Consider the following 284,996-nt stretch of genomic DNA (forward strand, 5'->3'; position numbering starts at 1 on the left):
AAGGAAACACGATGTAAATCAGGGAGAGGAGTACACAATGCCTATAGGATGTATTATTTCTATAGCAGGGGCCAGCTCAACCTTTGGCTTGAGAACAAGATCCAGCCTGGGCGACCATGTTAAATGACATTGTGTAGGGAGGATGTGATGGGCTAGCCTTCACGCATCAAAGGTTATCATCAGAATTCAAGGCACCGGAACACAGACTTTTGTACAGATCTGATCCATGCCCCAGCTAACCCAATTTCCTTCTCTCAGCCCCAGCCCATGACTTAATGCTTGAAGGGAAGGAGGAACTTCCTTGGGTTTCAGCTCACTGACAGTGCAGTGCTAGTCATGGAAAAGTTTCTCAGCTGATCCCTGCATTTGTTCAGCAAACATCTAATTAGGACCGCTAGACATCAGTGCATTACAAATGTAGGTAGCAATGTCAGCAGCGTGGCAAATGCAGTCGTGACTCGTGTAGTATTTCTGCAGCACTGTAGTATGGAAAGCAAACCCAGGAGCACAGTGAACTTATTTGTTGATCCTGTGTGCTGGCAGACTCTTTCAAATAGTTTCTCTGTACTATCAAATAACAACTCAAACAAAAATTAAAACAAAATATTCCTATCTGCTGAGAAATTTACAGCACTGGCCTGTCTCTGCTTGAGTCGCTCATGTCAGACAGAGACCTCATCACTGCTGCTCATGCAACAGGGTCAAGGAGATCTGACAGCAGCAGAGCAAAGTTTTCAGCCATGCCCCATAAACAAGGGAAGTATTCCAAGTGCTTCCCTGCCTGCACAGGAGGATGAGGATGGCACTACACTATGTTTTGAAACAAATCCATCGCCAGCAGAGGAAACAACTGCATTGGAGCAGAATCCCTTGGCTGATTCTTTGTTTTCTAATGTAGATGGGGCCAGAGGTGTGGAATTGGGTCCGAGATGCCTCCCATGTGATAATGCGCAGTTTGCATCTTTCCAAAGTACAATGATTTGGAATAACAGTTGCCAAGGAATTTATCTTGAACGTCCTTTTGAAAACAAATTCCCAAGTGTTAGGGTTTTATCTGGGAGGAGGGTGTGTGTGTGTTCTTTATTTTTTTTAGGACTCTAAAAACTTACTGGAAGGGCTACAGTTGGAACAAGCTGGTTTTGATCATTTTGCAAATGGGCTTCCCTGCTAGAAAAGGCTGTTTCAGTGGAGTGCTGACATTCAGCGCCCCTTTGAAAGACACCAGGGGCCTAAAGACCATCGATACTGTCAGATTTCCAAGACTGAATTCCTCCCTATAATATCCAGGCTTGCAGCCAATTTGGCTGGTTTGGAGCAGTTGTATCTTTAAAAAATGCTTGATGTGTATTCACATTTCAAAAAGGGAAAAAAAAACCACAAAAACATTGCACAGTGATTCAGAAAGATAGGCAGATGATGGAGTGGAGCAACAAGTCACAAGCAAAGACAACCCAGGCAGAGATGATCTTCCTAAATTCCGTATCGCTAATTCTGCTCCTTGGAGAGAATGCCTCAGCATTTGTGCCTTAGCATGATACAACTATTTCCTTTCTCCATATCTGATCCTCTACATGGCTGCTGTGATACCAGAAAACAAACTAGTTTGTTTGAAAGGGCTATTTCTGAGCCCTTCCTTATGAAGATTAACTGCTCTTCAGCAAATGATTATTCATGGACATTTCTTGGGCAGGAGGCAAAGTGAAGGGAAGAGGATCCTCTGTCTAAGTTTGCCTAAAAATTCAGGAGAAATGCTGTCTTGGTTATTGACGCATTTTGCTGTTCTGTAAAACACAGATATCCTGAAACCCTGTGCCCATGCAATGGAGATAAAGAAACACAGCTGAGCTCCATCAAGGTATCAGCAGGAGTGTAATAAGCCTAGAGGCTCTAAAGCATTTTTTAATTAATATAATGAGTGTTATTAAACTCAGAATTCCCAGGAACTTGCAACTGCAAAGGAAACTTTTTCTGCTTGCTAGATTAGGGTAGAGGTACTAGCACTTCGGGAAGAAAAGATCAAGAAATTTTATCTGGAGAGCTCCTTTGGAAAAGGCTGTGCCATTTTATTTACAGTAGTGTTGCTATAACAAGGCGGTGGGCAGAGCCGTATCAGCATTGCGGATCCACTTCACCAGACATGGAAAGATATGAATGAAAAGCACTAATAAGCACCAGTATTGTTTGCAATCTTAAATTTGTCTGGCCCATTTGTACCTTTTCGCTCACAGGAAATGCCTCCTGAGGTATTTCCCGGGAGAATGAGAGCCGAGGGGAGGGACTGCATGGTTTGCAATGCTCCATGAAGGTATGCTGCGGGGAGGCCGGCCACTTTATTTTGTCTTTTTAAAGACAAACCACATACACATTTCTTGGGGAAGTGGGGGGTGTGTATTATTTCGTTTTCCAAAAGTATCTCTTGGGTATCTTATGCTCAAAAATGTATGTAAGGGCTGTTTAGAGACAGAGGAGACGTCATTACTGAAAAATTGCAACTTTTCAAATCTTGTACGTGTCGAGAAAACAAAGATCAGACCACAGCGTACCAGGTGGCAAATAAAGCATTCCTCATATTCCTTTGGAGTTTTTAAAAATCACTTGACTTTCCAAGACAGTCTGTGTGACTGAGATGTGGTGAGCTTTTGTTTTTTTAAATGCTTCAGTTTATTTAACGCTTTAAGTACTTGTTTGCAGAACTGAACCTGTAAGTTGAAAGACATCAAAATATCTCAGCATAGATTAGAGCACATGCTCCCCATGGAATGTATTATTTTCAGCACATATCCAGAGAGGATTTTATAGCACAGATATTTCTCAAAGTGACGGAACTATGCAAGTATCCACCCTTGGTACGTGTTTACCTTGGAATAGTCTCTCAAGTGGCTTCTTTCTCAACAGAAACAGACTTCCCCACAGAGACAAAATTTCCCTGCTGTGCAGATAGAAAACTTTCTAAAGGAAACTTCCTACACAAAAAAAAAAACAAGGGGGGGGGGGGGGCAGGGAGGGAATATACTTGGCCCCTATTGCTTTTCCTGCCTTCTCGATGATGGATGGTCCCAGATACTTCAGCCCGTGAGACAGCCACCCAGGCAGATCCCACTCTAAGCAGCGCCAGTACTGGAGGACAGCAAGGAGTTTGGGCTAGTCTCTGAGGGCATTTACATACCTCTCAACTCTGTTTATGATGGCAAAACATTCCCATGAGAGGAGCTTTAAAAATCTTGGAGTAAGAACTTAACAGAATGCCTACTGGCTGTAGCTGCCCAGTTACTCTTAACTTTCAGTGGGACTTAAGCCCCTACTTAGGGGGCTCTTTCAAAAAATTTCAGCCCCGTACATTATAGCAACACTAACAAATAACTTCATGACAGAATTTATTAGCACAATTGCCGTTAACTATCTTCCCTGCAGAAAGATCAAGGAAGAGAGCAAACAAATATAGTCAGGATGGTAAGCAAGCCTTTCCTAAAATGAGATAGCCAAGCATTAAAGAGGATGATACAGGAGAAGCCCACATATTTGACCTGCATTGTGGGTGCACCACAAGTTCCTCTTGCAAGTTCATCTGTCTGTTACCATCCATGATGCAGGAAGAGTTGCTTAGAATTTAAAGAAAAAAAAAAGAGAGATTAAGGTAAAAAACTCATAGTAAATAAGTGACAAAATGTTCAAAGCAGATGTATATTTAGTAAGTGAAGAGGGATAGAAAGGGGAACAACACAGGCTTTTTTGGGGCACACAAAAAGAGCTGAAAGATCTAGCAAAACTGGTGATAAATGATGGCTTCCCACAAATATTCATCTCATACTAATTAGAAAGGAAAAAGCAATAGGCTAATCTAGAAATCTTTCCAGAACAAGAATCTGCATTACTAAACATCTTTTCTCTTTTACTACTACTCCCTTTAAGACCCACTGTGTTTCTTTTGCATCAGCTCTGTCACAGCGTTGTGAACATGGCACAGGCATTTTCTTCACAGAGCAGGGAGGGCAAATGGCTACCAAGTTCCCCGTGAAAGGCGCAGAAGAGTGGAAAGTTGGGTGACTGCCACAGCAGGTTATTTGTGATCCCATGAAATGTGCTGCAATCATGGGTTTTGTCAATACAGGGGGAGTTGTAGGAATAATTTCAGAGAGGAATGTACCTTGTCAGTGCATGCTTTAATTGCTTTATGTAGTACTTTCTGTCCAGCAATCATGGTAGAATTATGGAATTAATGGGTGGAATTTCTACCTGCCCAAGAACCCAAGGACGCTGAACAGCAGCAGCGCCGGGTTAATCTGGTGTATTTATGTCCATCTCTGTGAGCCATCAGGACCCCCAGCACAGAGACAAGGCCCTCCTGGAGACACCATCATCACAGACCCTTGGCCTTCCCACCCAGACACCAGACATCAGATGCCTTCCTTGAAAGTCGGAGCCCCACACGCCAGCCCTCCAGCATCTGACCAGCCCCAGATAACTGACCTGGCCTGTACTCACAGGCTCTCGAAAAACAAGGTTTTCAGCTGAGAAGCTGAAGCTGAACTGCATTGGCAGCAAATCGGTCCATGCCAAGGCCTTCCTGCAGTGGGCTTCTGCCTCAGCTCCATCAGAAGATTTACCAGAACAAACAGGTTTCCCCCAAATGTGAACCGCTCAGCTCTTTCCATTAGGAAAAAAATAGTTCCGCTGGAAAATTTCTCACCATTATTTTTGTGTTTGTGTGGCCACAAATCGTAGTCAGAATTCTGAGTATGTTGTGGTCTCTCCCCCAAAGAGCTGCAGTCTGGTTGGAGAAAAGATGCAGAAAAAGGGGGAAGTTTGAAACGAAGGAGGTGAGAAAGCTGGGAGGAGGAAGAGTGAGGATCAGGAAAAGATCACGACATGTGGAGGAAATGGCTACAATTGATGGTCCCAAATACTCTGATGTGTACCACTCAGCTGTAACCAGAATCTTCCTCCCAGAGGAATGGATGGACTACTAAATTGGATGGCATTTTTTGGAGTTCTCTGTGGAAGTGGATGTGAGGAATGACGCAGACAGGCACAGGCAAAGCGGGAAGCTGATTGCTTTTAAAAGCTGGGAAACTGGGTGCGCGCGTACATTGCTGATAGCTGGGGCAGGAGATCCGGAGGTGAGGGTGAAGGAATGGAAGTGAGGGGACTACGATAGTTTGCAAAGTTACTTTCCTGCGCTCTTGCTCAGGCGCCGACTTGCAGGAACAACGGCTTTCCAGAGCAGGAGCGTGACTGCCTCGGGTCCTGTCAGTTCTTGGCTCTTCCAGTGGGTTTGCCCGGAAAAGCTATTTTTTAGCGTGATTTTCTGGGTAGCTCTTTCCCCGTACTTGGCCCCCGCCTCTGCTCTTGGGCAACGCGCGCCGCGGGCAGTGGGGTCCTGCACAACAGGGGCAGTGAGCAGACCTGCCTGCGTGCCCCCCGTGCCCGCTGCGCCTTGCTCTGCCGGTCCCGGCCCGCACCGACCCCGCTCAGAGCCCGCAGGCAGGTCCTGCCCTTCCCGCTCGCACAAGCCGTCCCCCACCTTTTTTCCCCACGACGCTCCGAGCTCTCCCAGCCGGGCCCGCAGCCCGGCGCCTCCGTCCCAGGCGCGGCGAGCCCGGAGCTCCCGGAGCTCCCCGGCTCCAGCCGCTCCCCCGCTCCCCCCGCTCCCCCGCGCCCCCCGCGGGGTCCATCGGGAGGGAGCCCCGCCGAGGGCCGCCGCCGGCCGCACAGCGCGCTGTTCCGCGGGGCACCCACGCCCCGGGGCGCTCATCCCGGCCTCCCGCCGCCGCCAGCCCCGCCCCACCGGGACCGGGACCGGCAGCGGGCGCGATCCGCGGCCCCACGCCAGCAGAGGGCGCTGCCGCCCGGCCCCGCCCGCCCGGCGCCCAGCCAATGGCGGCGGGGCCCGCGCTGGGCGGAGCCAACCTGCTGGCAGCTCCCCGCCCCTCCCCGCGCCCAGCCAATGGCCGGCGGGGCCCGCGCTGGGCGGAGCCATCCTGCTGGCAGCGCCGCGCCCCGCCCCGCGCCCAGCCAATGGCCGGCGGGGCCCCGCGCTGGGCGGAGCCGCCCCTCTGGCAGCGCCCCGCCCCTCCCGGCCGGGCCGGGCCGCCGGCCCCGAGTCCCGCGCCGCGCCGAGCCCGTCCGCCGGCCGCCGCCGCCGCCGCCGACCATGGGCCGCGCCGCGCCTCGGCCGCGGGCATGACAGCGCGGCCGCGCCCCGAGCTGCGCCGCGGGCTCCGCGCGGAGCCAGGCAAGTACGGCGGCGGCGCGCTGCGGGGAGGGGGTGTCCGGGGCGGCCCCCCGGGGGATGCGTTCCGGGGAGGGGGTGTCCCCTGCGGCCCCCCGGCATGGCTGCATTCCGGGGAGGGGTGTCCCCTGCGGCCTCCCGAGGGATGCGTTCCGGGGAGGGGGTGTGTCCTGCTGCCGCTCGGGGGATGCATTTCGGGGAGGGGGTGTCCCCTGCGGCCCCCCGGCATGGCTGCATTTCGGGGAGGGGGTGTCCGGGGCGGCCCCGCGGCATGGCTGCGTTCCGGGGAGGGGGTGTCCCCTGCGGCCCCCCGGGGGATGCGTTCCGGGGAGGGGGTGTCCCCTGCGGCCCCCCGGCATGGCTGCATTCCGGGGAGGGGGTGTCTCTTCGTGCCCTCCCCCAGAGCCCCCGCACGTCGGGGGGGCCTCCTGCACCCCCCGGCGGGGGCTGCCTGCCGCTGCCGCTGCCGGTGCCGCTCAGCTCCCGGCGCCGGGGAAGCTGCGGAGCCGGCTCGGGAGGCGCCGGGGAGAAGCGGCTGCCGGCCGGGGCCCGGCTGCGGGAGGGACGGGGCGGGCGGCCGGGGCAGGCGGTCGGTGTCCGCCGGCGGTGCGGAGCGGGGCACCCGCTCGGCTTTGGGCTGGGTCAGGGGAGGAACCCGGGAAATCTCGGCAGCGCGGGGCTGCGGGAGCTGCAGCGCTTGCGGCGCGCCCGCGGGGCCGCCTCTGCAGCTGCGGGCATCGCCCGGCTCCCGCACCCCGGCGCTATTCCAGGAGACCTGGCAGGCGCGGGTCGCTTCGTGTCGGGGCACGGTGGCAGGCAAAGCAGCCCTTTTGTCACTGCCTCGTGTTTTTAGACTCTCCGGGAGAAACCGCAGCCTCCTCCGGAGCGAGCGAAGCCCGTGGCACTCGCCTCAGCGGATCAGGGAGCGTGCCGGGGGGAGAGGTGCTCAGGCTGTACTGAGTGGCAGCTGCCCTTGGTGATTTTTTTTTTTTTTAAATGAAACAGGAGAAACAATAGAATATCATATTAGCCCGGGGTTAGCCTGAAATAATGGAAAATAAGAGGGAAAACTGTAAACGTTATTCAAAATGCCAGTCTGAAATTCTCAAGCAAATCATCCAAAACAAACAGTAGCTGAGTGGAACTATTTTCTTTGCAGGGAGTTTCCACTGGAATAAATAGCAAGTTCTGTTAAAAAAAAAAAAAAATCTGCAACTAGTTGTAATACTTACAGTGCTTGCCAGCGGCTGGAGGGTGCCCACAGCAGAGAGAGCTTTATGATCCAGAGCGATGTGTTATGCAGCTCTGGCTGCCAGTTCTTTAGAGACACTTGCAGTTTTTACCTCCAGGCCCTACCTACGACAGAGATGTCTGGTTTTCCCTTTACTTTCCCATCTTCTTCTACATTTAGAACATCCCTTGGCGTTCTTGTTCCTAACTAGACCTCTGTCTGCGGATGCCTTTGCGTAACGCAAAGTGCTGCTGTGATGTGCCAACCCCACGTTACCTGCAGAGGTGGAAGGTGAGGGCCTGTAGCGGTACGTCCTTCGCCTCAGCATCACAGCCGGTTGCTAGCTTGCACAGCCGGAGCGGCAGGGCTGTGGACACTGCTTCCGCAGGAGCATGAAGCTCCTACGTGGATTGTGTTCCCTGGGATGCATAAAGCACCACCAGGCACCGCACCTCAGCCTTCCCGGTGATTTCTTCAAGGACCTGATCATCGGTTTGTCCAGCATAACTTTAAGCTAATTAAGCCACTGGTACCTGATGGGATAGGTATAAATGGCAGTGTTCCTGGTCATGGGACAGCTGCCCAAGGACTTGCTGAGACCTGGCACAGCTCATGCCCAGCGCAGGGAAGTTCCTGGGTGCACATTTCCTCGGCCCCTGGGCTGGTGCTCTCCAGGGCACACCTAAAGAGAAGTAAAGCGTTTAGTTTGTAAGCCAGAGAGAAAGTGCTCAGGAGGCCGTTTTGATATGCACAGACCTTTTAAATCTTCGACCCAAGGTTTGCAAATAAACAGTTTTCTCAAAGATCTCATTGCATGCACAGGCAGTTAGTTTGACTGTGAAGCCTATTTATTTAACGCCCTCTAGTGATGTTTTAAAAATTACCATAGATTCAAGAGGAAAACAAATATTAAAGTTTATTGGTTTAAGAAGATTTACATTTTCTGAGAGTCAGACTGCTTCAGGGAATCCCTGTCAAACACAATACCACACTTTGGATGGGTGCATAACCTAATTTTAGATAGGCTTCTCTAGCCCTGAAGACATAATGATAGTCTCTGCCTCCCCTGCAGACTCTCAGTGGCACTCGGTGAAGGGCTTTCCATCGACAGCACTGGACACAGGTCCTTTCTCTTGACCTGTCTTTAAGTGCTGCTGCTCTTGGAGTTTTGGCTAAACCCAGATGTAGATCGCTTAATGTGGCTCTGGTCTAGGTGAGCTTGGCATTCGCAGAAGGGACCATTTATGCTTCTTGGTGCTTCACCTTTGTTTGTCGTAATTCAGATAGGCTGGCTCCTGAAATGGGAAGCATGTGGCCTTGTTTTTGCAGAGGAGGTAGCTCCAGGGACTAGAACTCCTTTAGATTGCAACTAGGGGATGTGACTCGAGCATCTGTGTGGTCAGACTGGTTTTACTTCATAGGTATGGGAGATGTTGAGGAATGTACCATTGATACGGTTTCTCTTAATTAGCTGGAAGGTGTAATGGATGTTTGTTCTTTGTGACTAGCCATGAGGGATCCCAGACCCCCTCCTGCTTGTAATGTAGAAGATTCTGATTTGCGGCTCTGATGCAGAGATCCTTCTTGTGGATCCTTTCCTAGTCCCTCGTAGACAGCACTACACCAGCACACCGTACTCCCAGGTTCAGCCCGCTGATGTTTCACCCTCTGTCGTGCCAGCACCCTCACAAACACCCCCAGACTCCCGTATTTGCTCTGTTCACCTTCATCCACATATTACTGCTCCACCCCTGCCAGTGCCACCAGCATAGCCAGTAGCACCCCGGCCGATCCAAATACACGCATCTCCGGAAACACCTACAGCAGCACTCAGCCACGCACACTGTTACTCGCCCGTGTCCCGCTCACAGCTGTGTGCGATCACACCTGCGTTGGACTGCACCCATCCCAAACACCCCGGCGGCCTCCGGAGCACCCGCAGCACGTCGCCTGTTTGGCAGCGCTGCTCGGGACACAGCCCGTACCTCTGGCTGGGAGCTGATGTGCAGAGGCCATCCGGAGGTGGTACTGAAGTATGGTACGCATCCCATCTGCACAGCTGGTTTCTCAGCAAAGACAGCAAATCGGCCTTGCCAGCTCCCCACCCCTCCCTGTGCTTCTGGTTAGGGACCTGGCATCTCCTCAGGGTATCCTCTTCGACCCGGTGTGAAAGTGTCATCAAGATGAGTGCTTAGGCCTAGCAGAGCAGATAGCACGTCTGTTTAAGAGCACCTTCTCCATTTCAGCTAGAGGGTGGGACTGCGGCGGTCACTGTGATTTAAAAAACAAACGACAAAAACCAGTAAGACCCACTTCTGTTCATCTTCCGCTTCTCGGCATTTTCTCCCGAGGGATCTTAGAGCAATGGGAAGAAGGACTGGCGCAGGGATGGGTGCGCAGGGGATCAACCCCTCTTTTCTTGTCCCCACAGTACTGCCCTCCTCATGCTCCCCTGAGAGCAAACGGCAGGACAGATAAGGACGTGAAAGTTTCCAAAACCTGGCGCCCATAGTTAGCCCCTCTGAAAACAGGTAGGGTGGAGTCCAGCTTGTGGCACGTGAGAGAGAAACTGAAGCAAAACAGGATGTTTTTGCGATTTAAAACTTATTTTTCATAATTCCTATTGAAAGGCTTGTTTTGGTTTGGTTTTGAAGTTGCCTGCTGTGTTTATTGGGAAATTTATCAGCCAAAGAGCTTTGTGCGTGCGCGTGTGCGCACATGTGCGTGTGTGCACGTGTGCTTGCGTAGGGAGAGGAAACGAAGAGGCTGCTATTCGGCCTCGGTCTATTCTATCTAGCCTTTGTCTGATTCACTGGAGATGCTGTACCCACTCCTAGAAATCCTAGCCCCTGCAAAGCACTGGCATTTTGTCATTGACTTCAGGGGAACAAGACATTTTCTGCATTAATTGATTCTTCTCCTTGGCTCATCTGTGAGTTTCTGCAGCAGCTTGCAGCAGTTGCTCCTATGGAATAGTTACAACAGCCTCGTGTAAGGAACTTAATGTGAATAGGTTGATTCCACTGCTTATCTTTTTCCACCTCTCATCCCATCAAAGAACTGGGACATGTTCTTTAAGGCTGCACAACTTGCATTGGTTCATAGCAAGAGCTTTTTACTACAAGAACGTGCATATTTCTTTGTTAGCCTCACTTGGCAAACTCTCCTCTCGCCTCCAGGTTATTTGATCTCTGAGCTCTTCATCCTCCACGATTAGCCTCTCTCCTTCCCCTTCTCAGTCCACTGGCATCTCTTCAGGGTGTGTTTTCAGGCCCCTCCTTCGCACCTTCTTTTTCACATGGGCTCAGCTCACATAATGCTGCTCCTGCCTGCCTTTCCATTCCTGACCTTTGCCCAGCTGCTCAGCGATTCTCTCTTGGCCTCTGTCACTGTTCAACCCTTAATGTCTTCCTGCAACTCCAAAAACTGGCAAAAAAGTGCAATTGTTCAAGCCAAAGTCTACTTTTATTTGCCCAGCTCATGTAACTTTAGACTTGCAGCTCCACTGAAATTCAGGATGTCTGGATCCTCATTTGAGGCTGGGATGCCTATTTTTCATTTCCATCAACTGCAAAATTCTGTGGGATTAACTCCTACAGTTTAGCACAAACCTATCACGAGTTTTGAGTTCGACAGTGAATGTTTCTAATAAGTGTGCTACCCATCCTGATGCTGACAGGCAGATGAGCAAGCAACAGAAAGAGGAAAATGCCTTTCATGGTGTGTGTGTGCTAGCAGAGGTGCTGTTGAACCCATTTTTCAGCCAGCCAGCTCTGAGGATGCCATTTAACAACCCCAAGTCTAACAACAAAGCTAACAGGATGCTTATAAGGCATAAAGGGATTAATGTTTAGCTCTAATGAAATCCAGATGCACCGAGCTGCCTCTTTTCAAGGTCTTTTCCATGGCCAAGCTGCAAATAAAATGATTTAATCATTGTAAATAGATGAGAAATGCCAGACTTGCAACACGCACTAGGTACTTAAACTCGCAGGCACCAAAGGCTGCTGGCAGTTACCTGATGGAGAGGATGGGGTCACCCCTGACCCTCTGCTTGCAACAAGATCATTCGTAAGGTGGGAACTTGGGACCTTTCTGGGGAGCACAAGTCATGCATGCGTTTGCACTAGCGCTGGGGGATGCTGGCTCAGAAACAAGCCTGCGTCTGTCCCTGAGAGAAAGCCAAGGCAGGTGTAAAGGCGGTGGGTGTGGGTCAGCCTCCGTCGGGGATGTGTTGGCGGGCCACGAGCAGCTTGGCAGGGAGAGGCGAGGATCCACACCACAGCGTTCAAGCGGCGATGTGCTGCGGACCCAGCGGACCTGCCTCATAAACTGTTTGTAGTTTGCACTCTCTCTTCCTTGTGCAGTTTATATCTTCCTGTATCACGTGCCGAGCACGGGCGCTGTACGTTTCATGCACCCGTAGTTAATCTGGAGCCTGGCAGGGGCTGGACGCGTACTTAACCTCAGAGGCCCTGCTTCGGAAGGGCTGAAGTAATTCTGTAGCTGGGCAGACCCAGCTGGCTATGAGTTTTTAGTTTTTCATATGGCAGGAGGAGGAGTTTTGAACCGAGAGAGGGGAAGAGAAGGGGGGTATTTTAAAGACATGAAGGAATGTGTTACATTCTTCTGTCCCTCAGGTTTGGCTGCTCTGCAAGTTTTTCATTTTGCCAAAGCTCAATTCAGTGAACTATTTATTTGCATTTTTAAAGAGCGAGCACGGTTCCTAATTTACTTTGGCCTCAGCGATGAATTTTTATACTGTGAAATCCAGCAAGTTCCCTTCCAATGTTATATATACATCCAACCTTACAACAGAAACTTCTACCCAAAGTACCAGCCCGAATTAAATGGTTTAAAAGGGTTTATAAAAGTGTGCCCCCACTGATTTCCCACGAGTCTTATCATTAGTCAGCCCATAATTATTTGATGCTATGCTCATAATCAGAGCATGCCACAGCTTGATGCTTGAGACCATATATGTGTGTAGAGCTGTGCAGAGGTTTTCTTTAGAGCTATAGAGGCAGGAATTCTTCATGAGAGGTTCCTGGGGTAGCTTTCAGCATTGGTTCAAAGGAAGGAAAGGGATGAGGAAAGAGTCCCGCTACAAAGTTCTGTCAAAACATATAGGGGGAATCTGTTGCAGTGGGTTCTCACCATGGGAATAAGCGTTGCAAGAAAATCCCAACAGGCAGCAGCTGTTTGGTCTAATCCATTGTCAGCAAGTATTTCAAATTTACTCAGCCCTGGAGATCAGAATTGCAACCAAACCATCAGGACCTCCAAGAAAAGGTGAAGAAATTTTACAAAGCAAGGTTTTACTTTTCCCACTGCTTTTGGCCTCCTATGCTAGTACTAGAAGGGGGAAGTGCTTCCTCGAGCAGCTGTTAGTTCCTCACCAGGCCAGAAGCACAAAGTACAGAAGTATTTCTAAATTGACGTCACTATTGATCTCTTCAGTTTCCATCAATTAGCAATTTGCTGTGCTGTGCTGGCTACAGAGAAGAGACTTGCATTTGTGTTACTCAAAGTTTTTCAAATTGATATCGATGCAAAAAAGACTGTCCGAGTGTACCCTTCAGAAGTTCAGAGCCTGATCCTGTTGAAGGTGATGGCTAATGATCATCCTCACCGGCAATAAGCGTTTTTCTTGCACTGCTTTTGTTGTTGTCCCAGAATACATAGACACGCCCCGTCCTGCCGAACCTTCAGATTTGCAGAGAAAATCACAGACTCACAGGATGCTTTGGGTGGGAAGGGCCCTTCAGAGCCCACCCAGCCCAGCCCCTGCAGTGCCAGGGACAGCTTTAACCAGCCCAGGGTGCTCAGAGCCCCATCCAGCCTGGCCTGGGATGGTGCCAGGGATGGGGCCTCCACCGCCTCTCTGGGCAACCCCTTCCAGTGCCTCACCACCCTCACTGTAAACAATTTCTTCCTTATATCCAGTCTAAATCTATTCTTCTTTAGTTAAACCATTACTCCTTGACGTTTTCAGCAGCAGTTGCCCAAACTTTCACAGATTCTGTCCACCAACACTGTATCAGTGGGCTGAGCCTTGGAAACAGCAGAAATTGTTTTTTATTCTCGTATTGATCAGGTTTCCCCTCTCTGCCCGGCACTGGATGCCGCAGTGAGGAAGCACAGAGCTCCAGCTGGGCGCCCAGGTGCTTACAGAGGCACAGCTGAGGAACGGGAGCTGTGGCCCCGTCTTCCCGCTTAAAGCTTTTGGGCCCTTTTTAGGTACCTGTGCTGCAGGCCGAGTGGCGGCTGGGAGTTTCGCTGTGCTTTTGGGTCCCTGGGCAGCGCTGTGTGATGGGGCCGAACCCTCGTGCGCATCCCCAGGCACGGATGCTCCTGGCGGGGTGCGTGCGGGCAAGGCTGTGCTCAGTAGCCAGAAACAGACACAAGCCTTGGCAAATCCCAAGGGTCCTGCTTTGGGGTCCAGCCCAGGGTCACTGAAGAGCGTGGGCCATTACATCAGCTGTTCAGAAAGACCCTCTTCAGTCGGGAGGACCTCTGGTGTGCCACGAGACAGCAGCCCCTCTGTGCTTTGCGGCTCATCCTCCCTCATTGCCATCCGCTGTCAGCGTTGTTCCAGACTCCCGAGGAAGGCAGGCCCTGCAGGCACGAGTTATGCATGGGAGCAGGGGAAAAAAAGTGGCATGGAACAGATTAGTGTGAGTCAGACGAGTCCCCAGCCACCTCCAAGTGGAAAACCCACTCGGCCTTTGGCAGCCGAGAATTGTTTCTCCCAGTCCCCCTTATATGGGACATTTTAAAATAAAACAGCAGGGCTCCATTTCTTGGAAGGAAAAGGAAACATTTCAAACTGTGTCCTTGCAAACTGATTTACTGCCATCAGGCTCTGCATATTTTAAGAAATGTTTGAGTTTGGTTGGAGCCGCATTTTAGCAGTAAGGGAGTGGGAAGCAATTAGTGAAACAACACAGGAAGATGAACTTGTGTAAAATGGCTCAGATAAATATTTACACCCAAGTTTCATAGCTCTGAGTTCACATTAAACTCTGCCGTGTCTCTCTGAAGGGACTTGCATCCACAAATAAAATACTGGTCTGTGGCCAACGTTATTTTATGCTTCCTCCTCTGATTAATTAGGCTAATTATGGATCTTAAGGAATTCAATGGGTTAAAGTGGTGGCAGGAGAGTTAAAGATTCTCCCTAGCATTTGCAAGGAAATGTTAATGCTTTACCATATGCCTGTGCTGGCAAAATTAACCCCAAAGAGCTTGTAAAACAGCTGCACTTTTTTTTCCTCTCTCCTGGGCACTGAATTTTCACCCTATGCAAAGTGAAGTAGTGCAAACTATTAAAATATGAATGGACAGACACGTGTCCTTACCTAACATGAGGCAGTATGGGAAAAGGAGGCTGGATGAGTCGGAGCAGGGTTGCATTAGCCAGAAAACGGAACAGACTGCCAGGGTCTCGGGGTGGCAGGAGGCATAGGGCAGTTAGCGTAGTTTTAATTGGGCTGCATGAGCAGGTAATATTGCTCCGTATTAGGCGGGGTGAGTCATCTGTATTGTGGAAAAGCTTCTTGTAGCCCCAATGGTAGCAAAAGGACCTGTTTCTTTGGACAGGTAGATGAGGGCAAATGCTTAGGTATCAGGAATTACTGACAATATTCCATGAGATTTGATCTGCTCTGATTCTGTCTGCTCACAGATGTTGTTGGTCCGTGCTTTTGGATAAGCTCCTGGGGCAAGAACTGTGTCTGTCTTGTTTTCACAATGAAAATGTCCCAGTAATGACTCTGGGGGAATACACGTTATGATTTGAGGAGAAAGGACACCTAGCTTAGACCTCTCCCAGAACGAAGACCTAGCTTCCAAGCCTAGCTCTGCTGCTACTTCTCTGGATCGCTGTGCGCATGTCACTTAAGTCTTCGTTCTGAGCCTCAGTTTCTCCATTTCCCAAGCAGTTGCTTTGAAGCTGGAGGAGAGATGTATGGGGTAAGAGTAAGGAAGGGCTTGGTTGAATAAAGACTGTAATCTGCTTTCCCTCAGCTGGGAAATGTTGTGGTGAAGCACAATCGTTGTACAGAGGGAAAAGCAGAAAGTCACTTTGCTAAGGCCACTTCTGTCTCGGAAACAGGCTGTGTCAGTCCGCTGGCAGCACTGGCAGCTCATCACGGTCCCGGCAGAGCTCCTCAGTTGGCCGCCTGCTCGCGGGCACGTACGGCAGTGGGCATTCCTCGGGACACCTAGGGTTTGCTTCCCTTCCCGTATTCACCTGCCCTGAGATGCCTCTAGAGCAGCCACGAAGACCTCGTGCACCGCAGGGGTGCCCGCGTGGCAGCTGTCCGGGAGCTGGGAGTGGGGTGGTGTCGCAGCACGACGTGTGGAGCGGCTCCTGCAGCTGCCGAAAACGTTACTGTCCCCGGGAGGAGACACCTGACGGCTTTGCACCGCGAGCTGGACGCCGTAGCCTGCTTCATCTTCTCCTGGCTATTCTGCGTAGCGGGAAAAGGCTCATCTGGTGTCTTGAGGTGGAATATCTGACAGAGGTGTGAAGTTTGCCTACAGAACCTGACTCTGCTTGGAGACAGAGAGCATGGACAGCTGCAGCTGTGGATTAACGCTCCCAGAGGTGCAGCAGGCCAGGCACCAAAACGGGGACCGCTTTTTGGTCTGGCGTTCTCTCAAAATGAGGCACTTGCCGTCACTGTAAGGACTGGGAGGTGGCTGTGCCGCCAGGAATGCCTGAGCTTGGTGGTGGATTGCACCCGGATGAGGCAGGGAGGGAGGTGTGGGGATGTTCCTGTAGGTTTTGTGAAGGCAGCCAGCTGCGACCCCTCTCAGCCCCGCTGCAGGGAAGGGCAGTCCTGACACCCTCCTCGACCGCAGATAACCCGCAGGTAACAGGGCTCACAGCCCAGCCTGGGAAAGGCTTAATCCCAGCATTAACACAGCGCAAAACCACCGTGCTGCAGCACTGCCTCAGCTGGCCTCAGTCCATCCCTGCTGGGGAAAAAACAGGGTGAGAAGTAGAGGGAGGGGCCAGCTTTTGGGGGAGAGGAGCAGATGGCCCCAGGGAGGAGGCTCTGTGTGCTGGGGGTACGTTTGCAGCCCTCGGGGGGGGTCTGGCCACCTCTCTGGGCAGCTCCAGCCCTGCTCCCCTGTTTCTGTTGAAGCTGGGACGAGGGGACCTGGAGCAGAACCACTGTGAGAGGCTGGCAGCAGCCCAGACGCCCGCCGAACGCTGCTGGAGCTTCAGCAGCCCGGAGGAGCCGCTGTGAAAGTGGTGGCTTGTGCCTCTGGGGCCTGGGGTGATGGGGGAGAGGACCAGCCAGGCCTCGGCAGGGAGCAGCTCGGTCCCCGGTCCCCGGTCAGCGCTGCAAGGGGAAGCTTTGAAAGCTGGATCCGGCTCCTCGGGCAGCCCAAGGCCAGGGTCAGGCTGAGGGGGAAGGCTTGGGTCTGCTGCCTTGCAGACCAGGGCAGACTCCAGCTGGCTGGGTAGTGACCCATTTAACACACTTCCACCTCAAACAGTTAGCTAGTGGAGAAGTTGTTACGGGAAATACTCTGAATTGCACAGGAAAAGCAACACGTTCAGCCCTCCACCCTGAGATTTCATGTGCCTTCTGACAAAGGCAGCCCCAGCAGTGCCTATACTCATGGTCTTCTTACGGACTCTGACTTGGGGGAAACTAAGCACAGGACAGACGTGGGAGACCCCTTAGGAAACATGCTCCCCCTTCCTCTAATCAGCCCTTTCAAGAAGGTTTTCATCTCCGGAGTGTCTCATTCTGTCTACATCTGCAGATGCACTCCCACGGTTACGTGCCTGCCAGCACACGCCGCAGGCACTACTAGTGCATCTGCTCACATCATTCCTGTTTTCTAAAGTCAGTAAGCACTGCACTTCTAGAGATTACATTTTTAAGCATAGCATGATTTCTGGATGTCTTCTAAAGACATTTAATGCTTGAACAGCTCTGTTACTTAGCAAAACTTTCAAACTAGCGCTCCACCAGGTTAATTATTCCTGTTGCTCTAGTAGCAGAGACACAAGGCTCTTACACTAAAATAATTCATTGTATACATGTTTCATGCTACAGTCCTAGTTAAATTTGTTATGTTGCTATGTAGCAGTATATAAAACTTTGTAGACAAAACTTCCCATATAAAACTTCCCCTGAGAGCTGAGCGACCTTGGCCTGGCTCTTTCCCGGCATTATGTGAGTGTAAAGCTACTGACGGTAGTGGATCAACATTCGATTTACCCCAGCTGAGGATCTGGTTGTCTTTGCTGGTCTCTGCTCAGCCCTGGAGGTAGGCAGCAAGGCTTGTGAGAGCCCCCTGTCCTCGCACCTCCCCTCCCCTCCGTGCGTGCCCCCGGGACCCTCCTCACTGCAAGCCTCAGAGCGGGGGGTGTTTGCAGCCCACCTCTCAAGGCCAGGTTCCCTCCCCGGCACTGCTGGTGGGGTCACCTTGGTGCTGGGTGCCGGGGAGGTCTCAGGCTGGGGGTCCCGCGGGAAGCAGCTGCTCCACTTGGGAGCTGGTTCATACAGAGTGCTTTTGGAGGGCCCGCTCCATTTTGGAGCCTTCTCCCCATCAGGTCGTGCTGGCCTGGCTGCCTGGCAGCAAGCTGGAAGAAAGCTGGTTAACAATGCCTGATCGTGATGGCCATCACGACAACAGGTCTCTGCTATATAGAGCATCTTCCCCGGCTGGGAACTGGGCAAAGATGGGGAAACCAGCGTGGGAACCAAGTCACAGCCCAGGCTTTTGTCTTGGTCCTAGAACTCCACACACTCATCTTTTAAGGGGCACTTGGAAGAGAACTGGAGAGGTCTTGCTCTTATTCTGGGTGGCAAGCTGGGCAGGGAATCAAGGCTGAGAAGAAAACAAGTCATCTTCCGAGGAGCTAGTGGCGTGATGTAGTAAGGAGCGTAGCTTGTCAAGCCAGTATCGCCCAAGACCAGGCTGGCAGAGAGTGGTGCAGCACATCTGGACGAGATGCAGGGCAGGTACGCACGGCTGAGGTACTCCCAGCGAGGTGACACTGAGTGCCCTGCAATGGATTTCTGTATTCAGGGCTAAGGGGAATGACTGAGAGACAGCAGCTTTTGGAGCCCCTGCTCCTGGGGCTCCTGGTCATGGGGTCACGTTCAAGTTCGTACAGTTTCTCGAGTGGCAGATGAAGTCTGGGAACAGGGGGAGAAGGAGACGGCAGCCGTGCAAGTGCAGTTTTCCCTAAACTCATTTTAAGTGCAAATCAGCATAAAATGGCAAGCCCAGCTGTTTTCGGTTCGTGTAACCTAACGCCCGATTTCCTTTTATGCAGTGAACAATTTCCCCCTCTCTTTCTTTGTCTCTCTCTCTATTTGGGTTTTCTATCTAGAAATGGAACTGCGGTCTTACACAGGCACTTTGTGAGAGCATCTTGTGCTCACGTAAACGAGAGATGTAACAGAGCAGGAGGCGGAAGCATCTTACATTATCTCATTAAGATACTTCTGTAGGAATGCTGCTGCTAACATAAACTCATTATTGGATAGAAGAGCAGCAGCAGTTGTTTTCACATGGATGGATCCAAGCCCAAGCCATCAGTTAATTGTTTCTGTACTCTTAACTGGATTCTTAAGTATTTTTTTGAATGTTGCCCGAGAGCTAAATAACCATGTGCTACATTTATACAGTAACTTTTGCTCTGCTCCAGTAGACCACTGAAAAATGTGCCTTTACTGGGTTCAGTTGATTAATAGCAGTGATCAGCTATCTGCTCTGACGCAACATACCAATACTGTGATGAGAGTATTCGTAGGAAGAAAGTGTTTCACAAGATCCATCCAAGAATGAGAATAATATTGGTGTATTGGCTCTGAACAATCTGTGATGTTCCAGATAATCAAAGACATTGTGGCCCATGTTTTACTTTCTCCGGCTGTGCCTTTAGCAACATAAGCCTCCCTAACTGATCTGAATAGCAGCGTGGAATTGACTCAGAGTCCATGTTTATAAGGGGGTTTTTGTGTTGGGTTTTTTTGTTTTTTTTTTTAAAAAGTATATGATACCTTTCACCATCTTCACAGCTAGAAAGTGGACTGTTTGTCTAACTTGGGGAGAATGACACTGGCAGCCAGATGTTCTGCATAAAAGAGTAACAGAACGTGGCAGCTAAGAGCGTTGGGAGAAGCAAATTTCCCTTGGAAGTGTGAGCTGGATGCCTGCAGCCATACTAGTGACACGTTGATAGGGTCGCTCCATTCAGTAGCATGTGAAGAACTCATGGTGAAACATCAGTATGCTGAGAATAGGGGTAGACCTAAATTAACCCTCTCTCTATATTTGATCTTACTGCTTTTAACCCTTGCTGGGTACAGGGAAGCCAGCTGAGTGTCAAGTAAGTTGATCTCATTTCCATGTGATGGTTTGTAATAAAATGCAGCTTCAAACCTCTTTAAATCCTGCTTGTGACAGCAACAGAGTCGGTGCAGGGGCTAATTAAACAACCACATAGGAGGGAACAGAAGGGGAAATGCTCAAGTTAATTCAGAGCTCATTGGGGCAGCTGGACTTCTCCTTCACAACACATTAGACACTGATGGGTGAATGTCCCAGATCTGGAGTCTCATCTTAATTTTTAGACCATGTCCATCTCTATCTAGCAAGGGACAACATTAATAAAATCAGTGCACAATTCTCCCCTTGTCAAAAGAGAAGGGAGGGGCTGGCTGTCATCCCTGCCTCAGCAGAGAGCCTGTGGGGTGGAGACAGGCTGACCGACTGATCTTTGCTGTGTGCTCAGGCCTCCTGAGGGACGTTTCCACTATGGACTGCAGGATGGTATGGACGTACCGGGCTAGTTTTAAACGTGCTAGCTAGCCACATTTCCTGGCAGAGGCTCTGCAGACCTTCATCCTGCTATCTCCACACTGCTACTTGTTTTCAGACTGGCTTTTCAATCTCTCTTTCAGTGATGACATACCTAATAGCCAAAGCATAGCTACCCAGAAGCCTTCTTGTAGTGTATTTTTTCCCTGGAAAATGCAGATTAATTGAAAATAAACACTTTATCAAAACACACTGCTTTGGAAGATCTTTCCAGTAAAATGAAGGGAGAGCTCTGAAGGAATTCTTCCTCCCATACAGGATCTTAAAGCTTCCTGCCAGGCAAGTTTCCACTGGAAAATGCCCTTGATTCATGCCAGCTTACCCACTTAGCCCTATGGTCTGCAGCTTTGCAGCAGCCCTATCATATGGATTAACCCAGAAAGTCAAAGTCCTGTAGATCTGTCACATCTTACTGTGCAGGCGGTCCTGCATCCAGGCAGCCCTGGCCTTGCAGGTGGCCAAGCCAGCCAGCTCCTTGGCTGTGTCAACCTCCCACATTTGGTCTGGAAGCATCAGGGTCTCTGGTCCATGCCATCATAACCTACAGCCTTTTGTAGCATCAGCAGCTCGTGAGTGACAGCGACGCGTTTCCCTGCTGCTTTGCACTGGCCGATGGAGATGAGCCTGACCAGGCAGCTGCCCGCTGCTGCTAGCAGAGTGCACGAGGCTTCTCAACTTGCAGCAGATGCTAGGGTCAAAGAAAGCACATGCTGCTTTTGAAGACACAGTGTATCAATGTTTCTGAAACAAATATTTCAATTTATGTTTTGCAGAAAAAATTGCACTATTAAAAAAATTTTGGTTTCATTTCTGAATGTGAATTAAACCAAATAGCAGCATTCCAGTGCCCCTGACATTGCAAGCTTTGGCCAGCTATTGACAGAAGGAAAATCCACCCTGTACTAAGCAGGTGTCATTATTTTTCTGCTCTATCCCACCTGAACTATCGGAAGAATAACAGTCAAGCACAGAGGTCAGTGGGGGGGAAAAAACCGGCTCATGCTGGCCAGCTGAGCCGATAGTGTAGGCCATACATGGGTTTGGAATGAGGGGCATTAGACTCACAACCTCCCCAGTGCCAAGAAATACACAGCTAAAATTGGCAGCTCTATGAGTAATGCACAAACACGGTCCAGGGTGTTGCAAGTCTTCAAGCACTTTCAGGGTATGTTGGGTAAATGAGTATCTGTTTCCATAGCATCAAAACAGCACAGAGATTACGCCGTGTCCCTTTGGCGGCTCTCTGATTCCAGTGCCTGGTTAATGTGAAGAGAGCTGGCTTCCAGCAAAAGCCCTCCCTGGCTCTAACATGGAGGGGCACAGTGAAGTCCCCGCTTCATCCGAAAGCGATGCTCACGGGGAAAGTCTGCATGATGCTGCTGGCACCCAGGCGAGCCCCGGGCTGTGGACCACCAGACCCCCCGCCAAGCGCTGCCCGCTCTGCTCGAGCACAGCCCTTGGGCAGGAGGGCGAGGGGGCTGTGGCCACCCCGGAGAGCTCCTGTGTGAGACAGAGACCCTGTGGCGTTTCTTCTGTGTCATGAGATGGGAGGGGTTTTTTTGCAAGACGACCACAAAACTGTAGCCTTTAGAAATATGCAGGATTCAGAGCACATTTTACATGGCACTGGAAGAATGCTCAAGGTGTTAGGAGAATCTGTCCTTGTCCAGCAGCCTCTTAAGGAAACATCGTTTACCCGGGCTAGCCCATACAAACCAAAATTGTTTAAAATGGGGTACACAGATTCTCCCAAGCAGGGAAGGAGGACGCGAGCAACTGTTTTACCTTGCATGGCTTCTGAAACCAAAGGCAGAACAATTTATTGTTCCTGTATTAAATATGCAAATCAAGTATGTTAACCGTGAAATTCTGCCAATTAGTTATGTCCCGTTCCCTCAGTAAGATGCCACTCGCGATCTTGTGGCCATCATCTCAGTGATGTCCTGCCAAGGATACTTGACTGGCTAGCACCAAAGAGACTTTGGCTGAGGGCTTGGAGGCAATTTTCTGGTTTGCCTAGAGTCTGTTTGGAATCGGGCAGCTGGACCTCTGGGCAGCTGATGGTCTCGGCATTTTATTTGGAGATAGCAAATATGGGGAATACCTCGTGTCCTGCACTCACGGCATTTCGCTGGAAACCCAAAGTTCTGTCTTTGTGAGACTTCCATGGGTAGTCCAGTGCCTGCTGGAAGTGGTGCTAGTGAACAGGTCCTCAGACTCCTCTGGAGAAGTACAGCAACTGGGCAAAGACAAGGCTTCTTGGAAGGCGTTGCTGCCACTGTTCAGATACAACCCGAAACCATTCCTAATGGTCAGGAGAACTCCACCAGTACTGACTCTCTGGTATCTCCCCTGAAATTTATTCTGAGTAGAATGTCCTCCTACACTACACTCACGTCATGTATGCCATTGGCACTCCTTACCGCGTTGTACCACAGAGGAGACTAGTTTTGGGGTGGCCAAAATGATTGCTTTACCCACAGTAAGGGTATTATGTGCCATAGATACTACCATGGGCAAGGTTTTATTGTAATGCCATTCAAGATGTTACTGCACTGCCCCTGGCACAAAGATGCATCCGATCTCCCTGCGTGCCTGCTGTGTCTATTCGAGTGACCTTTGCAGCTGACAGCCTGCCGGGGTTTTCTGCCAGGCAACCACACCCATCCTTTCTTCCTACCCTAATTTATTGCATGACTGATGCTTTACTATGTTTTGGAGGAACATTTTATCCTATTAAGGCACCTCTGAAAGCCAGATGTTCAGTTTTAGTAAGGACTCTCTTTTTTTTAAAAACAAACATTTTTGAGCTGATGTTATTTTTATTTAGTTCCCTCTGTGAAACTTCCGAAGACAGATCTTTGCTTGGCAAAGTCACATCAGGGAATGAGGGAGAAATTGCCGTCCATCTGTCACTGTCTACATATATACACAGACACAAAGAATCTACTTAGAGAGCACTACTCATGTTGAAAAGCTGGGTATTCGTATGTTAGGAAATTGCTCCATTAAATTGTACTTGTAGTCCCACTCCAACTTTGAGTTACACGATCATGCACTCTTTTTCACAAGGTTGTCTATGCTTTGGAGGCTCTGGTGGACCCGATCAGGCGTGAATGAGGAGTCCCTGTTGTAGAAAGCTCTTGCCTGTAGAATTCCCCAGTCTTTTGTCACAGAAGCCAAAAGGTGTACTGTAAACGAAGTGGGACGTGAGGAGCTGGCAGCTGGACTCCACACCGGCCTCTGCCACAGATTTCCTTTCTGAAGTGTGGTAAATCACTTCCACCAACTTTTGAAGTGGTCATTAATGGTCTTAAATTTTGGGATTCCTCACATAAATCCCTGGAGACAGACTTACAGCCCTGCTGAGCCCCTGTAGCTCCAATGAGAGTGAGCAGGAACGGCGCTTCAAACCAACCCCCTCAGCCAACTTTGCTGCTGCTCAGAAAAATCAAGTCCAATGTGTTGAACACCGGGCACCCAAATTCACTGTCATCACTTTGTTCTTGGCCTTTCCATCAGTGAAATGAGGATAATACCTTCCTCTAACATCGTAAGAATGCCATGTTAATGTAGTTATAAGGTACTGAGCTGCAATGGTGTCGTGTACTCAGAGATGGGACTAATGAACTCACATGCAACAAATATTTCTGCATGCAGCAGCGAGTTTGAAAAGTATACAGTTAATAAAATGGAACACGCTTTCTCCGTAGGTTCTCTCCCCAACCAGCAATCCTGTTTTCTTTTACTATTAGGATATTCCATATTTTGATATGTTTGGAAGGCAAAAGATCAATAATTCTCAGCATACTCTAAACTTCCTGGCACTTAAAGCTCTAATAAAGGCAAATGCTGAAATTAGAAATGAGCTGTGGGACAGATTTTTCCCATGCTTACTGCGCAAGAACCATTGATGTAGGGATTTCTCTCCCAGGCTAAAATCTGTCATCTTTCTCCAGCACAAAATTCATTTAGCAAATAAAAGGAGACCTGTGACCTTCGTGTGTATAGTTGACTTGGATGGTTATCGTGTCCAACTCACAAGTCTCACCATTATAGTCGCCTCATTTCTGTGTCATACAAGACTTGGTGGCTGTGGCTGTTAAAAAAGATACACGTGTCTTGAGGTTACACTACCTGGAGAGAGGCCTAATAACAGTCTATTTGCTGAATCTGTAAATCGTGGAAAATGAAGCTGGAGAAAAATCTATTAATAACCTAATCCATTCCTTCAGCCCATAAAATATGGCTCCCTACAGTATTATATGCTGTTCATAGCTTTGTCCAGTCCAGTTCTAAATTGGATTTCTATACCTTTCCTTAACAAACTATTCCATGGTATGAGTGTTAGGAAGTTTTTCCTGACCTTCATTCAGCCTGTGGTTTCATGTCATTACTTTGAATTTTGGCTGCGAAAATTGGAAGCATTTCAAGTTAGGAAAGTTTTAAGTGTCCCACATAACTGTGAGAGTTGACAAGTGTTTTAATAATGAGGAAGAGGAGGGAGGTGTCTGCGAGCACAGATCATGGCGCTCAGTGCTGAGATTTCATGAGTTTTAACTAGATAAAAGGAGAACTTGTAGAGTGCAATGAGCAGATCTGCTTCCAAGGTGGTCAGGCTAACTGGAATGTCTTTTTGTCTTGCAGAAGATGAAGCCCATAGTCCAAAGAAGACGATCTACCCCTTCTGCCATTACTAAAGCTCTCAGCAAGTCAAAGTACCATTCCAGGTAGAGGAAATACCTTTCTGACTCCTTTTCCCACCTTTCTGCCTATGCAGACTGAGATCAAACTGATTTTCAGATTCATTTAATGGTGTCGAGGGCAATTTGTTTGTGGACAGGACAAGCTGGATTGAGTAGCAGAGCTCCCATCTCTTCCTGACAGCTCTCCTGGCTTTTCTCTCACGTGCCCTGGCCCCCTTCTGCCAATTGACTTGGCAGACCTGAAGGCATGGGCCTGTTCAGAGCTTGCATGGGGCATATTGTGACTCTGTGCTGTGTCACGCTCGGTCTCTAGGTAAGGAGAGGACCTGCTTTCCTGAGCTGCCAGCCTGGAGTTTTTACCCAAAATTCACTTTCAGCTGGAAGCCCACGCTGCCTCCCTTTCGCCCAATAGCGTAGCCAGCGCAGGGAGGCCAGCGTGCTCCTGCCAGGCGGGAGCAATGAGCCCCAGCTTACAGACACGAAGTCCGGGGGACTCTTTTCCTGGGATGCAGTGACCAGGTCGCTCATCGTCATGCGCACTGGGAGGCCATACCTCCTGAAGGAATAAGAGATTTTCCTCAAATATAAGTATTTATGTGTGTATGTATGTATACATATATATATGTGTGTTTTTCTTTTTTATATATATGTATATACATGTCGCCTGTGCTTGTAAACAGCAGAAAAAGCTCTATCCTCCCCCCTCTTGCTGGACTGCGAGACAAGCTTCTTGGCGTAGTTCTGGCTGAGCAGTCAATGAGCGTTTGGCTGATGGATTCGTTGCTGTTTAGTCTACCCTCTCACCCGCCACAGGCAGTGGAATGAGAAGCAGGAGCAGAGATGCCCTAAGAAAAGAAAGAGCTGGTGCCCAGGAAGGGCAGACAGAAGCAGCCGCGGGAGAGGCGCTGCCCAGTGCAGACCAGTATGTGGTCACCCACCAGCGTGGCTGTGGGTGAGGAGCACGATGGGGAGGTGTCAGAGGACTGGGGTGCAGAGGCGCCCCGCAGGAGCCCTCCCACGTTCTGCAAAGGCCCAGCGTTTGGGCGAGAGCACGGCTGTCCCCATCCCCGCAGCTCTGACTGCGGTGAAGGGCTGTGGTTTAGTTTAATTAACGGGAAGGAGGCCGTAAGCTGTCGCCAGCCGAGCAGGTCTGGGCAGAGCTGCTGCAGTGCTACGCTGGCCACAGGTCTTGTCATGGGAGCAGGCGGAGGAGGGACGAGGTGCACCAGGAAGGTGCAGCAGGACGCAGGACACAGCCTGGTGTGGCATTCACTGCCTGGCAATACCAGGACTGCGGCAGCATCGTCCCTGAGGAGCATCCTGGTGTTCCACCCCAGCACATCCCTGCCTGGCCACCCCTGGGGACTCGCCGCCGGAGACCTCTCTGGCCCCTGCCCCGTCTGCTGGGCCCCGGGCGGGAGGGCTGGCCCTGAGATCTGGCCGTGTTTCAGATTTATCTGGGCATGTGAGGGGCTGGGAGCTGCGTCTGGGGGTGGAGGGAGCACCGGGAAGCCTGTCCATGCCTGGCCAGTGCTGTGTAGGGTGGCATCAGCTCAGGCTGTTCGGTGGGAGAGCCGCCAGATCCGGCCATCCTCCGGACACTCACGTCCCCACCAGATGATTGCAGCTTTCCTTTACTACCAGCTTGGGTGGCTAGGTTAAGTGGTGACCTTGACGTGGAAAGCTCCTTCTCTTGCCTGCGACTCCAGAACCATCCAGTGCTCTGCTGATGCTTTGCTCCTGCAGGTATAAAGCACCAGCAGCGTCTGCAGATAGAGTCAGGTACAAACATGCCAGATGTGCAAATCTTCTGCTGAAACGTCAAGTGCCAGCCATGAGCTGAGCTCCTTGGTCCTTTAGTGGGAGCTGAGCAGTCTTCGACATCATCCCGTCTTCCTCCTGCAGCACCGTGTAACTACTAGACACAGATAAGGGAGTGCCACGCTCCTTTCTGCCTTGCTCTGTTAGCAATCTTATAAATAACATTTCCTGAGTGATTTGTTTAGTTTGATTTTTGTTTTCTTTCTAAGAAAGAGGTGGTAAAGCTGAACTGATTGACATTTTGATCTGGACCAGCCCTCCTGAAGAATACCCCTTTTATATCTCACCATAGGTAACTGGTGCATAGTACATCCTGCTTTTCTGAAACAAGTGTGTGGGGTCAGTCTCATAGGATCAATTAAAATAAAGGGCAGCACTGATTTTCATTTAGTTGTCTTCCGACCGAGTTATGTGGCTTTTTTGTCATTCCCCCCCCCCCCCCCTTTAAATTGCGCTAAAAAAAAGTAAAGAGGAGAAACAAATTCTTGACTTTATTTGGCTGGAGAATATCCTCGTGAGGGAGGGAAGCTTTAAATGTTTCTCATGATGGATTGCTATGAAGGATGCTGGTACGATGCCATCTTTGCTTAGGCCACCAGAGTATTGGTGAGATTTTTTTGCCTTCCTGCTGTTGTGTTTACAAAGCTGTGTAACTCCTCCAGCTTGAGGAAATCCACTGCTGAGCTTGTGTCATGGTGTGGCTCCCGCTGCTCAACTGACGCACAGGGAAAGCTTTAAATATCAAATTTAAAGGTGATTTAGCTTCTCACTTGTAGCAGCAACAGATGCATAAGCCAAGATTTCACTTGGTGGTGGTTGTAGAGTAGTGAAGAGGGAATTTCTGCTTGCAGGAGTGCGGGTGTTCCTGTGACTGCGGGATAATTTTAAAAAAGCAGCTAACGGCTAGCTTTAACCTCACTCCCATGAAATCAGAGGGGCCCAGTTATGAGGCTAGTGAAAATTGAGACAGACTAACAATGTCAAAAATACTACCCTTAAAGCTCATATGTTTTTTCATTTGTTTGTGTGGAGGCTGCCCTCAGACTAGAGTAGTATTGCTGAGGGGTGGAGGGAAGGTAAGTATCTCTTCCACATGTGTCCTTGCCTGCAGGCAAGACACGCATTTTTGTCTATGTGTGGAGACAGGAGGATTTCTGTTGGTTTTCTATCTACATAGATCTAAGACCATGTCTCAGAGGTTAGCTACTTCAGTCAGGATCAGGCACATGAACACAGACAGTCCCTGAACAAGGCTCAGCAAAGAGCTATTGCTGGTTCATTCAGCACAATCATCGCACCTGTAGAGCAAGGGTAGACCCAGGACGTGGCTGCAGGGCTTGTTGTACTGCCAGCGCTGCCGACGGGAGCCAGGAGCAGCACTGAGAAGGTGCTCTGGGAGGGTGCTGAGAGGCAGGCAGGGAGATGAGCACTTGGTGGAGCTCTTCCAGCTGGGGAGAGCATAGAGAAAGGATCTGGCCCAATCCCAACGATGGCTTGTTGACTGCAGTCAGCATGCAAAAACCATCAGGTGTTTTTTTTTTTTTTTAAATGGTGAGTACCTTCATCAATCTCAGTAGAAACAAGATGCTGGATTGCAGCCAGGCAAACCAGAATCAGATGGCTGGAATTAGATGAGTACATGCAGTTCACTTTTTTTGTGCTGCAGCCTTGCATTGACAAGCAGGTCAGTACGGATGGAAAACACGGACAGAAACGGCAGTCCCTCCCCATGCCAGTCTGAGAAGTGCCGTGAGCCAGGGACTGCCGTGGGGTTTCCATGTTCTTTTCGAGTCATAGCTCACAGGCATGTGCAGGAAATAAGTGTTTTACCTGAGCGAGAAATGACTCAGAAATGACTATTTCACAGCTTAACCTCCCCAGATTTGGTGTGGGCATCTAGTCAGTTTTCTGTTTGTCTAGTAAAATTAATTGGGCAGAGGCAAGCAAATGCAGTTCATAATTGAGAGCAACAGGGGCAGTGCTGGGAGAAGCACAGGGCTATCGGGCTGTTCCAAAAGAGTTGCCTGTGTCCAATAACAAACCCTTGTGAGAAAAGCTGCTGACAAAGTCTTACGATTTTTCTTCCTCCTCCAGGGAAACTACCCTTTCCTCTTCCCATTCAGACAATGGGCTGCCAAGTGGGGTGTTCAGCAGCCCAGGCTCCACTTTCGTCCTGGACGAGCGAGTGCAGCTAACTGTGGGCCTGCAGACCCAGGAAAGACATTTGATCTTGTTCAGTGATGTGCTGGTCATCGCCAAGTCCAAGTAAGAGGAATTCACACTCGCTCCTTATCCCCAGTATGTGCTGTTGAAGCTAGGCTCTGAGCCATTTGTGGAGCAGGCATCAAAACAACTCTTCTTTACAAATGTGGATCTACAATGTGGCATGTCCCCATTTCACCTCCAGAAATTCTTCTTGGTATTAATGTTTCCCTCTATTTTCCTGAAGGAAAAGATTGTCTAATTGGTTTTGCCCTTTCCCTTATGTGGCTTCTTGAAGAAATAGCATGAGGGCAAGAGGCAGTAAGGACAGAAAACTGACTCCTGGTCTGGCTACTTTTGCCACACATAAATTAAGAGCTTAGCTGACTTCAGTTATTAGCATAGAGAGTAATTAGCCTAAATCACCATCTACCTGCACGTGGTTCTAGTGAATCACATTGCCCTAAGCCACAGCTGTCCCACTGCAGCCACCAACCCCAAAATCCACTTACAAAACTTTCTTGTAGTGCCTCCACACACCCAGACGTTTAGTTTTGGGGGGGGGGGCTTGTTGCTGTCACTGCATCTGCATGACTAGAAGGTGGCGTGACCAGACTCTGAAGGTCTAGATATTAGGATCTGACCTAAGAAATCCGTAATCTGAATTGCAGATCTTCCTCCAGCCTGAAGCTGAAAAAGCAGGTGCATCTGAGTGAAGTATGGACCGGCACCTGTCTCAGCGAAGTGACAGAGAAAAAGATGGGTCCCGAGAATTCGTTTGTCATCGGCTGGCCTACCACCAACTATGTTGTCACCTTCAGGTACCCCACCAGACACCAGACCTCCCTCTGCAGCCTGGCAGCTGCCCAAGCCTCCCGTGTGTCAAGCAAAACAATGACTGAGGCTATAGGCCCTCATATAACTTACAAGCATGTTGCTTCACCTGCAGCAGCCATTTCTGTAGCAGATTAGCCCTAGTTTGAGAACTTTTCATTACAAAGGACAGGTTAGTTATGTCAATGAAAAATGCCAGATGGCCTTGTGCCAGGGTTAAATCCTTTATCCACCCCTCCTGTGGCATGGGCAGCTCCTGGGCAAACCTTCCTCTTGCAGTTGGCTGCCAGGGTGTCCCAAGCCTACAGCAACAGCCTATAAAGATGGAAAAGTTCTTCAGGATGGGTCTGCACAAGCAGCACAGCCCAGAGCTTGCTTAGCCCTTGCTAACCCCAAAAATAGAAATGCAGGGGAGCATGGAGCGGGCTAAAGAGTAGCCTGCTCATGTCCAAGTGCCATCTCAAAGGCTGTGCCAATGTTGTGCCTGAGCTAATAAGGCTCACCAAAAAGCAGGTGAGTTTTTATTACCTGGAGCTCGGTCTACCCTGGCTAAATTGAATCTAGAGCTGGTATAGCCACAGGGAGCTCAGGTCACTGCTGGCTCAGGCATCTCTACTTCATACTCTTTTTTGCAAAGCAGAGACATCAGCAGTCTTCAAGGTTCACGCTATCCTCAGGGCTTCTGCTGGCACAGCTAGGAAGGGCTGATCTGGCCGGATGCTTTTCCTTCTGTGGGGCAGAAAGGTGGAAAAAGAAATGGGAACCATACCATGACTTCATACCTGCTGTCTTATAATTTCCAGGGGTCAGGGTGGTCTCTCCCGGGTGGTGCATTCCTGGCCTTAGGACTCATGCTCTGACATGCAAGCTGCCATTTGTCTCAGTCCAAACTCAACAGCAGTTCCATTTCCTTCACGTCACTGAGACCTGGGTAACCCATATTGGCAGCAGAAGCTTCTAGGAACAGCAGACATTGGGAAGGAAATAATAGGAGAAAGAAAATAGCAATTAAAGGTCACTGCAAAAATAATAAGGGCCCACAAGATGAGTTAACTCCAACATCATAGAAAGATATTTGTCCTTTATCTGAACACTCACTGGCCTGGGCAGGAAATTTAGTCCAGTTTGCTGCTGGATTTTTTTGTTATTATTATTTTTGTTATTTGTTAAAATAGGACAGAAACAGGAAAGGACTGTGCTTTTGTTCCAGGGTTTTGCAGGAAGGAACTTTGACTTACAGCTATATATAAATGAAACTGGGTAGAGTTTCCAAAGGCTGTTACCCACTCAGCACTTGTTTGATGATCTGCCTCCCTTTTTATCTTCAGCTCAGCTGACGTGAAGGAACGATGGCTGTCAGCATTACTGTGGTAAGTGACCCTCCTTTCATCCTCCTCCTGGGTGGTTCCTGTGCAGTCCTCAGAGAAATTTGTCATGCTAGGTGTCAAATTGCCCTCTGATTTTCAGCACATTAAGTGTCTAGCTACTGTTTGAAAAATCCACCTTTGAAACCTAAATGTAGAAGCCTCTGGGTGAAAGCAAAATTGATGTTGACAGTGCAGAAAAGGTGAAAGCCACTAGAAGATAACATGGTTGGAGCACCTTTTTTCCTTTGGAGCTGGAGGTTGGCTTTGCTAATCGCTATGGAAATGTCACAAGTGTTACTGATTCTTCAGATGTTGTTTTGATTCCAGCTGAAGTTTGTATTTCTTGGCATCTAGAGGCTACAGTTGTTTCTTTTTCATGTTATGTTTTTATATGTTGTTTCCACTAACATCCAGGCAGAAGTGTTTGTATAGGTACAGAGAGGGGAAGAAGTCTCTTGATTTGTGGAGAACAGTAAGGATCCTAAGGATGATGGAAGGTGTTATGCTAGACACATCTATCTGCATTAAAGTACTGCCATGTGGGGTTTTGCTAGTCTGGGGCCTCAAAGAAAGATAAAGAAGCCAGTAAGAGCATGTGACCACTCTATGAACATTGCATGTTATTGTTACTGTTGTAATTAATCTGTATTTATTATAGTGCCAAGGAGCAGGACCCTTGGACCTGCTGGATCCAAATCTTAGGGTCCTTCTCAAGTTTGGTTGGGAAATTATATTCCCTCCCCTTTTCTTTCACTTTCAGGCACATCAATGAGATAAAACAGAATGAATATCCGAAGAATCTAACCCTTCAGATCTTTGTGCTGGATGCTGACAACTGTTCTTCTGTAAGTAAAGCTAAGAACCTGCTCATCAGACCAGCACTACATGGAGGTCTGTGGGGTAGGGGCAGGCAGGCAGGGCTATGGTGCTGCTGCTGCTATCCCTGTTTAAAATTCAAGTCCTACCTCAAAAGGTTTTAGAGGGTGTGCATCTGGCCGGCTGCATCCTTCCCACTGGAAGCTGACTCAGAGAGTTTTGGTTTGGGAAATCGGGAGGTAGCCAGGCTCTTACCAAAGAACAGTTAATTCTTAAGATTATTCTTGGCCTCTGGTTTCTTTCCCCTTTTCCTTCTGCTTCACTTCATAATTGGTGCTGGTTTGTGGTTGAGTGCCCAGTCATTCCTGTTTTCAGTGCAATACGTTGAGGTTATTGATGATGAAAGAGTCAGCGGTGTGTTCTCCTGAATTAATTTACTGGAATGTGTCCCAGTCTCTTCATATTAATAGCATACACTTCTAGGCTTCATGCCAAGCTTGGTGGGTCACATTTAGTCCTGGGGACTAAATGTCACACTAAAGGTCACACCTCAGAGGGTGACCGCAAACACTCATGGTTTATTAGCATTGTGCCGTGTTCACCCTTTGGAGTGGCAGTGGCACTACTATCAGTCAAATACTGATGTGATCAAATCCAGCATCTGACACCACCCAGTTCCTGTCATTTCTACTAGACGAAGTCTTTGGGTGGTATAATAAACCTGTGATAGAAGAAGTAGCAGAGAACAGTTTTCGCAATGTATAACCATCACCCTTAACAATGATTCCAGTGTAGTTTAAATTAATACAACTCTTCTAACCATGAATATTTAATGAAGACAATCAATAGACAGATGAGTGACATTTTCCCCAGATTTTAAAGCTACAAGAAACTGCAACCAAACTTCATGCCTTCTTATTAGCTTCCTATATTTTCTCTGTTTTCCTTTCTAGACTACTGCAGTCAATGTGTCCAATGTGGAAACCGCAGAGTGTGTGATGAAGAAGACCCTTCTACAGCTTGGACTTCCTGTAAGTGGCAGTTGCATAGCCTTCCAGATCCTAGCTAAGGACACTGGTTTACAGGACAGTGCAGATGTGGAGGAGTCTAGATTTGCTGTAGCTAACCAGTAAGGCATTAATACTCTCTGGACTACAAGATGAAGCAATCTATTTGTGTGGGTACTAACTATTAGAAACACAGACATGCTTACATGCCTACATTAAATTCAAACCTTGCATAATAAAGTCCTTTGGATTTCAGAGGACTTCAATGCTTGCAGTCCAGCATTAAGATTGAGCCAAGCTTCTCAAAGGATTACTAATATAGCCATGAAATACTGAACAAATCAGTGATGTTATCAGATGAGCCTTGCCCATTGCAGTGGTCCAGCCTTTCCCATTACAGTGTTTAACAGGTAGCTTTGACAGTGGTCCAGTAGCTTAGTATCAAGGAAGTTTGTGGAACATATTGCTAGGCCAGGAAACCATCGTGTGGGTTTACATCCTTCTGGCTCTGTATTTTCTTCTCCTGAACCTTTCCCCTTCCACTCCGTATCAGACAGACTGATCCAGAGCGCCATCCCTCCCAGCCACGCAGCTGTCCTGGACATAGCCGTGCGCGTCCGGCTCCTTGGCCTGTTCAGCCGTCATCTCTCTTGCTTCCTGAGTGGAGTGCAGCCTTGTGGACCCTCACCCTGGCCCCCTTCACCTAATATTTTTCTCTTCTGTGTTCCTCAACTGCCAGGGCAGGACAAGTGAACACCACCTCTGGGTGATCACAGGAAAAGATGACCCTGCTTACCCTCTCATTGGTAAGAGCTCTCCTATTTTCCCTCATTCTAGCACCACAGGAACAAGTGATAAATGATACTGGTGTGTGTGGCAGAGAAACATCTCAAACATTGCACTCTTCACTTAAAAAAGCAATTGTAGGGGGACCGTTGCTGATATGAGATGTGACACCAAGCTGATGTGAGATGTCACTTGGCTTTTATGGTCTCAGGATCCATGTTTAATCCACACAGGGTGACACCTTTGAAGCTTTTCACACTTACCTCCCTTTTCCAAGCAAATCTGTGCATTTCTGGATGGGAGCCCATGACACTTTTCAACAGATGGACCGAATAAACAGGAGATTTTTAGGCTGGCCTAAAAAGTTCTTTCTATGCAGCAGATGTGATGCAAAGGTAGGCCATGCCTCAAGGCCCAGTCCCATCCCTGTGGCTGCTGGTATGAGCTAGCAGGGCTACATGCTTGGAGACTGGTCATCCTCTCCTGCTCAGCTTTGCAGGCTTCCTCTCCTCACAGGCAGTGCGTGCGGTCTGGGGCAGACTCAGCCCTCATGGCCTTACTGCTAAGTCGGAGTGAGGTAGCACTGACAGTCCTGACAGACAGCGTGCACTTGCACTAAGGAGCCCACCATTTAGACCTAGCCAGAGAGGAAGCAAGGAAATACACTGATTTACCCAGCACCTAAACCAAAGCTGTTTGTTAGGTGCATTTAAACTGCTGCTTGCTTCTCTGACGGATGTATCAATGGTGCAGCCATTGCTCAGACTGTTTTGCCCTATAGCATACTGCTTAGTTATGCCGAACGAGTAATCTCTGCATTAACTCTGCGTTGTGTTTTCAGTGATAACCCAATAAATACATCCCCAGTCTCGCCAAGGAAGTTTATGGAGGTTGATTTATTAAAGCTATCTTGCTCCAAAGACCATGTTCTTGTAGTAAGACTATTATTCTGGGGCTCATTAGACTGCACATGTTTATTTGGGGGTGCCTATTGGTGTTTTCCAAGTCGTTGTGGCACATGCTTACTTTTTGTATCCATCCAATACATCCTAGACTGTCACAGTAAGCTAACTCCTATACAGAGCAATGCTTACATTATTTTGTTAGTGCAGTGGGGCCCATGAGCCTATTAATAAGGGCTTAAACCCAGTTAATATTGCTTGGTTACATAATGTTCTGGAGAAGAGTGGCTGGCCAGGTTTAACTGGATGAACTCATTTGTAAAGCAATGATCATATATGCGTAGATGTGCCCTGGCCTCTTTAGTCCGCAGGTGGAGGTTTTGAGCAACATTGCTTAGAGGCCCAGCTGCAGTGGGAGCCACTGGATGTGGGTGCCTCCTCCTGTGCAGATTTGGAGCTGTCTTCACGTAGCTCTGCATCTTTGCTTGCTCTTTACACACCTCTTTGCACAACAGGGCACGAGCATCCTTTCAGCATCGCATTGAACTGCCTCCGGGACTCTGCTGACCAGCAACAAGGAATCAACAATAACACCCTCCTGGCTGATGGGACAGAGACTTCCTTCCTTGATCAGCTCCCAAAGGAAAAACAGTGTCAGTTTGTCCTGAAACCCAGGCTCCAAGTTCCAATGCAGCTGAGGAGAGGTAGGGGCTGCAGGAGTGCATTATGACTGGGCAGAGACTTTGCTGCTTTCCATGGTGCCAAACTCTTCCTAGCATCGTGCATGTATTCCAGAGTCGCCCTCATACCTGAGAGCATGCAAAGAGGAAGAGATTACAGAGGGGCTAAATTTGTCTGTGCAAATGTTCAGAATTAGCTTTCAGTCCTTCATTAGAGCTTTCAACTGGAAGCCATTCTTACATTGCACAGGCAGCAAGGTTCCCTGAAGAGCAGTGATTGAATCAAAGTTTTGCCGATGGTTGAGAGATGAACAAGTGGTTTCACTGCTGTATATTATCTGACCATCCCCATTAAGAGGGTAGTTATTAAACACGCAATGGTAGAAAGTCCTTGCTTTGCTGGGAACTGTGCCTCTGCTGTAGATGACTCACTGGCCGGTAGGAAGGACAGACAGGTGCGTAACAAAGGTCTGTGTTTTCTTTCAGAGTCACTGCAGAAACACACCAAGAGGAAGAAGTCCTTGATTGACTGGGCCCTGCGCCGCAGCAGCAGCACCCCCACGGGCAGCCCTCCTTCGCAGTCTCCTACCACCCCACGGAAGCTCTTCGGCCTGTCTCTGTCCTCTGTCTGTCCTGACGGGATCCTTCCCAAGCCAATCATGGTAAGGAACAGCCTGGACTGTTTGTCCTGACGTAAACTTGATGTGTTTAGCCCAGAATTTTAAAAGTCACTTGTGGTATTTATGAGGATCACATGGGGAAGATGAGCAGCATTTGCCTGTGATTCAGATCTAGCTCAGTAACAAGGGTAAAAGCATCCCTCTCCTGTGTAATCCATATCACTTTGTGCATAGATGTCCATCCTGTTTCAATGGGTGTCTCCAACCAGGTCATCAACAAGCTGACAAGGGGCGATGTCGATGGACTGTCCCATGCTACATAGCCTAGACCTCTTTCACTACAAGAGTCCACTGGACTCATGCTTGCGACAGGATAAGCATACCCACATGAACTGTACCTGCAACTTAGCTGACAGGCTCTTGTCCCTAGTTAAATCATGATAAATCTCTTCTATGTCTGTCCTTTTCCCAGTACTGACCAAGTCTTATGCTAATTATGTTACAATATATGGGGTATAATATACACAAACAACAGGGTAAAGTGTTAGGCTCTTAAGTACAACTGGGCTTTCTCTTAGGATATGCTGCTCCTGCTGTACCACGAAGGTCCCTCTACTAGGGGCATTTTCAGACGTTCTGCCAATGCCAAGACTTGCAAGGAGCTGAAAGAGAAGCTAAACTCTGGAGATGATGTCCAGGTGGATGGAGAGTCAGTCTTTGTGGCTGCAGCTGTCATCACGGTATGTTTGGCCAAGTAACTCAGCTGTCTGAGCTAATCATACCTTCCTTCTTTAAGGAAGGAACATGAGTCTTTATGGGTAGGGAAGATCTGGGGGGCAACACAAAGCATTTTCCAGCAAGGCACAGTCTCACCTGTTGGCTTGGTGCATCTACATGCAGAAAGGTATCTGTCTGACCCAGTGGAGCTTGTTTTCGCATGCAGGTATGTGCAGTGGCCCTCAGGCCAGTGTTTCATTTTGCACCTCCCTGTACAAAACAACCTCCAGTAGGCGATATAGTAATGTGTACCTTCAAGATAACCATGGTATCTATACAGTGCCAAATAACATGCCAGAGTCTGGACTCAGCAGTTCAGATGCTGCACTGACATAGGCATGAAGCCCTTTGGTGACCACAGCACAGGTGCTCTTTGTCCTTTCTGGACACACAGAAGAGACCGCAGGGACACATGGGAGGACTCGTGCCATTTAGGTACAACTGCTCTGCATCCCCCCCCGCAAACAGAGAGGCGATGCTCAGAGGAGCTGGCCTGTACTATCTAGATCCCAAGCCTTCACCCTCTACTCAGCCAGCAAGCGAGAGGGGAAAACAGCTGCCAAATGCAAGCAGAGGGGTTGTGGTGGATGAGGGATGAAGCTTGCAATAAGACCCAAGTTTTAGTAAGAAAAAGCCTGTCTTTTGCACTGGCAATTAAATCTGGTCAGAATTCAGGCACCTAAAGTACCAAAAGCCATCCCTGTCTCTTGCTCTTGTTGGCCTAATACAAGAAGCTGCTGACTGGGAGGATATTCAGGCACTTTCCAACGCAAGACATACAAGTTGTTAAGTAGTCCCCTGAGAATAAAATGGCAGTCCTCATAGCTGAGAAATATTTCAAACAGAATTATGCACAGCCTTAGGTATGCGTCCTTTGCCTGCTGCAATGGCCGTCAGTCCTGTTGTGGAGAAGGGGCAGGGCACGAGGGCTGGCTGTTCTCCCGCTGCCGCCAGCAGCTGCAGCACAGTTCTGCAGCGCTGCGATGGAAGAGCCCTGAGGAGGACAGCTTGGTGGAAGTGGGGAGGGGAGGAGAAATGTATTTGTGTCATGTCTTGTTTTATCTTGTGCTTAATATGAATAAACAATGACTATATGCATCGTGAAACCAAAACAAGGAATTCAAAACTGACCAGACTGCTCTGCATATATATATTTAATTCAGGATTTTCTCCGAAATATACCTGACAGTGTTCTATCCTCAGACATGCACGGACTGTGGATGGAAGCTGTGGACACGGAAAATCGGGCACATAAGATTGAAGCTATCAAAAGGTTCGTAAAAGCCTTTCTAAAAGCTTCTTTTGGTGGGAGAAGGGGGAGCATACGGCCCTAAGCATAGACTTAGTCTCCTGGGAGATGCCTGGCAATGCTCCAGGCCACAGTAGAGCTATTGCTGATTGCCAGTGTCACTGGTCAGAACATTTTCCTTTCAATGGTCTTTTATGAACATTGTTAACATTTCTGACCCCCAAAAATGTCATTAGAAAATTCTTTTCTGATGACCAGTTCAAATTACCAGAACCAGCAAACTGAAAAAAGCACAATAATTCAGCCACCAGGAGCACATCAAATGGTAGTGGAATTAGATCCTTAACAGTGGTAACTTTTTTCTTATGTGCACAAAAATGAAGATGATCATCATATTGGCAGTTAGAAGAAAAAGCCCTGCCAAGATGGTGACTGGGACCTTGAAAACCACTGTACTGCCTTGAAACTGCTGCCCTGAGCAAAAATAATCTGTCAGCATCCTGTGGGATATGCAGTATATCAAACCTCTTCTTGTCAATGGCTCAGCTCAGCTTTTGAACCTTACCATTTGGCCTGGGCCTCCTTCCTCCATTCCTATAGCATGGGACACAGGCAATGGCATTGGCTCGTGTGCTGCTGGCCTGGAGCTGTGTGCATCTCCTTTGGGCGATCGTTATTTCGTTAAGGCATTATGGACTTCTACCCACATGTTTCCCTCGGTCCCTCCAGCTCTGTGACCAGAGTGGGTAGGCAATATGGATGTAAAGTTGTGGCTCTCACATGTGACACAGTCTTACTTTACTATCAAATGCGAATGTCTCAAACTGGTTGCAAAAGGGCAGAAGGGAGCAAAAGCTTTGGGAAGCAACTTCTGATATTTGAAGAGCAGATTTTTGTGAACAGCACTGTTTTCCTTTGTTCTCACTCCCTGAATAGTCTAGTCAACCAGCTTCCAGAGGCCAACCTCATCTTACTCAGACACCTCTTTGGAGTCCTCCATCATATTGAGCAGAATTCCGGCGTGAATCAGATGAACGCCTTTAACCTGGCTCTTTGCATAGCACCCAACATGCTGTGGCTACCAAGTCCCACTGGGCCTGAGGAGGAGAGCAGGTCTACAAAGAAGGTAATCTCTTGTGGGGTTGGCCTCATGCTTGTCTTCCCCTTTTACTGCTTTTTATGGGCACTGTATTTTGTAGACTAAAGGAAGGCATAAGATCAGTGACAGTGCTGGCTGAGTGGTGTCCAGGCTTTGTCCTTTCCCCTGAGCAGCTGTGCCCATGCTTGTAGGGAATTTAGCCACTCAGTTTATCCAAGGTGGAAAGGGAAGCTGTGTTTGCTTTACCAGATGAACTTCCTATATGGTCAAGCAAGCACAAGAAAGATGGAGCAGCTGAAGATAGACACTGCCACTTCAGCTGGGTCTAAAGCCATCTTGCAGAGACAAAGTAAGCAATGAACATTGCATCAGAGGGGAGGAATGCTTCTTTGTAGCTTAGGAGGTGTTATCAATAGTAAGGAAAACTGTAGAACATGCTGTACCCGGCTCACTGTACCAGTTCATGTAGCTCATATTCTTGCCCCAGGTGTAGTTCATACAGATGCATTGCCACGTTCTTAACAGCTTCTTGAGCAAAAGGTTCTGTAGGAAATTATATCCTTGTCAAAGGAAAAGGAACATTCTGGGACTGATTTGACTTGCTTTGTATAGCTGGTTATATTTTCATGAAACTGACTCTGTAAATTCATGTCTTTGCCAGGTGGCCTTGTTAGTGCAGTTCCTGATTGAAAACTCAGGAGAGATTTTTGGAGGTGACATTGCTTCCTTATTTCAAAGACCAGACAAAAAGAAGTCCAAAAACTCAGAGGAATCTCTGGGTAAGTTGGTGATATGGCATTTTCCAGAAATGTTTAAAAATCTTTTAATAGGTAAACTCCTCATCCAAAAGAATTTGCTTTCCCTTCATGTCTCTTCCAAGGAAAAGCACTGAAAACCAGTTGGTTTTGGTTTTCCCTTTGCCTGTCAGGCATAGGCAGGAAGCACCCTGGCAAAGCAGAGGGCTGAGGTGCATCACTTCAAGTTGTCCCTGAGGATGGTTGTCTCTCTCTGTGGCTGCTGTTCAGCCATCACAAGAATTTAGTGTAGCCTTAGCAATGCCATGTCCCAGCAGTCTTTTCTTCCAGATTAGTTCTGTAAAGGTAAACCAAATGGTTGAATGGAAGGAGATCAAGTTGTCTCTGTTAACTGTCCTATGAATACAGGCCAGTGGTGGCAGCTCAGGTCATCAAGGCAGATTTTTTTTATATTGTTCCCAGTCCTGCTCTGGTCCCTGTGAAAATAATGGATCATCTTTGCTTCTCCATGGACCTGATAATATTTCCCTGCCTTGGTTGTAAGGTACTATATGGTGTTAGGAGACATAGGCAGCAAATTAATTTGTGTTCTCTGCCCCAGGCATAGGCTTGGCCCAGCATGATGATTCCTCTGATGAGCTGGAATTTTCTGCTTGTGACCCAGAAGGACCAAAGCACCAGCTGGTACCTGAAACAGATGCCATTTTTGAACCATCCAGCAGCTTGTTACTCGATGAGGATCAGGAAGACTGGGACTTGTTCAGTGAGATCACAGCCTGCTACCAAAGCAAAGCCCAGAAGAACACCAGTGCAGACAGCTACGACCTGCTGGAAGAGGAGGGCTCCTTCTGCTCCATCGGCTCAATACGCTCACTCAGCCCGGCCAGGGACCGGTGCTCATCAGAGCCCAGCGTCTGCCTCAGCTCCCAGCTGCCTGCTCAGAGCCATGAGCCGGTGGCCCGCCAGTCCAGCTGCGATGCCACCATCATGCACAGCCATACAGACTACATCCACAGGCTCAAGCAGCTGCAGGTGGAGAGCCAGAAGTTGATTGATGAAGGCCTAAGCCCTGGGGTTAATAAGGCCAGGCAGAACTTGTGGCAGTCGCCTCAGACCAGCTCTAGGGTGAAGAAGCTCAGCCTTCAGAAATCCAGCGTGTCCAACAGGTCCAGCTTCTCTAGCCTGTCTTCTACGACCACCTCCCCGTCTGCCTCCTCACTCAGCTCCTTAGACAGTGCTTTCTCCTACTGCTCAGAGTCATCAGCCATTAGTCCCACAGATGTCTCATCCCTGCCATTCATGTTTGGCACGTCTGCCAGGCTTCATGCTGTGTCCCCTAAGATTGCCAAGAGGTCCCCGAAAGAGTGGCACATGTCATTCACATCTCCTGTGCCTTTACATCCACGCGAACTGGACAGTTTCCATGATTATGGACCCAAGGCTGTAGAGAGCAGTGATGGCTTGGGCGAGGAGAAAAGTTTGCCATCTGTCAGCAGAGCTGCCATGGGAAGCCCACTGACTGGCATTGACTGGGAAGAAGAGGAGAGACAGCTGAGCTGTGTAGGGGGCCCTGGCCCAGGGCTCAGGAGCCAGGATTATACCAAACAGTTTGAACAAAACCCTGAGCTCCCAGCTGCCAGCCCAGCCAGCGAGAAATCCCCACAGATCAGCCACCAGCAGCACAGGGAGAAGGCAGTGAAGAACATAGAAATCAAAAGCGTTGACGCTTGCCCTCCAAGCCAGGAAAGCCTGAAGCGCACCAAGATAACTTTTTACGTGGCCCCAAATAAAGAAAGCTCTCTGGGGTCTCCAGTGGAAGACGAAGAGGAGAGATCAATGGCAAACACCAGCAGCAGTGACTCGCCCAGCAGCAGCAGTGAGCAAAGCCCTTCCAAGAGCTCGCACACTGTGAGAGTCGATATCCCCCAGACAGTTTTCTATGGGCAGAATACCCCCCTTGTCCTGCAGTCCATCTCCAGGCGCTACCACCATGAACCAGTGGTCCCGTCCCCGCAGGCAGAGCACAAAGAGAGCCCCCAAAGTGCCTCCGCTCCCGAGGAGCTGGAGAGCAAGCCAGTGGAAACGGCGCAGGCGCCAACCCAGAGCAAGGGCTTCAACACATTCAGCCACACCATCCGTATCATCCTCCCCGCCTCCATTCGAAACACCGTCAGGGAGTATTTCAAGCACGATGAAACCAAGACCTGTCCCATGGCTGAGGCAGAAGCGGTGGAGCACGAACTCCTTCGGAGCAGGGTGGAGTGGCTCAGGAGCCAGCCACTGGCAGAGGTGGCCACAGAGGAGCGTGACACAGTGGCATTTGCAAAAGAGACATTTGTCTAGGGAGATGGATGTGGAAGAACTGAGTATTTTTTGTGTATGTGCAGCAGAAAAAATTCTGTAAGATATGATCAGGGTGTGAAGAATCTTGCAGACTGCATGGGGCAATAAGTGTAAAGTGACACTAATGTGTATGTAATGTTAGGGTTTAACATTAATTTTGGCTGGGGGGGGTGGTTGTTTTTTTTTTTTTTACACCCTTTTTCTACAGAAGAGACTTCACTGGCTGGGTGTCTAGTGGGCTGAATGCCCCAAGACTCTCCCTGTCCATGAATTAGCTGACCTGTACAGGGTCTGACTCCATTTCTTTTTAAAGCGGGAAAGGAGATCCAGTCAGCTCCTGATGTGTGTGGATGACCAGAGAAGTGGGACAGCTAATGCTCCATCAGAATTAAAAATCTTTACACTTGCACAAAATCCTCCACCATTCATCACCACCATTCATCCAGAGCAAGACCCTTCACCTCCATCCAAGAAATCACTGCTGCTTCTCTCTGCTCATCTTTTGTCCCCCAGTGGTCTCGCTCACAGTCTGCGTTCATTACTGTTTGAGGCTGGGTTCCAGAAACACCAAATGGAGCCCAGAGCCCAGAGCCCAGCTTTCACTGACAGACGGCATACGTAACATTTTAACCCTAAGATTGCTTTTTTCCCCAATTAATTGTGCATTGATTCTCTCTTCTCATACCTCCCCCAAAGGCAGCATTTGACAGAGCCACAGTTACTATAAAGGATTTTAGCACTGTCACTTTGGCAGGGCTATGAACATTGGTCTTCTTTGGTGTCCTCTGGGAGTAGCTGGTCCTTTTAGTCCTAGTAAAAGGTGACATTATATTTCTGTAAATGATGGTGACATTTCAGAAGGCCCTTGCCAGAGGCAGCATGTTTGGGGCAACTAATCAAATTCCTAATCATGCTGAGAGGGACTTAAGCAGGATTTGGCTTTAGCATGCGGTCAAGGAGTTGTGGAAGTTGTCAAGAATGTTGTCGAGTGGATGCTGAAGCAAAGCCCCGTCTGGCCAGAAAGTTGTCAGACAGTCCATAAGCTGAGACTCTCCAGGCTTCAACAGCACTGATGCCGTCTCAGAGCAGCAGTGAGTTCCTACTCAGTGCAGTACACGGCCCAGTGTGCTCCAGCAGAAGGAGGTTTGGAGAAGTGCCAGGCAGGGATGCGCTAAGCAGGCTGCTTGTGTTGCACTACTGAAGCAATGCAGCCAGTGGACTCTTGGAGCACCCCTGTGATCCCACTCAAAGCAGTGCTCAGAAGCGCCATAGCAATAATGGGACTTGCTTAGAGGGTTGCGATGCTGCCAGCTGAGCTCCAGAAAGGAGCTGAGCGCACTACGTTTGAGAGGTGTTAAGAGAACGATGGGAAAAGTCTCAAAGGTTAAAAGGTTCAGGATGTTTCATTTGAAAGTTATGTTAGAGTTTTCTAAGGTGGTTTCTCTCAGAGAGATGCTCCTTTTACTCAATTAACAGTGAATGGGTGAAGGACAAGAGAAATACGTGAATCCTAATGATTGGAAGGTAGTCCTTGTGGAGTAAGTGCCCCTGCAAGTTGCCGAGTATCTGCAGGTAGCTGTGTCTGGAGGTGCTTGACACCTGCCGTGGCTCAGTCCTTGCACAGAGGGGGAAGCCACCTCTAGGATGATCGAGGAGGTACCAGATGCCACCACTCATCTGCCAGGTGCCTGTGACCGTCAGTGCCAGGAAGCTGGCCCAGCACTCCAGATTCACACCATCAAATACCGGGGCAGAGGAGAGAGGAGCAAGCCCAGAGCCCGCTTTCCAAGGTGTATAGAGTTTGGTTTGTATAGAGTTTGGTTTGTTATATGCAGGGTGTTTAACTCTCAGATGCGGCACTCTGTGTCCCAGATCACCTTGGTGGCCCTTGTATGATGAAAGCTGTATATATTCGTAATACAACCCCCCCCCCGCCCCCCGCCATCATTCCCTCACACATGAACACTGACGAGGCATTCACAGTCCTTTTTCCAGAGCTACGGTTGTAACTATTTCAATAAAAGACACACACGTTTGTTTGTCTTTGTGGTGCAGTGACTGCCTTTTGTTCCCCTGCTCTGACTTCCCTCTCTTCGGTGCTTGGGTGGCGGTGGTTGCACAAGACCGAACCCTGCTGCGAAACGCGCGCTTCCCACGCCAGATCTGCGAGGCTGGCCATGCCAACGAGGAGCCCTCTGCCAGCAAATCAGCTCAGGCATTACTCTTATTTGTGTCTTTTCAGGAAGGTGAAACAGCACTAAATATTGTGAGAAAAGTCTGTCCGTACTTGGAAGAGAGATTCTTCTGTATTCTAAACATGCTAATGGATTGTAAACTGGCTCAGTGGCTGGGCTGGGCTCAGTTCAAACAAGGGGGACCCGGACCAAATGCAGAGTAAGAGCTCACGATTTGCGTCACCTAAAAGAATTACGAGCAATTTAGAAAGAGATTAGTTTATAGAAACACTGGGAGAGGCGGGGCAAAACACACATTTTTTCCTCTCCGCATCTTAGGCTGCCTAATATGGGCGCATTCCCCTGGATAGTTGCTCTAACCTAGCTCTCTATTAATAATTTTTCTTCATTTAAAACACAACCAAAGAAAAGCCTCCAAAATTTATCAGAAGAGATAGCACAAACACTGGTCCCCTCGGGAGCACGTGGCTGCGCGGCAGAGGCAGGGTGCCACACGAGACCCAGGGCGCCTTGGCCTCCCCTCGGGCGCAGCGGCTGCGTTACGCGCTGCACCTCCGGGCCTGGGCGTGGAAACCGGCAGCGCCCCTTTTCCACGAGCCCCGGCAACAATGCAGTGCTGAAAGTCCAGCTTGCTGGAGACCAAGATGCTCCCCGCATTTTGGCACCCAAGCCTACATCCGCTAAGTTAGCAGAAGCGTTCACTTTCTTCCAGGCCATCAAAATACACATAGCAAATTAGTCACAGCTTTCCTAGGGAAAGCAGACCGAGAAAACTTGCGAGCTGTGCCACGCAGCACACTCCAAGTGTAGTTGAGGAACAGGCAAGTGCCTTAATGTAACGCGCCACCTCTAAACCCCCCAGATCCTGGCCACGTTCCCCATGGGACTGTGCCATAAAGACAAAAATGTCCTGGAGCTCCTGGCTTCTGCTGAACAGTCATGCCAAACTACTGCTTTTAATCCCAGGAAACTCAAGGCCACAAGTATAAACTGCCCAAAATACAAACTCTGACTCGATCCTTGTGAGAGCCCCCTGCTTTCCTGTCAGTCCTTGGCAGGAGACAGCCAGCAGTGGGCCACCGTGCCACCTGCGGCTGTGGTCCACCCCACGCTCCCACAGCAGCTGGCAGATGGGCTGTCGGGGCTCCCACCAGCGCGGGGGAAAGCTGCGCGGCAGCTGCCAAGTCAAGACAAGGACAAAGAGGAATGCTCTTTGCCTTCCTGCAAAGGAGGAATGTGCAACTGGTTTAGCTTTGTCTTCCTTGTAAACACGTGTTCCGTTCATATTCTGTCACATGGTAGAGTCTCTGGACCGGCACCCCCAGAAAGCCCAAGGAAGACAATTACAAAACCTTCAGGTAAGGGCCCCTTTCCTCAGTTGGAGAGTACCCCGTCCTCACAGTATCGCCTCTGACGCTGATTTACACCTGCTGAGAATGTGATCGGTGATGCCTTCGGGTGCTGCTTGATGTCATTTTCCTGTCACATATTATATCCAGCTGCTACCAAAACTCATTTCTCAAAACTCCCAAGTGGGATGTGCCCCTCCCTGGGACACAGAGATGTACTTGGAAGTCACCAAGCTGTCTTGAAAAAGTTCCACAGCACCCAGCTTGCTCATAACAAGCAATACCAACTACACAGGCAGCTAGCTTTCTGCCCCAGAAAGGCCACATTTTCCCTGAAGGTACAGCCCTCACACAAACAGGTTTCCTTTCTCTCTCTGCCCTTTTTCAGATCAAGAGGAGAGATTTAGTCCAAGCTGGCCGGACACTCACTGAAAGCCCTACTTGGTGCCCTGCCGGACACAGTCACTCGGGAAGATGTCCTGTGGTTGCCATCCGGGAAGCGAGGCGCTTCATGACCTGCTCCCAGTACAGATCAAGGGCAGACAAGCCCAGCTCATGTGCCTTGAGGGGAGAATGACTCGCGCACTTCATCCTCGCCTCAGTTCTGCTTGGCATGGATGATTCGCTCCCTCATCCCGCAGGCTGACAGAAACCGTGATGGGAGTGCCTGGAGCAGCTGTAATTTATTGCAGCTGTCTCCATCTCATTTCTGACATCCCAACGGAGTCAGGAATACCAGCCTCCCAAGCCATATTCTCCCCCATCCTTTGCAGGTAGCTCCTTGGCGCAGAGTCCTCTCTGCTATCCCGCAGCACCTTCGAGGGACAGAGAGCCTTGCCAAAGACTAGCATGGGCTATTTTGGCTGCCTGCGTATCAAAGCAAACAGCCTGCCCTAGAAACTTTTTCTTCAAAGGTCACTCACACTCTGAAGAGCGACATGACAGTCACTCAACCCTTTCAAGCCAGCAGCTCTTCCCTCCCTCGCCATCCCACCAGCACATGGCCTCCCGCCCGTGCGCACAGAGCTGACATCTCTCAGCAGCTTCAAACTCACAAACAGGAGGAGCTGAAGAGTGGGACTGCAACGATCCGGATCGTGGCTGCTTTGCAGAGGGATAGGAGCAGCATCAGGAGGGGGGTGGCTTCACTGCTTTCATTTAATCCACTTTTATTCTCTTTGCTTTATTATAGTAAGCCTGGGGCAAGTTGGAGGAGAAGAGGTTTGGGAGAAACAGGCACACGCTGGAGGAGTTTTCTGAGGTGTATTCAAGCAAAGGGCTGCCCTGTAGAAGGTTTGGCCTTGCACTGGCTTATATGAAATGCCAATCAAGAGCCTCTGAAGCCCCAGTACTACACCGCATCCATGGTCCCAAATCAGGGCTGGGACCCTGCAAAAATCCACCCTGCCACATTCACCTCCTACAGCAAGTGGTTCTGGCCCACCCCAGAAAATCCCCCACTAGAGAGCCTTCTGTTATTTTCCCTGGATAAACTTTTGTACTGATTTTTGCGTGATGGACTAGAGAGGAAGCCACAGCCTATAGTGGGGGATTTACAGGATGTCACCCCTCACACACGGGGGTGGCACCAAGGTCATCAAACGGGGACAGCAGCTCCGCGCCCTCCGAGGTAGCTCCAAGGCACCAGGCAGAGCGCAAGAGATGAGGAGGGAGGGAGGGAGGCACAACGAAGCTGCCTCCTCCTCCTCTTCCCCGCTTGCCGAGTGTGCAAGGAGCTGCTGATGCACCGCGGGCTCCACCTCGCGTCCCAGTGAAGCCCTCGGCAGCCGCCTTCCCTCCCTCCCTCCCTCCCTCCCTTCATCCCTCCCTCCCTCCCTCCCTTCATCCCTCCCTCCCTCCCTCCATCCACCCCTCCATCCCCCCCCATCCCCTCCATCCCGCCCACAGCCCGGGACACACTGCTGGTATTTGACGCTAGTGACTAAAAATCTGTGAGCTGGGAGATTACGTTTTCCTTTTGCTGAACCTTTCCAGGTGGATCCCAGCTTGCAAACCTGACACAAACATAGGTCAAAACCAGCAGGGAATGGGGGAAAACTCCAGGAGGAAGCAGAGTTAAAGGCAGTCCCAGACAAAATCATTTAATACGCTTGCAGCGATCCTGACCTTTAGAAGATCCTTTCCACTCACTTTGTACCAGGATGCTTGAATTTGGAGTTTCCAGCTCTTATTTCAAATCTAAAGCAGCACTGTATGTCTGAAAGTGTTTACCCTCCTCTCATCCCAGCTACAGCGTTTGGTCTAATGAAAGATATTACCTCTCCCTATATACACAATTTGGGTTTTGCCCATCCAATCAGGTACTATTGTCACAGGCTGAAATATCTCAACTTGTGGAATTTCACTTAGTTTAATTTATTGCCAACTAGCATAAACTTTTAATTACCGATTCAGGTATTGAGAGGGGGAAAAAAAATTACAAACAGTTAAACAAGCAGGGACACACGCTTCCTCACCCTTCTACAAGCTCAGCTTCAGTCAAACCCAACTCTCCCCCACCACACTTCCTTGTCTCAACATCCCTTGCTTTCACCAGTCCCTCCCAATCCCTTCAGCAAGGGAAGAGGTGGCACAGGAGGTCAGGATATGCGCGTAACAGTTTTTCTGCCAGTCCTGGCTTTTTACTCATTTACTTCCCGTGCTCCTGGTTTCTTAATTGTTACCTCTGCTTAAGTGTTGATCTTCCAGGGGCTGCAAGCGCCCCAGGGGTGTCCCTGCCCTGGTACGGGTCGCCCATGGGCTGCAGTCCGTCAGGGTTGTCCCTGCTCCAGCGTGGGTCCCCTATGGGCTGCAGTCCCTTCAGAGGTACGCCTCCTCTGCGATGGAGCACCTCCTGCCACAACCATTTATCAAGATGGGTCACCAGCACTGTCCCCTTCCGCCCACCTCCACTGTCTCCTCCCATGCCAGCTCCCATGTCTCCTGCTCCTAGTGGCTATCATTCCTTCTTAAATATATTTGAGCACAAGTGCCACGTCCTCCTCTGACTGACTGAACTTTTGGTGTGCAAAGGGGTTTTTACACCAGCTTCAGAGCCAGCTGGAAGGGGCTGTGACAGCCATAGAGCAGTTCCTGGCCTCCCACACAGGGCAGTTGTGTCCTGTGTCATGTCCCCCTCCCCTCAAAACTCCGCAATTTATGCCAAATAAAACTGTGAGTGCTCTAATATAAGATAAGCATTTTTAAAATGTATACATCTTTTATGAGGCTGATACCTTGCCTAAGAACAGTAACTTATTGCTTTAAATTGGTCGCTGTGCATAGCCTGGGTTTTAACTAAATCCATAGGAAAGGTTTCTGTGCAGAACTCTGATTGGAAAAGTCTGTTACAGATCATGGGTTCTCTACGACATTTAGATGGCAAGTCTGACATACTCACTCAAACACAAGGGGAAAATCCAGTCAAGTAAACTGGGGCAACAGGATATTACACCTGAAGTTCCATCCAACTCATTCTATTCCAACCAGGCTTATGTTACCAGAAAAATGCATCTCATAGGTCTAAAAGCCTGATGATTAGAATTTTATTTGACTTATGTGGTAGTACAGCAATGGTAAAACACTATTTGGAGAAAGTAGCAGATCATAGCACATAACAATTCAGTGACATGTAACATCTCATTCATACAAAGTGGTTCCCTCTTACAGGAAATGCCAGCATTCACATGGTTATCAGTACGTTCTTGCTAACCAAACTCAGTTAGCCTATATCATCAAGCCAACCAGCACACTGTTTTGTATTTGGAACAGCTATTTCTTCTTAAGCTTCCCAAACTGGGAAAAATCTGCTCTACAGTTAAAGAGCCAAGCCTTGCAGAATTCCCAGCAGTTACTTAGAATAGCAGAATTCCTTAAATTTCAAAGGAGAGGGTGAGTCACATACAGCACAGATTTTTACTGTCACCCGCCCAGGGAAATGTAAAGCCATACACTTTAGTCCAGTTGTGTTCAGCAGAGCACTTAAGCACTTAACTTAAAACATGTACCAAAAACCCTAGCATTAAGCTTTGTTTAAATAAGAGATTTGCCAAACAGGCATTTAAACTGAATCAGACCTCTATGGTCTGCTGCGAGCGAGCCACAAAAAGCAATAGTGTTAACCAAAAGCAAAGTACCCTGCCACACCTAAAATGAGGATGTGAGTTGTGCAGGAGTCATTTCCAGTTACTGTTTGCTTTGCTTTCCAACCTCCAGCTGCGTCCTGATGTCTGATATATCCACAGGGACCCGCACCGTCAGACCATCCATTGACTTCTTAATGCACACCTGGCAGCCAAGGCGAGATCTGAGAAGAAAACATTAAGTGAGGCTCATCTGTTCCCACAGTAAAGGAAGAAATTCCCCACCCGCATTGGGATGTCTGGTCCAGGCTGGGTTTTCACTAAAGTTCCTGTTAAAGGTCTCCTGTGCCCCAAGAGAAAGCAGCTCTAGAGGCACAACCGTAATGCAGAATAAGTCCTGCCCCCTTGGAAACAGGTGCCAGGTGCTGAGCGTCTGCCTCAGAGGCTTGAGAATCTACCGCAGTCAGCAGGGAGGCTTACGTCTCAGTGAGCCCATACGCCAAGTCCAGCATGTCCAGCTCTTCATCTGAGATGGCATCCAGCTTTTGGAATGTGTCCTTCTCGAAGATGAGGTGACAGGTGGAGCAGGCTAATGTCCCTTCACATGCACCTGGCAGAGTGACAGCAAATCAGAAAAAAACAAGGGGGTGAGAGAGATCATCTTCGGGAACAGTGTGCAAAAAGGTCCTTTAACAGATCTGGAGCATGTCAAAAGGGATGCCAGAAAACACAACAGATGGATGCAGATTTGGGCCTGCCTCTTCTGTGGGAGGACCACAATCAGTTTTCAAATTTGTACGTCACCTCTAACCAGCCAAACACATTGACACGGGCCGCTGGAATCCCAGCGGTGATGGTGTGGAAGTCACGCTGCCATCTCAGCATGGTAAGCCAGGCCAGCAAGCCACTGTTGGGGAAGAGAACTTGCTTCATGGTCTCACCAGAACACACTGGCATGTGTACAGCTGCACTATTCCCAGGTACCCGCCGGTCACAGCACAGACACACAAATCCTAAGAGCACATGCCCTTGTGCAACACCTACCAAATCCATCAATGGCCAGGTTTTGATTGACTACCACTTCCAGCAAGCTCTCCCCTTCTTTGGCTGTGGTCGTAAGTCGCTCTCCATCCCGATTTATAAAATGCACCGTCACCTGGTCTGCAGAGCTGTAAGACAAGTTTGAAAAAATCAGAGGAGCCCACCCTTTCCTGCACGCCCACTGTTGAGGTCTTTTGGCTGAGCACTAGAGACATGGCACTTGGAGGGAAACGCGCATAGAAATGCTTTCTAGAAGGATTACACCACACGTCAGAAAAGATTCGGATTATCAGTTCTCAATGGCCAGCAAATCCGAGTTGACCCAAAATATTTCCCACTTTATCAAACGTCCCTCAGAATAAATGTTCAGCTGCACATGAACAAGTGCAGACACTCTGCACCCGCTGCCTCTGCTTGTGCTGGCTGGCAGAGGGAGCATTTGTAGGCAGGCAAAGCATTTGCAGGTCCTGGGCCTGGGATGTTAATCCTGGATGGAGTGATGTAGTAACAAGAAAAGTGCTCAGAATCAGACACTAATCACGCAATAACGGCTGTTGTGATTCACATTTTGTTTCCCCTTCCCTTCCCAAGGGGATTACTTGATGACTGCTCCTTTTCTGCTGCCTGTTTGTTCATGAAGTGCCCACCCCTTCCCTGAACTCAACCACAGGGAGCCTTGTCATGATGAGACATGCTCAGCCCCAGCTTACAGCAACCACGCTGAGTAGCCTCCTTTGAGCTGATGTGATCCTTGCTCAGGAGAAATTGCTAGTTATTTTGACAGCCTGCAAAACGTAATCTGGTAGAGAGTTAAGAACAAGGCCATCAGCATCTCTTAGTGCTGACTTGGCGGAAACCACATCTACAAACACGAGGGAAACAGCATCCACTTCATCTCCTCCAGATCAGGCTCTCCCCACCCGCGTGGGGAAGGCTGCCACCCTGAACAGCAGTGTCGGGGATTTCTCACCAAGACAGTATATTCTGAGACCATCTACTATATTTTCCAGGGGAAGCACATGAGCAAACAGCGGTTTTCCTTAGTGTACATACCCAAAAGGTCACTTAGAAGCAGGAGGTCCCAGTTACCCAAAGGTCCCACCTCCTGTGCTGAAACAGGGCAGCCCCCTGGAGTCAGTGGGTATCTTGCCCGGTACCTCTCAATGCGGCACTGCCCCAGTGCCCTCATCTCAAAGCCCAGGACATTCTCCAGTGGCAGAAGCTGGGTCCACCCTCTTCTGTCAAGCTGACAACACGCACCGCTCTGCCAGACCTCTGGAAAGATCCACCTGTCTCCCACAGCTCTGATAAACTCCCAAGCACGAGCACTGTCAGCGCTGCCCTGTGGCCTTGTTGCTGCCATTGCTGGCATAGGAAGAAAGAACCACAGCCCTGAAGGTAGAGTGAATTTCACAGTGAGAACTGGCCAAGCTCACAATCCCCTGATTTTTCGCACTTACACAAGGCTCAGTGAAGCAGCATCCAGCTTCTTCCCGTAAAAGTGCTGTTTGGTATAACGCCTGGTAACACTTCTCCTGGAAGCCCTGGGGCCAATGAAACAAACCACGAGTATGGCTCAGAGCTCTGAGAATTTCTAGTATCATCTCCTGATTTCTTGCAATGTATTTGCAATATACACTGAATACACACTGTCACAGCTCCAGAGTCACACATTACAGCAAACCCGCCAGCTGAGGCAGCACTCCTCTGTGCCAGGCATCCTCTTGCAAAGTCATGGAGATTGGGAGGAAGAATTGGTTAAACAGGAATTGTCCCTGGGACAGCAACGCCAGCGGCTGAAAGGACTTACCCTGCCTGCTCACCCCTCTCTGCTCTGCAGCAGATGAAAATGAAGCATGTGGAGATCTCTGCTGATTTCCTTTTAACATCAAGCACAGAAATATGTAAGGATCAAGTTTAAACAATTTCCTTTGCTCTTTCTTAACTCACACGAGGCAGAGGTGGAGTACGGGGGATGTATCCAGCTGAACAGGAGACAGGAAAGAATTCCTGTAAAAATGTAATGGAAAAGGGGGAAGAAATGGTCTCCTTTTTTTTCAAGTTTGCAGGTCTTGTTCATTCCGCTTCACATATCAAAATCGCCATCTAGATCTAATCCTATTTATCTGCTGACAAATCATTGCAGTACATCTCTAAATGATTCAGGATGCCGTTTCTTAAAACGTTGTCACATGGACTTCATCAGCAAGACTTCAGGCACAGAAAATTCCAAACAATTCTCTCTTTGGAAAGCCAATCCCCATATTCCATCAAAATGTGGAAGTAGAGAAGAGAGATGAAACTATATTTTTTTGCCTTCTCTTTTGTTCTCAGCTGCATCTTGGTTCAGCTAGCAGGAGCAGAACACAGGGGCCACTGCACCTTCATATGAGGAGGCCGGCTTCCTGTTTTTCAGAAAGTTTCAGCAGAAAACAATGCCTGGGCCATTAGTCTACAACAGGGTCCCCTGGTTATGAAAACAGCTGTGAAGTTAGCACCAAGACCACGGTCCCTGCTGCAGAGGGAAGAGCTTCCCACGTGCCGAATGGAAAATCACACTGCAGTCATGCACAGCCAAGCAGGACCACCCCATTTCCCAAAGCAAACAGCCAAAGAACATCTTTAAGACATTTCACTCTCCTTCATAGAGACACCCAGAGACATTTCTTTGTAAATAAGCAATTTAAAGACTAGTTCCCAAATGTCAAAAGAAAACAAAACAACCCTCTCTATTTTGAGGGATTAGACCCATTTATTCAATTTTTATGGCAAACAGGCAGATTTCCTGGCAACGTTAGTTTTAACATTATGGGTGAAATAATTTGTTACACAATAGAAATGGTGAAGTTATAGGACTTCACTTAATGCTGCAACTCAATGCATTCAGGACAGGATAATGCGAGCTGGCTGCCTGCAAGCAGAGTGCTGGATCCAACAATCCACGAAGCTGCACGCGTGTCTACTGACAGAAAGCTTCAGTCGCATTCTCTGAGGTCTCTGAGGCACCTAGAGCTTCAGCGGGCATCAGTCCCAGGAGGATCCCCGCACCAGGCTCCCGTGAATGCTAGGGGGATTCGGTCCCTGCAGTTCCTCTGCGCCACAGCCCTGCTTTGACTCGTGCTGCCAGTCAAATGAGCCCCGAGACAGCCGCGTTGCAGCCAGGGCAGCACGCGGGGTACCCAGTTAGATCCAAGCAAGTGCAGATGCTATTGCCACAGCCCCCGCATGACTTTGGACAAGCCTGGGCGCAGCCGTTCACCCTTCTCGAGAGCAGGGGCGATGCCAAGCGCTCCTAACCACGACACAGCGAGCACCTGCAAGCAGCTTCTCTCTCTTCGCTGGCTGTGGGGGAAATTTAGGCTGTATGTCTGTGTTCTTAGTACAGGTGCCTCTGTTGGGGGCATAAACCCAGCCTGATCGCTCCCTGTTTTCACTGTTCGGTTCGGTCATCTCCCACAGACCCACTCGTGTACTGGCCTAGTTTGTCTTCATATCCCCCGAATCAGTCCCAGTCTCCAGTCTCCTCTGGAGGCCACCCGCTTTGGGTACCCAAGGCTTCAGGAGAGCCTGGAAAGGAAATCTGTAGCTTTTATTTTCTATTTACTTTCCAATTTGCTTATTGGCGTTTTTGAAAGTATGAAAAAATTCCTTTCACATTTTGTTAAGAAAATAATTTTGAACCAGGATTTAAAAACAACTCAAAATTGATTAGACTAGATTTTAACTCATTTAGGCTGAGCTATTTTGCAATGGCATTACTGTCGCGGGACACAGGGTCAGAGCTTTGGAAAGATCTTATCAGGATGTGAAAAACTCAGCACTGCAAGTTCAACACAGGTCACTGATTATTTCCTTTAAAAAAAAAATCTAACTTTCTGTGACATAAGGAGCCAGTGAAGGGGGTTTCAAGAAGGTGGTTCTTCTCTTTGTCAGTGGTTTTCCCTAAAAGATACTTTCCAAGGCCATACAAGACAGCAAGATGCCTACAAGTACTGCCAGAGATAACTTCATAAGCAACAAACCAATTAGAAAGAAAACCCACTGATAACGAGTCTTCATAAATCCCATTAAGCAGGGCTATCAGTATAACTTTTTTTCTCTAAGGTCAGATAGCAAAATCGTTTATTGTATTTTCTGTGATGTTGGTTGGGTCTTTTTCTCAATGTCTAGCAGATTACAGTCTGACCCAGATCATACTGGTCTAGGAGATCTACAGATTCCCTTTATTTTGCTCAGAGAAATGCAATCTCCTCCTGAATTATCCCCAAGGAACAGACAGAGGAAAGACTGGCAGGGACTCTGCAGTAGCTCCTGCTGTAGAAACACGGACGAGTGCTCTGTACCGGAGAGCCTCTCTGGTCAGCGCTTTCGGCACACGGGGACGGCCGGCTCCTGCGCCTTTAGGATTTCCTTCCTGAAGAGTGTCCAGCCTTCCTGGGCCCCTCTGCCCTCCAGGACTGCCTCCCAGGGCACTCTGTCAACCAAGCCCCTGAACAGCCCAAAGCCTGCCCTTTCAGATGACCAGCTGGGAGTCCTCCACCCTGGCAGGGACCATGCACTTAGAGGCATTTCTAAACACAGGCTTCGGACCAATTTCCACCACAGAGTTCAACTCACAAACTCAGCCACCATGACAAACTGCATCCTGTCCTGAGCACGCAGTCTCAGCAAAGCCCAGCACGAGTCGCTGGCCTCAGGACACCAGTGCTGCGGGCTCGTAGCTACAGCCGTCTGGGCAGCCGAGCGCTCGAGCCAGCTCCTCCATCTGCCAGTCAAGAGCAGAATGCCAGCAAGGCACGGGAGCTTGCAGTGTGGCTTCCCATAACCTGAAGAGAGCATTTTGCTCCCTGCAGACATCATCAGCTCCCTGCTCTGCCTTTACAGCAGCAGGGACAAGAAACCCAGGAGAATTTGCAGTTCCCAGAGCGACCCAGTGGTCATCCCAGCTTCCCCACAGCAGGGATACAGCAGGCTCGTGGCCCAGCTGTCTGACACGCCTTGCCCACCATCCTCATTCCGCAAAGGCTGGTGGCTGGGCCCCAGTGGTCAGTGGACTCTTGTGCCACGTCATCGTCTTCATGCTCTGGATCCGGGCCACGAGCTGTGGCCTCCGCAGCTCCAGAAGCAGGGAGAAGCTCCCTGCACCACCTTCCTCCCATCGGCATCTGCTTAGCCTACACATCCTCGCCCACCACCTCCTGCAGGCCACGTTTCGTGCTGGCCTCTCTCTTCTCCCTTCTGCGGAGCAGGGCAGAGGCAAGCGCGTGTCCCTCCTGAAAAGGCCCTTCCGCACGCAGCAAGGCAGGGTTCAGCATTTTACTCACCTCGATTCCCCAGGGGCATCCTGGAGCCTGTGCGTGGAGCTGAAGCCTCTTTCTGCCCCCCGCTTCGCCGGTGTGTGATGCTGCTCAGCCACCCCACAGAGATAAATAAAGCGAATTCTGCTCACATTCAGTCCGCTTAGCAAGGGTCGCATGAGCCCCGAGATGCCTTGAGCTATCATGCTACTTGGGGTCCTGCTCCGTGTCTCCTGGGCTGCCGTTTGTTGCAAGGCCAGCTAGATTAAGAGTTATAAGTAGGAGAGGGGAAGAAAGAAAAAAAAGAAAAAACTAGGACAGCCTCCCTGGGGGTGGAGGGAGGGAGGAGGGAGGGCAAGGAGGAGGGAAGGATGGACAGAGGGATTGTGCTTAGATCTTGTTGCAGTCCAGCCCATCAGGACATGGGAATTAGGTGAAGCATGGTAACACCAGCATCTTCCCCGCATACCAGTTCCCAAGCAATGCTCACCTTGTTTTGCCTTACAGACTTCCCTTTCAGGAACCAGACCTAAATCCAGTTTCAGGAGCAATATTCATTGCAATGTCTAATCCTACAAGGGGTTGCAAGCTGAGGGCTGGTAGAGCAGACTGGCAGGAGCACCGAGGGCTGCTGCCTCAGGAAGAGAGGGGCATGCCAGTTCTTAGGGCAATGGGCTGAGAGTAAGACTTACGGATTCTGCTCTTGACGTGGATGGTGTCCAGGCACATCATTGCCTTCCCCAATACTGCAGGCTCCCAGCTCCACAGTGTGAATATTCACTCACTTCACAGGACAGTGGCGAGAAGCAGCCACACTTTGCTCATTTGCTAAATTCTCTGCTGGAAAGTGCCATAAAGGCACAGGTAAGTATCATTCATTTCACACTGATACTCCATGCTAGTGAGGCTTCCGTAGAAGAAAATGCTTTCGTTCATTCCCAGAAACACTATCACTAGTTTTTTCTACCCTTCTCTCCAGGGTAAATCAATTTTCCCCTGAGGACCAAAACGCAACAGCAGAGACAGTTTCAGTTCCTGGGTTTTGTGGAGTTTGAGAACAGTTCTCATCTCAGGAGCCTGAATTGTCCCTAATACCAAATTAACAGTTCACCATTTGGTAGAATGCTTGCTTTAATCAAGTTTTTTAATGCAGTAACATATTATTACTGTGATATTAGTAGCTGGTATAAGCAAAAACCTTTTAAACTGGACTCTCTAATCAATCTGTAGAAAGGAGAGAAACTACAGCGTAAGAATAAGAACTGACTGGAAAATGATCCCGTCAACACACACAGACACGGTGGATTCATAGTTCTGAAGATAACTGGAAAGTTTTGGCTTTTCACCCCAAAATGAAAGTTTTCCACCCAAAGCTTTCAGGTTGGAAAGGGATGCTTAAGCTTTCTGAGAAAAGCATCGAAGACATTAAGGAGCACAAGTATTTTCCATAAGGGGGGAAAGGAATCCTATTCTTCAGTCCAATAAAGTTTTAAAGGCACGTGTCCAAGCATTCAAACACACCACTGAGATAGCTTCAGTGGAGAGAAACTCATGGGCAATGCATAAAGGATTAAAAAAGAAAAAAAAGGTCTTTTTTTTTCTTAGGGGGGAATCCAGTTTCTAAAATCACCTGTACTTCCCTCTGCTCACTTTGCACCTGATAGAGCAGCACAGAGAAATATTTAATTCCACCTCACTCCTATTTGCCAAGTGCAGGCTGGGCATTACTGCTCCCATGACAGGACACACGCAAGAGGAACATGCGGTGCTCTGCTACGGAGGAACATGATCGGAGACAACCTGGAGCCATATCTGCAGGCCATCACCGACCAAAGTCTCCTCGCTCCTTTTGCTGAACATGGGTGACACTTCCTAGCTCAGTACGTGATGGGCTTGGCAACCTGCAATCACAGCCTTGCAGCACCCTCATGCCAGCCCCTGCTCATCCCACAAATGCATTTTTTTTGGCTGCAGGTTTTGCCCCTCAGGTTGTGCTCAGGCCAACAGTTCTATGAGCGCAGGGAGGGTGGGATGAACCACTGAGTATCACCAGGATTTTAATCCAGAGTGAGTGCTACCCCCAAGTCCAGAGTCAGCAAGAGAGCTGCCGGCTGCCAAGAGGCACCCATGGCACGTCCCTGGGAGCAGCGGGGCAGGGGTACGCTGCCAAAGCAGCGATACCACGTGGCAGGCACGGGTGCACATCAGGCTGCCCAGCCATGCCCAGGATCACTGAGACTTCTCTATAATTCCACCCCTTGACCCCAGTTAATGTGAAAACTCCTCATTTCAAATCATTTCTAGAATATCCTTCAAAGGCTTCCCTCCCCACCCTTGCTTGTATCACAGAGAGCTGGCAGTAAGGCGAGTGGTTTGTTTTAGCTGAACGCAGCTCTGGCCAGTGTCCCTGCTCTGTGGCCCCTCACTCTCGGGTCAGCTTTTCCAGGCGGTTTGCTCTCTCCTGCAAGCTGTGCTGAATACTTCAGCCTTCAAATCCAAATTCTTGGGCTGCCGCTCATCCCTGAATTTAAAATCGCTCTGTGCAAGCTCTGCAGCTGAGAGTCCTGCCTTTGCTTTTCAGGCACTACAGAGATGCAGTAGGCAGCCCAGTTCTGCCTCTCAGTCATTTCCATAGAAGGGAAGCAAGACTTGCCATGAGAGATGCAAGGAAAGGGGCCATAGCACATCCAAACAAACCACAAAGCATCTTATCTCTCCAGCAAACCTTGAATTGAGAGGTACACTAGATATATGCGCAGCAGTTTTCACAGCAAGGCCGTTTGTGTGTTTGCCTGGCACTGACCTCTCTCCTTGCCAGGAACTCGGAGCACAGCAAGCAACAGGTCAATGCCACCTGATGAGAGAGGCGCCAATGGAGAGGGAAATCAGCCCGAGAGCATCGCACCCAGTCCTGCAGGGAAGTGAGCAGCTGTGGGCAACTGTCCGCTGGTGAAAGCGGGAAGAACCCTGATGGGGTAGGAGAGAATCGTGCCCCATACTGAGTTCGGATACCCTGTTTTTTAAGGTCTTTGAAACAGGGAGAGAAGGGCAGAAGTACGATCTCCTTTTTCCCTCCTCTCCCTGACTCCATCTAGCAGCAAGCCTAGAAGTAAACACAGCCTTTCCAGAGTAAACCAGTGTTCATTTAGCCCAGGACACAAAAATAGAAAGCTTTGCAAATAACCACCCCTACCACAAAAAAACAACCAACCAACCAAAAAAACCCCAAACAACAAAGAAAAAATATCCTTGATTTGAAAAAAAATCCCTCAAAATGTTGCTTTGGTGGTCAGAACACACTTTATGGGCAGAACAGACACAGCTGAAGTGAATCTTTAGCTCTGTTCCACAGAAATTGGGCAGAAGCCAGGTTTCCACCAGTGTGCGCACACACACACACACTCACACCCCCCCCCCTTGCTTGCTAGGTCACACTGCTGCCAGTGCAGCGGCTGTGCCTACACTTCTAGCGATGTGTTAGCACATGCTGGGAAGGAAGTCGTTTTCTACCTTGAAATATATCACCCAATTTCTTCTGCGCCACACAAAGGACAATTTGCCCCCCATTAACTCCATCTCATCCCTGATGTCTGCACAAGAAGTAAACAGACTGAAATCAGCACTGCACCGATCCAACAAGAAGTTACACAATACCATCGCAGCCCTCCACAGCCAGAAGCACAGTCAGACTTCTCAGATACCAGACCCAGCTCCTCTGACCACCGTCACGAGTTTCAGTCCTTCTGTGGGACGGTGCAGCAAACACGTAGGCGTAGCCAGCACAAGGCAGACTTGCATCGGTTCCTTTGGGCAGAAGACACCCTGTGCAAACAGCTCGGACCAGAGGAGCTCTTCTGTAAACTTTGTGGCTTCCAAGAGATCCTAGATAGGAGTTTTAAAACGACCGTATTAGTTTGCTACCTCTTTGAAAGCAGATGAAAATCACTGTTTAATCCTGTAGTTATTAATATACACATTAATACAGTTTTAGTGATGCTGTAGTTCTGCAGTTGTGAGAGTAACTCCACTACCATTTGAATCAAGATTTGCTCAATTAAGGGAGGAAGAAGTTCCCCTGCAAAGGAGCAGAAGAAGAATCAGAAGGAGCAGGAAGAATCAGGAGAGGCAGTCTGTCCTGCAGCAGAGCAGCCACAAGAGCAGGAGAGTGAAGAGACAGAAATCGCACACCAGTCAGAAACCACCTGACCCCTATCCATGAGCAAGGTGCAACATATGCAGAAAGATTACAGGTGTCATCCGAGCAAGCAAATTAACACCTGTTTGCTCCATTACTGGAGGATTTTATCAAATCAGGATTTGATAAAATCCCAGGTGCTCAAGAGCAGAACTCCCAAAGGAAAAGCGTCTGGGGGGGGGGGGGCGGGAAGAACTCAGCAAACAGCTGAACAAGTCATGACAAAGCTGAAGGCCAGCACTGTGCCCCAGCACAGAAGTCATGGCTCCTTTCTTGTTGGGAGCAAGCAGGACGGGCGCATGCTCTCCTCCAGGTTTGTGGGAGGGCAGGCAGTCTGGGCACACGAAGGGCGTGGAGCTGGAAGTCTGAGCCAAGTTCTGTGAACCAGGTTCAGCCACAACTCTTCTGCCTTGGAAGAAACACATCATCCTCCGTGCCTTGTTTTACCTCTCAAAGAAATGGGGGAAAGGATTCTTGGTTGGCCTCTGAGGAGTAGGAATGAGGGATGATGGATAAAACACACACCAGGGACAGGGAAGAGCTCTTGCCAGAGCTGCACGGGCTCAGTCGCTGCCAAGAGGTAGCCAGAGGCAAGCCCATGCTGTTCCGTGGGTGACGTCTCGGGGGCTGTAGTCAAAACAGCAGGCACACACACAGAGGAATAATTAAGGTTTCCAGAACACAGCCTTCGTTCTTAACTTGAACAGCAAAAACAACCTACCCCTCGCCTCCTACCAAGCTCACCACCTCACAAATACTCCTGTAAGGAAGCAGATACAGGCTGCTTACACACACAGAACTAAAGCCACTGAACAAAACTAAAATTCTCCTATCCCCATTGTCACTATGAAAACCCATCAGCCACCTTTCCTGTTCCAGAACAGGCTGCTAATAAAAACAAAGAGGACAACTTGTGCTTGTCCTGCTTTCTCCAAGCCCACAGGACCAGGTACAGAATGCTGCCCCAAAACAGATGCACTGAACACAAACGTGCAGACAAAGTGCTTACATCAAGTGTGCTCAAGTCTCAGATACTGCGTCGCAGAGGCTGGAGGCTTGGGGGGAATACTGTAAACATGCCTCAGTTTCTACATCTCTCAAACGTTTGCCCACTCCAACTTTTCCCTAGATGTTCAGCAGCCTTCTGAGAATCACTACGAACAAAAGGAGCAAGGGCCAAATTTTCACCACTGGGAGCAAGAGGGCAGTAATGCAATCGGAGATGGGCTAACACTGCAACACGGAAACAAAATGAATTTGCAACAGGGCGTCTTGACAGCAGCCACCTCTGGCAATGCAGCTGCTGCCTGGCTGGGTGAAGGCCACTAAGAAGTTACAGTGCCCCAGCCAAGGCCTTCACTTGCAGATGCTTCTCCTTCAGTCAGTCAAGGATGCTTCAAAGATGGATGGGAGGGCAGTCCTGCTGCATGTGGGGCATCGACAGCCTTCACCATAACCTCCCGGCTCAAGAGCAGTATATTCCACATCCTCTCGACCCTTCAGTCAGTCTTGATGATTGAAGATCAGCCCTGGCTTGTATTTCTTTAAAAGATGATGCACAACCAGAGGCAATAGCAATCATGGGCTCTTGTAATTTTCCAAATAGCTCTGCTCACCAGAAAGCTGTATCGATGGTATTAACGCCTTGCTCAGAGCAAGGACCTTCTCAGCAGAAGTTGGAGGTACAGTCCCTTCCAGGAGCTCCCAATATTCCTTTTTGCAGTCTCAGCACTACTCTTTCCTTAATGTCTCCTCCTCGTTCTTTCCTCCACTTTCCCCTATACCCACTTCATCCTGCCATCTATCCTGAGAAAGTCCATCTTAAAATTACTATTAACTTTGAGACCCGTCACATGGCACTAGATGTTCATTTAGGCATTGTTCAGTCATAAGGACCTGCACCCTTGTCCACAAACTGCACCTAAATTAGAGCTGCAGACCTGCAAGACAAAAGCCAGCCTCAGCCTAACTAACATTCGATGCATTGAAGCCCAGATCCTTTTTCTTACACATAAGTTAATCTTTCTGCAAGGGAGACATTAACATCACACTTGGAGTCAACTTGCATAAGGGTATGCAGGAGTTATGGGTTGACATCAGTCACAGGTGAATTACAGTGCTCTCTGCCAGTTGTCATGTGCTCCAATTATACGCTGGCATAATTAGATAATTAGACTGGATGCCCAAGACTGAGTTATGTATAGCTGTGAAGCTGGCACTCAACAGAACAGGCACACTGATTGTACAGGGCAAACAAGCCATACCTCAGTTATTCTCTATTCTCTCACTGGGAGATAGTCTGCCTTCGTAGATGCTCAAGCAGCTGCCATACATCTGTCTACGATTATCACACCTTTCCCTGCATATTGCATTATCAAGCTTTCCAAGACGTTGGAAAACAGCTATTAGATGCAGCTACTTAATGGACAGCTACTGCAGCATGATGCACCAAGTCTGAAGCCAGGTTACAGACAGAAGTAGCAGCTTCTAGGACCAGCTAACATGAGAAAGGGGGGAAACAAATCTTGTTTGGTATCTGAGACTATCTACTGAGACTATCTACTGAGACTATCTACTGAGACTATCCACAACCTAAAACAGATTTCAAGAGGATAGTGCTGTCAAAAGGTAGTGTCCTACCCTGGTAAGTAGAGAGCAACATCTGATCTAGTTCCCTTACTAAGTTGCCATAGTTACTAACAGTATCCTACACAAATTGACCTGAACTGATAAGCATGGCATCAGGGGGTGTTCACATTCTACTGTTGCTCATCACAGAAAAAAAGGAAGTGGCTGGAAGGCTACCAAGCCTGCTCACCTGTTCACTGAGACCATGCCAGGTCACTGGGGGGGGGGGGGGGGGGGGGGGGGGGGGAATTAAAAAAAAATTGCCTGTGCTTCCCTCCAAATGTATTAGCCTGAGCAAGCAACCAATAAGCTTACCATCTTACCTAGAGAAGCCCCTACAGGACTCGTCTACATCAAAACAAATCAGAATTTGGAGACCAACCCCTTGCAATCCCCTGCCTTAGAAAGTGAAAACAAGTGAAGGAAAAAGCAATCACAGCCTTATTTCTACAGTTGCACTGACTCAGAGCAGGACGACACAGTATCCTAGGCCAAATGCATTAGTCCACCAGACCGATTTATCTCACTGAAAACTTGACTCCACAGAGCTACTTTGGCTTTTCTTTAGAGTTCTTAGTCAGTTGCACTGTTTAATAAAGCCACATTCCAGAACCTGCAAAAAGACAGTGCTTCTGGTCCCCAGCTCTTCTGAGAGCCTTTTATGCTCCAGTCTGTCCCTGTCCCGCAGACAAAAGCATCTGGGCCCCCAGCACTCGTAGGTGTCGCCTAAACTGAATCTGAAACATATCACAGACACAACAGCAAATTCAGCAGGAGCTGTCTATGCAAACTAGAGGTTAAATACAAATTTCTGATTCTAAGCTACAAAACACCTTCCAACAGATTAGAAGAATCGGGTGTTTTGGGGTTTGTTTTGTTTGTTGTTTGTTTTTTTTTAATGTGGTCCTGCACAGGAGCAGCCTTCAGCCATTAATGCTTTGCACTTTCATTTCTTCAAAGACACACTGAATATAGATAAACCCAACTGGAGAATTACTAAGCCTCTTAAGTCTCCACAGATATAGGTGAGGGAATGCCATGAAAGCTAGGCCACTCCTGCAGAAGAGTAATCTGGCTGCAAGCACGGAGACCTTGGAGACTCCAGAAATTTAAGCACAAGCTGAAAGGTATGGTCCATCGAGGAGCAAGCGCAATAAAATTCACAAGAACCCCATTCATGAGAGCAACCTCCCCAGACCAGTGAAACCTTCAGTTGAAGGCTGCAGTGGCACTGAAGCAGACATGCAATTCCTCCAGTGGTGTTCGGGTTTTTGGAATCCTGGAAGGAAGGAACAAGAAAGACTCACCTATGGAAGCTGGATCCATGCCAAGCCTGGTGGGCATTGCAGAAGTCTCCATTGCTCCACGTGTGACGTTTTGTTTATAGGCAAGTTCAGGTTTCTCCCCTAGCGCCAGATCTCCGAGCACCAGCACGTTCCGATGAGATCTCTGCCTTATTCTGCAGTGCAGCAACCATGAGGCAGAGGCCCTGCAAAGCCCTTCTTCACAACCACAGGGAAAGCAGCTGTAAACAAAGGTCACACAGTTCATTAAGCAGAAGGGTGGCGGTAGCCATGCTCTTCCATCATTGGACCCACTCCTGAGACCTCAGGAAACACGGCAAGGCAGCCACAAAGCCAACTGGGTTGAAATCCCCGGTACAGGGTCAGGGCAGGACAGACCCAGCCAGGTGTCGGGGGCAAGCAGCAGCACTGAGGCCCGGCCACCCTCTGCACGCTAGCCTGGTCCTGGACGGACATGAGCCTGGGCATGGCACAGCAGGCGCTCACTGCTGGCGAGTTCCAACAGCAGCTCCTCCTCCTCCTCCGTTTGACCAGTCCGTTTGCAAGTTAAACACAACACAGATTTATACTCAGTGTCTCCACAAGGAAATGTGAATTCCAGTACTGGCTCCAGTCAGACAGCTTGGAGGGCTGGGGAGGGGGAAGGGGATGTTATTCAAGCAGTTGCTTTTCCGGATGAAAGCGGGGTCTCCTTATTTGCAGGAGTGCCACAAGGCTGACTTCAAGAACCACATGGCAGACCTGCTTAGCTTGGAGACACAGCACTAGACTCAAAGCAAGCCTTAAGTAACCAGCCAGACACCATCTGCTGAATTTCTCTCAACTTTATTGGCACTTTACAAACAACAGGGTATGGATTTTAACAACTCCTCCAATCAGGAAAAACATGCCTTAATATCAAGGTTCTTCTCTGCCAATCAGCACGTGGACCCATGAATTACTCCACAACCATAAGGAACTGATGTTTTTTTATAATCCAGTAAAAAGACTGGTCAAAAAACCTCAAGATAATTTACAACAACAGCAAATAAAACAAGAAAAGACAAGCCAGGGAAACATTTGATAAAGTACTTCCTCCCCACCCCCCAAGAGGAGTAGTTATCCAACTGGAACATGGAGAGGAAGAAGAACAATTCACTGTATCCTAACAAATAAAAAACATGTCTACAAATCTCACTATAATACTGAAAGCTTCTTACATTAGTTTTCTTGCAAAATATCATTTCTTTACAATACAGTATACATTTCCAAGGGAAGGAGGACCATAAACATATCCTCCATCCAACGACTAATATTTTCTAATTGTGCATAGCTAGAAGTATTGAAATCAAATATCATTAGATACCACTGGAATATAATACTGGTTAAGAAGGCAGCAGGGCTGAAACAACTACAAAGAGTTAGGTGGACTCACTGGCACAAGACGTTCTATTCCTATATTGGACCATTTGGAATTAGAACGATTAAAAAAACCCTATAAACAGAAGTCATGCCAGCATCATAATACATGAGCTCAGCAGTGTTGTGTGACCCATCAAAGCAGAAAAGGTTTACTGGTTTATTATTTGAACACATATTCCAGGCACCATACATCAGCTTGTTAGGAAATTGTTAAAATGTAATAAAGGCTTTTCTCCCCACAAATGCATCAACAGTTGCTGTGGACAGAGCAGAAGTGCTGAGAACCAGCTTTAAAGCACCAAAACAGAAGTGTAAAGGTTGTCTGTTACCCCAGTAATGAGACTCACATGGAGCCAGTGCCAAGAACCCCTCAGTATAGAAATATGCAAATTAGTTCAGACAAATTTAACTGCGATCTTTCGTTCGTGACTTTCAAATTACTGAGGCATGTGGTTTTGGTCAACCAAAAGCTTACAGTGTCAGGTCCCCCTCAAAACCATGCTGTGTCCAGGGGAGAGAAGGGTGCTCCCACATGACTTATTTGGATGTTTAGAAGCAACACGCTAAGCTATGCTCCTAACAGAGGCTGGTTGGTATTTGTGTGCTTGTATTGCTTCCAAAAAATAAAATAATACAGCATTGGTAAGGCCGTTTCCAGCAGCCCAAGGAATTCTTGGGGAAATACTGCAGTTTATTAACACTATCATGAACATTCCTTTTTGGCACAGCCCCCCTTTACCTTTCCCATAGAGCAGGCAGCTGAAAATGCTCTAGCATTTAGATGTTTTCCTTCTGTCACCACGAGCAGTGATACCACACAAAGGGGGAATCCACAAAACTGAGGAAGTCACAAGATTGAGGATCATGCTAGGCAAGAAAATAAATCCCAGGCTAGCCTGATGACTTCCTATAGGGACAGGCTAATCCAAGGAGGGCAAAGCAAAGGAGGACTCCATTGTAGGTAGAATCCATTTTTAAGAGGCCTCTTCCGAAGGTTAACATCTCCTTCTGTGAAGGATCAAGGCAAAATCCAATTCGACCCTGAGCATACACGGCTGCTTCCTCCCCAGAAATGGCAGGAAGGATTCTGGGTCGCTACAGCACGGGTAACTTGGAAGACAGGGGGTGATGCGTATTACAACAACTGGTACAAACGACTCTCAGGCCCAGTCTCACAACCACTAGTGTCCCATCTCTAAGAGACAAAGCCTTCTGTTTGCAAAGCTACAAACGGGCAAAGCATCCTTCTGGGGAAGGAAAAGCACTTGAGCCAGGGATCTGGCAGAATGCTAGTGAGGATTAAGGCAAAAATTGGACAGATATCTCAGGATCCTCTCCCTTCAAATGCTGCTTGAGGCCAGGAAGACAGATGCAGTCTTGTACATGACCCAGATACAAGGGTGGTTTTTGGTCCCCAGCTACTGCTCACTTTTTGTGCTTCCATCTAGTTTAAAGATATCTGTGCTACAGTAGATCTATACACAGTCATAAGGCACTGATGACTATGTGCTAAAAAGGCCTCTTACGGAAAAACCTGAAATCCTATTCACATGACTAGAAATGTACTGGTTCAGCAAGGGAAAATACAGCTACAGGAATTTTTAGCCTTTTACGGTTCTACCTACCTCTTTAGGTTTCCAGTGGCAAACCCAAAAAGGAAGGCAGTGTTCTTTAGCTATCTCTGCCTCACTGGTTACATTCAAATCAGACAAATGACAGTGAACAAAGCCATTTACCAGAGACAAAACTTCTGGACAGCAGGGAAGTCGAGGCTCCAAACCACACTGCATCAGTGGAAATGTTCCAGAGGCCTCCTCATGATTAGGAAATTCAAAGTTCCATCATTAAACAAAAGGTGACACCAGCAGGAACGCCACAGAATCTGTTTGGTCTGCTTACGTTTGAAGGACAAAAGCTTTGGTCTTTTAGAAAGAAAGTCCATATTCTACCTCCAACCCTTCTTCCTAAGCTCCAGCCTCCCCTCTCAACTACATGATTCAGACCTGGTATTAAGTCAGAAATTCAGACCCTGGCTACTAAGCTTAATACTGAAGCTTGCGCAAGTTAGTAGGAAGGCACAGTGTCAAACCGTTAGCACTTTACGTAATTCAGTAGAAGTATCTGCTGGCCTCCCCACGCAACGGGAGAGGACAGCAACACGGCCACTTCAGTAAGCAATACAAAACTAAATGCAGTGAGACTTCACCCAAAGCCAAACCATTTCAGATTTGCCCCAATACGTGTTTGGTTTCCTAAGCCACCCCAGGAAGATGCAAATACTATTCTTTCTTCTGTTGCTTAACTCCAGCATTTGCCCAAAACTTGATAAATAAGACCATGGTCACTCTTCTGTAGTGGTTCCAGCGTAGCACGATTACGAGTGAATGACGGGAGAGGATGGGAAAGAGGGGAGAAGAGAGTGCAGGGCAGCAGGTGCAGGGGAGAGTTTACATGGACTCAAACTCATCAATGCGCTGCTTGGTGTTGCCCTGCCGAATCTGACGGAGGGTCTTGTATTTGTCTCGGCCCAGACGCATGTTCTCAGCATGGATCATATCATTGGCTGTCTTCTTGGTTTCATCCCGAGCATTTGCGAGCTCCGAGGAAAGAGCCTTCGGAGAAGGGGAAAACAGATAGCAATGGGTTAGCACATGCCAGAGACTCAAAGCTGGACAAGGAGGTTTCTTGCTGATCCTCCTAAAGATTCAATATCCATGGAGACAGGAAACAGATAAGCCTGAATGTTTACAGATCTGGGCAACCTGCTCTAGCTGACCCTGCTCGAGCAAGGAAGTGGGACTAGATGATCTTAAGAGGTCCCTTCCAACCTAAACAATTCTGTAATTCTGTGGAAGTTAATATTTTTCCCTAACATTTGAAGGTAGAAAACATCAGGCAGTCTGTCACCCTATTTATCTTTGACAGTAAGAAAGACTGTCTCCAATGTACTTCAGAAGAGTCAAGTGGAGGAATCCCTAAAGACAACGGGAGCATCTTGCAGAATTTGAGCAACGACTAGCCTTCTACCACAAAAGAAACTTGCTGCAGAAGATAAAGTGCACCTCTGTCACTCTGCCTGTGCATAACCACCACAGCATGATGCAGAACAAGAACGCCTGATGCAAGTCAGTTAGCTAGCAGGCAGTACAACAAAATGCTTGGAAAGAGTCAACACCAGAAGACTGGAGTTCCTCATGAGAAGGTGGCGCAGCACTGCTCTCTCCATGCTGAGCCCTAGTGGGCTGCTTGCAGGGTTTTGCAATGCAGCCCAGTCAGACAAGACAGTTACAGGCAGCTGCTTGATAGGAACTGGACCAAGTTCTCCGATTCATTGCAGTGGGGACTATGAACAGCTGTCAGATGGCTGGCAAGACTCACACAAGCACACTACATCTGACAGATGCTGCTTTTTGGCACTGCTTGAAAACACTTCACTACTTCCAGTGAAATGGAAATCAAGTGCCAGGAGACAAGATCTGCCTCTCTGCTCAATAGTTAAGCAGCTATCTGGCAAGATCATGATCACCCCTCCCTCACCCCTTTTTTTTTTTTTAAATACCAGTAATACCTCCCAGCTGCAGTTAATGGCAAGAAGAATAGAAACAGCACCTAGACACACACCTTCTCTGCTGCCAATTTCTTACCTTCAAGTGTTTCTGGACCCGTTCGTTCTTCTCCGCTTCAGTGGTGCGCTCCTCCTCACTGCGGTCCTTGATGGTGGCCTCTGATCGTAGCTCAGCGCTGGCTTCTGCTGCATTCTCATCCTGCTCATCATCATGCTCGTTCTCAGAGTGCATGGGCTCAGTGACGTGAGGGGTGCTCATGGCAGTCTTCAGCTCCTCTCTGGTCTTTTCTAGGTCCTCCTGCACCATCTGTGCCTGCAGTAGGGCATGCCACAGTGAGTTAGTCAATATAATCCTGAGTACGTAAGACTTCTCACAGAAGCGCACAGAAGCACTACTCAGTGCTTATTACAGGAAGTCTTGCACCTCTTGCACGCTGATGTGCTATGTTCCAAAGCTACTCAGCCACAATCATTTGTGCCTGGCCAGCAGATCAAGGGAGGTTATCCTCCCCCTCTACTCTGCCCTGGTGAGGCCACATCTGGAGTACTGTGTCCGGGTCTGGGCTCCCCAGTTCAAGAAGGACAAGGAACTACTGGAGAGAGAGTCCAGCGGAGGGTTACGAAGATGATTAGGGGACCGGAGCATCTCTCTTATGAGGAAAGGCTGAGAGAGATGGGTCTGTTTAGCCTGGAGAAGAGGAGACTGAGAGGAGATCTTACCAATGCTTACAAATATCTTAAGGGCAGCTATCAGGAGGATGAGGCCAGACTCTTTTCAGTGGTGCCCAGCGACAGGATAAGGGACAATGGGCACAAACTGAAACACAGGAAGTTCCATCTGAATATGAGGAAAAACTTCTTTGAGGGTGACAAGAGCACTGGAACAGGCTGCCCAGAGAGGTTGTAGAGTCTCCTTCTCTGGAGATATTCAAAACTCACCTGGACACAATCCTGTGCAACCTGCTCTAGGTGAACCTGCTTTAGCAGGGGTGTTGGACTAGATGAGCTCCAGAGGTCCCTTCCAACCCCAATCATTCTGTGATGTGCAAAACTTTCTACTGGCTAACACTTCAGAGATCTGAAGAATGGTTATGATTCATGGAAAATGGGCTATAGGCCTAATTAGTCAAAATATTTGTACATGGAGTTAGAATAAGGCACTCATTCCACCAAGAAAAGCAAAGATGGGTATTTACAGCCTCAAGCTTGCAGACATTCAGTCTAGTGTGGTATCTAGTGCAGTAGTTTAGGTCACAACACAGAATGAAGAGCAACTCCACAAAAAGTACTGCCGTTTGCTCAGATTCTGCTTTACCTTCTGTTGCCACTCCTGGGCCTCGCTCTCTTTCTTCTGCCTGGCCAGCTCCAGCTGCATGATCCTAGCTGTGAGTTCTGCCATCTCAGAAGCCTGGGACGGGGGGGGAGGGGGGAAAAGAAAAAAAAAAAAAAGGCTTTTACTGGGGACAAAACCAAAGTACTTGCTAAAGGAAGCATTTAGTCTTAAGTCCTGAATAAAAACAGTATCTCTAACATCTTTTCAGTAAGCAGAAAGCCTTGCTGTAAACTTCAGTCCCACCAATATCTCCACGATGCAAGGAAAAAGGAAGCCAAAAAAGTTTTGGGTTTTGTTGCTTTCCCCACCACCACACCCCTTCTCCTACAAACAGAGATACAGAACTCAATTCTTTGACTCCAAACCAAGGAAAGCAATTAGTGAGCTCTACAGTCTGTTCTCAGCATCACATGAAAAAAGAAAAAAAAAAAAAAGGCAAAAAGCACAACAATCCAGATCTACTGTACAAATACACTTGTATTTAGGTTCATCTGCTTGAGGCTATAAACTACAGAACCAAACTATGCTTCTTCACTATATTCATAGCCTGGTTTGCTTCAAGAGCTTAGATGCCTACCCTAACACTATTTTCCCTACGTGATTTTCAGCTCACCCACTTACCAGCTGTTCCTGGGTCTTTTGTTGATCATGGGATGCTTTCAATAGGGCCTCCTTTGCCTCTTCTGCTTCTCTACGTTCTTTAGCCAGTTTCTCTGCTTCCTCCTGAGCTCGCTTTCTCTCCTGTTCCAGCTCCATAGCTCTACGAGTCTGTTCTTCCAGTTCTGAAAGAATAGGGGAGCGCATTTTAAAACAGATCAAGTGAAGACTGGCAGTAGAAGAGGAAGGTGCCCTTACACCTACGTTCTGGATGACGGTTTTCCTTCAGAGGGACAGGTAAAGGAGAGATGCAAGCAACTGTCCCCCTACCTCTCCTTCGCATTGGAACTGGAAGATTAAGAGCCAGGCCTGTTCCAAGCTAACAGATTACTTGCCCGATTGATTTGTGGACAAGTACCCATCCCAAAATGACATCCTTAAAGGCAGAGAATCATACAGCATTTTGCTTGGGCAACACTACACTGTAACACCAGCCAAGCATTTAGATAGTAATCACACCAGAGTACTGGCTGGTGTGACCCCCGATATGCTTTTTGACTCCCTCCTCTACAGATGTGCTGGGATAAAGCTCCCAGCCAGCACATGAACAACTGCAAGATCCTCTTGCTGCCAGAGAGGCATCTTGGCTGCCACCCATCTCTTTAATGCAAGTCCTATTTCAGCAGCTGCATATGGAGGGCTTGTATTCAGCTTCAGAAGGCTAAACCAGGGCCCTAACACCAGTTAGCACGCCAATACTGGAGAGCCAAATGGCTCAGAGATGCTCATAGCTTTACTACTTGAACCCTTCTCACTCAGACTATGCATCTAAGGAAATACTGGAACATTTCACATTACCTTGCTGAGCTTTCTTGGTTTGCTCCTCAATCTGCTTGAGTCTCTCCATTAGCTCCTCCTTCTCACGTTCAATCTTCTCTTTTTCCTTTTCTGCCAACTCCCTCTTCTTCTTCTCATTCTCCAGCAGGGCTCTGATGAGGGGAAAGTCATAATGCAGTTTCAAATTAACAACTACTCAGATGGGAGCACTTCCTAGTGAAGCCATGAGCACAAGAGACATGCACTACAGCACTCAGCTGATGAGTTTTACTCTAGATGTGCCTCTATAAAGAGGTGTAGAAAGAAAAAGCTGTGCTGCCATTCACCTCAATGGCAAGTTCATAATAGCAATGTTGTAAGGGAAATCTCCTTATGTCAAGATCCATATTAGTCCCGTCAAATAGATGGACAAATCTTTAACTCTAAGAAAGTGATGGTGGGTCACATTTGCAATGACTGCCATTTCCATCATCCCATTAGATTTACTGAAGCGGAAAGCAATCTGCTCTATTTTTGGCTCAAGCAGATTAAGGTGCTGCCAGCAATTTGTCTAGCACATGATGCTATCGTGCAGTGATCGCCCGAGTCCGGGTTATTCAGAACCCTACCAACCTCTCCATCTGTTTCTGATGCTTCTCTTCCCGAGCCTGTGCTTTCATCTGCTGCACCTCAATGGTATCTGGTTTACGTCTGCGCATGTAGAGCTCGTGGTTCCCCATGCAAAGTGCCAAGATTCGTTTGTTAATCCGTAACCGAGGGGCATAGAATACAAAGTCCTTGGGACAAGAAAAAGGCAGCATTAGACCTGTTCTTTCAGCATAAGAAGCCCCCAGTGTATGCAATATGCTCCAAGACCCTAAGTCTTCTAGAATTGCTAGCCAACTTTTCTTAACAGTGTTTAATTCATTGGTGGTGGTAGTTAGATACCTCTATTTCAGGAATTAATTTCAACCTGACAAATACACAGAGGGCAGAAGTGCCCAACTTGTTGTTACAGTGTGCTGGGTTGCATTATAAAGAATCGCTAGCACACAGAGTAGAAGCAACTTAGCTTCGCTGTTTCATTACAAACACCGTCAGGGGCTGGTTTACCAGGCACACTGAGATTACAACTTCTCCTACCTTTCCTCCCACTTAGTTATTTAATGCAGTAGTCTGGCCAGCCACATCAAGTGTAATGTTTTGTCTTATGCCAGAAAGGGTGTTAAACATTATGTCCAATGGATAAATAACTTTGTTCTGTTAAAAAGGAGCAACAGCAGGAGGGAAATGCTTCCAAGCAACAATGCAACAAGAATGACCAGAAGAACAGAAGGTATCAGCTGACACAGGAAATTAATAAGCCTTAAAGATAACCAATTACACATTCATTATAAATTTGCAAGGAAAAAACCCTCCCAGCGTATCCTACAAAATGACCTGAAGCTTCAGCTTCAAATAAGGTGAAAAACTGCAGAAGACCATCCCACACACTACTAAAGCCAACAAGCTGCAAAGGAAGCATTAGCAGTTAACATAGGTGCCTCAGATCCCTAATTGTATTATCAGAGAATCTGAACAGTCGTAAGAGAATCAGAAACCCTAAGCAAAGAGCTTCTCCCTGCCACTGACTTTGAACAGCTTAAAGTTATACTGAATAAATTTCTACCCTCCTAGCCAGAAACAAATCCCAACTATCACCTTACTGCCATTAGATGCATCCTGTGCATACTGCCCTGAACAGATCAGGTAGTAGAGCACTGCTTAAGTTAGCATTGACATTATTGATGAAAAGATTGTGTGAAGGGGGAAGGAAAAAAAAAAAAAAAAGAAAAAGGAAAAGAGATCATTCAGCTAAGAAGCCAGAAGTTTAATTTGATTGTTGCTTCTTACTGGTGCTTTCTTGTCAATTGGCTTGATAACAAATTTCTTGTCATTGAATGAGATATTTCTGATCTCACTCCAAGGGAATCCAATTTTCGGTGTTAGCCTGCAGAAATGGAAAGCAAAAGGAAATAAAAAAGCCCCAGGTCATTCCAAATTCTTGACTACAGTATAAAGCTCAAATTCTACCAAATCTGCCCTCATATTTCAGTACTCCTATGTTGACTGGAATCAGCAAACAAAATTAGTCATGCAAATGAACTGCAAACATAAGAAGCAGTTTTTCAATCCCCCTTGGTTTTTTTAATGGAAAACAGAACTGGAGAATGCACCTGTGGCGGGAAGACTAGGGATACAAGTAAAACTAGCTTGAAGAGTTTCCAATTTCTTGTGCTTTTTGGTCCAAAGCAGCACACTTTATGGATCATTCTGGCAGTGTCAAAAACACAGCCAAGAATGACACAGAAATGGTAGAGTTTAGTTAAAGACCTGAATTCCTGAAAAGATTCATTTGGAATACCTTTATACTGGAAAGGAGTTGAAGGCAATGATGAGGAGAGGGGGTTTATTACCTGTCATTCTGCTCATAAATGTTGAGTCCCAGAGCATCTACACCTAGCCAGAGTTCAGAGCCCTTCTTGTTCTTAATGTTGAAGTAGTTCACACCATACATTTCCAGATCCTGTGCAATTTTCAGGTACTCCAACACAGCATCTTCTCTGCAGCGTGCAAAAAGAAAGCAGATATTGCTTTTTGAGCCTATAAGCCGTTAGAGCAAGAAGGTGGTCTTTTCCTACATGGGCAGAGCAGCAACAAGCTGGCAAAGGTTGCAAGCATCACCCTAGTAGATAATAACAAACAAACTCTGCAAACTCAGTTTTGTTTTAACTAAGAACAGCCAGCTGATGTGGACTAGCACAGGCAGAGGCACATGAACCTAGCTAACTCTGAGCAGAATAACCTGAAGAATGCTAACTCCTCCTGAAGCAAGCCACCGATTTCTGTATGCATTCATACATTACACACTAGCACACATCACGCTACTTTAAATACAGCAGTTTCACACTGCATTATTTACCTAATCATTCCTCGATGTTCCTCATGCCACACCTGGATCCTCTCCTCCCACTGGTCCTTGTTAAGCTTGTGCTGCTCCAGAACTCTAGAAAGAGTACATGGGATGTTTGAGACCAGCCACTGCACTTATGCACACACAGCCGCATCACTCTTGAATAACACTTCATTAAATACTCCACCAACATCACAGTTCCCCCACAAAAATACTCCAGCAAATACAGTTTTATTATAAGGCTAGCTAGAGGCACACTGGTTAGTATTCAGACTTCTGACAAATGATAAGTTGTATTCAGTTGTGCTTCTCTTGTAGCATTGCATTTTTTGGTTTTGGAGCTTCTCTCACTACTTCTGATTAGAGTTTCTTCAGTAGCAATAGGATGTTTAAGATTAAAGCTCTTAATTAAATGAATACTAATCCCAATCCTCAGGGAGGCACCAGGCTATGTTTTATCCTGAACGTTCCAATCAAGACATCATCCTCCTGCCCCGCCAAATCCCAAACCCTTTAAGGCAAAAAAGGTCTAAGACTCTAAGACTACCCAGGTTCCCTTACCTCTGTGGGAGCAGTTTGTCACTACCAAGGTAGCCAGACTTGTGCACCTCTTTGTTGAAGTCTCCATATTTTGACTGGACGGCGTAAGAAGCCAGAAGGACGGCTGTTTCTGGAGGGCAATAAATGTCATCGTTCAGAATTGCCTCCTTCACTTGGAGGAAGAAAAGGCGCTGCGTGATGTCCTGGATCAGCTCTTCTGCAACATCCTCCGGGTAGAACTTGGCACGGAATTTGAAAAGCAGAGGGCTTTCTTTGCGTACATCCTGTGCTGTTACCTGGAACAGAGTCATCAGATTGTATAGCCCACATACCAAGTGAAGGGGAGCAGGTTTATGAGCAGGAAGACAAGCACGCTTTAGAAAAAAATTCTCCTTTCCAGTGCAGAAGCAAGTGGGCAGAAAAGCAAGGATTTTCAATTACTTACTGCTAAATACCTCATCACCTCTCCCCACAGGACTTATGACAATAGACTAGTTATGATCGGTGCTAGGTAAGTTACTTTCCAGGTTTCTCTCCAAGGTGCTCACATGAGCACCACATTAGCATGTTACCAGGAAGGTTAAGAGATCTGCCTGGATAACAAACTAGATGCAGGACTAGATGCAGGAGGACAGATGCAGGTCAAACACCATGACTCCTTGTACCTTGGGGAGGGGGTGTGTGGACTGAAGGCAGGCAACACCAACTTGCTAATCTTGCAGTACTTCAGGTGTATGGAGAGGCGAGAACAGATCCCCGACAGAAGTACAGAGACTGAATTTGCCCCTGCCATCCAAGAGAAGGGAGCCCAGGACAAGTGAAAGCTTGGAGCAAACATACCTTTTTGTTCAATTTCAGCCATGTTGAGAAGCCCTTGGTGTCCTGATACTGAAGTCCAAAAAACCAGACCTCTCTTAGACCAATTGTCTTGACGACCTGGAAGAAAGATGATTAGCAAGAGCCCCAGCCAGATGGGCTGATCTCACTGGTGGCAGAGAACATGTTAGAGATAGGTTCAGACAAACACGAAGACAACCAGTGCCCCAGCCTTCTGCCTCCCCTGCTACGGTGCACATACGTAGATGACAGGGCATCTGAGAGGTCTTAAGTGGGAGATGTATTGTGTTCTTCCCTCTCCCTCATCTCTTTAACACTTGTTGCTATTTATAAACAACAGCTGGGACACTATTTTCTTCAGCTACTTATAAGCCAACATGTATAGCCAAAATACGATGATGCAGCAGGTCTGACCGGTGTAATAGTTGCCAGGAATCAACAATGCAGCTCCATTTTCAGGTACACCCCTCACTTACCATGCAAATGTACTACTCCTGGGCAAGCCAGGAATCACCCTGCTAGGTTGTGTCCTACTAGGCTCTGCTATCTACTCCACCAATAGCCATGGACAGGCCTTTCATGCAGCTCTTCAATGAGTGGCACCGTTAAGAGGTACTACAGGGGGTAAATCAATATGCTGTCCCTCGTGCCAGGACAAAGACCCACTGCAGAAATTAACTACACCGCTACGTAAGCTCTCTCCTTAGTCATTTCCCTAGCACACCATGGGTGCTATGTGAATAAGAGTTAAGAAGGCTTTACAGGCATACTGTAACAAGAGACAAGAGCCTCATGGGGGGGCAAGACTACTACAGTATAATGCTCCTGCTGGTAAAAAGAAGGGGGAAGTTTCTCGGTAAAGCCTGTTCACTAGCACAAAGCCACAGCTTTGTGCCCTGGCAAGTCTGGGACATGCCACAGGGTGCAGCAAGCCTAGAGACTGAAGTTCCCCCACATCTCTCCTGAACCCCCAGGAGCTGTTCTGGTACCGGCATACAAGGCACTTACCTGTCACCTCCATTACTAGACAAGGAATGGGAAGGGAGAAGACACTTGCCTTTAGGTCGACACTGTACCTAAAGTACGACACTGCAAGCTGTTTTTACGTACCACACCTCGGGCTTGCTCACAGCTTCCCTCTGTCACAGGGACTCAACAACTGGACAGCAAGCGATGAGCCTCGCCCCGGGAAAACCAGCTGCCTGATCATGCTGTGCCCCCTGCCAGCTAAGCTGAGGTTATTTTGTACTGCCTTGTTCCATGTTTTATGGTCTCTCCCTAAATGCCTACTTCCTTTTGAATTACTCCCTTGTTGAATCCTAAGGATGCACTCTGTTCCCTTCTAATGCGGTCTCTAGCTTTGGCAAGATACACCAAGGATGTACATTCCCAACAAACACATTACTAGTCAGATTCTTTAGGGCTTGGATCAGACGTTTCTTCTGGCCTTACAAAAGCAGCATTAGGGCCCTAGTTCCTTTCAGGCCCAAAACCCAAAAGGAGCTTTCAGCAAAGGCATGCTATTAGCACACACAGAGACAAAAACCTACGCAAGGTCATGTAGTCTATATACATCATCCCACCGGAGTCCATGAAATTATTCAGCCTGTCCTTGCTCGAACACGAGCTGGAGAGCTGGCCTAAAGCCCCTGTAAACACAGGGGAGCATGGGGCAGATAAACCTTCACTTGCGCGTACCACGTAGTAGGATGCGCATAGCTAAGGAGACTTTTGGAGAGGAATACGGAGTTTGCTGTATGCGTTGAAAGCACGTGGTGCAAGGAGAGGAAGAAAGGCTGTCCTGGAGCCTAAGGAAAGCTCTGTTCTCCGCAGCATTAACATCTGAATGGGATGGAAGCTCCCCCCTCTGCTGCATGTGTCTGCTTGCCTCACTTCCATTTGTCAGCAGCTTACGCCTGGGAATTCAACAAGCTGGACTGCCAGCAAGGAACTGAAAGGCATCACGCTGAGGCCCTGCACAAAAGGACTTTTATTCCACAGAAGTCTGCACAGCAATAGCAGTGACAACAACGGACTGGACAGAGGAGAGGGGGAGACAGCGCAGCACCCAACATCACACCCCCAAGCTGCTACTGACTCGAGTGGGGGCGGTGGGGAGGACTATCTAGTCCTCCTCCCTCCTTCCCACCTCAAGCTTTAGCAGGTTATTTAGTTCCATTTAGCAAGAGAAAAAGCATGAAGAAGAAACAGCTCTCCACAGCTGCAAGGAGTCTGGCTGGCAGTTAGCAGTTCAGTTATGTTTGGGGGTGTACAGCATCCAGAGCCCTGATGAACTGCGAGACGTTCCAAAAAGCAAACAGTTACTGGCAGCGGCTGAGGATGGAGAAGGGCTGGCCACAAGACAGGAGAATAGAGAGTACTGTTTAACACAGACCACTACATTTAAATACCTAAAGTTTACACTCTCAGCTGGAGGGTGACATCTTTTCTTCGTGCCAGGAGAACATTAAATGAATCCCTGGGTCTTGTTTAGCCTGCAGTACAAGGCTTAGTCTACAGCTGGCAACAGATTACAGGCGGCCTTAAAATCCAGCTGTCCCACAGTACCTTGACCAGCCACCACAAAGCTCTTCACCAAGTGCCATTAGCTTAAAATTCCACTTAGTATGCAACATTGCCTCAGGGGAAGAGGTGCATTTCTGGTGACTCTCACTTCACCTTCTGCAGACAGTCTAAGCACACAGTAGTATAATTTTTTTTATTTATGTTCAGAGAAGAAACACAAGGTCTTCTGGGTAATGTTTTTTCTTACTTTTCCTTACTCCACATTTTCCAGGCCTGCATGACTCTTCCTGTCCTTCCTCTCAGCACTCACCTTCTCCCTCTGAACGATGTTCTTGCCATTGAGTGCTGCCCCACTGCTGCAGCAGCAGGAGAGCCATGAGCAACCTCTTAAATGCAGATGAAGATGATGACTGAAGATTGCCCTCATTCTCAGCCCAGGAAATACACCACACTGGCAAACAAGCACGGATCCTGCATGAAAGCACTATCTACACATGGGCAAGACCAAAGCACACAAGCAGAGGAGAACACATTCCACTCAGACCAAGTTCCTGCACCAAAGGATCCCAGGCTATACCGCAGCACAAATGTGTCTTGAATCTCACCTGCTGTCCTAGTTAAAGATGAAGTGGGCCTCTCCCCCTTCCTATGACAGGCATGTCAAGTACTTCTGAGAGAAAACTGCTAGCAACCCTTATTGCTGGAGGAGCTCTGAACTTGAGCCCACCTTGCAGTTTCATATGCCATAGTCAAAAATGACTTAGAACATGGTCTTCCAGGTACCCTAACTTAACACCCAAGATGGACTCCATCTACAGCCATAGATATTCAACTGTTCCCTTTCCATATGGCTGCTGGATACTTTTCTAACTTTCCCTTTCAAAGTGCTAAAATGCCAGAGTGCTAAATGACAGGATCTTCTTTTGAGTTTTTAAGCTTATTACAGTTTGCCGTTGACCTCCTTAGCAACAAGCAGTCCATTTTTGGTTGGAGTACTGCTTTTATAAAAGCCAATAAGTTTCCACATGTTCCTGTGAAATTTGAGACACATTTCCATACCACTCAACCACAAGCCTTCATTACACAAACAAGAGTTCTGGGGTTTGCTGGAGGGACCAGCTACTGTCCCGAGACTTGCTGCTTTCTACCATGAAACTGCCATAGTAAGTTTTCAGTTCAGTGCTTTCATCTGCTAGATCAAGTGCTCCAGACCAGTCTCCTATGCATTTAAACACTACTAGGTAGGACCTTACCAAGGCTAAAGGCTTCTCTACAGTCTCCCTCCTCACAAAGCTTAGTTCACAGGCCATGAAAGACCAGCCACTTTTATTCCAAACGCAGCTCAGCTCGGCTGGAGTTACTGAAAAGTCAATAGGCATTTGGTCAGCCTGTGTTGTAAGACGTAGCAACCAGGAAACAAGAGACTGACAAACTGGTACCCTACAAAACCATTAAACTCACTACAGCAGATAAGCAAGCGACGGCAGGGCACGTGAACTCAGACTCTTGAAGCTCTGGTTCTTAATGAAATCTGCAGGATCCTTAAGAATTAGAAAGGAAAAAAAACCCACCACCCCCACACTCGACTGCGTTTTAGGCTCAATGCTGGACATAAAACACAGCATCAGTGACTGGGTTTAGAGTGATCAGAGGGATGCTTATCGTTACTATTTCAACCCATAGCTGAGTGCACTTTTCTATTACAAGCTTAGTTTTGATCCCAAAAGCTCACGAAACCGAGGAAAAGCCTCCTAGGAAGGTTAACCACATGCTTTCAAAGTCTGAGTTTTTCTCAGGTCACATTTCTCCTTAACCTGTGACTTGGTTTCATGGCTCTTAATTGGACAGAGATCACCTTTAATGAGATTGGGTGCTTTCGGTTCCTCTAAAGGCTTGTTCATGCTGGAGTGGCCACCATCTCCTGGACTTTGCAATGTCCAAAAGCTAGCATTGGAAGGACTGAAGTTTACATGGTCAGCTATAGGCTCAGACAGCACTAAGCACATTGCTAAGAAACAAATTGTTCTGAAGCTGGAGAAACAGAGTTCATTTTAGGCTGGGGGAGGAACTGACTGAACAGTTTAGTAACCACAACTCATTGTTAAAAAGATCCTGATGTAAGGCCTATCAAAGGGGTAGAGATCCCCACCCATCAGCTGCATTCACCACCCAACAGACCTAGCAGAGCAGACAGCTAAGACTCCTCTACCAGACACAAGGAGGAGTAAGGGGCTCTGAAGGGGAATGAAAGAACAAGGCGCCAGCAGGATCCAAGGTCAGAAGTGATCAGAAACAAAGCGTTTGAGAAGCTGCCTCATACAGCATGTGGGGGACATGGAAGAAGGGAGTATGTTTTCATACCGCAGAAGTCAAAGCAGCTGAGGATTTTGTGACTAGTCTGTACACAGGCTGCCTGAAGAGCCTGTAAGATGCAGCGTCCCCTAAACCAGGGTATTTCTGCGAAAGCTTTCCAGCCAGCCGTGGAGCACTTAGGCAAGCACATTAGTTACCTCTCTCCGGTCCAAGGTACAGGCCAGCCCCTCTCACCCTGCAGCAGGCCAAAATCTCATTGATTCAAGCTAGAATCAATTTACCCAACAAAAGGAAGTTTGAGAGAAAAAAAGATTGGAGGGGCACAACTTCAAAGCTATCCACAGGAATAAGCAACTAAGCAGTTTTACCAGAGAAACTCTTAATCTTTCATTAGGAGATATACGAAGCAAAGCAATGCTTTATTTTACACACTAGTCTCCAGTCCAACTGCACTTCGGTCTGATACAGAAAAGGGCCAAAGAAGGAAAACAAGCAGCTACCGCTGTTGAGGTGCCTGTGCGCTGCATCCCCAGGAAAGCAGTACTTCAAGGTACCTGCGAAGTAATCAGGCCTGTGGGATAAGCAGCACCCCTGACAGGCACAGCCCATCCCCAAGCTCTTCCTTTAACCCACCACTAGCAGCTGAGGAATGGGAGCAGAGTTACTGGTCTTGCTAGTGAGTTGGCACCGGAGTTCAGCAGCTGATGCTGAGGCACATAAGCAAAGCTGCAGAAGACAAACAGTACAATCCTCCTGTCTCAATTAATCCAGGCTTTATCTGTGCACACAAGCTTCAGCTATTTAAGCTAAAGCTGTAGAGTTACAAGCCTAGGGGATGGGGTGTTATAGGGAGATCTCTAGTATAAATCTTGATGTTACTGAACTGTGTATCAGCACAACGATATTTCTAGAGCCAGCTACTTTGGGGCAGAAGACAATTACCAACAAAGCAGTGAAGCATCTGCATTGTTCTATCACTACGAAAATTCACTTTGGAATTTAACCAAGCAGGAAAGAGAGAGACAGGAACATTTCTACCTCAAGCCCATTCACCCATTATTACTATGAAACTTTAGACTCAGACTGTTCCTCCTCATGAAGCTACTACCTAGACACAAGCTTTCCAAAAGTCTTCTCAATCCTATTCAAAGTAGGTCAGAATTATGTGTGGCATAATGAACATATTTATCTGCTTTTATACCCAACAGGTGGAAACAAATACTGCCTAAATGCTACTGAGCAAAGCCAGCAGCGTGCACCAAGGTGGCTGTGCAGCTAGAAACCTCGGTAATGCTTAGCAGCTTCCTTTTTGCTTAACTTGGAACTGGCAGCTCAAAATGAAAAGGCACTCTAGGGTAAAAACATGCAGATTACCTCAAAATTTTTCTGTGAAAGAGTCAAAAGTCAGGTTTCCCACCAGAAGGTCAGTGTACTACAACAGCAAAATCATAAGTTTGCTTTGTAGAGGAACTCTCCCTTCCCTCAAAAAAGCATTGATGAAAGCAGCTCCTTTTTCAGAACAAGCATCATGCAGAAAATACTAGATTAGCAATTCCAGGAACACAACATAGTTTAAGGGAGCTAGAAAATGAACAGACATAACATTGTTTTTACACACCCCATCACGGGACCCAAGACCACCTCAGGACAGAAACTGAGAGTGAACAGATTATCAGTCAGACAGCAGTCCCTGCTTAGTCCCCGTTAGCAGTGTCAGCAGGGAGAACAGCTCCGGACTACCCCTTTACAGGAACTAATCCGCACAAACAGCCCAGCCATGTGAAACATGCTGGATATATGCCAGCTGACAATATATTCAAAGCGCCACCCCCATACTAAAGGGAGCATGTTCAGTATTTATTGTCAGCTCACTAGAGGCTCTCATGTTTTGGTTTGGTATTCAGTTAGTTCTTTATGCAAAGATCAATAATCTGTTTAAGTATGTCCACATAGAAGTACTTGCTTTCCTTTATGTGCAAGTCAGACTATAAAGTATCTTTTGCAATGGAAAAGAGCCTTGAGTTTTTCATCAAAAAAAAAAAAAAAAAAAAAAAGATGGACAGACAACAGTCTGTTGTGTATCTGCATTCAGAGACCAAGATGAAATGTTTCCCATTGTGGCAGAAGCTGAATAGCTACCTCCTTTGCAATTAGTTTCCTTAATTGTAAGGGCCAATGATTAGATTGCAGGGCAGCAACAGAAGCTGGGGTTAGGCTCCTCAACCACTCACATAGCAGTAGCCTCCAAAACTCCTTATTCATGCTAGAGGTGGACTTTTGACATCCCCACATCTGCTGCCAACTCCCTACCTTACTGCTCCCAGTGTTCTGAAGCCCTGGCAGAGGGTTCGTCTTCCTACCACCATCACCGCGTTGGTACCACCCTAACAGCACCGAGCACTGTTGTGCCAGGTCTTTGACAAACCGTTCAGTCAAAGCCCGGACATCTGCCGCTGGTGAGGCTCCAGGACATTCATTTCAGCAGCAGCCCTATCGGGTACCTCCACAAGGAAGTCTTGTGTGCGAGGCAGTAGAAAACAGTTTAACTCTTATTCCAGCAAGTGTGACACATGGACAGTATAAAGAGATGACATCCACCAGACCTTTTAGAAATAGCAAATGTTTAACAGCTAGCTTCAGACACTATTTCCCCCCACTGTATTTCCTTTTCCAACTCCACTTACAATCCAATTTAGCTGAAGTAAACACTGCCTCATTTACATTAGCAACTTAGAAACTTAGCTCTGCAACAGGATTTGTTTTCTTCCTCTGCAAAGTGTTTACTATGGAAAAAACAAAACAAAACTTCTGTTTAGACAGGTGCTGCATGAAACACACTGCAGGGAAAAGAACACGCAGCTGTTCCAGAACTTGACACGAAGGAGTGAAATCAATTACTAAGACATGAAGAGTTCCCGTACTGGAAACACATTCAGATACTTCTCAAACAGAGATAAGTTGCTGAAGCCCAAGCCTGCCACCACAATGTCAGTTTGCAGCAAAAGCTGCAGATGGTCTAGAGCTGCCTGAAAAAATCATGTGCAGATTAAAAATACTACTGACTTCAGCAGTATCACTTCTTAGCACCTGGTCATTTGCTTGGATAAAGTCAGAAACCAGACATTAAAAAATAATCATGGGAAGCATCCACAGGAAGAACACCCCCTCCAAAAAAAAATTCACCTTTTGATGAACTTGGGGGTATGTCACCTCAGCTTCACCGGCATATGCTCCCATGTGGCGGAGTTCCATGTTGCACACATGGATTCTGGACAGAATCCAGCTCTCACTTCTATCAACCAAAAAACTGTCAGATTTGAGACCACACAGGGCTAAAATACGTAGGAGCTATTATGTAGTAACACACAGACAGCCGAGAACTGCACTGCAACTCAGTACTTTCCTGAAAGAAAGCCTTTCTGCTTTTCCCATTATGAAAGGATGCTCTTTTAGTAAAGCCTAGGATCTCACTCTATTCCCTCCATTTCAGGGCTGGGCTGCAAAGAGCAATATAATATCTAGTGTTGAATCATCCAGCTGAGTATGAGACAAAGTAGTAGTTTGTGGTTAAACATCTAAAAAAAATTTAAATTAGGTTTGCTGGCCCCAAACAAAATAGCTGACTTCTATGGGTGGGTCAGCCCTTAAGTTTCTCTCTTCATTAAGATAGGTACAGTGTAGAGCTGGCCCCAGAACACTTTGCACTACTGAACCACACCCGTATCTGACATATCTGGTCTGGCAGTGCCTTCATCTTGTCATTAATCCAAGATTCATTTTACTTTTCTTTAAGCTATGAACTTAGTGTTCAGACTTTCCTCCAAGTAGCAAATCCATGGCCTTCGGGATTTACAGCAAAGAAACATAGCGGAGCCTGTCAAAGTTTCAGCCGCTGCCATTGATAAAGTCTGTCTTCAGCTGCTCCAGCTTTGGGCTGCACATGCCTCCCTGCTTCTGTCTGGACTGAGTAGGAGGAAATTTGCCTAGCCAGTGAATGCAGAGGAAGGCTGAAGCACCCAGATGAAGACAGCCCAATACAGTACAGTATATAACTTCTCTTAAGATTTCCCTCAGGGCCTGATGGGAGTATAGAGTATCACTTCACCTGCACTTAAGGGTTGCAGCAACATTGGAAACCCAGCTAAGCCTCTCCTGTTTTAGAGACCAACTACTCTTTGAAATCAATTACACAATGCTTGCAAGTCAACCAAAGATAGCTTACCAGCTCCCTCATAAGACTTATCTTATGAATTATGACTGCAGACACTACTGCTTTCCAGTTATTATTATGAGCTACAGCACCAATTCAGTTCATCAGAGGTAAGAATAATTCCCAATACATTCATGGAGATAAAATGCAGTAGGTTTGAAAAAAATGTATAATTTCTTACTATGCTGAGTTCTCTAAGTTATTATACACAGTCATCTTTGAAGTCCTTTAGAAATTGTTTGCTGTTGCCTTAACAGAATCACAACATCTGTAGCAACTTTAGATCTTCTGCAGCTCCATCACTTACCTGATCAAAGAGTTGCTTCCCTGTAGTGTTGGGCTGGATGGCAAACTCCAGCTCAGCATCCATGGTGGTAACACGCACGCTGATCTGGAAGACAGATAATGCATCATTACGACACGTGCTCCGAGTGACGCTACCCATTAACCAAAACCAGCTCCCAAGCGTCCAGGAACTTCACTGCCAGCAGTTAAAGTCATCTGCCCTGCCAGCACGGTGTTCCCCATTTCCCTGTAGTGAAACTTTCCTGTTTCATGGCGTAAGAGTTTATCCTCTCTGTTCCTATTAATATTCCCATCTACATATTGACACACGTGAGAGCCATTTACAGCTTATGAAGTTGAATTTCTAGTGTAGAACATCATGGTGTCTTTCACAAAAAGCAGAGATGTTCTAAACCTCGGTACACACAACCAGACATCCAACCCTTCCATTTGAAGGATGAATGTCAAGGAAGTCCCTGGAAGCATTAACAGCTCAGTCTGCTACAGAACACTAGTTAATACTAACAATACTGTTCCAGTCTCTGTGGGTATTTGGAGAAATTCTAAGGCACAGTCCCTGATAGGCTCCAAGGGCTGTGGGTACGAAGCAGACAGGACGCAAGGATGATCAGCATGTGTCCTTTTTGCCTTAGCACGTAAGAACTAACATATGCACTACTATGTGCAGACGCTTCACAAAGCGGTGGAAGTATCTCTATGTAGTTGCCTACCACCTTCCCATTCTTCCAGGGAGGTGAAAGATCTCTAAACACTGCAGAGATTGTTTAGGTGTAATTTAATATTGCAGTCAAGATTGCACGACAATATTAGCCTTAGATGTAAGAAGGAAGATCATGAATGGTCTTCCAGAAGAAACATTATATGATGCACTCTACCTTGACAGGAGAGTCACCATCAGGTTTTCACACGCGAAATGAGAAGTGGCAAGGGATGGCAGCAAGGGAGTTCACAGTTTCATCCTGCAGAAGCAGGAAGACATCTGTACACCTTTCACCAAGTTCTCATGAAGCAAGTTAAACAGCAGAGGCATTTTACCTCAAAGATTAGTGTAAAACACAGCCAATTCCATTCACAACTCCTGATAGTTACTGGAAAACATCATGCAGATTCTTAGGGGTAGATAGGAACACTCCTGCCTGAACACAGATGCCTTAACTTTTGACCACACAAAGTAAGGCCTACAAAGTACACCAAGCTCTCTGAGAATTAATTTCTATTTGCATACCTATCAACTGAAAAAGGTAAAGATTTTTCACAATTTATGAACACAAGCTGCAGATATTTTAGATCAAAATGTTTTCATGCTTTTCCATCGAATCAAAGGTTCAAAACTTGAAGTTGTACAGACAAGATATTCACAGTGCACCAAACCCCAGCACGCAGGCCTTGCATTCATAGTCTCTTTCTTGCCAACAGCCATTTTATCCACATCAACAAATCCCGATTTCTTTGCTCTTCAGTGTACACTCCACCAGCCTTCCAGGGGTTAGGGGTGGGGAGAAATTACTCTGTGAACAGTTTTAGTAAGAATAACTCAAACTCACATTTCAACTATAAGCTAACCACATGAACTAGAGACCAAAAAAAAGCTAAAGTAACCAGAGAAATACTCAAGGAACCACCCAATACAGATGCAATCACAGCCAGTTCTGATCCCTGTATTTCTACCAAGTATATAGACAGATTTCACATCTTGTTTACTAAGAAAGCAGCAGCAGACTGCAAAAGAGCTACAACCAGGGTTGTTTCCATAAGCAAGAAGCGTTCTGCTAGTTAAGTCTAGGTCAAGCACTAAGAGACCACTACATCAGATACATTTTGACGTTTCCCAAAAAGCCTACTTGACCCTAGGCACACCATTATTTTGTACTTGATATCCCCTTGTGATGAACCTAAAGGTTTTCTTGTTTTAAGTTTTAGCTAAAATTTAAGCATATTCTGTAAGAGGTTAAAGGTACACTTCGCACAGCAAAGCTGAAGTCAAAAAGAACTGCGGTTCTAATTGTTGCATACAGAAGGAATGTTATAGCAAAGATATCACGAACAAGCAGACCAGGAATAAGTTGGTTCTGAAACCCTCTGAACCTTCTGGCACAATGAAGTCAAACTGAGGAAAAACCATCCCACAGAAGTAGCAAGGAAAGAGCAAATGACCTAAACTCATAAGCAATCAAGCTTTGTTTAAAATTAGCAGCTTTCAATAGCATGCAGTTGCGTTATCTCACTATACCTTGCCAAAATTATTCTCCTCAGATCCTAGATGTTAACTGGCTAATTTCACAGTGCTTTGGTGAACCAGGAATCCAGTCGCTTGCTAGAAGGGCTGAACACTCCCAAAACCAGCTTTGCTACTTATACTTGGAAGCAGTCTCTTCTACCAGAAATGGTGCTGGCTTCCAAGTCTGGCTTGCCCAGCACACCTACCAGTGAGAGCAAAGATGTCCACAAGCTGCATCTAAGTATAAGAGGGATTACATTAAATGAGCCATTAAGCAACAGGTTGCTTTTTGTGTGTTTTAAAGTCTTTCCTGTTCACCTACAACACTAATGTACCAGCTACCATGAAAGAAAAATAGTCTTTTTGCTCCACTGTTTATGGATAAAACACAGTAGCTACTCTTATCAGATACCATCTGTAGGGGTGATTGAACGCTGAAGTATCTGAGCACAGAGGAAGCACCAGAAAACAGAACTGAAACATTTGTGGCAGCACTTTGCAACCTGTGCCCAAATAGCTTTTAAGATATTCACAGCAGCCATATCTTGAAATTTAAAACAAAGCTGCTTCAGTAAGCACCCTCATAATTCATGCACAATACTTATTTGCAAGACTCACATCTTTGTTAGCACAGTAAAATAAGGTCCCATGCTGGAACCAGCAAAGTTCCTTCACTGTCACGCACTTAAACACGCTAAGCTATCTGACCAGTTCTCATCCTTCAATTAGCACATTCAATAGGAAGAGAGATACTTTCTTCCCCTAGCAGAAGCCCCCTGCGCTCAAGATGGAGTAGCAACCTAAGGTTTAGGAGCAGCAAAGTCTTGAATGGGTCTGCACTTGCAACTCCAGCCTGTGCTATTTTAGAAGACAGCATGAGCTAAGATACCACAGGAAACAGACTTGTGCTTTAGAGAGCCACACCCCGGTAACGCTAGCTTCCCCGATCCGAACAAAGTTTTAACACGTTCAGTAGCACGCTGCTGGCAACTGTCAGCAGACCGAGCTGCGGGAAGCGTGTCCCGGGCTGTACCCGTGGCACCATAACCACCACTTTCGTAGTAGTTCAGTACTTGGCTGAGAAGTTAGTCTGCTGTAAAACTGAGCTTTGTTAAGCCTCACTGGTGTGGAAACAACATACAAAGGATTTTTGCCCATATGCTACCAAGCCAGGGCTTTTTTGAGCCAGTTGTGAACTAGACAAACAAAGCGGGGTTTCTGCCACTGCAGGTGGTGGGAGGCACTGCTCTGCGTCCCCAGTTCGCAGAGAAGAGGCCTGACTGCTTCAGAGCAGACGCAGCTCTACCGAGTGCTTTCAGAGCCTGTGCGCTGGCACGGAAATACAACTCGGTTCTCCTAGCATGTAAAAAGGCTGAAAAACCAAGCACCGAGGGAGCTTTGTTCTGAAGGACACCCAGGGGCCACCTCACTACTGGCACGTCAGCTTAATTAATTAATAAGATCTTAATGTGCTCTGCCTGCAGCTCAAACTACGAGAGATCTACAGACTGCTATAATCTCTACCTGACAAGTGCCAGGCACTGCATGTTTATCTTCATCCTCCTCATTCATTTGAAGTCTCACTTTTAGTAAAACCACTTTCCTGCAGCGTTCACAGCCAAGTACTGCCCAACACAGATGTTACACAGGGGTTACACAACAAAAGCGCTACACCAGAAGAAAGCCTGCATGATCCAGTGCCATCATAATTCAGACTCGTTTGCCTTGTCCCTTGAGAATTACCCTGCCAAAGCACTTTTAAACCATTTATCTAGTTTACCATCAATGCTTATTCTAAGAAAAGCCTCAAGATTCGTTAGCATTAAGCTTTTATACTTTGTATTTCTAAATCATCTAATGAGATTTTCCTAGGCTTGAGGGCTGGCATAACCATCAGCATGCTTATTATGTGGGTTGCAAACAGAATAAAAGGCTCCTCAAGAAGACAACCAAGTCAGACTGCTGAGCATATACAAATCTAGCTCTGTCAGTCCAGACAGGCAAGGTGCACACTGCTGAGATGTAAGGAACAGGAGTAAATACAGTGAGAAAAAGACATTGCCCACCAGTGATCAGATCATAAGGTCCACAATGGCAGCACTCAGCCCCAAGTACACTACACCCAAAATTTATTGTTAGTAAACTTTTGTCTTAGACTTTCAACACCCACGAGGTGTTTTTAGAGGACTTACTGGATTTCATCATCGACAGATTTATCAAAAATACTGTCCTAATGCAGTAATTTATACTCGAATTCTATTTAAAGCAACTCATTGAATTTTTTCATCATAGCATTTAAGGCACTCACTGCTGCATCCAAGTGTCTGCAACCCTCTAAATTCTGCTTAGAACTTAAACCAGCAGAAGTTTTACCCTAGTAGGTGGTCTCTAAATAGCCTTCTTTTGTCTTTCCATCATTTAATATAATATTTTTGCATACAAACAGCTAGCAACATTACATGAAAAGCTTCCAGAGGAGGCTGTCTCGCACATTACAAGAAAATTCAAGTATCGCATTTCAACACGCAAATTCACACTCACCAAGCTAAAAAAATACTCAAGAAAAAAGCCCATATTTAACCGATTCATTTCATAACAGCTACAGGAAAGAGCTAGAAACCTAGCAACTCTTCCTCTTCTCTATTTGAGGAATTACCATTGTTCTACCCGTCTAAGCACAGCTACAGAATGCCACTACCAGAGCATATTAAAGCGCTTCCTGCTGCCAAGGACAGCGTTGTGGTGGGGTGAGACCTCCTGCACAGACAGAACCCCTTGCATGGAAAGGACACTGTTCCAGCCCCCAGAGCAGCTGCAGCCAAAGAAAGCTCCTTTTGATAGGCAAAAGCTTTCACAAGCTACAGGACACCACCACCCTCCTCCCATGGTGTTTAGCAGACTACAGGAGACAGAGTTAATAGAGAGTGGTACCAGGCACCTATCTGCAACACCTTTTCAGAAATTTTAACATCGCCCATATACCTTCAAGTCTCACTTTCTGCCCCACTGAGATTCCCAATAAGTTTTACTAGCAACAATGATTATCAGTTATCTTCCAAGTGAGCCCTACTAATAACCTGCTGTAACTACTTTCCAGGATGGAAATTTGTAGCTGCATATGGCAGGACAAACAGGAAAGACCGATACCGTCACACCAAGTAACGGATGTATTAGCTGTACCAATGCCCCAGCGCACTGAGCTGTGCAAGAGGTAGAACAGACAATTCTCTTTGTCGCAAGTTGAGACAGGAACAGAGTACTAGGAAATTCGTGTCAGAATAATAAGTAGAGTCAGCAGAACAGAGTATCAACCTCTACAAAACCCTGACCCTGAGCTAAAGCTTCTTTCCTCTCTGGATTTCCTGAATGCAAGGAAGCTGTTATACCCTGCTGGTCTGTAGGCTTCAAGCTTCAGATATTCATGCTTCCCAGGTGCAAGCCACAAAGTGGACTATTTCTAGAGCAAATAGTACAGGGAAAAGTCATACTTTACTGCTCATTTGACTGTTATGGAACAGAAGTTAAGTTAAAAAGAAATTCCAGGCCGTCCTTTACAGACCCTCTACGCTATAGGGCACCAGTTCACCCAGCAGTTACTGCAGGTAAAGGTACTAGACTAACACCATGCATCAGTTCCAACAGCTCCGACCAGAGAAGCACATCAAATCTGGCTGGAGTTGCATGAACTCTGAACTCAAGATCTTGTAAGGCACCCTAGTAATCTAAAAATTTTCCCAGTGCTGGCTTTCAGCAAGATTAGCAACAGCATAGTAAGTATAACGAGAATTGTTCCCCCGTCCCCACACACGAGTGCTGTCTACAGGACAAACGCTCCCCAGGGCCGTACTTCACTTCCCACCACGCTGGCCAGCCAAGACGGGCCCCGCTGCGAGGACAGGAGTCGCGCACCAACGCGCCAAGCGTAGCACGGCATCGTGCTTTGCACAGCCTCGGAAGAGCGTCGGAGGCAATGCCCCCCTGCAGCACCAGCAATACTCACAGACATCTGCCTCCTTCCCGAGTGCCAGCACTGCCGAAACAGCCCTGGGTCCTCCGTGAGGCTGGAATCGGGTCATGTGAAAGTGCTTGCAATTTCTAAAGGGATTACACTTAATTAAACCAAGCCCCCTTCCAGTGGTCTTAAAGGGCCTTTTCATAGCCCTAAGCTCATCAGGGAGCAGAGCAGCAGCAGGCACACCCCAGGCACCAGCCCCGGCCCCACCGCACTGCAGCCCCGTGAACCCTCCCGACGTCCTGGAGCCTCCCAGCCCTCTCCAGCCTCCCCCCCGCCCAACCGGGCACGCGCCTCTCCTCACCTGGCTGGAGCGGCAGGGGTGCCAGTAAGGCCAAGGAAGGTGTCCCATCCCACCCCGCTGGGACAAGTTCAATAAAGTCACCATAATATAGCGGAGGAGGAAGCTTGCCCACCTTTGATGCACTCAGTACCAGTGAGCCAGAAATACAACCTACGTGCTATAGAGCATGTGTTATAGCATCACCCTTACGGGCACTGATTGTGTCTTGGCTTGGTTTTGGTCCCTAACTGCAGCCTGTAGCAGGAACCCACCCTTCAAAGAATCCCTGATGATTTTAGCGCAGAGCCTGAAGACAAAGAGCTGACGTTACAGAAAAACTGAGCTTTGCACATACATCTTTTAGTCATCTTATTCTAAGACTAAAAATGGACACAAGCAAAGATCGTTATCTAACGTTACCAGATATACGACACCTCCATGATTGCTGTAAGGCAGCACTTTCACCACCCATCCCCTGTCCTCTTTGCACATTTGACAGCACAGCATCTAAGCGCGTTTTGCAGAAGCGGTTGCCAGTTATTCAGCTGGGGCTATTTTTAATGTAACTTCCGACAGACAGCTACGGAGTTGACTGTACCTTTCAGCAATACACTAGTCATAAACACATCCCAAATGTCTGAACCTTAGGCACCCAACCACCATTGAAAACTAGCTCAATATTACAAGCTTCAGACTACTTAATATGAACAAGACACACACGGCTGTCATTAAAGCACAAAAAATGCCAACTGTAACAGTCAGGCTCAGCAAGAAATGGCAGGTTTACATGAAGCTTACAGTAAAATTTCATCCACCGTTATGCTGAATTCCACGGCTCAGTGTCATCTACTGAGAGAAATTTCAGTTTGTACCTATAATAAAACTAAATTAAAAGCCACCTGCAGAGAGAGGACAGGCTTCTCTGTAAGCAGCCAGCGACAAAAGGAACAAGGGCCTGGATACTCCAATCTCAACTAATGGGCTCAACCACTGTTTGAGTTCAGCTTGGCAGACATATCAAGGACTGCAGCCTGGAAGCACAGAAAGAAGCTCCGCTTACTAGCTTCAGTAACAAATATTTTTTCTGGCCTGTTCCCTTATCCACACCACCATCCCCCCTGCAGAAGGATGGAGGCGATCATACATCTAGTGTGCTATGAAATACACATCACTGGACTCTAGACCGAAAACATGAGGAACTGGCAGCATCCTCCAGATGCCACTGGAAAGCACGTATTGCTGCTGACTGACCTAGAGATCGCCAATGTGATCTCAGTCCTCAAGGAGAGTCCATAATGACCAGATTTACGTGCAGAGCCCTGTAGCTACATATGCAATATACTGCTCTACCCTAAGTATACTACATGTATTAATAAGTTCACTTAAGGGGGGAAAGAAAAAAAACCAACAAAATACCACTACCAAGCTTCCTTCATTTAAAGTCAAGTGGCAGATAGGGCTGAGCAGTGCCCCATCAATAAAATCTCATACTTAGCATTTGAACTAAAAATGATAACAGAGCAAGTCACTTGAACTGTGGCACGATTATCATATACGAGCAATTTGGCTGAATGATAAACTGGAGAAAAGCTGGGAGAAGGCACCACCAGCTGCCATCCCATGAGGACAGACGGTCCTGTTGGCTCTGGTGCCCTCTGAAGCCATGGAAGGTGCTGGGCTGCGCCGTGCTCCGCTGCAGCGCAGGCTGGTCTGCAGGCAGGGGAGAGGCAGCTGCCGCAGCGCGGCCTCACGCCACAGCCCTGCTCTCGCGTGAGCACCCGCAAGCCCGGTCAGGGAAGCAATCGGGCTAAATCTAACCAGATTTGCGCTCACATGGTCTTATTCCTTCCCTGTGAAGAAGCACAGCAGCAAGCTAGCTGAGCCACACCTTAACGCAGTCCCATTGGAGTGGTGCCCCCCTGCACCTCCACCGGCTGCTCTCGGTCCCCAGCACGGCAAGATGGCCTGTGCGGGCAGCAAGCCACAGCTTTCGCACAGCTTCAGAGGCCAAGCCGCTGAGGACAGCGAGAGGAAAAAGCTGTCACAGGAAGCAAGCCACAGCAGCAGCAGGCAAGACTGAGAAAGCGCCCAGCTTTGAAGAGGCTGCTTGCAGAAACTGAACCGAGAAAGGGTGGAGGGGGGAGCGCCTGGGCTGCGGGAAGCCAGACGTGCCCCATGACAAGTGCGCATCTGACGCTTATCTCGCTTCAGCAGAGGCACAGAGGGGGTGTTGCCAGTGCAGAAACCGCTCTGCCCCTAACTTCCAGCAAAACTCACCTTTACAGCACTGATTTACTAACATGTAGCGAGGGGGAAGCTGGTTACAGTACGCTGGCAATTAAAAAGCTGCGCTGCAGCTTACCCACTCTTCTAGCACTTGGTGACTACCATGGAAGTTTTTAGAAGTACCTCTGCCCCATGCAGAGCTTGGAAGAGCAGAGAATTTCTGCTTTATCTAACAAACGGGTTCAAAATAAGCTGATTCTGTGTCCACTCCAACAGCATTTTCTATACGAGTTTCCTGACAGGGTTTATAGCAGGCACGGTATCCAGTGGTTGAAAGAGCCAATTCCTATTCTTGAAAAGGGTAAGGAGAAGAGATTGACTGAGTCGGCTCTAAAACTCCAGTACAAAATATAATGCTAAAGCAGTCAGTTTCAAAAAGGAAACCAAGTGATTTATCCTAATATAAACCCTGTCATACTGTAGTGTCAGAGCCCCAAGTATGTACTCGTTTGGCTGTTAACACAAGAGACCACTTTGAGATTAATTTGGACCGCTCATCTCCAGTGACAAGGAAAGGAAAATTCTTCCATACAGCCAGTGGTAAACAGGAATGTTCCCATGGGGGGGGGGGGAAATAAATCAGTTTCCTTGAAGACACTTGCTGCCATTGAAAAAGGTAATGCCCACAGAGCAGAGCAACACAGCGGTATTTTGTTGCTTTTCTGGTTCTCAAGAGCAAATGTGAGAAGGCCACGCTACCTTCGTGTTGAAGTCCCCCTTTGCAACTGATCAATACCTGGTATTCAGGGGGGCCTGAGCGCAGGGTAACCAAGCAGCGCCTGAGGGGACCCTCCTTGCAGGACACATCCATCAGTCCAGAGATCAGTCACTCATATCTAGTCAGGCAGGCTACTGCAGGCATCCTTATACCAGCTAGGGCTTCTTTTTTTTTCCCCCCCTCAAGTGGTGGAGAATCAGATTTATTGCCCTCAAGGACAGCCTCTCTAAAAAATGAGGTCTCCTTCAAACCACATTCACAGAGAGCACAAGAGGGCTTCAAAAAAGCCTATTCCTTATGCAAAGTGGCTGATGTTTGCAGTTGCTTTACTTTAGAGGCCTTCACTCGCCCACCACGCCCCAACTTTTCAGCTTTCTCACAATCAATGTTTCAAGATCCAGAACTGTCGTCTTCTATTAGTACTAGCAAGCACACATTAGTAACGCAAGAACGTATAGCCATGCAAAGCTGGGGCTATGCCAGTGCTTGTTAACAGGCTGGAGAACTTGGCATGCGAGAAGTCTGGAGGCATCAGTTACCCAATTTAATTAGTGAGCTGATTTGTGCAGGCAACTTTTTCAGGAATAAAAGTTCTACTTTACAATAAGATTACTACAAAGTTATTAATTCAAAACAATTAAGAAAAAAAAAGGTCAGCGAATTCCCCTACCCCCCTACACAGCACAGCTTCCGAAATCATTAGTGGCATATTTCCAAGTTAAAGCTACTTGAATATAATTCCTTGCTTGTCAACCAAGCAGATAGTAAGTAGTCACATCCTACCAGCGGTGTTTCAACACCACGGCTGCTAGCAGCTTGCCACCCTGTCCAGAGGGCAAACAAGTTTCAGTTTGACAAAAGGAGTTGCAAGATGAGAGCACTAAACCAGTAGAAGCAGCCATGGGTGGATCCCCAAATTGACAGTCAAGTCCAGATACTTCTATACCACTTATTACACAACTTACTCACACCCTTGTGCAATGGATCAATTCCTCTATTTTTGCCATTTCCTTTCTCATAAATAGATTCCTCATGCACCTCCCATTGCTTTCCTGTAGCTGTTCCAAGCCATTAACGTTGCCGTGTGCTATTTCTTTAGGGCCAGTCTGAAGAGGCCCTTAGAATAACTATTTTTGTACCTGTTGTTTGAGCTGTTTAGAGAGAACATCCTTTACTAGTCAAAACCCAGAAGGAGATTAAAAAAATCATGGGGAAAAACCCTGACCCCTTTTCCACAACATCTGGATCAGGAGGTAGAACTCGGAGCCGAATCTAGCCATATGCAGTTGCCATCATTCAACTTCTACACTCAGGTAGCTCTGGGTTTTGTTTGGGCGTTTTGTTTGGTAAACACCCATTAGTTTTGTGCCTGTGAGAAGGTACTATTCTCTGGAGAAATAGCATATGCCTACTACGGCCTCTGCACCCTAATCGTAGGGTTAGCAGTTGTACTTCACATGTCCGAGCCTAACCACATCCGTAACTAAAGCTCCTCAACTTAAAGGCAGTCAGCAGGGCAGCGGCCGTGTTTGAAATACCAGCAGTGACGGTCCTCGCAGCAATCGTGTGCCCCTCCTAGGCAATGCTATTCGCAGGTTACAAACAAGTATTTTGTAGCCCCCACCCCTTAAATTGTACACCACAAACTAGTGTTATGATCCTGGCTTCTCCTGCAGTAACTTAACCGGCAAAACAGTTCCAACACTCACCAACACCACTGGAAGCATTTCAGATTTTCTGAGAAGACTCTTGAAGGGCAGCTTTTCCCCCCACCCCTAAACCTGTCTTAGTCTAGTTCTTCCTTCCCAAGCTTCGTTCTGAAGGCAGGGGATTTCCCAGTACCATTGAACAGCTGCAAAGACCCAGTTCAAGGGGTTAAGCAGCCAAGCCTGGTAGCCGTGACGCATTTCCAGAGAGCCAATGAGTTTCCCAAACCGAGCATCCCGCGCATGTCTGCCAAAATTACATGCAGCTATTTTGCTGGAAGGGGCTTAAAACAAGATCAAGACAGGATGCTAACAAGGCAAGTGTGATCTGCACAGAGGCACCGTATGTATGGTAAGTGAGGTTCATGAGCTGATAGACTAAATACTCATTCCCTGCATAAAGGTCCCTCAATTCCCCTGCAGTTAAGAATTGGTTTAGAGGCAGCTTGGAATTGAGGGCAAATCAAGAAAGCTATGCTCAGACGCTCTGCTTGTCACTCAAGAGACTTTCCGCAGGGAAGACAGCATGAAGATAACTGCTGTGACTGAGCTCGTCCTTCCCAAGGATCCTCGTGTTGGGATGAACAAGTCGGAAGCGCGCTTATCTGTTTCACATGCTTCTCTGTTCTTCGACCAAGAGACACCTGGCGTTTCAGCCCGCGGGTAAGGAGAGGGGCAGCTGAACACAGGGCTGCCTGTTTCAGACATCCAAGGCGCTGCCTGGGTGTGGCACATGGAGTTCTTGGCCAGCTCACAGCGCTCACTGAATATCTGAACAATAGCCAGACTTCTAGGAGCTAGAACACAGCCTTACTGTGGGATCCGACTGCCCAGACTATGAGCCATCCCTCCAAATTTAACTGCAGGCGCAGTCAAGTGTGAGGTAAAGCTGTTTCATCATCCTGTGATTTTCAGTTTTATCATTTCCAGCGAGCTAGACAAATCCTGCAACTTCCTTTCGGTACAGGGTCTCGTTTAGGCTGGCTAGCTGCCTTTCCGTATCTATTTAGGTCATGGTTCCCTAAAATGCAGGATTTCCCTGAAACGGCTCAGTTCTACACTTCTTTTTAATATTCAGTTTCCCTCCACATTTGCTTCCCCCGCCACCAGCCTATTTTAGGTTTTAAATACCTCTGTTGGGACTGCACATAGTTTATAAAAGACCAGCTTGTGAGTGCTGAAGTACCTTTTGTTATTTTAAACTCTGTCTAGTTCAAGCACTTGAGCTTTCCTAATATAGAGGAGAGTAGCTACAACAGCAGGATACACAGAACCCCGTGTCCCAAAAGGCTCCCGAGCGGGCGCTGCTCGGGGAGCCGCAGAGAGCAGTGCCAGCACACGCAGGGTGGGGTCCCACCACCACGGCAAACCATCCCAAATGGCCTGCACCCTCCCACTGCCTTCTTGGGGTTTGTATTAGCACTCCATGACTATGCCACAAGCAGGACCAAAGAATGAATCAGGCTGAGAATAACTCATCTGCTAATTTTTCCAGCAGAACCACTTCATTGGTCCCATTCACTACATTGACTCAGGGGCACTGCTGCTGGCACAGATTACAGGAAGAGGGAAGGGTAAAATGGCTTTTTGGGTACAATTGGACAAGATGGGCCAAGCTGTTGAAGCACTTATTCCTCACTCCCAGGCATTCCTGCTTTATCCTTTGCAGCAGCCCTAGTACACAGCCCCTTGGTGAGATTTCTCCCTCATCAAGCCACATGCACACATGCCGTTAACCCAGGTTTCTGCTGAGATAGCAGAAAGAACTGATGCACTGAGTTGGACCATCCAAGGCAGCGCAAGGCAGGAACACACAGACGGGAGCAAAACTTTACGGTGGCAGCAAACCATCAAAGCTCTCAAACATGCAGACAACTTCTCTAGTTCATTAAAGGCTGCAACTAAATGCACACTCTCAAGTTCACACTCATACACCTCTTGAGATACATTGAAACTGGGCTATTTGGAAAGAATGCCTGATAAATTTCGGTTATCACTTGAGACCCAGACGCATGCACGAAGACGTTGCTAAATGCCCAGGAATCCCAGTGGTCAAGCAAGATCTATTAAGTGTCTTCCTTTTAAATACAGGTCCATCACATACCACCCTTACAATGCACAGAATTAATGGTAGATGATAGTTGTACATTCTATAGATGAGGCAGACACCATGAGACCAAGCAGGCAAAAACCAGCCATAGTAGAGGGTATCACTTAGACCGTTTCAGATGCAAAAATAACATTCTGCATCATGTAGCCTTTCACAGAAGGCCTGACTAAACTGAAGAAAAAAAAAACAAAACATTTTTTTTTAGTATAAGAAAACACTTAATTACCCCTTCCACTCCAGAATATTTCTTCTTTAATCTTTCACAGTGTTCTCACAAAGTCTATTAAAAAAAAAAAAAAGTTACACCTACTTGAACGTAATTCGTATCTGTTGGACTTGAGTTAAAGGCTGTAGCTGTCTCTACAGCTTTACAGAGAGACAGAGTCACAATTTAAAGAACAGAATAAAGCCTTAGACTTCCAGTGGCTGCTAGAGTCAAGCTATTCCAAGTTTGCTACAGGGCTGCGTGTTCTGGAACAGTGCTATAAGCATTGCTAAGAAGCAACTATCAAATGTATCAGTAACGTAGTGCCTCAGGACTCTCGCAGCTTAACATCATCTTCTGGCCCATGCTAGCTTCGTGTGGCAAAGTGTTTTTAGAATATTGGCTGGACAAAACCAGAAACACCCTGCATATATCAACTGTACCAGCAAACACAACAGACGAGATAGCTGTACTCACAAGTCACAGGGCTTATATTAAGTGTTCCATAAAAAAGGGTTTGCTTTTGACAGTTTTTAATCATTATACCTGACTAGCTTTTACTTTCTCCACGCCTCTGCACTCCAGAAGATGAGGTTAAGAACTTCCAGGCACCTACACACCACTTTGCAAGTTCCAGTACTTTCCAAGTTATCTTTGTCAAGAACTATGTCCCACTGTAACAAAAACAAGACCCTGAACAATCCAATCTAACTTAGAAAATGATCCAACTTTGAAATACACCTTGCTCTGAGCATGCGGTTGGAGCAGATGCCTTCTAGGATTCTTTCTAAGCTTAACTTTTTCAATAATTCTACAAGACCGCAGAGGCCGTCGGGGAGCTACCCTGCATCAGCTTAAACATTTATAATGCTTATGGCGGAAACTGACTTCTTATATCAAGCAGGCAGGAGCAGTTTGCTTACATGATTTGCAGTTTCCATATTTAGATCCTTTAAACCTCCTCTACAAACAGGGATGTTAGGGACTATCTTTACGCAGCCAAACTTACAGATAAGCTGAACCGTTAGTGGTCTTCCTGAAGCTGGAGGTGAAAACTGAGAAACACAACTAAGTAGCAGGAAGAGAAATAGCCAGATGCTGAGTACATCTCCTGTGTAAGTCAACATACAAATATAACCTACCAAAGCAAACAGCAGAACTTCCTAGACTAACCAGAGGCAGGGAGTCTGCAAAGCAGCCTTCTGCAACGAGCATTCGTAAGTCAACTTGAGAGCTTAGCTCTTATTCAGACCTGCTGTGTAGGGCTGCTTTTTGTTTTCAGGTTTTTTCCATGTGTTAAGGAACAGCAGCATAGGATTTGCAGGCATTAGTTCGACTCTGATCAAAGCCTGGGGCTCCTTCAACGTTCCTGCATGCAGATACCTCACCCCCAACTGCACATCTCCAGAGCACCAGAAGCAGTAGGAGCAGCTACCCACTCTTGCTCAGGCTTGTAGGGAAAACAGATAGATCCACGGTAACCCATCTAGTAACCCATCTTTCTCTAAGGGAATGGCCGATCAATGAAATCACTGGGTTTACAAGACTGTCTGAATCCCCTCAGATCCAAATTATTTTCAAATCCTTCCAAACACTGCCAAATCAAAGCCGTCATTAGAATACTGTAAAAGCATTTCACTGGAAAGTCCTGAATGCCAAACTTCTGAGACCAAAGCATTTGCACGTAGTCATTTGCAAAGAGATAAGGAAAAACTTGAAAGGACAGAGTAATGCAGCACAGTCCCAAGATACAAAGGAAAGAGTCAGGTCATGCGCCCCTCCCCCAAACTGAGGGAACCAGCTTACTGAGAAGCAAGCTCTGATGCAGTGAATCTTAATTTTGAAATACCTTATAGGAATTTGAGGGGTTCTATACAAAAGAAAGCGACACCCACCAACCAGCTTTTTTTGCAGTATGAATGAAAGACACTTTCAAAGCTTAGCCATGGGAGAAGTGGCCAGACACCTCCTCTGACCAAGCTACGCTTGGTGCTCAGTGGCAGAAGAGACTTTGCACATAGGTGAGCCAAGCACAGAGCAAGCAACAAAGCCTGTGTGTTAAATTTGTCAGAACTGAAGCAGCAAAAGAGGAGGAGGACAGCCTTCTGTCAGATTTCTACTCGATTACTTAGCATGTCAGAGCAAACACTAAGATGGTGGCACACTTCCTGTGTATGATGCTGAAGCAAGTATTGTTCAGGACATCTCATCTTCAGTTGATTGCTCTGATCTTTTGGCAATCTGGAAGTTACTCAGTCCTTCTGTGGGAATCTGTCTGTCAAAAGACAGAACAAGACAGCTACTACTGTGCTATGTTCTTACAGCTGAAGGTACTGACGTGTATCCCTATTCAAAAAAGATCTCTACCCTACTCTGTTGGGTGTGCAAAGGGATATTCAAACTAAGCACAATACATTGCATTGCAGCTTGCAGTCAACCTTCAACTTGAGATGTTAGCAACAAACCACAGAGCAACATAAAGCAAAAAAACCCAAACAACTTGGGGGTGTTTGCGCTTTACCTCGCTTCCGCATGTACAGCTGTCACCACAACACCCTAGGTATACATTGTGCCTATAGAAGACATTGTTGTCTATAGATTTCACGTAGCCTAAAACACTTGCAGCAGCAAGTCATTAAAAGAAGAGTAAGAAAATTCTGAGTCTTCAGGAACTTACTGCCAGAACTTAACTGCTTCCCAGTTTGTCATAGCTGGGTCAGAATATGATCAGTTTGAGGTGCAGTTAAGTGTTTTTAGCCAAAAAAAAGATTACATCAGCAGGCAGTAAGCACTTTTGGATTTTTTGAACACCAAGTTCAGGTGAACAGAGGCTCCTGGCTTGCTTTTTGGAGCACAGGACTAACATTATAGCAGCAAGGAAAGTGTGTCATCTCTGTATTCCAGGAAAGAGTAAGTCACAGGCCAGCTCCCATAACAAAGGCAGCACAACAGAGCTGGAGGACTAAGACACATTGCTTATGCAAGTATTTTCTTAGTTTAGTGATAAAGTGGTTTATGGTGCTGAATAAGAACGCTCTCAAAGCCCACCACCTTCCCAACCACGGACTCGGAGCTTTCACGTATTAAGTAATACTAGCCTTTTCTGACCCCATTATTCAAGTACTACTAACCTTACAGCTTTTGAGGCAGCGCACAAAATGAGCAGTCGGGTAAGTTCATTCATACAGCAGCTTCTGGTTCTCTAGGAGATTGTGGATATTGCCTAGAACGTAATCGTTTACTGCTCTCTGCTTCCTGTATTTCACCAATGCAAACAAATTCACACCCAAGTGCTCCTTGGTGAAACATACAGATACTGCAACAAAAATCCAGTTGCTCACACAGCACTTTTTCAGAAATAGAAGAAAGGTTTCTCAGCTTGAGGTAAGCTCTGATTTTTCACTGAGGGTAACTAGCCGCAGAGCACTGAGTACAGCCAGACACTGGATTCAATACATCTCAGCTAAAGTTCTCATTATCTACCCAATAAAACAAATGAAGTAAACCAGTCCACTTTTTCAAAAGTGATTTTGAGTTTCCTTAATATATATCTATATGTAGGTGCAAGTGAAATAACCAGATGTTAGCAAAATAGTTACTGATGCCTAAGCTTTTCATCTCATCTCACAGAGCTATCTTAACATCTGGTATGTAACGTACAGCAGTTACAAACGGTAAACTAGAAAAGCAACAACTTTCTTATGCATGCTGTGCAGTGTCTCCATTAATGAGTGCTGTCAAACAAAAACTTGTGGAACATACGAATATAAGTAATATACTCTAGTATCATCCCTGAAGGATAACTTTGGGGTTTTTTTTAAAAAAAAAAAAAACACAACAAACAAAAAAACCACACACACCCCCCCAAACCAAACTGTCACAACTTTGCACATTGGTATTGCTTAGATACTGAGTATTCTATTGTCTCCACTGCACAAGAAGCTACAATAGAAGCAAGTTTCTTTCAACCCATCCAGCTTTCTAGGCAATTCCGCTTTCTTGACATATAGAATCATAGAATCATTTAGGTTGGAAAAGACCTGTAAATCAGCCAGTCCAACCATTAACCTAACACTACCGAGTCCACCACTAAACCAATCAAGGGTAAGAGTAATAATTAATTTCATGTTTCCTGGCTTGGTGGCTGGATTATTTTTTAATGAAAGTAAAAACTAGGAATCATTAAGGATGGAAAGGATCTCTAAGATCATCAGTCCAACCATCAACCCAACACCACCATGCCCACTAAACCATGTCCCCAAGTGCCACATCTACCCGTTTTTGGAACACTTTCAAGGATGGTGACTCCACCATCTCTCTAGGCAGCCTGTTCCAATGCTTGACCACTCCTTCCATGGAGAAATTTTTCCTAATATCCAATCTAAACCTCCCCTGACGCAGCTTGAGCCCATTTCCTCTCGTCCTATCGCTGGCTACTTGGGAGGCCCAACACCCACCTCACTCCAACCTCCTTTCAGGTAGTTGTAGAGGCAATAAGGTCTCCCCTCAGCCTCCTCTTCTCCAGACTAAGCAATCCCAGTTCCCTCAGCTGCTCCTCGTAAGACTTGCTCACCATTTCTTTTATTGGTCAGATATTAACTAGGTTAACCAAGTAATTGGACACTATTGAAAGGCATTTAAAGGACAACACAATCATCAGGCACAGTCAACATGGGTTCACAAAGGGAAAGTCCTAACTAATTTGATACCCTTCTACAATAAGGTCACCCACCTAATGGATGAGGGGTAGGTGGTGGATGTAGTTTTTCTGGATTTTAATAAGGCTTTTGATACTGTCCCTCACAGCATCCTTCTGGACCAGTTGTCCAAGTGTGAGATGACCAGGTTCACGGCACGCTGGGTGAAGAACTGACTCGACAGCAGAGCTCAAAGGGCTGCAGTGAATGGAGCTACATCTGCCTGGCAACCAGTCACCAGCGACGTTCCTCAGGGCTCCACCCTAGGGCCAGTTCTGTTCAATATTTTTATCAATGATCTGGATGCACAAGTTGAACGCACCATTAGCAAGTTTGCTGATGATACCAAACTGGGAGATGCCGTTGGCTCTCTCCCTTAAGGGCCAAGTAGCCTTGCAGAGGGATGCAGACAGATTGGAACATTGAGCAATCATCAACGGCATGAAATTTAACAAGCATAAATGCCGGATCTGCACCTGGGCCAGAGTACTACCAGGCACAAGTCTAAATTGGGAGAGGAGTGGCTGCAGAGCAGCCTCGCAGAAAGGGATCTGGGGGTGCTGGCTGGCAGCAGGCTCAAGAGGAGCCAGCAGCATGCCCTGGCAGCCAAGAGGCACCGCCCATCCCGGGGTGCATCGAACACAGCACGACCAGCCGGTCAAGAGAGGGGATTGTCCCGCTCTTATTTAGCGTTGGTGTGGCCTCACCTTGAGTACTGTGGGCAGTGCTGGGCCCCATGATTTAAGGAGGTTAAGGTGCTTGAATGCGTCCAGACGAGGGCAACGAAGCTGGTGACAGGGCTGGAAGAAATGTCCTGAGGAGCAGCTGAGGACTCTGGGTTTGTCTCGTTTGGAGAAAAGGAGGCTGAGGTGCAACTTCATTGCTCTCCACAGCTTCCTGAGGAGGGGATGTGGAGAGGGAGGCGCTGATCTCTGCTCCCTGGGATCCAGGGACAGGACACGTGGGAATGGCTCAAAGCTGCATCAGGGGAGGTTTAGACTGGACATTAGGGAGCGTTTCCTTAGAGAGAGGGTGGTCAAGCACTGGAACAGGCTTCCTGGAGAGGTGGTCGATGCCCATGCCTGTCAGTGTTTAAGAGGCATTTGGACAATGCCCTTAATAACATGCCTTAACTTTTGGTCAGTCCCGAAGTGGTCAGGCAGTTGGACTAGATGATCCCTGTAGGTCCCTTCCCACTGAAATATTCTATTCTAAGTACAAGTTGTGATGGACAGTACTATCTATTTCTTTCAGAGCCCAACGAAAAAAGAAAAAACACTATTTGTATATTGCAGGCATGTTGAACAGAAAGTACTTTCATTACAGGACAGAATTCTTCAATAGTTAAAAGCTCTTACCCATCCTAAGACAGAAAAACACTTCATCTCCTTTGAAGGAGGCTACAGAAAGAACCTTTAACTTTCCAGTTTCCACCTTTAGAAAGCTACTCTAACAACCTTGAAGTTGTATGTTCAACACACAATATGAAAGCAAGAAGAAACTCACCAAGAAAATTAAGTGAGCATATCTGAAACTGTATCCACGCCTCCAATATCCAACACACTGGCAGATGAAAATTCTTGTTTAATACAAGGGGAAGGATGAGTAGAAGTTTTCTATTAGCTTAAGCTCAATTTAGAACTTCTACATGCAATTGAAATAAATATTAAGCATATTTATTATTACCCTTTTATGAAAAATTTTGTTTTGCTGACCCTTTCTTGACCAATGGTCAGCATTACTTTGCTGATGCCCCCACCCCCCCCCAAAAAAAAAAAAAAAAAAAAAAAAGAGGTGTATCTGGAGCACCAGTTCTTAGTTTTCCTGCACAGATACACCATTGATCAACTTCTACAAGAACCACCTCTTGCACAGAGGGAGGAAGCATTTTGAAAGATGTCTATACAAAGACTTCTATGCCATATGCCTCTGACTAACTTGCATACGAACAGGTCAACCATTCATTCAAGTGTCTGCTTAATGGATCAGTAAGTAAACCCTTACTTTTAATACACATGTACAAATCCCTCCTTCTCTATCATTTCTAACTGGAACTCCAAGGTTGCCAGTGAGTTGTCACACTAATAGGACTAACAGGATTGTTTTCACATAAGAAGATGTACTGGACCACAAAGTATTGTGTGGGGTTTGTATCACCACTTTTTTATTGGGCAATTTGATATTGCTTGAATTTGTCAGCAGTGGAACTGCCTTACTTCCTTACAGAGTGCATTCAGAACCATTTGCTGTCATTCTGCAAGTCCTGTGGGTTACAGTCATCTTACAATGATATCAAGTTCTGGATTTTAATACAGAAAAAACCCACGCAACCAGAACCCTCTTGTCCATGCAGCAGCCAGCATGAAAAGACGTTTAGTGTCTTGAGGAAATAGACACTTTTTTTTAATTCACTATTCCAGAATAGCATACTCAGAGGGTGAAAAAAATTATACCTTACTATTCTTAGAGACATTATGAACAGAAAGCCACACCTCTGGGGGGTGGGGGATGTTGAGAGCCCTGACACTTCACCCTAATAATTTGTCTGGCAGCTTGTTTTTTGCACTGTAACCAAGCACAGAATTAATACCGGAGAGTCAAGTTCAGTACAGTTTAAAAGCTACGGCAAGGAAAGATCTAGCCCAGAATTCCATGCTTTATTAGCCTGTGTTACATAAAACCAAACACATTTATTAAATGGTGTGACTAAGTGATTGATCGGACTGCGATGGCAGATTTTTCCTGTACTTAGTCATTTCCCCACCATAACTAGGTCTCCCAATCCAGAGAGGAAAAAGATTCTGAGTCATAAGGGCTTACTGAGGAGAAGACGACAAATCAGTGATATCCAGATGGACAAGAATGGCTCATGGCTGCAGGAAGTCATCAGTTTTGCTTTAAAAAGAAAATACCTGGAGAACATAGGAAGGTATACAATTGCAGAATAGCAGTTCTCCAATATGCTGCACGCAAGATTCTCCAACATAGACCTAGCCCTCTCTTACCCCGCAAAAAAGAAAAAAAGAAAAAAGCAAACCCCAAACCACCGTTTTATAGTGTTCACGCTCCAGTACAGTGAAGCCCATTCTCCTGAGCAGCCTTCCTCTATGAAACAAACAAGCTGAGCAACAGTGCTAGAAACTCGTGAGAGAGTATAGATCAGTCTGGGGCACCCATGCCATGCCATTCTCATTCACTACTTCAGTTATCCTCTTTCTGATCTCTTCTGAGATTTCATTTTTCTCTACACAGAATCACTGCTGGCAGAGAACGGAGCCCATCTCTTCCCCCCTCCTAGTCCATCATCTCGTTCTTCCCTAATCACATGTTTCTCTACAGAGCGGATCACATTCGGAGCTTTTTCATTCATTCCGCCTTTGTGGGCACCCCTGTGCCTTTGTCTGTAGCTATCCGTCAACCAGCAGCAGCCAAACAGAGAGAAACCTAGCATGGCCAAATGCTCTTATTTCTTAGCCTGGGAATAGGATGAGAACCAAACATCGTTCCTTCATCCAAAGTTTGTATTTTTTAAGAGGTTCTTCAGAACAACTACAGCTTCAGAGATGTTGGAATAACTAGGAAAAAGCATTTTGCTGGGGTCATACCATTAAAAACCTCTTCAAAGAGTGTTTTCTCCCTATCTAATACAAGTTCAACAGGCTGCTATACAAAGGCCAGGAACTTCTGACTGCCCCAGCGCTCCACTGCAGGATCACACATCCATACGAGTGACGATACCCTTTCACAGCCGCACAGCACTAGGCCACCTAGTGTGCACCCACAGTTGCTGTGGCCATAATTGTCTCGTCAATATAAGGCCCAAACTTCTGCAATTTCAGGTTTTAAACCTCCAAAGAGTTGCAGCTGATCCTGTGGTTTTATAACCACCAAGTCTGCCAGTGACTGTCTCTTCCTACATCCCTGCCAAGTATTTGCTGCACAATCTTTTAAACATCACAGTAAGAGTCAGCATTAGCTACTGGAGTCAGAAGGGTGGGTTTTATGCCCACAGCTTCCAAAACACTTGAACACTCCACCTAGAAACAGCCACAGAAGCGTTACAAAGAAGTTTGCCCAGAAGAGTAGCCTTCCATGAACCTAGAGAATTCCGTCTGCTTTAGAAGTCTCAGAGGGGATACAAACAAACTCCTTTGATGCAGTATTATTGGCTGCACTATGCAAATTCCTGCTGTTCCCAAACACCCCTAGGGAAAAGCAAGCAATTAACTGGCTGCTTACTAGTGCTCTTCATTTACATCAGTTAATTGCCCTGGATTATTCCTGGGCAGGCAGGGACTTCCTCTTTTCCAATAGTGTGCCTGCAACAGCAGAGACTCCTCGCAGGCTGATGTTGATTTCTAATATAATTATTTAGCAGACAGACAAACAAGACACCAGGAGGGACAGGATTGGGCAGGGTACTCGAGAGTTAGTGTTGAGATCTTGGAGCTCCTTTTCAAGCAGACCCCATTGTAGTCCTCAGAACTGCGATTAAGCACAGATAACAGCTTTATTGTGCAAATTCAGGGAGGCCCTCTCGCTGCACAGAAGGGGGAAAGAAAGAAAAAAAAAAAAAAAAAAAGAAGTCAGCCAAATAAGGCTGAGCTGCACCAAGCCAGGAAAGAGTCCAGGAGATGACGTAGCCAGAGGAAGCTTTTAGTCAGTTTCCTTTACAACCTGGAGCAGGGCCAGAGCTACCTCTCGCAGAGGAGTTTCTCTGTGAAAAGTGCCACTTGATGAGCAGGGACACGCCGAGTGCAGCAGCTCAGGAAGGGTCCTGCTCCCCCTGCACACCCAGCTGCACAAGAAGCAAAGAGAGAAGGCATTTGAATGATCCGGTTCCAGTTTATCAGCTGGCTTTCATGTAGCTACCTAGGGAGTTCAGTGAGCTCTGTGCAGGAGGATTTCACTTCAAACCAGACATTATGCATAAAACAACTGAAACAAGTTTCCTCTAGAGGCAGCGATGCCATTTCCTGTCAAAAAAAGGAGTCCATATTAAGACATGTCATGAACTATCCTCACGAGAAAAGCAAGAGCTGTAATTAACCTTCAGGGGTGATTAATCAGACGAGGCAGAGTCACCCCAAGGAAAGTGCTGCAACCCCTTGCAGGTCCAAAAAAGGTACTGCCTGTAAATGTTAAGGGGACAGGATATTTGCAAGGAGTGGTGACCAAGCCCTGATATTAGGCACTCTTTTCCCCATAGGATTCTTATAGCAGAGGAAGCAGATCTAAAGCTTTCCTTGGGCTCCTTTTATTGTGTGCACCTCACCAACCTGCTTCTCGCTCATCTGCCTCAAGCAACAAATCAAGAGGTCAAAAAGAAAAGAAAGGACCCGACTAACACGTTTAATCTTCTAGAACCTCTGGTGTAATAAGCACTATTAGGCCTAGCACTGTCACATTGAAGTTTTAAGAACTGGATCATGACTACCAATTCAGATCAGGCACTCGGAACAGTTCTTGCTCACCACAGTCTGAAACCACCATGACCGATGTTTTCTGCACCACACTACCAGTTAGGTGCAAGGCTTGCCGTAAGAAGGGGAAGCAAGGTTTTACCAGCATGTAAAAACAAAGTGAACACTAGTTTATCAATGGTATTCTTTAAACACCCTGTTTAACTTTAATATAGAAGGACCAGAAGTACCACCTGTGTTACCTGCACAACAGGTAAAGCCTTGCTATTCTTGCAGAATCTAGGAAGAAAGCTGATGAATACAATACAAGCTAGGGTGTAAAGGCCTTTCCTGGTTTGTAAAACCCCATGGTAGGTATAAAGCTACAGATAATTCATCATATACCAGTCCATTAGTTTACCTGGTTCCACTGTACACTCAGCAAGTTTTAGCTATTGTTGCTTCTGAAGTACCAAGTCATCTGGAATTCACCAACAGGGCCAACACAGACTTCTGTATAAAGCAAGGTCTTTGAGAGCTCTCAAACACACCTTTTTACAGCAACTCTGTGTATCTGATAGTCTTAGAAGAAAGGTACAATGGGTTGGGTTTGCCTAACAAGCTAGCACCCGTGTCACACCAAAGCCTGTCTAACTTTGATCAGTGCTGCCAAGCTTCTCACGTTATACTGAGCGAGGGAGAGGAGGAGATGTAACACCAAAGGGCTGGTCCTCAGATAAGACAGAAGGCATCTGGAATGCTTCCAGTGTTCCCTCATAGTACAACAGGATCCAAACCCAAGGCATCAAAAGTGTCCATCCATTACAAGGCACAGTTTCCATCACTGTCCACCTTACCCCTCAGCTTTCAAGACCTCTAACAAATTCCACAAGGGGAAAAAAAAAAAAAAAAAAAAGATCATCCAAACAAGGGTAGCACTCTGCTCATAGCTGCCATCTTGTTGCAGCATTTGGTAGCAAGTAACTACGTATCAAGAAACTAATTATCCAGAGAATTCTCCCAATACCTACCCCAGTCTCTCAGTTACCTTTCTTCTAACCAGACCTACACAGTTCCAAAGAACAAAGGGAGATGTGCTTCAAGGACCTCTGGAGTCCAACTGGGAATCAGGACCATCAATTTAAGCTACAGACAGGGTCCCTGAAGGCCCTAATGGCTATCACTACGCTGAGTTTTAGAAAGTATTAAGGGAAAAAGTGACAGCAGAAAAGACTTTTTTAAAAAAATCTTCAACAGCATCATAGAGCTGAGACCTATGAATCTTACTATTCTTTTGTGCTGAAAACTTCATGCTTGTCCAAGTTGATTTTCTCTGCAGTAACACTTTGCCCTAGAAACCTAGAGACTTATGTTCTGAACAGAAACACTTAGTTCTGCTAATACAATGAGGTGTCCAAACTTTATCATACCTTAGTTTGAAGCTTTCTGTATTCATGAGATTAGCTCTGATTAAATCCATTTCTCTACAATGAGTAAACACTGTTACCTAAAACAGAACTGCTCAAGTCCTAGTGGCAGAACAGTTGAATGCACAGCTCATACACGACAGATGCTCGCAGTTCAAGTTCAGTGGCCTATCCATTCATACAGCCACAAAGTCAGTACATTCATAGGCAAAATAGTTAATGAATCCTGATACGGAAAAGTTGCTTTTTCTAATAGCTGAAAATACAGTAAAGTATCAGCCCACTAAATGGGCATGACTGGTACAAAAAGAGATTGCTTTCCCTCCCACTCCTCCAACTAAGAAGGTTTTTGTAATACTAAAGTTCAAGTGATTAACTATGGGGCTTGGACTGGCCATCAACATGACAGCTTATTCGCTTCTACCAGGATTTGGAACCGAGTGTCTTCCAGCTCTGCCCGGCCTGAAATGACTCAGCGCACTAGGCGGTAAGCATGAGATCAGAGCCTACTCATGGCCAATAAACAGGCTTCTCAACTGTGGAGAGACTTTTCAGAGCTCGACAATGGCTTGCAAGAGACATTTTAGCACTCAAACGCTTCCACCCCTCAGCAATACAAGGTGGGGGGGGAATTACATGCCCGCTTTGGTGTGCACTTTAACTGTTTACGCTCGCACACTTTTCAGAGCAAAAAAAAATTATAAACCAGATTTGGTTGCTTAACTACATCACTCTAGATAAAACAGTGAAGCTTTCCTGTGGAGAGCATGGCAGGATCAGCAGGCCGATCCACGATGAACTTTCTACATAGCCTCCGAGGCCTCCAGCCACCAAGCCCCCCAGTTGTGCAGACATTTACACTCCACAAAAGCAAATCACGTGCCACCAGTTCAAAGGTTACCAGAGTTAATCTTGGATTCCTATTAAGAGTGCACCAAAGCATAGTGCCACTTGCAGCAAACCTCATGTAACGAAATGGCAATCTCTAGCTAGATGTGTTAACATTTAGCCCAGCTTAGCAAGAAGTAGGGACTCAGAACTCAACAGGTTTTGCTGCTCCAGCCACGCAGCAGCATGTTCTGTAAGCCTGGTGAGATGAATGATAAGAGCTACCAAACACTTTAGACACAAATGTTTTTCCTGCCCAGCCAGAACTGTTCCCTGGAACATTTCCTCCATCTGCCTTCTTCACAATGGATTTATTTTTGTGATGAAGCCCACATATAGCTACATCTAACTGCTTGAGTTTCACCCACATTTGACCTTAATTGAGGAAAGTCGCTTGCATTTTACTGTTTTGTTAGTTAAGTAGCTATTAACAAATCTTAAGCTAGCACACTAGTAGCCCTGTTTCTTTCACATGAAGAACTGATTACACAGTTATGCCAGCATATCCTGTTCCTGCAAACCACAGCTCAAGAAATAATGTTTAAAATATTATTTCAGTTGGGTCTGCAACTAGGGCAGATAGGGCAGGAAACCAAACGCTGATACAGCAGGAGGCCTGCAGCCCTGTACCTCAACAGGCCCAAACATCTGAACCGCTTTCTGCGGAATCTGCGGTGTGCAATACACAGTGTCACAGCAAAGCGCTTGCATTTCTTTGTCTGTTCCAGTTTTTAAAAGCTCTGAAAGCAGAACTGCTCTGTCAGAACCAGAAAGCAGCAGGCTGAGAACGTGAATCCAGCCTAGGGCGTGCCTGCAGATACAGCGGCTGCAAGGAGCACCTTGGAGCGCGGGCAGCGTCGTCACGTTCCGAGTCAGTGGGAACCCTGCCTCACAGGCGCCTCCGCAACACCCTCAGGATTCCTTGGCTGATTCACACCAAAAGAAGTCACTCGTCACAACTGCAAAGCCTCTGCCTAAAAAGCCTCAACTGCATTTTACACAGAAGTCCCCTAACCTGAGCCGCTTCTGTTAATCTTCCTTAACTTGCTGCCTCTTTTGGGCTTGGGTTTTTGGTTTTTTTGGAAGTAAATCTTCACTAATCATTGCTGATGTTTGAAGAAAGGCCTTTCAAAAGCTTCAGAAAATACTGTCTGAACCTTTAAGTGGCTTGAGTTTGATATCCTTTTAAGATGTTGTTTAAAAAAAAATAATAATCCAGCTGTTGTCTCAGAGCTAGCATTTAAGACAGCAGGAAAAGCAGAAGTCAGTCAAACAGGCATTTAAAATCTATTTTAAAGTAATACTACTAAACTATCTGTAAAAGCAAACAAAAAACAAGTATCAGGGTGGATTCTATTTCAACTTCCACTTGCATAGGGGTGGGTTTTTGTTTAGGGGTTTTTTCTCTCCTTTATGTAAACCACAGACTCTTAGCTTAAACATTACATGTTCTTAGGCCGTTTCAGATCACTCCCAGTAAGGAAACATCCAGAGCCTTCCAGCCTGCTCCTTCCTGTTTTATCAATGAACAGCGAGGACCAATTCTTTTACTCCAACCAGGAGAAATTAAATGGAAAAACCCCATGCTCCTCATTAGTCACCAAACTCCTGCTGCGAGAAGGAGAGTCAAGTACAGACTTGACCAGGCTTTCTGAAGTACTAAGATCTCTCCAGCCAAGAAATACTTCGAGTCAAGCTGGGACAAGGCTCCCTAGCAACTCAAGATGACTAATTACAAGTTGTGAAAACCCCAACTTCTCCTCTGTACAGAGCACATGAGAGGCGGCCATAGAATTAATTAATTCCCCATCAGGCTGTAGAACGCTTCATCCAGCACGCCCTGCCCAGCCGGGCGCACATGCCCGCTGGCGGGGAGGGCAGCGGGCACCGCTCCACCAGCCATGGCAGAGAGGAGGGGCGGCCCCCGCCGCGTGCCCCGCTGCGCCCTTAGCCAGCCACCCCAAGCAGGCGGCCGTGGCGCATCGGGTTGGCGTGGCGAGGTTTTAGGAGCCGGGGGGGGACTACGGGGTGGCTTCTGTGAGAAGCTGCTAGAAGCTTCCCCCGTGTCCGATAGAGACAGCGTCAGCCGGCTCCAGGACGCACCCGCCGCCGGCCAAGGCCGAGCCCATCAGCGACGGTGGTAGCGCCTCTGGGATAACATAGTGAAGAAGGGAAAAAAAAAAAACACCGGTACATGAACTGCAGCTGGAGAGAGGCGTGAGAATATGTGAGAGGAACGACCCTGCAGCCCCCCAGGTCAGTGCAGGAGGGCAGGAGGGGCTCCAGGCGCAGAGCAGAGATTCCCCCGCACCCCTGGTGCAGCCCATGGCGAGGCAGCTGCACCCATGGAGGCCCCCGGGGAGCAGAGATCCCCCTGCACCCGGGAGGAGCCCACGCCGGAGCAGGGGATGTGCCCCAAGGAGGCTGGGACCCCGGGGGAAGCCCACGCCGGAGCAGGCTCCTGGCAGGAGCTGTGGAACCGTGGAGAGAGGAGCCCAGGCTGGAGCAGGCTTGCTGGCAGGGCTGGGGACCCCACGCTGGAGCAGGCGGCTCCTGAGGGGCTGCACCCGGGGAAGGGACCCACGCCGGAGCAGGGGCAGAGTGCGAGGAGCCCCCCCCGAGGAGGCCCACGCGGGGCCCCGGCCCCTCGGGCGGGGGTGCCGCGGCGGGGCAGGGAGCGGCCAGGGAGCGGAGCACAAGATGGAGGGGCGGGCGCCTCCCTCCCGCCCGCCGCCCGACCCGCGCCGCGCTCCCCAGGGCTCCCTCCTGCCCCCACTCCCCTCTCCCTCCGGGCCCCGCCGGCACCTCCCGGGCCCCGCCGCCGGCCGCAGCCGCTCCCGGGCGGGGCGAGCCCAGGCGGGCAGAGCCCCCCGGGCCGGGCAGGGGCAGCCGGGCCGGGCAGAGCCCCCCGGGCCGGGCAGGGGCAGCCGGGGCGCCGCCGTCCTCTCCCGCCCGCCGCGGGGCCCGGGCGCCGCCACACCCGCCCAGCCCCGCGCACCCGCCCGGGAGCCAGCCCCGCTCGGCCCCGCCGAGAGCCGCCCCCGCGGCGGGGCCCCCCCGCTCCGCTCCGCTCGCCCCGCTCCGGCGGCACCTACCGTTTTCGGCATCTTCCCGGCGGACTGGGCACGGCAGCTCGCTCCTCCGGCGCCGGTGGGGCTCTCGGCGGGCTCCGCGCTGCTTCTAACGGGACCCCGCCCCGCGCCTCTGCGCCCGCCCGCCCCGCCGCAAGCCGCGGCCCGCCCCCGGCCGCCTTCCGCCGCGGCCACCGCCCCGGCCGCCTGAGCGGGACCCGCCCCGGCCGTGCGGCGCAGGGGGGCCGGGCCGGGCCGGGCCGCGCCGGGCGTCGCCGTCCAGGCTGGGGGCGGCCTGGCCGCGGGGGGGGGGGGGGGGCGAAGCGGCCTCGGAGGCGGCGGCGAGGGGCAGCAGCCGGGGGGCTTCCAGCGGCCCCAAACCCGCTGCCGAGGAAGCCCCGAACGGTGAAGTCTACTTGCGTATCAGGTGTCACCGGGACTTCTGGTCCTTGCTAAAAGCATTATTTTTTAAAAAATGGTGTTTTCTGGGCGATTGCGCCGTTCGAAGTAAGACCGCTGCTGGCATTTGCCTCGGGGCGCTGCTCGGGCACAGCTCGGGCACAGCTCGGGCGCTGCTCGGGCACAGCTCGGGCACAGCTCGGGCGCTGCTCGGGCGCTGCTCGGGGCGCAGCTGGGGCGCTGCTCGGGTGCCGCTCGGGTGCAGTTCGGGCGCAGCTCGGGTGCAGTTCGGGCGCAGTTCGGGCGCTGCTCGGGCGCAGTTCGGGTGCAGTTCGGGCGCAGCTCGGGCGCAGTTCGGGCGCTGCTCGGGCGCTGCTCGGGTGCCGCTCGGGTGCAGTTTGGGCGCAGTTCGGGCGCAGCTCGGGTGCAGTTCGGGTGCAGTTCGGGCGCAGCTCGGGCGCAGCTCGGGCGCTGCTCGGGCGCTGCTCGGGCGCAGTTCGGGCGCTGCTCGGGTGCAGCTCGGGCGCAGTTCGGGCGCTGCTCGGGCGCAGCTCGGGTGCAGTTCGGGCGCAGCTCGGGTGCAGTTCGGGTGCAGTTCGGGCGCAGTTCGGGCGCAGTTCGGGCGCTGCTCGGGTGCAGCTCGGGCGCAGTTCGGGCGCTGCTCGGGCGCAGCTCGGGTGCAGTTCGGGCGCAGCTCGGGTGCAGTTCGGGCGCAGCTCGGGCGCAGTTCGGGCGCTGCTCGGGTGCAGTTCGGGCGCAGCTCGGGCGCAGTTCGGGCGCTGCTCGGGCGCAGCTCGGGTGCAGTTCGGGCGCAGCTCGGGTGCAGTTCGGGCGCTGCTCGGGTGCAGTTCGGGCGCAGCTCGGGCGCAGTTCGGGCGCAGCTCGGGCGCTGCTCTGCCGCCACTCCGGCCCTGGCGAGGCCGGGCAGGCTCTCACCCTGCCCGAAGCGCTCGCCCTGCGCCAGGGGCGTCAAAAGCACAAGGGGCTGTGGCTCCCTGACGCCCGGCCCGCAGGCCACCTCCCGTCTTCAGGCCTTCTCGGGGCCACCAGCGTACACGCGTGGTATCAGCGAGCGATGGAATTCCTGGATGAAAACAGTTGGAGGACCGGCTGCAGACCACTCGCCAGAGCTTCCCATGCCGTCTGTGTTTGGAACCAGTGGTGGAGGGAATCGAGGTCCAGCATTTTCATGGGGATTTAAAGAACCCCCCTCATCTCGTTTGGGACTTTGAACATAACCACAGAACAGTGACCCAACTCCTGTTTTCTCCCGAAAAAAAAAAAAAAAAAAGTAATTATTTTTAAAGTTAACAGCCTGTGTCCAGAAGAAGGAAATTAAATGTTCTCAATAAATTTAAGGTCTTATTTTTAAAGGAAAGTAGAAAGCTACCTTCCTATTTTTCTTGAATTTGTGTCTTCTTGTCAAATCTGCTAAACATTTTCAATCTTTAAGCCATCTTGGTTGATGGAAAGACCATGCAGACTAGCTGTACTTCATACCTACTTTTTTCACAGCATGTTGAATAAATGAAGATTGTGTTAATATGAGAACATATAAATTCAGATTATAAAATAGGAAGAGAGAAAGCCAAGCTCTACTAGGCAGTTCAGCGCAGACTCCTGCTGAGTAAACTGTTTTCTTTAATTTGATTACAGGATTCTGCTGGGATTAATATTAAACTGAGGTATGTTGAGAATTGACATCAGATTCGTAATAACACTTTGTACGTCTTTAAAAATTGCCATTCATTCAAAAGATCTCAAAGTGCCTTGTAAATACCCATAATTAAATCCTCGGGGTCTGCAGAAAGGAAGCTTCTCTTTTTTTCCCCAAGGAATAACATTGTTGTAAATGTATATGTAATATAACACAAATAATTTTTAAACTGGAGGCCTATAAAATGTGTTGATTTGCTTTTCAATGTGATGTTTCCTCACCATGCAGCATTATGTGAGAAAGAAAAAACCCAGAATAGTTCTCACCCTATAAAAAAAAATGAAGTTTGTAAGAGACAAGGCCTTGCCTCACCCCAGAGTAAACTAGGAGTAATACTATAGAGAGTAATAAAACTATTCCTGTGCCCGCCTGGCAGGAAATGGAAATGGGGTCCATAAACTTTGTTTGCTTCATTTGAATATGCAGGTTTCACCTAAACTAGAATCTCTACGCTGTGTCTACATAGGAAAAAACATCAGTATAATTGGATTGATGTAAATTGGTGTAACTTTTATACACAAAAAGTCACAGAGTCCCTAAGAGCCTATTTTACAAAGTTTTCTTCCTTTTCTGACTCATTTTTACATTGAGACTTTCTTCGACCCGGTTAAACAAGACTGCTCCATGAAAGGGTTCCACTTGTTTCCTACAAAAATTTATATTGACAGAAGAGATCCAGAATGCTGGTGACTTCTGCCTGGTTTGGATCCAGGAATGTTAGGTGTGAGCTTTCTCACTGAATTCAGGTGGCTCTGTGGAGACTTCTTCATTACCATGCTAACAACATCATATACAATGGGGAGAGCCCGATGCTGCTTCTGTCGGGACTTCTATTCCAACATTCCTTCATAAGACTGAGGTAACTGTTTGGAGGTTTTAATCATACTTTTTCACAAAGACGATAAAACTTCAGATGATAAAAGTCTAGCTGTTTCCTTGCCAAATTTAAGGAGCCATAGTTTAGCACCCAGGGACCCAACGTTTTCTTCGCAGTGCTAACAACAGGAGCTGTGATGCAAACGAAGCCCCCATGCCAGTGAAACAATCGAATCCAGAGCAGCTGCATTCCCACTCACAGTGTGCCAGGCATTGGCCGTGTGCACAGGAAGTCACAAACCATATGTTGAACAGTCTACAACCAGTCTGAAGGGGCAAGACAGGGCAAAGTGAATTCTACAGCATGACAGACACTTCTTTCTCACCCCGGCCACTTCTCTTGTCCTTCTTCTCTATTACTCATAGCAACAGCCAAACAAAATACCAGTCATGCCACTTTGAAAGACAAGGGTTCCCTGTGACAGGCACCTGAGTCTCTCCACTTTACTTCCTCTCACGTCTTCCTTTCCTCTTCCCCTTCCCTGTCGAGGAGGAAGAAAAGACATCTGAAACGTTTGAACCGCATGGTGCTCCAGCTCCAGTGTGGTGAGCAATTCCTGCTGCGGAGGTGCTGCACCGAGGTCTCACCTCCCCCGCAGACCTCTCCTTCGCCAGCTGCCGAGGAGGGCTGGTGGCATCGAGCAGCCGGTTTGCTGAGCCCTCCCTGCCTGGCCACGTGTGCGAACAAGCACATCCGTGGATTCCTGGAGAGCTGCTGGATTCCGGTGTTCTGCTAAACCTCATTAACCAGCACCCGTGAAAATATCTTCAGAAAACATTCCAAGGAGAATCTCTGACCAGTAAGTCATTCTGTGTTGCTGTAGAAAGCAAAGAAGGAAAGAATGGGTGGAAGAGGAAATGAAGAGCCTGTTTCATGGGGGTAGAAAGCAGTGAACAGGAAAATGGGAGCTCTGGGGGGGCAGCAATAACAAACCTCATTGCCTTGGAAGTCCTGAGACTGCCATCAACACAGGACCTGCCTACACTGTTGAAACATCACAGCTTTCTTTTTCTTACAAAACATGCCTGATTAATTTGCCTCTCCATGAGCAAAGCAAAAGTAGCTGAGGCACTGCAAATCCACAACCCCCAGCCTAAGAAAGATTAGGCTGTTAAAGTACTGTCCTATAGATTAGGGACAGACCAGAAGATAGCTCTTCTTGGTCCTGTTAGCTGTGCCAGTGACTGACTGGATGATTTTATATTCTTTTTGATTAGCCCAGCTATAAAAGTAATGTAATAATATTGGCTATCTTAGAGGGGGCTGACAAAGTTGTTGTCGTAAGGTTTCAGGCAACAGTGCAAATTCTATACTTTATGTTAATTATTTATAAATAAATGTTTCTACATAGTATCTAAATTCTTGATTTGAAAGTGTTTCTTCAATAGTTTTTGAAGATGTCAGTGCAAAGAGTTTATTCTTAAGGTCTTTTGAGGTTTTATAGTTCAAGTGCTTCAGAGCACTGCTAACAGCAAGAACCAGCGTGGCAGATGGCAGGACAAGAACAGCAGCTGTTTTTCTTGTCCAGGCTCTGTGATACATAAAAAGGGACAAACTGCACAAGAGTCGGATCCAAATCCCACCAACTGCAAATTTGCACCACAGATGCAGATGATTATGGAGTCTCACTCTCCACATCTTAGTACTTTGTATCGTCATGCACAGTAATGGTCTAAACTATGCCCCTTTACTTGGAAAGGGTCTCTGCGGTCATGTTGCATAGGTGTGGAGAACAGCTGGAAAGTCAGGGTCATGTATCTGACCCATTCACTCTGCACAGGTAGAAATGCACCCGTACCACTGTACAATAGGATTTGAACAACTCAGTATTACAGCACATCCACTTGCGCATCTTGATCGTCTTAGAAAGTGGTGGTGCAGCCTGTTGGCCTAAAAACTGCCTTGCTCACTTGCGAGATTCAAAACTAAATCAGAGTGAGAGAGAAACAGATCCTGACGTTGCTCCGACCTGAGCATGTCAGTGGCCCCACGAGCAGCAGGACACAGTCCCTGCGCTGTGTGAGTGTGCGTGCGTGGGTAAGGGAACCAGCGGGTGACTGGCGGAGGAGGAGCTTGCTGCAGCCAGAGCAACAGTTTCTACAGACCTTTAAATAAGCTGTTGCCATACCATCACCAGCTTTCAGCACAAAGCTGCGGTTTGATGAAGTCTGGGTCTATGTTAAACTCAGTAAAAAACCAGCCCTTCCCCTCCTGGACAGTTCTCCCTGCCCTCTTTTTTGTTTAGGTCCAGAGCGTTCAGTGCCCTGGGGTAGCAGCGCGTGGGTTCTTCCATGCACAATCTGCTCCGTGTGCCCGTTTCATGTCGCAGAACGCTGCTCGCTGCTTTCTCACATGCACAGGGAGGCCCAAGCCAATGTCCCATCGCTTCAGTACTCCCAGCCTCAGCCTGTCTCCCCTTTGCGTTCATCAGCAGCGTAGTGAGGCCACTGCAGGAGAGGGAGCAGAACTATTCCTCCAAGAATCGTCTGTCATAAGTAGCAGTTGCAGCCAGTGAACAGGCTGTGTGCTAACCCCCAGGTAGCCCTGCCCCTGGTGCGGTTGGTGGGTTGGGCTGCAGTGCATTCAGCTGCAGACCGATGGGGCCAGGCTGTAACCGGGCTGGATTAGGAAGTCTTCACACACACCCATCGTCACCACCTCTGGCTCTCCTGGAGATTACCAGCTCCTCAGCCACCAAACTGTGTAAGCCAGCCGCATCTACGTTAGCTTTTTGGTTCAGATCAGAAGTTTGGTTTTGAAGTTAATTTCCTATTCACTGCATTTTGTTTCCCGTCATGGTGCAGTCTCATACCTGGTGAACTTAATTCCTTTTGGATGAAAATTAGCCAGATGTGCTTCCAGGGGTGCGTCTATTGTGCTCCAGCTACTAGCAAGCATTCAGTTAACTGGGCCAGAACAGAGCAAGTCCAAAATAAGCTCCCTCTGAAACACATTTAGTGTGAATGTTAAATATTCAGCAGCAGCTCTTTTGTTTTCCAGATCTGCTCTTATTACACCACACTACTTGTTAATGTAGACATGCTTACCTGTCAAAATGATCCAGGCTTGCTGGTGTGTCTATTGAACCGGTTCAAACATTTTTAGCAGGATTTTAACCTGGATCAGGGAGAACAGAGTTAGGGAGCAAGGAGGCATGCAGATTTACCGGCACCTCTGTGGCGACAGTGACCTCCAAGGAAGACAGTCTCAAATGCAGCCAGAGTAGCACCTTCTCTCTCAGGCCAGCTGAGCCATCCCTGGCAGCCAGGCTACCCACGGGTGAGTGAGCACCAAACTGCAGTTCTGAAGTTGGCTCCTAAATTCTCCTTCTCCCCTCTGCAAAATGCCATAGGCTCACCCGTGGACTCAGGCTTCACCGATTGACATCAGATTCCTCCTGGAACATAAGCGTGCACCTCCCCAGAGGTTTTACCCTCCTCCAGTTAGCCCCTACTCCCACTCATCTCTCCCTGACCTTCTCTCTCACCTGCCATTGTGATTCGAAAACCTTCTCTCCCTCGCACACAGAGCAGCTGCTTATGATCTAACTTCCCTCTGCTTCTCCAGGGCTCCAAGACTGACTTGGTGCTCCCAGCATTCCAGCTCCTACAGAGCAGAAGCAGAGCAGGGAGGGAGCTCTCCGTCTCACCACTGACATTAAGTCAATTCTCCCCGCTGTACTGACCCTTGGTCAAGTGAATCAATGCACTGGAACATAGGGCTCAGGCAGCCATAAAGAGGGAGAAGAGAACTGGCCTGTGTTTCCAGGTAGTGGCGTATAATGTGGAAGATGATCTCAGCACTAACCGTTTCAGACAAACGACCCTTTACCAGTTCTTTCCATCTAAGTCTTGGCTCCATTCATTTTGCCTGAGACTTAGATCTATTTTTGGAAACTTTAAAAATATACAGGCAGTTGCCAGCCATTTTTATTCCAATGCAGGAACATTATATACTGAAGACATTACTCTTGGCTCCTGCTCAGATGGCAGGTTTTTTCCACGTGAACACCAAAGCCTGACCCATGACAACGTTGTCTAGGTAAGTATGGCAGCTGCTTCTGGGCTAGAACATGAAGTAGACTCAAAAATCCCAGAACGTTGTTGTGCGGGAGATGCCTAGATCAGGAGCACGATCTGGGCATGTTCATGCTACCTCTCCCACCCGGCTGATTCCCTCACACGTGAAGGGAATTCCCTCCCACCCTGTTAACACTGCACGGTGTGATCTGCAGTCGGGGTTGCATGACAGAGACACGCACCCGTGGGCAGCCCTGACCCCCGCACACTCTGCACCCAGTTCTTTTCCCCACAGCACACACCACCCCGCCCAGTTAGACAGAGGCATGACAGATGGCATAATTTATTTTTCTTAGGTTTTTACTAAACACGTGGCATCTCTGATCATAAAATGCAGAGAATTAAGGCATTAGGATATTTGTACCAGCAGAGTGAGTGGGTTATGGAAAAGAGGAATGAAGAGGTGGGTAGATAGATGATAGGTAACAGGTAGGTAGGTAGGTAGATACATAGGTATATACATACATACTGTGCTCTTAGCTGTTCTCTGTCCCGGGAGTGGCTGTCTTCAGCAGCAGACACAGAGAAGCAGACGCTCAGTCCCAATTATGCCTGTTCTGTGTCAGGAGAATTCTTCTATCTTCATAGGGAACACAGCCATAACTTTTTTTTTCTTTGTCTAATAATTTTTTTTCTCTCACTTAACCCGTTTCTGTTTGGTTTTAAGAAAAGAAAATCCCCTGAGTTAAAATGACAAGGAAAAAAGCCCCCAATGTCAAAATCAGTTTTTCAAGCCCAAACACATATTTTGAGAAGATCCCCAATCTCAGTGCCTCAGCTTCCTTGCATATAACATGAAAACACGAATTTCTCCTGTTTCAAAACCAAAAGTTACACTATAATTACCGATGTTTGCCAAACAGGTGGCAGGTGTGCAAGGGAGGGCGTGAGTATGAATGATGACAAATACAGCACTGTTGTAACAAACTATGAAGTTTGTTACCTTGCTTAGGAAAAAACAAATTTTGCAGGTATCCCACTGTGGTCTACCTGAAAGGCTGCCTGAAGAGATTGTAGCTGAAGGGTGTGGAATCAGCCCTAGTTGCTGTCTCAAACAAGTTACGAGAGCCCATCTCTGCGAACCTGGTTCTGTTCTCCCTCACACTGGTGCAGACTGAGTGCAGTGATTCAGGATTAAGTGTAACTGAGACACAAATCTGGCCCGTTGGGTCAAATTCCAGGATAGCTCGTGTATCCCGGCTCAGAAGAGCTTGGCTCTTCACTTTCTGTGTAAATGTCTCTATTGATTTAATGCTCAGGAAAGGAGGAAGAACATCTCACTGGTAATCTCTGCTATATTGAGGGCTAGCTTCACCTTTTGGAATTATCAAATTAATTCCATATTGGACTGTTTTATATAATCCACAGTTTTTCCACAGTTTTTGAATTAACTACCTTGTTTGTGGAGTGATTTGGAATAAAAGTGGGTACTATAAAAAAGGGGATGCCTGGGAATGATGGACTGACATGATTTTGGTGAGGGGCTCCCCTGTGCTTGTCCTCAGCTAAGAGCATTTCTTATATTTCAGCTCTGCTTCTGAAGTAACCATGGTTCAAGGCATCAATATTTCATGAGGCATAAACGGTTCCCCTTTAGGAAAAGTAAAAGCAGTTTTTCCTGTTTGTGAAATTTCCACGTTGCCAAGAACAAGAAAGCTTTCGAAATTCTATCTTTGCTGCTTGCAGAGCTTCACTGCCTTATAGGGTCTGAATCCCCTGGATTCGCACCGGGGGCGGGCTGGGAATGCTGGCTTTTCCTCCTTCTGGGTGATTCTGGGAGGCCCGCAAATGATGTCATGGTACATTTTAGGCTACAATAACAGGAAATCATCAAATGTTTACACTGGCAGGCTGGGCTGTGATGTGATTTTCCTCCTCTTCCTCTCTGCCCCCCCGCCCACCTCGCCCCTGCCATTGACTTCCTTGATATATCTGCTTCCTCCGATTAAAATACTACAAGGTGACAGCACTGAAGGAGGAAAAAGGAAGGTGGGGGAGGGAGACAAAAAGGCCTATTTTAAAAGGATGATTCCCCTCATATCACTCACACAGAGCACAATCCCTCCCCGCCGGCCCCGCACACACTGTGTTAGTGCAGCAGCCCAAGACAAGTCAGGAACTTGGCCTGCTGAGGCACTAGAGGATGCACCTCTCCAAGCTGCAGAAATGAAAAAGAAACTTTCCCCTCCCTAGCGCAGATGAGTCACAGAAGAGATCTCCCCGGCAAAGTTTTGCTTCTGAATTTCCCTGTGCCTGGGGAAACTGTGCCCAGAGGCACATCTGAAAATATATGGCATAGGCTGATGGACTCCAAGGAGGAGGAGGCCACGCTTTCAGGGCTTGGGTCAGAGGAAGGATGCAAGCGAGCTTTACCCAGAGACGGTGGCACAACTGGAAGCCAGCATCAGGTTTTAGTCAGAGGTGAGTGAAGGTGCTGGGGTTGGGTTGGGTTTCAGGCGCTGCTTGGACCAGGGATGCACAGCATGAATGTTAGCTATTCTGTCCTTTCCAGCTTGCTAATATGGCGGGAAGAAGGAGGAAGATGTAAGGAAGATCCAGAAGACAAGGGATTCCAATGAGGAAAAAACAGGAGCACTGCTAGACTAATTGGCTTTGGGGCAGTTCATGTTTCCCTACGGATACAGCGTGCCTGTATCCTTCCAGCTCATTGCTACTGCACTGGGCTAGCAGAGCGCACACAAGCAGCTCGGAGTTGGGGGATGCTGAGGAGTTGCTAGGGGTGGCTAACTCTAGAGCAGGTATCAGGATTGCTGGAGCTGCAGGAGGATGTATGAAGAGCCAGGTCGTTTACAGCAATGTGGAAGAAAGTCTGAGATGAGAAAGATTGCAAATATTAGAGAAGTTTTCTGTAAATAAAGATGTGTAAAAGAAGCGTACCTCAGGATAAGCTGGGGTCTCCTTTTTACACCCTGTCACAAGAAAAGGTATCCAATGAAACTGAAAAGGCAATTCACTTTAAAGATTTTTTTTTTTTTAGCACGGTATGCACTTAACATGACATAGGTTATCACTGAGACCACAGAATTTCTGCCTGTTCAGGAGAGAATTGGACTTTTTATAGGTAAAAAGTTCCATAGTGTACAACATACAGAAACAGACTGGAGCAGCAGGGTGTACAGTCAGGCTAATTTCTAACCTGTGTCTTGCTAGACTGTATGCAAACTCATCCTGCTGCAAAAAAACAGTAGAGACCCACAGGAGCCCTGTCTCTATTCCCTGAGCTCTCCCATCCCTTGGTTTTCCATGACACAGGAATTTCATGGCTTGCAACCATGTGAAGATCCTGGTGTGTGTCTTACATTCAGCCACCCTTTTGGAGAAAGGTCTTTCCTGACACCTTGAGCAACTGTGATAGATTTGCAAAGAGTGGCCTTTCTGCTCTAACATCCTTATTTTCTGTGTATGCTTTTTTTAGTGTGTGTTGGCCATGAGCTCCTTTGACTACAGCCACAAAATAGTGGAAAGGGCACCCCCTGAAACCATATGAGTGTCCTCTCCCTGAAACCCTCTGGTAGAGCATAAATGTGTGCTCCCCAGAAACCAGCCCTAGTAAGCTCACTCGGTGGGACATTTGCTTTCTTTTGCAGATAGGAAGGACACTGCATCCTGATTGAGGAACACGACTCCAATATGGGAGACATCCATCTCCCATCCTCTGTCCAGTGAGAGGGTTTACCATCTTGACCTTGGAATGAATCATCCTCAGCCCAAATGATACTTCTTTGGAGCTGAAAAAATGCTGGATAATAAAGTGGTGTGTTTGTTTACCCTTGCCGAGACTCTAAGTTGTCAACCAAGCCTCAGGCACAGCGGATAGAAACGAAGGCAGAGAATGAGGCCACACTTGTCCCAGGTGATGGAGGTGATGGAGGCTTGGCTGGCACAACTGTGTTCTTCCCTTTTCTGCTGCATCTCCCTGCTCCTTTCTTGTCTCATCTTGCTAAGTCTGGATATGAACAGGGTGAGAAGGGAGAGAGTAGCAAATAAATTAATTTTATTTCTCTTGTCTATTTCTCTCCATTCATACAACATCAGCAACACTGACAGGTTTAAATTGTGCCAAGCAATCTCCCAAATGGAAAAGCAAAAAGCCCAAGACAGTCACTCTGCAAAACTACTAGGATGGTCTTTCTCAGAGCACCACAGCTCTGTTCAGCGCATTTAGAAATTGCAGAACTACAGTTCATAAAGCTCAAGAGCAGAAAGGTGGGAAAACCTTTTAGAAAAAAATATGGGCAGAGGCGCTTACACCCTGCACCTACGCTGTAAGTGTAAAGTGCAATTTACAGCAGTTAGCAGAAGGAACAGGAACCATGAAGATGTGACTTCACCACTTTTTAAGTTACTCAAATACTTATCTGCTATCAGTGACAAGCTGATACAAACTGCATTAAAGCCAGTGGCGCTATGTCCTCAGTGTTATTACCACTGATGTTATTACCCCAGGCAGCTAATCAGGGCTGTGAGGGAAAGACCATCCCAGCAATGCTCACACATTCATTACCCTACAGCATGGGTCTATTCCGGTCCAGAATAAATCCCCAAGCAGGTAGCTGGGATCTTAAGCCCACTTAAACATGTACTTCACTCCCAGACATGCTTAAAATGAAGCACAATCTCAAATGCTTTGCTGAATGAGGGGTTAAGGCTTTCCTTTCTTTAATAATCCTGAAGACAAATTGTAAGTGTTCACCCACTAGTAAGTTGTGTGGACTAATTAGCTCGTCTTTCAGAAGCACTTTAAAGACAAAGAGTCCTGTGCACTCTAATAGTTATTATTAAATATACCTCTGCGGCAGCAATGTGAAAGGAGAGAATTTTGCATTCTGTCACAAGCTTTTTAACAGACAAAAAACAATAGCCTAAAACTACAACCTGATCTACGCTATGAAACCACACTGGCTGCCAAGAACCATGTGAATAGATATGGATACGATTCTTAACGCTGCTAATACAGAGGGCACAGAGGGGCAACTTTGTGCAAGGCTGGATATTCACTTCATATTTTGCTCCCAAATAAATGGTGGGATGGAGATTTGTTTCAAAGAAACCCAAGCAAGCAGTAGTTTAAAGTCAACCTCACAAGATCATCCACGCCTCCTTCTTAAATAGTGACAAAGGTGGCTTCACTGCAGAATGGCTTCTGCAGTTTGGCAGCCAGGAGTGAGGGTGGCTGCAATTAAGGTCTTTTGCGGGAAATTATGGGAGAGAGTCACTCCTCACCAGTTTTCCTCCAGTGCTCTTCTGCAGGCAGGGGTAGGCTGAAAGAAGGATACTCAGAGTGTTAGGTGGGAAGGATTTAGCCTTACCACAAGCAGCTGTTTTTTCCAGGCACAGCCTTTAGGCTGAAAACAGGTTTGTTCAACATGTGGTAGCATCAGAGCACTAACAAGCTGCCCAGCCACAGCAAGTGGACAGCCCCTCCATACACACACACACACTCTCCCACCATTCAGTCACCAAGGCTTTTCCGTCACTTCTTTGCAAACTTTGTGGGATCTGAATGAGAACCCTTTCAGACAAGTACAACAACAACATTAAATCTAAATATGTCCAGAAGAGTAGTGCTCCAATTGCGGAGAAACACAGAACGGGAGAAATATCTGGGAGGGGTGCTACTTGCCCTTCAGTGAGCAAAAGTCTAATAGCTTGGCCATCTGAGAGTCAGTGTGTGTCTTGAAGGTGCTTGTTCTTGAGTCCTGAGAAACATCCAGATTTGGGAACTTTCATTCACTTCCTGCATATGTCAAATGCATTTGCTTTCTGTGAGTCAGAGACTGGGGCTTCACCAGGCTCTGACTTCACCATCCACAGCTGAATTTCCCTTTGCTGCTGAGTCACTCTGCCCACAGACGGGCAGTGCAGATGCCCTGTGCAGATGCAGGCTGAATGACTGTGGGAGTGTGCTGCACCAACCCTAAATTTTCCATACCCTGAGGGCCCATGAAAGCCAGTGCCCTCACTGGCGCAACAAGCTCTCACCAGCCATGGTGCTGGCAGTATTCAGGGTAGTCGAGAACATGGCTTGTTTCTCTGAAAGTGTCCTGAGCTGTGACAGTGGCCCCTCTCATCCATGTCATGGGTACAGTAAGCCTGGCATCCTGTCCCTTCTGTGAACAGTATCCGTCTCCGTAATAGCCTTTGTAGGGGAAGAGAGACGTAGTGGATGGGGTCTGGCCCTTCCCATAATGAAACACTTGACCAAGAGTTTTCTTGCAAGGGGCTTATGGCTTCTTCATCCCAGCCTTGGGCAGGCTGGGTCCAATAACTGCCCCATGTTCAAAGCACTGGGAGCACAGAGTTGTCACAACCCCAAGAAGCACAGCAGCAAGTACATGCTTTGGCGTATTTGGGGATGCTATGGAGTTAACATTGCTAAAATCACTGGAAATTCAGCCCATCCAGCCTAGACAATATTAAGAAAACAGACTCAGAAGAGAGGGACAGGAGTACTGAAATTTTAACTGCTTTCAGGCTGTCACTGGCTGGAAGCAAATAGGAGTTAATGTTATTGAACAGTGATGAATGGCCACTGTGAGCAGTCCTCTACCTCAGTTTGAATCCAGCTCACCTCACAAGCTCTGCAGCTTGCAACATCAGCTAATTTGCTGCCACTCTGTGGCTGCAAATCAATGCAAGAAAAGGGTGTGTGACACAGCACACTTGGCTACGTTGGTCAGGCTCCCACTTGCGCGGCAGCAAAGAACCTCACTTTGTGCAGTTACACCTCAAAATCTCATTCAAGCAAGAAAACTGATAACCAGGATGGCTCATTTTGTCTTGCTGCAGGCGGCTTTATTCTTCCTCTCTCTGCTGCTCTTGATGAGCAGACAATGCTAGTCTGAAAGTGCTTGGCTGGCATGGGAAGCAGCCATAAAACACACTTCTTTGGAAACCAAGCTCACATAGAAGTGCCAAAGGGTGTGCAGGTCTAGCAGAGACCTCATGACCACAAATGTATTTATCATGCAGGGCATCAGAACCAGCTTGGTCTTTAACCCACTGTGAGACAATTTGTGTTAAATACTGTATTTGCAAGTGAAAGAGGAAAGAGTTTTGGAATAGGATAAGAAAACCAGCATTGGGGGTGAATGTAGCAGCCTAGGAAAATAGTGACTTCTAAGCACAAAGTGCATGGCACGGCTGGTTAAGGAAACCACCCACCTAAAAATTGTGTCTGGGAGTCCAGTCCAGCCCATCCCCATGCCATTGCTCTCATCTATTCCTAGATCACCTGTGGCCTGAGACCTGACTCCCCACTCTCATCCAAGCACTGCAAAAGAGATTGACAGCTGATCAGAGGCTAAGCAGGTCATAAGCCTGGATAAGTCTCAGTACCTTCCTTTGTTGGGCTGCGCTGGAGTCACCAGGGAATCGTCCCACAAACTGCTGTTACGGTAGCTAACGCCAGCAGGCAGCAATGCTTTTCCCCTTATCGCTCACTAAAGCACAACTCCTCACAGAGCTCCTCTTGCTTGGGAAATCTGCAGCTAAGAGGCTCCACGAGAGAGAAGCGTGGCCTAGATAGCGGAAGGGACTCTCATCTGCTTCGGCAAAGCCGCATTGCCAAGAACAGGCCCCTTTTCCCCATCACTTTTACAGTGCATGAAGCTGTGTTGGTGTTTCCCAGTGGCAAGCAACTCTTCATCCTTCCACACTGGGGAGCACTGGGAACATGAAAGGAGGGGGAGCTGTCTCTATTCCATGCTGATTCAGGGGTCAGCGCAAGTTAGCAGCACTGGTCAGCATGCACAAGGGAATTCCTGCTGCGAAATCCTAAGCTGTTTTTGCAGGAACGTGTTCTTTTTACTGATGTTTTCATGAAAGAAGTCAAAAGTGCTCTTTATGATATGATTTAGTTTTAGGTAGTCCTGCAAGGAGCAGAGATTGGACTCGATGACCCTTATGGGTCCCTTCCAACTTGAGATATTCTGTGATTCTATGAAAAATGGCTTTTTTACTTTCTGATCAATAAAGATGGAAGGATTTTGATGAGCTAAAAATGCCTCATTGCATCTTTCTTATTTTGGACATTACATCTGTATTATTCTGATTCAAAATAAAAGCACATTACCAACTGCTGGGATCCCACCTGGGATGGGAATCCTCACAAAGTCCACTTTCACTGTACATGAAAGATTCTTACTTGAGTCCCATTGGGTAGTTAATACCGTAGCAAAGAACGGCTTGTAATATCCAATGCTCCAGTGTCTGGGAAGTTGAAGGTTTGGGTGGGGACAGTGCACTGATGTAAAATATCACCAGTTTCTCTTGCTCTCTGTTGTGAATCCCAGCCTTCTCAATACCAAAATCTGCTACAGGCTTTTTCACAGTCTGCTGTCAAAGCTTGTATCCTTTCCCCCTTTTTTTAGGAAGAGCCTGGCATGCCCTCTCTCTGGGTTGTGTGTCCATAGCCCAGCTATGGAAAAAGTGATGGCACAGCAGTCAGGCTGACATGAACAACCTGTGCTGGGAAAGCATCTCCTCCGTGATTTCTAGCTCCAGGACTCATCACCGAAGGCTAAGTTTGCTGCACTGAGCTGGTGGCAGATGAGCTTGTGCATTAGGGATTGTTTCATCCTTGTGCTTACCTTCACCCAGGAGCATGACGTCTTCCCACTGTCTGCATCCAGCTGCTCCAGCACGGTAGGGCTCGGAGGGCGTTTGCGCTGCACAGCTCGACGGTCTCGGGACAGGGGTGCACAGACTCGGCAGCATGGCTGCGCTGGGTGCAGGTGGCGAGGTGCTGGTAGCAGCGGGCTGCAGGGGTCCTCTGTGAGAGGAGGCTGGGGGCTGCCCTGTGCCTGGCACAGGAGGGCCCAGCCGGCTCCAGCAGACCCGCCGCAGGGCACAGCACAGCCTGCCAGCCATGCGGGCGGTGGGAGCAGGTAGAAGGGTCAGGAGTGAAGGACCAACAGAGACCAGAAAAAATGGGAAGGTGTTGGTTTAATTTTTGGTTTTGTTTCTCACTATCCAAATCTATTTTAATTGGCAGTAATTTCATTTCCCCAAGTTGAGTCTATTTCGCTTGTGACAGTAATTGCTAAGTGATCTCCCTGTCTTTATCTCGACCAACAAGCTTTTGCATCTTATTTTTTCTCCCCATCCTGTTGAGAAGTGAGAAAGCAGCTGCATGGGCATCTGGCTGCTGGCCGGGGTTAACCCACCGCAATAACATGCCATTGTCCAGTCCCAGACAGGCTATATAGCCCGTGGTCAAATTGTCTGCAACGTGCTTAGCTGTGATATTAGCAATTAGCAAAGGGGCAAAAGTGCGTCCCTTCTGCCTGCGTTACACAAGCAGAAGAGTTGGGCCAGGACGCTGTGACTGCTCAGGCTGTCCCTGTTTATTCCACTCTAGGGTGTGGGCTGAGGTGACTTTTCAGGCACAAATCCACCAGACAGTTTTGAGAGCAAGCTAGACCCGTGCTTTACTGACTCAGATGCCCTCAGAGGCCCAGACTGAGGATGCCTGAAGGCCCAAAGGAGCCTGGATTCAAGAGCAGGTGCCCTAGTTTTGACTACCAGGGGAGTTCCACACATAGATGTCACTGAAACCATAGTACAGCCACTTCTCACTGCTGGAGGTGAATTAGTTCTGCATCCATACATATGCTCATGAATAGCACAGCTTGGACATGTATCTAGTTTAGGGTGAAGGCAGACAACAGGAGGTATTAAACTTTAAAAACAGTACTGTAAGAAACCACTTTCTGTTCACATTCAAGTGATCCAGCTGACCTTGTGGCAATGGGCTGGGCAAATAACAGGACCATCTATCTTGGTAACACCTTTCCCAGACGGGAAAAACTCGAGAACAGGCCTGGTAAATCTCTGTTAAACTGTTGCAATTAATATGAGTTTCCAAGAAGACTATATAAGTCCACAGAAAACACAGCACCACTTTGACCTAATTAAGAAAAATTCCTATGCATCAGTATGCACGGCTTTACCCTGCTCACCCCCTCCACTCTATGCATAGCAGAGCAGGGTGCAGGAGGACACCCAGACCTTCCCTGCACTGCCAGGGTGTCTCCAACTTCTCATGTGCTTTGTGCCTGAAATGTTTATAGTGGTTTTTTTTTTTCCTTTAGACAGAAACTAACTCACTGTAATTGAATTGGAATAGAGGGGAGTTACCTGGTGTTTCAATAAAAATAAAGCAGCCTTCAAATGCTATCCTGAATGGAAAAATCATAGTGACAGACAAAACTTAATCAAAATTGCAACTACAATACAGCCTTAATGAAATTTAAATACATAAATGTTATTGTATACAGAAATTTTTACTTACTAAATAAAATATTTACTAAACAAAAGAATCTTAGCACATCATCCTGCTATATAAACAATGGGATGTGATTTATAACAATATTTGTTATTTCAAAATTAAACATAGGTAACAACTAAGACTATCCAGTTAAAAGATAAATATTCCTAGTTTACATCTATGCCTTAAGAAAGTAAATGACATTAAAATTATATTGAGCTCTTCCTTTTGAACAGCAAAAATATTTTGGCTAATAGCTCAGTGACTTTGTTACATAAAAACCAAGAACTGCTGAAATGCATTGATCCACTGGAAGTGTCCAATGAAATTTTGATCTCACCGAGGCCAAGGAAAGGTTGCCATTGCCCTCAGCAGAGCCAAAAAGGATTTGCTGTCAGAGGGCTTCCTTGCTGCTTCCCGAATGCCACAGCAATTCCTGTGAGCCTGCAAAGCAGGTTATCAGACAGTGCTGGCTCTCAGGACCACAGGTATTCAGTTCAGCCGGCTCCCTTCTTTACATCAGTGCGTGAGTGCAGGCAAATCAGATGTACTGACCTGTTTAGGTAAAATGAGGAAACAGAACATTGTTTAAAAAAAAAAAAATACCCTCCTGAAAGGAGGTTGTAGTGAGGTGGGTGTTGGTCTCTTCTCCCAAGTGGTTAGTGATAGGACGAGAGGAAATGGGCTCAAGCTGCGCCAGGGGAGGTTTAGGTTGGAAATTAGGAAAAATTTCTTTACGGAAAGGGTGGTCAAGCATTGGAACAGGCTGCCCAGGGAGGTGGGGGAGTCACCATCCCTGGAAGTGTTCAAAAAACGGGCAGAGGTGGCACTTCAGGACATGGTTTAGTCTAGTCTACCCTTGATTGGCTTAGAGTAGACTTGGTAGTGTAGGTTAATGGTTGGACTGGATGATCTTAAAGGTCTTTTCCAACCTAAACGATTCTATGATTCTATGCTTCCTCCTCGCTGTCAGAGCAGGACCACACACAAATCTTCTTTCCCAGCACGCAAAATGGGATTATGGTCTGTCAGGCGATGGAGGGCACAGCTAGCATCGTGGGTTGTATGTCAGCTGAGGGAATACGCTGTGGCCCCAGGTCATGGAACAGGGCTATGTGGTGCACATTCAGGCTATAATGCAGCATCACAGCCTGCCCCCGAACAGCTAGATGAGAAACTGTAGCATGTAAAAGAGCATGGATGAAGTACAATATGGGAAAGACCCATGGGATTCAACAGGTCTGATCAGTTGTGTATCAAGTGCTGCAACCTGAGGCCTCATCGATAGTTTGAAATATGCTAAGGCAGCAAGTAAATGCAGTAAGGACTATTTGCACTCCCTTCCCACCAAAGGGAATAAACCATGCTGAAGGTTTATTACTAAAGGCAGAGAGGAACAGAGGTTCTGAAGTGTTAATGTTTCTTGCTCCTTTTCAGCTTCTGTTTAAAGATAGCAATGTCATAATAACTTTTAAATTTCACCAGGAAAATGGGTATCGGGATGATGATAGTTAACATGCCAAATACTGCAGCTAAGGCTGCCGTCACTTGGCCAACTGTGGTGAGAGGGATAATATCTCCATAGCCCACTGTAGTGAGTGTGATCAAAGCCCACCAGAAGCAAACAAGAATGTCGGTGAAGTGCAGCTCCCCTGTGTAGGAGGGATGGCTACCCAGTAACTCCCCATAGAAAAAGAGAGAGCCAAAGAAGAGGGTCTCAAAGGCCAAAATCATCAGCAGGATGCAAATCTCCCTAAGGACAGACTTGAGGGTGTAGCACAGAACCCTGAGGATCAGTGGCGTTTCTATCAGCTTGGATATCTTCAGGAGTTTGAGGAGATAGACAATGCGAACAAAGCCCAACCAAAGCCCCAGGCTTGGCATTCTCTGAATCTGCCCAGCCACAAAGAGTTCAATATAAACTGGGAAGAGGGAGAGGAAGTCAACCACGTTCAGGGGATTTTGGAAGAACAACTTCTTGTCTGGGCAGAAACAAAATCGCACAGAGAACTCAAAAGTAAACCAGAGGACACAGAAAAGCTCCAGATGAAGTAAGTAGGCAGCCTGGTGGTAATAGGGTTCACGGTCGTCATGGGAGACGTCAGAATAGCCAACAGAGGTGAAGTTAGCAGTAAAGAACTCAAACTGAGCCTTGGTCTCCTCACAGAATATGATGACAATTCCAACGATGAACAGCAGAGAAACAAAAGCCAAGCACTGCAGAGGGAGGAAAGGGCACACATGCAATTAGTCCAACAAACAAGTATCGCATAACCTCACTGCCCCACCACAACCCCAAGATCCCCTCCCCAGGCACAGTACAATCCCAGACTAAGCTTTCTCAAATCACCATTGTTTTGCTCACATGGAGTGCATTTTCTCCTTCCAGATTTGAAAAATAATAGAGAAGATTGGAGTCAAAGAATAAACCACCTGAACTCTACATCAGAGTTTGTAAGGAAGGGGAAATGTCTGACAGCTGGAGTAACACGGACAGACTCACACTGAGGGCTTCTTCAGCACTAAAAGTTGGCTCCAGAAATACCAGCAGCACAGAAAACATCCTCTGCAATCTCTGACTTGCGTTTGTTGTTCTGCATGCCTGACATTTTAAAGAGGCACAGAGCATGCATTTTGTACAGAGAACAGGGAGAAGAGGAGGAGAGAAGGAGGTGTCTGTTCATGAGAAGAGAGAATTCTTATCAAAGCTGTGAAGCCATTAGCATTTTTCATGGACCCAATCCAGTAATCCCAAAGGACACAGGCTGTGTCCATCTCCACATATTACCTTAGCACTGAAAGAGGAAAAGGGTTTTTCGAATATAGACCAAATCTTTGGCTGCCACCTGGTTCGCCAGCTGAAATCCCTTCTTTGTGTCTGGACTATGAGGCACTGGTCATCAGTCTGTTCATTTTCATCCCAAATGTTAAACTCCTCTGGCTGCACCTCTTTGTTATTCAGCTTCAGCCAGCAGCAGGATGCTAGCTGTGTCTCATTTATTTCCCAGAAAGCCAGCTCTTCTTCTAAGACAGACCTACAGGTATCAATGGGGCAGTGGAAATGTTTGGTCCTGTAATAGTTCAACACGTAGCTGAAGATCTCGGCATTCCTATCAAAAAAGAACTCTTTGGTGGTGGGATCGTAGTCATAGATGCTTGCGGCATGGGGGTCTGTTAGGCTGCACAGCTTGGTCCCTGGGAAGGTCTGGAGGGTGCTGCTGTAGGTCTCATATCTGACTCCCCCAATATTCAGGATGATTTTTTCCTTGGAGCCTTCCATCTGTGAAGGAGGAGGGAGGTGCAAGTCCTCATAGGCTCTTGTTTATCTTCAGCCAAAAAAAGAGAACACCACAAATTAAAAGAAGTAAAGAAAGTTTTGGACCAGGAAGGTTTTCCAGGGTACCTCATTCCAGTGCTTTTAAAGCACTTTCTGTACCTGAAACCTGCATCTCCAGTAGGGAGGAAGGCACTTCTGCCATTCCCATCATGTTCAGTGCCTGTTCCTAGACTCTGCTCTGTGGCCATATTGTCTGAGCACTTTTCAGGAGATGCACCAAACAAAATGACAAGCATCTGGTATGCATTGCTCTGTCTCTCAGCTTCTCCCCATGGGGACAGAGCACACAGTCCAGAGTCTGTTTCACCAGATTTGTTCACATACTGTAGATAATCACTGCAATACACTCATTTGAGGTAAAGTTCTCATTCCCAAGACATTCCTTCCACTATCTCTCCCCTTGTCTAGTTCTTCCATCTCTGCCCCCAATTTCTTTCTCCACAAGCAGTTTCTTGCAGAGACTTCCATGTGCCAAAGACATAAAAGAGTCAGCAACAGCTTATTCTCCAAACAAGTCTTTAAACATAATCTCCTGTGTTCAGCCTGACATAACAAGTTCCACAAGAGACCCTGCTGCCTGGTGGGAACATTTTAGGTTGTCTGAGTTATGCTTTTACCTTGAGTCTTCCCTGTACAGAGTCCCACTGAGGCAAATCACCTTTCCCTCTGCAGGAAGCGGCTCCTTACCTGGGATCTGTATGCAGGATTCCTGGACTAGACAGAAATGCAGAACAACACACTGCCTCCTCCTTCAGGGCTGGCTGACTTCTCAGAATAGCACCAGAACCTGCTGCCAAGGCCTCTGGCATTGGAAAACATGTTCAGTTGCTTATTTCCTGTAATATATCCCCTGTTTTGCTCTTCAAAATCCAACATGTCTGGGAGAAGCTCGAGCCCTGCTTTATGAACATTATTCTAAGAGGGGAGGGAAACCAAGGATCTCTGCAGCCTCAGGAGCACATAGGAGAGGTGCAGAATAGGGGCAGGATGTTCTTGAGAACGAGACCAGGGCTGTCTTTCACCCACACGTATCCACTTCTGTCTGTGCCCCTCTATTTCCCCTCCTCTATTCCTACACGATTCCATCCAACCTTCTCTTATGCCCTGCATTTCTAGTTCTGGCTCTTCTCTTCTTGTAACAGAGCAAGCCTACCTTTCCTGCTTGGACTCTCTTACCCAGAAATGGCTGCTCAGTGTGCTGAGACCACGCACACAGAAATTCCAGTTGTCCCTCCTCCCTTTTTTGCAGAAAGTGCTGAGCATGGGAGTCACAGGTCACTTCTGCAACAAACCTTTCCCTCCAGGATCAGCAGGGAAACAAGCCCTGCACCAGGGGAGATTCCCAGAAGTAAAGAACTGTAAACAGCACCTCCTTCAGCTTTATCAGAAAAGGCTGGAAGCTGCAGCTTGGTCACACACTCACGGCACAAGAGAATTACTGCCCATCTGCTGTCCTTGACAATACCAACATGTGTGAGGCTTGATGCAGCTTCACCCTAAAACTTCTGCTAACTTATTCGAGAGCAGGACTGAGCATAAGGACTAAAAATGTGCAGGCATTCCTTAGTACTTGCTGCACAGGAATCCACACAGCGTGATTCTAGGCAGGTTAGATTAAGTCAGCACCCAGCAAATCTGGAGTTACGTTATTGGCCTCCATTGCCTAGCTCTCTAAAGAGCACAGTGTTTTTTGAGATCCCAGCTAAACTTGCCTTTATCTGCTTAGAAAGCCAGATACCTCTTGCTCAAACATAACAATCCCCATGTGAGAAATGAGCCAAGAAGTGCCATTTCATATTCTTACCTTGGTGCTATTGCAGCAACTCTGCAACCAGAAGAAAGGAGAAGAGACTGGGAAGAACAGAGACAAATTCAGTGAAAACAGGATGTTCAATGGCTAGTCTCCAAAGCTCAAGTCTCATAGATGCCAGAAAACAAAACCAGCCAATCGCACTGAAAAGATGCAGAGGCCCCTCTCCCTTGTTCCCTGCCCTATCAGCAGTCGCTCTCCCCACTCCAGAGAATAATGCTGAAACCAGAAGGCAACGACTGCCAGGCCAGATACGCTCCGACGACTCTGCCACCCACTGCTCTACGAACGATCTCAAAGGGCCACAGTGTTTGGGAAATACAAGTGTCTTAGGACCAATTAGAGATTAAACTATCAAGCCGCAGAAAGGCAGACAGAGCATGGTTCTTTCTTGGTTGTGCCTTATTCAAGTTGAGTTAAAAAATAACATAGAAAATAACAGGAGCAAACAAACCGACCAAAAAACCACCTGACCTCCCACCTTCTTGTCACACTCTCTCCTTTTTTGGTTTAACGGGCTTTTTCTTAATTTCTGGCAGACCCAAAGCTTAATCTTTTGCACCCACTGATTTCAAATGCATTTTTGTCATTGATTACTCCAGAAAGGTTGGCACATAGTTGCTAATCCCAGTCAAGACCGGCATGCTGTGTGTAAAATTTCCTTTCAGCTGACATTCCAAGGCCGTTCCTAGGTATCACCTCTGCTTACTTCAAACTCTCAGGAAAGAAAGTAGGAAAAGGAATTTCCTTGTTCCCAGCAAGAGCAAGACTATTCAGGAAGGCTCTGGGGGCTTCCTTTTCAGTTATACAAACAAAAAGCAGATTCACATCTGTTTAGAGGAAGTAGTATCACAGCTCACCTGCTCCATTTTTCATTTTAATCCACTACCTACATTACCCTGACACACTGAAATATCTTTTATTTCAAAAAACAGGTTTTCCATTTAACCCTTTTACCTAGATAGCAGTCTGGTTCTTCGCTCCTCATTGGCACTTCACCTGCAGGTGCAAGTAACCTCACTCACCCTACCATCCAGATTCCCAAAGTACTGCAGGGACACCACAGACAATCCTGGCCTCTTCTCTCAGCCAACGCTACAGCAAGGCTGCAGAAACCAGAACGGCGAATTGCTGCCAATCTTGTGCGGGATGTTCTGGGCAAGAAGCCATCTCTGCCCAATGCTGCACCGAGCACCCTCATAGCCAGACATCACAAGCGCAGCAACAGCACGAGCATAATTCCCCACAGATCCAGACCCCGAAAGCATGTGAAATCTATGCTGGTTCAGTCCTTGCTCTCTTCCATCTCTGTAACAGACACCAAACTCTTCACATCTGTCTCCCTCTCCACAGAGAGTAAGAATGAAAAATACTCCTTTTAATTTCTGATATGTCTCTGAGGTTCTGGAAGCAGGTGATCTGATCAAGTTCGATGTACCCTTTCTGTTCCACAGCACTGCAGTATTTGCCTTTTACCTTTGCACTGCAGCTGATTTCTGAAACCCAGAAATAATCTGGCAAGCAAAATGACACATGGTGTTCCTGCTCTGAATAAGACCCTTTGATTGCAGTAAACAGCTTGTCCTTTCAGAACATTTTTTAAGCAGATGAAAAGTGCAACTCCATTTCCAGAGAACAGGGCCTTATTCCAAGTTTTCTCCCTGCCTCGGATCTTCTGAGAATTCACTTTCACTGCATGAGGCACTGCGGGAGTTTGGCAATGAATGTCAGATCTGTTCCTTCAACCTTACACTTCTTGAGTAATGAAACTCTTGTTTCAATTTGGCTTGCATTTATTAACACCAGCGAACAAGGTAGACTTGGGGGGGGGGGGGCGAGATTGAAGCTGTAATGAGCTGCGGCATTTTTAAAGATGGTATTTTAACAGAACTCATTCAGCATTTCTTTCCCAAAGTCTCTGGTATTTAATAAAATAAGTATTTTGTACAGGGCAGAAGTTCTATAATCTTTTCCTGTTCACTCATATTCAGATGCACATGGTCTCAACTATGCACTCAGGCATACTCATGTTAGTGTAAATTAGGGGGGGCTCCGTTAACTGCATTTGCGCTAGAATGTAAGAGGAGTTTTAGCTCTCCAGCGTAAGCATTTCTTAGAGAATGTTCATAAAAAGCAAGTGAGGATTATTAACAGTTTTGCAAACAAAACCTTGCTTCAGAATATTGAACAAAAAAGCTTAAGCTGTCCTGAAGTGCCGACAGCCTTGGGGAAAGACCAAGTAAGTGCTGGAGGTAGCACCAGAACCTACAGGCTTAGCTTTTCTACTAGCAAAACCAGCGTTAAGTAGCTTCTGTGGCCTTCCACCTCCAGTGCTTTTTTCCCATCTTCTATTTCAGATCTACCTCCCCTCTGACCTCTAACACAAGCGTATTCCTGGGATAATGCAAACAATCAGTGAAAAGAGAAGGTTTTTTAAAAAAAGCCTCCAAAAATGAGGTGATTTACAGCCCAGATCATTTGTGGATCCAGCCTACTGCAAAAACCTGTAAAATGTTGCAACCGGCAAGAAGAGCAGTCGGCTCTCCCGCACGCGCGGACACACCCAGCCAGGGCGGGGGGCTGTGAAGCACCCGAGCGCAGCCCGCCGCCGCGGCTAGGGGCGCCGCTCCCGCCCTCGCCCCTCAGGCCCATGGCGGGCGCTGCCTGCCCACAGCGCCCAGTTCAGCAAGGCCCGCAGGTCCGGCGTGAAGGCCTGCGCCACCCCCCGCCCTCACCCCTCGGTGTTCCACCGCCCCCCGCCCCGCCCTGAAGCCCTCTGGCCACCCTTCCCCAGCCCACCCCGCCCTCTTCGCCACGGCCCCACGCACATCCCACCGCCCCTCCGCCCCCCCAGCTCCTCAGGGGGAGCACACGGCTCTTCCGCACCGCCCCCGAGGCGCCCGAGCCCCTTCCTTCTGGCGGCCCCCGAGGCGCCCGAGCCCCTTCCTTCTGGCCGCGGCCCGCAGGCCCTGCAGGGACTCGCTGCTGGGGACCCCCTACGCTCTGGCAGGCGAGTCCCGCAGCACGCGGGCCCAGAACCCCCGCGGGCTCACAACGCGCCCCGCGGCCCCATCGCCCCCTTCAGCCCCACCGCCCCGGAAGCGACCCCGCCCCAGGGCGGGGAGCGGAAGCTCGGGGCGGGCTGGGCGCAGGCGCGGCGGGCCGCGGCATGGCGGGCGGCGGGCTGGCGGGCCGCGACGCAGCGGGCGGCGGCCGCGGCCGGCGGTGTTTGTCCCCGGCCCGCAAGCGGCCCAAGCCGCTGCGGACCGTGGTGGCGTGGCGGGGCCGGGCGGAGTGGGACCAGGTGATGGTGGGGCTGTACTGCGGCGACAGCCGGCTGCAGCAGGAAGCGCTGGACCGGGTCTCGGCCTGGAAGAGTCGGTACGGGCGGCACAGTACGGGCAGGCTGCGCGCCGCGGCCTGCGGGGCCGGCGCTGCCTTCTGGGCCGCCTCCTCCGCCCCTGGAGCGGCCCTGCCGGGCCTCCGCCCCGGGCCGCTCCCGACGCTCTCAGGCTTGGGCCCGGAGGGCGCCCGCAGCTCCCCGGTGCTGCCCCGCGGCCGAGGTTGTGTGTGCGGGTCGCCGGCGCTGCCGGGCAGGCACCTCCGTCTGGCAGGGCGCCTTCGTCGTGCGGCAGCCTCGGGGCGCGCAGCGCAGGCCGGGAGCGGGCCCGGCCCCTGGGCACCGGGGAGGCAGAACCCTGCGTGCCCGCAGCTTCACAGACCAGTTTCTCAAGGCAGAATGCTGCAGTGAGCGTATGCAGGGCCCCCAAATCGCCTCACTCGGTTTGTGTTGCCCCCGCTGCATCCGTACGCAAGGCCAGTCTAGGTACAGCATCTTGTATTGTGTATGTGCTTAGCATATCAGTTAGTACTCATAACATATGTTTAGGCGTAGCCATGTAATCACTGTTCCACATAAAAGCCATCTGGAAAGAGCCTTTGATGCTGTCTCTCTGCATACCATTTCTCAGGCTGTTGTGTACCGCAGAGCGCAAAAAGTAGCTGGAAAGCCGTGTTTTTTGCAGAGGGAGTGTATTCTTGTGAGACTGCTCACCTGTTCTTCTCTAGGTATGGTCTCAAAATGCCTCTTGCAGTGGATTGCACCGCTGAACTGATTTGTTGCAAGGTCCTGGATTCATCTGGCAGACTGAAGTCGCATGAGCTCATCCTGTCTTACGGGCTGGCTCTTGTAAGGTAGGGCTGTGTGCTGTGAGAGAGACCTGGGCAGACAGCATTATTCAGCTGTGTAATTTCACTTTGTGTCTCTGGGACCACAGTGTTGTACAGCATGTGGGGGATTTCTCTCTGGGGTTCCAACTTTCTCTGCAGCTCTTGATAGTAATTTATCTTTTGTGTAACTTGCATGCAGGTTTGTCAACTTGATCACAGAAAGGAAACAGAAAATGGTCAGCATTCCTCTGAGACAATTAGCCAAAGAGGTACATATTTAATGAGAGTTACTCGATAACTTATGTATATGCATTGTCCACTAACAGCACGGGGTGGAGGGAGTTGTGGGGCATCGTTCTTTTGTAACCAAAACAATGCATATAGATGCCGGTTCTTTCCAACTGCAAAGTTTTAAAGAGGCTTGATGTGACTAGATGTAAAACTTTGTTCTTTAAAGTCAGATTAGGAGTAACAAAGGCTGATGATCATTAAAGCATTTTGAATCATGTGTGATCAAAAGTCTTGATTTACTTGTAAATAGTCCCACTTGACATATACACCACACATTTTTGATTCTTTGCTGCTGAGATATGGAAAAAGAGCTAAATCTGTGATTTATGAATTCTCATCTTTGACAAGCACAGTTATACTACATAAAAAGCACCTACATGTGCAGGCATTTTCACCTCGTGTGTCTCCCCTGAAGTGGGCTTGTCTGCTTCTGTGTGGAGGGGGGAAGGTTCAAGGTGTAATTGTAGTAGCAGGACCAGTTTGAGTCCTTTTATTGCCAGCTGCACTGAGCATCATATCTGGGTCTGAACAGCAAGTTTTGAAAGTGAAGAACAGACAGTATTTGAGACTCTGTTATATATGCAGCCTTGTCTGGGGCCCCTATGTGAGAATGATTAATTTTTTTTTTTTTTTGTGGGTTTTTAAGAATGGTGCTGCTTCTCATATTTTAAAACTCATCAAGCTTAAAAATAGAGGTCTTTCATAGTTAAAGTTAGTTGTCCTTAGGAAAGTTGAAAAAAATTGCATGCAACTTAGAGTGTGTATGATTTGAGTATTATATATGATATGATTTGCATATTTGATTATATGAACTGTCATCCAGAATGTTTCATCAGTTTAAATATAATTTAACTGCTTCTTAGTATCTCATTAAATTGTACATAGCACCTCTGTCTAAAAAGACCTCTGTTGTTGCAAGTAACGTTGAAGAGCTTAAACTGTAAACTCCCAAGTTTGTATGGATCCCAGGCCACAGGAGGAGCGGGATCAGAGATGAGGGGATCTCCTTGAAGTGGGAAGCTGGGGGACTGGGGTGCGGGAATGGCCTGGAAGAGGCTGTTCCCACCCAGGCAGAGGTTCTCTGCAGCCTTGCAGGGCTGCATACAGTTGTGGTGTGATGCAGTAGGAACTGTGGGGTAACGCCCGTGGCTGTTCTTCCAGGTGGATATCCCCATCTGGGTTGTGGATCTCCGTCACGAGCTGACCCACGGGAAGCTGCCACGGCTGGCCCTGTGCCGCAAGGGTGAGTGCTGCTGGCAGGCAGCATTGGGAGGGCACGGCCCGAGATGCGCTCGAGGCGGCGATGCCAGTGCCGCAGGCCCTGAGAGGAGCACCCCTCCCTCCATTTTGGGGCACTGCAGGGCAGGCAACGGGCTCGTCCTGGCAGGGAGAGTTGTGTTGTGAGACACCGGGAGGGTTTGCCACTGCCCTGTGGGGGTAGCCGAGCTGTGTTCCGTGGCTCCGGGCTGTGGTGCGTCACGGGGCAGGTGTTCAGATACTTTCTCCTTCCCCTGAAAAAAATACTGAAAACAATAGTTCGGCCCTCTTGCTTCCTTACAGCACATGAATTTCACCTCAGGGAAAGAGGTAAATGCTTTTCCTGATGGTTTAGAGATACCTGAGACTCTTAAAAAATCCCATTTATGGAGAAATGCAGTAGGTACTGCGAGCCTGAGTGAATGACCAGTTCACGGCATTTGAAGGGATTCGTGGGAATTTTGGGTTGCGCACTGAGGAGCCAGTTAAATAACCTTCAGCAGGGTCCTTAAATTGAGTTGGGTAGCGAAATGGTGATGGGAGAAAAGGGGTTTTCTTTCTGGTTTATCTGTGTATGCCTAGTGTAGTCTCTGCACAAAAATTTGTTATTGTTATAGACACTATGTCGATCATGGTGATACTAAAGAATTGAGTCATTTTCTCATCAAAATACCACTGCTGGACTTCGTTTCTGCTTATATTTGGCACAGCTTGAGCGAGGTGCAGCACTGTAGCAGTGTCCAATCTTTTTTGTTGCCAAAAAGACAGTGAGTGGGTGTTACCAGGCCTGTGATACTGGGTTATGAGAGGGGTTTTGTTGTGGGGTGTTTTTGTTGTTTTTTTTTAAAACTTGTTCACCTTTTCATTAATGGAGTTGTATGTGATTTCAGGGTTCATAACTTGTTAACAGCATTTCTTTTCACAATGCAAGTTAGCAGTGTGCCACCTTTTTTTTTTTTTTTTCCAGTAACAAATAAAACCTCACCGAGAAGAGAATGTTTTCTATTCTCCCTTAGGTTGTGATGTTGTGCTGGACTGGCTATGAAAGACGTATTGGAGCCGTCAGCTAGGCAATAACTTGTGTGAAGAAAGTGAGGATGAGGAAGAGGAGCAGGAAGAGGTGGAAGCAAATGCAGAGTTGGACAATGATGCATGGGAGATTCAAACCCCACAGCATGAGGCCTGTCAGAAACACAAGGAATTCCATGGTAGGTGTCCCTATGGCAGATTCAAGGGTTAGGTATGTCCCATGCTAGAGAAAGCAGTTTAAAAGTGTCATCTTCTAGCCCTGACGGTGCATAAAGATATACCTTCAGCTCAGGTTTTGGGATTTCTCTTTGGACCTTGGTGGATTCTTGGGGTGACCAACTTTTTTGGGATTAGCTCATTGAATTCATAGCATAAAATTTTTTACTTCTATTGAATATGCAGTATCCTAATCAGGAGCAACAGTTATACTGGGATGGTTTAGGACCAAGCCTTGTAAAAATTATTAGTAGTGTCTTGACAGCCACATTTTTGGTATTGAGGCCACTGCTGACAAAGATGCTATGGTCCTTTTATAGCCCTCAAAACTCTGTAGATTCATGACTTGAGCAAGAGCAGGATAAAGGCAGTTCAGCCAGTTTCAAAATACTTTGCGTGTGGACATAAAAATCACTAGCTGCCAATAGTATTAAAAAAAAAAAAAAATCTTAAGTAACTCAACCTGGACATAATCTAAGATATAAAGTGCAAAACAGTGGGAAAACTTTAGTAAACTCTTCCAGTGGTTGCTTTTCCATCACCAGAAGTCTTTGAACCCAAAATAAGGAGCTTTTCTCAAGGTGGATTTCTAGTTTGAATGACTTACTGGAGGAAGCAGGAGTTCAGATTAGGTGGCTGGTCTGTGAGTTTGAGGCATGTGAGGTATCAAACAGTACCTCAAAGAGTAAAACCAGTCAGTCATAATTTTTTTCTGATGAAACATGGCATGCTTATGGGGAGTAACTCACCCAATAGATTACAGCAGTCCAATTTAAGGTCCAGAGAGCGTGCAGAAATGCTGAAGTGACTCTTATTGCTCCCTGGAAGGTCACACGAGGTGACTATAATGATCTTTCCGGCTTTAGGATTTATGGATTTGTTGCAAGTCTTTTCTAGATTCCAGAAAATATTAGCTAATTTGTTGAGCATTTTGAGTTTAATACAGAATTTATTGGAACAGTCCAAACCTAGAGGCAGTACTAAACTTTGGAACGCAGCAGCACTTACCACTTTTCTTGTCAGCATGTATGTCTGGGCTTCTGTCTGACTTCATTGGATGAGAATCAAGCATGTGCTATTCCTTCTCCATGGCTACCCTAAAGAAAAAAAAAAAAAGAACACCCCACGCCCAGTTGCTGAAAGAGAGAACCACAGGATGGTACAGTAGATTCTGTGATTTATGTGTCCAGTGTAATAGAAAGGCAACGGTGTATCAGTCCTACAGTTCAAATGCATCTGAAGCTTTATCGAGCTGATACTGGGTGGTGGGCATCCTGATAGCAGGTGACAATGGCACCTGAATGGTGAAGTATTTTGAAAGATGGTGCTATTGCAGGTACAGTAAAAGTGGTCCACAGACAGAAAAAGACCTTTCGTGTAGATGGTAAATTAAAGTTTAATAAAGTCCAATAAGGATACAGTTGATTTGTGAATAGCCACAGTGCTGTTGCAATAGGTTTAAAATGCAAGTATAAGGAATACAAATATGCGTCAGAACATCAACTGCCTATGGGAACAATTTTTTCCTAAACTGATCTATTTAGGGTTGTTGGTTTTTTTTGTTTTTTTTGGTTTTTTTTTTGTTTTTTGGGGTTTTTTTGAGCTCTCTGGATTTATCCAACTTGGCTGTCTTTGGCCCCTGTTAGTGATAAAATACTGAACTCCTGGTTCAACCCCACATGATAAAATTTATGTTGCTGGAAAAGTCTGGGAGCTGTAGGAGTCCTCGGAGTGTTGTCCAAATCAGAATTTGTTACTTCAGTTGACTCATGTCTTCCTTGAGTGTATATTCAGCAGAACTAAGCAGCTTGCCCAGATACAAAATTCCCTCTTTAAACTATATATTTATGTTTATTTCTAGAAAAAGTCAGAGATGTGCTGATAGCCTACAAGACTGAGCAGTTCCGGGTAAGTGCAGTCTGATCATCAGCATTTTAGTTCTTCTCATTTCCTACTTGGGGCAATAAGTCTTCTCCTCATTCTTGCCCAAATGGAAGAACTGGTGCTCTTGGCCAGGCCTTATTTTGAAATACCTGTGTGGTAGCACAACTAAGTTGCTGTGCCAGGAACTGATTTCATATAACTGCAGGGATCCCTCTTTTCTCCCTGTAGCGTCCTCCCACAGCTAGAATCTGCCAGAAGCATCAGTGATGCAGAAGTGATACTTGTGTCGGTGCTGCAGAGGTGGCAGTACGGCAGTGTCCACAGTACCACCACCGCTTGCCAGGTTGCGTACTCTCGCCTAAAGCAGTACTGCCATCTAGTGCGTAGCCCACAGGGGACCTGTGACTGCTGCGTGTGCAGAGGGAGGCTTGGTTAGTTCCTTGTTCAGACGTCTCTGCTACTGTTGTCATGCATGGCTTACCAAAGTAAAGCTTCACTGCAGAGAACAAACAAATTGAGCTGTGATGGTTTCTAATGCGAGCGCTTTGTTCGTGTTTATAAATGAGATGTGTACTTGCTGGAGATCCCAAGTCTTCCTTGTCCAGGTGGATAGTGCTCAGTTTGATTTCATTCATCCTAGTGCCTCTGGAAATTGAGACCTGTCATTCAGAAGTCACTAGCCCATGTTTTCTATCATCCATTGTGTATTTTTGCAGTGGCCCAGTGACTGAGGTGCTGCAGTTCAGATTTGTGAATAATTTGCCCCAGAAATGTCTCTCTTCTCGGCTTCCCTTTCTTAATAATGGGACAATTCTTAAGATGTGTTGAGAGCTGGGCTACAGACCCTGTAAAATGTCTTTTGACCTCACCAACATACTGTTTTTATTGGGGAGCTGTTCTCACTTTATTTCGATTAATATCATTAGGAGCTAAGGGAGAAAGCGTGCTAACATTCCAGTGAAGTGTAGACTTAATAAGCAATGAGAACTAGAGTCAGGAATTTTATTGAAAATGAACATCCAGTTTCCTTCGTTGTCTTGGTTTTGGAGCATATAATGTGATTCTCCTTTGTTCGTGCTTCCCTTTCCATAGTTGGTACTGGCTTATTTTGTAAGTTTTGCATTGCATCGTAAAGGAGACAAATTGATTATATGTGGTGAGTGACCTCTTAACATATTAACTGAACAGAGGGAAGTATTTCAAACTGAATAGGAAAATGCAGCTTTGAAATTTAAACTGGCCAGGGTTGAATGGGGGAAAGCAGTAGTCAGTCAATTGCTAAAGAGTAATTTCAAAACTTTTGTTTTGAAGCTCATGTGAAACTGTCCTTATCCCATCAAAATGGTGTAAATACTAGCTGAAGAGTAAACTCTTATGTTTTATGCCCCAGTTTAATTGAATGCTGCATTCTGTGCTTTTGGAATTTCTCTGCTCACCCTGTAAGGCTGCCTTTCTAGTGAATGATTTCAAGTGGTGCACTTTTAAGTCTGTCAGCTGTGACAAAATACAGCTGAATTGTGGAAAAATGAATGCTCTGTAGATCCATGTGTTGTGGATATAGCTTCTTTTAACATATAATTTTTGCCACTCTGAGATACACTGAGTAAGGGTGGGCAAAGGGCTTGCCAAGATCTGTCAGTGGCAAGGAGTGTTACTCCTTATGGCTGATAACCTGCAAGTTCTTAACTGAAGTTTGTCTTTAATAAAAAAAATTTAATACTACTTTTGTGCTTTAATAACTATTGCCGGTAATTTGAAAGGATGCAAGCATATTGGTCTTTTGTTGGCCTCTGAAACTCTGTTCTGTACAACAGTAGACCTGTAATTTAAAACTGATTGTAGCTGATAAAGTCTCTGAAATTTAGAAATGGATTGAAAAAAATGACATGAGCTTGTTCTTGTGCATACAAATAATTTCTTAACCATGACAGCAATTGACTGTTCCAAATATCAAATAAATACTACCTGAAGCTTTTTTAGGCTTATATTTAAACACTTGCAGTGGATTGGCATAGCAAGAGTGGCACAGTATCTTTGCTAGTCTCCCTGTATAAATGTATAGTCTGTCTCTAATCTTTTTCATATAAGGAGAATCACTTATACCTAAGTCATCTTTATAACAGTGTAACTACAGTCTCTGATCCAGATACTTCTCTAGCTATTTTCGTAACTACTTATTATACATAAAAGTTCATATAAATCTGTAAAGTGTAAACTAGGCCAAAATAAGCTCTGACATGGGGGCTGTGTACTTTGTTGTCTGATGGTTCATACGGGTGGGCTAGGGGTTCTTTAGTCACTTCAGGTCATGTCTCTATACTTGATTTGCCATCTAAAGTATCTTTTGCATGCAGTGGTAGCTTTGCATATATCAGTTAAGAGAGCTAATCCCAGTCCTGAAAATGATACTTTGGTTTTCAAGTCTCATTTTACATTACATTCCTACCTGGCAGGAAAGATAATTTTTTCTTTTCTTTCAGTAGTTACTGTCTTCCAAAAAGAATCTGCTAGATACTTGTTGGTGATGCAACATCCTTCACGCCAATATTTTGTAGAAGGTGGTGATGGTAGAATTGGCACTTCGGTAGGTTGTGAGCATAAGTAGAAGGCATGTCTCACCTTGCTGGACAGACTCAGATAAGGTATATATCAAACCAAGAAATCACTAACTTTCAGAGGAGTACTAACCTCCAATATTCTCTCTTCCATTCCTTGTAGAAGCTGGTAGTCTGTTTCGTGTATTGCTCCTGCTCATCAGATGCTCTCAGCTGATTACAGGTTGCCTAGGTGGCTGTGTTGATTTGACATTTTGATCTACTGTATGCATAATATGACTGGCAAAGCCTTGTCCTGAGTAGGCAGCCTCATCCCCACTCCACATGTGGAGTTAATGATTCAAAAAGAGTCTGTCCTGGTTTGCGCTGAAGTCAGGGAGAGCAAGGTTTAGAACCAGAATGAGGATGCCAGGACTGTGACTCCTTGGTGCTGCTGCCTTTTTCATTCAGGCCTTTTCTAAGTATGACGTGGTTTATATTAATTTTTAATATACCCCTAGGAAGGGGAACTTTTGTGAGTTTTTTTGAACTGCTGTCGATGAAGTACATATGGTATGTGCATCTTCTCCTCATAGCAATGCCTTTCTGTTCACCATTGGAGCGTATTTTCTGTTAATGCTTGCATTTTTCCTTCATTCAGGTTATGCAGACTGTGCAGTCTCTTTCGAAGTCTCGAGAACTGTGGTCCGATTCCTCTTCAGAAGTGGACTGGATTTTGGCTCAGATCAAAGACCTGATGCAAGAGAACAGGTACATCTCTGATAAGGAACTCAGGAGAAAGGTACAGTGCAGAGCTGGGCCTGTTGCACTGCCTTTTCACCACGTTGTTCAGCTGGTCATGGAGAAAGCAATTGGTTGACTTCCTCAACGTCTTTGAAGACTGAGTTGTTAATCTGTGTTAATGAGTAACGTTTTCTGTGCCAGATGGCCTCCAGGGTGTTGTCCCTGATTTAGCTGTGCTGGCCCCAAGGCAAGTCAGCATCTTCAGTGTCTCCAAAAGCTCTCCCAACAGCCTTGTTAAATATAGTGCTTTTGGTTCACTTGCTGAGCACTGATTCTGCAAAACATGCTTGTTGTAGCCCTTGAAAGTGTGTTAAATCATGTTCTAGCAGTTCTTTGTCATCATCTTTATATGAACCACCTGTTGCCTCAGCTCATGCTATTTGTCCCATGCAGCTGCACAAAGTACATTCAACCCCAATTGTGTGGATTTCCAAAAGAATCAAGAATTTACTTCATCTATCAAATTAAATCTTCCCCCAGAATACTCAAACTTAGAATTTAGATGCTATTGACTGTATTTGCGGCCTTTGAGGCACCACTGTTTCAAAGTCGTCGTCCTCATCAAGCTGCGAAATACTATGTGCTGGGGGGTGAAGAGGGGAGCTTCATTTTTGAAACCCTTGGAATTGATGGCATATTTGAGAATACAAACACTTGGAATACCCAGCCAGTTCCAGGGCTCTGCCATGCTTGTTCTTTACTGCTAGCACAACCAAACCATGCTAACGTTTTTCCCTTAAGCACATCACACTATATAGATACTTCATGGGCAATTCTCAGAACAACTCTTTAGGCTGAATTCACCATCTCAGCAGTGCCTAAGCTGTTAGAATGGACAGCAAGTGAGTGGGGTGGGATTCTGAGGCAGGGCTGTCAATTAAACCTTCACTACTGTGCCTGGCTGTGTACTGGCTGGAGGGGCGGGTGTGTGGGGAAAGGAAGCCTCTTTGGAGTTCCATTCAGTGTAAAGGTCATGGCACATGATGAGTTTTAGAACGTATGATCCTAATATGGAGCCACTGTTAACCCAGGAGTGTGCACTAAAAAGGGGGATCTCTAGTCTCTCTTTGGAAATAGTAACTTTAAAACAAACAAACAAAACCCCAAACCCCTGAAGGTCAATAGCCAGTTTTCTGCTTTGCAGAGGACAGTGTCTCCAGAGAACTTCCCAACTCCAAGATACTGGTAGTAGTCTGACTCGGAGTGGTGCTTGTGTCCAGCATCAGCAGTTATCGCAGCTTGTCATAACTAGCTTTTCTGCTGATAAGCTTGGTTATGTTTTTCCCCTTGCTTCCGAAGGGTGCTTCTGAGCAAGTAGCAAAATACTCTGAAAGCAGCATAGTGGGGGGAGCCTGCATAGGCCTGCTTGTGGTATATCTGGCCAGTGGGTGAGTAAGCAAGAGTTTGCTTTCCTGCCATCAGCCTGGCACTTCTGCAATGGTTTAACAGGCTGGAATTCAAGTGCAGCTTTAAGCTGCTTGAATTTGGTTCAGTGGAATGCTGTTCTGAACAGGGTGCTGTCACCAGAATGTGGCAGTCGTCTTTGCATTACTATTTCTACAGGAAACTCTGGTCTGGCAGATGTAGAGAAGACTTGAAAAGCAACCATCCTGCCCCCAACACCACCTCTAGCTTGGAAGGAATCTGTGAGGTTGTCATGTTCTGTTAAACAGGTTCTGTTAGTCCAAACAAAAGTGCCTGCACATGCATCTTTTCTTCTGAAAAGCTGTTATTGTGGATGAGTAGTTAAGATGCTTCAGTGTTGTTACTGCAATGTGCAGGCTTGTGTCCTTATATGTTGGTAAGTCAAATTGGAAGGGTTAGACTTTTCCTGTATTTCAGAAAGACCTCCTTGTGGACATATTTTAGGATAGCTGTAGCTTATAAATGAAACATTTAATTCCTGCACAGTGTGTTGGGAATTTCACTGCTTTGCAGTCATTTCTTTAGAAGGTAAAGTGACAGTAGGATAGAATTGTTTTTACATCCTTCCTTCTTCAGGTGTATGTGATAGCATGGATTACAGGGCATCAAGGAATTGGTGTGCTTAGGAGATGCTGCTTCCAAAATTAAAGCAGTTTAAAAAGTTTGTCATCTATCTGCAAAAGTCTTAGAACTAGGTGGCACATCTCAGGACCCTGATTTCATTTCCAGCTTTCACTGGCAGTTTTCTGACAGCTTTGTTTGGAATTCCAGCCCAGTAACATAGGTAAGGGTATAAAACTCAGATGCTAGGTGTGGCCTAAAGAAACTTCAAAGATGGGGCAAGAATCTGTGAAAACCAGCATCACCCTTTGTTCCAACAAAAAAGTCTGATGGTGTAGTATCTCTAGGGTATCTGTAATTTCTTAAGTAATCAAATCTGGCAGTAATGCTTTCATAAGAACTTGGTCTTCACTGCATTGTGCTACATTGAGTAAGGCTTTTTTGATGGTTCCCTTAAGCACAGGTTTCAAATAAGACAAAGAAAACAGAGAGGAGGAAGCTGGTTTCCATGACTATAAAAATGGGTTTTTTTCTGTCTTGTGGGTTTTGTTTCTGTTAGCTGTTTCATGGTTTCCTGGGTGACTCGTAATGATCGGGCATCTTCATTAAAATAGCCGCTCTGATATGCGGGGAAATCCCCCATTTAGTGCAGCCAGGGATGGGGGACTTTGTACAACTCACGGCTTGCAAAACTGGCAAAGAGCCAAAGCCTTCAGCAGTGACGCTACTGCATTTTGCAGTTGCATTTAACTGCCTTGTGTGCTCACTGTTCAGAGAGAAGTTTCAGCAAGAATGTTTTTGTTTATATACGTGTGTGTCTGTGTATTTCCAGTGAGTAGTGGTTCCGCAATTCCAGACTTTGGGCCAAACTTGTGGAAAGGAAACATACGTGTTTCTGGATCAGCACAGCTTTGGCAGTGAGTTTCCAACCCTTATTCCTTTTACTTTACAGGCTCGCTCTCCACGTCTTTTGCTTCTTCAAGCAGCGTTAGCTCCAGAAATCCCCAGGAACTGGGTGTCAGGTTGCATACTGCTAGTTTTGGTACTTTCCTGTATTTTTCTGCTCTTGTCAACAACAGATGTCAGATAGGCTAGCTGCTGTAACGAAGCATTTTCCTTGATTTGTGCAGAGTGGTTCGACTGTATTCACACATGTGCTTATTCTTGGGAGCTGGCAGAGCCCAAGCAGGGAGGGGGCATGTGTTATAGGAGAATGTAGAAGTCTGGTCGCTCAGCTTATTTTTTCTCCTGGTGAGTTTCTCATTCCTTTATCAGGAAATAGAGAGAAGTGGGACAAGGGACTTCATTGACAGCTTTCCTCAAAACCGAATAGGTGACCCTTAACCTTTGCCTTCTTCATCCTAGCCAGCACAACTGGAAACCCAGTGCTGAGCATGGCTCTGGTGCTGGGTACCGCTGGGGGCGGTGGTGGTTTCCAGGCCCCTGGGCAAGATCCAGTCACGCATCACGTGGTAGCTCTGCACGGGTTTTGTTGCACTTCTGCAGTGCTCTCTGTGAAGTACGTGAAATAATAGTGATGTAATGGGAATGTTTCACCAGAGTGACAATACAGGCTCAGCTCCACAGGAACAGTTGAAAACAAGTTTCAATGTGAAGCAGCGGTCACTGGAACCAGATTTTAGCAGGGTATTGAGGTACAGTCATTTTCCACTAACTGTTGTCATACCAAAGAGCTACCTCATCCATTCTCAATGTCCATTTTTCATTCAAGTAATATAGGCCAGATGCTGCCATGCTTCCCCTTATTTAAGCTTTGTTTAAGCCTACTTTCCCCATTTTAATCCTGCAGGGTGAAAATTATTTACTTCAAAATCAATTTAAGACTTAAAAATAATACAAATTCACATGTTGAACCTTGCTGGAGTGTCCTTTCTGCAGACCAGCTATTTAAAACAAACAGACAAACCTACAAGCATACAGTTTTGGGGTTTTTTTTTCTTGTATATAATATATACAAGGATATGTATATATTATAGCAAAGGCTGGAACTAGTACTGCAGTGAGATTGCTAACCTTCACTACGCTTTTAAAAACGCCTGACTGTGTGTCAAAGTTGAGCTGGAGGGAGGGGAAAAGCAAGAAAATCCCACTCATCACTTGTCTCTTGCTGTCATCTTGGCAGCCTGCTGACAGAACCGTGATGACTTGTTCGGGAAGTTTTGGAGTTTGTTTCACGCAGCCAGGTCCTTGTCTCAGAAACCAACTTGCCCTGTTCTGTCTGGACCTTTGAGAGAGAATCTTGATATCATACAGTTATTTGTTTTGCCACATGCAGGTGGCTTAATAAAGAATCCTATTCCAGGCCTTTATGTTGTTTAACATTAGAAAGTTGCTTGAATAATACAGTTTTGCTTGAGAGAGAAAATGATTTTTCAATTAATCTGCATTTCCTACTGAAGCTCTGCTCTGTTGGAAGACTTCTGCTGTGTTGCTCATTTCAGAATAACAATAGGGCAAAGGCCACATTGCATCTGAACAAATGCTGCGCTAGCTTACATAAAACGAGTGTCTTTATGGACAAATGCTAAATCCTAGTAAGAACCAAGTTGAGCTGGCTGAGTATGATGAACAGTCAGGCAAATCACGAGTACATTTTTCTTGTGGAGGGGGAGACGGAGGTGGGTTGGACGCTTCAGAATGATAGAGCAAACTCTAGGATTTGGCACTTGCTCCCATATTTCATCCTTGAGTGTCTACTTCATCTCATGCTATTTTTATTCCAGCATCCAGATGCAACTTTTAAAGAACACAGGCTGTTTTATTTATAGTTAATGGAAGGCTGTGCCTATATTCAGCTTTTTAGAACACCTACACATTTTCTTTGAGAGCCCGAAATGATTAAAAACAGTTCCCAGAAAAGATTCATATATGTACCTTCTATTTCTGTTTATTAATAATTGCATGTTAACTTGTATTGAAAATGAGACCCTATCACACTCTGGTTTCCATTGGTCTTTTGTATAGCAACATAAATATAGTGATATGGCATGGGGTTTCTCATCAGTGCAGGTTTATCTTTCTTTAGAGGGAATTCTCCATTAAAAGTTCTTGTGTGAATGGTCACGGATTCTCCTACTTCAGAAACTGAATAAAGGCTCTATCTTCTGTAGCCCTTGCTACCAGTCCATTCTCTACCATGACATTTGTTTGAGAAGATGAATAGTAGTATGCTACCAAAGCAGCAACGAGTGTGCAAGTGCTTATAATCAAGTCACTTTTTTACTTTAAAAAAAAAAAAAAGAAATTCCACAAGCTTTGAACATATGTTTGTGCGTATATATTTACATAAGTGAACACAGAGGTTCCTGGAAGTTGTTTTTGAATACCATGGTGGTAATTGCTTCTGCTTTGCTTCCTATCTGTCCTGAAATGCTGCAACTGTTCGCTCTTTCAGTCACATGGAGTCTCTGTCGTGTATCACAAATGCAGCTGGGCTAGTGCTTCCCCCATGGCCTCTATGAGACTAGTTTTCTGAAGGACTGACTCGTGGTACTTTCCTGCTCAGCTGAAGACAGGGTTGTTCTTGCAGTCTCCTATGTATTTCTGAAGATGTTTAATTTAAGGACTCAGCTTCTTGCTTTCATTTAAAAGAGAAATTTTTTTTTATTATTCACTCATGGAAAATAGACCACATGAGAGGGAGGCTGGCACAGAATGCATTGACAGGGTTGTGACTTCGTTAGGTTTGGAAACTTGGGTTATGGACTCGGGGGTAACAGAGTTTATGAGTTCTCTTGAGTACGTCAAGTGCTTTTTTAATTTAGAATGCCTATGTAATTCTGAGTAAAGCCTTCCATTTCCCCTATTGACATACACTGTAATTTGGACTGTGCAGAGGGCAGAAGATTCCTTTAGACCTGAAGCAAAATGAGTGAGCTGCAAAGGATCCTCTGCTGTCTGCTTCAGAGAACTGGCCCAGTGGACCTTTCTTACTTAGTCAGATGTTCTTCTGCCTAAAAGGTTCTCTACTGAAGCTGCCATCTGCATGGAGACGTCCTTAATAGTTGGTGATGATCAGTCATTGCATGTAGGAGTAATGGTAATTACGCTGGAACAGTTTCCAGAGAAGAGAAGGATTGAAGCTGGATTTTGTTTTCAGAAACAAGTTACATTCTACCACTTGCCTTCTGATCTCCCACCACACCACCTACTTACGACAAAGTGGTCTGGTGTTTGTGTGTGTTGTTTCTGCGCTCTGAGATCTTCAGCTGCTGTTTGTATTTATAAAAATCCTGTATTGGATCGAAGTCACACCTGGATGTTTAGATTTGGAAGTCACCCTTATTGGAGAAGACAAATTTTCTCATCCATTCTGTATCAAAATATGCCATGTTTGACATGGGTACTACCGTTCCAAATCCAATGAGTCTGACAGCAAAAGCAGTTGTTTCTGTGGAATTTATTCAGTGTTTGAAAATAGCCACCTTGATTTTTTTTTTTTTTTTTTTTTTTTGAGAAGTGTTTATTTTAGTGTTGTGTCTTTGCACAGATAGAGAAGCTCATGGATAGAAGTGTGAACAGAAGAAGTCAAGAGAATCCCATGGCTGGATATTGGGGTCGTTGTGGGAATTTTACTTCTGTCCCTTTTGCTGTATTTTACTTTCAAGTGTCAGTTCAGTCTACCTATGTGGGTCCCCTCAGTCTTCCACTTCCATTAAGCCAGCCTAATAGGAGATGAAGTAGTCCTTGAGCTGGGCCATTCAGTGCTATCAGACTAACCGAAGTTTGCAGGGTAGCTATAAGGGCAGGAGACATCCAAAAAAGAGCTGTAGGTGCTGTAGGGAAGAGCAGTTGTGACCCTACTGCAACTTACCTGCCAAACAGCTGTGTGAACTGCACCTTAAGGTGTGCTTTGCCAGCAGGTCAGCAGGGTTGGCTTTTCCTCTGATATTTAACCTAGCTCTGTGGGTCAGAGGTCCTCAAATCTTGGCTGGCCTGCTGGCAGAAGACTTGGATTGTACTGCAAACCATAGGTATTTCAGTATGATAAATGTTCCTGTGCTCTTGAAATGTTTATGACAAACGTGCCTGTGGTTTTGAAATACCAAGATATTTGGAACCTCATAGTTCCAGGTATTTGGCTCTCAAACTTGTTTCAGAACTGGTGCAAGTGGTGTTTTGATATGTAAAGAAATGGCATTAATAAGACTCTCTGATTGCTCTAGGGAGACAGTGGCTGAAGCTCTTCTCGGTGATGGCTTTCTCATCCCAAAGATGGATTGTCTGAAGATGCTAAATATCAAATATGAAGGTTAGTGGGTTTTACACCACGTAAGAAAGAAGTGCATAGCTAGTGTTATATCCAAGTCTGTTATTTTTTTCTCATTATATTGAAATCTGTAATTCTTTGCGTATTTTTCGTATATCTGGGTCCTTAAGCATCTTTTGACCTGTTCTCCAGACCCCTTTATGGCCATGCTTAGCTATTGCTTTTGCATAAATCCCTTACCATGGAAGGACAGCTCTTCAGCACTGAATGCTGTGTGGCCAAAACATCTTTTGAAGCTTGCATCTCTGTCCTTATCTGCAATAGTTACTGATTTAATGAACTCTCACTAGTTTCTTTTCTACATCGAAGATTTGTAGAAAATCTAAATGGGTTTTTTTGAGCCTCATTCACCAGTTGCATGTTAGTTCCATGCTGCTACCCATACATGTGGAGTTGCATGGATTTTCTGCAAGAGAATTAGGTACCTAGAGACAATGAAAATTAGTAATTTGTCTGTTTCTCTGGGACCTCTTGGAAACACCAGCCAAAGAACTTTCCAGGAAAGATCCTCAAATTCCTGTGACTGTATTACAGTAGTAAAAAATTAGGAGCTTTTTGATTCTGTGTTGCTTTGCTCAATGTGCCTTCTCTTTGCAGTATATTTTTAGACAGAATAGCTCTTCATTATGTGTGAAATAAGCTGAAACTGGAAAGGGATTAGCAAAACAGGTAGATTTTCCTGTGGTTTACCATGTAATTAGATCAGGCATTGTATTTTTTGCTTTCATTGAGCTGTTGTGTTAAGTATCAAATTGCTGCTTCTTTTACTTCCCTAGCATAAGAAAATAATAGTTCCAGGTTCAGTGAGGATCCCAGGAAATATCCTGGAACCAGTGATCTCAGAACAAACTGCTTTAGTTTGGAGCAAGTGTCACACCTGTGGTTCACAAAAAATTGCAAAACACTGATTTTTGGCTTCTCTCTGCTTTTTTTTTTTTTTTTTCCCCCCTTCTTATTGCAGCAAATAAAGAGGTGTGGCAGTTCAAAATTCCTCAGATGTTTTACTGCTTTTGGCAGCCTTTGCTGACAGGCCTCCTTTCCCGGAGTTTTACACAGATCCTACTAGAGAAAATGTTTGTGGAGTTGAAGGAATGTTCTGACTCTTCAGAACTCCGTGCTCAGTTCTTGATCAACTGGATTTCTGAGATGCTGACTGGCATTGGCAAAGTAAACGCTGGTGAGTGTGTCTGGAATTTCTGTGTTTAAAAAAAAAAAAAAGTAAGAGTCTCTTCTGTATTGCGAAAACTGGGAGAGTGGTGTGACCTTTAGATGGAAAGTGCAGTGACCTAATTATTACATTTTGTCATGTGAAGGTAGAGCTTTTATTGTTGCATTTCTTACACTTCTCAACCTGCAGCTTATGTATGTCATGCATTTCTTAGCAACAAATTGAAATTGTTACTGGCGACTTTGCTGCAGCCTCCTCAAGATGGGAAAAGCCAATCTCCCCCATGAAAGATCAGGCCTTAAGTGCTTTTTTTCTTCAGATATTAGTACTTGTAGGAAATAACAATAGCAGATAACAAATAAAGATGTTATATGCAACCTGTTATGAGTTCCCTGTTCCTAGTTCTTTCCTCACTGAACAGAAGCCTGCCTTTACAAGATACTTGCTGTCCTTTTTTAATTGTATCACAGGATTTTCATGCCTTCTGAACTTACACAAAAGTAATAGGTAATATTTTGTTTTCTGTTCCTAACTCCTTAGAACTGTTTAAATTGGCAAACTGTATGTTCCACTCCAGAGACAGGGGCACCGAAGAGCTTTAATTATTCGAAGTGTGTCACGGGAATTCTGTTAGCAGGACTTTTACACTGCGATGCAGTGTATCCCTGAGGAGGTTTGCAGCTGGTTATTTTTGCCACCTCTTCAGTCCTCTCCCGGTCTGGCTCAGTCTGCACCAAGATTTTGCCAGTATCTGTGGCAGTCATGGGTTCATGTTTGATGCTTTCAGTCAACGCTGAGCATATCTATTACGTATCAAGATCCCTGTATGGTAGTAGTTCCCGGCTGTGAAGTCTACCCATTGCAGTACTATCTGGAATGATCTCGGGTCCCAGAAACAGTATACTGCATTTATTTGGGACAATACTGTACAAACACATCTTGTGGCTTTCCTGTCTGGGATGGGACGCACAGAACCAGCTTGGGAACGTCTGCACCTCGGTGTGGCCATGCCTTGGGGAGCTAACCTAGCTGTCTGTGTGTTGGCAAGTCCCTTTTAACAACCTTGATGTATTTGGTCAGTACATCCGGCCTTGGACTTGGATTGGAGTGTGAGCTTGTTTGAGAATGAGTGTTGCAGTAAAAATGCAAAGGGGCATATTTTTAATGATTTTAATGATTTTTGAGCACCTTGTTGTTTTTGTTATCTCTTTGAAGGGAAGAAAAGACAACACTGTAACAAACAGGTGTCCGTGAAGGAGCTGTTCCTCCATAAATTTCCTTTGCAGTGGATAAGACTGACTGATAGTTGCTTGGAAGCTCCCTGCTGGGCAACCCCACACCTTCTTCAGCTGTAAGTTTGATCCTGTGACCTAGAAAAGGGACAGCAAACGGTGCTCGGTAACAGCTTTGGCCAGCTCCCTTGTGAGATGCTGAGTTACAGCTGTGTTCCCTTCCCTTCTTTTACATCTAGTAGAAATTGTGGCAGGTGCATATAAAGCCCTGCTTGTTGCTGCTCATCTCCCCATTGACTCTACAAAGAGAAGAAGGAGGAGAATTTGAAAGGATTGCACCTTCAAAATGAAAGTGGATATTACCTGGGGAGGTATTAAAGCAGCAACCTGGTCAGAAGAAAAGTGACTTGGTAGCAGAGATGTGACTGCTTATACAGGTGATACAAATTTAGCACAGGTGGTAACGTTTTCACATGAAAACAGCAAAGCAGGAATTCAGTTATAAGTATCCCTAGTCCTTAATTTTAATCACAAAGAGGGAGTATTCCAGCATCCACCCACCATGGAATAATCAGACTTGCCTGTTAGAGGAGATACATGAGCAAGCTGTCCTGGAGGAAGCTCACGCTTAGAAGGCTGCTCAGCTTGATAAACTTTCATCTGGAATCTTTTATGCTTTTAAGACTTTTACATTGCCCTTTTCCTTTCTAGGATCCTCACAATCATGAGACCTCGCTTGCCACGTTCTTCACGGAAGAACCTTCTCTATCTCGCTTCTATTTACACGGCAGGAGGTGGCCCTTTGCCCAGTCCAGGCCTCTCTTCGGACTGCAGTGAACAGCCAATTTACACTGTAGAGAGCTTACAGTGGAGGGCCAGACAAGAAAATCAGGTTAAAAATCAAGGGCAGACTGTAGAGAAACAAGAAGATGTGCTGGAGAGAGATGATGGTGTAGGGGAGGTAGAGGAAGAGGAAGAAGAGATGGTAACTGAAACAAATCCTTTGGAAGGACTTGCTCATTCTGGTAACATGGTGGCTATTGCTGAGAAAAGGGCAGCACTGCAAGGGTCCGCCTGGCAGATCACTGCAGGTAAAAAATTACTTTGTAAGACAATCTTTGTCACTGGCAAATGTTAATTGAAATGCAAAGGCATCTCAGGTCTCTGGGCCTGGCCAGAATCGAAGTGTGCTTCAAAATCACCTAAATGCAAAAAATCACTGAAAACTGGTTTTTTTTCCAGTCTCCTGTTTATGTGCAGGAGTCATGTCTCTCAAACTCTTAAAATACTGTGAGTGCTTTTTCCAGGAGCGTGTTGTTTCTGCCTCATTAAATTTTTTATCTGGCTTTTCCAAACCATTTAAAATTTCAGTGTATCCAGTTGATGGGGCAGCACATATGCCAGCTGTGAATGGCAAAGAAAATATGGATGTTTCTTGGACTTCTGTTTGTCAGACTTGGGGGTATTTGAAAGCACGGTTTGGCTGTGCTGGAAAGCACCAGTCATATGCTCATAAGTTCCATGCTCCAGGAAAATTGCTGTTATGACATGGTGTCAAGCAAAAGAAGGAGCAAGGCAAGTTTTTAGAGGGAGCAAGCAGTATATCCAGTGTTTTGTTAGCTTTATTACAGTAGCTGTACTGTCTTGTTGGGGTGGAGAGTTCTGTAGCTAAGATTTTTGGATGGAGGGACTTGAAGACAGGAGGATGGGGTTGGTGGAGAGGAGTTGGAGGCAAAGTGATATTTAAAGGAAGAGGAGGAAAAGAAGCTATTAGAAGGCAATGAACTCTTGTACCCCACTCACAGGGAAATTTTCCCAAGTCAAAAACCAAACAAGATCTGCCTAAGCAGCTTGGCTTAGTTATGTGGTTGTGAACAGCTTGTTAGAGCTGGACAGTTTGAGAACAGAAGCAAAATTGTCCTCTGCTTCAGTGACTTTGGTTCAGATCAAGCAAAGCTTTCACTGAAGGAACGCACATTGTGTCCTGAACCACCTGAGTTTTTGAAGATTCTGTTTATGTAGTTGTTTGTGGGTAAACTTAATTTCTGTTTTAATAACATCTGTGTAGTTACCATCCTTAAACAATTTGAAACTATAGCCAGTAGGTAGGTACAAAGCCATGACAACATGTTGTATATCAACTATTTACTAGGTTGTTCCCCAAAGAGAGGGCTTAGCCTGTTAAATATATTTAATGGTACTTTGCCTTACAGCTCCATTGGATGTTACCAAATGCAATTTCTGTCTCTTTTTTAACTGTAAAATTATAACACTTATAAAGCACTATCCTATGTAAAGATTTTTTTTTTCTATTAAATGCCCAAGAACAGTATAAAAGGAAAAACAAATAAATCTGCTGGTTCTTTAGGGCAATGCTTGGGTTTTTGAGCAGATATCAGGTATACAAATCAGTTTCAGGCAAAGAGAAGGAAATGGCCAAGTTGTACGTGATTAGCAGGGGTCTCAACTAGTCTGTGTAATTATTGCTGGCTCTCTGGAGTGTAGTGCTTATCTTCTGAAGGCTTCTGTCTGCTGGTCTTTGCTGAGGTGCTAGTAAGCATTCCAGAAATAAGTGTTCTGGTATCAAGAAAGCACATAGGCTTAAGAAATCTTATTGTCAAAACAACGACACATAATCATTTGTGTCTTTCATTTAGTTGGATGTGAAATAAGAATGAAATTTAAAGGGGGATTTCGTTATTGGGAACTGCCTTTGAAATTTTGGCACCACAATGTAAAGGAATGGACTCACTGATGTTACCAGTTGTGATGGGTGGTTTCCCATCATGCAGTTTCTGGTCCCCATTGGAAGCCAAATTTAACAAATGTGAAGTCATGGAGAGGAAACAGCAATAGGTGCTCGTAAAAACAAATAGCAGAATTTCCAAGACACTGTCATTCTCTTTTTCTTTGCCATCTCATCCCAGCCCACCTGTCTGTCCAGAATTGCTTTATTGGTTATTTAGGCTTACCCAGCCTTACACTCTTCTACTTTTGTGGCTTCCATTCTTCTTTAGTCACTGTTGCTGTGCAGCTGCTAATCTCAGTGAGTTAAGAAGCTGATGCTTAGTCTCACTGGAGGAATGAGCTACTGGATGCAAAGGTGCTGTTTTGTATCTTCATACGTGTACAAATGGCTCTTTCCATTTAGAGAATTATGCAGAGTTATTTTTTTAAAATTAATGTAAGTAAGTCAGTGTGTATGTTTTAAATGAAAGTATGCTTAAAAGAGGAAGGTAATCTGGAGAAGGGTTGCTCTAGAATACCGTGGGGTTCCTTTTAATGGACATTGTCTCACGGGGGTTTGGACGAGCTGCACTGTGTAGACTGCATGATGTTGCGTTGACTCCAGATGTGTCCCTGTTGTCTCACATACTACAGTGACTTTCTCTGGAAGAGATAGTAAGGTTAGAAATAAAGTTAGTTAAAACTATAGTTTAAACTTATTTTTGCTGAGTACCTGGGATTGTTCATTTTTGCTGAATGGCTGAGTTGCATGAGACAGTACTTGTGGACCTGGGGGGATCTTGGTTTTTGAAAATTTCTCTGGGGAGCTCAGACTTCTTGTTTATGTACTGTTCTTATGCAGATGAAGTACGATGGAAAGACTTCCCTCTTGGGAAACTCCCAGGTCAGACAGATGACCCTGATGGTCTCATGTTGGATAATTATTCCATGATGTCCCTGCTTGATCAGCCAGTGGGAGATGAGTGGAAGCCTCCCAATACAAAGTGAGTAATGGTGTGGGCAGGACTTTGCCCCTGAACCGCAAAATGCATGTGTCTCTGTGCCTTGTACTATATGATATGAAAAATTAAGGATAAGATTTCCTTTTTTACTTCTGTTTTACTAAATAGTTTGACCCAAATATCTACCACTATCTCTAACATCTGCTAACTGCGCTTCTCATGGATTTTTCGAGTAATGTGTGTGTTTGGAAGGACGTTTGCAGTGCTGGTGTGGTAGCATTAACAGTCTGCTCTTCAGACTGCACTGACAACTTTCAGTGTTGTCTGATGCTTAATAAGACACAGTCTGCTGATCCCTTCGAGTTACTAGTTTGGAAGTACAGAATTTTTAAAACAAGCTATTGAGAGCTGGTGTGGAATCTGCGCGGTGATACACTGGGATGAATAACTTTAATGGGAAGAACTGTGGCCTTGCAATTAAAGCATTCAGGACTAGAAGCCTTGGAAGTCGTTTAGCCTGGCCCAGTGTCAGTTTTCCCGGACTAGCTAATCTTGTATAGGAAGGAAGGAGTCATTTTAAAATGCACAGTGGTTTGAAGCACTTTGAGGTGCATCAGTGGGAAAGCCTGAAGATGAGGAGAGAAGGTAGTCACAGGAAGCGGTTGACGGCAGATTACTTTTGTAACACCTGAGGAGGGAATTGGCTGTACATGACTGGAGTGGTGAATATGCTGAGAGTTTCACATCAGTGAATGCCAACGTGTCTCTTTTCTGTATGCTTGGAATGGAGACTATAGTACGCTTCCTGAGTAAGGTCTATGTCACTGCAGTCCCAGTTATTCGTCCTATGGCTCACCCAGCATGAGACAAACTCTCTTCTCCTCACCCTCCCCCCCCCCAACAGGAAGCTCTTCCTGCTTGTTTGTGCTGCATTAGTCGGGCAGTGTGCTTGCGTTGTTGGTGGAGACAGACAGACAGAAGTTATTGCTACCTGTATTGCTGTGACAACTTACCAGTATCATAGGAAGTTGCTTCCTGAAGCCCAGTGATCCTTCGAAGCTGAAAGAATATACTCAACACTTAGCTCTCCACATTTGTCTCCTTCATCTTTTCCTGTCATCAAGTCTGAGAGCTGCTATTTGTAATTGCTGCTGTTCTCATTCCCTTCTTTTGTTTTGCACTCCTTGGGTCTTTTGCACTATCTGAAAGTTAAATGCAGTGGCATCATTGGCAATCAAAAATGTGATTTCTGTGGTATCCTTTGAGGAAGCCAGCTTATAATCTTACCATCTTCACTCTTCCTGCTCTTTCTAAAAGAAACCATTGCAAGGATTATGAGATACTGCTGTTTAGCAGTTTGGAAGCGATTAGCACAGCCTCAGCAGGCTTGATAACTCAGTTTCTATTAACTGGGGCTCTGATCCTCAGTCACAGTATGTTGGCATTGCCCAGTGACCTTTTCAGAGCTGCAGCTAGTAATTTAAGCTGTAGATCTGACCTCAGTAAAGAAACACAGGTTGTCATGGAAATAATGGTAGCATTCTATAAAGCTGTAGTTAGATCACCTCTGTTACTAAATGAAGCTTATCCAGTTAAACCATCCCATTGAAGACATTTTAATAGGGTCATTATTTCACCCTTTCAAGTCAAAGGAACTTGAATGCTGTAAGCTGTCAAATCAGTTTCATCCCAGACACAATAGGAAATGGGCTTATATGTATTTTAATCCAGGAACAATTCAGAATATAAATGAATAGCAGTTATTTTCTTAAACACTTGATAGGATAACTTTCTAATCAGTGATTCTTTCCCTGTAGTTGACGGGCCCAATCTAGAAGCCTCCAAAAAACCTGAACAACAGTGACAGTCATGCAGCCTGGGGTGTCGCACTGGGAAGAGCTCTTGCACATATTCATATTTGCACGTATTCAGAGTTGTCTTCAGATTAGCTTCCAGTCCCAAACCTTCCAAAGAGCAAGGTTTCTGTTCTCCATCCTTTTGGTCATCCTCCCTGGGACTAGTCTGTTCTTTTGTCAGTTCAGGCCTGCTGAGAGGGTATTGTTTCTGCTTGATTCATCCAATCGAAATATAAAATTAGCATCTCTGAGATTGCTAGGTAATGAAAAAGAAACTATCCTTTCCTACTGCTCCTCTTTCTGACAGTCCAAATACTTCATGGAGTCCTTGGTTCCAGCACTTCTACGAGAGGCAGGGCCAAACCTGCCTCTCTTTGTTGAGAGGCTAAATGAGTTATCCTTTTTGAGACCTCTTGAATTATGTTAATCACTGACAAGACCTATGCTTTGAGTGCTGCATGAATTTCCTCTCAGACTGTGAAGAGAGCAGGTAACCATTTGTCTTCTGATAGTTTATCATCCCAAAAAGAAGAGTAAATCTATACTAGATGCAAAAACGCCCTTTTGATTTAGCGGAAGAGCCCTTCGGTGTCAGCCAGCCATGAATCATGTTTCTTGCAACATGTTCCATGTTGGGAATAAGGCACATTCCTGGAATTTGCGTATCTACTTCTAGTCTGCAGAGCCCCAGCATTCTCCCTGTAGTCACAAATGACAGAATACTTGATCTCAGAGACATTAAACATAAAGCTGTTGGACTTGATGTTTATGTAGGTGAGATCACCGATAAGAATAAGGAGCTGCAGCAGAATTCTAATTGGCTACAATAATCGGTACCATTTGGTATCTAGCCAGCAGGCTCTGACAAGAGATGGGTGGGGGTTTCTTAATCTGATCCTCATTGGCTCAGTTGATTTTTCTATGCACGGTAGCTGGAATCATTGTTACGGAGGCTGTAATGAAGTGTATGTGGAGTAGTGTGATTCACTGTGCTGGCTTGTTTGTAAGCTGCTACTTGAAACCAGCTGTAGCGTGTGCCCTTTCTGACTTGTGTGTCGTAGGCTTCAGGTGTTGTGTAATCCCCTTATATTTCTTGGAGTGGTTTCTAGAGTAACAGGAATTAAGAATCACCTAATGATTCCAGGTTCTGCTCTACAAGCAAAGGAATTCCTCTAGGTATAAACTTTATATCATACCACTGATGTAGATGTTAAAGGAGCTAGAACTTGGCCATGATAAAGTCTGCTGTCTGAAAATCCACAGCACATATTACTCCATTTGTTAATAAAAATTCACTAAAATTACTAATAAATGGGTTTTTGTCATTTTGCTTTGGACATCAACAAAGTCTTTGCTAGTGTCAGCAGGAGTTAAAGTGAGTGCTGGTATTGAAGTGTGATTAGTTAACAGCTTTATTCAGTGTGGAAACATCCAGCCCCCAAGCCAGCAAACATGAAATTGCTACTCTACCCTTAATTGGTTTAGTGGTGGACTTGGTAATGTTAGGTTAATGGTTGGACTGGCTGATCTTAAAGGTCTCTTCCAACCTAAACGATTCTATGATTCTATGATCTCTGTTAAATGAAATTTAGAATAGAATTAAGAATAGAAAATTTTGGTCAAATTATCATGGAATTATAAGTAATCTCACATGCATCTCTATTCCATTCCAAGTAATGTGATACAATCATAGCATAGGCCAGGCTGGGAAGGACCTCGAAAGGTCATCTGGCCCAACCTTCCGTGGTAAAGGGAGCCTAGATGAGATTATATAAATGCTCTTCTTGCCAAATTCCTCTTATTGAATAGGCTAAGCTTGATAGCAGGAGGGGTAGTGCAAAAGACCCCCAGAAGAGGAAAAAAAGCCACCAGGCTTTTCTCTTCTGGATTCCTGAGAAATGTGAGTATTTTTGGAGAGAAAACAGCAAGCAGAAACTATTGCTATGGTGCTGCCCAGTTTTTGCAGCTGATGTGCTTACCAATATTTTATCCTTGCCACTTTTATTCCACACATTATGTGGTAACAGCAGTAGTTTGGGATCTTTGGTAATCTGTGTCTGTTTCTTTTACCGCTAATCCTCTAGTTGCAGGTGGTTGGAGAGATGATCTGGTTGTTCTTCTGTTGGTCCCCCAGCCCCAGCTGCTTTGCCTTCTTTTCCCTCCCCATACCAGTGGTCATTCTGCTGCAGCTTCCAGCATCTGTGCTGGTGAGAGTGAGAAGGTAGTTGTTTGTTTTGTTGCCAACAGTGGCAATATGCTCCTGTTTCTCACAGGGAAGGTGAAGAATTGAGATTTATCACCATGACAACTTTCTCCTATATCCCACATTCCTCAAAAGTCTGTGCCATCAGTATACTGCTAGCTGCTCCTGCAGCTGGCAAAACACCTTGCAGTTTCTATTTCTGTGTTGTCAGCAAGGTACTTAGCTGTGTTCTCATTGCTTTTACTTTGGTTTTGGCTGCTTTCATTTAATCCCTGCTAAACCTTTCTTTCTACTACTGTTACAAGTTTTGCTTGCTAGCCCTTCATAAAAAAGACTCAGCTGTGGATGCTGGCAGCTGACCTGGAGATGTTTTCTAGATAGTGTTTCCAATGTATTTTGGTTATGTTCCAACAAGAAAAAGTCTTCTGTGTTTAGAGTTCCATCATAGTTCCTAACAACGAGAAAGCAGAACCATGAAGCAAGCAACCACTGGGTGCAGCTGGTCCTGCTGCACCTTCAGTGTTACGTTCCTTTCTCCTTTTCAAACTCAACACTTGTGGCTGCTTTTGTGATGCTCAGTTGTCGCAGTGAGTCATGTGAAGCAGTTCAAGTCTCCGCAGTTCTACAGCACTGGCAAGCAGCAGTTGAGTGTTAGGATTAAACGGTGACATGGTAAAGCTTCCAATCTGTCCCTGACTTAATATCACCTCTTGTGACTTCAGAATAAATGTGATCTAATTCTTTGGATTTGGAGGGCATATAAGGGTAGTAGGAAAGAATTTTGGGAGGTAAAACTTGTTAGGATTTTTGCAAATCCATTAAATGTCCAAAGTGTGTATGATTTCTGGAGTGGAGTCCCCGTCCCTGGAGGTGTTCAAAAAACGGGCAGACGTGGCACTTTGGGACATGGTTTAGTGGGCATGGTGGTGTTGGGTTGATGGTTGGACTGATGATCTTAGAAATCCTTTCCAACCTTAATGATTCCTAGTTTTTACTTTCATTAAAAATAATCCAGCCACCAAGCCAGGAAACATGAAATTATTACTCTCCCCTTAATTGGTTTAGTGGTGGACTTGGCAGTGTTAGGTTAATGGTTGGACTGGCTGATCTTAAAGGTCTTTTCCAACCTAAACGATTCTATGATTCTATGAAATTAGAAATAAGTGATCCTTGCTTCTGGGTATGTGGAAAGAAGCAGCAAGTCATACAGAACAGACATGGCTATTGGGAAATGCTAGGTCGACCTGTCTGTACACAGAAGAGCAGCAAATATGTTGCTTTAGGATAGAAAAAACTGTCAGCCAGTTGAAGATTTCCAAGAGGTTCTAGGGCTCAAGGCTTAGCTGAAGTATATACATTTACAGGAATTTCTGCTCTGTACCGGATTTGTGTAACGGTAATGGGAAATTTTGCTAAAGATACTTAGCAGAGGCAAGAACCTTGGAATAACATGGGTTATCTTCAGGAAGCAGTGTGCTCTATGCCATAGTACTTGCCTACCACTTGACTGTTGCCCCTATCTTGACTTGGAGAATAAGCTGACGGTAACCAGAACAGAAGTGTTTGCCAAGGCACACAGCTCCTCTGTTCCTGGAAGAGACAAACCTAATTTGCATGATAAATTCTTGCTCACATGTGCCAAAACACTCCTCTTGATATCTCCAAATGGACAGCTAGAAGGACCTGGTTTTTCCAGTTTCTTTGGTGCTTTTCTTGTAGGTAATACTTAGTTATTTGGTGCTTGCAAGGATATGAAGAAACGTGCAGTAACATTAAGGAATTCATGACAGAGTAGTTGGTGTAGATTGATTGTTCGTAGCTTTATGGTTAGGAGGAAGCTGCCATTTCATTTTATAGTGTGAAGTAGTAGATTGCCCTGGAGAGAATTAGACCTTTTCTGCAATGTGTGTCCTGGGGACAAGGGTGGAATTTCTATGGTGGTACTTTGCAGAGACGCTTATACTGATGTTGCCATGGAACTAGCCATCAGTGAAACCAATTACACAAGCTGATTTAGAAACCCTGCTTTAAAAAAGGGAGGGGAAGCCTGAGCCACCAGTAAATATCTTGCAGTTAAGGTTGAGGGTATCATTCACTTTTTACCTACAGTATTGTGTTCTCTTCATATACTATGGAAATAAAAGAAGAGGGAGAGTGAGGTACACGATGTAGCTGACTTCCTGAAGAAATCACGTAAGAGCTGATTTCTGCTGCAGTGCAGTGCCTCATGATTACGTTACAGAAGCAGAATGAGTCCCCACTAACTGCTGCATTGCAGACCTGCACAGAGTGTGTTGTCTGTTCTGTGTAGCATAGAATTACGTGTACTTCTTGAACTCTCACTGCAGAGAAAACCAAAGCAATTTACAAAGCAGGTGCATAAGGAATCGCCTTTCTAACCCCAAAGTTCAGCCACTTCTTGGGTGGAACATGGTAGCAGCTAAGAGAAGCATAGCAGAAGTACGCTGGAAAAGTAGTATCCTGGCAACTTGAAATAACAAAGGTCACACAAATTTCTACTCACTGTATGCTGTTTTTTTCACCCTTTTCCAGAGTAGAGAATTTAATTGATGCTGTGAAGAATTAGCATGGCAGTCTAGGTGATTTTTGTACTAGAAAAATAGGATTGAGTTGGTGAGTGAAAAGGTTCATTCCTCCTTATCACTTCTGCTGGTGTGCATCCTACCTCAGCTCTACCTGCCCTGGGTTGTCTCGTATCGAGCAAGAAAGTTTTGGTTTTGACATTAAGCTCTGTCTATTCCTAAACTGGCAAACAAACTGAGGCTAGGCTCAAAACATTCTCTAACATCCGCATTCATTTGAGCCCATGGCAGTATTTTGCCTACACTGTTCTGTACTGTTACAGATTTAATACAGGCTTTTCAAGTGAGTAGTGGTGTGGTGCACTGCAAAAGCTGAATTGTGCTACCAGAACACAGCTGTTGGGCTCTTCCTTGAATGGAAGCAATTAGTGTTAAGCTTGGGGGTTTTTTTAATTTGGAGAAGGCTTAATTCCTGGCAGGAGACAGAGGTTCCTGGATTTATTAGGAAATGATAGGAGGAGACAGTTGGAATCCAAGAAGATAGCAAGGGAATACAGGGAATATGGAGGCAGCTTCAAGGTGAAGTGCAAGATACAATTCTGGAAATTACTTGTCTGTTGCAAAGGGGATTAGGATGACCAGTTTATCTGTTCTTCCCTAGTCCAGTGTATTTTATGACTGTGTTTGCAGTTGAATTTGGTTATCTGCACACATTCCAATGGCATGACATACTTTGCTTGCTTCTTGTGGTAGATGCTTTCTGATACTCAACTGCCTGATACTGTTTGCCTTGTGGTTTGCCAGTACCATTTGTTGAGATGGAAGAAAGGACATTTAGCTGAAGACACCTAATTAATGCATTTCAGTTAGAAGCGGTATCTTAAATGTTGCTGCATGTGATTTTTCTTCCTCCCCCCCCCCATTTTTCATTAAATGGTAGAGTTCTCATAGGTTAGCAAGTATTAATGCTGTCCTTTCACCTCCGTGACTGAGACTTCTTTCTAGGCCTGCCAGTAAACCATTTCAACAAGTGGGTCACAAGCAGCAAATAATCTGTCAGAAGAAAAGTCTGTGTCTCGTGTTGGCAGAATAAATTCTGCAATGGTCTAGATCAAACTAATTGACCAGTTAATGTTTCCTTCCCTTATCAGTAGCACTAGGTTCCTTTGGAGGAAGATGCCCAGACTGCATTTTGAAATCTGATTTAGTTATGGTGAGGACTGATTGTATATTGATTGCAAACTAAAAAGTTGCAAGCGAGACGTACAGATTTCAGTGCTTCGTTGTGCAGGCTCTGAAAGAAGCCAGCAGGTGTTGCTTTCCCCTCTGCCCCCAGTAATTGCTTTCCGTGTGGCCTAAGACACAGAGAGGAGCAATTGCAAGAGTTTCCATCTATATTCAGCCAAGGAGGTGGCTTTCTTTTTCTCCTCATGTGCTGCTTCTGGTTGGCTGTTTTTTGAACAGTGTAATGTGTCATGCAGCTCGTATTGCTAAAAAGTGCCCAGGCAGAAAATGAAAAAGCACATACCAGGCCAAAGGAGCACATTTCTGCATCTCTTTGGGTGAAAGGGGCAGACAGTTTCTGCCACTGAGATCACAGCCTGGCAGGAAGCCAAGGAAAAAAGCTCAGAAACATGAGGAAAACCTGTTGTTACCACAAATAAAAAGGAGCAGAACCTGATGAACTCTTGTAGCTGTTCCCGGAAACAATCGGAGTTCCATCAGGAGTGTTACAACGGCAGCTTGTTCATTCTTCTTGTTTCCCTTGCGTAGCAGCTGCTCTGTTTGCCAAAGGCAGTGGCATCAGAAAGGTTGTCTGACTTGCCCAGAAGCAGAGAGGAACAGATTTTCTTGGCTACTTTTCATGCATTCTTCTATGTAGAAACTTTGTCCACTCTCTTGCAGCTACATGGGTTTTCTGCTTCCCCGTCAAAAGGGGTTTGTATGGACTGTTCCAGAAGGGGTGTTTGCTATTTACTACTTATTTGATACTGCCCTCCAACTTCTCTACCTGCAGAGAGCTGCTCTGCCGGGCTCAACGTAGGGGTACTGCAGTATGGTATGACAGATTTTGAAAATTTGACGCTTTACTTTGAAAATATCCATAAGATGCTTGGAAAAAGCATCTGCAGCATATGCAATGGGACACGCCCTTTCTAAAAGCCGTGGCCATCTTCATCTTTCTGTCTGGCCCCACAGACTTAAAGCAAAGAAGGTTAATGAACTGCAGAAGGCGTTTCCTGGAGCATGGAGTTTGACATTAATTTGGAAAAAGGCCTTTGGACATGTCATGTAACAGAAGCAGAACCTCTTGCTGCAGCCCTGATTCACCAGGTCCATAGATGAGAATGGTGATCTTGGTGATCTTACAATGCGTTTAATCTATGTTCTTTAACATCTGCCTGGATTCTGACTGCCTTGTTTGAGGCCTGTGCTTCTTACTAAATAGTTCTATGAATCTGTAGCAAAACGTGATTACATACCAGGAAAAATAAGTTTCAGCTGACAACCTCCCTTCCCTTTTAAAGATGAACTCAATCTTGAGAGACAGTCAAGAGCCCATCTCAATTCCTATGTTTCACTTCTTTTTCTGCTTTTGTTGTTGTTTCTGGACATTCAGAAAATTGGAGAACATGCCTCCCCTGTGCTGAAAGCAACAGCCCAGCTATCCACAGTTTTCCCCCACAAGGTTGCTGAATAAGTCATTTTTTGTTCTTTCCCTGCTCCTGTTTTTCTGCCTGCCACTTATCACACAGTTTTGGCCTCTTGTGGAACCCTTTACACACAGTTTCTCTGGTTTGCCATCAGATCTGCCTGAAGACAAGCATGCTGTTTCCAAAACAAACAGCCTGAATCTCAGAGAAGCAGCATAGTTCAAAAAGAGCTGAATCCAGCCAAAACCAGTGAATTTTGAGGCAGCAGTCTATTGCATGTATTTAGCTGTCTTTGCAGATATGCTATTTGAAAAAACTAGTGGCAAGCAAGTGGCTGGGGGACAAAGTAGCACTGATTATGGAGAAGGCACTTTCTCCCTTGAATCCCAAGTAATACAGTGCTATTACTCTGCTTGGTTATAGTCTGGTTTCATCCCCCCTGAAGAGTGGTTGATCTGTGGTCATGAGCTTGCTCTTGGCAGCCTTCGTGCAGTACAGTTAAGGCAGAGAATGATGTCGGTGTCTGTCCGGAGTCCCTGTCCTGGGAACGACAGCGGGTCTGTGAAGTCATGAATGATGAGGAGTATACATCACAAGAGGGGAAAAATCATCCACTTAGGCTGAATTCAGGGTGTTTTCCAACAGCCAGAGGAAGAGCATCGGGGTCATTCCACTGGCTGTGATAGCTGTGATGTTTCTGTGTTGGCTTTGTGTGTTTCATCTGAACAGGGAGTGTCTAAGAGGTGTTTTGACCTTAAAGGAAAGATTATCTGTCTCTGAGGAGCTCTGAGCAGCAGCCTCTGCCATATAGCCAGTTATTCCAGTACTGAACATCTGGAAAAGGCATCGAGTTTTTCGGTGTATAGCTTGAAGTTGCTATATAAATAAAACTTTCCAAACATCTCAGTCTTGTTTGCAGAAATTATTTTCTGTCTTCAGAGGTTTTTGGGTTTGTTTCAACATGAGATGTAAGTTCCTGTGATGCTTGGATACTTTGGAAAAGCTTGCAGTTCCTTCTTCCCTGGTCCCTGCTTCTTTGGTGGGTTTTCTGGTGTATGCTACGTATGTGTGTTGTCAAAGTTTGTGTTTAGTGTTGCTGTGGCAACCTCTGAAGCTTTGAGTAGCTGCCGTCACCCTCAGGCAGAAGTTCTGTTCTTTGTGATAAGAATATGTGCTTTTTGTTTACTTCCAGTGTCAGTTTTACCTGACAGCAGGGGCAAACTTGGCAAGTAATGACCACTTGGAGAGTTCTCTGAGGGTGGAGTTGCTGACATGCAATTGCTTTAGGGATTGCATCAAGCGTTTGCACTGACATTTCAGAAATGGGACTCGTCATTTAATGGTCATGGATAATGACTGGATTTTTTTTGTCCTAAGGATGAGATGCATAAGCAGGTAGGTGAGAAGAATGGTTAATAGGCACTGAAGGGTAAAGACAGTGAGTAGGCGGTGTATTCTTAGCCTGGAGGATGCTCGGTTGTAGCTAGGAGTGCATGTGCTCTTCGTGAGCATAAGGAATAGAGAAAGTGAAAACATGCACAAGATGATCAGATTTTCCCTTTCTCTCCTTCACAGTGTCAGATACCAGGTTTCAAGTGGATCCTTTAAAGATTTGTTTTATTGATAAAATTTAGCTTTCATCTTCACCATTCTCATAAAATGAATAAAAATTATAAACCCTTAGCTGACCTACTTAACAACACGGTAGTTACTTAAGGTCCTTCACATAGTAGAGCTTTGGGTAGGGAAAGGTTTACATGTGCTCTCCAACTGTTCTTTGAGCCTTGTGTTTGACAGTGCCTTATGTCTGGGAACACGATGTAAAATCTTACGTTTTCCTTTGTATGCTGTGTTAGCCAGTCACGTAAATGGGCCGTTGTTTGGGGGACCTCCTGGGACTCAGCCCTAACCGGGTAACTTCTTACGCCCGTTTGAGTGAGCCACCTTCTAAAATTAGAAATTACTTAGTGTGCTGTGGGTTTCACCAAACAACAACTTCCTTTAAAGTCTCTGTAAATGCACTAGTTTCTGTGACTTCTTTGTAAAGCTGTAGGAACGGCTTGTTTCCATGTGCAGAATGTATAGGCATTGTAACACGTGTAAATTGTGACAGACTGTTTTAAATGTCGACTGCTTGCTGTGTTAGCCTTTCACCTGATCAGCTTGTGTTCCTAGCTGCAAAGGACAGATGAAGGTTCAGATGAAAATTGTTGTGTGGTTATTTCTGAAGTCATGTCTCCCTCACAACTGTTAGTAACTGGTAACCTTGCCTTTGGTTTGTGCTTTGGTACCTTTGGCACCTCAGGGCTGTTGCCTCTCTTGAACGAACTGATTAAAAACTAAGGACATTCCAGCAGCTAAATGTTAAGAGCTAAAAATGAGAAATGACATCTTGCTTTGGAAGTAAAACTCGTTAACAAGTTTAAAATTACTTTGGTGATGTGAGCTTCTAAATCAGCTCAGTGCTTATGTGCTTTATTTCTCTTCCTCTCACAGCTCTGCAGAATTGAATATTCCTGTGACAGGAGGATTGTTATGGACCCAGAATGAGTTCCATAAAATAAAAAGTGGCCTTCAACTTTTCTAAGACAGCAGAGTGCTCTGCGGCTTTCAGTATTGCACAAGATAAGTGGCATGGAAGAACTAGTAATGGTGACGGGGAAATATCCGCTCCAGGATTTTTTTTTTTTTTTGTGAAGATTTGCTGATTTTTACCATGTAAAATCAGTATTTTATAAAGGCGCTGTGTTTTAAGTTCCATGTGTACTAACCATTGTCTTGCTTAACCAATATCATGAACTTGTAGCTCTAGTTGATGTTTGCCAAATACAGTTAAGAGTGCTTTGGAATCCCTCAGTGTTCCTTAATTTTTTTTCATGGTTAGTAAATACAACTGACTGAGGGCAAGCCTTCTTTCTGGATCCTGTTTTTCCTTTTTCACTCAGGTATTCTGGAAAGTGTCTTCTGGTCCTCATTAGCCAGACTATTGAGCCCTTCCTGTTTCAGTGATGCTGATAATTGTCCTGTATGAGTTTGCACAATTTTGCCAGGCTAAGATTGTGCTACAGTTTTCATCTAGCTAGGATTTCACATGAAGCTTCAGGGATCGAGCCTAGTTATAGCATGGCTGAACGCACTGTAGTGCATACCTGTTTTCGAAAATTTTTTTCTCACCATTTTTTCAAGTGATAGTCTTGAGGCCAGTATCATCTGGTTTTAATTAAAGTTTTCTACTTGATGTTACTTCTGTTCATTTTGCTGAGGTTGCTACTAATACTGTGGTCTTTGCTGAGAGCTCGTGCAATTACTGCAGAAATACTGCTGACGTTATGTGCTAATCTTCTGTAGGAAGAGACACAAAAAGGGACGTACAACTTCAGCAGTACATTGGATAGGATTGAGTTGCAAGTTTAGAACAGCAGCTTCATGGATGCTTTGGGCTGGCTGTCAAGTAAAGGCTTAGCTAAATGTCCATAATGTAAGTATTATTTCTTTGTTCTAATTTTTTGTCATCCTGTTCTACTGCAGTTACTCTTTACCAGACAGCCCAAAGTTGTTTAAAATGGAAGACATGTTGTACATTTCCTTCTCTGAAAACAAGCAGTGCTAATGCAAAAGAAAACAAGCCTCTCTTCCTGTTAGGAGGGATTTTTCGTGTAATCCCTTCTCCTTTCTAGTATTTTTAGAAACTTCTCCTTTTACCCAGCAGCTCCTCAAGCTTATTTAGGAAATTTTGAGTGAAGAGGATTTGTTCTTTTATTACTGTAGTTGGTAGAGAATGAAATTACTTAAATTATTGTTTTGGTACTTCTGAGGTGTGTTGATGCAAGCAAGCGTAACAGTTCAAAAAGGAAAGTGTGGTGCTGGCAAATACTGTGCTGTATGTAACCTTTTTCCACTTTGGTAAAGGTTTACTTGGTAAAATCATGTGTTACTGTAGTTTCTTTGTCAGCTGTAGTTACTGCCCTGTGTATCTGCCATTACCCCACCTAGTGAATTATAGAATAGAAATCCTGGTCTTTGATCTAATTGCAGAGTCAAATAAAATAGTTAAATCCAGTGCTGTGGATGACTTGTAGAAAAGCACAAAACTGCCAGATGCTTTGAAAAAAGAACAGCAAGAGTTGAGAAGAAGCCATAGTAATGGCATGAATTTTAAACAAAGTGTTACTGGTGTGGGGGGGCAGGCTTGAAAATGGCGGGGGGGAGTTGGGAATGGCTGGAGAGAAGAAACATAAGTGTTTTGATTTTTAAAAAGTGAAGAAGGGACTCTCGCCTAAAGAGGATTACAAAATAAAAAGCTAGAAACAAATAATCCAATGGCTCTCAGTTTTATTAAATAAGCATATTTTTTTATATATATAAAGTATAACATGTTTCAGATTATTAAATAATTGTGCAAACCTTCTACACAGAGCTGGGGGGGGGGGAACAGGTAATAGCCTATGTTTCTTTTAGCTGCTTCTCTCAATTCTTTTAATACATTTACAAACTTTAAATACCACAGACCAAAATCATAGATATTGTATAATGGCTCCTCAAAGGCTAACCAAACACTGGCATGAGAATAATTTAAGTGACAGTGCACTTGTATTTTTACAGCTGAAATATTGCAAGAAATACAGTTAATAAGGGCTCTGTCACACAGACAAGCTATGGGTATGTAAGAGGAATATTAAAGCTGAACACTCACCATAGAAATAATAGTGATCTGACTACTATGAGTCCTGTAGTACTAATTAATGCTTCAGGTAAACTTCTGGCAAGTCGCGATAAAGTAATATTTCAACTCTGTGGAGCAAACTCTCACAGAAACGATGCACGTTCCTTCTCTTTATTTAGCATGGAGTTTTAAAAACTACTATAGTCAAAATATGTCCCTTGAACTTTTCCTGTTTATGGTTTGGTATTCATCACAGGTATACATGCATGTCAGCAAGTATTTTTTAACTGAACTATCTGGACAGATTCTTTGTGTGTTCTGACTTTATCATTAAGAATTTCAAAATGACAGAATTCACGATTTGAGGCAAACTGGCATTAAAAGTAAGGGGGGGGGGGGGGGGGGGACACAACACTCACCTAGATAGATGGTTTGGGTTTGTTTTTTTACTGAGGATCCTTCTGCTTGTTCTAAGCAACCATACTCACACCTTACTATTTTTAAGTTTACAGTTAAAACACTTTTACAAAAGCTGAACAGACTCATGCTAGTGAATGAATTACATGCAGCAGCAACTAGAGCAGTGCACGCTTATTACTACAGAGATTTACGAATACCACATACTGGTTGAACATCCATTTTCACTCATTTTGTCATTAAGACTTACATTATATTTGGGTCAACCAAAAAAACCCAAAGAGATTTATAAAATTTTACAACAATTAAACAGTAATGTTTAATTCTACAAATGAATAAAGCCAATACTGTAGCTCAGTATGACAACAACAGGACTAACAGTAGTGAAATCATCTATATGTACAATTTAATATATTACTGACATGTAGTTCTTACAAAAAAACTGTTAAATAACTTGGACTGGCCTCTCATAAAGCATTTGATTTTTGATTCATGAATTTAAGGTTACACACTTTTAAGTGACAAATTATGTGAAAGTAATATAGCTGAAGATGAAAGATCAGTAAATCAGAACTCCCAGAGAATGCTCTGGCCCCAGTAAAGCACTAAAGTCTACTGCTTAACTCTTGCCGATTGCAGTAGGCCAGGATTTTACCTTCCCACTTTTTTTTTCCTCATCTAGAATTGTAATTTCATAGATTTTATTAAAATACAGTTTCTAGAACTGTTCTCTTACAGTTTTAAAAACATTTAAATACCATGCTCTCAAAAAGAGCATTTATACAAAGTCTTATATTTACAATATAGACAGTTATGATCAGGTGTTAATAAGATCAACTCTTCCATGTAAGAAGAAATCTAAGCTTATGCGCTGAAGATTAATGAACGTGTCAGTGTTTTGAATTGGCTTGTAAACATACCTGAAAACCGATGTGCATGACTGAATTATCACTTACAGTAGTTGATTAGGAAAGACTACATCACATACAAAAGTTTTGTTACCTCTAAGGAGGACTAAACAAGCACAAAATTTGCAAGTTATTTGCACAAGGCTACACTGCCCAGTCTGTAACTCTGTGCGTGACAGGTGCTAATAGCTTCTTAGAAAAAGACAATTTGCCTTCAAAGTGCCTTAGGGAAATAGTATGCTGGGTTTGTATTGGCATAGCATTCCCATTGTTTAAAAAGGAATTTTTCTACCAGTACGACAAAAGTTAGTGAAAATTAAAATGACTACACAAAAAGCCTACAAAAATGAGTATCTCCACAACCACCCAACACTTCATACAGAAATTTCTGCTCAGTTTTCCACATTAGGAAACATCAAAAACACCTACTAAACCGCTCTTAAAATAGCTTATCTTTATAATTGGAGAAAAAGGGAACATTTTTCTACATACAAATATTTAATTCCATGCAAGATGGAAAATGTGAGTGCACAATAAACTTCATTTTATACCTAAATAATTTATAAATTAATCTGTTAAGAATAAAGCAGGGTCTATAGCAATTATTGTTACATTTTAAACACATGCAGATGAGTTAACAACATTTTTACATAAAGTTTAGTGCAAGAATGTATCTGCTTAATAAATAGACTAAGGATAACTAATGTAATGCTTTGAGGTGTACACACAGTATCTGTGCACATAATAAACTGGTTCTGAAAAGTTGTCCTTGTTTGTCTATAAACTACAAGTGCCCATTTTAAATAAAAAAGATCCATAACTACTCATGGGCTACTTCCCTGTGACACATGGTGTCACAAACATTGTGGTGAAAATGTAATACTGAAGTTAATCTAGAGATTTTTTTTTTTATTATTTTTATACACAGTTTTTATACAATCAAGAAAAAGAGATACAATTTGTATCAACAAACAAAAGGTCATTTCTGGTTATTTGAGGCATTGCTCTCAGCTGCTTATACCATGCAAGAGAAGAGAATAAGAATTAATTGCAAATTAAAAAAATAAAATGCTGGTTAGTAAGAAATGTTTTTGAAAAGTGATCAAGAGTTAAATCTGTTTTCCCCAACTACTATGAATGTCTGAAGATTTTTTTTTTTTTGCATTAACAGAGACAATAACCAACTAATTAAAAACTTAAGTTCTTTTTAAACACCAAGTGTAAATACAGAATCACCTTCAAGTTAGCTCATTGTAAATACATAATGACATGGTCATTATATATGTTACCTGTACCAACACAAGAATATTTATCCTGTGTGAAATGATACGGTTATCAAATATCAGTAAATGAACTGTGGTTGCACCTGTAATTGTGGTTTGTTGTTGGTTTGGGGTTTTTGGTTTGTTGTGGTTTTTTTTTTAATGTGACAGGAACATATTTTGCACATGATAAAGAGCCCACAAGGTATTTTTGAATCAAACCAACCATTACAGTAACACAAAGTGGAAGAAATGATATAACTTTGTCCCTCAGACAAACAGATAACTAGAAAGCAGCATGCAAGCCGTTATCAAAACACCAGAAACAACCCTGACTGCAGCCTCACGTTCCGTGTGTTTCACAGTAAGAAACATTTAGGCAGTGTCACACCTTCTCATGAAGAAACAAAAGGCCATAAACCAGGCCTTCTCAACTTTCATGAAAAAACTACAGTAGAAGTCAACAAGTCCTAGCTCGAGACGTATCGAGTTAGTAATGGTTCGAAATGTTGAAATATACAGTGGATTCAAAAAGGGCGTCCAGTCAGTGCAGCTTAAAAAAAACAATAAACGCCTCTTTTGGAGACATTTAGCTACAAAGGTTCCCACCCTGAGCAAGATACCAGTTGCGCAAACAATGCCACACAAAATTATCTCACCTGTTGAAACAGGAACTCTAAAAGCCTTCATGAGGCAAATGCACACCTTTGCGTGGGTCTGACGAGCAAAAACCAGGCCAGCTTTGCCACAAACCCAAACCATAGCATCTCTTTTCAAGAAGCGGCCTCGCCCCTCCACCTGCTTCTCAAGTTGATCTTGCTCAACCATCCTGAGTGTTAGGCTCACCCAAACACCATCCTTGCCACTAGAAGAAGGGCTGTAGTTACTGCTGAGTTGCCATGCTAACATCCAGTTTCTGCTGCTTCAGGTTGAGTAATCCAATTTACAGAAAACTGACAATTTCCCTTCAGCTTGTCTAGTCATCCGGGCCAGCAGCTGCTTACTATACAGTTGAGAGGCGATTCTGAAGAGAGAAGCTACAGTTAAACTTCTTTTAGTTTACTGAATGGTGCTCACGCCTTCACACTCCTTAATGTTTTGGTCCTAATTTAATAAAAGTATTTGGCTTCTGTTGGATCGAGCCAAAGGATTGGACAATAGTCTTGGGGAACAGTTTTTAAATTTAAGTACCACCAACAATTTGATATTCAAAAGCTGAGATCTGTTCTTCCTTTTACAAATTGAGTATTTTTATTTTTTGTCGTTTACTTTTTCTTCGATGTTTAATATGCCAGTAGGCAGTGTCAAATGACAAAGCTGAAACCCTAAAAGTCATCTGGGTGCATATAGAGCATACTTTTAAAGGCCAATTAGGCATTTATAAGCAAATTGAAAGTGTACACTAATACATGCAATATAATTGCTAACAATAATTTTGTAGTAACAGCTTTGAGACACTGAATGTGACATTGTAGTTCCTAATGAGCGATCCATGCAGCAAGGTATGCATTTCCTGTAAAATATTATTAAAAACCCCTATATTTAAAATCTTAAAATTTACAATACAATCAACTCTTACATAGTGCTGCAGCGCGCATATATATATATATATATGTATGTGTATATATATATATGATTGCTACTGTGTACAGAATTTATACTTAGTAGAAAATATTCACAATAGATTGGCCCCTTCCTTCTTCATTTAAGTTTTCCTCCAGATCCTACATGCTGTATAGTTTCATTTATCCAAAAGAGGCTGTAATGCTTTAACGCCCTGTTCTTAATTTGGCAACAATCATAGCTGCCAGCTGTTGTGCATCTGTCATGTGGGGATTCTTTTCCATCACAGAAAGGACAATGCTTGGAGGGAAAATATTGCAGAGGTTCTTGTATGTTTGATACTGATGTTCTGGGATGATATGTGGTTCCCGTGGCTCACCACATATCCCAATCCAGGGATTCCTCCAGAGTTGCTCCATCTTCTCAGGCATGCTTCTTACCATTACAGGTTCATAACACGGCTGCATGAGGTTGTTACTCAATGGATACGAGTGGTAAGTGTAAGAGTCTGACGCACATGGTAATGGATCCCAGCTAGCATGCTGCTCTCGACAGAGAGGTGGTCTTCTCTGCCTTGTAGGGTTACTTTCATAAAGCCGTGAGTCAGAAATACTGTCCATTCTTGTCATGACCAAGGCACGGCTTGGTTGTGCAGTTGATGGATGAACGTTTTGAGGCACAGGGTATTCTCCTGGACAACTGGACCGTGCGCCAACAACTGGATGCTGGGCATGTAGGCCTAAGTGGGAAACTGACTGTTTACGAAGGGATTGCTTAGGCTCTTCAGTTCCGTAACTCTGAACTCTATTTAAGGCTTCATGGTAACCATGGGAAAAAGGCTGAAGACGATTTTGCGATGGCAGTCTGTGGATCTTCACATTGTCTTCTGGACTGGCATCTGCTACACCCAGATACAAGTCATTGTAAGAGGAATAAGAATCATTACTTGTATGGCTTAAGCAATTGTCAGGACAGGGACTCGAGTTTCTAGAATACATCCCCTGGTCCATATCAGCCCCGTAATAATCTGTGTTACGGATACTACTTATGCTCAAGTTGGAGAAATCACTGAGTAAGGAATAATAGCCATGGTCCCCCAATGATTCATATTTGGGATACTGATCAGTATAGCTAACTGAGGTGCCATGGCTATTGGTGACTAGTATAGGAGGATATTGCACACTGGACATATGTTCCAGTGAGGATTTCTGATGCATGAACTGTGAGGAACCTGGCACCGGACTGCTTGCAGAACGAGTATTTAATGCACCAGCTGCATGGCTTTTTGGTGGAGGGAGCGTTGGTACACTTAATGCAGAAACCAGAGACGGGACAGAGCTGGCCTCGGACTTCCGGGCTACTGATAACTTTTCCTCAGGCTCCACAGCTACTGATCTAATGCTTGGATCTGACTGACGTTTTGGGGCAATGCGTTTCACTTCAGAACTGATTTCTCCTTTGGAGCTGGATGGCCCTGTGCCACATTTGGCCAAGGCTCCCTCACTCATAGTTTTCACAGCAGATAATTTGGCACTTATTCGAAGCTCATCCGCTACTGACCTTTGAGGCTGGTTTGCCCGTTCTGGGTGGTAATATTTACATTTGTGCCCATAGGTGCACTTTTTACCTGGAAGAAAAGTGTTTTCAAGTTAAATAAGCCCAAACTAATCAATACCACCAGTTGCTATCTTTTTTCTCTATATCTTTCACCACTGCTCAACAGTAATACTTCTATATTAACCCCCTAAGGAATAATTATAGATATTGTATATACAGGCACAGACTCTGCTACCTGTTATCCACATATATCACTGCATCAAGGGCAAGACACATCACTTTTCTTCCTACTGGCTCATGATTTCAATACTGAGAACATACTCAATGCTTTACAAAACAAGATAGCTCTAACGCAGTTCCTATAATTATGAATCTCCTATCTCCTTCCTTGAATACAAACTAGAAAAAAACAGCAAAAAGCTGTGTTATCCACAAGGTATATCTGGTAACCCTTAATTTTCTATATTATTTTTATTATTACGCGTATGAAGGGTCTAAAAATGGATATAGTGCTTGGATGGCAACACGAAAAATGGCTTCTTTTTTTTTTTCAGTAATGACAAGATGTTAATTAATTGCTTGCTTCACCTACCTTTGAATACAACAAATCAATCTGACTTAGGCACTTACCATAAGGACACGGTTGTTTCTTATGTTCAGGAATAACTGGCCTTTTCCTTAAGAAATTTTCAAGGCTTGGACCATGGCGTCCTAAAGGATCATCAGGAGGCATAAATCTAAGGGGAAAGAAATGAAATGTGAATTTCAGTTTTTACTGAGGATTCTGAATTAGCAAATTCCCTTACTTTGGAAGAAAAGAACCATACTTGTCATTCACAAAAGAATACATCAGCAGCCGCTCCTCTATGAACTTCTTCCATTCTGGTTTTTCATTTTGAAGATCCCGATAGTTGTCATTTGATACAATGATGCCATCTGAGTCGAAAGCAAGTTTTACTATGAATCGATCATCATAGCAAACCACTCTTCTTCCCTGAACTCTTCGAGATGGGGTGAAAACAAGAATTTTCTCTTTCTCCAATTTACGTAAGATTTCTTGATCTGTAAAATAATTTTAGTTGAGCAGCTTTTTAAAAAGTTTTAAAAGAAAGAAATGCAGCCTTTGAAATATGAAACTTCTTGCCCTCTTTTCTGAAAAAGTATTTTGTAATTATGTTCATATATAGTCCCCATTATCATTAAAAAATACCTAGATGCAGAGTGCCATTTTATTTCTGAGGTTTCAAAGCACTGGGTAAATATTCAATATTTAAGCTTCATAACCACTCTACTCCTCTGTTGTGAACAAACACGTACCCTTACTCAGTCTTCCTGAACATGTCAAAAACTCAGTTGTTACTGTATTACAATAGTCTTCTCCTTAGTCTAGAGTAAAATGTAAGTACTTTCTATGGGTCAAAACACATGCTGCCTCTTCAGTGTTTGAGATAATCCTACTAAATGAGTCCCTGGCCTGATACTACTTATTTTATACTCACCCAGCAACTAAGAATCAGTTCCTATATGCTTAACAATGTTTGCTAGTGGAAAAATTATGACTACGACTTCTCAAAAGTGTCGAAATGATCCACTAATGTTACAAAAACCAGCATTGTTTAAGGTGGAGATACTTCAATGCTTGTTTCCTCACCAGTGAAATCGTCGTTTTTGAACAAACAGCTGAGTGCAACATCATCATGCAACATCGCATCCACAGCCCAGTATGTAGTATCCATCAGAAAGATGACATACTTGTGTCTTAATGCAATACTTTTTTTTCTTTTTAACCAACGGGTCAAAGAAAATCTTGATCTGTTACCTGTAATTGGTGCATCAGGTCGAGACTGTTCTTTTCTCCATGCAGGTACAAACACAGTGATATCTTTATGTCCTTTTTCCAGAAACCAATCAACGGCTAGCTGAATTCCCCGACAGGAAAATCCTTCTTTATTCCCATGGCTGAAGAACATGCAAAAGTTTTATAAACAGCAAGGACAAAAGTTACATTTGGTTTTGGTTTTTGTTGTTGTGGTGTTTTTGTTTTTTCTTCTAAAGCTGCCATAGTCTAAGGATATAAGGGAAACAAAGTCTGTAGATAGGTAAACCTTTTTATTAGATCAGCTTACATAATTGGAAAAAGACGATCACCCAGAACTATTCAGCCATCAGATTACAGCAACACTGCTACTTAAAGCTGTAGAAACAGTGAGATATCACTATCCCAAAAGCAAAAACAAACAAACATGAAGTTTTTCTGCTTTTTCATTTTAATAGCTGAGCTAATGAAAAATATAATTTTCCCAACAAACTGAGCTTACCTTAAATAATAGTACCATAAAAAGCTATCAATCACAAAATGGAATGAACTAATAATGCCGGCTGTCATGGGTGACTGGTGCTTTTAAACATCTAGATTAAAAAAAAAAATGTTTCTCTAATACTAAATGTTCTGCATTTTTTATTAGGACTTTTTCTCTTTAAGGGAAAGAAATAATTCTCTCAAAGTTGTATAAGCCCAACCCCCATCAAAAATTTTCTAAAACACACAGGAGTCTCTAAAACAGCACACAATTCAGATAAAGGGGTTGAATTTAAGTGGCCTAAGAAGCTTCTGCAAAGAAAAAAAGAAATTCTTTAGAGGTTTGATAGAAACTAAGTAGAATCTTAATTATGAATCTTATTCAGTCTACCTCATGGACGCACACATCTTGATTTGCTAAACAGAGTGAACTAACAATCAGGTTTCAAGTCCTCTCAGGAAATAGTTTAGGAATGCCTGAATAATACATAAGCACATATATAAGATAAGAAGATGACATTTAATTATAATATCCTTAGCAGTTCGTCTGCACAGGTAAGAGACACACACAGATCTTTGCGTTATGGCTGGATTTCCTATTTAGATTCAAGTCAACATTTTCTTTGTCTGAAAAACAGAGGGCATATATTACTGCTACACCGTATCATTGAATAATAAAAACTAAGGGTTCTGGTTCTTTTCAATTAATACTGTAACTACTTGAGAAAAAAACTGGTCTGCCTTTTTACTAAAGGGAAAAAAAAAAAAAAAAAAAAAGCCCAACACCCAAAACCAACCCTCTTTGTTACACTTCAGTCTGGCTAGCAAAGTGAACTGCTTCCAAAATGGCATTTGAAAAGCGTAGACTAGTAAGCAAATGCCATGCTCCTTGATGCAGACTCTTCAAAATGTATTAATTCAAATTTTTTCCCCTCTTTCTCAACACAGCTGCAATTTTTCATCAATTGTGATAGGAATGACCCTGCCCAGTTAGTTTGGCACCTACCAGTCATTATTTCTGAAGAGACTTCTATATTTTGTGAAGAGCATTAATTGATTTCTTAAAATCATTCCATCCATTGCAAAAGGTGCTAACTGAATCACATCAGTGATGCTGTACTGAGGAGTGAGATCATCACCACGAAAAAGTGGTTGAGCGGCCAGGTCAGGGAGGGTTACAGAACGCTGCAGGGGAGGCCGTTCGCACCAGTGACGCTCCCTATTGGAAAAAAGCCCAAGGGGCCTAGGTAGCCGTGCTGGGCTGAAAACACAGGAGAGGACTCTGCTATTAGCAGCCCTGAAGTGCGTGGGCAGTCCACGCAGTTGGCTGTAATTACGGAGGCTTTGTGGCACTAGGTAATGCTAAGAACTCCTCCCGTACTTCAAGCGGCTGGCGTTTGGCTGTACACGAAGTGGCATCCAGCTGCTGCACCATCCTGTTCCAAGCTGTTAGTCCTGTGTTGCATCCCCCAAAACTGTTTACTTCAAGAAAATTTCGATACTGAAAATGGAAACAGTTCCATTTTCTATATATAGCCACCTTTCAGTTACAACATATACATTTTACCATAAAGGCAAGGCTTCCATGTGCATCATCAATAATTGCAGTATTTTTAAGCATGAGAAATGTATAACCCTTGCACTTTTCAGATATTCTCAGTCTGTAGAGCAGATGCTGCATAATTAAGAGATTTGCATCTTACTAAAATCGTACTTAGCATTATTCTATGGATTATCATTCCAAATTTTACTTCAATGTTGTTGTTGTTGTTATTATAGAACAACATCACAGAGTACTGGACTGTAGCAAGATGCTGGGCTCAAAAGGTTATGTAAAGTAACACTCAAACATACCAAAGGCAGACAGATCTAATACCATCTGTATAACTAAAGGCCTATGGATCACCAGCACAGTCCAAATCCTTGCAACTTAAATAATGAATACAGAAGCTGCAATGTTGCTAATTGATTTTTGTACATTTCAGATATGCAGAATTTAATATCCTTTTAAACTTTCAGATGCATATGCATTTTGTTATGAGCAGGACTTGATGATCCTTATGGGTCCATTCCAACTTGAGATAATCTATGATTCTATAAACAGAGCACCAATTCTAAGCCATGCAATAGTAAGAGTACACGCACACTTTTCTCCAGTTGCTGCCACATTACGCTCAGGACTAACTCAAGCAGTACAGAGACCGTAAATTCAACAGGCACAGAAAAAAAGGAAAGGAAAAAGTTAAATCCAGTATTGGTGATGTTGCTTTACAGAAATATCTTTTGGATTGGTGTAACCACAACTTGACACTGGAAAATCCTATATATAAAATATTCTTATAGGATTTGAGGAGTTTATGTATTTCAAAACTCAAGAGTACTTAATACACCTATAAAAATCTGAATTTTCTTAAGACATTGAAAAAAAAATTCAGATCACAAATTCTTCTAGAGCAGAAACCTCATACTAAAGGAAATCTATTGTGCAAACACTACCTGAAGAAATCTTGGTATCACTGATGACTAAACAGACTGTTTAAAAACTCCCTCACAGAAAATCGTACTTTCTCAATGATAAACAAATCATTGGCTAGCTGAACTGTGTACTCTACAGACATGCTCGAAAGTGGCATGGGACAAATACCTCTTGAGTTAGTGTTGACCCAAGCAGCCAAGTGCACACGTGTACGCACACGTCTGAAACTGCGAGCATCACAGCTGTGTGAGTCAGCACGTTTAGCTCATGCGTATCTCTGTACTGACACAGCTCTCAATTCTGAGCAGGTTTGATCAGCGGGAGCTCAAACACCCTGAAGTCCACTGCATATCATCAGTATATACTACATGTCACTATAGAAAGAACCAAGTCTTCCACCCCTATTTGGTTGCCTCTGGACATTAAAGAAAAATAATTTTCAACATTGTTCAAGGACTTCAAAAAATTAAGCCCATCCACACAAAAGCACACTACAGATAGATTGCTAGAAAAAAAGATCTGAGGGAGAACTTGGTTTGAAAAGGGTAGGGGGAAGGCAATTGGAATATGGATTACATATAAAGGAGTAACAGCATAATTAAAAGCCTGGACTAAAGAGTCCCTAAAAAAGATGTATTATCAGTGTAAATATACTACACGATGACTTAAAATTACTTTGTCATCAATATTGATTTTTCTCATAAATATTTTAGTGATTTATTCTTTTCAAATGTTGTGACAGGGAGACCCACCTCATAGCCACATTGCTTCCATCAATGACAATTGGCCTCAAGTTATCACTGTTATCCACAACTTCATCTTCAAGTGACAATTCAGGGCTTGCTATTTCCTTTGGGCAAGGGCCTCTTGGCACCAGAGTACCAGTGGTACTGCTGGCACTGCTTTGTCCCTCTGATTCACTTTTGTTGCCAAGTCTCACAAGCTCTGCCAGAATATCATTGATGAGTGCATCTGCTCCCAATTTATTCAGTACAGCCTGGATCTGATCTCCTGCATACCCAAGCTTTAAAGCAAAATCCATTTTAGCTTGGTATTCCTTGTCCAAATTTGTTTTGCATTCATCTAGCTTCAAGTCTTGTGTGATACTGCTCTGTGAAAAACTTGGGCGATCCAAACAAGGGGACCGACAGAGTGGCCGATGTGGTTTAGTGGAAACCTCCTTTTCTCTCCATTGAGTATTGCTACAGCTGCTTCTGAAGTATGGTTGCTCAGGTTCACTTTCTGAGCTCGTCCATTCCTCAGATTCAGCACTGCATTCACCAGCATCTTGTTCCACATTTCTGTCTTCTCTGGAGTGCCTCTTCTCCATTTTCAGCTTCCCTACCATAGACCAGGCCGTCATCACGTTCAGCTTCCAGCCAGAGAGCTCAGTTCTCTTTCATTTCCAAAGACACCTGGAATTCATACTCCATTGCATTGTGTTGGCCAATTAAGTTTACACAAGGCTGGAGTTAATTTGCCTTGCTTACTATGTTCTGGCATAAACACCACCACCATGAAGTTCCTTCAAAAAAAAAAAAAAAAAAAATTAGCTTTTGACAAATTCTGCAAAATACTCAACTACAATTATTTTGTTTACAAGTCAGCAGAGGTCCCTAGTCATTCATATTTCTGTGTAAAAATTTATCATAATAAAGCATATAATTATGTTGTCTCTTTAATCACAAATTAAACTCTCTTTCCCTCCCCCAGTTACTCTATGTACAAAAAAAATTACACTTCCCACACAATAAACTTACAGATGGAATTAATGGAGTATCTCAGTAATATTTAAAGATAAAAAAACAGAAAAGAGTGACCCACCACTTTCATTAGAAACCTGTCTTTACAGCCTTCTACTGCAGGAACAGCCTGTCTACATTAGGAACAACTTGTGGAGCTCCAGTATGCATAAAATTTAACACAAACCATTTCAGCCTCTTTCGGCAAGCATTTACCATCAGAACTGGCAAGTTAAGTCTGCTGCAAGCTGGCTGCTAGACATGTAAGGGTTAATAACAAGATGCACAAAGGTTCTACACAACGATCATCTTGTGCTCTGCTGACTGTACCTACCGCACTGAAAATTCCAAAATCAAGGATGGATATTACTGCATTTTGTCAGAAAGTCAGGATAGACACTCATAATTCTTGTCTTATACCAGAAGAAAAATTGTTCAAGGAATTCTAGTGAGAGGTCTGACAAACCAGAAGATTCAAGCGACCTGTGAGGGGCTGAACTGACATCATGGAAGCCTTTGAAAAACAGTTTCTAAAAGGAATTGCACCTACAGCAGCACATGTTTTAGACAAAATGGTAAACTAAGACCTAGATATAAATGCAGGTAACTGGAGAAAATTCATTACCAAAGTAATTAGCTAGAGGCCTACTTTCAGAAAGCTGCAAGTCCTACTTTCCTCTATAAAACAGCAGACTTGAGAATACAGGACCCAGTGTGAGTAACGAAAAATAATGATGTAATAGTCTTGAAGAAACCATTTATTTTAAACCCACTTCATTTTGGTAAATCTTGCTTTTGTTAAAGTCACCTCTTTTAGATGTAACTACAGACAAAGAGAAGAAAGACTGAAAGACAGAAAAATGCAAAGGTATCAAACTTCTGAAAAAGCACAGTTTTAAAGCCACCTCTACTGCAGAGACTTCTGTCAGCAAAGATGTAGTCCAAAGAGGCATGAGAAGCATGATCCTGGATTTAAACAGCGACCACAGAAGAAAGACCTAATATTGACACCACTTTTCCAACACACCTTTGCTTTTAACGGTATAGCCAGTTACCTTTGTGTTCTGATGAATGATGTAGATAAAAGCTGCAGATGCATGAAAAGGAAGCATTTTCCAGGATTCCTGTGAGAATTTTTGTGACACAAAATAGGCACAACTTTGGCACTGGAACAGAGATTGGTCAAAGATATCCTTTGCTAATAAGCTCCTCATGCACCCAAAATTACTTTCTTTTTAAAAAAACTGCTAACTCATGGGTTTTTTAGGGGGTTGTTGGTCACTAGTGTAACTAAGAATAAATGTGTATCTCTTTCATGCAACATTTTCATCTCCTTTCACGTCTCTTCCACTCCTTCAGGCTATGAGCAAGCACGAAAAGATGACAAAATTTTCCTCAAAAGAGCATAAGCACTCAACCAAGTACATGAATTATTTATATACAGGACATTATGAAATACACTTGTATTCAAAAGCTTTTTAAAAATCTGATTGCTATCTCCCCAAGAGACTACAATGGCTCTTACTTAATTACTGTGGTCTACTAAACTAGCAAATAATAGGACAAATACTCCCTTAATGTACAGCAGTGTAACTCCCTTGATGTACAGTAATGCCAAATCTAGGGACTAAAAAATAAGTATTGGAATCTGTCTTGGGGGGAAAGTTGTGTCTAGTGTAGCCAGAAGAGCATCTCTGACATTGTTCATTTTATTATTTTTTTATTTTCTTCCTAAAAACAGAACTTTAAATTTTTCCACAGAACAAAGTTCAATAGATACTGAAATCAAGAGAACAACAACAGAAATGCGGACATGCATGAATATATTAATTTAGTGATGTAAAACAGATATAATAAACATAAAAACAAAATCTCACATACTAAAAGTATCTTTAAAATTAAAAACTGATCTTTTTTTTTTTTTTTTTTTTCTGAAAAACAGCACGGACATTTTACAAAGCATTATAAGCCACAAAAGAAAAATTAAAGAACCACCAGTGTGCACATAAGTCAAAGCTTATTCATTCTGAGTTTTCATATCCTTTCATTTTTGGGTAATAAGATGCTGAAAATCATAGTCCCTGATATATCACTCATCTCGGAAAGCTTGCTTCCTTGACTATTTCCCTACATTAAATGGTGGTTTTCTGTTGCCTATGGGAGTATTTCAGAGAACAACAGCTCTAGAACAGTGATAAAATTTTATAATCAAAATAAAATAAAATGTCAAAGGATCTCTAAGACAGGTCCCTATTGGCCTAACACCACCACCACCGCAACCCCAGAATTGTCTCAAAGTGAAACAAAGATTATTAATCTGCGAAACATTTGCACGGTAATATTTAATTACCTTAAACAGGCCAAACAGTAACATTCTACAAGAGTGCACTCTAATTTATGCTCTTTAGTTATACATCTCACTTGGCTGTGGTAAATTTACATACTGGTAGAGATGGCAGATATATATCCAGAATACAATGAACTCCAACCCACGTTTCTAGTGACACTGGAAAATACCCACCTATTTAAGGTAGGTATTTTAAGAATATGTATGTTTACAAATGAGCAATTTTAGGTAAATATCTTAGATTTAAATTTTATTTATTTGTGTGCTTTGCTTGCTTTGGGGATAAAGGTCTTTCATATTCTGTTCAATTCACTTGTGACCTCTTAAGAGTGACTAAGAGGGAATTACTCCCATCATTAACTGTATAGTGGGAAAAAAAAGGTTTAGAAGAAAAAAATAGAATATTCTAAAATACAGCCCTAGCTCTCACATCATGTGAAGCACAGTCTGAGTGAAAATTTCTTTTGATGAATAAGAACAGCAAGGTTTGCACCTACAACTGGGTGGTTCTTAAGTAAGCAAGAAAAGTACAGAGCAAAGGTGACTAGCTTGACCGGTAACGATTAATAGTCTCAAAATTACTCCAAACAGGGCCAAATGTAAAGACTCTCACTTGTTCATTCTCTTTTTGTGATGCACATACATGCAAACACAAACGCACACGCTTGCAGAGAAGGCTGCTCAAAAGCCTAGTTTCCTTAGGAAATCAAGCTAATTAAAGAAAATGCTAATCACTTATATCTAAGAAAAACTAAAAGGCCAAGTTCTGAGTCAACAAACACTATTTTTTAATAAACAAGAAACACGTTCCAAGTCCTTTATGCAACATGGGAATAAAAACTGAGTTTCCTTGCATTTGAATGGAAATTCCAGTGTTGACTACTTAGGTTTAGGTTAGACTTAGATTAGGTTAGATTTAGATACTTGCTGTTCTTTAATACTATGCATTCAAAGAGTATCCCCCTAAGTACTTAGATATCATTATTATTACAGTAGCCTCTATTTTCATTTGAGGTGATTTTCTCTCACATAGCACTAAGAGCAGTATATTTACAACCCAAGTACTTGCCAACATAGATGTATTAATCAGCTTAATCTGGAATGGATTTTAATTAGGTCTCATGTATAACCTTTTACTTTGCCAAAACTAAAACAAAGAATATAAAAAATTATTATAAAAGAAGATTTAAAAACCCCAGCTTATCAACACACTGCACCCTCAGCTTACAAAATATTGCAACTAAGGAACACTCTACCTGCAGTAAGACTCATTTTTTGGAATTTATGACACTGTACTGCTTTGGCACTGGACAAAGAACAGTGTGATTCTGTTGGTCCAAGTTTAAAGATCTCCATTCTTTTTCCCAAGTTGCCACCATTTCTTCAAGCGTAATGTCTTAAGAAAGTTTAACAAAAGCCGAATACATATCATGCCTGTTCTTCCACCCCGAGTAAATAAAGCTAACCCCTTTGCTAGTGGAAATCTCCTAAGAATGATCAGCCAAAGGTTCTTAAGACTGGAAAGAGCCTTGAAAGTATGATGAAGGGGAAGGAGGTTGTTTAGGTTTTCAAATTTACTGTTAACTTCTCCATTGGTTTTATTTCAACAAATTTTCCAGAAATAATCCATTTACACTAATTATTAGAGGACCAAATTTACATTCCCTTATAAACGCTTAAATATTAATTTAAACTACAAGCAAAATACGTTCCTTCCCAACTGGAAATTGAAACTGAACTCACTTAAAGAGACTATGATCTTTTTTATAGTAATAAAATAATCTGGGTAACACACTACCACTTCCACATTTCGATTTTTAAACCTTCCTTTTTTTTTTTTTTTGGTAAATGACAACTCCGCAAGTTTTGCTCTTAATTTTTTTTCCTCTTTCTTAGCTGGAAAATAATATATCTAATCAGCAGATAAACCGATTTCACCATTTTGTCCCAATTCCACATACATATCTCTAGTTTTGTTATTTAACATCATATAAGCAATTTACAATATATTTAATTTGTCCTTCCCTGAAAGTAAGATCATCTTTTAACAAGAAGATAGTTCGATCATAGTCAGATCTAACTAATCCCGAATTAAAACATTATTTAAAATATAAACAAAGAAATTTAATTCTAAGAACAATTTCTGTCACTGCTGCTGGCATACTCACCCCTGTCGTGCTTACAGAGAAGGGGCTCGGGTGCAGTCCGTGTTAGGAGGCAGTACTGTACATCCAGGACTGCTCTCTGCCAGTCCTGTGCTGTGGTTTACTATTCTTCGGTCGCTGGCGATAGATTGGTGGATCTGTTACGAAAGTTCACTCTATGGAAACACCCACTTCTATGACTCATCTTGGAGTTTCTTGCCTTTTTTTTCATTCATGTCAGCCTTTGGTTGAAAGCTGCTAACTAGGGAAATTTTAGCTGTTTCATCCCTCTGTTGCATAGCAGTGGAAAATATTTGGTCTGTGACGTAATGATCACCATTATCTTTCAAACATTTGAGATGGGAATTAAAAATCCGCTGAAAAATAAATAAATTTCTAGTTATCTTCAAACTATTTAAAAACTAAATCACACTGTTTTATAAAAATTTCCTCTTCATATCCATCTAGGATCTTGTGAGGGAAGCACTAGAAGTCAAAAGGCCCTGTCTGTACCAGCTGTAGTCATTCCTACCAAGTTTTATCGCAGATATTCCACAAAAAAAGATACAATATGTAGACACTGTAACTCCCGGAAAAGTAAGGATTTTTTTCGCTGTTTCTTTAAACACCCAGCACACAAAGCCAATCTCTGAAGAGGCAACTTTTGTCAAATAGTTTAGCTAACCCGTTTTAGCATCAACTGCCATACTGACAGAAAATGAGGCAGGCAGTCTCCAGAGCCCATCTCCACAACCCTGTACACTTGTACAAAGAGCTCCTAGTAAACAAGTCAGCTTCCACCAAAACCTCTCCACCCTTAGCCAGTCACTCCATCTGTGCAACTTCACTGTTCTGCTGCATCCACAGACTTGGGACACTGTAGGATTTGTTCCCAAATGCATAAGGTTAGGATTCTCAAACAATGATGGTCAGTCATCTCATTGTTAGGTCAGGAGCACTAAAACAAACAAGCAAATCCAGCAACGAAAAACAGCAACAAAAAAATATTACAGCACAGGACCAAGTTTTCCCACTGACCATTGAGAGAGGGCATCTAGGAAGGAAGAAGTGTTGTGTTGCTCCTAAGCCAGCAAACATAGTGGAATGAAGAACTGAGCAAAAGAAAGCAGTAGCAGCAACAACTACCACTACTTTAACAGAGCACCCTTCTTGACACCTTCCCGATTAGAAATCGGACTTGTAATACCATCATTCAGCTACAAAAACAGCGCTGTGGTCTCTCCCTCATTTCTTCACAGCCCTGAACAGTCCAATCTATACCCTATTGCAACCCCTGGAACTACCTATAGCCCCACAGTTATCACTACAGATTTACTACGTGTGTTCACAGACTATGATCCAGACCCTTGCCCCTGAGCAAGCCAGCTCTCAACAGTGACAAAAGGCATAGCTACAGAAACTGATTACTACTTCTCAAATTGCAGTCACTTTTTTTTTAAATAAATCTGCAGTCTTATTCTGGAGCCCAGGATCACTACAGCACAGATAGTATCTCTTCAGTCAGTCAGCATTTTGATCTAACAAGCCTGTCAGTCACTGCCTTTGTCAATGCCAGCGATCCACACGTAATCAATACCACCACTCTGAAAAGGCTCAGATGCCTTGTTCTTGGAAAGCTGAGGTCCCTGCTCTGTACCACTCTATGTCTGAAACCATATTTGATCTCAGTTTATTTCTGACTTCAGTTAAGTACCTCTACTTGCTATCATTACCTCTCCACATAGAGTGTGGCAAGCATTCAGTATATTATCCCTTCTTAGCAGACCACATGGTTCTCCTTCAAATAAAGGAATCATCTATTACGTAGGCATATGAGGGAAATTAGTTTTCTGTATGTTCAAAGCATTTAAGCTCAGTGACTTGAATTCATCACCTATTTCAATTGTACAACCGTTTCCTTTGCAACAGTCAAACTAAAGAAATTGCTGGTTAAAAATTGTAAGTATGAACTTATGAAGTTCCTTTAAAAGAAGCTTGATGCTGCCAGGAAATAAAGAACGAATGAGACACCAACCAGATTCTATCCTGCTACCTCAAATACAAGAAAGGCCCAGAGAAGAGTTGTGGCCACTGCTCTTTACACCTTCTCACAGGAAAGGTGAAACGATGTTGATGCAAGATTAACATTTTATCTTGACACTAAGTCAGGTCCACATCCTCTGTTTTTTACTGCTCCTACAATTTCTAATACATTTTTGAGCAAGTTTTGGATTTTTTTAATTAAGCTTTTCATAAGTAGCTTGTCTTGCCTTACCCTCACTACCTCTTCAACTAAAATGAGTTCCTTGCTTCCCTGTTTGTATCTGTTGCCATTGAAGCCTAACCTAATAAAGAATTTTAAAACACATTTGTAGCGGCTAGCATTGTTTCCTGCTTCCAATGCTGCTTATAGATTCTTAAAGATCACTTGTCAAATACATGCCATATACTGTACCAAATAGCTATGGTTTCTGTTCAGGAGACCCTGAGCAGCTGCATACCCACAGTTCCAGCCATGAGCAAGGCTGAGCATGTAATCCCAGGTTACATGCACAAACACATATGTACAGCGCACACACATGGCCAGCCACACAGATGCACACAGACACAAACGCTCAGCGCTCACAAACACAAGCGGTGCCAACGGCCTCATCTTGTTCCCCTCTCGGGCTGATAAAGATGAAGGTCCATTAGTGGGAAATACTTATATACATATATATTAGGTTTACATGGCAAGATTTTGGCAGCGGGCGCTGCAGGGGTGGCTTCTGTGAGAAGAGACCAGGAGCTGCCCCCATGCCAGACAGAGCCAGCTTCAGACGGCTCCAAGACAGAGCCGCTGCTGGCCAACGCTGCGCCCATCGGCGACGCTGCTGGCGCCTCTCCCCCTCAGTCTCCCCTGTTACATCCTCCAAAGGCGCACACCCCCCCAAACCAGCACTCTCAGCTAACCCCCACACCTTACAGTCTCTCCAGCAGTTGGCCTGGACCCGCTGGTCACTCCGGCAGCCAACTCTTCCAGTTGTTTCACTCCAGAGATATACACATATACGTGGCTTCCTAGCCACTTAAACGTCCTGCCAGCTAGTTCAGCTTGATATTTGCTGGCAATCACGCACCACCATGCACACCCTCCACTTGCTCGCACCACGGACACGCAGGTCCCTAGAGAGCCCTTCACCCACAAAAATAGTTAGAAACGGAGTTTAATGTGAAGACAGGACAGAGCGTGCTGACCAGGTTCATGACATAGCCTGACAAGCATACTGATCAACAACCCCTTTACAGGCAACCTCTCCCTTTTATCCCCTTATCCCTCTATTTTCCCATGGCGGTCCCTTCATAAATCATCTCGAAACCTCCGTTGTCTCCCCTGACCCCTACAATGCCTTTGGTTCCTCCCCCAGACTGCCCAAGTCATACGCAATCACAAAGTGCTCTTCCCTTGCGTCCCCCGACCGTGTCCCATACCCCCTCAGTCTGTGGGATGGCCCAGACACGGTGACGGGGTGGGACGGCCCAGACAGCCTCTACCACAACAGTCAGCTCACGGTGACGGGTGCCACCTCCAGAGTACGGAGCCGAGGGCTCTCCCATGACAGTCCCCGGAGAGGCCTGTGCTGGGCCACCATCTCCCCGACTGCGCCATTGCGGTTCCCTTGCCTGCCACTGTGACCCCATGCTCCTTTGTGGTCGTGAAGACGAGCTTTTTATCACACGTTCTAACAGTTTATTTTAAACATTTCAGGCAAGGTGCATTTTTTATTATTACATGCGTACATATATCTACATTTTCGCTACGTGAGCTTTCTAAGTAATTTGTTACAAATATTTCTGTTAGAACGTTTTCCATACAGCGGAATGAAACGTGACTGAGAGGACAATCAAATTATATTCTAGCATCATAATAAACAAAAGGTTAGAAAAGGTTCAACAGCAAAAGCTAAATCTAGTACTAAACTCTTAATATACATAATAACATTTACATCGCAGTTCTTAAATATTAAGTTAAATATTACTTGAATATTACACACATTTCTCTCAAATATCATGTTTCGTCCAAACATTGTAATTTTGCCTTTAAAATAAAGTAAAAAATGCAAAAATACAATGCAAAGAACTTAACATCTGAATTAATGTACCTTTGTTACTGAGTTACAAGCCTATCTTTGTTACTAGTAGCAGTACAAAGCACACAACTTGTGGTGCACTTAAACCTTCAAACTTCTGTGTTTTTTAAAGGAAACTGCTAAAGCCATACATATTCAACTTCTTTTCTAGCAATGGCATCAGGTCCCACATGATGAATTTTTTGAATCAGTGAAGTCACCACCAAATTTTTTCTACAATAAAAGAGATGGAGTAAAGATAATACCCAAACTTTAAAGTGACAGCCTGTATGTAATATGCATAATTTGTATACACACAGTTTAAAAGAAAGCATGTGCAAAAATATAAAACTTTTTTTTTTTAAATAGAAGATCATTTGGTAGTTCACGTTTTCCACATCCATATGAAAACAATTCCTGGCTATTAATCTTCCTCCTGCTTCCAACTTTAAGTGACAAAACTCGTCCTTTCTTTGATACATGTAAACCCAACCACAATCAGTGCCACATCTCTGAGAGAACTTCCAGTCAGCGGCAACATATGTATGCAATTAATTCACTGGCATTTAGACTAAAAAACCTCAAACCCGCAATAATATAGTTTTTTGTTTTTCCACACTGCACTTCTCAGAAATTCAAGCACGTCATCTTGCAGAGTACTGACAATAATGAAGAATTTCTTTTCTTTCTGATTTACATTATCTAGCAGTGGTAGTACAGCTGTACGTAGGAACCTCAATCAGATCCTATTCTACTCTAACTACGTAGTCCCTGCCCAAAAGAAAATACAATCTAGAATGATGATGACAGGCTATGGATGAATTAAGCAAGTGATAACTGGAATATCAGAAAGACTATGTGGAACATTTTGGTATTGTTTCAGTTCACTATTGGTCTATACACCTTGAGAAGGTAGTACTTTGCAGGCACACTAAGAGAGTTTATGGAGAGGTTTTAAAGGGGCAAGTGGAAAGAAATTATGCATTTAATACGCACGTGTGCAAACATACGCATACTCATCAAAATAAGTGGCTTAGGAAAGGATCTCAGTATGAAGTGAGAGCCCAGATAAATGTTTTGGTGGATTAACAGAAACGTAAGACTATCTCAGCCATCTCCCTGGCCATAACACTGAGAAATCTCAGCAGTAGTCTGGCTGCATGGGTCTAAGAAGATAGCCAAGTCTAAGAGAGACTCCTAGATTTCAGGTCCACGTATCCAGGAGAAATGAAAGCAGTGTTTCAGCCATTTTCAGTTTAAATTAGAAGCTGAACATTTAGGGGGAATTGTAAAACTCTATTCTAGCCAGAAGTTTGAGCAAAAGGAGAGAAGATCTGTAGATGAGAAATTTGTGAAGCAAACACACAGTTCAAGCCATTTGAATTAACTCCCAATGACATGGTATAGAATAAAGACTGAAAGTAAACAGCAATGAGACTCTGGGACCCTTTACAGAAGGAAGGAGGATGGGAGGAAGAGGATAAAGTGAAGAGACTAAGTGATAATCTCGACTCCGCATACAAAGTTAGCCTGCAAACACAGCATATCATTACTGGGGTAGTATCAGACTGAGCAGTACAAGAGTGAACTATGGATTCAATTTAATCTAGTGCAAGCAATTCACGCAACGTGTAGAATAAAACAACAGCTTTCAGGCAAAGTCTTTGGACAGGGATATCTTAGTTGGGCTCTATTTCTGGAAGCAATAGGTGATCCACTGAGAATTCTCTATTATCTCATTGCCTTTATGTTCACTTTGCCCTTATGTGCACAGAAAAGTTACTGGAAAAAAGTACTAATACTCAGTTTACAGAACTATCCTTGCAGATAATTTTCCACTTTTTTGTTCTGTTATTGCTTATACTGTACACTTTTTAAAGGTAATATAGATGCATTAAGGAGTTATCACACAGGGGTAAATAAAAAAAAATCCACTTACAAGTAAAACCAGAACAAATACTAAAAAAATGTAAAAAATTTGAGTAACACTTGATTTTGCCGATAACTACAAAATCGAGAAATGACTCAGTGTGCCTCAAAATTTTGTCAAAGACAGAATAAAATTTCCATCTCACAGATCATAAACAATAACATTGTATCACTGAAATTTTAGCGTCTGTTCCGTATCAGTTACATTGTCTCCAAAGACAGCCATTAAGGACAAAAAAATAAAGCTATTACCAATTTCTGGTTTGAAGATATTATAACTCAGAAATATATATATACTGCAGCTTTAAAATTTTAATTCTCATTACGCTCATTGCTAAGCAACCAAGTTTTCTTACTAAACACCTCTTTCAGCACAGTCACGACTGACAAGTAGAATTGATAATGTGATTAAGAGAAAAGAGTGAGGCAAAATTATCCACATTTTGTTCATAAAGGACCAAACTGAAAGCATCTATTTAATTTCACTGGTATTAAAACAGAAGAAAAATATCTGCTCAGCAATACAGTACTGTAATATTTATGAAAAACACTTGGGAATTACTTAACAATTACTATTCAAATGACAATGACTGCTAAAGAGCTGGTGCTAGAAACACTCTATTCAAAGCCTGTTCATTTCAGCAGGACCAACAGAATCAGAGAAGCCAGGGTGAAAGAACGATTGAGCATCTTCTTTGGTCCCTTATGACACTATCTTTCAGCACCTCAGCGTGCAATGAGCTACGCCCTTCAACGGGGCAAATGTACGATGCACACATCTGTTATGAGGAACAACCTTTAAATGAGGAATATTTTATTAATTAACTCCTTTCATCAACTTCTAAGCAGCTTTACTTGTTTTCTGTCATTGCAGATACTAGAACACAAAATTAAAAAAACCCAACAACAAATAATACCCCAACCCAAGTATTTTCTTAATGTCTCTCTCACATGGATAATAAATACATATGACAATGATTCTATAGGATTTATTTTAAGGAGGGGGAGGATTGTTTGTTTTCCCTTATATATTTTTGAGATACATGTAGTTAGTAAGTGATTTTTTTTTTTTAATAATACTCCAATGAAAAATTTAAAAAATCTAACTGAATACTGGCACATGAAATGGTAACATCCAGGCAAGTTCCATATGCACAGTGAGGAATAAATATCGCAAGTTTCTCCTTTTGTATTTCTTAAGCCGCCAAATAAACATCTTCACAAGAATTAAAAAACCTGGCATGTTTTTTTATTAAGAAAATTAAGCTATTCCCTCCATGGCTTCAGCATGTATTTTAATGTCTTAGCATCTCTCTTTACTCTTCATTTCACTAACTTATCATTAGCATGCTCCTCTGTACAGATTTTCCCCTGTAAGACAAGCATACAGGAAGGGGCATCTTTGTGGAAGAAGGCTGTTCTAAACAGCCGAGTCTTTGATTACCTGGCTATTTCTATATCATCAGAAGCTGACTGAAGCACACAAAGACATATATCCAAACTAGTTTTCACGCAGCTAGCTCAGACACTAAGAGCAACCAAATCATAACAACACAGACTTCAGCACAAACTGCATAAACCTAGCACGGCCCCAGGTTACTTGTTCTGCAATGCACGAATGAATGGAACCCACTCTATCATCTTCACAACTAGACAACAGGTAGGGCTGGTATACTATGTACCTACAACCACGCCGCCTTGCGATTACAGTGTAGACAGCGTATAAGCCCACTAACACAAAAGCTGACAACTTCCTGGTTACACACATACTCATTACAGTACCTTACAAGTCTAAAACCATGGAAACAATATGAGTAGAGACAAAGAGAAAGAGAAGTCTTTTTAAAAACGACTCAGTGTTCTGAGAAGCTACATCCAACAGGATCTTCAACACCGCAGCGTGCGACAGCACAGACTAGTGGTTACTCTGAAGACACCTTCTCGGAGTACATTTCTGTCATCTTTAAAAACTTCCCAAACACACGACTAATTGCCATTTTAAAGACATTACAATTCGGGCCTGCAGCACAAAAAAACCAAAAAAAAACAAAAACAAAAAAAACCACCCAAAAAAACCCCAAAATGCATTGCACAAGTCTTCAGGAACGTGACAAAACAGTATTAGGCAGTAGCTACTGTCAGAGGACACTGACAAAGAGCTGCTCAAGATGCACAGATGGCACCGGACTTTGGAATAGCCCTTAATTTTGAAAACCGCATTTCTACAGTGCTCATGAAAAAAGTGACACAACTCAACATTGGTGTTTTCAGGGCACTGAAGACACAACCTTCTTCTTGTATTCTTATTTCAGGAGCAGTACAGATACTACATATTATTGAATATTTTTCTGAGATAGTGAACTATTTTATCTACTGAGAAAGAAGTGCTTAAAACTGACACAGTATATGAGTCACAAATAAAACCGGTAGCTTTTTCTTATTCTAATTATACACTTAGGTGCTGCACATCTGCTGGGACAGATTCACAACTGAAGAAAAGCAGAAAATATTCTAAGACTAACATTTGGGTATTTCAGAATGGATTAAAAAACTTGGAACATTTGGGTATTTCAGAATGGATTAACAAACTTGGAAGAGTTGCGCTGCATGACATTATGTGCAATTCTCTTTTGTCCTTGATAAAAAGAAAAGGGGTCGGTGATTTGTAGCGCTTTGCCTGTGTGTTTATACACCTTGAAACACTACATTTCCGTATTTATCATTATTTTAAACAGAGATAACAGGAATACATGACAGTTTACACATGCATACAATAATAATACATATGTTGTAATTCAAGAGGAATTAATCACTTTAACCAATTTATTTTTTGAACCTTAGAATGAATTATTTTCAGCATGTAACAAATGTGGTTAGCTTAGCAGATTTAATTTTCATTTACTGAGTCAAGTGTTGCAAGACTGCAGGAGAACAGGATAAAATAGGCTTTGTACAAAATTTTCCTATTTAAGTTGGCCATTTTGAAATTAAAGTGACTCCAAAATGTGATGCTTTTGCAAAAATACAATATTCATAATTTGTAGTCACAGTTTCAAGTGCACCTCTCAGTAATGTCAACAAGCTCATATGACCAAGCACTCTGAATTTATCTAGCAGGACCTGGAATAAAGAATTCTGCCCTTTCATTCCTTTTAAAACTGTATTTTACATAGTTTTATTAAGACTGTCCTAAGAGCTTTTGTACTTAGCAAACAACACATATAAGCATCAAATCACTGACAGATATATAGCATATATATTCTGATATAGCTTCCACAGAAAGTCCAAAATACATACTGAGTCACTCAGTGAAGGAAAACAAGTACATCAGGCTTTAACCAAGATAAAAGCAGCTGGCTTTTGATGCAAATATCTGTCATTAACATCACTTATAGTACTTTGCTCTCTGAGGAGCAAGGAATTTTCCTTATTTAAAAGGAATACTCCTATTTTAAGATACTTAAAATGAACACATGTTCAAATACTTTTTGTACTTTTTAATCTAATAAATTAAATCAACTCGTTTCTCTGTTCTAGAAGAGATGGTCTAAACTAAAGACCTGAGCAAGATCCACAGCTCTTTCATACATTTAGAGACACGTATAATCAGTACTCCCAGAGCATGCACTAAGTCAAATAGCATTTTTAACAAAAGCTAATGTTAAATGGCAGATCAGAGTTTTCAGTCCCTTGATAATTAGAGCCATATAAATGACAGCATTTTGATTCAGTTTAATGGAACTTTTCTTACCTTACTATGCAATGTCAGTCTCAACACATTAATGGGAAGTTTCAACACTGTCATTTTGATGAACAGAGAAACCTTATATTTACACAAATCAAAGGCCTAATATCGTACAGTCTTTTATCGAGCCAAACTCAGAACAACATCAAGAAAAATATTTTACTTTTTCTACTCGTTATGACTTCCCTGAAATAAAACACTGATATACAGTAAGTCTAAAGTAAAGCACTAGCAGGTAACACCAGTAGTGAACACCTACCTTGCCCTTAAAATTAGTATTGAAACCGCAATTGAAAAATAGCCTGCTGGCTATGGCTAGTAATAATTTCTATTTAGAAGCTTCCTCCTTTCTGAGTCAATTCAGATGTAGTACTTTAAAAGAAAAGCAAATTTGCCATTTCTGTATCTGCCTCCCTCCCTCCCTTAACCACCCTTGGAGTAGAACAATAAGGAATGTGACTTAGCACACTTCTCTAAGAGAGGCAGAGAGCAAAGGAAGATTTTCAGCATTGACTCACCAGTTAAGATGAATGTAATCATCACCACCCAACCTTGAAGGGGATATTCTTTCTTAACAAATGCTGAGGGAACACTTGTAATGGTAGAAGAGGTTCAGCTGTGCAGACAGGACTGAATTTGAGGAATCCACACACCAGAATACATAGAACTAGCAATGACTTTAGAAATACCACTAAGCTTTAACTTACGGATCTTCTGGTTTTGTGCCTATATGTGTCCTGTCTACACAGAACAATGATTGGAAAAAAACCCACCATACACACACACACAGAGATAGATATGCCCATATATACACATAAGTTCTGAATCTGTCAATGTATCATTTGATACCTTTCACAGACCAATTTAGAAAAGTGAAATAGAGTTCTTCCCAAATGCTGCAAAAAACTTAAGTCACACAGTTATTGTTCTTCCTCACCAACGTCTAGCCCACCGTCCTTGAAATCCCGGTACCAGAGTTGGCTCAGTTTAAAACAAATGATAAATGCTGTGCAAGAACTATGGAAATTCAGGGTCACTGCCAATGATGTAAGGTAAGGCACTGAGCTAGCAGATCAGTTAATTTTCAGATTTTATGGGAATATTTGTGGGTATGAAAACCCAGATTCATGCAGTCTTGCCATAGACTCTTAACCAAAACACTTAAGCTAGGAACCTACTTGTCCATGACTCTCCCTACAGTATGAAGAGGCTGATGGGCTCATGCATGCCAGCTGGAAAAGGGACTGGGTGGGGGGTTTTCTGAGGGGGGAGTTTACAGTGCATCTCAAAAAAAATAATTGCACCTGTGCAAAGAGGAAACAATGTCCTGCAACCCAAAGGCAAGAAAGAACCATTATGGTAGGCAAGGAAGCTACTAGAAGCAGAGAGAGACCCCTCGTTCAGTAAGCATCAAACAGTACCTTTATGGAAAGCAGCAAGAGGAGCTTAAAGGCATCTTGTGACTTTAGAGTTTCACACCTATTACCTTGCTTTTGCAAAAACAGTCAGTCCGTCGCTAATGAGGTCTGCTTTGAGCAAGGTGTTGGACTAGATGACCTCCTGAAGTCCAATCCAAACTAATTCTTCTTTTATTCTAAGATTCCTTCATTCTTATCACGACAACACTGCTCATTTCCAAGGTGAAGCTGGAGAGTCATCTTCAAGAAGAGAAAAAGCCTGCTGCTTTGCTTTTGAAAATGAAAACAGCAAATCCCTATGCTCCAGCACTTCATCTCTCCCTTTCTAAAGGGAGATCTGTATGTGGACTGGACTAGGCCCGAGAGAAGAACTTTTTTTGGTGTGGTGAGTTATTTTGTTTTAGGGGGTGTTTTTTGTTCATTTTAAAAATCAGGAAAACCTAGGATTCAGAGAAGGGAAAGACTTGGCAAAGAGTCCGAAATTAGTGTTTGATCTTTAAAAAAAAAAAAAAAAAAAAAAAAAAAGGCGGGAGGTCAGAGGGAGCAATCACATGTGGGTTTTAGCTTAAAATTCTCACACTTAGTTTTGACTTTATGTGATTTGGCTGAGGTGTCTGTGGGCTCATTAAAGGAGCGTATATGTTAAATTTCATGTGGATGTCCTCACTAAAAAAAAGTCTAAACTTTTGGCTTTAGCCTAAGGTTGATACTCTGTCCCTGTTACAGCATTCCTCTCCAGACAACTGAAACAGAACTTGACTCAGATAATCAGAACAGATATTAATCTTGATGAGGGGATTCTCTCCAGATGAACTGAGTGTGAAAAAGGAGCTCTTATATTTCAACTATGTAACCAACAAGCACCTTGGCCTACGCCAGGATTTGTAAGAGGCTTTAGTTACACTGTACCGTGATATCCTAATGAAATTCTAGAAGAGGCCAACAACAAACCATGTAAAGCCTAGGTTTTATTTTGACACGGTGATTCAAACTGCTTTGCTAGCAAGCAATGTCAAAAGTAAATCATGTAGGAAAACTAAATACAATAGCTACCTTTAAAACTCAGACACTTAGCTGAAGTATTTGTTTAAATACAGAAAGAAAATATATATTTGAATCAAAGAGTTTTTCTTACCATGGTCAATCTCATTAATAAACTGTTCACCTCAGAACAATAAAACTGTGTCTTAGGAGATGCTATACTGCTTAGCTCTGCACTTCCAAATATGTCTCCTAAATCTGAAATATATCAAACGCAGTACCACATATCGTGGCATCAGAAAGCCTAGATCTGTAAAGGTGATCGTGGTATTCTTACTTCCAGATGAGTTACCTGTGTTACCATGAATACACCGTATTAAATATAGCTTATCAACCAAAAGGGACAATTCACAGGAAATAAAACAAAAAGCAAACCCACATTAACAGAGGTAAAGAATTTTAAAAATACTGGTATTATTACTCAAACATGCTTTTCATTTGTAATGCCTAGAAAAAAAATAGCGTTTTAAAATAAACTTACAAAAAATGTAAGTTTATATATATAAAAATATATATTTGTCCAGCCATGTACACATGGCTCTTCAAAGCCCTTTATGTCCCGCAGAATCCACAACCAAAGGAGGATAGTGTTCTCAGGGATGCGTGTGAGGTCTAGGTAGCATTACAGCCATTTTTTTTTTTTTTTTACATTATGAGACAGACAAATCAATATATCAAACTAATTTACAATACGGTAACACCTGGAAACTTCTTCTGAGTTTATAAATTACATTTCTTCACCTTCCCAAGCCCTGCTTCCATAACTGAACTTACCTGCTGCCTTCCTTATTCCCAAAAGCTCCAATGCTTCTGCTCTTGATATAAACATTAACAGAGTGCAAGTGACAGAAGCAATTTGTTTTATTTCTATTATTCATAGATCTATAGTAGAATTCTAAGTGTTTAACAAAATGACATTTCAGTTGCAAACTGTAAAGTGGCTACGAAAGTCAAAACCAGTAGGTGTCTACAATGGAATAATTTGCATTGGAAAAGGCATCCAGAAAGATCAAAGAACAGAAAGCCAGAACACACCTCATTCACAGCAGCTGACAGTAAGAATTTACTTTCTTACTAGTTCATCTGCATATAAAGTGTCACCCATCCACTCTCTTAACACCTTTTGTTTCCATTCTTTCCAAATAGTGAGTTTGGGTGCCATGAGATTTTCTTTCTTTTTTTAAATAGATCTTAAAGAGGTCATTCGAATAAAATTGACTTAGGAAGCTTTACAGATTGCCTCTATTAAAACTCGCTGAGCGTTAGATCATTTTAGAAGACAAACAGGTCCAGAAAATGTCAACAGCCACAGGATCCACATATGGAAAACATGATAGTGAAATAGAAAAGACACATTCCAATGCCAGCTAAATTGTACTAAATTTGAGGATGACCTTGACATTCCCACTAACCCATTTTTCCAGCAAGAAAGCAAAGATCATTTTATAAGTGACATTAGCTACACTTGTGAAATACACCTTTCAGTTCTACGTACCATAGTCCATTTTATAACATCTGGCAAGTAAAAGATGTATCTCGTCAATAAAGGATAGCTCCTACACAAAAATGACTACTGGACAGACACATCCATTTCAATAAACAAACATACCGAGCGTAAGAAATCGGATGGATCTGGACCGCTGCACACTGCCAGGCACTCAGAGCTACTGATATGCATAATGGAAGTTCATAAATGACCGGTATTTTAATTTTCTTTCTATTCCTACTTCCCATTTATAACAATACACGCTAGTCACTGAAACACAGTGCAAGATTTTTTTTTTAAAAATCACACGTCTCTCAATAAACCCCAATTAATTTAGACCCACATTTACCAACTTAAGACACAATATAGCTTTTGATTCAATTTTACTGTTTGCTAGCTTGCGAAGGAAATATACAGCTCCTGTGAAACATAATCTCCGAAGGACTGGACGGCAATTAGAAAAGCAGAGCGCGATGCAAAATAACACTGTCAAATGAAGCGATTAGAACAAGTATCCCAAACCTCACGTATCCTGCAGCAAGCGACCGGTTCCTTACGCACATTTGCCCGACAAAGCAAAATGGAAGGGTGCGAGCCGCGCTCATCAGGTACCCGCTACAGAAGTCCTTTCCTTTCTCCCACCACCTCGCTGCCGTAACGCAAGTTTGCTCCGACTCCTGACGTTCAAGACGCCGAGGGCCGTCTCCGGGAGCGCGCCGGCGCGGCCTGCGCCAGCGCTCCTCGGCACCCACGCCCGCCAAACGCCAGCAGCCCCATTGCCCCGACCCCGCGCCCAGCTCGCCCGCAACCCGCCGCCCGCCCCCCGAGAAGGCCCCAAGGGCCCGGCCCCGGCGGCAACACGCGGGGCGGCCGGCGGCGCAGCCGGGGGAGGAGACGCCCGAGCGAGCAGCCGCCCCGCCGGGCTCCCGCCGCCCGCCGGCCCCGCAGCGCGGCGGCAGGGGGCGTCCTGCCGCCTCTCCCCGCGCGCGGAGCCCCTCCGCCAGAGAAGGGGGGGGGGGGGGCGGGCTCCGCCGCCGCCAGGGCGCTGCGCTGCCCTCCCCCCCCCCGCCCTCCCCGCCGCGCTCCCCCCAGCCGGGGCCTCACCCGCTGTTGTCGCTGCAGACACCGCCCGCGGCTGCCGGCGGGAGCTGGCGGCGGGCAGGCGAGGGGCGGCGGGGCTCGGCGCGGCCGCAGCACGGGCCCCACTCCGGCCGCTCCCGCCGCATGGAGGGGGAAGGGCAGGCCGGTGCGAAGGGAGAGGAGGAGGGGGGGGGGGGGGGGTGGAGGAGCAACGCCAGGGCGGGATGGGGTGGGGAAGGAAGGGGGAAGGTGCGGGAGCGGGGCTCAGCGCCGGCGAGAGCCCGGGGGCCGCTGCCTCCGCCTCATCCCTGCCTGCGCCTCGGCCGGGCCAGCGCCGCTGCCCGGGCGCCGTCGCCTAGCAACCGCGCCCGGCCCCCGCTGCTGCAGGCGCCCGGCTCCTGGCGGCGCCCCGCGCGCTCCCCGAGGCAGCGCACGCGCAGCCCGCACGCGGTGGCGCGCACCGCCTTCTTCCCCGCCCGCAGAGCGCTGTGCGCGTGCGGGGGGCGGAGCCGCGCCGGCGGCGGCCGCGCGCCGAGCCAGGGGCGGGAGCGTCCGCGCGTGCGCGGCCGGCCGGCCGGCGCGCGGGGTGGGTGGGGGGGAGGGCGGCACGCAGCGTCCACGGGGCCGCGCTTTGTGCGCGTTCGTGCGCGTTCGTGCTCGTCCGCGGGGCCGTGCCGGGCACGAGGGGGGAGCAGGCGCGAGGTGGGCCGCCTGCGCGTGCCGGGCACGAGGGGGGACGCGGAGCCCCCGCCGAAGCAGGCAGCGTTTCCCCGGGTCTGCAGATGAGGGGAGGGGGGTGTGTGAAAGAAACCGGACAGAATTCAGGCGCATTTAGGCCCAGCTTTGGAAGGGGCCGAGACGAACGTACCCAGGTACTTGAACCCTTAGCCTGCCGGGATGCTGATGGGCGCTCTCACACACAATGCACCGAAGGATTAACAAAAAAACCGGCAGATGCCTTAGGCTTTGCATAGATTTGACATTTAGAGACTAGGTGCTCTTAAGATCTCAGGGCCAGCGTGTAGTTGCCTCCCGTTAGCTTTGGCTTCCCAAACCTTCCTGGAACCAGTATCAGCTTTCCCTTAAATGGTGAAGTGGACCAGTACAATTGGGGTGGCCTGGTTGTAGGAAAGTCTTGCAAAGGTGACTTGAGTACATTTTGAAAGCTCAAAACCCCTTTGGATGGGATACAGGAAGAATCGTTTCACTTCACAAACTCAGGGATTTCACAATTTCACAATCTAGGATGCACCGTTTTGACTCATCCATTTTCTGCTATTTTAGGTTTGACAACATTGCTACCCATTCCACTCGTGGTGACCTGCACCTAACCCAGCAGTACGTTAGCCAAAGCTTAGTCAGTCCTGTTGTATGTTTTACTGGGGGCTCTTCTCCATTAGTCTTTATTCTCTAATACTTCTTTAAATACTATTTGTTTCGTGAAACATGTTGCACACATTTTTTCATAATAGATTAGTTCACTTGGAAGGGACCTACAACAATCATCTTGTCCAGCTGCCTGACCACTTCAGGGCTGCCCCTTGTCTTCTCCATGTGGCTCCAAGTTTATAAATAGCAGCAGAATAGACATGAAGCATCAGTGCAGTGATTTCAGATCATACAAAGAACCGTCAGACCCATTTTGTATACAAGGAAAAGTGAAGCACAGACACATTAAGACACTTGACCAAAGCCATGAAGCAACAGCTGAATGCCGCCAAGTTGAATGTCCTTGACCTGCAAGTATTAGCATCGGAGCTGAAAGAGCAATCCTGATGCCTGGACCCCCGGCCTTCTGCTCTTCCCTCAAAGCAGCATGCCTCACAATGTACTGATTCTTGACTTCGCAATCTGGAAAGGGATTTTCATCTCTAGAAACACTAGGGATCTCGGAGTGTACCTCTATCAGAATACTGACAAATCTCCCCAGGGCACATTGTGCCTTTTCCTCACCTTGCTACCTCAGCTGATGGCAGTGGTGAAAGTAGATACTTCCCTCTTCTTCCTCTATCACTTTGTCTGCTGAAAGTTACACTGAAAAAATATTCAGAAATTTGGCAGCAATAGCAGAAGCAGCATATAAAGGGCTGTGTTCTTCAATGGTGGGGAGAAAAAATGCCGCTACATTACCAAAACCAGGGAGATTTGAGAGGATGCAGACAGCAAGTAAGATTCACAGTACTTCAAAGGCAGCACAGGGAAGAGAGCACTAGAGAACAGACATGCTGATCCCACAACTGAGCGCACAGGATATGTTACCACAGCAGGCACTGATTTCCTGTGGATGCTGAGCGCAAGCTAATTGCATGCTCCAGAAGACTGCTATTTATCTAGAGTCTGATTTAAAACCTGCTGAATACCATGGGAATCTACCTACTGAGATGAAATACAGTTCACCTCAAGCCTTAATTTCTTTTGAATGCTTTTAAGTATTGTTTCCTCCCCTCGTTATTCTGCACCGCTAATGATTTGTAGTTTTGTACAAATTACAAAGTTCGTATTCCTGTATTTTTAATTACTTTATATGAGACCTAACACATCTCACACCCAGCTGGTTTTTGACCCTTACGCACACTGAGCACAAGTGGTACTTCTTTGACCTTGCTTTTATATAAACAGATGTGTATTGTAGAAATAAAGCAAAAATTTAACTATATAAAAACTTTAAAGCCTCATTCTTCTGGGGAAATGAAGGGGAAAGACAGGCTGTGCAAGTCATCTCAGTTTGTAACTCTCTAACTATTGATTATTAATTATAATTAGTGATAAATTGATTATCAACACTAATAATCTTTTGTCTGATGGGGGATGTTTGATCACGACTGTCACTTGCTCAGGCATTAGGTGAACCTCAGCCACTGCTTCTCATGATGTCCAGTGCTCTCATCTTTTCTTCTTCATTCTCTCTTCTTATTTCTTGCCTTATATTTAGGTAAATTATTTGGAACAGAAATCACCAGCTTTTGTCCTTGGATTTCTACAGTGCTAATTATTAAGGGATCCTGCTCCACAGCTTAAGACTGTAGACGCTAACATGATGAAATTCATGACAGGGAAGATCGCACTGTTCAGAGATGCCAACTACCTACAACTCGCACAGTCTCAGAGCTGACACCTCTACTCTCACGAAAACCATTTCTCAAAAAGAAAATACCAATTTAGTAATGAAGTTGTCGTGGTTTAACCCCAGCCAGCAGCTAAGCACCACACAGCCGCTCACTCACTCCCCCCCGGTGGGATGGGGGAGAGAATCGGAAGAGTGAAAGTGAGAAAACTTGTGGGTTGAGATAAAGACAGTTTAATAGGTAAAGCAAAAGCCACACATGCAAGCAAAGCAAAAGAAGGAATTCAATCACTACTTCCCATGGGCAGGCAGGTGCTCCGCCATCTCCAGGAAAGCAGGACTCCGTCAAGCGTAACAGTTAGTTGGGAAGACAAACGCCATCACTCTGAACATCCCCCCATTCCTCCTTTTTCCCCCAGCTTCATATGCTGAGCATGACGCCCTATGGTATGGAATATCCCTTGGTCAGCTGGGCTCAGCTGTCCCGGCCGTGCCCCCCCAGCTCCTTGTGTCCCCGGCCTGCTCGCCGCTGGCTGGGGTGAGAGGCAGACAGGGCCTTGGCTCTCTGTCGGCACTGCTCAGCAGGAACTAAAACATCCCTGTATTTTCAACACTGTTTTCAGCACGAATCCAAAACATAGCCTCATACTAGCTACTATGAAGAAAATTAACTCTGTCCCAGCGCAAACCAGCACAGACATGCACAAAAATTATCAAACTGTCCGCTACTAATCCTTGAGAGAATGCGGCCTGCTTCACTTCCTGAATCAACCCGGGTGCTTCAGCGGCTGCTCAAAAGCAACCCATCGCGGGATTTATCTTTATTATGGTTAAGATTATAAGAGGGTGAAAGGCAGAACATACAAAAACCAATTCAGCTTTTTTCCCTAACTATAGCTATTTAGGGAACTCAGTTTGGGGCTGTTTACTCCAGCTATTAGGAACTTCCCTGCCTCAGACTGAGGACAAACCTCAGTCCCAGCAGCTCAGCCCTGAAGCCTGTTTCCTGGCTTTTTATTTCTTCCAACTCCAGCACCCTCATCCAAGCCTCTCCACAGCTTCAGTTTACGTGCCTGGAAAAACAAACAAACAAAAAACACAGGCAGAAGGTTCGTAGGGGTGATTCCCAACACCTTGAGTCCATGATACTGCACAAATCTTCCATGTGAAATGCTGGGGACTGTGGCATGTGAAGAGTTTCCAAGAGGAATTTTTAGCTCAGAACCAGCTATTTTACCTAGACTATGTGAGTTCAGTGACCACGTACTGCAGTAATACATGGCATTAGTTTCTGAGATTTATGTTGGCTTCATAACTTCCTGCAAATTTATATTACTTTACAAGGTATATACAAAAATGGGGTCCCTGCTCCAAAGCAGCACAAGGGACAACAGTGATAAATAGAAGTAGCAGTAAAAGCACTTAAAGAAAACAGATGAGAACAAGAGAAAAGTAAAGGTTGTAGAACACAGGTAAACCAAAGGGGGCAAAAACCCCCAAACCTGCTTAACTGTGCTTAATGAAAACTAATCATTTTTGCTATTAAAACACCCAATTTTTAAAACAAATGGGGGTCTGATACTGGAGTCTGCATTCATTCCAAATTCCCATTTATTTCACTAGGAATTAAAAGCATTTAAAAAGATGGCTAAAGCTGCTATTATCAGGGAAAAATGAGCGGAAAGCTGCAGTGCACTGTTCTGATGTCATCCTTGAGTGCTGAAGAGTTTTTATGACTGACCTGGTTTCCTGGATCATTTGTTTCCACTGATCAGTGAAAGAAAAAAAAAAAAAAAAAAAAGCCAAACTGCATCTCTGTGGAGTTTCAGCTTCTCACGCTGCCTGGGATAGGGTCTGATCCTCATTACGTTACATTGATCACTCAGTGTAATTTGTGTAGGAAAAAGAAAGTCCCACTGATAAACATTTGCTGCCTCGGTTACAAAAGCTTTGCTTAAACATCATCATTAGGCAAGCAGGGCAGGCCGGAGAAGGTATATACTAGCAAAAGTTCTTTGGAGACTGGCCTGGTATCAGAATTCAGGAATTTAAGCCTTTTCTTCCTTCTTGATAAGAATGCAAGAGAAGGTAGAGGTAATGTTAGCTCGTCACATTCCCTTTTACAGGCCTAAATCTCTTCTGTTACACAAAACATTCTGTGTTTTTCTTTTTTGCTTTCATTTTTGTGCCTGGTTTCTCAGTAGGTTTTCTGTATTTGTTTCAGACTATGCAGGTCATTTCCAAATGCAGCAAGTGATATTTTTGTTGTAGTTTTAGTTTTAGCTCATCTGAGTGCACAAGAGAAGACTGTGTGATTCCTCATCATGACAATTAATAAATGGGAAAGTTCCAGACAATATTTGACATAAATGCATCCGCAACTGAATGAGAATACACCTCAGTTTCTTTAAAACAAATGAGCAGGAGTAGAAACATTTACAGATAAGTAGGAGCTACGCCTTTGAAGCCTTGGATAGACAAAAATTCCAAATTAGCTTTATCTTCAGATCTGTTTGTCTGCCTTCCTCCCAGCTACCACTCCAGTCTCAGGCCCCATCCCTTCTCCAGACAAACCCTCCTGGTTGCCTACCCTTTTTCATTCTCAGTGACTCCTGGTGAGAGGTCCTCCTCTGCCAGGACATGTTCTTTCATTTTTCAGCCCTCTCAAGAGCGCACTGTCTGACTTGAGACCCTAATGCGGACACTTAAATCCACGCTCATGTGTGACAACTCGTCCAGTCCCCAGGCCCCTGGCCATGTTGCGAGGTCACTAAAGAAGCAGGAGCAGGCCATTGCAGTGGCAGGCTATATGCCACATTTGTAAGGGTAACTCAACCCCAATCAGGTCAAAACCCCTACCTCAAAGCAAGGATCTGCAGCACTTGGATTAGTATGGAGACACCTTTATCTAAGTAGTTCTTAAAAGCAATATGGAGACTCCTCTACCTTCCAGATGGCCTTTCCTAGTGAAGCAGGATGACCATCAGAGCTGGCAAACCCCGGGGTAAACGCTTGGGCATACAGGTGAAGGATCATGAATTTACACTGTGGTCCCTTAGGACATATCCTGGAAGAGACCTTCCAAAGCGTTCAGATATAACTGTTATCATCATAGCTTAGCACAGTGCTTAGTACATTACAGAAGCCAAACGAAAATAATTACCTGGCTGAGGAAAGACTGAGAGTCTGTTCATCAATCTCTGTAAAGTCCTCTGATAGTCTTGGCTAGGATGTTCATAGAAAGACAAATGGTCACTCTCCTCAATCCAAGAGTTTTATTTGCATTCTGTTTTTCTTTGCCATAGTTACAAGTGCCATGCGTAGTAGCAGAAATAAAAAAAGAAGAACCTAAAGAACAAAATATGTCTTTTCTGAACTCCAGACACGGTCACATCACTCAGAGCATCTAGCAGAAAGCAGCATGGTAGTAATAATGGCTAAAGCATGCCTTTGTGTCAGAAAAGTTTTTGACCAAAACCGTGAACTCATTCAACAGTATTCGATAATTTTGATGAAATGCTACACACTGCGCAGATCTCAGGAGGAAGCCGCCTGCTTTTTCTGCACTCCTAACAACCTTTGACATAATGAGGTGTGACAGATTGATTTAAAATGTAGTTGCAGGAAGCAGGGCCGGCACGCTCTGCTCTGCCTTGTGGGTGTTGTAGTCTCTCGGCGGCTCTCTGCCGCCGCAGCAATGGGAAGCTGGACTCCAAGTCCCACAGCTCCCCCCGCAGCCAGCGCACAGCCTCAGAGACCGTACGCGAGGAGGGGGTGACTACATTGTGTCTATTGTATGTTTTTTCTTTTTTTCCCCTGGCATTTTGTACCTTTCACGGGAGGCTTAAATCGGGAGTGAAAAGCATGGCAGATGAGCAAGAAATTATGTGCAAACTCGAGAGCATCAAGGAGATCAGGTACGTTTGCTTTGTGCCGCATCGGTTACGTGAAGCGGCTTTTTCCTCGGGGGAGCGGAGGAGTTGCAGCGATCTGAAAGTAGCTATTGTGCTGCTGAGGGAAAGAAAACCACCGCTGGGCTTGCTGATAAGAGCTGAAAATACATTTTTTTCTAAGTAGGGAAGGAGCATCCGCCGCTGGGAATCGCCGCCGGAATGCGCAGTGAAGGGCGGCAATGGTCGTGCCTTCCCAGAGAATTAGCCCCGAGTGATACACGGGAAGGAGGAGTGCGCGGGTGGGAAGGACGCAGCAGCCCCACGCAGCTGGGGGAGTGGTGTCGCGCTGCGGGTGGGGTTTTTTTTAGCCCTTTGGATTATTATTTCTTATTCCTGAGGCTTTCTGTCATGAATCTGTTCTTCTGCCCCACGCACTCCTCGGCAGGAGCCTTGACGGGCCGGGAGAGGAAGGGGATGGCAGGAAGAGCGGAGTGTGACACCTACAGCCGCGGACGGAGGTGCCCCCGCGGACGGCACGGGCAAGCGGCCGGGCAGGGCAGGGGTGGCCGGGCCGGGCGGGGCAGCGCGGCGGGCACCGGGCGGAGGCCGGCGGGAGGGCACCGGCACCGGCACCGGCACCGGCACCGGCACCGGCACCGGGCTGCTCGCTGCCAGGGCCGGCGCCCCCCAGGTGCCGCCTCGGGCGGGGGCTGCGGCCCGCGGGGGAGCGTGGGGGCTGCGCGCCGGCTGTGAGCGGGGGGCGGCTGGGCCCGCGGAGCCGCCCGCGCCCAGCTCGCCCCGTTCTGCCCGGCCCTCCCGCTTGCCCGAAGGCGGGGGGGCGGCTGCGGCGGGCGAGGGCAGCCCGCGCAGGTCTCCCTGCCTGCTGTGGCTGGCCGCGGCGAGCGGGGCGGCGAGCGGCGGGGCCGTTCCGGGGAGCCAGGGACCGGGCCGCGCCGGCGCCGGGCTTTGCCGGCCGCCCCCGTCGGACCCGCCGCAAGGCACGGAGCTGGCCCGCCCCGCTCCGCCGGCCCTGCAGCGCGGCTTGGGCGCAGCGCCCTGGGCGCGGTGCTCCGCGGGGTGCTCCGCGGGGTGCTCCTGAGCTTTAGGTAGGGCATTGTCACTCTCTGGCTTTGGCATTTTCAGGATAAGGCCTGAGCTGTCTATATTTAGTAGGAATTTTGCGTCCAAAAGCCAAAGCGCATCGCAAAGAAAGTGAGGGCGGTGATTTTGGATGTAGCTGGGAGGTGCAAGGCGCGCTGACAGTAGGTGACCCCTGAGCGATGAGAAGTGTTTTGGGATGTGATGAGAAGTGTTTTGGGACAGGACAGCTGGAGAGGGGCTATCGGGGAGAGAGGACAGCGGGCAGGGGACAAAGGTGCTGCCCCAGCAGTGCGTGCAGGTGGTCACAGAGACTTCTGGCTGGTAACAGCACCTCTAAGCCGCACATTTTACCGTGGAAGAGGTGAATCAGGCAGCAGTGTGTGGGCCTCGGCCTTCTTCACACAATACCACAAAGGCAAACAAAGATCAAGCAGAAATATTCGTGTGTCTCTAGCATCCCAAAACTATTTGTAGAAAGAGATGGGACAACACATACTTTGCAGAGTAAGGACAATGCTTTTCTACTCAACTGTTAGGCAGGCTCTGTTTTAAAATACAGATCTAAATATGGCCTACTACAGTTTGTGGTCCGATTATTTTAACACTTAATTTAAACACCTCATTAAATTATCTTTTCAGAGAGAGTGGTATCCTGTATTTGGAAATCCATGGTGCATTCAGCTTTCTGATAATGTATTCAGAGGTGATATATAAACTGTAATTAAGACATTTTTGCTATTAGTTTGTGGCGTAAGGTACTGTAAAGGTGATGTTACTAGCTTTAGTGTACAATGAAGTATCAAGTTGCTTGAATATACTTTAAAAAAAATCAGCATCAAAAAGTCAATCCTACTTGCAACACTGATGTCAATTTTGAGTTGCCTTTAACAAAACCTGATCAAATACACCTATTTTTTCATCTCCAAATCTTTTAAAAGGAGCTTGCATTCTATGAAGAATTTCCTTCAAAATAAGCACGAGAATTTCTTAAGTTTACAGACACACCTCTGATAGATTTGGCAGGCTTTATTTTAATCTGCATTCCATGTATTGTGCTACAGGCAGAGAGGAAAAAAGCCCTCACAATCAAAATCAAAGAAATTACCCATTCCTGTAGTTGATCTTTTATCACTTATTAAAGGCAGCTCAGACGGGTTTTTGAAGGGATTCTGGAATCTGATTTTGAAGACCTGTATCTATATCCATATCTATAGATACATACATATAATTTGTAGTCAATGGAATACTTATGTATATGCCCACAGTCCAAACATATCTGCACATGCTTATTTATATGCATTAAATAGTTCTACAGAACTAGTGACTAGTAGCAGCGAGGAAACTGATCTGTTTCCATTGTCTTAGGCGAACGCATGCCCTAAATACAAGGGAGGAAACAGGGAGGAAATTGGGGACAAATAGTCCCAGTTTCAGTAATCAAAGCTGCCATTGCTAAATAAACGTTCTAAGTCAATGAGAACAATGAGACTTGATGAAAACAGGCGTAGATGGTTGGATGGTACTTTTTAGTGGGATATTGCCACATTTAAAAGGGAAGGCAGAGAGGATCTCTTTTACTGGCTTAAGTCCAATATTTACATTCAGACTAGTATATGCCATTGTATAGTAAATGACAGAACACCTCCAATGGCATTAAAGATTACAATGTTGTAGCTACATACTTGAATTCTATCTACATCCAGGCTTCTTCTGCACTTCATTTATGAAACTTTTACTAGTTGACTTCTTATTCTATCAGCTATTTTTTACTCTAATGATGAGATACAGACTTTTCAGAACTGGAATGACTGTGTACCTTTTAAAATAAACGTATGCTCACAGGTATACACTTCATATTTTCTATAATAAACATACTATATGAAACAAGGTGATGAACTCTATGGTGAGCTGCAGTACAGACATAATAATCATACTTACCAAGTGAATTTTGTTAAATTTTATTTTAAATATGTCTTCCACAGTATCCGTAAATGTCTCTGAGTGACCTCTGATGTGTCCTTATTTGTCACTGTTTCCTGTATCTATCTTTGGTCTGGTATTTCTATTCTTAATAGTCATGGGTTGCCATCACTGGGAATAGTAATCTATATCTCCTACGACTTATTTATATGGAGGAAAGAACTTTACTGTTAAGATTATTTCTGAAGTACTAATGCAAGGCAAAATTTTGTCTTATTTTGTTCTAAGGAAACAAGCAGCAGTCCCTCTGACTTTCAATTTTTTAATTGTTCCATTTTAAATCTCCTTCATTGATATCATCCCTACCAGGCAACCCATTTCTGAATACATATTGGAGTTTTTTGATACTGGTTTTATCTCTTGCAGCTTTATAAACTCCTGAAGCGAGAGGGAGGAACCCTGCTCACATTACTAGCTATAATACTTGGAATAGATAGCCATAATCAGTTGTCCCAGGGACCGACTCTGCTTTCTGCCACATTCCTCAGCAAATGGTGGAAGCCCATTGTGCCAGTGATGTCTCACACACTCAGGAAAAGTTTACCAAAACTAGGTGCATAAGCAGATACCAAACTCAGAAAGACTGATCTGGAAACAGAAGCGAGGGGACTGAGGGGAGGATTCGCAGGCACAATGTCACAGCCTCCCCAAGAAGGACAGTAACAGAGGGTGAGCTTTGGCCAAATGAAGGCAAGAATAAAATTTATACAGACACCTGCCACATACTTTACAGAAGAGTCCTCGGGCTAGCTTTAACATTTCTTTGGGAAGTTTGGTTGGAATGAGAGAAAACAGTAACTCTGTTAAAGCCCAGGATATACATAGTCTCCTGTTCTTATGATATAGGATAACACTGAGATAAACCATCCATTCCTCAGTGCTGTGCAAGCAGTTTCAGAAAGAGCCCTTGGGGACTGGGTGTGGAAACAGTTTGTAAAGGGAACGAGCACCCCACGGAGGGTTAGGAATCCCATTTCCTAGAAATATGTGATAGACCAGCTACCTCCCAGGGGCTCAGGGCCTTCTGCTGCCATTAAAAACGTCAGACCTGTGCTGCTTGCTTCAGTGGGAGCAAGTCCGAGCCTAGTGGGAAGGGAAGTGGCACACCCTGTTCTAGGATCAGGGTGAAACCCCTGTGCTGGGATTTCATTGCTAATCTGATAGGCAGCTTCCTATAGTCTGCAGACTGCATTCTATAGCCAGCTTTGCTGCTTACTGTGAATTTGAAGCAAACTTGCCCCACTCTGCATTGGGATAGGAATAGGATATTTAAATATGAGTGCAAACCCCTTCTTCCCCAGCACCCTCTTATATCACGCCTGTAGGAAGTCTACTGTGTTATTCGGTAGTGCGCTCGGAAACCAATATGGATCTATTTGTACTAGGCATTAGGTGATTAAAAAGGAATGCTACATTGTTTGTTTGGGGCAAGGTAAAGCAAGGAGTCCTGGAACTCTGGATTACAAGCATGAAATGTGACATTGCAGCCCCTTGTTAGAAACATTTAAGTGGTGTTGACACATTGGTTACCCAGTATCGTATTCTAACTTCCAGTACAGGAAAAATAACTACGGCTTCTTCATTAAATAAATCACAGGAACAAGAACAGTTTGTTTGTTCTGTTCAACAGCTTGGACAAGCGTTGAATCACAACAGCAGTAGGCTGTTCTGCTGCTCAGAACTGTCTGATGAGTGAAACTCACACTCTTTGATTATTAGCTTTGAAGAGAGAGAGATAAGGACCGAGTATCTAAACATTTTTGCTATGGAATTCCATATTGGCACAAATGAAAAAAAATCAGAATGCAGGATATGGGCAGAAACATTTACAAATATGTGACAGGTACTAGATCTTAGCCAAGAACCAAGAAAATGCAGAGTTACTTGCAAGTGGGATGTTGATGGCCAGTGTCATTTCAGTTTCTACTATTCTGATATGTCATTGCTCCGGAATTTTCTTTAACCTGAAGTTAAAGTTAGTATTTTAGCAGTCCAAATTACTGTCCACGTAGTTTTAGTTAGTGTATATGACACTATAATCACCTCCAATTCATTTTACATTTCTCAGAATCCTGTGCTAAACCTCCCAGATTTTCTGGATTTCTCTATTTTGGAACTAGGGTTTAATCTGAGTTAATTGATGCAGTAGAACTCTACTGGTACAAATTCTCTGAATCTACAGTAACTTCTGAAGTCTGACAATGTTCCATTAATTTCATAATTCAGTGTAAGAATTCTCATAGCACTGAAAAGATCAGCAAAATAGCTGGGATTAGAATTCAGTTCTCTCATTGCACCTCATCCTTTCTCAGACTCATTTAGTCTCACCCTTGTCTGTTACTGCTATTTACCTTCTTCATCTATTCACATATAAAGTGACACCTTGCAAAAATATGTTGCAGTGACTTACTGTTGTTTCTGTATATTTTTAATTATCACTGGGATCCAGGAATAAGACTTTGCAGATGGAAAAAATAAAGGCACGACTGAAAGCAGAATTTGAAGCCCTGGAGTCTGAGGAGAGGCACCTGAAAGAATACAAACAGGAAATGGACCTGCTGCTGCAAGAGAAGATGGCCCACGTGGAGGAGCTGCGACTGATCCATGCTGATATTAATGTGGTACGCAACAGTCCAACTGCGGGCAGCCTAAGACACGGTTCTATATGAATCATTCCACGGGTTATGGAACTGTGCACATCAGTGGACTATCACTGGTTCAATAATCTGGACTTTACAACACCGTCCTAGGATCCTACAAAGTGCAAAGTAAATTTGCCTCAGGATAATTGTTTTTTCCTGTCTGCGTTAGGCAGGATAATTTGTAATGTTCGCACAGTAAGCATTTGCACCAAGAGGACAGATAACCAAACCCATTCTGGCTACAACTTTACCAGTAGTCACAGTAACATCACTCTGGCAGTCCCACAGAAAACTGGTCTTCCCGTTAGTCTTTTCTCATTTAGCACCTGGAAACAGAGAAACTTTGGCAGCCAGGTGGGACTTTTGACTGGAGGTTTTTAGAAGAAAAGATATTTTGGGAAAATACATGACATTTGTTAAAGCTGTAGTAAGAGCTGACCTTCATCGCTGAGTGGAATCACCAAACTTTAAGAAGCACCAGTCTGAAAGGAATTAATACAAATAAGAGAAAAACAGTTTATAAACAAGGAAGCTTAGCCAATTAGAGGGGCTAAATGGGGAATATATTCTTAAACTTTTAAACCTTTTATGTCATGTTAGGGCACTTACATGACTGTACAGTGGTTTCTAGCTCTGAAGGTATCTGTGCTTTGCACCAGAAGAAAAAAGCTCCCACACTGTAAGCAAGTACAAGCTATGTACTGGATGTGCAGACTGCATTTATTTATCACTTGAAATGTCTGTTCCCCTACCCAGCTGTATAACCTCAGTCTCTGTTTCATCCTCCCCTCTTTCTCCTGTCAGATTGTCTTTTTTGCTGCTGCCCATTTACTGCAGTAAGAGAAGCAGGAACCTTTCTTTAGCTTGTTTGTTAACTTCTAACCATCGGTGTTCAGGTATCTTAGAAACACAGAAAATTAGTGTAATTTCTTTTTTAATGTCCCTTGAGAGTTTTCCATAGCTCCTCACTTGCTGACTTATCTGTACACTGTCTACCTGCTTTTCCCGTTGTGCAGAACGTCATATGGGTTGAGTGCACCTTTTCTAAATGAAAATGCATCTCGTATGTCACTTTCAGTTGCTTCTTCCTTGCCCATTTTTTATTCTCCCAGTATCTTAACACTTTATTACATTGTCTCCAATCTTTTCCAACCTGAGTGAGAAAAATGTCTTCTTTCTGATGCAGTCTCTTGCTCAATCAGAGGCCTGTTAGAGGAACAGTTCTTTAAAAGCGTTCCCATCGTCCTGTTTCAGATGGAGAATACTATCAAGCAGTCTGAGAACGATCTCAACAAGCTCTTGGAATCTACTCGTCGCCTGCATGAGGAGTACAAACCCCTGAAGGAGCATGTAGATGCTTTGCGGATGACTCTGGGATTGCAGAGGCTGCCAGATCTATGTGAGGAGGAAGAGAAACTGTCCCTTGAGTAAGTCTCCAAAGCAAACATTATCTGGCTTTATACCTTCTCTCGATTCTACTGGTTATTTTGTCATTTTGCTTTTGTTGGTAGGTGGAAAAAAAAGAACTTAAGAGGCAAGCATGAAAAACAAAAGTTGACAAAAAAGGGATGTGGGAGCACGTGTATTTGATAACATTCAGTCTGAATCTGTTGGAAGTTAAATCTGGATTATTCCAAGCTGCGAACTACATGTGACATGCAAAAATTCAAGGGTGGTTGGTTCTCTAGATTTTTATACTGTATGCTGCTTTTTCTAGCAAGACTTTTTTTTCCTGAAAATAATTTTTTTTTGCTTGTTTAGGAAGCAGATGTAGGAGGCAATACAAGAAAGGGATACAAAACAAGTATTCTTCAGTTGGTTTGTGCTCCTGCTAGTCAGAATTTTACTTTTTGCCTCATGCACATGGCAGTGGCATTTAGCCATACACCTACAACTGTCAACAAGGAGGTTTACCCTAGATGTGGAATAGATTTGGATTATAAATTACAGTTTCATGTTCAGGTATGACCTAGGTGGGGGAGGGTGACAGAATTAGCTACTATTCAAAGAACAGTGTCCTTTGTTTAACAGATCAGTTTTAAATGCAAGTGATGTTTTAAGAAACTTACATTTAATGCCCAGCACATTTGGCATCATTTTCACAGACACAGTTTTCAAGATTTCTTTTGCATTTCTTCAGAAATGCTGTTTCCCATTCCAAGCACCTTGAGACTACAAAGAACGTATTAATCTATTGCATACAAAAGTTACTCATTTTAACAGAATAAAATATAAAAACTAAGTTTGACAGAGGTGCATCTAAAGCTGTTAAATATTTATGTTGTCTGTTTTCCATCCTATTAGATTTATATCCAGTTGTACATCAAGATACCTTAGAAGCTGACAATCTGGAATCTGGCTGAAGTGTACAAATTCAGAGGAAAATATAAATACAGAGGAAAATACCACCAATTCTATTTGTGAACTAGTCCAAGTGGTGTCTAAGTGTAGGCAATTTGACACTAGTGGAGGAACGTGATGGGGAAATGTGATCCATTATATTTTAACACAAAATATCCTTTGCAAACTAATAGAATATTCCAGAATATGGTTATATTTTTTATTGTTTTTTCTTTTGTCTAGCTACTTTGAAAAGCAGAAAGCGGAATGGCAGACGGAGCCACAGGAGCCTCCCATCCCAGAGTCTCTGGCTGCAGCTGCAGCGGCTGCCCAACAGCTGCAAGTGGCTAGGAAACAAGATACCAGACAGACAGCAACGTTCAGACAACAGCCACCTCCAATGAAGGTCAGGAGATGGAATGCGCCGGGTTTTCTTTTTTGTCATCGGAATGTATTATGTTTATAAAGTTGATCAATTTTTACAAAAAGAAAAAATGATGTGTCCTGGTTCTGATTTTTCCTGCAGTGGTTCAAATCAAGAGCAACCCCAGCAAACTTAAAATAGTAGCACCAGTCACCAAGGGTTAAGGACAAGGTTCTGTATTATTTGACTCCTTTATGACTCGAGAGTCTCCATCAGCAGAGATGTGGGCAATTTCCACTCCTCTTGTGTTTCATGTGGGAGAAAGGCATGTAAGAAGAAAAAAAAATGCTGGGCAAAAGAAAAACTAATAGCTGGGAGTTAATCTCAAATGGATTCATATTAGAAGCAATGCACGTATTTTATGAGGGACAGTAATTACTGGTGGTACAAATTACCTGGAAAGGTGACTGTTTCTGCACTTCTTGGGATCTTCAAGTCAAGATTGGATTAATTTAACCTAACCGCAGGCACTTATGTGACAGTTTTACTCAGCTCCTTCTGCAGTCAGTAAAAAGAGCTAAGTAATCCCACAGGGGTATTCATCCCACCCAAGTTCCAAAGATTCACTGACGAAGGAGGCAAACTGACGTAGGTACGCTGTCGTTATGTACTTACTATCTGGAGTTAGGCCACAGAAGAGCCTTTCTGAAAGTAATATGTTTCAGTCAAATGGAGGTTAAAGGGCTTAGTATAGAGCAAAAGGAGAGAGTTCTGCATCTTGTGTTTAAATATGTGGAATTCATCTAATCACCCACTCCTGCCTTGAATTCTGTGACAGTTGGCCTTCATTGTATCTCATTGACTCAGTGAGCTATTACGCATGTAAACATCTTTAAAACATGCGGAACGTTTAACACAAAATGGAATTTAATGCTAAAGTTATTGATACATGCCTGAACCACATGTCTGCTGAGCTGTAGTTTCAATTCAATGAGATACTCTAGTTTTTCATTCGGCCTACAGTTACTGTACAACCCGGAGACCTGGATTGTATAGAACGTAGCATTGGTTTGCCTTTGAAGGCAAGAAGCCTTAGTTATTTTTTTCTGTACTGTAACTTAGAATATGATATTCAATAACCCGTGTAACAACGCCACTTAAATGTTTGTAACAAGAGGCTGCAATGTCACGTTTCAGGCATGTTTATCCTGTCACCAACAAATTCATCGGAATGCGCCCATATGTCCACTCTGCAAAGCAAAGAGCCGATCTCGGAATCCCAAAAAGCCCAAGAGGAAACAGGACGAATGAAACCCAGAAGACTGACAAGCAAACACGTGACCTGTTCCAGTACTCTTCCAGCAGAACTGCAAATGTGGCCAGACTTTACTGAAGTGCAGACTCAAGTATGACCGACCCATTGTTTTCTATTTAATGCAATGTAAGCACAATGTTCCTGTTCTGTCTTAATTTCCTTCCAGTCCTTAGGATTTGGGTTTAGGAAAGTAAATATTACTGGTGCTACAGTTTAACATTTCAATCATTCCATCTTTTGGACTCCTAAACAAAGTAGAATTCTTACGCAAGTATCCTAAATGCCAGGCTATTCCCATCAGCCAAATGTGGTTACCACAAATGCTTTTATGTTCTCTTTTTAAAAACAGATGTTACTAAAAGATTTTTCTGTTTTCTCCGGGTAACAGGAGACTATTTTCAGTGCTGAAATAGCAGGCTGTCTGTTTGTTTCACTAAAGAACAATTTGTTTTCCAAGCTTGTAAGACTGCATAGGTTTGGGTATCCAGTGGAGCTCTTCTTATACAGGAAATGTTCAGGGAAAAAAAGAAATTGGATATACAGGAAATCAGTGCATTAAGGACACGCACGAGTGTTGATTTACTGGAGAGTTTGACTGTACCATTCCCTCAAACTTGACGTAAAATTTGGAAGGCGGATCAAGTTGCTGGCTGTGTATGAATTTCTAAAAATTATGTAATTTGTGATGCTTTAACATTTTAATATGGTATTATTTTCAGCAGTCGAAAGACTGATTAAGTACAAGGCTCAAATGAACTGTATTAGTGGTCCTCCTAGGCTCTACGGCCAACCAGCTCACTGTGGTTCTCTAGGAAACATGCACGAAATATCCCAAATCTCTGCGCGCACAGACTATATCATCAGCCATTCTGCACGTCTTCTATTCATGGTTTCTACAGCCAAAATCTCCCTTGGCAGACATATGCTCCACTAGAGCACAGGGAAGTTCAGTAACATGCACCAGGAACAGTGTAAACTAAAAATGACGTCTTTCAGCAGAACTGCCTGGCTTTGGTGTCATCATCCTCCCTCAACCAAAACTTCCTATTTTTGTATCTTTTAATAGGTCACTTTCAAGTAAGCTGTATTTCAGCCCAGCGTTTTTTCTTGCTCTGTATGCCTGCCAAAAGAACCCTGACTAAAGGATGCTTTAGACCACTCCCTGTATCCGCATCTTCCCTTTGTTTCACCTCATGTAACAACAGTTCCTCCAATGGGGAGGATGGCAGTGACCCAACTACAGAACTGGGGCGTAAAACTTACTCATTTCCAATGCCAGTTTTGTCACTGCCTTTGTTGTCTAAATTGATCTCAAGTATTACATATTCTTTTCACTAACTTCAGGAGGCAGAGACTGTCTACATTCTTCTCTCCTTAGCCCAGGTTTTCCTCTACTATCATGCTAGAGTGGTTATAGTGAGAACTTTGCTTGTTAAATAGGAAGAACGGGGAAGGCCCAAGTCTCTGGTGAAAACTTTGCCAAATGCTGGGGACTGTACAAATCCACATAAACCAATTTTGCTGGCCAAATCGCATACATTGCCACTAATTTCCCAACTCCACCATCAAGTACACGAGTATTTTATTGAATATAGTCATATTATTTATGCCAAGTTCAGTTGGTATTCTCCCATTTTAATGTTTCATAGCCAAATAAACATCCGTCAACAGCAGAGACAGAATGTGGACCACATGCCCCTGAAAACACATGAAGAGCAGATTCCGCTAGCTGAATTACTGGGATTCAGTCTCTGTGAGATAGCAATAATGGAGGATAGTCTGACCCCCACGCTCCAAATGGCAGTAGTGCGCTAACTCTATCATTACACGTTTCCTAACACAAATACTGGATTCTACTTTTACATGTCAGAGCAGCCACGTGCTGTGTGCCCAGTTCAGAGCAATTCCTATTGAGTTTAAGGGAAAATGCAGACAGGGTTAAAGGACAGTATATGGACTCCCCCAAAGTGCATGCACGAGGGCAGTATACTTTGATGACAGTTGTACATAAATTTAAGAAATTGTGACAATGGAGAATGGGCAGGTGGTCTGCAATGAAGTAGTGCGAATAGAAGGATAGATTTGTAGAAACTTCAACTTACAGTTCTGAAATAGATAGGCTTAGTCATAGCTGCTCGCACTTCACTGTTACTTTGCCAGGTTCGTTCTTTCTTGGGAGATCTCTAGAGCTCTAAACTGAAGTATGCTTAAGGAGGCACCATTTACTAATTTAGTATGGCAGTTTTGTATTTTTACTTTTTTTAAACTAGTCTCTTGTCCCCTCGTGTTTAACAAGGTTTGTTTTGCTAAAAAAAGAAAAAATGTGAATATGACATACTGTGTTTGTATCAATCATGTACTAGTGTTTACAAATCTGTTGTCACATCCTTTACAAAGTTCTGCCATACGAATAGCATGCATTGCTGAGAATGAGTCTAAGAGTCAACAGTGTGCCCTGGCAGCCAAAAGAGCCAACGTCAGCATTGCTAGCCAGGCGAGGGAGCCGAATGTCCCACTGTACACCGCACTGGTGCGGCCTCAAGTACTGTGCGCAGTTTTGGATGCCTCAACGTAAGAAGAACATCAGACTATAGAGGAGGGTGACCAAGGTGGTGAAAGGTCTCAAGGGCAAGACTTACGAGGAGCGGCTGAGGTCACTTGGTTTGTTCAGCTTGGAGAAGAGAAGGCTGAGGGGTGACCTCATGGCAGCCTACACCTTCCTCACGGGGTCAGCGGAGCGGGAGGTGCTGATCTCTCCCTGGTGACCAGCGATAGGACACGAGGAAATGGAATGCAGCTGCGTCAGGGGAAGTTCAGATTGGACATTAGGAAAAGATTCTTCACTGAGGGGTGGTCGGTCACTGGAACAGGCTCCCCAGGGAAGTGGTCACCCCAGGGAAGTGGTCATGCCACCAAGCCTGTCAAGAGTTAAGGAGTATCTGGACGATGCTTTTAGTCATATGGTTTAGTGTTAGGTAGTCCTGCAAGGAGCAGGGAGTTGGACTCGATGGATCCCTTCCAACTTGAGATATTCAAGGAGACAAAATCTGTATTATGTATTGAGGGATCCTGGGGGGAGGGAGGGAAGCAGTATCTTTCATAGGGAACCAGCATTCTCCTTTTCCCTCACAGGAATTAAGGAAGTTCAAGGAAGTTTAAATGAAGAGCTCTTCTTGTGACAGCCGCAGGCGCTTTTCTCCCAGTCATCTTTCTCAAGAGACTAGAAGGATAATTATGAAATATTGATTTCTTGTTTTTTAGTCAGAGGAGGAAGCTGTCTGAAGTACAGTTCTTACCACAAGTCTACTGCATTTTTGCTCCATGGAGCAACAACGGCCTCTTTCTTTGTACCTAAGGTTCTTTGAGGGTACTTCTTCACTTGGCTTAAATTAATTCTTATTTGGGTTAAATTATCTTAATAGCCACAAAAAGACTCTTCTCAAAGCTCACAAGACTTTTGTATTACTAAAGCCTGGTTTAACCCTGGCTTTGTCATTCCCTTTTCAATGGGTATTTGAGTGACAACAAAATCACTGGATTCTTCTGTTATAGATGGTTTCCAGGGTCTTTTCCTGGTACCTCACTTGCCTCAAAGGATAGTCCTGTTGTTCTGCAACCAAATGGCAAAAAAAATCACAAGCCTCTCCCCTTGTTCCCCACCTTAGGCTCATGCTAAAAGGATGCAAACACTCTACTGTGTCAAAAGGTTTTGCTATAGAAATTTTTGTACCCAAGCTGGGGTAGATCAGTTGTTCAAACTTTAGTGCCAAGGACCCCATTAACCCCATTACGGAGAAAATGTAAGCCAAATTTTAATACTTGCACTTCCTGAATTCAACTTTAGCTTTTCTAAAGAGGACGCTGACTGACTGAACCTGCTATAGGCTTCAAGTTACAGAATCTAATTTTTAAAGAATAGCCATTGATGTGTTACTCTAAATAGCAGACTATTCAAGAAATGAAGACTTTACTAGCACTTTAAATAAATAAAAGTGCTTTCCTTTATTTTACAGTTTTCTAATTCCTCCGACATAGGTTTTCATTTTAGCATTTAGGTATTTTAGCAATATCTGGTGTTTTCACTGGCTTCTGTGTTTTAAATATTTTACTCCTGTGCCCAGTAGGAGTAACAGTGTGCTACCTGTTTAATTTGTCTGTACAGACCTTTTTAATAAATGTTTGTTTCATGTCATACTTTCTTCCTGCAGAGTATTTTCACATCTGTTACTTGCTTATTGTACTGAGAAGCAGCCATATCCTGAAAGGTAAACCCCAACTCTCTAATTTTACAGGATGCGATCAGCCATAATTCTGTTACACCTTTACAGAAGCTTTACGGAGATAAATATAGGGAAAGAAATATCTGTTCTAATGAGCTTTAGAAAACAGAAAGGAAAAGGAAATAGCAAGACAGGTTTTAAGCTAGCCAAACTTCTTAGTCACTTTTCTGGAACACAAACCACTGTGTGCTTAAGCTCCCAGATTTTTGTATGTGCGTACGAGTCACTGAAACAGTGTCTAATTCCCCAAACCAGGCACTTCTGAAACAAACCTATCCTCTGCTACCACTGGCTACTGGAACTGGATAGTTTCATTGCATAAAAATGCCTAATTTGCACTTGCAGGTGTCCAGTTATGAAAGTCAAACAGACCCAGAAAAATAATGAGGAAATCATATCCCTCTGCTTCAGTTCAACCACTGGAAGCTCTGACTAGGGCCGTTTATTTCAGTTTGTGACCGATTCACAGAGCTTCAGCTTGAACTAGTTCCCAGTCAATTTAAACTAATTCAAAACAAACCACTCTTAGGTGGGAGCAAGTCTTGCTCAGACACGTTTCGGTTTAAAGAGGAGAGTCATATCCAACACCTTCTGTCAGGTGCTAGATTGCCAAGAGGCCAAAACCCAGATGTATTCTTCACAGTTCTTCGCTACTGAGGAACCTCCTGTTTTGTTTTGCTTTCTAAAGTTAAACTGAAAGTCACGAGAGACATGACTCCCTCTCTGATTTAAGGTAGGGGATAGCTGTCTTCCAGAGTCCTGCTTTGCCATTAGGAGATTATATCTTCTGCTAGTGCTTGCTGGAAGTTACTTCTCTCAACAAACTGGTGACTGAGGAGCTTATGGGAGCACTCCCTAACCCAGCTCTGTCAGGAAAGCCCACATAGGACTTACACTGCCAGCAAAGGAGGTAACCTACTGCATGGTAATGAAAACAGTTCCGAGAAATAACCTACTCCATTGGCATACCTGGATTCAGAGAAGAGTGTCTGTCCCAGAACTCAGAACCTGAGCTTGGTTAAATGTAAGAAGTATGATTTTTTTCCCATAGCTACTGTCAACACACATAAACCACAAAACCTAACGACTGCCCTAATCTTCCTTTGTACCATGACAGCTGTTCCAAGAGAAAAGAAATTATTTTGACTTCTGTTCATTTTATTTGCTGCCATCTGAATTGTTCAAATTTTGAAACATCCTGCACCAATCTGTTCATCCAGCTGCTCTTTCCAGTTCCTTAATCCTAACCCCAGCTGTAACATTACTTATAACATTAGTCACAAAGCTAATGCACTCACACCTTTCTAAGAACTAACCTTGAAATATTCCCTGTAACTGACATCAGCTTCCATCATATTTTCTTGGGCTTAGCAAGATTCTGCAGTAAAATGAGCTCCCAAACCCCTGATCTTCCTACTCAAATATTTAAGTGTAGCACTGAAAATCACCTATTTCAAAGGCGGGGTGGGGGTGGGGGTGTCAGTGCAGGGGGGAGCACCAAAGCTTGTCCCAGCCTTAAATCCACTCCTTAAAAATTTCTACTATGGTGCTCTTCGGCCTTTACTGTTACTAACCTTACTCTAACTTCCCTCTCTTCCCAGGAACCAGTAAAAACCCAAAAGATCAGTGATATCTACTTATTTGTGACCCACTAAAGATCTTCAGTGTCTTGCAGTACTTGAGTTTTTCTGCTTTTTCTGTCCCACTGCCTAATTCTTTTTCTTTGCACTCCTTTACTTGGCACTGTTTTATATGCTTGTCACCAAGACAAAATTGTCCTGACTCTGTAACAATAACTGAATCCAGTAGACCATAGTAGCTCTCATGATGAGGAGGGAAGGAGAATACTGGAAATACAGCCCTTTTCAGCTAGAGTCAAAATGGTGATTTGTATGGACAGCTATTTTAAAGACTCATTTTCTGACTGGAAACAGAGCTTTAGAAGGGCTTTTTTTCCTGTTCCCGATGCACAAACTTCTATCACAGTATAGACATCACATGCATGTAGTTAGAAGAGATGTTTTCTTACACAGGTTTTCTCAAAGAGGTCTGCAGCATCTCAGTCCTGTTAGTTTGCTATTCTGATCAAGCAGACAGACTGAAGTTGCATTTCCAATGATTTAAGCAGAATTAATTCCACTTAACATAAACATCATTAAACACATAGTCTCATCGGTGATATAAACCTCATTTAATTCAGCCAAACACAAGTACAGTCATCTCTGTTGAAGCTCTGAGTAACAGATGAAAACTGCACATTTCTGTGTCCATTTTCCTGGAAAACGACCGCGCTCTGCATCCTTACTTCCATCTTTTTTTCCCCTAATTCATCTAAAGAGATCCCCAAATAGTCTCTGGTTTTCAGACAGATGTCATCATTCTTTGGTTTGTTTTCATTCATATTTGTTTGAATCAGTGAGCAAACTTGGTTCTGCCACAGCTCCAGGTAGCTTCTGGTGTTCTTTTGCTCAGCGCACTCTCTCAAACTTTCATGTAGAAACACTTAACCCACATTTCTTTCAATGCTTAACTGCCTAGAAGAATGATAGCACTTAACTAATTTCCTGCTGCTTTAAACCTATTACCTTTTTGAAACATCTCCTATACTTGGATGCTTGCCTCAAAGAAAGTGACTGAAATGAACTACTGTATTACTATGTCCAGCTGCTTCTCTTCAAGTGTCCTCCTTTGGAGGATTACCCTGCAAAACAAAGCAAAAAGAATGTTGAGACCAATTAGGCTATCATACTTTCAGAGCACTTTTCCAAAGCTTTAACTGTGATAGATGGAATAACGTCTCATTATACAAAGCTACACAATTTTGTTACTGTAGCCTAAAGAGTTTGCTGTAGGTTAACTGCTTGGCATGTTCTGTTGAGGGTTTTTTTGGTTGTTGTTTATTTGTTTAGTTTTGTTTTTTAAAGCTTTACACGTGCTCCATGATCTGCTGGGTCAGAGAGCCAGACATCTATAGTTCCTTCTGCTTTTACAACGCTTTTGGCATTTACAGTCGGTAATAGTGCCCATTATCCCTTCAGCTGGAGTAACACATTTCTCCTTCCCCGAGGACGTGCCTTCCCCTGTGTCCTGCAGCACGGCTGAGATTTCCTGTAGTCCTCCAGTGTTCTCTTTGGCTTTTCCTGACCATTTTATTTTCTTAGGCTATTCCTTAGCTTGAAATTTTATCTTTCATGTTCCCCTTCAGGGTTTTGCAATGTGATACTATACCAGACCGGGCACATTTAGAGTCATTTAGAGCATTCTGAAAGATGGTTTGGAAGAAAAGGAAAGAGAAAAACCAACCAACCAAACATTATTTACGCATCCACCCATCATCTTGTTCACCAAAAGATGATGAAAATGCCTTTTTTTATCCAATGGAAAAAAAAAAAAAAGTAATTTTTTGCGGGGCCGGGGGGAACACAGATCACATGCAATATCCATTAGAAAACCTTTTAGAAATAAATGTTGTTACTAATAAAACCAAGCTGTTATGATTAACAGCAGGTAACTACATCGAGAGTTTGGGGGCAGGGTTTGGAGCCAGCGGCGGGGTTGAGGTTAGCAGTGGATACGTGGGGCCAGTGGGTGCATTGGGGCAGGTATGGGGCTCAGAGCTTTTGTGGGGGAGTGCCGAGTTCACTACTACAACATGACCCTTGCCCTCCCCTGCCCCTGAACCTCCCCAACACCATCATGGCCCGGCCCAGCTGCATTCACCAGTCCAACGCTCCCGGCTCACGCCGGGCCTCCCCGCATGGCACCTCACCGGCGCACCAGGTCCCAGACGGGCGAGGAGCAGCCGACCGGCTGCCCGCCCGCAGCACCCCTGCTCGCCAACAGCCACCTCGCGCCCGCCCCTCCCTCGCACGGGCGGACCTTCCCAGCGCATCGCCGGCCTCCTCCCGCGCCTCCGCCTTCCCACGCCTCGTCCCCACCGACTGACCGAACAGGCCCCCTGGAAGCAACCCGTGCCCGATGTAACCCTCCCCAAACGCGGCACCCGGGGAAGTATTCCGAGCAACCCACTGCTATCCTGAACTGCCAAACGCATCGCGAGGTTAGACAGAGAGCTGTAAGTCAAAGCGATCTGCACAAAAGGACTTTTTCACACAGCCACAAAGTGACTTAGTTATTCTTACTAGTGCCAAAGGAAATAGGGAAATTAATTACCCTTGGGGTAATTAATACAGGCTTATGCCATATTAAGACAAAATAAATAGACAGTCCGACCTGCCCACCACCCTCCAAAAGAAAATAACTGAAGGACATAGATAAACTTGGTAAAAGAATGGGAAAACAAATGCATGCTGCGCATGACACTTAGGACACCCAATTTTAAAGTCAGCAGAGAAACTCCAAAGTAGACGACCTCCCCAAAGGCATACCTTCTTTGTGCCACAGCGTTGCCTGTACGTGAGTAGGCTGGCTCTCCCTGTTATAATGGCATCCAATACCAGCGAGGACATGGTGAAAAATTTAGGAAACTACAGTATTTACCAGAAACATTTCCAATACATTGAGAAAACCATTCAGGGTAAGGATCACAGACTGTGCAACTATAATGAATACTCTGCACAAAGGCTTGAGCTGACCAGGGACTCCTGGGGCACAGCACATACTTACTGTGAAGCCTATTTTCAGAGGCTGAACTGAACTGCCTGAACATAATCACTGCTTGTGGAATATGGTACCGCACAGAAATACTGAGCTTTGGATGTCACCCTAGAGTGAGAGTGAAAGAAAAGCAGCCATTGAAGACAAATAAGACATGGAGCTGATTGCCAGTCATCCTGGAGATCAAAGTGAAATCCCTGCCGAACTGATTAATTAAGTATTCCGTTATAACATCCAGATGACATACAGTACTGTGAAACACTGTTTTATACTACTGTGAATAGTGGTGTTCACCTTAGTATACACCTAAAGTGACATTAGAGCAGGAAGGACCATAGGACTTCCTACTTTCCATTTCTCAGCCCTGAACGTTATCAGGCTGCTCACTATGCAACAGTGTGAACAACTCACAAGAGCCTAAGAAAAACACAGATAAAGCAAACCTCTTTCTGCAGACCTCTTCTGCCACTTTTCCTACCAAACTGTTTTGTAATCTCTACACAATTCGCTTTTCAGCTTTGTTGTTTTATGTCTAGTCTGTCATCAGTTAAAATGATAATGCAGCAACTGGGGGGATGAATCATAACGATTAGACATATTTAGACAGTACACAGTCTCATAAATGGTCACAGATCTCATAAATTTATCCTTTACATTGAGGTGCTGGAGCGTGTTCAGAGAAGGGCAGCGGAGCTGGGGAAGGGTCTGGAGCACAGGGCTGGTGGGGAGCGGCTGAGGGAGCTGGGGGTGTTTAGCCTGGAGAAGAGGAGGCTGAGGGGAGACCTTATCGCTCTCTACAACTACCTGAAAGGAGGGGGTACTGAGGTGGTGTCCTGGTTTCGGCTGGGATAGAGTTAATTTTCTTCCTAGTAGCAGGCATAGCGTTGTGTTTTGGATTTAGTAGGAGCGGACCAAAAATCTCCTATCTTCTCAGGTACTTTAGTACCTACTCCACCCTAAATATCAGAGAGGGGGTAGGGGGGAACCAGCATACAACTTAACTTCAGGGTCACCCATAGATTCTTACACCTAGAAAAAATAAAACACAGGATTCAGAGTTCATGAAAAACTATGACTATTTACTGAGATGCTGACCAAGTATTGGGCAATAAGGGAGAGCTAGTGCTCCAGGGTACCATAAAAGGAGCGTAAGACAATATAAATCCAGGGCTGTATTAGAAGTTCCCCGCAAGCATTTGTTTTAAACCTTACAAGTGAAGTTCGTCGCGTTACAGGAGCGGAGCCCTACCAAAGCGCTGCTCTGACACAAACCCTTTGCAGCCAGCGCGGGGCCCCAGCCAGGCCGGCCAGGCGGCCCCGCTTCCCGCCGCAAGACCCCCCCGGCGCCGCTCCCGCCCCCGGCCCCCAGCAGCGGCCCCGCCGCCGGGAAGGCGAGCGCCGGGGCTCGACCAAGAGGAGGCGGCCGCTCCCGCGCTGCTCCGCCCCCGCCGCGGGCCACCCCCGGGGGACCCTGCTCCCGCCACGCCGGCACAGACGCAGCCGCCAGCCCCGCCGCGGGTCCTGCCGGGTCAGCGAAACGCCATCGAGGCTGCTCGCCTGCAGAACGGCACCGGCGTGCACCCGGCCGCAGCGGCGGCCCCGGGCTGGGCGGGGCGGTCCTGTACGCGCTGCGCTGGCCGAAGGCCCGGCTCAGCTCGCGCTCGTAGCTCGCCAGCTCTAGGAGGAAAAAACCAGCGGCGGAGCCGTGGCACCGGGCCCAATCACGGCCGAGAGCCACCGCTGCTCGCGCCGGGGCGCTCCGGCGGAAGCTCCCGCTTACGCAGGGCGCGCGGGCGCGCGCGCCGCGGGGGAAGACCCGGATGCGGGGGAAGACCCGGATGCGGGGGAAGACCCGGATGCGGGGGAAGACCCGGATGCGGCAAGACGCGCTTCCGGCAGTGACGTCCACGGAGCACGAGCGAGCCGGCGCGTGCCGCCGCACCGGCAGCCGATCCCGGCCACCGCCGGCCTCGCGTGCGCAAAGCGCGGCACCGCCGCCGGCCGGCGCGCGCATGCGCGGTGACGACCCAGTTGGAGCAGCGCGAGGCGGCCTGCCCCGCGCCCCCGCTGCCGCCTCGCTGGTGCCGTAGCGACCGGCGCACGCGCGGCGCCGCGCGGCCCTCGGCGCAGTAGGGCGGGGCGCGGCAGGCGGCGGCGCGGCGCATGCGCAGTGCAGCGCCCCGCACCGCTGCGCCTGCTGGGTGGCGGCGGGGGGTGATCATCGCCGCCTTCGCTGCTGTCCCGGTGCTTCGGTAGCGGGTAAGGTGACCGGCCGGCCCGCCAGCCCTGCCCGCTGCTCACAGATCGGTAGCACGACAAGTCTTGCTGTTAGCCCCTGTTGCCGCGGGGATGCGAATTTGTTTTCTCGTAGCTGCTTCGCGTCGCTTACGTGCCCGTGCAGCCGCTCACCCTGCTGATCCTCGCCTGTACCGGGACAGCCGGCAGCCGCTGCCCGCCCCGGCCCCCCCCCCCGCTCCGTCCTCGCCGCCCGCCTTGGCCCGCTCATGCGCAGGTGTGGCCGGCGGCCGCTGCACGCAGGGAGGGCTCGGCCCCGCCACGCTGCGACACTCGGGGAAAACTTTCCCTCTTCCTTAACTCGCTTTTGGGTCCCGTAGGCTCTTACCCAGCGTGGGCCTGTGTGCACGCTCGGCTCTTTGGACACCCTGGAGCTGTGGGGAAGCAGACGGACCCTGGAGCAGAATTTTGACACGGGACGAGGTCTGGTTATAGCAAGCGTGCCCGAGAGTGCGGGTGAGCAACATGAAAGTTTAAAACTGGTGAGCCAAACAGATTTAAGGTACTTCTAAGTGAGAGAAAATTAGTGCAGCCCCAAGTTAGCTATTTGAGAACTGAGGAAACAAAACCAGAGAGAGCAAAGACATCCTTGGGCTCTCCGAAGCTACTTCTGTCCCTGAGCACAGAATGTGGGCAGCATGTAAACCAGGTGCTATTTAATTAAAACCTCCACCGAGCCTCCACAAGGCTTGCACAGCTTGTACAGCTGCTCCAAAGCATAAGGATCCCCAATCCCCAAGGCATCCACACACCACGCTGGGATCTGGATATTTCCAGCACTGGCGCAGCAGCCTGATGCCTTCTCTTCCTCTGGGACATAAGGGTCCCCCATGGCTCTTCCAGGATGTGAGTTCCTTGCTGAGTTCCCTGATGCCTCTTTTGGGCTTCCCCATGAGGTCTTTGCCATCGCCATCGCCTCCTCAGTTGTGCCCAAGCATCCCTTGGCCAGTCTGTGAGACTTTCCAGTGAGTCCGCAGGGCGGGATTTGCTTGCCAGAGGAAAAGCTTTTGAGGCGGCATTAGTGACTGCAGGAGTTGTCTTACTGGTTGTCATAAATGCTGCTCTCTTTCTCAGCAGGTGCTTCTTCCCTTAGGTAGATGTTGGTTGGTAGTTATAGGTGTCATAAAATAGAATAGTGTATTTCAGTTGGAAGGTACCTACAGGGATCATCTAGTCCAACTGCCTGACCACTTCGGGACTGACCAAAAGTTAAGGCATGTTATTAAGGGCATTGTCCAAATGCCTCTTAAACACTGACAGGCATGGGCATCGACCACCTCTCCAGGAAGCCTGTTCCAGTGTTTGACCACCCTCTCTCTAAGGAAACGCTCCCTAATGTCCAGTCTAAACCTCCCCTGATGCAGCTTTGAGCCATTCCCACGTGTCCTGTCCCTGGATCCCAGGGAGAAGAGATCAGCGCCTCCCTCTCCACATCCCCTCCTCAGGAAGCTGTGGAGAGCAATGAAGTTGCACCTCAGCCTCCTTTTCTCCAAACGAGACAAACCCAGAGTCCTTGGCTGCTCCTCAGGACATTTCTTCCAGCCCTGTCACCAGCTTCGTTGCCCTCATCTGGACGCATTCAAGCACCTTAACCTCCTTAAATCATGGGGCCCAGCACTGCCCACAGTACTCAAGGTGAGGCCACACCAACGCTAAATAAGAGCGGGACAATCCCCTCTCTTGACCGGCTGGTCGTGCTGTGTTCGATGCACCCCGGGATGGGCGGTGCCTCTTGGCTGCCAGGGCATGCTGCTGGCTCCTCTTGAGCCTGCTGCCAGCCAGCACCCCCAGATCCCTTTCTGCGAGGCTGCTCTGCAGCCACTCCTCTCCCAATTTAGACTTGTGCCTGGTAGTACTCTGGCCCAGGTGCAGATCCGGCATTTATGCTTGTTAAATTTCATGCCGTTGATGATTGCTCAATGTTCCAATCTGTCTGCATCCCTCTGCAAGGCTACTTGGCCCTTAAGGGAGAGAGCCAACGGCATCTCCCAGTTTGGTATCATCAGCAAACTTGCTAATGGTGCATTCAACTTGTGCATCCAGATCATTGATAAAAATATTGAACAGAACTGGCCCTAGGGTGGAGCCCTGAGGAACGTCGCTGGTGACTGGTTGCCAGGTAGATGTAGCCCCACTGGCTCTGGATGTTTGCCCATGAAGCTGAGAGGACCACAAGTACTAATTGTCTGTAATGGAGATGAATTGGTGCTCTTGGTGTTGAAGGCAGGTTCTGTGAAAGTGCAGCTTAGTGCAGCCGTATGGATCGGTTCATGCATATGGTCACATATGAACGGTGGCTGAAACCAAGCTTGTGAACAGTGACTGTAAAGTGTTCTTGGTGTGCTCATGTTCTGCTGCTCTGCCAAATAAAGGGGAAACTTTTAAAACTGTGGGCTCAAGTTACTCAGCTTCTCGATACTGTCTTCCTGGTTATATGTGCTTTGGTATTTGTCCCTTAAAACTGACAGTTCAGAGTTTGTCACTTAAGGTTTATTGTTTAAAGTTTGTTTTACATGGTTTCTCACTTGAGAGTTGAGCTTTATTACTGTATTTTGTAGGGCTCAGTGTTTATCAACCAGAGTTTACAGTTTACTCTTTTACTGATCAAGGCACAGGATTTTAGGTCTAACCTCATCAATAAATTCTAAATCCCCAGTGACTGTTTGGGTTCTGAGATTTGCAGTTTATCACTGTAGGATTCAGGTTTGATGGCATACTGTTAAATAGAAAGGTCTAAATCCTTAGAAAATAAACTGCAAGCCCTCAACTGTAAACAGTAGGCTGTGAACCCTTCTTTGGGATTTGTAACTGTAACATACCAGGGGTAGTTTTTGTTATGGTCTCAGAGGGAAAGGCACTTGGAGTCCATAAGGCATTGATTGAAATTCCCTTTGTTGAAGCTAACTCTAGAAGGAAAAAGGGGATAGTATAGATACTCTTATGTCCCTGCAAATGCCGGGAACCCCAAGTTGTGCAGGATCAGAGGGACCTCCAGTCAGGGCAGGGCACATGGTGCAGATTCCATCTGTGGGGAAGTTGTGCAGGCATCTTTGTCTTGAGAGCTCTTACAGGATTCTCGTAGAAGAAAATAATTCCATTCACTATTTCTACTATCAAACAGAAAAATGTTCACATGACAAACTGCTACTTCGCTTTAAGACAAAAGACAAGGATGTGCAGCTGGTGTAATTGCCAACGTGAAGTTGGAGCTGCCTACAGGTTCCTTTGTTAACAATCAGCTGGCTAAATTTATCCTACGAGCAAGGAATACGCTCAGCACAACACAGACTTGAAAGCCAACCTATAAGTGCAGCACAGCACAGGCCTGCGCCTGCTCAGGTTAACTGTGGTGTGGATCACCAACTCCTCGGTGTGCAACACTCTTCTGGTTAGGATCACTACAGTTACCTTCCCTTCTGTCCCCTGTTCAGTTCTGTGCTCTAATCTGAGGTCTAGGATTGGTATTGTGCAGGCACAGTATAGTGAGCCAAACTGCTGAGGTGGTGGGGAGGTAAGAGCTGTCTTAAGTTTCTTGCAGGGCTCTTGCCTAGGGATAGGGGAGAAGCACATATAGATCAGATAAGGGATTTTCCTCTCAAATACCAGACCTGAAACCTACCTCTGAAGGAGAATGCTTGGAGGGCTGGGACAGCTCCTCAGTGATTTGCCACATCAAGAGCAGTAGCAGGAGCCAACTGGCAACTGGATTGACGAACATTGGTCCAGTAATGACTCATTAAGGTGCTGCAGGTAAACTGGGAGTGTACTGGCACAGAGCCCTGTGGCAGACTGACTCCCAATTGTTGCTTTTGTGCATTAATTAATTAAATGATTGCTTTATTCTTTGCACTCATGGCTGTGGTTCTTGCAGTCCCTTTGCACTCAGTAAAAAGTGTGTGAGGACAGTGTCTGGGGGAGGTTACACATTGTATGAGGGGTTGGTCCCAGGGTCTTACAGACCACCTTGGCGGAAGCCCTGTGCTGTTCACAGAGTTGTGGGGGAATTTTCCTTTCATGGAAACTTAGGAGTTGTCAGTGGCATTTCCAATCATCCCAGCATCACCTGGGACCACTCCAAGGCCTTGTGAAGTCCCCAGGCTGCTCCTGGATTTGCTGTCAGCACTCTTGGCTATGTGGGCAATGTCTGGCGTTGAGGACCAGGGCCACCAAAAGCAGTGCCAGGAGACAGGGTTTCCGTGGGGTCAGGGGCTGCCTGCAGGCGATGTTCCGTGAGCCACATTGAGCCCCACGGCAGGCCATAGGGCCCTTTTGGTGTGCAGCAAGGCCCTACATTTGTGCTGGGAGTGTGCCCCAGCACCCTCTGTACCTCTCAGTTCCCATCCTCAGTTGCCCCTGAGCCCTTTTGTGTGCTCCAGGTCCTTGTTTGTCTTACAATGTGTCACAAAGTTTTCACATTCTCTTTTTCCCATTGCAGAGTTTTTCTAGTGCTTTCCTGTGTGCTCTGGGGTCATATTTTGATGGAGCCCGGGGAGGAGGTGATGCACTGTGGGGGTCAGGCAATGGCCCCCTGTTCCTGCTGGGCTCCAGCTGTGGGCCGGGGCTGGAGGAGCCCCAGGTGCGGGCAGTGAGGCTGATGGCCAGGGCCCCTCCCTGTAAAGGGGTGGCTGCCGGTAGAGGGGCGGGTGCTGCCGGTGCTGCCCTGCCCCGGGGGGCCGTGGAGGGGCCGGTGTGAGGCAAGGGAGGAGCGGAGCGGGGCGGTCGCTGGGCTGTGGCTGCACCTGCACCGAGGGAGAAGGTGAGCCGGGGCCGAGCGATGGACCGGGAGGGCGACGGTGCCTGCGGGGGGTGCGGCCGGGCAGGTGGCGTCCGTGCCGGAGTCAGGGAGCAGTGGTGGTGCGGGGCTGCCGTGCCGTGTCATGTTGAAGGTAGCGATGAGGGGAGCCGGGCGGCGGGGGTGGCGGGGTGCCGCGCCGTGAGCCGGGCGGCGGGGGCTGCCTGAGGAGCGCGGGGCTGCGCCGAGGGCTCGGCAGGGCTCCCGGGGGCGCCGGCGGGCGGGGGGAACGGCGGCGTCCCCGCAAGGGAGAGAGCGGGGCCGGCTGCCTCTCGCGGCGTGCCGGCAGCTGCGGTGCTGGGCACGGAGCTCGCGGTCGGCCATGTCGCCTGCGCGGAGCATGCCGGGAGCTGTAGTTTTCGCGGCACGGCCCAGTCACGCGGCAGCCTGGTGGCCGAATCGCGGTGCTGCGTCCCGGCGTTCGCGCGCCGGGTGTGGCCCCTCCGGCGCGCCGTCGGTGTGCGGCGCATGCGCGGTGTGCGGGAGCGGCATGGCGGCGCGGCGGGCGCGATTGCCGGTGGCGGGCGAGGGCCAGGAGCAGCGGCGATGTGATGTGATGTGATGTGAGCGAGCCCCTTTGGTGGGTGCAGGGGTGTCTGCTGCCCGCCGGGCACCCGGGGGTGGCGGGAGGGGAAGCTTCAAAGCTGCCGCTGCGGCAGGCTGCCGGGCAGCTGGGGGCGAGCGGGGTCGGGGCAGCCCCAGGGAGTTCCCCGAGAGAGAGCGGCGATAGGAGGGAAGGAGGAGGACATGCCGCAGACGCCAGGCGCGTCCCCAACTCGCCAGAGCTCCCCCTGAGCCCCCCCCGGGCCCACTGAGCCCATGCAGCTGCCCCCAGCTCCAGCACCTGCCCTGAAGCCTGCCCTGTAGCCCTAGATCACCCTCAAGCCCTGTCGCGAAGGCTGGAAGCTGGCCCTCGAACGCGCTGGATTCTCCCTTAGTGCGGTACCGATAGCAGCAGTGCAGGGAAGGAGCGGTGTCTGCAGAAGCCCCTGCATAAGGAGGGGCTGTGGCCGGGAGCAGGCTCTGGTAATAATGGCCACTGGTTGCTCTTTCCCCCTCCCAGAGGCCGCGCTGAGGATGCGGTTGCTTGTTCCTCCCCTGGAGATGCCGTTGACTGCCCCAGCTTCAGGCTGGCGTGGGTTGTCTGTGCTTTTTTTCATTATGTAGCTCACCGTCTGCTTCCTGCCCTAGTTTTTGTTGTCCTCTGTCTCTCTGCAGGGCTCCTAATACCTCTCTTTCTTTGTCCACCCCCCTGTGCTTCTCAAGATCTTGGTCTTTCTCTCTCTCTTATTGTCATTATTCTTGTCTGCCGCTCTGTCCCGCTTCCTATCCCGTCGTTTCTCGCTCTCTTCCTTTGTCCCACTCCCTGCCCGTATTCACGTTTGTCTCTGTCCTGTTGACCGTCCCAGGTGGTTTTTTTCTCCTCCATCTCCATCCTGCTGCTGCCCTGGTTTCCCTCCCAATGCTGTCTTGCTCTCCGTCCCTTTTTTCTCTGTCTGTCATGCTGTTGTGCTCCCTGTGTCTCTGTGTTTAATTTTTCCATCTCTGTCCTGCAGCCCGGTGGTGGTTCCCTGCCCCCCCCGCCCCTGCTACCCATCCTAGGCCTTTTTCCCTCCATCTCTGTCCTGCTTCCAGGTTCTAACTTTTGCCTGTCTTTCACTTTCTCCTCTTTCTTCTTTTGCCTCCCTTTTTTCTCTCTCTGGATTGCCTTGTCTTGCTCCCTGTCTTTTTCTGACAAGCTGTGTCCTGCTCCTTGTCCTTATTCCCCACCCTCCCCATCTCCTAGCTTTCTTCCTCTCTGCCTTTTTTTCTTTGTCTCTCCTTCTGCCCCAATGTTTCTTTCTCTCTGTCACCGTCGTTGTCCTTCCTTTCTTCTTCCTCTCCTCCACTCCCTCCCATGTCTCTCTCTCCCTCCATCCTGCTCACGGACCCAACTTTTTCTTGCTCCGTCTCTCTGCGGGGGCGGAAGCGGCCCTGGGACAAACGCTGCAGCGGGGTCGTTGAGGGGTTTTGGGGCCAAGCCCCTGCCCGGCCGGGGTGAGCAGAGGCAGCCCCGTCCCATCCCATCCCATCCCATCCCCGGCTGCTCCTTGCTGGGGCTGGGCAGCCTCTGCTGCTCTCGGCACGAGTCGGGCTGAGAAACCTTTGTGAGTTCGAGGACGCTACAGATACTCCACATCAAACCCAGAGAAAAGGCAAACTGCTACCAGTGCCAAAAAGCTGATGAAAAATTGCAGTTACCGGAGCATGCCTCGTTCCTGCATCAGTCCCTTGGGAGTCTTTTCGGGTAAAAGAACAAACTTTCATCTAGGATAAATTAAGAACTGCCTGTTACTTTTGTTAGGGTCAAGTGTTTCTCTTCTGTTTGTTCATACTAGTTTTATGGGCAAGTTGGGAATAGCCTTTTATTTTCCTGTGCATTACTAAATTTATAGTAGCATGTGGTGTTGGTGTAGTTAATTTTTGAGCAGCTAGATGCCAGTAGAAGCGTAATGAATGTCACATGATTGAAACCGATGCTTAAACTTGATTTTGGTGTGATTTTTTTTGTTTCTTTGTTTGCTTTCATTAGAATGTTGGTGGCGTGTTGTCCTGTGGCTCAATCCGCATTCTGTTCCATGGAACCTTCGATCTAGGACTTTGAAGTAAAAAAAGTTTGCCCTTTCAACAAAGGACTGGTCATTCATAGGAATGAGGTGTAGACTTGGAGAGTCTCTTAAGTACGTGATCAGAATTGAAGCCAAATTTGGCTTAATGTTGCTGCTGTTTGTCTTCACTTTCATGAATTTCCTCACTGCTCCCTCATGGTTGGGAGCTCTGAACCGTCATTTTTTTCAGTCTCTAACACATTTGGGTTCCCCCCTGTCCCCCGCCCTAGGAGAGGCTACGTTTGAAAGTTGATTGGCGTCTTCACAAACGCGTCGGTCAATACAACTGAATTATGGTTATTAAAACCACAACGATGATAGCAGTCGTAGAGATCTGGGCTACTTCGGAACGTGTATTCGTCACGTGCAGATGTCATCGGGATACAGATCGCCTGCGCTTCATGCTCTGACAAGACAGCACGGTGAGACAGGGATGAGCTCCGAAAGAAAAAAAGATACATCGTCATGGTTTTGGTTGTTTTGTGTGGTGTTGTGGTTTTTTGTTTTTTTTTTTTTTTTTAAAGAGAGTCCAGTGTTGACTGACAGTAACCTGCAGAGCTCTGTTGCTGCCTGACCTCTCCTTTTCTTCTCTTCTCTTTCCCTCGTCTTTTGTGGCTGTAATTTTCATCAGCAACAAGACAATAGATGTATGTGTAAATATATAAAAGTGTAAACATAATATATATTTGTTTAGATTTACATAAGTGTAAATAGAAAAGATATATAGAAAACATATATATTCCCTGAATATATGAACGTGTGTAGATACGTAAGTGTAAACTGATTCTCCCAAGTGGGGACTTTCCCCTGTGGAGCCACACATGCAGAGCGGGAGCCGCCACCACTGCACAAAAACACCCCAAACCCCCTGATTCTGGGTCTCTAATCTGGGGAAAAAAAGAACAAGCTGGGGGGTGGGGGGATGACACCCAACAATTTGGGGCTCCCAGGAAAGCCAAATGCACCTGGATATGTGCAGCTGGAAAGAAAAAAAAAACAGAAAAAAACCCCAAACCAAAAACCAACCAAAAAAAAAAAACCCAAACCCCAAAAGAACCCTTCCTTTTCAAGCACAAAACCAAAAGCAAGAATCACCAATTTTTATGTTGTGGAAAAGCACTGAAAAACCCCAGAATTGAATATGTTTGGAAAAGCAAGGAAATGCCAGTTTTATATAGTGGAAAAGACAAAAAAAAAAAAGAGGAAAAAAAAGAAAAACCAAACCCAACAAAACCCAAACAGACCCCAACCACTCATCTGGGCTAAATTTGGCGTGAAATGCTGGCAGTTTGAGGAGCGCTGCTGAGTGTTATCCAGCATGGATCCGGTGTGGGTCAGTTACGCGTAGCGGAACGCCTGCTGCGGGTTGTCCCAGGTGAGTTACCTGCTGTGGATTACCCCGGGCGGACCCCCTGGCGTAGGTCATCCCCACGCGTGTCCCCCCGTGCACCTTTTCCCCCACACGTACCCCTCTGTCCGTCCGTGTCCTCCTCCCCGTCCCCCTCTGTGTGTCTCCCTGCCCTCCCGAATGCTTTCCACCCGAGCGTCCCCCTGCACAAGGCTTTCCCCCAGGTGAGTTATTTTTCCCTGGGGACGTGCCCCCGCCTCCGCCCCACCATACTGGGCACCACCCCCTATAACCCCTCTGCTTCTGGGCCCTCAGGGCGCTGCTTGCAGCCCCCCAGACGCTTCCCCGCACCCCGCTCCCAGCCCCGTCTCCCTCCTCCGCTGTTTTGGATTTGTGCTGGGAACAGCGTTGATGACATGCTGGTGTTTTAGCGACTGCCAAGCAGCGTTTGCACCGAGCTGAGGCTTTTTCGGCTCCTCGTACCGCCCCACCACCGAGCGGGCTGGGGGGCACGAGGGGTTGGGAGGGGACACGGGCGGGACAGCTGACCCCAGCTGACTAAAGGGCTGTTCCGGACTACACCACGTCGTGTTCTTAGCTAATGGACAAGCCCTGCACAGGAAGCCTTCCTCGTGTGTAGGCGGGATGAGGAGAGCAGAGTTCCGATAGCGCAGAGGTGAGGACAGGTGCAAAGAAAACAGCGAAGCGCAGGCCTCCCCAGCGTGTTGCTCATTCGCATCCGGTCTGCTTGGGCGTGCTGTTTCCCGATGAACGTATCTGCCCCTCTGACACAAAGCAGCTTTCGTCTCTTCTCGCCTGCCTTGAGGATGCCGTGTGTGTTGCTGCTTTTTGTTTGTTTGTTTGGTTTGTTTTGTTTTAATCTTTCCGTAGCATCTGGCGTGACCCGGATTGCACGTGCAGAGCAATACAGCGATGCCGGGCGCTTACTGCAAAGGGAAAAAAGAAAACCCGTTAGCGGTTCCTTGTGCTGCTTCTGCTTCCAAATTAATGGGGTGTAGGGGGCTCAGACAGAAAGAGCGCCCAGGCTTTCGGAGCAGCCGGATGCTGCTCAGGGCTGCCATGGTCGAGCCCTAGGATGCTTTTGGCAGCGGAAGCAGCGCACACCGTGCCGCGTGGGCCGCGAGTGGGAAGAGGGCAGGGCAATACAAGCCCTGCTCTTGGACCGCCCGCAGTCAGTAGCTGCCGCCTTTGGGTGTTCTAAACGGGGCTGAGGTAGCAGCCATTTCTCATTCTGCGGAATAATCAGAAAATAGTTTTTAAGAAGCTGCGGCCGTCCGGCGCTCCAAAGCGGGTCCCGCAGCGGCAGCCCCGCGCATGCGCTTTGCCGCGCTCTGTGCTGCCACATGGTGCGCGAATGCGGTCGCGGAGTTCCGGCTCCGCGCATGCGCAGTGGGGCTCTTTCCCGTGGCTCGGTGCTGCCACCGGGTGACCAAAATTTGGTACTGCAGCCCCAGCCCCGCTCGATCGCCGAAGGGCGGCGGGAATCGCCGAAGGGCGGCGGGGAGTGCCGAAGAGTGCCGGGAATCGCCGAAGGGCGGCGGGAATCGCCGAAGGGAGTCGGAGAGTGCCGAAAGGAGGCGGGAATTGCCGACGGGAGTCGGGAATCGCCGAAGGGCGGCGGCGAGTGCCGAAGAGTGCCGGGAATCGCCGAAGGGCGGCGGCGAGTGCCGAAGAGCGCCGGGAATTGCCGAAGGGAGGCGGGAATCGCCGAGGCGTGCCGGGAATCGCCGAAGGGCGGCGGCGAGTGCCGAAGGGAGGCGGGGTGTGCCGAAGGGAGTCGGGCATCGCCGAAGGGAGGCGGGAATTACCCTCGGGGGCCACCCAGACCCATGGGTCCCTCAGGGGGGTCCCCTGGGTCCCAGCGGGACACCCACACCCCCCACACCCCCCCCCACCTTTTGGAGGGGTGATGCCGCTGTACGCCCCCCCCCCCCCCCCGACATAGTCGAGCCGCTGGGATGCTTCTGGCAGCGGAAGCAGTGCACACCGTGCCGCGTGGGCTGCGAGTGAGAAGAGGGCAGGGCAATACAAGCCCTGCTCTTGGACAGCCCGCAGTCAGTAGCTGCCGCCTTTGGGTGGGCTAAACGGGGCTGAGGTAGCAGCCATTCCTCATTCTGCGGAATAATCAGAAAATAGTTTTTAAGACGCTGCGGCCGCCCGGCGCTCCAAAGCGGGTCCCGCACTGGCAGCCCCGCGCATGCGCTTTGCCGCGCTCTGTGCTGCCACGTGGTGCGCGAATGCGGTCGCGGAGTTCCGGCTCCGCGCATGCGCAGTGGGGCTCTTTCCCGTGGCTCGGTGCTGCCACCGGGTGACCAAAATTTGGTACTGCAGCCCCAGCCCCGCTCGATCGCCGAAGGGCGCCGGGAATCGCCGAAGGGCGGCGGCGGGAATCGCCGAAGGAAGGCGGGAATCGCCGAAGGGAGGCGGGAATCGCCGAAGGGCGGCGGCGAGTGCCGAAGAGCGCCGGGAATTGCCGAAGAGTGCCGGGAAGTGCCGAAGGGAGTCGGGAATTGCCGAAGATTGCCGGGGAGTGCCGAAGGGCGGCGGCGAGTGCCGAAGAGTGCCGGGAATCGCCGGAGGGCGGCGGCGAGTGCCGAAGAGTCCCGGGAATCGCCGAAGGGAGTCGGAGAGTGCCGAAAGGAGGCGGGAATTGCCGACGGGAGTCGGGAATCGCCGAAGGGCGGCGGCGAGTGCCGAAGGGTGCCGGGAATCGCCGAAGGGCGGCGGCGAGTGCCGAAGAGCGCCGGGAATTGCCGAAGGGAGGCGGGAATCGCCGAGGCGTGCCGGGAATCGCCGAAGGGCGGCGGCGAGTGCCGAAGAGTGCCGGGAATCGCCGAAGGGCGGCGGCGAGTGTCGAAGAGTGCCGGGAATCGCCGAAGGGCGGCGGCGAGTGCCCAAGGGCATGCGCAGTGGGGCTGTTTTACCGCGCTCCGTGCTGCCGCCTATTGAACGAAATGCAGTACTGCAGCTCCGGCCCCGCGCATGCGCAGTAGCGCGCGTTCTAGCGCTCGGTGTTGCCTTCTGGTGAACAAAAGTGGGTACTGCAGCTCCAGCCCCGCGCAGGCGCAGTGAGACTCTTTTCCAGCGCTCAGTGCTGCCACCCGGTGAGCAAAGTGCGGTACTGCAGCTCCAGCCCCGCTCATGCGCGGGGGCGAGCTTTGCCGCGCTCGCTGCTGCCACCCCGTGACCAAAGAATGGGTACTGCAGCCCCAGCCTTTCTCCGTCTCTCTCTGGCCAGCGCTCTGCCCCTGTTCGTGAATTCCTCGCTCTCCGCCCTGTAGCCTGTCGCTTTTGTTCTTTGTCCATCTCGCTGCCTCTGGCTCCCCGCGGACCCTAGTTTAGAATTGCCCTTCCCCCTTCTTTCTGTACGCATAGCTCCCTTTTGTGCCCTCCCGCTCTCTTTTTTCCGGCTCCCTGTCCCTATTTTTTTAATTCTTCCCCCTCTGCCCTGCAGCGTGTAGCTGTGGGGTTTGGGGTGCGTGGTTTTCCCCCGTCCCAGCCCCCGCCCCGGCCCCTTCCCTCCGGTGTTCGTTTTCCCGGGCTCGCTGCTGCCGCCCTGTGACGAAAGTCCGGTACTGCAGCCCGGCAGCCGCCCATGCACGTTGCTGCGGCCACGGGATCCAGGGGGCGGCCCGTCGGTACCAGCCACACTGTGCCGCCGTGCTCGGCGCTGCCCGCCGGTAAGGAAACGCCGCTGCCGCCCCCGGCCGTGCTCTCGGCGCGCACGAGGCGGAACAGCAGCGCCGGTGCTGCCCCCGGGCGAGCGCGGTTCCCGCAGCGCCGGCATCGTGTGGGTCGGCAGCAGCGCCGCCGCAGCCTTGGCTGCCGCTGCAGCGCGGCAGGGTGCTGGGCGTGATGAGCAGTGGCGGGCGGCGGGCAAGAGCCCCGGTGAGGCGAGCGAGCCCCTTTGGGGGTGCGGGGGTGTCGCCTGCCCGCTGGCCCCGTGCTCTCGGGAGAGCCGGGAGAGCCCCGTGTGTTCTCTCAGGGGGAGGCCAGCCGAGCGAGCGGAGTTACAGAAGAGGAAGGGAGGAGAGAAGCTGAAAGCAGCGTCTGAGCTGGCAAATTCTGCCGAGAGCGAGAGCTGCGATGAGTCCCGGGTCGTCGGGGCCCTGTCTCCTCTCCCGTGCGTCCGGGTCCCTCCCTGCCCCGACCCTGGCCCCCTCGCTTTCCCACGCTGCTGCGATTTCCGTGCCCCCTGCCCCTTCCCTGCACCTCTCTTCTCCTTTCTCTTCTTCTCTCCCACTCCCTCTTCCCCCCTTCCTTCATCTCGTTTGTTCTACTGCTCCCTTTTCTTTTTTTCTCTGCGCTTTTGTCCTGCTCCCTCTCCCTCTTTTTTTTTTTTCCCCCCATTCTCCGTCTTGGTCCTGCAGCCCATTGCTGTTGTTTTCCTTTTTCCATCTCTTTGTCCTGATCTGTATCTGTCTCTTTATTCCCCCCCCCCCCCCCCGACTTTCTCTGGCCTGTTCCCTGGCGTTCTCTTCCTCACTGCGCCTCTACGTGCTGCTCCGTGTCCTCCTTCCCTCCCTCCCTTCCTTCCCTCCCTCCCTCCCTCCCTTCCTTCCTTCCTTCTCTTTCCTTCTCAATCCCTTTGTCTTGCTCGCTGTTGCTGGTTTTTTTCATTCTGTATTTTGCTGTCCGTGTTCCCCTTCCTGTTTATCTCTTACTCTCGCTGAGCCTTTGTGCTGCTCACCTGTTATTTACGGCTTCGCCTCTGTGCCCCGTGTTTTCATCGTGCTCCACCTCTCTGTCATTCTCTCGGTTGCTCTGTGTCTCGGCATCCTGCTACCTGTCCCTCTTTCTTCCGCAGTATCCCGCTTCCTGGCTCCCTTTCCCTCACCTGGTTTCTGTATTGCTCCGTCCTTCGTCCTCTCTTTCCTTGTCCCTCTGGCCCGCTGCCCATCACTGTTTTTTTCCTCCCTCCCTCCCTCCCTCCCTCCCTCCCTCCCTCCCTTCCTTTTTTCTTTCTCCATCTGTCTGCCTTGGTCCTGTGCCTCTCCTCCTCTCTCTCATGTTTCTTTCTCCATCTGTGCCCCGCTCCCTGTCCCTTTTCTCTTCTCTCTGCCCTCCATCCTCCCCCTAACTTTTTGCCTGTATATCTCCGTACCACTGCCTGTCCCATCGTTTCTTGCTACATCCCCCTGCCCAGCTTGCCGTCCCGTTATTCCCCTCTGTCCCGCTCCCTTTCTTCTCATCCTGCAGCCCAGCGCTGGTTTGTCTTTCTCCCTCTCTTTGTCCTGATCCGTGCCTCTCTTTTCCCCCTCAATCCCTCTGGCTCGTTCCCTATCTTTTTCTCTCCCTCCCTCCTTTATTCCTCTCATGCAGGTTCTCTCTCGATCCGGCTGTTGGGCTCCCCGCTCGTCACTTTCTCTCCCTCTGGCCTGCTCCCCAACCCTGTTTGTTCTTCTGCCATGTCCCTGCGGGGCTCCTCGTGCCTTTTTTTTAGTGACGCGTGCATCTGGCTGTCCTTTTGCCTGTGCCTTTCTCTGCCCCTCTGTCTTTCTCCCTCGTCTTATTTTTTCTTTCTGTTGCTCTGTCCTGCTCCCCATCGCATCCCCATGTGCAGCTAGAGTCGGTCAGTCATCGCTGTGGATAAATGGAGGCTTGTTCTTTCTGTCTCGCAGGGGCGGTGCTGAGGACTCAGTTGTTGGTTCCTCTCCGGGGACGTTGTTGACTGCCCCTGGCTCGGACTTGCATGGTTTTCGCCTTTGGCCCCGTTGTCCTGGCGGCACGGGTGAAAAGGGGCAGGCGGAGCACTTCCTGGCTGTGGCCGGGAGCTGCCGCGGCTGAATTTGGGGAGGCCGGAGACAGGTAAAGCAGCTGAAGAATAAAATAAAGAGGGTGCAGCTGGCAGCTGCCTCCCGCTGCAGGCAAGAGAGTGCCTGCCTCTGCGGGTGAGGAAGGATCCCTCTTTGTAGTCGTGTAGCGCGTGAGCGAGCGAGCAAGCAAGGAAGCAAGCAAGCAAGGCTGCATCCAGGAAGCCTTGTCTCGTGAGAGCTGTAAGACAGCCCCGTATCCTCTTAGGTGGAGGACAGCCAAGCGACCGGAGTTACAGAAGAGGAAGGGAGAAGGAAGCGTCCGAGCTGGCAAATTCTCCCGAGAGCGAAGGCTGCGGTGAGTCCTGGACCCTCGGGGCCCTGTCTCCCCTCCCGTGCGTCCGGTTGCCTCCCTGCCCTGCCCCTGGCCCCCTCACTTTCCCATGCCGCTGCAATTTTTTGTGGGGGTTAATTTCCGGCCCCTACCCCCACCCCCTTCTCCCCTGTACCTCCTTTCTGCATCTCGCTCTGAGCATCTGCCTGTCCCCATCTTTTAGGTCCTCCCTCTCTCTGCCCTGTAGCCCATGGCTAGTTTTTTCCTTCTGTGTCTCTCTCTGCCCGGCACCCGGCCACTACTTTTGCATTCCTCCCTCTGTGTCCTGTAGCCCGTCATTATTTTTGCTGTCACTGGCTCCCCCCCGCCCCCTTCTACATCTCGCTCTTTTTTTGCTTCCCATCCCTGGTTTTTAATTCCTTCCTCTGTGCTGCGTAGCCCTTCGCTTTTTCCTTTTCTCCATCTCTCTGTGTCCGTCATGGTGCCCCTGCGGCTGGATGCCAGGCGCCCACCAAAGGTGCTCTGTCGCTCCCCTCTTCAGCTGGACAGCGGAGAGAAAAAATAGAATGAAAAGCTCGTGGGTTGAGATAAGGACAGGGAGAGATCGCTCAGCAATTACTGTCACAGGCAAAACTCAGGCTCGACTTGGGGAAACCAGTCTAATTGATTACCAGTCAAATCGGGGTAGGATAATGAGAAATAAGAACAAAATCTTAAAACACCTTCCCCCCACCCCCTCCCTTCTTCCCGGGCTCAACTTCACTCCCGATTTCTTGACCTCCTGCCCTCCAAGCGGAGGAGAGGAACTGGGGAATGTGGGTTGTGGTCTGGATTTTTCCCTCAGTCTCTCTCTGCCGGGCTCCCTCTCTTTGTTCTTTCATTCCACGTTTTCTGTCCCGTAGCTCCACGCTATTTGCTTGCCTTTCTCCGTCTCTCTCTGGCGCCATCGCTCTGCCCCTGTTTGTGAATTCCTCGCTCTCCGCCCTGTAGCCTGTTGCTTTTGTCCTTCGTCCATCTTGCTGTCTCTGGCTCCCCAAGGACCCTATTTTAGAATTGCACCCCTGCCTCTTCTTTCTGTACACATTGCTACCCTTTTTGCTCTCCCACTCTTTTTTTCCGGCTCCCTGTCCCTATTTCTTTAGTCTTCCCTCTCCGCCCTGCAGTGTGTAGCTGCGGGGTTTGGTTTGTGTTGTCATCCCACGCACCCTCCCGGCCCCTTCCCTCCGTTGTTTGCTGTCCTGGCTCCCTGTCCCTGTTGTTTCATTCCTCCCTCTCTGCCCTGCTCTTGCTGCTGCTTTTTTGTCTTTCCCCATGTCTCTCAGTCCAGCTTCCTGCACCTGTTCTTCTCTCCTCCCTCTCTGTCTTGCTGCCCGTCCCGGGTTTCTCCCGCGTCTCCATCCTGCTCCCCATCCCTCTTTGTCAGTGTCTGTCCAGCTCCCTCTCCCCCTTTCTGCGGCGTCTCTTCCTCCCTGCTGCTTCTTTCTCCACCTCTGTCGGGCTCCCTTGTCCCCGTCCTTCTCTCGCTGTCCCATTTCCTGCCTCGTGCTTTCTCTCTACACCCCCCTGTCCAGCGCCCCGCTCCTCATTTTTGGCATCCTCCACCTCTGTCTGTTCCCCGCCGAACTGACGAGTGTGGCTCCCGGAACCACTGCCAAGGTGTCCCAGGGGCAGGGGGAGCGTCGGGGGCCCCGAGCCCCGGAGCAGACTTGCTCCTGGGACTTGTTACGTGCGTGACTGAATAAACACTCGCTGGCTGCATTTGCGCTCCCTTTGCACGGGGCAAGGGGCTGTGACGGGGCCCAGGGTAGGAGGTGACACGCTGTGGGGGTCAGGCGATGGCCCCCTGGTCCTGCTGGGCTCCAGCTGTGGGCCGGGGCTGGAGGAGCCCCAGGTGCGGGCAGTGAGGCTGATGGCCAGGGCCCCTCCCTGTAAAGGGGTGGCTGCCGGTAGAGGGGCGGGTGCTGCCGGTGCTGCCCTGCCCCGGGGGGCCGTGGAGGGGCCAGTGTGAGGCAAGGGAGGAGTGGAGCGGTCACCGGGCTGTGGCTGCACCTGCACCGAGGGAGAAGGTTAGCGGGGGCTGGGCGATGGACCGGGAGGGCGACGGTGCCTGCGGGGGAGTGCGGGGCTGCCGTGCCGCGCCGTGTCGTGTCGGAGGCAGCAGCGAGGGGAGCCCGGGCGCAGGGGGAGTGCCGCGCCGTGTGCCGGAGCCGGGCGGCCGGGGCTGCCTGAGGAGCGCGGGGCTGCGCCGAGGGCTCGGCAGGGCTCCCGGGGGCGCCGGCGGGCGGGGGGAACGGCGGCGTCCCCGCAAGGGAGAGAGCGGGGCCGGCTGCCTCTCGCGGCGTGCCGGCGGTCGGCCATGTCGCCTGCGCGGAGCATGCCGGGAGCTGTAGTTTTCGCGGCACGGCCCAGTCACGCGGCAGCCTGGTGGCCGAATCGCGGTGCTGCGTCCCGGCGTTCGCGCGCCGGGTGTGGCCCCTCCGGCGCGCCGTCGGTGTGCGGCGCATGCGCGGTGTGCGGGAGCGGCATGGCGGCGCGGCGGGCGCGATTGCCGGTGGCGGGCGAGGGCCAGGAGCAGCGGCGATGTGATGTGATGTGATGTGAGCGAGCCCCTTTGGTGGGTGCAGGGGTGTCTGCTGCCCGCCGGGCACCCGGGGGTGGCGGGAGGGGAAGCTTCAAAGCTGCCGCTGCGGCAGGCTGCCGGGCAGCTGGGGGCGAGCGGGGTCGGGGCAGCCCCAGGGAGTTCCCCGAGAGAGAGCGGCGATAGGAGGGAAGGAGGAGGACATGCCGCAGACGCCAGGCGCGTCCCCAACTCGCCAGAGCTCCCCCTGAGCCCCCCCCGGGCCCACTGAGCCCATGCAGCTGCCCCCAGCTCCAGCACCTGCCCTGAAGCCTGCCCTGTAGCCCTAGATCACCCTCAAGCCCTGTCGCGAAGGCTGGAAGCTGGCCCTCGAACGCGCTGGATTCTCCCTTAGTGCGGTACCGATAGCAGCAGTGCAGGGAAGGAGCGGTGTCTGCAGAAGCCCCTGCATAAGGAGGGGCTGTGGCCGGGAGCAGGCTCTGGTAATAATGGCCACTGGTTGCTCTTTCCCCCTCCCAGAGGCCGCGCTGAGGACACGGTTGCTTGTTCCTCCCCTGGGGATGCCGTTGACTGCCCCAGCTTCAGGCTGGCGTGGGTTGTCTGTGCCTGGCCTCGCTCTCCTAGAGGCGTTGGGGCAAAAGGAGACGGGTGGAGCGCTTGCTGGCTGTGGAGGAGAGCTGCTGCGGCTGAAGCTGGCGAGGGCAGAGACAGGTAAAGCAGCTGAAGAATAAACTAAAGAGGGTGCAGCCGGCAGCTGCCTCCCACTGCGGGCAAGAGAGCGCCTGCCTCTCTGGGTGAGGAAGATTCCCTCTTTGTAGTTGCAGAGTGCACGAGCAAGCAAGGCTACGTGTCTGGGCAGCCTTGTCTCATGAGAGCTGTAAGAGACCTGTGTATCCTCTTAGTTGGAGGACAGGTGAGCTGCTGGAGTTACAGAAGAGGAAGGGAGGAGAGAAGGAGAAGGAAGCGTCCAAATGGGCAAATTCTCCTGGCAGCGTTGAGAGCAAGAGCTGCGGTGAGTCCCGGGCCCTCGGGGCCCAGCCTCCCCTCTTGCATGTCCCAGTCCCTTTACCTCTCCTTGCCTCTCTGTTCTTCTCTCCTGCTCCCTCTGCCTGGTTTTTTTCATCCTCTGTCTCTGTCCTGCAACCATTGGTTTTTTTTCTTATTCCATCTCTTTCTCCTGATCTGCATCTATCCCTTTTTCCCCACAATTGCTCTGACCTGTTCCCTAGTGTTCTTTTCCTCTCTGCGCCTGTACGTGCTGCTCCATGTCCCTGCCTTGCTATCTCCCTCCCTCCTTCCTTCCTTCTCTTTCTCTCTCTGTCCCTTTGTCTTGCTCACTGTTGCTGCTTTTTTTCATTCTGTAGCTCACCATCTGCTTCCTGCCCTAGTTTTTGTTGTCCTCTGTCTCTCTGCAGGGCTCCTAATACCTCCCTTTCTTTCTCCAACCCCCTGTGTTTCTCAAGGTCTTTGTCTTTCTCTCTCTCATTGTCATTATTATTCTCTGTTGCTCTGTCTCGCTTCCTATCCCGTCGTTTCTCACTATTTTCCTTTGTCCCACTCCCTGCCCGTATTCATGTTCGTCTCTGTCCTGTTGACCATCCCAGGTGTTTTTTTCTCCTCCATCTCCATCCTGCTGCTGCCCTGGGTTCCGCGCCCCCCCGCATCTGCCCTGCTCCCTGTCGCTCTTTCTGTCTCTTGTGCTCTGTCCCTGCTGCTTTTTTTCCTCCATCTCTGTCCAGCGCTCTGTCCCTTTCTTTTTTCCTCTTGCTGTCCCTCTGCCCTGCTTTCTCTCACTATCTTTTCTGTCTGTCTTTCCCTCTGCCCTGTTCCCTCTTCCATTCTTTCTAACTGTGTCCCCCTGTCCAGCTGGCTGTCCCTTCTTTCCTTTCTCTCTTTTGGATCTCCATATCTCTCTGTCCCACTGCTCATCACAGTTGTGTTTTTCCCTCCAATGCTGTCCTGCGCTCCATCCCTTTTTTCTCTCTCTGTCATTCTGTCGTGCTCCCTGTGTCTCTATTTTTAATTTTTCCATCTCTGTCCTGCAGCCCGGTGGTGGTTCCCGCCCCGCCCCCCCCCGCTACCCATCCTAGGCCTTTTTTCCCTCCATCTCTGTCCTGCTTCCTGGCTCTAATTTTTGCCTGTCTTGCACTTTGTCCTGCCTTCCTCTCCCTTTTTTCTCTCTCTGGATCACCTTGTCTTCCTCCCTGTCTTTCTCGGACAAGCTGTGTCCTGCTCCTTGTCCTTCTTCCCCACGCTCCCCATCTCCTAGCTTTCTTCCTGTCTGTCTTTTTTTCTTTGTCTCTCCTTCTGCCCCAATGCTTCTTTCTCTCTGTCACTGTCCCTGTCCCTCCTTTCTTCTTCCTCTCCTCTACTCCCCGCCATCTCTGTCTCCCTCTGTCCTGCTCACAGTCTGAACGTTTTCTTGCTCCTTCTCTCTGCAGGGCTGGCAGGGGCGGAAGCAGCCCTGGGACAAATGCTGCAGCGGGGTTGCTGAGGGGTTTTGGGGCCAAGCCCTTGCCCAGCCGGGGTGAGTAGAGGCAGCCCGGTCCCATCCCATCCCTGGCTGCTCCTTGCTGGGGCTGGGCAGCCTCTGCCGCTCTCAGCATGAGTCAGGCTGAGAAACCTTTGTGAGTTTGAGGACACTATATACTATATACTAGATACTCCGCACAAGTGTACTCAGCACAAGAAGGACATGGACCTGCTGGAGAGCGGGTCCAGAAGAGGGCCACCAAAACGATCCAAGGGCTGGAGCACCTCTCCTATGAGGCCAGGCTGAGAGAGTTGGGGTTGTTCAGCCTGGAGAAGAGAAGGCTGCGAGGAGACCTTATTGCGACCTTCCAGTACTTAAAGGGGGCCTACAGGAAAGATGGGGAGAATCTTTTTAACAAGGCCTGTTGTGACAGGACCAGGAATAACAGATTTAAACTAAAGAAGAATAGAGTTAGACTAGACATAAGAAAGAAATTTTTTACAATGAGGGTGGTGAAGCACTGGAACAGGTTGCCCGGAGAGGTGGTAGAGGCCCCATCCCTGGCAACATTCAAGGTCAGGTTGGACGGGGCTCTGAGCAACCTGATCTGGTTAAAGCTGTCCCTGCTCACTGCAGGGGGGTTGGGCTAGATGACCTCTAAAGGTCCCTTCCAACCCAAAGCATTCTATGATTCTGTGATCAAACCCAGAGAAAAGGCAAATCTGCGGCCAGTACTGAAAAGCTGATGAAAAATTGCAGTTACTGGAGCATGCCTCGTTTCTGCATCGGTCCCTTGGGAGTCACAAATGTTTTCCTTTCAGGTAAAAGAACAAACTTTCGTCTAGGATAAATTAAGAGCTGCCTGTAACTTTCGTTAGGGTCAAGTGTTTCTCTTCTGTTTGTTCATACTAGTTTTATGGGCAAGTTGGCAATAGCCTTTTATTTTTCTGTGCGTCACTAAATTTTTAGTAATATGTGGTATCGGCATAGTTGATTTTTGAGCAGCTAGATGCCAGTAGAAGCATAATGAATGACACGTGATGGCAACTGGTGCTTAAACTTGATTTTGATAAAATTTTTTTTTTTGTTTCTTTGTTTGCTTTCATTAGAATGTTGGTGGCGTGTTGTCCTGTGGCTCAATCCGCATTCTGTTCCATGGAACCTTCGATCTAGGACTTTGAAGTAAAAAAAGTTTGCCCTTCCAAAAAAGGGCTGGTCATTCATAGGAATGAGGTGTAGACCTGGAGAGTCTCTTAAGTACACGATCAGAATTGAAGCCAAATTTCACTTAATGTTGCTGCTGTTTGTCTTCACTTTCCTGAATTTCCTCACCGCTCCCTCATGGTTGGGAGCTCTGAATCGTCATTTTTTTTCAGTCTCTAACACATTTGGGGTCCCCCCTGCCCCCCCCCCAAGGAGAGGCTACGTTTGAAAGTTAATTAGTGTCCTCACAAATGTGTCAGTCAATAAAACTGAATTATGGTTATTAAAACCATAAGCATGATACCAGTCGTAGAGATCTGGGCTACTTGTGAATGTGTATTCATCACATGCAAATGTCATCGGGGAAACAGATCGCCTGCACTTCATGCTCTGACAAGACAGCATGGTGAGACAGGCAGGAGCTCCAAAAGGAAAAAAAAGATACATCGTCATGGTTTTGGTTTGTTGCTTGGTTTTGGTGTGTTGGGTTTTGATGTTTGGGGGGTTTTTGGTTTTTTGTTGGTTGGTTGGTTTATTTGTTTGTTTTAAAAAGAGTGCAGTGTTGACCGGTGGCAGCCTGCAGGGCTCTGTTGCTGCCTGACCTCTACTTTTCTGCTCTTTCCCTCCTCCTTCGTGGCTCTAATTTTAATTTGGATCGTTTTAGAAGAGCAGTGAAGTTACTTGCCTGTGTCCATGTGGTGGTAATACCAGGAAGGTAAATGCTTGAACCGGTAGCGAGTCACTTGGCTACAAGTAGCATTTCTGAAGGAAGAACAGCAGTAAACAAGAAGCAAATAGCAAATTACCAAAAATTTGCGTGTGTCAAAGATCGAAGTTTTATTGCCAAATGTTGTTTGGCAGTATTTTCCAAATGGCTATTTTTGGTAAGCATAAATTTTTTGGGAAAGTCAGGGTCGTGTGTGGAAAAATAGGTCCCCTAGCATCAGAGGATAGGCTGTGCGGTGGTGGGGCCGTTGTTCCCTGCTCAATACTGCCATAGTAGCGTTGCAATACTCAGACCTAAGAGATGGGTTTAGGAACGGAAGGAGAATGCCTGTTTTCTGTAAAGGCTCTAAATGCCCACCCTTTGTCTGCCGCTTTCCTGTGCGTGAGATGAAGCTGTTTTATTTTTCTGCCTTGTTCTGGGTCTAAATATTTGTGAAGCTGTTGCTGCTCTTGGGAGAGCCAAAGGCACCTGGATTTGTGCAGCCGGAAAGAAAGGGGGTGGGACGGGGGACAGGACCCAACCAAAAAAACCCCCCACCAAAAGCCCAAAAGAACCCCTCTTTCTCAAGAATGAAACCAAAAGCAAGAATCACCAATTTTTATGTTGTGGGAAAGTGCTGAAGAACCCCAGAATTGAATATGTTTGGAAAAAGCAAACAAATGCCAGTTTTCTATTATGGAAATGCCAAAAAGAAAAAAAAAGGAAAAAACCACAACAAAACCCAAACAAACCCCATGTCCTGTTTTCGGCTGGGATAGTTAATTTTCTTCCTAGTAGCAGGCATAGTGCTGTGTTTTGGATTTAGTAGGAGAAGAATGTTGATAACACACTGATGGTTTTAGTTGTTGCTAAGTACTGCTTATGCTAGTCAAGGACTTTTCAGCTTCCCATGCTCTGCCAGGGGCACAAGGAGCTGGGAGGGGGCACAGCCAGAACAGTTGATCCCAACTGCCCCCAAGGGCCATTCCATACCATACGGCGTCATGGGCAGTATAGAAACTGGGGGGGGGTTGGCCAGGGAGCAGCCATCGCTGCTCGGGAACTGTCTGGGTATCGGTCGGCGGGTGGCGAGCAATTGCATTGTGCATCACTTGCTTTGGGTATTATTATTACTATTATTATTATATTGTTATTATTATTTTACTTTATTTCAATTATTAAACTGTTCTTATCTCAACCCAGGAGTGTTTCTCACTCTTACTCCTCCGATTTTCTCCCCCATCCCATTGGGGTAGGGGGAGTGAGCGAGTGGCTGTGTGGTGCTTAGTTGCTGGCTGGGGCTAAACCACGAGACCCCAGACCCTAATTTGGGCTAAATGTGGGGTGAAATGCTGGCAGTTTGAGGAGCACCGCTGAGTGTTATCCAGCATGGATCCAGTGTGGGTCAGTTACGTGGCGCGGATCGCCTGCTGCGGGTTGTCCCAGGTGAGTTACCTGCTGTGGATTACCCCGGGCGGACCCCCTGGCGTAGGTCATCCCCACGCGTGTCCCCCCGTGCACCTTTTCCCCCACACGTACCCCTCTGTCCGTCCGTGTCCTCCTCCCCGTCCCCCTCTGTGTGTCTCCCTGCCCTCCCGAATGCTTTCCACCCGAGCGTCCCCCTGCACAAGGCTTTCCCCCAGGTGAGTTATTTTTCCCTGGGGACGTGCCCCCGCCTCCGCCCCACCATACTGGGCACCACCCCCTATAACCCCTCTGCTTCTGGGCCCTCAGGGCGCTGCTTGCAGCCCTCCAGACGCTTCCCCGCTCCCAGCCCCGTCTCCCTCCTCCGCTGTTTTGGATTTGTGCTGGGAACAGCGTTGATGACATGCTGGTGTTTTAGCGACTGCCAAGCAGCGTTTGCACCGAGCTGAGGCTTTTTCGGCTCCTCGTACCGCCCCACCACCGAGCGGGCTGGGGGGCACGAGGGGTTGGGAGGGGACACGGGCGGGACAGCTGACCCCAGCTGACTAAAGGGCCGTTCCGGACTACACGACGTCGTGTTCTTAGCTAATGGACAAGCCCTGCACAGGAAGCCTTCCTCGTGTGTAGGCGGGATGAGGAGAGCAGAGTTCCGATAGCGCAGAGGTGAGGACAGGTGCACAGAGAGCAGCGGAGCCCAGGCCTCCCCAGCGTGTTGCTCATTCGCATCCGGGTCCAGCACTGGCAGCCCCGCGCATGCGCTTTGCCGCGCTCTGTGCTGCTACGTGGTGCGCGAAACGCGGTCGTGTAGCTCCGGCTCCGCGCATGCGCAGTTGGGGCTCTTTCCCGTGGCTCGATGCTGCCACCCGGTGACCAAAATTTGGTACTGCAGCCCCAGCCCCGCTCGATCGCCGAACGGGCGGCGGCGAGTGCCGAAGGGTGCCGGGAATCGCCGAAGGGTGCCGGGAATCGCCGAAGGGCGGCGGCGAGTGCCGAAGAGTCCCGGGAATCGCCGAAGGACGGCGGCGAGTGCCGAAGAGTGCCGGGAATCGCCGAAGAGTGCCGGGAATCGCCGAAGAGTGCCGGGAATCGCCGAAGGGTGCCGGGAATCGCCGAAGGGCGGCGGCGAGTGCCGAAGGGTGCCGGGAATCGCCGAAGGGCGGCGGCGAGTGCCGAAGGGCGGCGGCGAGTGCCGAAGGGTGCCGGGAATCGCCGAAGGGCGGCGGCGAGTGCCGAAGGGTGCCGGGAATCGCCGAAGGGCGGCGGCGAGTGCCGAAGGGTGCCGGGAATCGCCGAAGGGCGGCGGCGAGTGCCGAAGAGTGCCGGGAATCGCCGAAGGGCGGCGGCGAGTGCCGAAGGGCGGCGGCGAGTGCCGAAGGGTGCCGGGAATCGCCGAAGGACGGCGGCGAGTGCCGAAGAGTGCCGGGAATCGCCGAAGGGCGGCGGCGAGTGCCGAAGAGTCCCGGGAATCGCCGAAGGGCGGCGGCGAGTGCCGAAGAGTCCCGGGAATCGCCGAAGGACGGCGGCGAGTGCCGAAGGGTGCCGGGAATCGCCGAAGGGTGCCGGGAATCGCCGAAGAGTGCCGGGAATCGCCGAAGAGTGACGGCGAGTGCCGAAGGGCGGCGGCGAGTGCCGAAGGGTGCCGGGAATCGCCGAAGGGCGGCGGCGAGTGCCGAAGAGTCCCGGGAATCGCCGAAGGGCGGCGGCGAGTGCCGAAGAGTCCCGGGAATCGCCGAAGGGCGGCGGCGAGTGCCGAAGGGTGCCGGGAATCGCCGAAGGGCGGCGGCGAGTGCCGAAGGGTGCCGGGAATCGCCGAAGGGCGGCGGCGAGTGCCGAAGAGTCCCGGGAATCGCCGAAGGGCGGCGGCGAGTGCCGAAGGGTGCCGGGAATCGCCGAAGGGCGGCGGCGAGTGTCGAAGAGTCCCGGGAATCGCCGAAGGGCGGCAGCGAGTGCCGAAGGGCGGCGGCGAGTGCCGAAGAGTGCCGGGAATCGCCGAAGGGCGGCGGCGAGTGCCGAAGAGTCCCGGGAATCGCCGAAGGGCGGCGGCGAGTGCCGAAGAGTCCCGGGAATCGCCGAAGGACGGCGGCGAGTGCCGAAGGGTGCCGGGAATCGCCGAAGGGTGCCGGGAATCGCCGAAGAGTGCCGGGAATCGCCGAAGAGTGACGGCGAGTGCCGAAGGGCGGCGGCGAGTGCCGAAGGGTGCCGGGAATCGCCGAAGGGCGGCGGCGAGTGCCGAAGAGTCCCGGGAATCGCCGAAGGGCGGCGGCGAGTGCCGAAGAGTCCCGGGAATCGCCGAAGGGCGGCGGCGAGTGCCGAAGGGTGCCGGGAATCGCCGAAGGGCGGCGGCGAGTGCCGAAGGGTGCCGGGAATCGCCGAAGGGCGGCGGCGAGTGCCGAAGAGTCCCGGGAATCGCCGAAGGGCGGCGGCGAGTGCCGAAGGGTGCCGGGAATCGCCGAAGGGCGGCGGCGAGTGTCGAAGAGTCCCGGGAATCGCCGAAGGGCGGCAGCGAGTGCCGAAGGGCGGCGGCGAGTGCCGAAGAGTGCCGGGAATCGCCGAAGGGCGGCGGCGAGTGCCGAAGAGTGCCGGGAATTGCCGAAGGGCGGCGGCGAGTGCCGAAGGGTGCCGGGAATCGCCGAAGGACGGCGGCGAGTGCCGAAGGGTGCCGGGAATCGCCGAAGGGCGGCGGCGAGTGCCGAAGGGTGCCGGGAATCGCCGAAGGACGGCGGCGAGTGCCGAAGAGTCCCGGGAATCGCCGAAGGGCGGCGGCGAGTGTCGAAGAGTCCCGGGAATCGCCGAAGGGCGGCGGCGAGTGCCGAAGAGTCCCGGGAATCGCCGAAGGACGGCGGCGAGTGCCGAAGAGTGCCGGGAATCGCCGAAGAGTGCCGGGAATCGCCGAAGGGTGCCGGGAATCGCCGAAGGGCGGCGGCGAGTGCCGAAGGGTGCCGGGAATCGCCGAAGGGCGGCGGCGAGTGCCGAAGAGTGCCGGGAATCGCCGAAGGGCGGCGGCGAGTGTCGAAGAGTGCCGGGAATCGCCGAAGGGCGGCGGCGAGTGCCGAATAGTGCCGGGAATCGCCGAAGGGCGGCGGCGACTGCCGGGAATCGCCGAAGGGCGGCGGCGAGTGCCGAAGAGTCCCGGGAATCGCCGAAGGGCGGCGGCGAGTGTCGAAGAGTCCCGGGAATCGCCGAAGGGCGGCGGCGAGTGTCGAAGAGTGCCGGGAATCGCCGAAGGGACGCGGGGAATGCCGAATAGTGCCGGGAATCGCCGAAGGGCGGCGGGGATCGCTGAAGAGTGCCGCGAATTAACGAAGGGTGGTGGGGAGTGCCGAAGGGCACCGGGAATCGCCGAAGGGAATCAGGGAGTGCCGAAGGGCAGTGGGAGTCGCCGAAGAGTGCTGAATAAACACTTGCCGGCTGCATTTGTGCTCCCTTTGCACTGGGCAAGGGGCTGTGACGGGGCCCAGGGTAGGAGGTGACACGCTGTGGGGGTCAGGTGATGGCCCCCCCCGTCGTTCTCTCGCTGTCCCATTCCCTGCCTTGTGCTGTCCCCAGCTGCCACTTTTCGCTTCTCTTTTAGTGTCCTGTGCCCTGCTTCTCATTTTTGTCAGTGTACACCTCTGCCCAGCAGCACATCGCTCTGGGAGCCAGCCAATTGTCCGTCTGTTCCCCGCCGAACCAGCAAGCGTGGCTCCAGGAACAACTGCTGAGGTGTTCCAGGGGCAGGGTGAGCCTCGGGGGTCCCGAGCTGCAGAGCAGACTTACTCCCAGGACCTGTTACGTGTGTGTGACTGAATAAACACTTGCCATCTTCTTTGCCCTCATGGCTGCGACTGCGCTCCCTTTGCACCACGCAAGGGGCTGTGACAGGGCCCAGGGTAGGAGGTGTCATGCTGTGGGGGTCAGGCGATGGCCCCCTGGTCCTGCTGGGCTCCAGCTGTGGGCTGGGGCTGGAGGAGCCCCAGGTGCGGGCAGTGAGGCTGATGGCCAGGGGTCCTCCCTGTAAAGGGGTGGCTGCCGGTGGAGGGGCTGGTGCTGCCCTGCCCCGAGGGTCCGGTGTGAGCCAAGGGAGGAGCGGAGTGCACCAAGGGAGAAGGTGAGTCGGGGCCAGGCGATCAACTGCTGGGTCTCTGGGAAAGCCCGAGGAGGGCTGCGGTGGCTGTGGGGGGGCGGCCAGGCCAGCAGGGTGCAGGTTGCAGGTATGGAGCGGTGGGTTTGGGAGGGTGCTGTGCCCTGTCAGAGCTGGCGGCGGGGGCTGACCGGAGGTGCAGCCAGGCGGCGGAGGGGCCTGGGGAGCACAGGGCTGTGCTGGGGTCTCTGTAGGGCTTCCGTGCGTGTCGGCGGTTGCGGGGAACGGTGTTCCCGCAAGATGAGAAAACGGGGAAGGCTGCCTCTCGTGGTATGCTGGGAGCCGTAGTCCCACGGCACAGGGCTTCTGGTCGCCCGCGTTGATTCCTCGGAGCATGCAGGGAGCAGTAGTCCGGTGGCACGGGGCTTCTGGTCGTCCATGTTTGTTCCCCGGAGCATGCTGGGAGCGGTAGTCCTGTGGCAAGGAGCTTCCAGGCATCCGTGTTGGTCCCTCGGAGCATGCTGGGTGCAGTAGTTCTCTGGCGTAGGGCTTCCAGTCATCTATGTTTGTTTCCCAGAGCATGCCAGCAGCTGTAGTTCTGTGGTGTGGGGCTTCTGGCCATCCATGTTAGGTCCCTGGAGGATGCCGGGAGGTGTACTGATCCTGCAGTCGGCTGCCGGGTGGCCATGATGTGTTTGCCAGTGCATGCTGGGTGGTGTAGTTTTTGCAGACTTTGCTGCAGGGCAGCTGAATTGTCCTGGAGTGCATGCAGTGTGGCATAGTGTCCTCGTGGCATGGGGCTAAAAGGGCGAGGTGGAGCACTTCCTGGCTGTGGACAGGAGGTGCTGTGGACAGAGACAGGTAAAGCAGCTGAAGAATAAAATAAAGAGGAACCAGCTGGCAGCTGCCTCCCACTGCAGGGAAGAGAGAGCCTGCCTCTGCAGGTGAGGACGGATCCCTCTGTGTAGTAGTCTAGCAGATCTGATGTTCAGGGTGCACCACAGGGTCTGTATGTGTAACTGGAAAGCACAATGCAGCCCTGTAGAAAGGGTGCATGTTACACTATGGATTTGGGAAGCCTCATGTTGTAAGAGTTATAAGGCAGCAATCTATTATCTTAAGTGGATGACAATCAGGTGTCAGGAGCTGCATGGGGCAGGAGAGAGGGAGATTGAGGGAGATGGAGAGAGACAGAGATAGACATGTGTCCAAACTGTCAAATTCTTCCACCAGCTTTGAGAGCGGGAGCTGTGGTGAGTCCTGGATCCTTGAGACTGTGTCATTCCTCTTCTGCATCCCAGTCCTTCCCTGTCTTCCCCTTGTTTTTCTCTAAGTGCTGCTGTGTTTCTGTTTTGCCCCCCCCCCCCCCGCCCCGCCCCTACCTCTCTTTCTCTTGTTCTCCGAGTCCCCCTGTTTCTCTGGTGTTCTGTTTTCTTTTTCTCTATGTGCTTCTGCCCTGTTCCCTGTCTTCCTTTTTTTTCATCCTCTGTCTTGCAGCCTATCACTATTTTTGTGTTTCTCTGTTTATCTGTCTTCCTCTGCCAATTTTTAAAATTACTCCCTGTCTGACCTTTAGCCTCTTACAATTACCCCCCATGCCCAGTCTTTCTGTCTGGCTCTGTGTTCCTATATTTCAATTCCTCTCTCTCTGTGTCCTGGTTTCGGCTGGGATAGAGTTAATTTTCTTCCTAGTAGCAGGCATAGTGCTGTGTTTTGGATTTAGTAGGAGAAGAATGTTGATAACACACTGATGTTTTTAGTTGTTGCTAAGTACTGCTTATGCTAGTCAAGGACTTTTTCAGCTTTCCATGCTCTGCCAGGCGCACAAGAAAACTGGGAGTGGGCACAGCCACAATAGTTGATCCAAACTGCCCAAAGGGCTATTTCATACCATATGATGTCATGGGCAGTATATAAACTGGGGGGGGGGGTTGGCTGGCAGGCAGCGATCGCTGCTCGGGAACTGGCTGGGTATCGGTTGGCAGGCGGTGAGCAATTGCATTGTGCATCACTTGCTCTGTATATTATTATCATTATTATATTGTTATTATTATCACTACTATTTTACTTTATTTCAATTATTAAACTGTTCTTATCTCACCCCAGGAGTGTTTTTCACTCTTACTCCTCCGATTCTCTCCCCCATTCCATTGGGGTAGGGGGAGTGAGCGAGCAGCTGCGTGGTGCTTAGCTGCGGGCTGGGGCTAAACCATGACACTCTGTCAAGTGCTCTAGATATAGTTTTTCTTTCTTAGGTTATCTTGTTCCAGGTCCCTGTCCCTATGTTTTAATTTCTTCCCTCTCTGTCCCTTAGCCCATTTTTGCATTTACTGTTCTCTCTCTGTCTGGCTACCCATGCTGAGTCTTTAACTCCTCTCCCTGCCGCCCCCTTCAACTCATCAATGTTTTTTGGGATTTCTCAGTTTCTCTGTCCACCTCAGTGTTGTCTTTTAAAAATCATCTCTCTGCCCTGTGGCCCATCACTATTCTTTGTTTTTCTTCATCTCTTTCTCTGGCCTGTAGCCCACTGCTACTCCCCCGCCCCCGTGCCCCTCTCTCTGTGGTTCCCTGTCCCTCTTTTTCCATCCTCATTCTTTGCCCTGTAGCCCATGGCTGTTATATTTGGTTTAATGGCAAGGTTTTGTTAGATGGGGTGGGGGTGTGTGTAAGGTCTGCAGGGGTGGGTTCTGTGAGAACATACTAGTTGCTCCTGTGTGGGGCACAGCCAGTTCCAGCTGCAAGATGGGTCTGTGGCTAGTCTAAGCTGAGTTCCTCAGCAATGCTGCTCGCGCCCCTGTAATGAATATATAAGAAGGGGTAAAAAGTGCTGCACAGAAGCTGTGATACAGAAAACATGTGTGAAACAGCCCTGCAGACACCAAGGTCAGCAGAGAAGGAGGGGCAGGCTATGGTAAAGATCATGATGATGCAGGTTGTCCCGCTGCAGCCTGTGGAGGTCCACAGTGGTGCAGGCGTGGACCGTGGTCCATGGAGGACCCTAAGTTCCAGCAGGTGGACATGCCTGAAGGAAGCTGCAACTCCATCGAGGGATTGCGCTGGAGCACGGTACCTGCGGCCCCGTGGAGAGGAGCCCATGCTGGAGCAGGGTCCTTGTGAGATCTCCTGAGAGATAACTTCTTACCCATATGGCCAGTACCCCATTGCTTTCTAAATTTTCTCTCTGTGTCTCCATTTATCCAGTTCCATGGTTTTATCCTCCCTGTCCTCTACTTCATCACTTTTAAAACTTTGTTTCAATGTCTTCATTTACTTAGTTTGGTGACCCTCATTGTAACTTTTTTCCTCTCTGTTCTTAATCCCTTTGCTTATAAAATTTTCTTTCTACATCTTTGTTTTAGTTCACCATCACTACTTTTTAATTTTTTTCCTTATTTCTTTAATCACTGTTACTTTTAAAGTTTCATTCAGCCCCCGGCCCCCTGACCATACCTGTACATTGTTGAAATCCCCTTTGGAGTTCCTCATTGTTATCTCTGAGGCTTCTTTAGTCTCTCGGGCCCCCTCAGAACTCGTGCGCTCCCCTTGCCGAGCTCTCGCGAGACACCCCCTATGCCTCAGAGCCCCGTTCTACCTCAGGAGCTCAGCTCACTTTGCAGTCCTGTTTTCCCCTCAGAACCCTTCCTGAGTCTGCATGTGTTACCCCAGCTGCTCTTTCTGTCCTCTCACCCGTTCAGTGCACCTCTGTTCGGTCCCCGGTGCCCTGAGGACATCTGTGCTTTGTTCAATTCCCTTTTGAGCTCATTGCATCCCAGAGACTTGTTTAGTCCCTACAGCACCCCAAAAAGTCTGGTTTGATTTAGTAACAGTTAGAATTTACTTGTAGCAAATTGCAGAATTTGATTATAAGATTTTTAATAGCACTCAATCATCAATGATCCATAAAGTGATTAGACAAAATTGATCAAAACTGTGACTTAGTTACAGATTCAAAGATGGCAAGGTTCACTCTATTACTACATGGAAGTGCATAAAAGAAAATTAAATCACACTGAGTTAGAATGATTCATAAAGGGATTGCGTATATAGGGAATAAGGAGGACCCTCCCGTTGAGTCACGAGGTTCAGAATAGACCCCCTTGCTTTCTATTCTCCTTCTCAGAGAGGAGTCTAGGTGCGGCTAGGTCTAATCTTAGTCTCAGACTTGGTCAACGGTTTATAGGAATAAGGATAATATATATATATGTATATCTAGTACATAGGGAAAGTGTATAAAGGAAATTGGGTTACACAAGGGGGTGGGGGGGGAGAAATCATATGTAGGGGATACAGAAACCCTCCCGTTGAGTCACGAGGTTCAGAATAGACCCCCTTGCTTTCTAAACTCATTCTCAGAGAGGAGTCTAGGTGTGGCTGGGCCCACTCTTAGTCTCAGACTTGGTCAACAGTTTATGACAGTAATGCTATAAGAATAATGCAGCAGTATACAACTCCCTTTAAAATTAAATCATACATCTACAGACTACTTAAATTGATTCACGCATGCACGCTCACAAATATGAATGTATATATGAAAATGGTATACCTGTTAAAAATTCCCCTCGAGTTTAGTGAAATACTCACGTCTAAAGCCTTGGCATTTCTCAACGGGCGAGAGTAGAGCCTCGAGGAGTGAAGGATTTCAGCAACCCAGGCTCCGTTGTTGGCCTTCAGCAATGGAGTTCTGGTTGCAGCAGGCTTTCAGAGTCTGCTAGTTTTCGCTGACTCTGAGAGACGTTTCGATCGGAGGGAGATGTTGGTGCAGCCCGCGGCAGTCCAGGAGAGCTCAAAGGGCCTCGCTTAGGACTGCCGTTTATAGGATTGTGAGATGATTGACTTTAATCACCAGTAAATTTCCATCCGAGCCACAATTCGGGTCGGCTTGTTGTTGGAATTCCAGCAGCGATGATACCACTCTGTTTCAATGTTGTCTGGGGTAGCTGTTCTCGTTCCCCTCGTTAGCCATAATATGAAGATCTTGATATGGACAGGGCCGCTCTCTGCTTCAGCCATGTAGGAGTTTCTGGTACAATTAACTGACCAACTCTCTACACAAAAGCTGCGGCCTGGAGTTCCTGAGATTGTAAAGCGGCCGAAGTGAGGAGGAAAAACAGAACAGAAGAATAGAGTGGGGGGATGTACCACCACAGTAGTAGTGAAGTAATGCATATTTTGCTACACTGAAGGAGGAAGGGAGGATGGCTAAGCGGCTGGTTGCTGACCTTCAAAGATAAGGGGACGGTAAAACAAACGGGCATGCACAAAATAGGAGAAACTGGCTAAGAGGTAATTCGGGCAGGGGAGAGATCATGACCACCGACCCAATTAAGGACTGAAGCAAGTACCCCCCGACACACTCCTCCTGTGCAAGCGCAGTGAATTAAAAAGACACTATAGCTTTAAAGACTATGCGAGTAAACTGTTAACCAATGAAGATGAGCGTACAAAGACAGGTTAATGATTATGTATTAGAAAGGTGTGGAGATTGTATATTCAATGTATAAGTAAGGGCATAGAATCCAAACTTGGTGTGCTTGATTTGTGGAATTCTTCCACCTTGCACCCTGTGCAGAATAAAGCAATATTTCCTTTCCAAACCATTTTTGGTTTCGGGAGCTTTATTTCCAGGTAGCAGTTTTGGCGACCCAGATGGGACCCTGAGTTTTCAACTTCTGCGGCTCGCACCCACGACCGGGGATTGCGACGGGAACTCCGGCGCGCACCGGAACTATTTATCCAGGGACTTCCCCGAGCGATTCCCCGGAGAGGTGAGTAATACGCTGTAGCCGAAATTAAGAGATATTGCTTAATATTGAAAAGTTCCCCAAGTAAATCATGATGATCGGAGCACGTGTCGGTGGAATATTGGTATTGGTTTTATTGGTATTGCAGCTGCTTAAGGCTATTTACGTTAATACGGTGATGACCGGAGCGAGCGGCGCTGGTATTGGTTGTATTACTGTGCGCAGTGGCATCGGTATTGGTTGTATTATCGTATATAATTGTTTGAATAAATAAGAGCTCTTTTGTGTAACTTTGTGTAATTTTGGATAAAGCTGTATTATACTGTTTGTAAGAATGGGAAATGTGCTATCCTCCCAGGAAGGGGGAATACCTAAGGCTTCCCCATTAGGTTGTATTTTAAAGAATTGGAACAAGTTTGGAGGGGATCCGCTGACATGAAAGAAATTGATAGAATATTGTAATCAGCGGTGGCCTGTCTATGCGTTAGAGGATCAGGAAAAGTGGCCAAAGAATGGAACTTTGAAATATAATACTGTATTAGAGTTGATGCTGTTCTGTAGATGAGAAGGAAAATGGGATGAAGTGCCATATGTGGATTTGTTCTTTACCCTAAGAAATGATTGGAAAAGTCGGAAGGAATGTGGGTTAGTTGTTAAGGACTCTAATAGTCTCGCTTTAGAGCGAGTGAAAAATAAGGGACCAAAACGATGCTGCTCAGCACGTAGCATCGGAAAGCGGTATAATAAGAAGTATAAGGAATCGGAAAGCGAGGAGGATGATGAGCCGTGGTTATTGATGGCACCAGGGCAAGGGAATTTGAGTAGAAATCTAAGTGAGAAAGAAAACGGAGGAGAGAATTTCAGCCCGGTAGCAGGGCGAACTAGAAGGAGGGGAGCGGCGTTGCAAGCACCCTTAACACAGGCAGTGGGTCCAGAGGGAGAACCCGTTTGTGTCAAAGTACCCTTCTCAGTAGCTGATCTAATGGCTTGGAAGGAGATGGCTGGAACTTATAGAGAAGATCCGGAAAAGGTGGCAAAAGTATTGGAAACTATTGTGGAAAATCATAATCCAGATTGGAGAGATGTTCGGGTATTGTTAAGTACTATACTGACATATGAAGAAGGGAGGACCGTGTTGGTCAAAGCTAGGGAACAAGCAGAAAAGGTGCATGCCTGGGATGCTCAGGCAGGGAGATTGGAGGATCACTTCCCAGCCACTGACCCAAATTGGGATCCTAATAATCAGGCACAAAGACTGCTGCTAACCGAATACCAAAGGTTAATATTGTTTGGAATGAGGAATGCTATTCCAAAACCAAAGAATGTGTCAAAACTGTATCAGGTGGTGCAAGGGAAAGATGAGACTCCATCGGCCTTTTTAGAGCGATTATGTGAAATGGCTAGAAAATGGACCGATTTAGATCCAGAAAAGGAAACCGATGCTTTGACGTTTGTTACTTTGCTTGTTGGTCAGTCAAACCTGGATATTAGAAGGAAGTTGCAGAAGGTAGAAGGAGCAGCTGCTAGATCTATAGACAGGTTATTGGAAGTGGCCTGGAAGGTATACAATAATAGGGATGAGGAGGAAAGGAAAAGACAAGAGAAAGATCAAGTGAGAAAGGAGAGTCGCAAGGCTCAATCGCTAGCTGCTGCAATAACAAAAGGCAATCAGAATGGTAATTGGAGAAATAATGGGCAGGGATCAAGAGGCCCCCCTTAAAAGGAAATACAAAACTTCCCAGGGGGCTGAGGGAACACCAATTTTTAGGTAGAGATGAGCGTGCTCTCTGCAGGCAGAGGGGGCACTGGAAAAGGGAGTGCCCTCTAAATCAAAATTGAAACCCCTTCCAGAACAAGACTCCTCGGGTAGAGGAATTGCTTACTTTAGGTCAAGATTCCGACTGAAGGGGACCAGGGGATGACTCAAAAGTACTCCCAACAGAACCCCTGGTTACCCTGAAGTTGGGGAATGATAAAATAAATTTCTTAGTTGACACGGGGGCAGCATACTCACCATTAAACACCTGTAAAGGTAAAATAAGTAAGCAAAGTATGCCTATTATTGGGGCAACAGGAAAAAGGGAAGCAAGGCCTTTCTTTCAACCAATTAAGTGTGGAATTGGTAATCGAATTTTTACTCACAAATTCTTGTATATTCCCGATTGCCCGATGCCTTTGCTGGGAAGAGACATACTTAGTAAATTGAATGCCCAGATTGTGTTTGAAGGGGATAACATACAAGCACAAATACCTGAAGAAAAAGCCTTGGGGCCGCAAGTGTTTCTGTTACAGGAAGAAATACGAGAGAACTCGGAACCCGAAACTGTTCCGGAAGAACTGCTGAATGCAGTAACCCCCTCGGTACGGGCCTCCGGGATACAAGGACAATCCCATGCTGCAGAACCGGTGAATGTCATATGAAAGCCAGGGGCACGACCGGTAAGGCGAAAACAGTATCCTGTAAAATTGGAAAGTAGAAAAGGTTTGGAACCTCTAATAAAGACATTTGTAACCCATGGATTATTACAGGAATGTCAGTTGGAATATAATACCCCAATTTTACCAGTGAAAGCCACACGCAGATGAGCACCGGTTAGTACAGGATTTGAGGGCAATTAATCAAATAGTACAAGACGTCCACCCGGTGGTAGCAAATCCATATACCTTACTGACTGCCATTAAAGAGACAGATCAGTGGTTCACAGTATTGGATCTAAAAGATTTGAGAGTCAAAAATTATTTGCCTTTGAGTGGGAAAACCCTAAAATGGGTCGAAAAATTCAATCATGCTGGACTGTCCTCCCTGAAGGGTTCAAGACTAGCCTGACAATCTTTGGGAATCAATTGGCTAAGGAATTGGAAAGCTGGCAGAAGGACAGTAAGGGAGTGACTTTACTGCGATACGTAGATGACATCCTCCCGGGAACTCAAACATGGGAGGAATCTGTATGATACACTATTGATCTTCTTGAACTTCTCAGGAACAATGGGATACAGAGTGTTAAAACGGAAGGCACCAATTGCCCAACACACGGTCACCTGTGTGGGTTTTACCATTACCAAAGGACAGCAGAGTTTGGGGACTGAGAGGAAAGAAGCGATTTGTCAGATACCAGAACCCAGATCAAAACGAGAGCTGAGGGCCTTTCTTGGAATGGCGGGGGGCGGGTGTCGATCATGGATTATGAATTTTGGACCGACCGCTAAACCTGTCTATGAAGCAGCGAAAGGAACGGGAGAAATCCTGGAATGGACACCTGAGTGCAGCAAAGCCTTCCGTCAGCTAAAACGAGATTTGATGTCAGCACGGGCCTTGGGACTTCCAAATTCGGAGAAGCCATTCGAGCTGTTTGTAGGTGAGAGGCAGCGTGTCGCATTGGGTGTTTTGGTTCAAAAAGCTGGATCCTGGAAACGCCCTGTGGGATATTTTTCTAAGTGACTGGATCGAGCGAGTAAGGGGCGGCCTTCATGTCTACGAGCTGTTGCTGCGACGGTGCTACTTATTCAAGAGGCTAGGAAACTGACTTTGGGACAAGAGATAACCGTACAGGTACCGCATGCAGTTACGACCACTTTGGAACAAAAGGGGGGACATTGGCTGTCCCCTAGCCGGATGATAAAATATCAGGCCGTGCTGCTAGAACGAGACGATGTGGAACTAAAAGGGACTACAACTCTGAATCCAGCCACCCTGATACCGCTGCCTGGAGAAACAGAATTAGAACACGATTGCCTACAAACAGTTGAACGGGTCTATTCCAGCAGGGTGGACTCGAAAGATACCCCGCTGGAACAGGCCGAACTAAATCTGTTCATAGATGGAAGCAGTCAAGCTATCGATGGAGTTCGGAGAGCAGGATATGCTGTCGCGATTGGAGGAAAGGAAATACAAGAATTAGAAGCTAAAGCTCTCCCGGCTAATACATCAGCCCAGAAGGCGGAGCTAGTAGCCCTAATAAGAGCCCTAGAACTTGCCGAAGGAAAGATTGTGAATATATGGACAGACTCTAAGTATGCATTTGGGGTTGTTCATGCACACAGGGCCATATGGAAAGAGAGAGGTCTCTTTTTATCACAAGGTACACCCGTTAATTATGGATACTTAATAGGAAAACTGTTGCCAGTTATCAAACTGCCCAAGCGAGTGGCAGTTACGCATTGTAAAGCTCATCAATTTGGGAATGCTCCTGAAGTAGCTGGAAATCAACAAGCGGATTTGGTGGCTAAGAGAGCAGCAGCAGAACAGGTCCTTGGGATATGGCTTGAAAAATATGAAAACCTGAAGGGACCACCGAACTATAATAAGGAGGACAATCAGTTAGCTAAATTGCTTAATGCAGAAAAGAATCGAGACGGACTGGGGATTACAAACGATGACTGAGCAGTAGCGACCCCAACTGTTATGAGAGGATTCGTGGAAGAAGAGCATAAGAAAACACATTGGGGAATAGAAGCTGTTATGGACAACGTTAAACTTTATGTTCTAAGCATAGGGATGGGAAATGTAGCCAAGAGCATCATTCAGAAGTGTGAAATCTGTCAGCGAAACAATCCGCAAACACAACTTAGACCTCCGCCTGGGAAAACTAAAAAGGGAAATACACCAGGCAAGTATTGGCAAATAGATTTCTCAGAACTTCCCAGGCAAAGCGGGTATCGGCATCCGTTGGTATCGGCATCCATTGGTATCGGCAGATACGTTTTCCAGGTGGCCAGAAGCTTTTCCCTGTCCCACCAACGAGGTTAGAGAGGTAGTTAAGGTATTATTGAAAGAAATGATACCTCATTTTGGGATTCCAATTGGAATGTCCTCGGATCGAGGACCACATTTTGTAGCAAAGGTACTTCAAACATTAGCAAAAATATTCAAAATAAAATGGGATTTACATCCACCGTGGAGGCTGCAGTCTAGCGGACAGGTAGAAAAAAATGAATCAAACAATTAAAAGACAACTCAATAAAATTTGTCAGGAGGCACAATTGAAGTGGCCAGATGCTCTCCCATTGGCATTGTTGAGAGCAAGGATTACACCGAGATCTAGAGCAAAGGTTAGCCCTTTTGAAATATTATATGGGAAACCTTACCAAAGTATAAACCATGAGCCAGGATCTATAGAATTAATGGGAAAATAGTACCTTAAGGAATATTTAATCTCTCTAGGAAAGGTTTTGCCTTCTCTCTACAGGTACCTACAGTCGAGAACAACTTTGAACTTAGATACCGCAGTCCATAAGATTCAACCAAGAGACCGCGTCTATCTGAGAACCTGGAATCATGAACCTTTAAAAGAACATTGGAAAGGACCCTTTCAAGTGCTCCTGACTACGTATACTGCAGTCAAGCCTGATGGAATAGGACTGCGGATTCATTACACCCGGATTAAGAAGGGACTTCTGCCAGATAAGTGGACTGTGGAAAAACCAAGTGAAAGCTCTCTGCGGTTAACATTTAAAAAGAACAATTCATGAATCGAACATGGAGTTTGTGGGTATTTTACTTTGAACCAGACTATAAACAAACTTGGGTTACCTTAGGCCTAGCTACTATTCCAACACAGAATAGAACAGTACTAGATATGATATTAGCCTGTCAAGGAGAAGCAGGTACCATTATTAACAGCAGTTGTTGTACCTATATTGACCAATCGGGAAGGGTAGCCACAGATTTGAATAAGATTTGGGAACAAACTCGGGTTTTTCATGAAATTCAGAAAGACGACACGTCCTTAGGGTTTGGGTAAGTTTAGAAATGGTTAACTTCCTGGATTCCGGATTTATCTTTGTTAATTAAGAAAATAATTGGATTAATAATAGTTGTAGTGATTTTGTTAGTGTGCATTTATGTTATTATTCAATTTGTAGTTGGGTTTTGTAGGAGAGGTAGAAGTCTCAAAAGAAGATTTTGAAACTTCTAAAGGGGGGAAATGTTGCCTTTAAGTAGTAGATTTTGCTATACTAGCGAAACCAGGACAGTTAGGTAGCACCTGTGGTATTGCTAGAAATGAAGCCCAACCCTATAGCATTTTGGTCTTTTTTGATAGGACACTAAAGCACATAATTTTCAATAGCAACATTGTTATTGCATGTAAGAAGCTGCTTTCCTACGTAGCTTAGTATAGCATCTATCATTTTCTATGTATACTCTAGATAAATGAAGCTTAATTTCCTACCCGGTCACATTGCCGATGCCATAGATGCGGTAAAACAGCAGATATTGCTGTTTCTGGCGAGGGCCGCTTTCTCTCTTCGGCGCTTTGCACGCTGTTATCTCGTGGCAGGTAAGGCAATCCCTGTCGCTCCTCTGACAGCCTTTATGCCTTCTGGTGTTTTGCCCCTCCCCTCTCCCAGGTGATTGTGGGTGGGGTGGTGGGCGGGGCCTGGGGTATTTAAGCCACAGCCTCGGCTCAGGGAGCTCATTCTGTTCCTGGGCTTCTGCAGTATCAGTGTTCCCCTGTTTTTTCAGTTAATAGGTTTTTTTGGGCTTTTTTTATGTGTTTGGGCAGGTATCTTTTGAGGTTTAAAGAAACAGAGGTGTTTGTTTGAGGTAATGAATTCAGGGCCTGTTGATGTTCAGCTTCATATATAATAGAAAGTATGTTTACATCTGTCTTTTTTTTCTTTCTCAGTTTGATAGTTTTGTATCAGGTTTTTAGGGGTGGCTAGTTGGCTTAACAGTGATGATTTTTTTTCTAATGGTAAGTACTTTGTGTTTTGCTGGATTTCCTGACTTTGTTCAAGGCATAACTTTGTTAATTGGTTTTGCTGTATACCATGTAAGTTACTGATATTATGTCTTAATAGGACTGTTAGTGAAATGACTTAGTTATGGGTTCAGATGAGCCTCTTATACGTATCTTTATAAAGAGTTTAAGCATTTCTTAGGAAAGCAGCAGGGATGTAAGCCATAACACTTTTCAGCATATGGAACAGCTTACTATCTTTCCCAATTGTCCACAGAGTACTAATTGACTGTTGGAATCTTTATGGTTCATAGTAGATTTTACTTATATTGTAGGTGTTGGGACTTTGCTTATTTTGCAGGCTTGTGATAGAGCCCAGAGTCTATGGGAAGATATAAGATGGGAGATGGTCACAGCATGCAGGATAAGGATTTGAAGAACAGCTCCTAAGGAGCAGTTGATAAAGGGGGTTTAGGGGTGTAAATACAGGGCGGGAGTTGTCAGGCAGGAGCGGTCTTCCTTCCTTGACAGTTCAGCAGAGGAGAAGGGGCTTCTAAAGTTTTGGGACCGGGGGACAGTTGGGAAAGGGAGGTGGGTTCATCAGCATTTCTCAGACGAGTTTCACAGTTAGTTTTGGGTGTCAGTGAGGCCTGTCTATTTCAGTCTTGCCATGGCCGATGGCAGGTGTGACCGCATTCACGTGAGACACGGTGTGAACTGCCTGGGCCACTGCGTAGCTTCACGTGGCTCTGAATGTTGGATGAGGCTCATCTCGGAAAGCGTTAGTTGCATTAAGGTATGTTAAGATATATTCTCCAGAACTGAGGTCTATGTTTCTCTGCCTCTTAGCTATTTCACTTCCTGATTTAATTTTCCTGTCCATCCCTTCACTGTTGGTCCCTGTGTCACAGTCATTGCTACTTACAGGCATCGACTAGGCATATTTTTTCTGTGCAGGCTTGTGTCACTATCTTACCTGGTATTTCTCTAAGAATATGCATCTTAAGTGCCCTGGTAACAGTCTCCACCCAGGGGTTCATCTCTTATTACAGTCCTAGGCACGTGAGCTTTTTCTATTACCCTGACATTCTTTTCTCTCCAAGTGCCCCATGAGGTCTGCTCTAATGTCAGTAATGGCAGTTATGTTCTATGGTCCTTGTTTCTATATTGTGTTTTTATTGTCAGTTTTTGTAGTTGTAAGGTGTCTAAGATATTTGAGCCCGTATGTCACGCCATGGTGATTTTTCTGTTGGATGACAGGCTCGGTAATTCCATAAGGGGCTTTGTAGGTAATTAGGGCTTTTGGTTGAAGAGTTTATCTCTGGTTTTGCATGTTCTTTGGGAGCTGCCTTTGGAAATGGGTGAGCCTGTGAGGTGAGTTGTGTAGTAGCGACGAGGAGCGGGGGGCCGGTGACTTATTGCAAGCACAACGTTAATTTTGTGTCTTGGTATCCTAGGCACCTCAAGCGACAACAGCGACAGTGTCCAACTCTGGAATCGGAGCGGAGATCCAAGGTGCGTCTGAGTTGGGGGATGTTGTGGGAAAGGTCTGCGTTGACCGATGCGATGCTGACTGGTGCCACTGTGTGCGTGGGTTGGTTTTGTCTTGCAGAAGATGGAGAGGAGCCTGGCGACGGGAGGATTAATCCGGTGGGCTGACTGTGGCTGTTGCTGTCGAGGATGGATGCGGACTCCCGGCCGTCTGAAAGCTAAGTTGAGGCACCGGGGCTGGAGAAGAGGGGTCAGTGGGGGGAGGTGGCGAGGTTAGCAATTGCAGGGGAGGGGTTTCAAAGACAGTGTAGGGGAGGGGGCTGTCCAAGGATGGTCCCCTTTGGGCAGGTCAAGGGAGCAGCGGCCTCTATGACAGCATGATGTTAGGGCGTGCCGGGCAGGGCGGTTCCAGCCTGTCTGTGTCACTTGTGTGGTCTGTCTTCTGTGTCTTAGACTTGCCTTGCCTCCTGGCATCCTGTTTGCGCTCGAGGGGTGTGGCACACCCCTCCGAAGCCACCCCTAGGGTCTTGAACCCCTGCGGTCATTGCCATAGCATCGATGCGGTGCTTCTTTTAGTCTGCTGCGAGGTTAAAACGTGGGTTGCTCTTGCATCTCGGACGTTTCCGGATGGTCCTCTTTTGTGGCATCGTTCCCGGCTGCGTGAGCAGTTCTGCTCTGCAGGCACCCGTTTCTGTGGAACGGGATTTCTTCCCTGCGTCGTTACGTTCTTAGGTCTTGATGCCAGGCTTCTTGCGTGTCCATCTTCTCAGTACTTCTGGAAGTAAGTTCTTGTCACGGGCCGTGACGTTCTGCTCTCTGTGGGGGCTCACCGTAGAGCCCCCTCGCATCAAGGTCCCGCAGTTCACCTTGCCTGACGGCGTCTTCCGTTCGGTTGTCATCCTTCTCGCCGAGAGTTTTCTCTCGCCCTTGAGCCGCGTCGCTTGTAGCGTTCCGTGGAGTGTCGGTCAGGGGCGTGGGGTGTGTGTGTGTTTGGCTTGGAGCCGCCCTGCCCGGGGGTGCAGAGTCGGGGGCAGGTGGAATAGCCGTGAGAGTGGAGGATTAGTATGTCACTTTGCCAAGACTGTTGAGGTAAAGGGTGTACGGTCATCTAGGATCGAGTAGCCATTAGCAGCTTGTGCAGACAGCTCTTTAGAGAGCCATGTGGGGAGGGGCTGTCTGGGGCTAGTGAAGTAGGTGCCACCTCAAAGATGGTAAGGCATTTTTCTGTGTTGTGCCTCAACGCGGGTGTTGTTTTGGTTTGTTTAATGACAGGCTCTAGTTGGGCTCTAGATGGCATTTGTAAATGGGAACAAGACCTCTGGAATGGTCAAGGTATTGCTCTGCATCTGGGTGACTCGTTTCATATATTCTTGGCTTTGCAGATGCAGAGCGATGAGGTGGGCACCAAGGGGCGATGCAGGAGAGCCGAGCGATGTGCTGTAAGAAGGTGGGTCAGCGCATGGTATTAGAGGGCAGAGGTGACTGCTGGCTCTGGGACTACAGGATGGATATTTTTTTCTTACTTGCAGGTCCAAAGTGAGGTGCGACGAGGGCACCGGAGCAGACTTGGGCGAGGTGAGCGGCGACTGGTGGTGTGAAGTGGCGGCTCTTTTTCCAGGTGTTGTGTTACCGGTGAAGTTCTCAGCAACCCCTGTTGTTTGGGTCTCGCAGGTGGTGCGCAAGCCTCGATGCGGCCACCCAACCTGACGGAGGCTGGGTGAGCTGTGGAGGTAAAGGAGGCCGAGATGGGGATCAGTGCTGGAGGGCTAATGTTTTGAGCGGTGTCTCAGCATGTTCCTTTTTGCTTGGCTTCTTGCAGGTGCAGCAAGCAGGCTCGGAGGGGTGACACCGCATGCCGATGAGCGGTCCGAGAAGGTGAGGCGGTCGTGGGCCAGGGTGGACTCTGATAGCGTGGTGTTGTTATATGGCAAGTCGTTTGAAGTGTTTCTGTTTTTCATTTTGCAGGTTCTGTGGGGGCTGCCTTTGGACTGGAGGAGCATTTGAGGTGAGCTGGGTAGTAGAGAGGGGGAGCCCAGGGCCAGTGACTTCTCGCAAGCGTGATGGCATCTGTGTCTCTTGGTATCCTAGGTGCCTCAAGCGATGACAGCGGGAGCCTCCGACTCTGGAACGGGCGTGGAGCACGGGAGCGGAACGCCGCGGTGCGTCCGAGTTGGGGGATGTTGCGGGAAAGGTCTGCGTTGGCCGATGCGAGGCTGGCTGACCGGCGCCGTTTGTGTGCGTGGGTTGGTTTTGTCTTGCAGAAGATGGAGAGGAGCCTGGCGACGGGAGGATTAATCCGGTGGGCTGACTGTGGCTGTTGCTGTCGAGGATGGATGCGGACTCCCGGCCGTCTGAAAGCTAAGTTGAGGCACCGGGGCTGGAGAAGAGGGGTCAGTGGGGGGAGGTGGCGAGGTTGGCAATTGCAGGGGAGGGGTTTCAAAGACAGTGTAGGGGAGGGGGCCGTCCAAGGATGGTCCCCTTCGGGCAGGTCAAGGGAGCAGCGGCCTCTATGACAGCACGATGTTAGGGGGTGCCGGGCAGGGCGGTTCCAGCCTGTCTGTGTCACTTGTGTGGTCTGTCTTCTGTGTCTTAGACTTGCCTTGCCTCCTGGCATCCTGTTTGCGCTCGAGGGGTGTGGCACACCCCTCCGAAGCCACCCCTAGGGTCTTGAACCCCTGCGGTCATTGCCATAGCGTCGATGTGGTGCTTCTTTTAGTCTGCTGCGAGGTTAAAACGTGGGTTGCTCTTGCATCTCGGACGTTTCCGGATGGTCCTCTTCTGTGGCATCGTTCCCGGCTGCGTGAGCAGTTCTGCTCCGCAGGCACCTGTTTCTGTGGAGCGGGATTTCTTCCCTGCGTCGTTACGTTCTTAGGTCTTGATGCCAGGCTTCTTGCGTGTCCATCTTCTCAGTACTTCTGGAAGTAAGTTCTTGTCACGGGCCGTGACGTTCTGCTCTCTGTGGGGGCTCACCGTAGAGCCCCCTCGCATCAAGGTCCCGCAGTTCACCTTGCCTGACGGCGTCTTCCGTTCGGTTGTCATCCTTCTCGCCGAGAGTTTTCTCTCGCCCTTGAGCCGCGTCGCTTGTAGCGTTCCCGTGGAGTGTCGGTCAGGGGTGTGTGTGTGTGTTTGGCTTGGAGCCGCCCTGCCCGGGGGTGCAGAGTCGGGGGCAGGTGGAATAGCCGTGAGAGTGGAGGATTAGTATGTCACTTTGCCAAGACTGTTGAGGCAAAGGGTGTACGGTCATCTAGGATCGAGTAGCCATTAGCAGCTTGTGCAGACAGCTCTTTAGAGAGCCATGTGGGGAGGGGCTGTCTGGGGCTAGTGAAGTAGGTGCCACCTCAAAGATGGTAAGGCATTTTTCTGTGTTGTGCCTCAACGCGGGTGTTGTTTTGGTTTGTTTAATGACAGGCTCTAGTTGGGCTCTAGATGGCATTTGTAAATGGGAACAAGACCTCTGGAATGGTCAAGGTATTGCTCTGCATCTGGGTGACTCGTTACATATATTCTTGGCTTTGCAGATGCAGAGCGATGAGGTGGGCACCAAGGGGCGATGCAGGAGAGCCGAGCGATGTGCTGTAAGAAGGTGGGTCAGCGCATGGTATTAGAGGGCAGAGGTGACTGCTGGCTCTGGGACTACAGGATGGATATTTTTTTCTTACTTGCAGGTCCAAAGTGAGGTGCGACGAGGGCACCGGAGCAGACTTGGGCGAGGTGAGCGGCGACTGGTGGTGTGAAGTGGCGGCTCTTTTTCCAGGTGTTGTGTTACCGGTGAAGTTCTCAGCAACCCCTGTTGTTTGGGTCTCGCAGGTGGTGCGCAAGCCTCGATGCGGCCACCCAACCTGACGGAGGCTGGGTGAGCTGTGGAGGTAAAGGAGGCCGAGACGGGGATCAGTGCTGGAGGGCTAATGTTTTGAGCGGTGTCTCAGCATGTTCCTTTTTGCTTGGCTTCTTGCAGGTGCAGCAAGCAGGCTCGGAGGGGTGACACCGCATGCCGATGAGCGGTCCGAGAAGGTGAGGCGGTCGTGGGCCAGGGTGGACTCTGATAGCGTGGTGTTGTTATATGGCAAGTCGTTTGAAGTGTTTCTGTTTTTCATTTTGCAGGTTCTGTGGGGGCTGCCTTTGGACTGGAGGAGCATTTGAGGTGAGCTGGGTAGTAGAGAGGGGGAGCCCAGGGCCAGTGACTTCTCGCAAGCGTGATGGCATCTGTGTCTCTTGGTATCCTAGGTGCCTCAAGCGATGACAGCGGGAGCCTCCGACTCTGGAACGGGCGTGGAGCACGGGAGCGGAACGCCGCGGTGCGTCCGAGTTGGGGGATGTTGCGGGAAAGGTCTGCGTTGGCCGATGCGAGGCTGGCTGACCGGCGCCGTTTGTGTGCGTGGGTTGGTTTTGTCTTGCAGAAGATGGAGAGGAGCCTGGCGACGGGAGGATTAATCCGGTGGGCTGACTGTGGCTGTTGCTGTCGAGGATGGATGCGGACTCCCGGCCGTCTGAAAGCTAAGTTGAGGCACCGGGGCTGGAGAAGAGGGGTCAGTGGGGGGAGGTGGCGAGGTTGGCAATTGCAGGGGAGGGGTTTCAAAGACAGTGTAGGGGAGGGGGCCGTCCAAGGATGGTCCCCTTTGGGCAGGTCAAGGGAGCAGCGGCCTCTATGACAGCACGATGTTAGGGGGTGCCGGGCAGGGCGGTTCCAGCCTGTCTGTGTCACTTGTGTGGTCTGTCTTCTGTGTCTTAGACTTGCCTTGCCTCCTGGCATCCTGTTTGCGCTCGAGGGGTGTGGCACACCCCTCCGAAGCCACCCCTAGGGTCTTGAACCCCTGCGGTCATTGCCATAGCGTCGATGTGGTGCTTCTTTTAGTCTGCTGCGAGGTTAAAACGTGGGTTGCTCTTGCATCTCGGACGTTTCCGGATGGTCCTCTTCTGTGGCATCGTTCCCGGCTGCGTGAGCAGTTCTGCTCCGCAGGCACCCGTTTCTGTGGAGCGGGATTTCTTCCCTGCGTCGTTACGTTCTTAGGTCTTGATGCCAGGCTTCTTGCGTGTCCATCTTCTCAGTACTTCTGGAAGTAAGTTCTTGTCACGGGCCGTGACGTTCTGCTCTCTGTGGGGGCTCACCGTAGAGCCCCCTCGCATCAAGGTCCCGCAGTTCACCTTGCCTGACGGCGTCTTCCGTTCGGTTGTCATCCTTCTCGCCGAGAGTTTTCTCTCGCCCTTGAGCCGCGTCGCTTGTAGCGTTCCCGTGGAGTGTCGGTCAGGGGTGTGTGTGTGTGTTTGGCTTGGAGCCGCCCTGCCCGGGGGTGCAGAGTCGGGGGCAGGTGGAATAGCCGTGAGAGTGGAGGATTAGTATGTCACTTTGCCAAGACTGTTGAGGCAAAGGGTGTACGGTCATCTAGGATCGAGTAGCCATTAGCAGCTTGTGCAGACAGCTCTTTAGAGAGCCATGTGGGGAGGGGCTGTCTGGGGCTAGTGAAGTAGGTGCCACCTCAAAGATGGTAAGGCATTTTTCTGTGTTGTGCCTCAACGCGGGTGTTGTTTTGGTTTGTTTAATGACAGGCTCTAGTTGGGCTCTAGATGGCATTTGTAAATGGGAACAAGACCTCTGGAATGGTCAAGGTATTGCTCTGCATCTGGGTGACTCGTTACATATATTCTTGGCTTTGCAGATGCAGAGCGATGAGGTGGGCACCAAGGGGCGATGCAGGAGAGCCGAGCGATGTGCTGTAAGAAGGTGGGTCAGCGCATGGTATTAGAGGGCAGAGGTGACTGCTGGCTCTGGGACTACAGGATGGATATTTTTTTCTTACTTGCAGGTCCAAAGTGAGGTGCGACGAGGGCACCGGAGCAGACTTGGGCGAGGTGAGCGGCGACTGGTGGTGTGAAGTGGCGGCTCTTTTTCCAGGTGTTGTGTTACCGGTGAAGTTCTCAGCAACCCCTGTTGTTTGGGTCTCGCAGGTGGTGCGCAAGCCTCGATGCGGCCACCCAACCTGACGGAGGCTGGGTGAGCTGTGGAGGTAAAGGAGGCCGAGACGGGGATCAGTGCTGGAGGGCTAATGTTTTGAGCGGTGTCTCAGCATGTTCCTTTTTGCTTGGCTTCTTGCAGGTGCAGCAAGCAGGCTCGGAGGGGTGACACCGCATGCCGATGAGCGGTCCGAGAAGGTGAGGCGGTCGTGGGCCAGGGTGGACTCTGATAGCGTGGTGTTGTTATATGGCAAGTCGTTTGAAGTGTTTCTGTTTTTCATTTTGCAGGTTCTGTGGGGGCTGCCTTTGGACTGGAGGAGCATTTGAGGTGAGCTGGGTAGTAGAGAGGGGGAGCCCAGGGCCAGTGACTTCTCGCAAGCGTGATGGCATCTGTGTCTCTTGGTATCCTAGGTGCCTCAAGCGATGACAGCGGGAGCCTCCGACTCTGGAACGGGCGTGGAGCACGGGAGCGGAACGCCGCGGTGCGTCCGAGTTGGGGGATGTTGCGGGAAAGGTCTGCGTTGGCCGATGCGAGGCTGGCTGACCGGCGCCGTTTGTGTGCGTGGGTTGGTTTTGTCTTGCAGAAGATGGAGAGGAGCCTGGCGACGGGAGGATTAATCCGGTGGGCTGACTGTGGCTGTTGCTGTCGAGGATGGATGCGGACTCCCGGCCGTCTGAAAGCTAAGTTGAGGCACCGGGGCTGGAGAAGAGGGGTCAGTGGGGGGAGGTGGCGAGGTTGGCAATTGCAGGGGAGGGGTTTCAAAGACAGTGTAGGGGAGGGGGCCGTCCAAGGATGGTCCCCTTCGGGCAGGTCAAGGGAGCAGCGGCCTCTATGACAGCACGATGTTAGGGGGTGCCGGGCAGGGCGGTTCCAGCCTGTCTGTGTCACTTGTGTGGTCTGTCTTCTGTGTCTTAGACTTGCCTTGCCTCCTGGCATCCTGTTTGCGCTCGAGGGGTGTGGCACACCCCTCCGAAGCCACCCCTAGGGTCTTGAACCCCTGCGGTCATTGCCATAGCGTCGATGTGGTGCTTCTTTTAGTCTGCTGCGAGGTTAAAACGTGGGTTGCTCTTGCATCTCGGACGTTTCCGGATGGTCCTCTTCTGTGGCATCGTTCCCGGCTGCGTGAGCAGTTCTGCTCCGCAGGCACCCGTTTCTGTGGAGCGGGATTTCTTCCCTGCGTCGTTACGTTCTTAGGTCTTGATGCCAGGCTTCTTGCGTGTCCATCTTCTCAGTACTTCTGGAAGTAAGTTCTTGTCACGGGCCGTGACGTTCTGCTCTCTGTGGGGGCTCACCGTAGAGCCCCCTCGCATCAAGGTCCCGCAGTTCACCTTGCCTGACGGCGTCTTCCGTTCGGTTGTCATCCTTCTCGCCGAGAGTTTTCTCTCGCCCTTGAGCCGCGTCGCTTGTAGCGTTCCCGTGGAGTGTCGGTCAGGGGTGTGTGTGTGTGTTTGGCTTGGAGCCGCCCTGCCCGGGGGTGCAGAGTCGGGGGCAGGTGGAATAGCCGTGAGAGTGGAGGATTAGTATGTCACTTTGCCAAGACTGTTGAGGCAAAGGGTGTACGGTCATCTAGGATCGAGTAGCCATTAGCAGCTTGTGCAGACAGC

At 46.9% G+C, this 284,996-nt stretch overlaps 7 protein-coding genes across 9 annotated transcripts; 3 read left to right on the forward strand and 4 right to left on the reverse strand.

Annotated features, from left to right (window-relative positions):
- Positions 1-24,971: 24,971 nt before the first annotated feature.
- LOC104025643 (rho GTPase-activating protein 20) lies at positions 24,972-42,368 on the forward strand. Its single transcript, XM_009493208.2, has 14 exons — positions 24,972-25,051; positions 28,943-29,113; positions 29,722-29,871; positions 31,213-31,254; positions 32,012-32,096; positions 33,021-33,098; positions 33,814-33,880; positions 35,278-35,466; positions 35,929-36,104; positions 36,641-36,802; positions 38,003-38,112; positions 39,025-39,214; positions 39,849-39,966; positions 40,544-42,368. The coding sequence occupies exons 1-14, from the start codon at positions 24,972-24,974 to the stop codon at positions 42,283-42,285; spliced, it is 3,360 nt and encodes a 1,119-aa protein (XP_009491483.2). The 3' UTR covers positions 42,286-42,368.
- A 7,646-nt stretch (positions 42,369-50,014) lies between these two features.
- On the reverse strand, positions 50,015-57,388 carry LOC104027239 (adrenodoxin). Its single transcript, XM_009477915.2, has 5 exons — positions 57,380-57,388; positions 56,277-56,509; positions 50,956-51,080; positions 50,392-50,521; positions 50,015-50,135 (listed from the first exon to the last, which is right to left on the reverse strand). Exons 2-5 carry the CDS (start codon positions 56,453-56,455, stop codon positions 50,015-50,017), a joined length of 555 nt encoding a protein of 184 aa, XP_009476190.1. The 5' UTR covers positions 56,456-56,509; positions 57,380-57,388.
- Positions 57,389-68,140: 10,752 nt separating this feature from the next.
- On the reverse strand, positions 68,141-114,877 carry MSN (moesin). 3 transcript variants are annotated; one of them, XM_075720414.1, is made up of 13 exons: positions 114,821-114,877; positions 85,775-85,858; positions 76,422-76,517; positions 75,603-75,877; positions 75,051-75,134; positions 74,542-74,691; positions 73,982-74,096; positions 72,722-72,885; positions 72,131-72,261; positions 71,297-71,457; positions 70,658-70,750; positions 69,422-69,655; positions 68,141-68,389 (listed from the first exon to the last, which is right to left on the reverse strand). In XM_075720414.1, the coding sequence occupies exons 1-13, from the start codon at positions 114,830-114,832 to the stop codon at positions 68,225-68,227; spliced, it is 1,764 nt and encodes a 587-aa protein (XP_075576529.1). In that variant the 5' UTR covers positions 114,833-114,877; the 3' UTR covers positions 68,141-68,224. The 3 variants fall into 3 exon arrangements, with proteins under 3 accessions (XP_075576529.1, XP_075576528.1, XP_009485449.1); XM_075720413.1 differs by lacking the exon at positions 114,821-114,877 and adding an exon at positions 91,415-91,477 and having other exon boundaries at positions 73,982-74,078; positions 74,545-74,691; XM_009487174.2 differs by lacking the exon at positions 114,821-114,877 and having other exon boundaries at positions 73,982-74,078; positions 74,545-74,691; positions 85,775-85,867.
- An 18,695-nt stretch (positions 114,878-133,572) lies between these two features.
- LOC104030353 (voltage-gated potassium channel KCNC1-like) lies at positions 133,573-135,439 on the reverse strand. Its single transcript, XM_075720446.1, has 3 exons — positions 134,948-135,439; positions 134,663-134,761; positions 133,573-134,376 (listed from the first exon to the last, which is right to left on the reverse strand). The coding sequence occupies exons 1-3, from the start codon at positions 135,437-135,439 to the stop codon at positions 133,573-133,575; spliced, it is 1,395 nt and encodes a 464-aa protein (XP_075576561.1).
- Positions 135,440-140,475: 5,036 nt separating this feature from the next.
- LAS1L (LAS1 like ribosome biogenesis factor) lies at positions 140,476-174,872 on the forward strand. Its single transcript, XM_075720805.1, is given in 13 exon segments — positions 140,476-140,687; positions 141,375-141,500; positions 141,676-141,745; positions 142,929-143,010; positions 144,041-144,232; positions 146,131-146,177; positions 149,349-149,458; positions 156,664-156,749; positions 157,729-157,944; positions 159,151-159,286; positions 159,879-160,258; positions 162,757-162,898; positions 174,609-174,872. Coding segments are annotated over 13 exon segments (1,890 nt in total). The 3' UTR covers positions 174,700-174,872.
- Positions 174,873-181,131: 6,259 nt separating this feature from the next.
- ZC3H12B (zinc finger CCCH-type containing 12B) lies at positions 181,132-188,620 on the reverse strand. Its single transcript, XM_009478685.1, has 5 exons — positions 188,010-188,620; positions 184,302-184,441; positions 183,310-183,544; positions 183,113-183,219; positions 181,132-182,552 (listed from the first exon to the last, which is right to left on the reverse strand). The coding sequence occupies exons 1-5, from the start codon at positions 188,618-188,620 to the stop codon at positions 181,132-181,134; spliced, it is 2,514 nt and encodes an 837-aa protein (XP_009476960.1).
- Positions 188,621-215,226: 26,606 nt separating this feature from the next.
- ZC4H2 (zinc finger C4H2-type containing) lies at positions 215,227-224,993 on the forward strand. Its single transcript, XM_075720730.1, has 5 exons — positions 215,227-215,279; positions 220,786-220,957; positions 222,233-222,405; positions 223,562-223,724; positions 224,880-224,993. Exons 1-5 carry the CDS (start codon positions 215,227-215,229, stop codon positions 224,991-224,993), a joined length of 675 nt encoding a protein of 224 aa, XP_075576845.1.
- Positions 224,994-284,996: the final 60,003 nt, after the last annotated feature.

The sequence above is a fragment of the Pelecanus crispus genome, chromosome 13 (assembly GCF_030463565.1).
Source record: "Pelecanus crispus isolate bPelCri1 chromosome 13, bPelCri1.pri, whole genome shotgun sequence".
Taxonomy (NCBI): Eukaryota; Metazoa; Chordata; class Aves; order Pelecaniformes; family Pelecanidae; genus Pelecanus; species Pelecanus crispus.

Excerpts from the sequence above, each read along its gene's own strand:
- ZC3H12B (XM_009478685.1), bottom strand. The coding sequence starts at position 188,620 with ATGACGGCCTGGTCTATGGTAGGGAAGCTGAAAATGGAGAAGAGGCAC. Across the intron at positions 184,442-188,009 it reads GGAAGCAATGTGGCTATGAG|CCATGGGAATAAAGAAGGAT; the intron begins GTGGGTCTCCCT and ends CATGTTCTTCAG. Across the intron at positions 183,220-183,309 it reads TATTCTTTTGTGAATGACAA|ATTTATGCCTCCTGATGATC; the intron begins GTATGGTTCTTT and ends CTTTCCCCTTAG.
- LOC104027239 (XM_009477915.2), bottom strand. The coding sequence starts at position 56,455 with ATGATAGCTCAAGGCATCTCGGGGCTCATGCGACCCTTGCTAAGCGGA. Across the intron at positions 51,081-56,276 it reads GATGCCCCTGGGGAATCGAG|CTCTGCAGACCAGGTGACGG; the intron begins GTGAGTAAAATG and ends CTTGTCTTACAG. Across the intron at positions 50,136-50,391 it reads GCGTATGGGCTCACTGAGAC|ATCTCGCCTTGGCTGCCAGG; the intron begins GTAAGCCTCCCT and ends TTTTCTTCTCAG.
- LOC104025643 (XM_009493208.2), top strand. The coding sequence starts at position 24,972 with ATGAAGCCCATAGTCCAAAGAAGACGATCTACCCCTTCTGCCATTACT. Across the intron at positions 36,105-36,640 it reads TCCTTCCCAAGCCAATCATG|GATATGCTGCTCCTGCTGTA; the intron begins GTAAGGAACAGC and ends GCTTTCTCTTAG. Across the intron at positions 39,967-40,543 it reads AAACTCAGAGGAATCTCTGG|GCATAGGCTTGGCCCAGCAT; the intron begins GTAAGTTGGTGA and ends TCTCTGCCCCAG.
- MSN (XM_075720413.1), bottom strand. The coding sequence starts at position 91,477 with ATGACTTTTCCCTGTACTATTTGCTCTAGAAATAGTCCACTTTGTGGC. Across the intron at positions 74,079-74,544 it reads ATTTATGAGCAGAATGACAG|GCTAACACCGAAAATTGGAT; the intron begins GTAATAAACCCC and ends CCATTTCTGCAG. Across the intron at positions 70,751-71,296 it reads AAAAGACCCAGGAACAGCTG|GCTTCTGAGATGGCAGAACT; the intron begins GTAAGTGGGTGA and ends CCCCCGTCCCAG.
- LOC104030353 (XM_075720446.1), bottom strand. The coding sequence starts at position 135,439 with ATGGAAGGCTCCAAGGAAAAAATCATCCTGAATATTGGGGGAGTCAGA. Across the intron at positions 134,762-134,947 it reads TTTCCTCTTTCAGTGCTAAG|GCATGCAGAACAACAAACGC; the intron begins GTAATATGTGGA and ends TTAAAATGTCAG. Across the intron at positions 134,377-134,662 it reads GTGCTGAAGAAGCCCTCAGT|TGCTTGGCTTTTGTTTCTCT; the intron begins GTGAGTCTGTCC and ends CTCCCTCTGCAG.
- ZC4H2 (XM_075720730.1), top strand. The coding sequence starts at position 215,227 with ATGGCAGATGAGCAAGAAATTATGTGCAAACTCGAGAGCATCAAGGAG. Across the intron at positions 215,280-220,785 it reads GAGAGCATCAAGGAGATCAG|GAATAAGACTTTGCAGATGG; the intron begins GTACGTTTGCTT and ends ACTGGGATCCAG. Across the intron at positions 223,725-224,879 it reads AACAGCCACCTCCAATGAAG|GCATGTTTATCCTGTCACCA; the intron begins GTCAGGAGATGG and ends GTCACGTTTCAG.